The sequence below is a fragment of the Euwallacea similis genome, chromosome 18, assembly GCF_039881205.1.
Source record: "Euwallacea similis isolate ESF13 chromosome 18, ESF131.1, whole genome shotgun sequence".
NCBI lineage: Eukaryota > Metazoa > Arthropoda > Insecta > Coleoptera > Curculionidae > Euwallacea > Euwallacea similis.
The window spans coordinates 42,043-330,400 of record NC_089626.1 but is presented as its reverse complement, the minus strand read 5'-3'; the positions used below and the strand labels follow the sequence as shown (position 1 = coordinate 330,400).

The window sequence follows — 288,358 nt, the reverse complement described above, 5'->3', positions numbered from 1 at the left end:
AGTTATAGACCCAGTAATGTTCATCTTAAGCAAATTACCTACTACTCTCCTGAAAAGTTAGTAAAAATGCCAAGTTAGTGACCAAAAAGTGCGACGACAAATAATTGTATTCTTGCGGCATTGAAGGAGTTGTTCAGATTATCGGCAAAACTTCGAGAAAATGTACAAATGAAGCAGCAAACTATTCAAAACTGAAAATCGTTCGTCATCTAAAGGTGTAAAATGGTAAAATGGTTTAGCTGACCGTATTTCAGTTTGAGTCCAAACCGGGTGGTTTGGCAGCATGGTGGCTTAGATCATATTGGAAATTTATGAATATTTATAAATTCCTCATCGAGCTACGGAAAAGTTAGATGAGTTCGTTGTTTGTGGGTAAAATTATTTTACGGCCGTGTTTCGGGTTGCATGTTAATCTGGTGCTTTATTGTCATCAGATTTTTAAGATACATGTGTGAACATGTACAAATGCGGTATCGAACTGTTAAAAGTTTAATTCTGTCTACATAGGAAAGCACGAAATGTTGAGATTCTCACTAAAACTTTATTAAAATATATAAATGCGGCAACAGATGGTTCGAAACTGAAAATCGTTCATTCGGCTTTGAAAGTGCGAAACGGTTTAGTTTAGCGTGTTTCAGTTTGCGTCTAAATTTCATGGTTTGACAGCACTTCAACGCTGTAGCTCCTCGTTGAAAATCATTAAATATTTATAAGTTCTCAACGAGCTGCGAAAATTCTTAATTTGTTCCGTATTTCGGATTACGTCCAATTCGGATTATGTGCGAATTCCGGATTTCGTCCAATTCGGATTATGTGCGTGTTTCAGATTGCGTTCAATTCAGATTATGTGCGTGTTTCGGATTGCGTCCAATTTCGTGTTTAGATATTGGCCGAATATTGATTGAAACATCGGAGATGGATTTTCGTCTTAGCTCTTAGCAAAGGGTTAACTGTTATTCTAAGTTCATTTTAACCGTGAATAGTGAATCATTGCTCCAACAACCCTTAGTTGTGTGTGAGACGCTTTTCAAAAAAAAAGGTAAAGAGAAGAGGAAATGAAATTATTTGCTGTTCGTATTCTGGATTTCGCGTTATCTGATAATTTTGTTGCTGGAGTATTAGGTTCTCGGTAAAAATGTGCGAAAATGTATAAAATGAGGCATGTCGGTATTTGAAAGCATAAAACGTTTAGATTTTTGGTAAAATTTATTGAAGATCTTTTACAGCTAGAATTGACTCATTGGAGCATCCTCTTCGTCTTACTCTTTGAGGCATTATCTCCTACGAACCTCTTTGTAGCATTATTTGCTGTCTTTATGTTAATCCGAAAATTTCGGCCATAAATACTTTCACTACGTTTCCATATCATTAGTGGTCATTTTTTAAACACTTTCAGAGCACCAAGCGTCTACCGAATGTTTAGATATTTACTTTTAAATTCGGTTATTATTTTCACTTTCATTCATTCTTTCCATTTCCATACTGGCTCCAAGCGATCCTATTTTAACAATGCATTATGGAAAATATCGACTTTTCCAAAAGCAAATATGAGGGTTTTAGACCACATATCGGCCACATTTAGTGATACTGTCATTTATTCATTCTCTAAACCGAAAGATGATATCGCAATCAACGTGATTGATTACGATGGATGGAAGATTGAATGTCCTCCATTCCACAGCTTCGAAACACATGCAGCTGAGAGAGGTAAAAGGGCAGCTGAGTGATAATCGGACGTTAATTAGTAATTAATAGTAATTAATAAATTATGAAATGGGGCTAACGTTACTAAAAACATTATGTGTCATTTCTGGCTTGAGGAACGTTCAAAGGCAAGCAAAAACTGCCCTTCAGTATCTTTTTGAGGATGAACCTTTCCAAGTCGCTTGAGAAAACGCTGAGTGATCCTTACCACTGGGAGAATAAGATTTTTACGAAGTCGTCGTCACGGCTGCACCAAGAGTTTCGGATGACTCTCGCTTCTATGGGTCGATGGTCTCGTTATTTCAACAGTAGAAATTGTTGTTGTTCCAGCAACTCCAAGGGCACCAGCGTTTTCCTGCTTGTACTATTAATATCGCTTAATTCACTGCCGTACAACATGTCCTGAATGAAGCCCATCTCCACCCACACAATCAGGTCGTCTATTTATATGAGGGTCATGCAAGACATGGTAATGGATACGGAATATGGAATAATATTGCATGCATTACAGTACCAAGCATACACGTCATTCTTTAATCCGGCTGTTTTGGACACTTCATTTAGTATTAATGGTATTAGTCATGGAAATCTCATGATGCATTTTATTTACTTTGTCATGCAGGCTATGCCGTGCTGACAAAGGCAGTGCAACTTAATAAAATTCTGTTACGAAATCGTTAAAATGATAACATAATTTAATAATAGTGTTCACTTTAAAGGGCTGGAAAATAAAGGAAAAATTAATGGAAGATATGGTTTTTTTTTCTTTAATTCAGGAAACTACTTGTCTTCGCAGTATGCCTTCCTTTCCCGTGAAAAATGATTAACAAGTCGGTCTTGACGTATATAACGGGTGATCGTTAAAAAAACGTCGCTGAAGGCGGTGAACCGTAAACGTAGGACGTTGATTAAGCCATTTGCTATTCGGTATCAAACTTCTTACTGACAAACTAGTAACAGATGAATTAATCGAAGACACGCGTCTGTTATTTCAACGCCTACTTGCAGTTGTTTTTAATGATCACCCTTTATATTTAAACATCTGCGTCGTTTCGTGTTTAAAGTGCGAAAAGCTATTTCCTTTTCCATTGTTTTAATCGTCTTGGGCGGCAAATTTATCTAACCGCTTTCCAATTAATTTTTTCCTCAGCCGTTTAAATGTAGAGGTAGAAAACATAACAATAATTAAATCTCTTGTCAGGTGAAACTCTATTCCTTCCCTTCCACTTAGGTATATTCCTAATTGGAATTCACCCTCTTCCCTCTTTTGGAATTCCATAAAGCTAATTAACAAAAATACTATTCGCGAAACAGAAACAAATCCTAAGGGCCTTGTTGTCTTGTTTTTCACTTTTGCTCAAAACAGTTTGCTTCGATATTAGCAATTTGCCATTAACCGGATGTACCTGAGGGCTCTTTCGACACTTGAATTTCTTTGAGTTAAACGCAGTAAACAGAATTACTCTTTAATTAACACATTTAAAACATCGTCAGAGAATTTCCTTTATTGACATTGGTACATAATTAAGGGTCTTATGGAATCGACTGGATTGAAAGAAAAATAAACATAGAGGAGATATAAAAGTATTATTAATAATCGGTTAAAAACAAAGAGAAACGTATTGAAATCAAATAAACTTGACATTTCTAAGCGTTCCAGGCAAAGGCGCTACCGGTTTCCTGCTTATTGGCGTTCATCAGAGCTTAGCAAAAATGTCACTTTTGCAATACAAAAAATGTTCGATTATCTTTCGATTTATTGCGCATTTAAGGGATAAACCTTCGAATCTATTCATAATCACAATACCTTTCTTATAAAACAAGAAAAAAATTAATTAAAAAATAAACATGTTAAGCTGATGAACCACTGAAAATTTCCTGTTTGTTCATAATTTAAATAATTGGCAATATAAAGATTCTACCCTAATCAAACTATTTGAACGACTTAGTTAAATGCTCAATCTCCGTAGGGAAAATTGATTGACTCTAATTGATGCGTAGGCGTTACGTTAAGAGTTGGTTGTAAGACGAATTCTATCAAAGGTAATAGGCGCGTTACTTTTATCTTATAGAGACAAGAACAGCTCACACAGAATGCAATACAACTTTGATTTAAAATGATTTTCAATAAAATTTCTAATTTTAATTCATGCAGCTTCCCGATTCGGCAAATTGGCAACATTGCATTTAAACTTGTAGCAGGAGTAGGAAGGGGTAACCATTCATTATCACAAACGTGTATGAAGCGCCATCTTTGAATGAGTTAAGAATACTCGTGACTGTAGATCTGCTGGTAAGTATGAAATCAATGAATCCATGTCCTGAGCTTATGACACATTTTCTGTATATTGCATATGTTTTTGCTTTTGAGCATGTGACAGTACTAAAACGCAATGTTCTATCACATGTTGTGTATGTTTGTGAATTTCAATTCCTTAAGAAGGGGCATACTAGCAGCATCAGACGTTTCCATAAATAATTATTGGCGTTAAAACATGTTAAGAAATTCTGGATGTAATTCAACAACAATCTACCTCAAGGTTAAATTCACTACAATCAGTTTTTCTTGAATTTTTAGGATGGCAGGTCAGCAAAATTTTTCCTAATTTTAGACTTTTTAGAGCACAATTTAGATTAGATATGTATTACTTCAACCTTTCACCACTTGCAACTTTTTTAATTAAAAATACCCTCAAAAATCCTTCACGTGTCCACGAAAAAAGTATTGCATAACATCTATTGCATTGTACTGCATAAGCAGGTAGAGGTAAAATACCATGGATACGCTACTGAGATTGAACTGCTCAACCATCAGTAACCAACTTTTAACCAACCAAACGAGTCAACTACTGGATTGGTGGAATTAAAAATTAAAGTAGAAGTCTCTAGTCGTGCGTTGCTTCGTGCGTCATCGAAAAACTGAAACTACTTGTTGATCGTGCTCTTTAATCTTTACTAGTACCTACCTCTCACCTGCTTTAGTTTACTACCGAGCGTCACATAATAAATACTTCGACATTTTGAGAGTAATATTGCATTGTAGAACCAGTCAAAATGCCCAACTACCACAAACTGGAGGCTAAAGTGATCCAAGAACTTAAGGATATTGCCAATAAAATAAGGATCCATTCTATCACATCAACACAAGCCGCTAAGTCCGGGTGAGTATTGTTATATAGTGGTGGATAGGGAGACGCACGTGGTCGCTTCACCGGTGTCAAATCGGGTGATCCAGGAGGCCATCACATAAATACGATCATTTTTACGTAATTTTTTACTCTCTGCTAAGGGATTTTATTATAAACTTTTAGAAAATTATCTAGAATGAGAAAGGTTGCTATCGTTTTACCTAATTTGTTACAGCATACTCAATACTGAACGAGTGACTTGGCACTTTTTTATTTATTAGCGATTTTGCTGGGTTAGAAAGTATAGGAATTCATTTGAACGGTAAATGGTATTTTGCTAAGGGAATGAATGAATATGAATGTTTGATGGTTTGCTAAAATTAATGGTTATTCACTCTTATTCATATTTATTTTTTAGTGTATTATGTAGATGTGGCTTAATTGCATATATACTTACTCTTTAAGCATAATTGCCGTGTTTGAGGTTATGAACTGCCATGCTGTTGAAGATGGTGAACTATGACATTCAAAAGTTATTCCTATTATATGAATTCAATCTATTGATTGAAACCATTAATACGTACAAGAATTGTGATGGTAATTCGAAATAATGCTCACTAATTTTGTCACGCCATTATTACAGAACTGGGCATCTATGTATTAGTAGATAACATTCAGACTATAGAGTCCAGAAAAACAGAAAAATTGTGTAAGTAGGGGAAACTTGAATTTGTTCAAAGATTACCAGGAGTCCATCATGGGAACATATGAAAAAAAGTAGAGAAAATGTCAATAAAAACTTGCCTATTTATTGTTTTTGATCAGAAAAACGGTTGAACACCAATTTATTTTTTATTTGTTTTGTAATTTTCTTTATTGTCCAACTTCCTTGTCTTGCGCTCTTAGTGGCTTTTTCAGTATTTTTTCTCTCGTAGTTCATAAAGGTCAACGATTATAAGCCTCTGTACCTAAGAGTCTTTCATCTTTCAACAGGACAAATAATTGGAATCTATCAGGGTTATTTGAAAAAATTTCAAAAAACAAATTTAGACGCAACATTGCCTCCTTATACAGAGAAAAACACAAGGCCCTTAAGAGATTAATTAAATTACTTAAAGGTTATCCATAACTCCCCACTCATGTCTTCTAACTGGAAAGTGAGAGGATGTTAATATTTCACATGCATGTTATGAAATACACATCTATTCTAGATAATATCAAGAGAGCAAGATTGCATAAAGTATAATAATGTACAAAATCTAAACAATAGGCCGTCATAGGCAGGGGGCGTCACGGGGAAGTCTCCCCTAGCAAGTTTCCAGTGTGTCATTAATCTTGACTAATTTACTTAAATAACCATTGAAGATACAATTTAAAATACTTAATTGAAAAGTTAATTTTATAATATATGTATCTACCTATTATGCTATGACTGTCACTGTGTTAAATTCAACTGAGGTGGGCTGTTGTTCACTAATAATATGATTTTTCCGTTCTTATGGTTCAACTCAGCACCATATTTACTACCAATTTTATTTGATATACCGTTTTCCATGATTTCACGTACCTATTCAATGCCTGCATAAGTCAAAATCCCAAGCCAAATTAACCCCTGGGCACCTGCAACGACTTCCGGAAATCCCCCACATACTCGGTAAAATACTGATTTAATTTCGCCATACATTAATGTTCGGTTTCGGATTCTGCCCCTTCTTTTCATCCATCCGGCATGATCTATGGTGAGTATCTTAGGGAAGGTCTTTGAGAGGTCTGCACTCCCTTCGCAGAACTTAGCCTTAATGAACTGCGCAGCTTTATGCGGAGATAACCAGAAATCCAGCCATAGTCGTAACCGAATGTTCTACTATCTGATGATTGTTTGAGAAGTGTCAAGATTCTTCTGGAGCAAGCAAGTTGTACTGATTCAGCCCACCTGTGTTGTAATGTGTTCATTTTTAGGCGAATGTTCTTTTTAGTTCCTTCAGTTTTTGAGATATTTAACTCAAATTTGGAATAATGAGCGTTTTTTAAAGCTCACATTGGTAGTTGTGCAAATCTACAAGGTGATTTGTTTGTTCTATACCAATTTTTTAAAATTAGATAATTTAATATAATATAGATATTTACTTAGATATTTAATTTTTAATAAAGTGAGTTTACAACAAACTCTTCGTGTGATTGATATTTAAACATCCTTTGATCCGGAGGGTAAGTATACAGTACTTTCCCAGTTTTGCTTATCACCATGACATCAACCGTTTTGTACAATTTCGTGCCCCTCCATAAAGCCGAAGAATGGAACCCCACAACCTAAATTGTTCAAATATGCCTATACAATACCCAGAATAATAAAATCGTTACGCTATTGTAACTAGGAGGTAGGTAAAATTTACAACGCCCCTCATATGAGAGTATGTATTTATACTATACATTGCTGGTTATCACCTGGTCTAGGATGGTCTAGGATAGTAGGTATGACGAAGAACCTTTGCGATGGGAATTGAAATTTGTAATTAAATTTTTATGCAGGGTGTTAATTAATAAGTATTCATATAAACTCAAAAGAAATTTGATTTATCCGAAGGAATGGAGAATTCGAGAAAGTCTACAAAGACCGTCGAAATATCGCAATTAGGAAGCGACAAGAGGATTTTGCAAAGTGATGGGTAGTTTCCAGTGTTGTCTCGCATCGTGAATTTTCTTTAACATCATGTGGAAGGAATTGAATTTCGTTAATAAATGGCAGAACAAAACCTTATTAATTTTCGACCTGCATTAAAAACTGAATTCTAGAGCATTTTAGCCTTCCATGGCATGTCTGTGTTAAAACCCTTCTTGTTCCTACAGAATCATTTAATAATTCATATAAAACGTTCAGTACTACGATGGACTGTACTAATAGTGATATATTTTTCCAGACATCCGACGTCATGTTCATCAATTGCTGAAATTCTCTCAGTATTATTTTTCCACACCATGCGTTACAAAGTTTCAGCCCCACGAGATCCCTCAAGCGACCGATTCGTTCTCTCTAAGGGCCATGCAGCTCCAGCTCTGTACGCAGCATGGGCCGAGGCAGGCCTCTTCCCAGTAGCAGATTTACAGAATTTGAGGAAATTTAATTCTGATCTTGAAGGCCATCCGACCCCCAGATTGAGTTTTGTTGATGTTGGGACTGGATCTCTAGGCCAAGGGCTTGCTATTGCCGGAGGCATGGCCTTTGTTGGCAAAAACTATGACAAAGCAAATTATAGGTGATATTTTTAATTACTAGACATGCTGGTTTCGATTTAAAAAAAAATTATTTATTTAGGGTGTATTGCTTAGTTGGCGATGGGGAGAGCGCAGAAGGCTCAATCTGGGAATCAATCCACTTTGCCAGCATTTACAAGCTCGACAATATTTGCGTCATTTTTGATGTGAATCGTTTGGGGCAGTCGCAGGAGACTTCCATGGGGCATGATGTTGAAAATTATAGGAGGAAACTTGAGGCTTTTGGAGTGCATGCCATTATTGTCGATGGGCATGACGTTGAGGAGTTGGTTAAAGCTTTCCATATTGCCGCAAATACCAAAGGCAAACCCACTGCCATTGTTGCTAAAACACTTAAAGGGAAAAACTTCCCTAAGGTGAGTCCATTTTAAGGTCTATTCATCTCAAACATAGGCATTGGTTAGGCGGCATGAAGTCCATTAAGAAAATCCATTAGGCATAGAGTAAATGTATAAATAATTTTAGATATGAACTTTTCAACAGTTAACACTTTTTACTTTTATTATTACCCTTATTAATTTTTCAGCACCCTGCTTGTTAGCCGGACGATAAAATCGGAAGTGTCCGAAGACCAAACCGTAATAATTCCATAGCAAATATATAGCACTTTATTTTTCGCCCAACAAATGGAAAATGTATTTCAATTTTCTGATTTTGAAATTTTTCATGCAAACGCTGAATATGCACATTTTTTATTTTTTGTTATCTATAAACAATCACAACCATTCCGACGCTCCTAACCATTATGCGAATTATTTGAAATAACTCTCTTTATTCTAAATTTGGCTTAATAACCCTATATTCACTCCATTTCCAGATCGAAAACCTGGACAACTGGCACGGAAAACCCTTGGGGGCGGAATCAGACAGAGTTGTCGAGTATTTAAAAACTTTAATAAAAAATCCTGGACCATTGCAAATCCACCCTCAAAAACCGCTCAAAGATGATGTTGCTTCCGTTGACATTACCAATATAAAACTCATCTCCCCTCCCAACTACAAAATTGGAGATAACGTTGCTACAAGAGTTGCATATGGTAAAGAAAAATTGTAAACAACTTCTCCAACTCAATTTTGTTCGATTCAGGTACTGCTCTGGTGAAGATAGCGCAAAGCAACCCAAGAGTAATTGCTCTAGATGGTGATATGAAGAACTCTACATTTTCTGAAAGCCTGTTGAAATTCGATGCGGCCAGGTATGTTGAATGCTTCATCGCTGAACAAAGTTTGGTTGGTACTGCCATTGGCGCAGCCTGCAGAGACCGAACTGTTCCGTTTGTTTCAACTTTTGCTTGCTTCTTAACAAGAGCTTTTGATCAGGTGATATTAATACCCTGCAGGTGTTTGAATTTTCAATTTGACCTGGGCCAATACAATTTGTAGATAAGGATGGGAGCAATTTCTCAAACGAATGTAAACTTTGTTGGTTCTCATTGCGGTGTAAGCATAGGCGAGGATGGGCCCAGTCAAATGGCTCTGGAAGATTTAGCGATGTTTCGTGCTGTTAACGGAAGTACCATCTTCTACCCTGCAGATGCGGTTGCTACTGAAAGAGCTATTGAACTTGCTGCTAACACTAAGGGCATCACATTCACTAGAGTTAACAGACCTACAACATCTGTCATTTACGCTAATGAGTTTGTTTTTGCTGTAAGTCATATGCTGATCTATAAATCATAGATATACTCAGTCAATATCTCCTAGGTCGGCAAAGCCAATGTAATTCTATCATCCCCAAAGGATCAAGTTGTTTTAATCGGGGGTGGGGTCACCCTTCAAGAGTCCATTGCTGCCGCTAAACAGCTTGAAAAAGCGGGCATTCACGCTAGAGTTATTGATCCATTTACAGTGAAGCCTCTGGATAAAGAAACAATCATTAACAACATCAAAGAAGTAGGAGGAAGGGCAATTGTTACCGAAGATCATTACTACGAGGGTGGTCTAGGTGATGCCGTTTTTGCTGCTATAGCTTTAGAAAGAAACATTATTGTCAAACATTTGGCTGTAGGAGAACTGCCACGATCGGGCCAACCAAACGTGCTCCTTGATCACTATAAAATTTCAGCCAAACATATTATATTAGCTGCCGAGGAGATAATGAAACTTTAAAACGATTATATCTCTTTTTTGGGTTTTTTGAACTGATGTAATGAATGTTATTTTTAAATATGTCAGTATCATTCCATAGTTTTCAAACTATTCGTTGTGTTTATAATTTTTTGTAATTCGGAAATGTTATGGTTACATAACCGCACTGCCAGCAGTTCGATTATGAACTGTATTGCCGTACCGCTGCTTATTTTTCTCTCTTATGTTGGCCACACTTGTATCCAACTTAAATTGTTAATTAAAGAAAACGACGTTCGGAAACGTCAACGATTTTTTACAGTGCTGTCAATCTAAATTTTTATAATCTTAAAATTACTAAATGTTCCAAACTTGTGGTTATTTTTGAGTTAATTATTATTTTGCAACCTCTATAGAAAAAATATTATAATATTCACGTTTCATAAGGCCAATTGGTCGCTTCGGTCCTGTTTTGTAAATTTGGATTTACGCGCAGATGTATTGTCTCATGAAACCTGTATCTTCATTAATAAATCTTATGTCTTATGTATATAAAAGTGTGTTTTATTGTGTTATCATGCAGCAAAAATTAATTTCCGGAGGCCATTTTTGAAGGGTTGTAGCGTTCTTAGCAAACATTTGCAGATATATTTTTATTAGAATTTTTTTACTTAAAATCAAATTTCCAAAGCATGATTTACGTATGGCGGATTATACCTGACTCATCCTGTATATTTAAAATTACCTTAGTAACATGCCGCATAATTAATTTCAATTTAAAATAAATAAATAATTTAACTTACTTTATTTTCAATTTTTGTAACAATTAGTTCCAAATTTAGTTAGCTTGCCCGCTAAATGTCCATGGCTTACATATCTCTGTTTACTTCCATTTTAAAACCGATAAATAGATATATCGAAACCAATTAAGACAGAAAATACTAATTACATTTAGCCTGAAAATTTTCCATTTCTACGTGCCTGAAAGAGTCATCTGCAATAGATAGATAAATTGAAAAAATATATTTTTCTTAGATAGATATATGTGGGTCAACATTCATTTAATTATACACGTTTTACTTTTTTCTAGAGCATGCGCTCACTCGCAAACATGGATTAATACCAGTCATGCACGGGTATTCCCGAGGCATTCAATAATACCCTGACGAAGTAATAAGGTAAAAAAAATTTGAATTGCGAATGAGGTGTCACAAACGGATGTATTAATTTCGGTTTATGCGATTTCTATCAGCTTAAGCGAGAAATTCGGTACCAAGAATTTTGATGATGACTGAAGTAAAGCCTTGTTATATCAACATACAGTTTAGCAAAGATTATTCTTGCTGATAATTTTAAAACGGTGAAATACTTTTCATCCAAACGTACGCTAACATGACTTGCAAAAAAGTAAATTCGCAATTTTTTAAGGGGTGAAATGAATTTTTTTAGTTAAAACTGATCTAGAATTCTTCATAAGAAAAACTAGACTCAATTTTTCCCCTCAATCAATCCAATTCTTACATGTTTTTACTGGGAGGAATGTTCAACAATTTGCATAAAAAAAAAACTTTTCGTTACATTGAAAAATTTTATTTCGAATAAATAAAAATATTCAGATCACAGGGAACTTACGAGCATTTAAATTATCTTTAACAATAGCTTAAACGTAATATTACATATTTAAAAAATAAGGAATACAATTTTCGCTAAACACTGTGCATAGAATGCTATGCCTTGGTTAAAAACGGGATTTATTCTAACATATTATGCTGAATATAAATATTGCAATAAATAAATAAATAAATTGAACTGATAATAACTAAGCAGTCAAAAGTAGTTTGAGTCACCTTAGCAATAGAGGTCACATTATACTGCTCGCACATGCAGGATATTATGGTCCAGTGCTTACACACAATAAAATCATGGGTTTCTATTCATAAACAAATTTATTAAGAATTTGTATATTGTTGCTTATAACCTTTGTGATTATGATATCTACAAAAGCGCAAAAAAACGAACGTTATTTTTTTAAATACTTTAGAAATTTATTAATTATTTTGAGAGGTGAGAAATCATTTAATAGCAAAAAATGTCTTTCAATTTAATGTAATTTTACCATCCAGCTAATATTTAAAGTGAATTATTACGAATCGCTCGATGCCATAAAGCTGTGCGAACACACTGCATTTGAAGACACTAATTGACCAGTAGGCAAACAAACAAACATTCGAGAAATTTGGGAATTATTCGAGAATTGACATATTTTTTAAAGTACCTACATAGCAGAAAAGAGTTGTAATTGCTATATTGATTATTATCAATATTATATCACCTTTTGCATAATTAGTAGTATAGGTATAGTAGAGTAGGAACCCAAGTGCGATAGGTTTATGTGCTTTCTCAGACTTATCACAATATCTTAACCACTCGATAGGAAAGATCTGTTGTCCGCTAGGTAACTGTAAGATATTAATATAAAATACTGAATAAAACACCAAAACGTTTTTCGAAGATTGCTACATGGATATAACAATACAAATCAGACGTCTAAGTAGTAGTCAAATTCCTGCATAATCCATATTGTTAAAACGTTGTCTTGAAACATTACGTTTTCTGTAAGAAACAAACTTTGGAGTTACTGAAGAAATATTTTAGCGATAAATTGAGCTATAGGAATTTGCCTAGTTGATTTAATAAGTAACAAACATCAGTACCTGCTCGAGGAGTAATACACTCATCATGCACGAATACCCGAGCAAACTGTAGAGACTGCACGTGGTTTTTAACAATTATAAGCAATTCTACAAAAATGCTAATTTTTATAACTTATTATTATTATAATAAATGCAGTGACGTTGCTTTAACAGCAATACATGTTATATAAATGTATTTAAAATAAAAATTTGCCTACTTAACTTAGAGGAAATTCGAATTCCAGGGAATCCCAAGCTGATTACCTTCGTCCCTTATCCTGGATACACATTTCCATGTTTCGACTCCATCTTCTGTTAGGAAAACAAAAAAAAATTAACGAACATAAGAAAAGGTCATCAAAATTTTTACATCATTTCTCATACTAAACGGTGCTTCAATAATGCGTCTACTTCAAATGGAAATTTTTAGGCCGATCTCCCCTTATGGACATTCCACATTTTTTGTGTGTTGATAAAGAAAGTAAACAGATCAATTTGAACAATTTATAATAAGTCAATATAAATAGTGTGAGTGATATGAAATATTAGCAGGCACCATCTAATTATTGGGCTTACTACATACTGTGTGGTTTAGTCGCATGGAATTTGTTGAATCGTTATTTCCATTAATGTAGATAATTATTTAAAAAAAGCTCCGAAATACCCACCCGAAATTCAATGTGAAAATAACATTCTGCGATGTAAAATTATCGCACCTCACAATAAAAATCCAAGAATTATCATTTACTGAAGGTGAAAATTTAGAATTTTTCGGATATCCAAAAATGCAACTTTTTTACGGCTTAACTGACTCTGCATTTTATAAGGTTTTCCAGATCGTCGGATTCGGATCGCCCTATACAAGGGCCATAATGCTATGTATGTATAATATGTAGAGTTGTATACTGTAAAAAATAATTTTAACAACTCGTCATCTGGAAAACGGTATAATTCATCATATAGCGTGGATACCATTTTAATTTAGAATTTTAAGGAGAGTAATTAATAAATAAAATACCGCGTGTTTCAATAGAGAATATTTAAGATTAATTTGCCATGACTGAATGATTATGTGAAAAAATTTTTTCTTTAGGGAAATATTTTAACGCAGCTTAACATTTTTGTGTGAATAGTTTTTTTCTCCTTCTTTTATTTTCTTATTTTTTTATCATTTTTCCTTCTTTATCCACTGTCTACACATTTAAAAGCGACCTTGTATTATTAACAGTACTATCCTTAAAACATGCTAGATACTAACGTTAACTTTTTTCAAACCAAAATAGCGTTAGTCTTACATTACATTGCTAGTAACAATCAATAAGCACACTTGGTGGGGAACAGTGGTTCAGGTAGAGGTACAATGAGCCAAAGATATTTTATCCACCACATTGACTCATTTTATACATATTATCAAAGGGTGACAAACGACAAAAAAGCAATTAAATTTACAAGTTTCATGCACATTTTTCAAGAAAGTCAAACACATGCACTGGGCGAGGGACAATCGAATTAAAAAACATTTCTGCAATGAATATCTCAATGTATTCGATTGTGACATGTAAAAAATACAATACCATATGATCTTGAATAAACCTGAATAAAGTATTTAGTACTACGCATAATTTAAATATTATTATTTAAATATCACAACTTTGACAGTTTAATTCTTTACCATTTAAAAAAATGATCTAAATTTGAGATTCAAATTCCTGTTGACAAAAACTAAGAATATTGAAAACACGCTCAATTTTTACACCCATTTGTTTCTTCTTCAATTTCAACGCCTTCAGCAATTTAACTTATTGTTTCAGCGTTCAATTTCAAAAGTGACAAAATACTAATAAATTCATTTAAATACCAATAAATAATTCCTATTTAACTAATATTACAGTCTCGCTTAACTATGGAACTACTTTATATAAATCAAGCATCCCAAGTTCTGTCATTTTGTAAATGTTTAATAAATACAAGTAGAAAAATGTGTAACCTGCAGATGCTTGACAGAAATTGCCGGTAAGACGCTGTATAGGGTGTCCCACACTCTATGAAATATTCGATGTTTTTCGAGAACTGATGAATAGTCATTAAACATATACTATATCAATATCCTCTATATTATTTCAGTTTTTGGACGTCTTTGGACGTTCACTTTCCTACGTGACAGAATTTTTTTAAATAATTCTTCCATCGTTTCAATGTGCGGGACACCCTGTATACAAAGGTGTTCAATAATTTTCATTAATCTTTCAGTATAATTTTAATGGCGACTAACTAAGATTAAACAAGTGTGCTCACTGATTATTTAAATACAATAAAGAACGCAATAATATATCGTACAATTCGGTATCAATGTCATTTAAACGTTTACATGAGTATTATTATATTGGCAAATCATGGAAAAGTGATTTTTGGAGTTTTAACATTGTTTAATCGCTTCTTATGCAACTGAGATTTCAGAAGTTCTACGGGAGCGGCCACAAAGTAAATTTTGCTTTCAAGGAAAATAAGTTTGACCGATGAAATTTTGCTCTATTGGACAATATTTTCTTGAAACAAATATTTTGTATTGTGTAAAAAATGTTATATAGCAGTGTTCGTGTAAAATTAGAAATTTAGGCATATTTTTACTCCTTTTTTCACCCAGGGTATATTTTGGAATACCAAAAATCAGTTTTTGAGATATAAACGAGTGGCAACTTTTGCAATTCATGTTTTCTTTATATTTTTGCGACAAATTTAATTTTAATTTATGTCGGATTCGAGTTTTTGCCGAAGATTTATTTAGTTAGCGATAATTGGTCGTAAAGAATAGCGTGTTTCCTGCAATCGCCAAATTCGGATGGGCGCTTTAATATCAAGATAATACATAATGAAGAATGTAACAGTCGTGGAGCCATAGCGTGACTACAGTGATGATAATGCGTTACAAATGAATAAAAAGTTCATGATGGGTTATCAATTGGAAACAGCAGCATTAACATGGTTTTACTAGCAAAAGCTTGATGGCCTAATGAAGATGCTTTATTGTATTTTAACGCCCCTATAAAATTACAATTCAGTTGATCCAAACAATTAAAATTGGCCACAATTAAAAATTAAAATCGACTAACAGTAAATTAAACTAGCGGAATTTAATAGCTCGACAAATCTTGCGAAGTATGCAATGTGCTAAATACATAATATGTAGAGGAGAAAAACTGAAACATGTATTGCGTGGTACTATTTCGGAAAAAATATAATTAATACTGTCAACATTTAATAACATAATAGACTGGCAGAACGTTATAGAATCGGATGAAAAAGGCATTAGATAATAATTAAAAAAAAAGTCCCAGTCACGGTACGTACTTACAGCGCGCAATGGCAAACATATAATAATACGAGCTTTAACGAACAATAGCTCGTATTGGTTCGAATCAAATAACAGCAGTTGACCAGATTGTACTTTATAGTATGGCACATAATAAGTCAATTCTCATTCACAGTTTATACTGCGGTATTAACGCAACAACTTACCTCGCAGTCGACTTCGGCCGTATGTTTCTGAGTTCTGTATATCTAGCTCCTGAGGTCCTGCTTCTGTCCAATAGCGGAATGTGTTGTGTCCTTCGTTTGTATATGATAATTCTGCAAACGAGAAATTAGTTCAGTGCCAGATCCAGAGTTTTTTTTTTCAGTTCTAACCAACTTTTCCCAATTAAGCATTAAAAAAAATCCCACCAAATAAATTTTTAAATCAACTCCTTAGTTAATATTAAGTTAGCTTATTAAGCGGACAAAACATGGAATGTGGCAAAAAGTTAACAATAAAAGTTGAGTTGGTGGACCAATTTAGAACCCACCTACGAATAAAATAGGCAAACATTGTGGGTCAGCTCTGGACCGAAATTTGTGATATGTGTAAAAAATTTGCACAATTTTGTCAATTAATGGTAATTCGCGTTCCATTAAGTCGATGACATGTAATAAAAAATAAATGAGGTGGGAATTTTTTTACATCTCGCAAACACCCACAGGCAAGCACTGATGAGATCGTGGCGGGGTTTAAAGATAGAAGATCATGCCTCGAGGAGGTGGCCGTAATTTAGAAGAAAAGCAGACTGCCACTTAAGCTAAATTCGTGATTTCCTTAACTTATTTAGCTTTAGAATTTAGCTAACATTACCCGTTAGACGTCTAGATTTCAATAGCAGACAATTTTATAATAAAAGCAACAAGCACCAAGTTATAATTATGTACGGCGGTACTCAAGGGCAGCATTTTTTAATGGTTCGTACTTTACCCATTGTTTATTTCACAGTAATATGATTTCAGCAAACATGGATTATTCTAAAACCACAGAAAAATGCATTATCTGTTAGGTTTTACTCTAGCGGAGATTTTTAGTTAGCTCACACACAAACTACCACACAAAACGCAAGGCAAAAATATTAGGTTTAGTGTAATGGTTTCGTTTATTTTATTAAATTATTAGATATTTAATATAGATCTACGGCACTACTACAAACTTTAACTAACGATACTGTTATATAGACAAAAACATGCTAATAACAAACGTGCCACATTCTAGCAGGTACGCCACAATATTACTTTACAAAAAACAAACAAAAACACCTAAAAATTACATCACATTTGCAAATAATACTATAGTACCATGGATATCACGTTTTAAGTTGGCCGTAAACTGAGTTAAATTAAAGAAACTAAATTGAGAGGTACGTGGAGAGAGTTATTTGCAAGCCAAGTTTAAAGCCAACTTAAAACGTCTCACCATCACGTTTGAGAGTAATTTCTCTTTTTAAAGGAACTCAAAAAATACTCGATTCTGTACACCCTGAGCCACGAATATGCATTTAAAAACAAATTTATATCCGTATCATATCTCTAATCTCACATCACACATGTTATTGGTTTTCCTGAACTTAATTGTCAATGGAACTCATCCTGAAACAAAGAAAATTCTTATTAGATTTTAATATATTCTATGTAGTTCCGGAAATAGGCTTCTCGTGTACAGCTAAATGGCATTTAAATGCAGTATTGTGCCATTGTTGTTGCAATAAAATATTAATATTTGTAAATTCCAATTTGTCTTCAATACGTTGGAAGATGATTCTGGCAAATCATTTGTTATCAATACATCTCTGTGTATTCATTAAGTCAGATACAGCAAGCACGGCTAATTCGAGATGCTTATGCATATAAATTGAGATTTGAAAAATCATGAATATAAAAGGCAATCAAATCACGTTATACACCTGTTTCCAAACTTGTGTAGTTTAATTTAACTTTATTTTGTATTAAATTGAGCATAACCGCGAATTAAATATATTTTTATCGTGTCGACGTGCGCAAATGAACGAATGTAACACATAACTAAGTAATCAATTTCGCTCCAAGAATGGACGTTACAAAAGTTTCTTGACTGAAACGTGAAAATTATGCTAGAAATTTCCTTCTGGGGCTTTTTTGCCTCTCAGAGGTTTTGCGAATTTGCCGTCGTTTTTGAATTATTGACAATGGAAATGAAGAAGTGGGAATTTATAGGATGGATGGTACCAGATCGCGCAGTTAAACGAAGTCACATTTATCGTTTGATTCGTTCTCCTGAGGTTTCTATCAATCAAAATTTTCACTGGTCTCCATATGAGGATACCGATTGCTTTCTGGGAAAAACACTCGGTTCAAATAAATTTCTAAGAATTACGTTTTTCGTCTCTTTAAAATCTTTACGGATTAAAGGACATAAAAATCCTTCAGATACGCTGAGCGATACATAGAAACTGAAGTGTTGTACTGTAAACTATCGTTTTCCAGTTATTAGTGAGAGTAACGAAGAAAAACGCATTGCCATCCAGCCTATTCGTCCCATTTTCGCAACGACGCGTTTGGAAAGATATTCATATGTACCTACATGTGGTTTTGAAATACCAGGTATTGAATGGTATAAACCAAAATAAATAGTTGAGAAGACATTGCTTTACAATAGACAGTTCAGAAATGTAAGAGAAATGTTTGCACTTCCTGTATACTATGGGAGGACTCATTTAGTCATCTTATGGACACAGTACTACCTATATTACAATAATACCTTTACAACTTAACTGTTTTTTCTCTTCAAATTAAAAACGCTTGTAGCCGCAAAAAGAAGAAACCCAATAACCCAATCCAGAACTACTACGCTGATCTTGTGCATATGTGGCAATAAACTACCATAACAGCAGATTAAAGAAAGCTTCAGGTATTTTGATATTAAAAATGCAATTTCAATCAAATTATCGATAAAGCTAATTAGAGATTTGGTGTTGAGGAATTATACATGCAGAAAATAGTAATTAATTCAATGGCACGGCGTATTCTCAAAGTAATAAATCTAGCAACATAAGTGTGCATCTAAATGTTGTACAAAATCCAAATTGACCATTAAACCATACTAATAATAGAAAAGTGTATAAAATATCATTTTTCTTACACGACTACCTTGAACGCACGTTAGACCGTAAAAGGTCTCCTACAAGTAGTAGATTAGCGCACTAATAAGAAATTGCATTAGGGTTGTAAATTGAAAATTTCGGTTCAATTGGCAAGAAGCAATTCACGACAACCTAATGGAAAACCTTCTAAATAAGGAAATTTCCGGTAATTATGTTTAATTAAAAATATGCAAAAATGATAATAATAATAGGTAGGTACGTAGAATGTTTCTTTAATAAATGAGGTTGAATTGAAAAGTTGGCACTGAAAAGTTTACTCTGAAATAAATAAAACATTCAACATACTTTTTTGCCCCACCCTGTATCTGCACAATAGCTAATCTCTTCTATACTAAACGGTCATCCCAAAAAAAATCAATATTTTCTGTAGGTGATATTTCTAGGTAAGTTTATCTATCTACTGTAAGTATCAATGAAAACTTGTATATAATTGATGAAATTAAGCTGTTCTAGAACGCTCTCGACGAACTGCAAATTCTTATGTAAGTATCAAATAGTAATCACTACGTACTGAATTATTTTCAATTGCAACTCAAATAAAAGTTAGCACATACAGTATTTTACTAAAACATAACCGTCTGAATAAATCATTATAAAGTCAATTAGATACCATAGCCACAACTCTCAATTATTTCTCTAGAAGTCCACAAGATCATTGAAACTGAAAGTGGAGGTCAGTAAACAATGCAGACATACGTAACGCTTTACCATTGAAGAAGCCAATATTAATAATAAATGAAATTCATTTGCGGTTTTACTTATCAGTTTGGGAGAATACTATAACTGCACTTCGATTATGCGTGTAAATACCACGGGTAATTTGTTTATGCACCATAAAGATAATAAGTTTTTTTAATTTATAAATAGTACATTGGCCGATCCCTGAAGCTTTCCTCGTGAACAAATAGAAAACACATTGGTGGTACATACCTCACCCTATGAATCCCGCCGATAAAGACACCAGCAAGGCTATTAGAGCTGTGGTAATTGAACTAATACCAGAACTGGAAACTCTGGCTTCTTGAACGCTCGAACTTGCATCGGGCAAAGGAGGGTCATCCACGGTTAACATATCCGAGTACCGGTAGAGAAGGTCCATGATGACACCATTGCTCCAGCCAAACCCAAGCTGCACTTCGTACTCACCACCACCTCCTCCTCCTCCGAATACCGTCGAGTCATACTGAAACAAAAAAAAGATTTTATGATTTACACTAGATGTTCGGAGGATTGTGAAATTCGTCCATATGAGGAGTTTGAGTGTGAAAATCAAAATATTGAAGAGGAAGTGCGATAAAAATGCTCTACAAAGCTGACTGGATAAATCTTCCACGTGACAATAATTAGGAAAAGAAGTCACCTGCTTTGAATGGAAAATCATTAGATTTAAGGTGAACTGCCAATAGACTGATAAAGTAGCAAAACCTATTTATGTGTTTTAGGCTGCAGCAATATTAATGAGATCTTTCCAAACAACATTACGGACAATGCGGAAAAAATCGCTTATTACAACTAACGTTCTGTGACACACATTCTGAAAAGCCAATTTAAATTAGAATTAACAGTTTTTATCTCAAGTTTTAGCAATGATATTCAAGAAGGCGAAAGTGTTGATTTTTTCACAAGTCGGCAGATTTCATTATGAGATATGTAAGAATGTAGTTCTCGGAATATACATTTGAAGCTCTCCCCCCTTTCCACCCTCCCTGCGCTTACAAAAAACACAAGAAAACTAAGGGAAAAGCTTCTAAAGTGAATGAGGAATAAACATTTCGGAATATGAATAACCAGTACAATATCATAAAATGCAGGAAAAGAGAGGGTAATTTAATTAAAGAGAAGACATTTTTCCAAAAATATCTGCTGATAATGTCCCAGAAGAATTGCAAAAATTAATATATCATTATAGGACCAACGTTTTTCGCTTGATTTAAGTATAGCAATTGTCCAGAAGACTGTTTTGTTTGAGGCGCATGTGATTCATGGCAGCAGGCAACGTCTGATCTCTCACTATGAAAACTTTCCATTGCGGCCTTAATCTCATATTGACCATAAACATTTGAAAAAGTAAATTAAAAATGTGAACAAGTCACTCTTAATGCTTCTGATTAAACCCTGAAGACCACTTATGATAACCACTTATGTATATCATCATATACAATATTTCTAGACTGGATTTGAACTTTATCCTTTACGTCGTACTTATTATGGCAAGGACGGGAAGCTACCGTGTGTTAATCAGTATTGGACTTTACCATAAAAAACTTTCAATCATTTCATATAATGACTACAGCAGCTGCGTGTCTCAACACTATATCTACATATTTGCAATAAAATCGTTGTTACTACGTTATGCATTTTCGATAATAAATTTAGGTTGAGATCAATAAACTTTTACTGTCAAGGTCGCAATATTTCAACCGAGAGGCCTTTATCGCATACATTATAATGGCTTTAACGGGTGATGGAATACTCTAAAACCTTCCTGCAGCGAAATCGAAACAGTAAAGTTAGTCAAATGGTCAAACAGCTCAAGTTTTTCTCAATTTTAAGATCGAGACAGATGTAACAACCTGAAATCCATCACACCGAAAAGTTTACTTAAAAAATGGAGGTTCAGCAAAAATTCAAATTGCAAACTTTCCACCCGAATAAACCCACACAACCATACACATTGTTTTCCTCTACAGTGTGTTATTACAACAAATTATAAACGCGTTCGGTAGCTTGAAGTATTGCAAAACTAAATAAGGAAATCTAAAGAGAATATTGATAGAAGCATAGATTTGATTTTAGCACTTTAACCATTTCCGTGTGGAGGATTTCATGGTAAACATGCTTCCTGGGAAACAATTACAAAGTAATTTCAAAACGAACTGTAATAACAAGAATTATCTCTTACCTTTTCATACATAGCGTCTGTATCCTTAAAAGCCTTGTAATTAGATCGTACCCATAACTCTGCTAATTCAAAGGCCAATCTAACAGCGAACTCGTCGCCTGTGTTGTTTAGTCCGACTATCATAATGTGCTGGAGCGGAGGCCATGCATTGGGGTAGTCCCACTGCTCACCAGTATGCTCCACCGAACTAGGCACACCTCCAGGGTACTGAATATTTTTGTTTTGCAGATATTTGAGCACATTCCGCACAATTTTTTCATTCTCTGACTTGTTGTAGCAGCCAGTCCATAGGGGAGCAATGTTCGTGGGGTAGAAGTAATCCCTTTTAACTTGGTTTTGAATGTCGTAATCTAGCCACGTTCCAATTTCCTCATGCCATAACACTGCAGTGGTGGCCACTATCCAGTCTTGGGAAATCTGGTTGTAATACCTCATCTTATCGTCATTGCCGAACATGCCGTTGAATTCGGCTAAGAGCACTGCGTTCCAGTAGATCATGGCATTTAAATCGACGGGAACTATTGATCTTGCTTTGATATTTGTCAAGTTTCCTGCAACAATAAGAAAACCTGATTAGAGAGACGCTCGTGATTAGGCACGATCTTACCTTTATTTGTCGAATTAGTGATAAACCACCTACTGGAAAAATCCCAGCCAGACTCTGCAGCTGCTTTGAGTTCGGAGTAATAACTTTCCTTCTTGCTTTGCTCTTTGAAAATTACAGCGCTTTCCACATCTTCAGAATAAGATTCCGGTCTAGGCCCTTGAGATCTGTCCCCGTAATACGCCAGGGTGTAGTTTTTCCCGTCCATATTCACTACTTTCGTATGGTAAGTCATCCAGAAGTCAAACTCCTTTTCCATAGTTGGCAAGTGTTTTTTGAGGAAATCCTTGTCTCCAGTGTATTCATAATAAGATTTAATCATAGGAACCATGAGTGGTGGATGAGAGCGGGCTAGATAGTACACTCTGCCACCGTTGGGAATATGTCCGTAGTGATCTACTATGTACAAAAAATTTTCTAAAATTCCTTTCACAGTCTCGTGCATTTCAGAGAGCAACAGTCCTTGCACAATCCAATATGTATCCCAGTAGTAAAACTCCCGAAATCTTCCCCCCGGAACGATGACGGGATTAGGAACCCAAATAATACTGTAACGGTCTTTGTGAACTTTCACTTCATCCTTCATTTTTCGGCCCAAAATTTTCCATATATCGTTCAGTTTCTTGGCCCAGCTTCGAAACTCCTCATCCTGGATTTTGTTCAAAAAGGCTGGATGCGCTTTCCAATCTTTCGGGTCCCAATCTTCGAACTCTTGTCCCACAGGCTCAAAATTTACCTCTACAAACTTCTTCACCTCTTCTCTCGTAGGCTTTTTTTCCTTATAGTCTAGCATGAATAAATCGAATTTTGCCATAGTTTCGTTGGGTGAATACTTCATTTTCATATCCACAAAAGTCTTTGAATCTTCATAAATTTTTGCCATTTGAATAGTGTCGAGTAACCGGCCATGACAATAAATGTCACTGAAATAATTAACCAGTTTCAATTAAATTGGCTTTTGGCCAAGTACAATGGGCGTCAGCTTAGGTAAAAAATGTTACACGAAAACGAAGTAAGAAAGCATTGGCAATTTTTTGAAAGGGGGTCATTTACATCTAACTTGCGAACAGTCAGTCTGCTGTGTGGAAGCAAGCATAACGGTTGCTGCTCGTGCCTACAAGCAGGGAATTTATTTTTGTGACACTAATCCTGTTTTTTGTATTTATAGAAAAATACCTTCTGGTTAGTCAAGAGAAAATGGCTGCAGATAATTTTTCAAGGAAAAAGCGTGATGAAATTTTCAGTTTTATGTCATGCAGCACCTGAGATGTGGCATGACATTTCTTCCAACATAACATTCCAGTTTTAAATTAGAAAGAATGTTCAGTTCTTACCTGAAACAAGGGGGAGGGAGGTTTTCATAATCACCACCACATCTGACGATTTGACTAAAGTTGACTAGGATCACCACACATAAAGTCACACTTGTTACGCAACAATATCTCTGGAGCATGGTTTGCAGTCTTTTAAGTAAACTAACTAGAAAGCACTGAAAATTTTGAAACTGCAGTGGAAGTTAGTTGACTGGATTTACAGGGTTTTTTTTTGGAATAATTTACGTGACAGAAGAACGCATCCAGATAATCATTCCTGCAAAGAAACAGCACATTAATTCCACAATGTCTTCGAAGTTGAAATACAGAAATCGCACTAGTAATCAGTGCCAAGTGTAAGGCAGTTCAAATTATCGCGCGAAAATAGTGGTACGACTGGCTCAGTACGATTGGACTGGTTGACTGACTATAGCAAACTCGCGACTGAATAACTTAACTAAAGCAGGTGATATGGTGTGGTTGTGCAAGCACTGACGTAGACTACCTTGTGACGTACTCGTAGAGACAAGCCCCTCATCTTCGCAATGCTATTGGTCAATGGCCGACACACCTTTCAAGAGAATTTTGCTTCAAGTATAATTTTATTTTTTACCTGGCCATACCTACGGGTAATAACGACGTGCTCGTTCGATATTGTTTACCTTAGCAACAAAATTATTACACGACACACATCCACCAACTGTTGACTGATGTACTGCAGAGGTACCCAAATTTGCTTTTGATGATTCGGAGAACCAATTTTGCAAATCACTATTCGCTAGGATAAAAAATTTCCCGTGATAGGATGAATGTGATTTACTATTAGACTGTACGATTATGTTGAAGATAATCCTTTATAGCGTTTCTTCACAAACTAGGATCCTAAAGCTTTGGAAAATCCATGTTTTGATTTTTTTGAAGACGTCATAAAATAGCAAAGGTATAACCGATTTTTTTTATCAGTTATCGAAAAGTTCTGACTCGCAACGACTTATAACAATTTGCATTATCAGTCGTGACAACAACAGTTACCATGTGTACTTCCAACTTATTCTCCTGACTCAAGACAGAACCTCGATTTTACCCTTTGTCCGGGTATACCCAAAATCCCGGATCTTTACTGCTCTAATGGTGACACCTTGCTGATATAAGAAATGCACATCTCGACTCGGAGTATGACCATAAGTCAACAAAATCATAGCACCAGAAGACTAACATTCTCAATTGAAGACAAAATTTCGTTTATGGCTTTTCTCATGATGATCTTAATGAACCTACTTTGTAGATGCGACTCTGTTTACTATCTCAGCTTAAATCTCAATAAATTTTGTAAATCACAATTTAGGTTACATTTGAAACACGTTTAAACGGCAAATTATTAATATAAAAAAGAAATCTATCCGATCAATGGTGTGTGATGTTTAGTTTAATTTCCTCTGAACTCATCATTACGAATCTGTTTGTACCAGTGATGGCAAAATGAACGTTTCCAATAACTCAAAGCATATTTTACCAATTTATTTATTACATTCAGCACTCAGCTGTATAGCATTAATTAAAGTCTAGTCGCATTTAATTTATGCAATATATTCGAACTTACATTATGATTTAAATTTACAATTAAAAATAATATTACTGTAAACTATATATATGTCCTTGTGTGGTTAAAAGATGTTGATGATCGCGAATGTTGTAAGGAACTCTTTTTTTTTAATCTTGACAACTACTTAAATAAACTAATTTGACAAAAAGTAACTATTCACAAAATACTCTAAAAAATAATAATAATTGGTGGTTTGCCAGACCTACCTATGACAACAACCAGATTATAATACACCTATAAATGAACTAATTATTAATAACGTAAAACAGGTACTAACAATTAGCACCTGAACTAAATTACGTGCACCACAATACTCCCCCCCCAATAACGGAGGTATAATGTTAAGGGTATTAATCGTTACAATATAAAAATATAATTTAATTATGATTAATAATTTATACATTAGCAAAACGTACGGTTTTATCTTTCTTCTTTGTATGGTGATGGATGATTGGTTGGTTGATAAGAGAATCGAATTGATTATTAATTTTTGGATCTTGTGAGATTAAAAATGCAGGTTTTAACCTATCCATGGAAATATTCACTTCCTTATCTCTGACAACAATTGTAAAATATTTGTCTTCACGTTTTTTAACAAGAAAGGGACCTTCATACGGAGGTTGAAGAGATCTCTTTATGGTATCATTCCGAAGAAAAACATGTGTACAAGTGTTTAATTCAGGAGTTATAAAAATTTTTCTGTTAGAATGATGAGTAGTTGGAACTGGTTGAAGAGATTGCATTTTTTGTTTGAGGGTTTGTATAAAAGAAGAAGGATGGTCAACGATATTGCTGTCTTGAAAAAATTCACCTGGTAGTCTTAACGTTGTACCGTACAACATTTCAGCAGGAGAAACTCCTATCTCTTCTCGTAAGGTAGAACGTAATCCGAGTAAGATAGTAGGTAAGATTTCTGTCCAGCGTTCAGTTGCATAAGCTTTGATAGCTGCTTTTAATGTTCGATGCCATCTCTCTACTTTGCCATTTGTATTCGGATGGTAAGGAGAAGAACGGGCACGTTTACAGCCTAAAATTTGGGTTAAGGATTGGAAAAGAGAGCTTTCGAATTGACGACCTTGATCTGTAAAAATTTTAATAGGGGTGCCAAAACGACAAATCCAATTGCTATAAAAGCAATTGGCAACGGTTTCTGATGATATATTGGTCATGGGATAAGCCTCTGCCCAACAAGAAAATCTATCAATAATTGTGAGACAATAAGTGAAACCGTTTGAGGGAGGTAAAGGACCTATTATATCAATGTGAATATCATGGAATCTGGAATCCGGAATTTGAATTTGTTTGAATGGGGTAACAGTGTGTTTATGAATTTTGGCTTTTTGACAGTTAATACAACAACGAGTCCATTCTCGGATATTTTTATTCATTGAAGGCCAAACAAAACGGGATGAAATAAGTTTTGTTGTACCTTTAATACCTGGATGAGAAAGATTATGAAATTTATTAAATATAGCTTGTCGAAAATGTTTCGGTATGAATGGGCGAATTCTAGAGTTACTATCGTCGCAGTAAATCAAATTTTGTGTATTAGGAACTTGAAATTGTTTTAAGGTAAGTGATGTAAGTTGAGGATTTCTAAAAATGTGTTGAAATTCTGGGTCTGTTGTTTGAGCTTTTGCTATTTCATCGTAATCTATGGAATTCGGAAAAGAAATGGTTTGAATTCTAGATAGAGTATCTGCTACAATGTTGTTTTTGCCACTTATGTGAAGTATGTTGGTTGAGAATTGTGAAATGAAATCTAAATGTCTCATTTGTTTAGGAGATGCTTTATCAGATTTTTGAATGAATGCATAAATGAGTGGTTTGTGGTCTGTGTAAATTGTGAAAGGTCTTCCTTCAAGAAAATGACGAAAATATTTGATTGCTGAATACAGTGCAAGTAATTCGCGATCGTAAGTACTGTAATTACATTGAGTTTTTGAAAATTTCTTGGAGAAGAAGCTTAAGGGTTTCCATGAGGAATTTACCATTTGTTCTACAACTGCTCCCATAGCAAAATCTGATGCATCCACTGTTAAAGAAAGTGGGGCTGATGAACTGGGGTGATTTAATGTAGCAGCGTTTGCTAAGTCGTGTTTACATTCATTGAAAGCATTCACAGTTTCGTCAGTCCACTTGATTGGTGTTTTGTCATTTTTCTTACAGTTTTTGTGTAAGTCATGAAGAACACTTTGATGATGTGCAGCGTGAGGTAAGCATTTACGATAAAAATTGAGCATTCCTAGAAAACGTCTGAGATCTGAAATTGATTTAGGAAGAGGATAGTTTGAAATGGTGGATACCTTTTCGGGAAGAGGAGAAGAACCTTTTTCAGAAACTTGGTATCCGAGAAATTGAACTTTATGTTCGCCAAAAACACATTTGTTTAGGTTTATTGTCAACCCATATTGGTGGAGACGTTCGAAAATTGTTTTGAGATGCTCTTTGTGCTGAGCTTCGTTTGTTGATGCAATTAGGATATCATCTATATAAGAAAAACAAAAATCCAAATCTCCAAGTACTTCATTGATGAAGCGTTGGAATGATTGTGCTGCGTTTTTCAATCCAAATTGCATCCTTGTAAATTCGAACAATCCAAAAGGTGTGATTATGGCTGTTTTTGGAATGGATTCCTCTTCAACTGGGATTTGATGATAAGCTCTGATGAGGTCAATCGTGGAAAAAATTGTTTTTCCTTCGAGAAAATAAGAAAAGTCATGTAAATTGGGGACTGGGTATTTGTCTACCACAGTAATTGAATTGAGTCTGCGATAGTCTCCAACCGGTCGCCAATCGGAAGAGTTTTTCTTGGGAACCATATGTAGAGGGCTGGCCCAAGGACTATTTGAAGGACGACAAATACCTAAGTTAATGAGGTGTTGAATTTCTTGTTTTGCCAATTTAAGCTTTTCTGCTGAAAGGCGTCTAGGTTTGGAAGAAATAGGAAAACCTTCTGTGAGAATAGTGTGAGAGGTGCTATGTTTTAGTGATGAGGGAGTAGATGAGAATTTTGTAATTTCTGGAAATTGAACCAAAATGTCAAAATATTTGCATGAAGAAGGAATTGCATGAACTGATGATGTAGAAAGACAAGAAATTTTACCATTGTTTGTCAGATTAGTTGTGCTGTCGATAATTCGTTTACTGCCCAAATCTAGTATTATGTTAAAATAGTGGAGAAAATCAATTCCAATAATCGCATGATTTGTTTGTGCCACAATAAAATTCCATGTAAACGTTCTTCGGAGACCTAAACTAACTGTAAGAGTCTTGGTCCCGAAGGTGGAAATACATGTGTTGTTGGCCGCAAATAAGGTGTATTGAGATTGATTTTGTTGTATTTGAAAAGATTTGGGTAACAACGAAACATCAGAACCAGTATCTATAAGGAAATGAATACCAGTTAAAGGGTCTTTGATAACTAACCTGTGACTAATTATATTAATGTTTTTTTGTCTATCTTCGTTGGTGTTCGTGGAGATCTTCACTTGGCAGTCCTTTGTACCCGCGCCGTCTGCTGCCCACGACGACGCGATCGTTAGTTTTCCTTCTTGTAGTCACAAGGAGACACACACTTGCGAGCTTTTTCTTGGTAATTTTGATGGTACCAGCACCATGAAGAATTTTGACGATCTCTGCTGGGTGAATTGCGTCGAAATTTAGAAGATCTTAATTTCGAATGGGATCTGATTTGCCTCTCTAATTTATCCAAACGTTTAGTGATGTGTTTGAATTCTTCTGAAGATGTATTTTTGTTGATTTCATTGGGACTGCTTGTGCATACCTCTGACTTGATTTGAGAAACTTGGGAAAACTTTATATCAGCAATTTTATCGGCTATATTCGCCACTTCTGATAATGGCAAGGAACATGCCGTTAAAATGGTCTGCATATTGTGAGGTAATCTCTGCATCCAAAGGGTTTTCAACATCTCTTCTTGAAGTGAAGAGCCTCCCAAACTGTTCATTTCGGATAGAAGTATGGAAGGTTTTTTGTCTCCAAGTTGAAGTTGCGAAAAAAGTTTCTTATACTTTTTTTCTTGTGATTCTACGAGGGCATCCAATACCTTTTGACGAAGGGTTTGGAACTTGTTGTTCATGGGAGGTTTAATAATTAGATCTCTAACACAAATCAAACTTTCTGTGTCCATAATTCCGATAGTAGTGTGGAATTTCAAGTCGTCTGAAGTCACTCCATTGATAAAAAATTGTGATTCCAATTGAGAAAACCACAATTCTGGATCTGTTCTACTAAATGGTGGAGCTTTAATGAAGATTCGAGCTTCTTGGTCTACAGAGGGTTCGATGATGTTAGCTTCTGGCTGAATGGTTCTAGAACGTGGCATGATTGGATGAGATAGCTTGTGTTCTAGAGGGTTGATGCGTTGAGTTCGGAATCGGGGTCACCAATTGTCCTTGTGTGGTTAAAAGATGTTGATGATCGCGAATGTTGTAAGGAACTCTTTTTTTTTAATCTTGACAACTACTTAAATAAACTAATTTGACAAAAAGTAACTATTCACAAAATACTCTAAAAAATAATAATAATTGGTGGTTTGCCAGACCTACCTATGACAACAACCAGATTATAATACACCTATAAATGAACTAATTATTAATAACGTAAAACAGGTACTAACAATTAGCACCTGAACTAAATTACGTGCACCACATATACATTATCTATTCCCTGGTCGGTAATAGAGGTGCCTGAAATAGCGTTTTGAAAACCGTCCAGTGTCATTCATTTGAACCCTACCACTAAATCCTGATATATTTATGAAATTAGCACTAAGGACATTTTAAGGAACAAATTTGGAAGGGAAATAAATGACCAATTTGCCCCTATACAGAACCGTTTACAAGTTACATTACGGTAATAAATGTGTATGCCCAAAGTTCACGTTTTACATTAGTGATGGGGGGATCATATCACTCTCCCTTTAAATCCATCGGTTACCAGAAGAGCAACATTAGATTTTCTCCTTGTTTCCTATAGCTATTGATTAGTTTAATTGCTAGTAATTCGCTTTTAGCCTTTTCGTAGCATGATGTGATGATGTTTTTTTTTTAATTCCTCAAAACTTTTAAAAGATACGTAGCATTTCTTTGATAGAAGTTTTTTCTGCAAAAAAGATGCTTGACGAATTTCTACTGGATTAAGAACCAATTGAATGGCCTCCTTGATCAGGGAACCTAGCATCGTTCGATCTTTTATAAAAATTATTTATGAAGTTGATGACCCCATTATTGTCATTATCATATAGTGGGTTGTGTCGACTATATACATATATATGAGATTATTAATTCAAGGTTACTATGATTGCAAGAAATAAGTGAGAAGACAATAGGGCTGCAAAAAGGCGCTACAAAACCTTAAATAATATTGATATTAAGGCAAGCAGCTTCCCTCTATATCTGATGTTATTTGAATCTCATTAAGAAATTTCTTGGTTTGTTCTTTTGTTCTCTTCTGCCATGGTTATTCCCATGAAATCAAATTAAACATTTACCATTTCATCACTGATATCATAAATAAGAATACACGTCAATTTTCCGTTGCTTATTGTTTCTCGTTTTCCTTATGTGTTAATTACTTTAACAATAAAACGTTACTTTGACGCATTTCTGGGCAACTCGTATTTTGCCTTCAAAAAATGTAAAGCTTATGGTGGGTTTTAATGAGAATGTTGCAAGATATGTATATCCCAGTGTTACGTGTTAAATGGCTGCTAAATGCAAATTGAGGCAAGGAGCTTCATATTTTTTAAATTACGTTTTAATGAAATATTAGAGTTGAGGATGTAATAATATAAACAAAAAATGATTCATCATAAGAGAAAATAAAAATCCCGAATGATCGTGAAAGTTCCATAAAACCCAATCAATACAAGGAAAACCTATAAAAGATCATTATCGCCTCCTACCTTCAGCATCTTGATCAATACTTATAAGGTGCGAATGAGCAAAGTTTGGTGATGGTATGGCATTATCTCATGTTATCTAAATCTACTGGAATTAATTTGAATGTTTGTTGCACAATTCACTGTAATTCACGATAAACGTATAGTTATTTTCGGTTACGTTCGTCAACATCGTTGGGGGCTCGACATACATGTGGTTTCACACGTCATCAGACTGGCTTCATTTTTGTTCGGAGAATTGCCAGCAATTGCACAAAATCGTCAATATAGTAATTACAAGTTTTCTAATTGTTAAGTATCAATTAAAGACATTTTTCGAAGTTTAGAATTTCTGTTCGTACAAAATCATGATGATTAATGGTGGATTCCAATTAAAACTGAAAATTTAATATAATGGCACAGCAATAGCAAAGTGGCATTGAAACTTTAACAGTTAACACAAACGATGCCGACGTTAAGACTGATGAGGACTAATTGAACTCGCAACTTTGTGTTGGTTATTGCTTTCCTCCTTCCTTGTGATTATTTATCTTTTATTTAGCAAATTTCTCTGTAATTCAATAAATCCAGGAACAAGAGATATTTGTGGAGTTTGTGGCAAATATCAGTACAATATCTAAAGTAATATCTCCGGATGTAGGTATTTAAATTTTTGAGGATCTTGGTAAATATTTTACGTAGAGAGATTACTCAATTTAGTATTAGTGACTGGATTTTCCAGTATTCCGAGCTTTTTCTTCTTTATTTACAATAAAATTTTCTTTTCGTTAATTATATGGATTAGCACGAAAATAACCAGTCTCAGCCTGATTCTCGCTTCTATAGTTTGAGTTTAAGTCTGGCCTTGTATAGTCTTATTGAACAGTTTTCTCAATTCCATTTTTTTAAATCAATCTCATATCAATGCAAATCAATGGCACTAGGAGGTGGTACTGCAGCGTAAAATTCTAATTCATATAACACAATTTTACATGATATACAACGTATCGAAAGCGTCTCTAAAGTGCAAGTAATATGTACCGTGTGTCCTCCTGTCGATCAGAGTACTCATTCTGGTATTTTCTTACTCTTTTTTCATTGTTCATCTTGATTCAAACAATCATTTTTTTTAAATTTAGAATGCGCAGTTCTTTTATGTTTAAGCAATGAGCAGCGAAGGTTAATCGAGCGAGAGAACTTGCGATGCCTCCATGCATTTGGGCACGTTATCACTTACCCGCCCAAATTTATTTCATACAGATTGATACCTGCTGAACTTCCAATTCTTAAACAATTAATTAAATAATTCATTTTATTTTGAGAGTCGTCGTTATTACTAGTCACTGTCTTGTTTTCGTTTAGTGTCCGAACATAAAATATATAATTTTCAATCTCAAAACAACCACCGTTCTTGATAGTACTTTATGTATCCCAGGTGCAGTTAATAATATTTTAAGCATTTATTCTTAGATGTTTAGCTTTGGATGGAAATTTCGGTAGCAAAATGTACCTTTTTCTGGTGCAATTTGGCAGTATAGTTTGTTCAACAAAAGGGTGAAAATGTTCGTTTACTCCACCCTCCAAAAAAAGTCCCATATTTCTCTTCAATCTCAGTTATTATGAATTGCAATGAAAGAATATTCCGGTGAAATAAAAGTTATTTGGTCAGAAAACGTATATCCCTGCGGTTTCTATGGTGACATTACCTACTGCAGTGTGACTCAGTGACGCACTATTCATGTGGGGTAAATGCTTTCGGCCCTCGCCCCCTGAGACCAAGCTTTTCTTGTAGCTGTAATTGTTGGGAGGGAATAAATCTAATATGTCGTATTACACTGATAATAGTCAAGAGGGTATACATTGTAGAATATAAATTTATAACGGGATAACTTTCTAGGTTTGTGAACAAATATATAAGGGAAAGTAAATATTCACCGCCTTGTCTCAAGTGAAATCACACCTGACAGCCCCAAATCTTATTAGTAGGGGAGGATTTACAGATTAAGTTCAACCAACAATACATTAATTACTGACAACAAAAACGGATAGCAGTTTACCTAAAACAAACCTGTTTAAATAGGTTTTCTGATTGGGGTAGTTTATAATGCGTGATCCAACTTACGAGTTGGTCTCGTCGCTTTCCTTATAACTTATATCACCAAAGAGGGTTTGGGAACGAAATATACAGCACTAATTAAATTCGTATTTGTTGAAAGTGATTGATTTGATCTGCAAGGACATAATACAGCTCTTTTGGAGTCTGCTAAGAATTTTAACATTTGCTGCTAAGCCAAAGTCATGTGTCATATACCATATAAAAAACCTTCCCAACGATATTTTTAAATGCTTCCACTTAAATCCTGCATAAATTGCAATGGTCAATTCATCTCTAGTCCAATCTGGTGACTACTCATTGAAAACTAACCTGAACTAACCTGACAAAAAACTCAAATTTCTTGGATTCTTTGATGTTCTATCATGAGGGTCATATAACATTATTAAGGTCAAAGCAGGAAAAATTTCACAAAATGGTGATGGGCAGAATAAAAGTCAATCAGGGATTGTTTCAATTGCGGGGTGACCTAAAACATAGGGCAGGCAAAGACGAAATCCCTTGCGAAAACAATTCAGTGTCCACTAGTCTACATTGAAAATTCAAATCTATTCAAATAATCTGTTGTAAACCGTCGTCGTGTTTTAAAGCACTTACTGGTTGTTTTGACGAATTTAAGTCTATCCATATTCAAAGGCACTACTTTTTGAAGCCACGTTCTATAGAAATGCCAAATCGTCAAATCCGAGACATTTTATTGCCCAACAATACCAACCACACATAATTTATTTTGCAATATCTAAAGTTCATTCCTTATCACACACATACGTAGATGGTCGGTGTGCCTGACACACCTTCATTTCTGAACAATCATCGGAATTGGTTTTATCTACTGTTACCCGAGACTTGCAGAAATGAATCATTGTTTGCTATTTGTCTGAGGTTGCAAAAGTCGAATTGGTATTTGTGTAATAAGATAACTGATGACTGTCGCAAAAAACTACGTTATCGTATGAATGTTATCATATGGGAGTGAACCAAAATGAATGTTTCAAACGATCGTTGATGAGGTACAGCCTCATAAAATAGCTTTAAATGAAAATTTGTTAAGAAAGTTGCCTAGTCCGGTGCTTTATGACTGGACGCTATCCAGGCTGCACGTTGCAGGCGTACACGTTTTAATGTGTGTAGCGCTATTAGAGTAATAAAGTAGTTGAGTTCCTAAATTAATTAAAGAATTCAAATTTCTACAGGAAGCGAAAAATAAAAGGAATTTTTATCCATTTATAGCTGATGTCAAATGAATAATAATGACCAATTATGCTACAAAGTACAAATCATATTTCAAGCCCATACACACGCAGATATTGGGCAAGTGGGGATCTTCGTTGGGAATACGAAATTACTGCTTTCTGTAAAGATTAATAAACAAGTGAAAAAAGTCACCTGTAGAGCAAAACTTCCACATATTTGCACACGATACCACGTAGCAGTCCAAGTTTATTTTCTAACCGATGCACAACATAGAAGTTCTGTCATAATAATTTTTACTGATGGACACCTATATTAATAGCTTTAGTCTTAGTGTTATTCTTATTTTTCTTGTGCTTACTTCTCTCTGTTTCGACAATCGAGAGAGTTTCTATCTATTTTCAGCAAGACATAAACACTCACGTTTCATATTCCATGACCTTTCAATGTTCATATCCCACTTACAAGAGATGAGAAGTATAGCTATAGATTTTTTTTGATCTTCTTGGACATGGGGACTTTTTGGTCGGTGCTCTACTAGTGCTGTATTGATGATAAATTTAGTTTGCGGAATGGCTTTATCTTTTACTTTAGAGGCGATTCGGTATATTGTGTTTCCATAGAAACCACAATGAGTAAAATGTCGAGATATCTAAGAGATTGTTTGATGAAAGAATTTTGCCTAAAAAAATCATATTTTTTTAAATTATACAAGACCCTCTTTTTCCTTTATAAAATTGTCCTTTGATGTTTCCTTTCGGTTCCGACTTTAATAAGTTTTAATATTCCAGTCAGTGTACAGGTTCTTTTAGGCTCACTCATGTAATAAATAGCAATTTTTCAGTTATTTTTTGTACCCCATATTAGATGCAGCGTTGTAGAACTCATCTTTTGTTCGAACCTAATATTCAATATTGAAGAGGATATTAAGGACATTTTTATTATTTAATACAGTGGATAAATTGCTTGCGATTTAAGTCTGTTGTTAAATTAGAAATGAACGATGATTTTGTGTTTTATTCATTTTCTGCGATGTTTTTGGTAGAATGAATTAATAGTTTAAAAGGCCTCCTTCAGAAACCCAGAAAAAAAGTTCGTGTAAAATGTATGTGTATGTTTTTCTATATGATGTGTTTTTCCAAAACTTTCTTCTAATTTTGTGAAATCAATATTGATAGTTATAGCCAACTTCATAGATACAAGGTGCGCTTGAAAAGTTCGCATTTCGAGGCACCCTCTTTCTTAACATGTATGCGGGATGTAATATAACATCATAGAGATATTTCAGGGGTGATAACACTACTATTTTGTTTAAGACCCTTTATAATAAAATGTCAAAATCATTGGTAGCCATGTTTTATAATTTGTATCTTTTTTTTCAAGCACCCAGTATGAATTTTGAGATCAAATTTAAATTATTATTTTAATTCTTTAGCATTTTGGTCTATGCAAATTCTACGAAAACGGTGAAAGATACGAAAATTCTGCTGAAAATTCTGCTCAATGAATCAACATCAAACCGCAGCTTACACGTTTGTAATTGAACAATCAGAATCCATAAATACTAAATAATATGAAGGGTCCTCATCTACAAGATCTACATTAGAATGTATAAAAGCAAAGTCTCTAGACATACATTCAAAAATAACCAGACTCGCTCTATTTTTAAAGTAAGTGATCGTCAACATCCATACCAGTCAAATGTAGAGTAATTCAGGGTCAATACGTAACAATACGTGCTGAACTGATGAAATTAGGACATTATGCTTAGTGTTTATAGGGTCTGTCACTGATACATCCTTTTAAAATTTGCCATAATTGAGTGCACGATTTGCATGTATGATGTTGGGTGTTCAAAAGGAAACAACGTAATAAAATTGCAGACGTAGATTTTTCTTTATGCATTGGGGTCTGAAAGTCTCAAATGTCCTTTGAAATAATATACAATTGTACAATGAAGTATACATACCCCATGCAAAATATGGAATTATTATAAAAAGCTAGAACCAGGTTTTGAAATAACCCTATAAAGGCAATAAACACAATTGTATAACAATGTACTATATTAATTTAGAAACTTTAATGGTCAAATCTGAAAAATATATCAAAATAGTCATTTTACGGACCAAAAAAGTATACAAACCATCTGCAAAAAAAGGAGGTTCGCCCGTTTGTTTTTACATTCTGCTTGAAACATGTTATTAGTTTACAGTCAATTGAGGAGGTGAAGAGGTTTACTTGTTTAATTACGAAATCGTTAATAAATTAAAACAATACAAGTGAAAAAATGGGCAGTAAAACCAAAGAAATCCACTTCTGGAAATTACTAAAATCGTGTCAAAACGAAAGTTTACTGTGCAAGCAGTAATAAGAAATTATCTTAAAAACAATTCTCTAGAAAATAAAGTCCGAAGTGGACGACCTCCTAAAACAAGTGGTAAAACAAAGTGCGAAATCATAAAAATTTTCCGAGAAAAAGCTACGGCAGCAATTGATAAAGTCTACAAAATTGCAAATACCATGGCAATAAATCGTAGCCCGAAACAGAGTTCCTTTACGAAATGCTGGGTACAACAATCGAATTTCACGAAAGAAATCACTAATTAGTGATATTAACAGAAAGAAAAAGGTTCAGTTTGCAAAAGAATGTTTAAAAAAAGATTAAACTTTCGGGGACACTGTAGTATTTAGGGACGAAAGTAAATTTAATTTATTTAGGTATGATGGCAAACAAAAAGTTTGGCAAAAACATGTGAATAAAACTGAAAAATATTATTCCATCAATGAAGTATGGTGGCGGTTCAGTGCTGGTATGAGGTTGTGTCTGGATCTACAATAGGGAATTTGGTCTGTATTGAAAACACCATGAACCGTTTTGGTTATCTGAATATGTATATTGAAAGTGTAGAACAGCAATGGATGTTTCAGTAGAATCGTGATCCTAAAAATACCAGTGGAATTATATCATGCTCGTCGCCAACTTAATTCTCCACCCCATTCACCTGATACAAACCCCATTGAGAATTTATGGGATTATTTAGATCGCCCAGTCAGGAAACGTAAAATTTCAAATAAAAACGACCTGGAGAGGATTCTGTTGGAAGAACGAAACAAAATATCAACAATATATTTTAAAAAGTTAGTAAGATTGATTCCCAATAGGTTAAAGGCTGTGTTAGAAAGCAAAGGCGGATCAAGAAAATAGTATTAGTAAATATTTTTCGTCACTTTTTCAAAAATTAAAGTTATATATATGTATACTTTTTTGCCCGTAAAATAAATGCTTTGTTATATTTTTCGGAGATTTGACCATTAAGGTCGATAGATAAATATAGTACGTTTTTATACAATTGTATTTGTTGTCTTTTAGAGTTGTTTTAAATCCTATTGTATAATATCCCATACTTCGAGTGGGGTATGTATATTTTATTATACAATTGTAAGTCAGCAGAGAAACAGAGACATAAGCAGATGAAGGAAAACAAATCATTAATAGCGTTAGCTAGGTCAAAGACAAAAATATGGATTTTTGTACTTTTTTCTCCGTTCCACGCTCCCCAAACTGGTGAGCCGGGTATTTCCCAACGTTGTCTCATCGAGAAAGTTCTCAAAAACTACCGGGTATTACAGAATAGTTTTGTACTGGAGTCCGCTTTAAAGCTCTGCAGTTATTCTCTAGATTTTGTAGAGTAAATTAACATTTTTGCTATGGAGTATATAGAACAAAGATATCTAAAGCGGTCAGTATATAGTTTCAAAATTTTTTTGGATTGACGATTTATTTTTTAAACATAGCGATCTTCAGAAGGCTCTTTTGTTAAAGAGATAGATCTGAAACTAGAAGACTAATTGCTGAAAGCTCAAATTAAACAGAAAATAGACTAAAAAATTAATAAGTATGTACTAAACGTTGAATGCGTCAATTCCATGCCTTAATTCCTTTATTCGATCGATGTGGATAGAGTTAGGGCAGCTGCTTTCGATAAATTTCAGAATTAAAACCTAATTTTCTTTTGTTTGAAAACTGTTAATTATTCCCAAACCGGATCGATCCCTATTTTCTACCGCAGTTAGCTCGGCCTTAAAGAAGTGCCAGATGGGAGCGACAACGAGGGTAATTCCTACCTCCTTTCCCTTCGATCCTCTTATGCAAGTTGCTGCTGCAATTTGTGTCAAATGGGAAAGTAGAGACTATCAAAATTTTCTGTGCAAGAAGGTCTAAATGATAATAGAATTCTCGTCAAGTGTACCGGAGACTCGTTCAATGCCAAGTCTAAAGCACCGTTTGAGAGAAATTTTTAAGCCAGTTAAGGCGGAATATGTATATGGTTATTTCCTAATACGTTTTAGAACAAATTAATGCAATTTATTAAATACTTTTTGTATGTTTTCATATAATGATAATCTTCGCACGACTTAAGTTTACAATAATATATCTTCAGTTCATGGACGCTCGAGCTCCTTAAACAACCCTAAAATTTACAAAACATCGCATAGCATTGAAATTTCCTAAAATCGTGCTGACCAAGCATGTTAACTACGTAATGCTAACTCAGGTGAGCTTAAAATGCGTAATTGAAGTATATTTTCGGCAGCCAATCAGGTGACGCATTGTACACACACCCACGGCACGGTTTGAGGAGCGGGCTGGAAATTTTTATTATTTTGGTAAACAAATTTAGAAAAAAAAACGTCAAAATGAGACCCAATATTTACTCAAATTTCCATTGCGTCAACCGCCGTGTATTTTTTAAGAGAATGTTATCGTCACGTGAGAAATTTTGGATTGTTGCCAATCACGAGAAGGTATCTTCGAGGTTTATTTTGGAAAAATTGTTGCGGTGTACCTCATTTGTTGACACAAGCAAAACTAGACACTTCTCATACTGTTGCGTGTCTGAAATATGTGCTCATAAAGATAACGTTTTAATAATTTTCCTCCAACTTTTTTCGCTAATTTGTGCATATTTGCAGAATTTGATACGAAACGAATTCGTGTCTGTTACGTAAAGCCAACTTTACGTCTCGTTATAAGCAAAATGCTCGAAATGTGTGCTAACGTCAAAGGGTGAAATGCTTTGAAAGCATTTCAATTTTTCTATGCTTCTTCCATATTCGAAAATACAATTTCCTCCTCACGTGCCTTTTCCTTTGTGTCATATATACTCAATCGATTACGAGATTCCATTAAAAAACTAGAGGCCTTGACTTGCCCATTAAAATGTCGGTAGTGTGCGATCCCCGAAGCTTTTAATGACACGAGCATTAATAGGTAATTGATAAAATTGTGGTAAACTATTACAAAGCCTAAATCAATAGGTACAAATTCTAAGACTGAAACAAGAGAGATAATCTCCATAAAGAGCTTAATTATATTGCAGTTCACTAACATATAAACAGCGACGTAAAAATAACGGATAAAAAATGTACGTCATATCCTTATTTAGTGATCATTGTAAAATTGCTGGGGCTATAAAGATTTAAACATCTGATTTTGCAAGTTTAGAACAGGGTCGAAATTTCCTACTACTTGTAATCAGTTATAAGGTGTTATTTGTGGCGTGTCTAATCTCATTTGAAAAGGGTTTATTACATACATTCTGAAAACAAGTAATAAATGGCAAACTAACATTCGATGAGGCATAATGTAGATGTGGAAACACTTGGAAATATCGAACTCACACATAATCACTTAGTCGGCAATAGAGTTATTAATCTCCTTGTTGGCAATCAACAATTTTCTTTATACAATCCTGAAGAAAGCGGGTTCTCCTTGTAAAATTTGAAGCGATTCCTGAAGATTTTCTTCAAATAAATGTTCATGACCAAAAAGTAATACAAACGAATGTGAACGGCAGAAGTCTCCCAGATAGACCTGGGTAGTTGCAAGAGGTGTCCCGGTCGAAGCTGGGCTGCCGCCGGAATTCCCCGGCGGAGCTGGACGGCTGGGACGTTAAAGGGAAATATTGTGCTGGTAGAAAATGAACTTTTCAATTCGTAATAATCAGACGAGCTTGTTCACGAACTAAAAGTAAATTCATCTTTTATCTGTCTTAAAATCCCCTTCTAATGGACTGATATGATGGATCCTATAATATCTAACTAAGGCCTCGGAAATACCATTTGCTGCATGATTATTTTAGAGCTTCGTGACAATAAATATCAAATTAACTCCGTATCTCAAAAACCATAAAACATGTCACAACCCCGTTTATACAAGTTCATAAAGATTACACGACTGAAAATCACTCTAAAAAAAGTAGGTAGGTACTTACTCAGGTTTCGAAACTTTTAGGTAAAATTCATTACAATCCAATCTATTTAAATTATTCAATCACTTGGAGGCAAGTGAGTACCTAGATATAGTAAATTTTAATGCATATAACGCTGCTAAGGGAGTCGTGCTAGGGTTCTAAAGACTTCGTTTTCACGTTTTACATGCAAATAGACGTGTTTTGAACCTTGTGTGGATGTGTTTTGAATATAGAAAGCTGTTAATCCAGGGTCTTGTGCGTAATCAGTAAAACAACAAACTTTAGTGATCAAACCAAAGTCGTTTTCTGAAGATAGTGAAAGGTTTAAAAACAGCATTTACACTCTGGCAAACATCCCAATCTGAAACTTGCACACTTTCAGTTGACATGTCTTATTTCATGGACTGTCGATTTTTCACATGAAATAAACGCGAAAGATTATGTTTAATCCGATTACGTTTTTTGTTCAAATAAAACGTGTCAAGATTCTTGGGTTTTGTTCTATATTTGTTTTATCACACGTTATTCAGACCTTTTGGGGTGAATATGATGTCACAAGCGGATTTGCGGGGATCGTCGTCTCAAGAAAAACATTTCATGGGAAAAGTTAAACTGACATATTTATTATTGCTTTTTACACGAGCAGTTTTTAACATTCGTTATTGGATTTTTCATTTAAAATGTTTATGACATGAATATAAATTATTGTTCCGATATATTTGTTATTGATTATCTGCAATTTGCGTTCGAAATCTAAGCCACAGGAATATTTATTTCAATTCAATGCATCATTTCACTAACCCATTAAGTTTTATTTTCGATTATCCAACGCAATTATGACGAAATATGGCCTTATTTGTTGTGAATAAGATTATATCATCAGCGAGTATTAGTGGCTGTTCAAACAGCATGAATCAGGTTTTCGGGGTTCTTATGTTTCAAGTATCCAAAAGCAAGAACGAGGAGATATTTGCATTTTTGGAAATATTATATTTTGAAGGTGCATGCTGGTACCTGGTATGCTTCGATTGTATTTTGTGATTTCTCCAAAGCATTCGACTGTGTTAAACATGCCTTTCTGTTAAAGGAACTGCGTGGATATGAATCAGTCGTGCTTGGTGGGAACAAGACAGAAGGTGCATGTGGATGATCATTTCTTCACTCCACGAGAGATCTGTCATGAGGTTTCGCAGGGTTCTAGTGTCACTGCTGTTTTTTCAATATATTAATGATTTAGCTACTGTGGGTATCTCAGGAAGATTTACTCCCTTTCTTTTCGTCTCAATCTCAAACGAACAAGAGATTATCATAGACAGAACAATTGATAATGTAAAGGAATTTCGTAATTAAGTGTAATTGTGCGTAGGAATCCTCCACGAATTCATCATGAAACTATCAATTTCAAGTTTTGCGCGGCGTATTTAACTACTCTAAACTATGCTCACCGTCCAGAAAAGGGTCAAAGATGACACTTATTATTGTTTATTGTTGCCTCACAATGAGAGCAATTTATATTTAGCATCACACCGTCTTTAGCTCCTCGGGTCATTATCAATCTTCTAGATCGTCTTTGCCTCTAAAAATAGCATCATACGTATGATGATATAAATTTGGTTGCCGTTTCATTGTATCTTATTTTAACGAAGTAAATTGATCTATTTTCAAAATAGCAATTGAATTGGTTATTCTGAATTACCTTAATGATGAATTGAACTATTGGGTCGCATGAAACTGATTTCAGAGATAGACAAAGTTTATGAAAAGTGTAAAGGAGATCCCACCAGATTACTGTAGCGGTTGTCCTGGACAGCAACCATATGCCGATATCACTATTACTTTTCACTAGGAAACTTTATTATCTTTCACTAAAGAACGTGTCACTACAAATACAAGTTGTTGGCGATTTAATATTATACAGTGGCGGATGTATCCGATGATTATTATTATCCATCCAATTTAAAGTTTGGGGTACAGTAATGACCGCGATTTTTGTACCACTAAATAGATAGTTAATAAAATCCCAACACAGAAGCATCATTATACATACGCAACAATCTTTATGTCTATATATACGGTAGCCATTATCTATTTCGTTGTACGAGAGCCTTTTTTTATTAATAAAGAGATAAATTGAGTTAAATGGACACAGTAATTTGAAGTGTTAAGATTATTGGAGCATACGGGAAAAAGTCAAATTCTTCAATTATTTCAACGTGAATCATCTCGTAAACTTTTTTCTTGTAGAAAAAATTTTAAACGGTCTTGGTAAAAAATATGAAATAAAATATGAAAATATATAATATAAATATAGAATTTTTATAGAAGAAGTAAACTTTTTTGTGCTTCTAGTCGTATTCGTATTTTTGTTAACATAACATGAGATAGCTTCATGACCACTCAGATTCATCCTATAAGTATCTTTAAAAATAATTTAATCTTCAATATTTTCACTACCTTTGGTGCTAGAAGACCAAATAGTACCTACATTGGGTGAATTTTCAAAAACCTACCACCCCTCAAATTCTAGAAGTGTAACTAAAGATAAAAATACTGCGACGAGTCGACCTTAGAATGGAGGGGGAAGATAAAGAATGAAAAAAGTTTTCACCCCCAGTCGATAATGTCATAGGGATGGCAATCTCTTTATTTTTTTAAATAGGGGACATAGGTCAAACGACATATCATTTTAAAGCTCTTCAAATTTTCTAAACAGTTGTGTCAAAATATTGGCTCTTTTATTCAAATTTAGTTGAAAAAAAGGATCATTCCGTGAAATTATCAAAAGAAGAAGGGACAAGAGTGGACACCCAGTATCCCAATTGAACTCAAGAAACAGTTGAAATCAGATGTAGTACCATTTATATTCGGCAATTGCCAAGTGGTATGTTGAAAGCTAAAATGTGTGTGTCAATTTCACACTGGTACGTTACGATAAATTCTTAATTGTGTTCAATCGCATTACAGAGGCAAATGAAGAGAACAATTGTATTCACCATATTTTCAAGATACATTGTTGGTTCAGGTCTCAAATATAAATTTTTTGTAAATTAGATGATAGTTTGACATTAAATTATTCATTTTATTTACAATTGTAGAATAAAATATACATGCCCCACTTGAAAAATAGGATATTATAAAAAGCTAGGACCAGGTTTTGAAATAACCCTAAAAAAAGTATACAAACTATCCACAAAGAAAAGGGGGTTCATCTGCCCTTGTTTTTACGGTCTACTTGGAACATGTTATTAGTTTACTATCAATTGAGGAGTGGAAGAGATTGACTTGTTTAATTAACTAATTGTTAATAAATTAAAACAGTACAAGTGTAAAAATGAACAATAAAACCAAAGAAGTTCCATATGAAATCCACTTCAGGAAATTAGCACAATCGTGTTAAAATTACAATCTAATATGAGAACAATAATAAATTATCTTAAAAATAATTCTCTAGGAAATAAACCCCGAAGTGGACGACCTCCTAAGTTAAGTGTTAAAACAAAGTGCGAAATTGTAAAAATTTTTCGAGAAAAAGCTACAAGAGCAATTGATAAAGCCTACAAAATTACAAATACCACGGCAATAAATGTTAGCCCGAAACAGAGTTCTTTTACGAAATGCTGAGTATAACAACAGAATTCCACAAAGGAAACCACTAACTAGTGATATTAACAGAAAGAAAAAGGTTCAGTTTGCATAAGAATGTTTAAAAAAAGAATAAACTTTCGGGGACACTGTAGTATTTAGGGTCGAAAGTAAATTTAATTTATTTGGGTACGATGGCAAACAAAAAGTCTGTCAAAAAAATACGAATTAAAATTGGAAAATATTATGTATTCCAATACTGAAGTACGGTGACGGTTTAGTAATAGGATGGGGTTGTGTGTCTGGATCTGTAGAAGGGAATTTGGTATTTTGAAAACACAATGGACCGTTTTGGTTATCTGAATATGTTAAAAGGCAATTTGATCTCCTCAGTTCCCAAAATAGGTGTAGAACACCAGTGGATTTTTTAATAAAATCGTGATCCTAAACATACTAGAAAAGTTTTATTATGTTCGTTGCCAACTTAATTCTCCACCCCATTCACCTGACACAAACCCCATTGAGAATTTATGGGATTATTTAGATCGCCGAGTCAGGGGAAACGTAAAATTTCAAATAAGAATGATTTGAAAAGGATTCTGCTGGAAGAGCGGAGCAAAATACTAACAGAATATTAAAAAATATAGTAAGATCGATGCCCACTAGGCTAAAGACCGCATTAAAAAGCAAAGGCAGATCCATAAAATATTAGTTTTTATTTTTTGTTACTTTTTCAAAAATTAAAGTTATATGTATACATACTTTTTGTCCGTAAAATGAATGTTTTGTTGTATTTTTCAAAGATTTTACGATCAATGTCGATAAATTAATATGTTACGTTATTATACAATTGTGTTTGTTGTTTTTTTAAGATTATTTCAAAATCTGGTCTTAAATTCTCATAATATCTTATAATTCGAGTGGGGTATGTATACATTATTGTATAACTGTACATATATTAATTTAAAAATTGTTAAAAATGATGATGCCTAAATTATTAAAATCGTTGCTTTAATTTAACAGCGCTCAAAAAAATATTCTGTTTGAATTTTGTATGTTTTGATATTTAATAAAGATGAATTTCAAAGCTTTGAACAGATGTAATAATTATTACTCTCCTGAACCAATTATGAAATTGCTGCAAAACCGATTTTTAGGCTCATTTATCTAAAAGAAATTGTACCTAAAGATTTAACTAAACTAAACTTTTAGTTAATTTTCGATGTTTTGCTAATACTAAGTTTTTAAAAGTTTTTATTTCCTTATAATAATAAATAACAACTCGGAATAGTTGTTTATGTATGTTATTTTTGTTGATAATGATTACGTATGCGACGCTCTTCGCCTGCGCCAAATGATTTCAGAGACCTGTGATATTACAATATTCTTGGGGTGTACTTGCGTCACCATCTGCAGGCTATAGTTTGAACATATGAGGAGATACTAGTGGCGCTTATCGGCCATCGGCAGTATTACCGTAGAAATGTGAATGATTATTTTAGTACTTGCAGATAGCTGTTCCATTGGAATTTGAAGGAAGATGGAATTCACCAATTTTCTTTTGATAAAACTAAATTACTGTTAATTAATATTTCTATATACGAAAATAGATCTGTATGTATTTACTATTTCCTGTCAATAGCAACTCAGTATTCCACGTGCATTTTGCTTTTTGTGGTTTTGGATTTGTAAGCACTGAGCGTCATTTGTCAAAATGTCGCGGGATTTTTAAACTCGACTCGATTTTAATTTAATTTTCAACATAAGTTATGTATTATAAGTTATAAGTATATCTTATATTATATAGCAGGGCAATCGCAGTCTTTCTTTCGGTCTCATTTTGCTAGTGCCGACAGCCTTTTAAGTAATATGAAAGTAAAAAAGGCCTTGCTCGCTTCAAATTCAGATCATTACCCAGCATGCACTTCGTGAAGGGAGTGGGAGCAAAAGCGAATGTCTACCGACTGCATTTGTGTATTGGCTAGAAATAATAATATTTTGAAATTCAAGTGAATATACAAAAATCCAGACTCCACCGTTCGTTTGGTGCTCTTCATAGAAAATTTTCATTTAAAGAAAATGCGGTTTTCGGCGGAAAGTGGCGAGATATTTGGCGACAATTTAGGTTGGTGACGTAGTCTCCATTATACCTGTATGAAGTTTTGCCTGACCTTCCAAGGCCCCAATTAAAAACATGAAAGGTTCGTATTTGTGCTTATCCTAAATTCCATCCATAAAACCTCGCATTTTGGCACTCAGTATGCTTCCAGCTTCCTAATCCAAGACCTAGATTTATTTGTACATAAGAGACTAGCTCTAGGATTTAAAAGCCCACTTGTATATCTTTGATATGTAAACAGATTTAGCCCCGCCCCGAGGTTCGGGCTCTTTAAATCTCCACCGAACTTAAAAATATTTTCTTGAAGTTCCTGATCATTCTCAAATTATATGAAAGATCTGTAACTCGCAACCTCACATCAGTTCGTCAGTGCACCTTGCAGCCACATCAGGAAGCAAATATGAAATTTTTGTTTGACTTGAGGGGCTGTAAAATATGCCTTTTAATTGAGTGAAGTGTAAAATTTAGTAATAGAAATAAAGAGACTTCACAGTTTTTTGTGTAAGCATTACTTTCTCCTTTGAACAAGATTACAGTAATTATCATCATATAAAGATTTAAGTACTGAAACCTAGGAAATAATAAACTTAAACTCATTTGCTTTGCTTTGAGTATATCTAATTAATGATAGTGTAAAATTTGATCTGATTTCATAATTGGAGTATATTTCATATATGTAGATCTCATATGATTATCCAACATGATGAAGGAATCCCTTTCTTTCTAATTTAATGAAACCCTAAAGTATTATCAAATAGAATATATCAAAAGACAGAAAATGTCATGCAGGCCAGAATTCAAAACTTTTTCCTTCATTTGTTTCTTTACACATTACAGCAAGTCTCTCAAAACTCGGTCAAAGTTATTTCAAGTAACATATAGCTAGACTCACATCTTATGTCATTTCAATTTCAATTGGTTTTTAATCCTATTGTTATCACATAAATATGGCTTTCAATCAGCTCCACTGATTGAATTTACTTGAAAAAGTCAAGGTAAAATCCCTTTCACCAAATTGAAGTTTGGTGAAAGGGCCTAGTTGTTTGTTCTAAAGAACTTTTATTAACAAATTTTTGTTCTACTTGCCTCAACACAATAGCACTTTATCCTAAACAAAAATAAGTTTTTTTGGAAATTTTTATATATTTTTTTTCTTGCAAATTAATTCTTAACCAAGAAGGGCTGAACCTCAAGAAATCTAAATTTCAATATGTCAAAGGACTTTTCATCTAGACAGAAGTATATAATTATAAATATAGTATGTGAAGCTATATGTAATGTATCATTTTCTGTAAACACTCTGCAATATTCCTTAAGTACCTCATCTAAACAAAAGTAGGTGAAGTTTTTTTAAGAAAAACGAGAAAATCGATATTAATAGAAGTGATTTCATTAACATTTTGACCATCAATGCCTGTGCTTTGAAAAGTTGAATTATTTCAATTGATTGTGTTGTAGTATTTATTCTTATTTATGCCATCACATGAATGTCTAGCAGGGGAGAAATGATGTATCTTTTCCAAATGTGACTTTGATAAACAATACATGATGATGTTGTCATATTCAAGCAGTAATTAGTCACAATAATTAAAAATATAATTGGTCTAGTTGCACTGGCTTGTCCCAATATACTAATCTTATAAATTAAATCAGGGTAGACGATGTTCCCTATTAAATCATGCTGCGATTTAAAGTCCTTACCTAAATGAAGTTCAATGGCCTTAAACAGATAACTACTAATTACTTAGGCGGTAGTTAATGAAATATTATATCGAAGAAAGTCTATTAATGTCTGGAAGTAATGTAAATTGTAAATTGTGGGAAGTAGGTGATGTAGATAATTAAATAGTGGCACTTTATAGTAGTTTTCATTAGTTATAATGCATGCAACTAGTAGGTAATATACATTTCAAGATGCGCAATTTTTTAGTCTTTACTTTCTTTCTTTTTTGTTACATTTGGAAGTTTCTCATAGTTTCAACTGTATGTTCGGTATTAACAATAAATGGAACGTAGTTCATATTTCTTCATTTTACTTAAATAATTCTTAATTAAATTAAATTAAATTATATTAAATAAATAAAAATAAAATTAAAAACAAATTAATAAAAATTCATGTTTTCTCAAAGTTATATTTGTAAATTAACAGAAAGGATATTTGAATCACATACTTCATATGTCCCAATGATAGTGGACAAGCAATGACTAATAGTGTGATACAGGCGAAAAAAACTGCGACATCAGGCGTGTAATAATTTAGTTAACATTGTCACATACCATACCTACCACATATCTAGCAAAAGTTTGCTTTGTTCATTATAAAAAAGTGTATTGTCCATTAAAGTCAATTATACACATTTAGGACGATAGACGGAAAGGGAACGAACTGTACGTGTAATAGATTGAGGTGTTCAATTATTGTTGCCTCGGTGAGTTGTTTACCTGTTTGTGTGCACAAACTGAAAATTTTTGCGTTATAAGAGATAAATTGTAGTTAGTATTCAGTGAGTTATTTTTATCCAATTGTCCCTGCATTATGGTTTACGTCAGGTATACTTCAGATTTGAGTTCTATTATTGGCAATAAATTATTTGCTATTAAAGAAATGCAATGTGATTGGGTAATATTGATCTCAGATATATCTGAATAATTATTAAGAGTTTGAAACCTGTTGATTTATTAAGTACAGTATTATGCGACTTAATTGGAATTACAAGTACCTAATAGAAATTATTTTTTACTTTTTTTGTTTCAGAATATATGCACCAAATGCAACAAACCATCCACAAGGAGCTGACGTTTACAGCAGTGTCCATAGACTGACCTATTATCATTCGTAAGTAACTGTGCCAACAAACTTACTCTAATTTTCATCATTAGCTTCTTTCTCATATGTTATGGTTAAATGTTTTTAAAATAAAGTTATGCCTATGTCACTGCCATTTAATTACTTGTGTCATTTTTATTATTTAGGCATAATTTTGTTCAGGTTTTATTACGTGCAGACATTGAAATTCATTAATCATTTTTGCATGTTGCCACAGGATAACATAACATTAAACACATACAAAAAGCTACAAAATGTCTGCTAGTCAACTTTTGGATTCTTGTATGTAAGTAATATTCGAGTTTTGTGTTTTAAGTCATTGTGATTCAATAATTAGTAGTTATAGTTTTGAAAGCCGTAAATTATACACAGGCATATTTTAACCCATCATAGTGTTTATAATTTTGGTAATATCTTAATACAAGTTATGAAATAATGATGCCCCTTTCAGTACAATGTCAACGTGTAAAATTTAGAACAGAGACGTCAATGTTATTTCCAATTACCAGAATATCGAAATCCATTAATCGAATTAATTTATCTCTACCGGAAAGTTCACAAATGAAATAAAGATAGTTATTAATAATTAAAACTTGAAATTATAAATTTACATAAACTTACTGTCTAACACTGGAATATGAGAGTAGGGGCTACAGCAAGTTTACACTCATGAAGTAGAGTCTAAGCAGAATAAGTAATAAACACTTTTATGCATAGATTAAAGATTTACAAGCCTGCAATAATATTAATTTCATCATACAATGCATCTCTTGGTCAAGAATATTTTATTACATCAATTATTGAGTTACAGTCCGATTGTCAGAATTGCAGGTTTTGTTTTCTTACATTTTGCCACACATTTATAAAATTTTGGCTCTAGTTTTAAGATTATATTCAATTATTAATTGACGGATGCTTGGCTAAATATTTTTTGTGCTTTGCGCATTATGGCAGCTTGGTTAACAGAAGAGTGGAGCAGAGGCAGGAAAGAAGCATTACCCATACAGAAATAACCCAAAGGTAGAGGTTTTATTACCTGTTTTAATTCGTTAAATACCAAATAGTTATCTTTATTTGTGTTGTCGTAGTAGCTCTTTCATGTTACCTTGTTTCTTCTAGTCCGTTTTATTTTATTATGTGTAGATCTGCATGATATATATGTACTAAATATATGTGTTCATATTTTTTATTACTGTGAGGCTCATCTTATACTAAAGTTGTTTTATTAATTGTGTAAGAAAATATAAGGTAGTATTTAGAACAGCACTTTTAACAAATGATTTTATGTGTGTCCATGTGTCTGGCAACATTTTGTTCAGAATTAAACCACCCACTACTAAGGTGAAATTATTCGAATTTGAATGTGTATATATTTTTGGTGAAATAATTGCTGAGCTACATTGTAGTTCTATAACTATTAACTAGTATATATGCTCAGATTTAAATGTATAATAAAACTACAACTAAGCGCTTTCTGGGACTCCAAAAAAAATGGCACTCTATTAGGGTTAGTGTACACTCAAGACTTAATAACTGTTATCATAAATCCTAAAATATTTGCTTCAAACACGTCAAGTGAAATAATTAGCTATGTTAGCTATTGCAGAATATATGTAAGTACATATTTTAGATGTCTTTGTTTTTCTGTTTTTTAGGAGGGTCTTCCAAGAACAGGGTCCGGACATGCAGCACTACAAGTAAGTCGTTGTGTTTTTGCATGCTTTAATTTGTTGTCATCAGTTTCTATTTTTGATATCTGTTAAACTGTATTGTGTGGTCATGTAATTTCTAAGAACTAAGCTTGGAACCAAGCAAACATATCGTCCAATCTTTGTCCGAAGGAAATTATATTAGATCCCAGTATGAGACATAAATCAAAGTAATATGCCCTTAAATACATCAGCTAGCTCCAGTTAGAAGAGTAATGCAATAAGGCTATATTAATAGAGTAATAAGTGCAGTAGTCACCATCATTCGAATAAAGCCTCTATCTTAGGGGACCCGACGTATCAACTTTAAACGACGCGACTTACCATTCGCATAGTAATGGACATTCGGAACATTCTCCAAACTCAAGTCACATGTCTGTGCACAGTGACGAGCCTTTAGTTCGGAGTCAGAAGCAGCAGACGACCCAGCAGGTGACAACGGTCACGAAAGTGGTGCGGGAAGTCCAGCAAATTGGGGATCAGCAAACTGGAGATTATATACCTGTCCCTCTAGGGTCTTACCCTCATAGCTCACATTACGCGGATTATTCTGAACAACCATCCCACCACATGTATTCACAATATCACCAGCATCCTCACTACCAGGTAAGAGCTGATCAGATTTATTCCTGTACCATGTTTTGATATTTTATAATATTTTATTTTAGGATTTTGAACCTTATACTGGTTCATATGGAGCATATATGGGATACCCAGAGGGGACTGAAAGACCCCCAACACCTCCTAGTCCACATAGCGCAGAACCCTCACCTTTACCCATATCTGCGCCACCAAATGCCGCTTATTTGGGGTCTGGTTACGATGAGCTTCCTGAACATTATAGGTTAGATAAATCCTCACTATTCTGTGGAGATTTTTTTCATAAATGTGTTTCTATAGAGTAACGCCGTCACCCGGTGGTCCTATTGGTATAGATCCATATCAGGACGACCCTGCGGTCGTTTACGGTTATGTCTCGCCTTCTCCTTATGGTACAGCCCCCTTGTCAAGACCTTATGTAGATAGTTTAAATGGTCCGGTTCCAGTAGTAGCTCCTAGTATGAGAATGTTTGAAGAAGAGGACCTGCAAAAACATATTAGTAAAATGTCTCTTCACGGCCATAATGTTGGGTTACCTCATGATAGGTAAGTGTGCACTAAAATTTTGAAATTAAGTTGGGAATGTTATAAAATGCATTACAAGAAATTGTTTTCGTGGATTGCAAACAAATATGTATACAAATTGTTTGTCTTATCATGAGGATTGAACATTATTATTTTTTAGGGTACATATTTCGTCACCCGGTAGTGTGGTGGGAGATGAAGACGCACGAGGCATGCGCTGGCGGGATCCCAATTTACCGGAGGTTATAGGGTTCCTGAACAACCCTAATAATGTGATTAAAGCCAATGCTGCAGCTTATTTACAGCATTTATGCTACATGCATGACCCTAATAAACAAAAAACCAGAGCTTTAGGTAGAGTTACGCTAAAAAATAAATCCACTTTAATTTTATTGAATTTAATACTGATTTCAGGCGGCATTCCTCCACTAGTAAAATTATTAAGTCACGAAAGTATAGAAGTGTACAGAAATGCTTGCGGAGCGCTAAGAAATTTGTCCTTTGGTCGTCAAAATGATGAAAATAAACGGGCCATTAAAAACGCTGGAGGAATTCCTGCTCTCATCAACCTCCTTCGAAAGTCTAGTGAAGCTGAGATCAAAGAGTTAGTCACTGGAGTTATATGGAATTTATCCTCCTGTGAAGATCTGAAAAAGAACATTATTGATGATGGGGTGGCCACCATTGTTACATACATAATAATTCCACATTCGGGTTGGGATCCTCAAGGCAACCACGGAGAGACCTGTTGGTCCACAGTATTTAGAAACGCTTCTGGTGTTCTTAGAAACGTCAGCTCAGCTGGAGAATATGCCAGGAAAAAATTGCGGGAATGCGAGGGGTTGGTGGACTCTCTACTCTTCGTAGTTCGTTGTGCCATAGAGAAATCCAATATAGGCAATAAGATAGTGGAGAACTGTGTTTGTATATTGAGGAACTTGTCGTACCGGTGTCAGGAAGTGGAGGACCCCAATTACGATAAAAATCCATTGCCGACTCAAAGCAGGGTAGCTGCCAGCGATTCTAAAGGTAAGGAAAATCTAACAAAAGCTTGAATTGAAAATTATTTTTTGTAATCAAAACTGTGCTATTTTAGGTTTTTCACATTCAGTATTACAAACTTATTTCAAATTAAATCGATTTATTTAACGATAAAAAAATTCTTTTTAGGTGAAAATTTAGGTTGTTTTGGAGGAAGTAAAAAGAAAAAAGAAGCAGCATCATCTGAAAGCAAAGATAGTCATTTTTCGTCCTCAAATTCCGCTGGTGCATCTACGGCTTCAGCCCGGGGCGAGCCCGTGAGGGGTATGGAGCTCCTTTGGCAACCTGATGTAGTCCAGTCGTATTTAGCCCTTCTTCAAAGCTGTTCCAATCCGGAAACTCTGGAAGCTGCTGCTGGGGCTCTTCAGAATCTGGCTGCGTGCTACTGGCAGCCGAGTATAGAAATCCGAGCTGCCGTCCGCAAAGAAAAAGGCCTACCGATTTTAGTCGAACTCCTCAGAATGGAAGTAGATAGGGTAGTGTGCGCTGTTGCCACTGCTCTGAGAAATTTAGCTATAGATCAAAGAAATAAAGAACTTATAGGAAAATATGCCATGCGGGATCTTGTGCAAAAGTTACCGTCAGGGAATCCGCAGCATGATCAGGGTACTTCTGATGATACTATTGCTGCCGTTCTAGCCACGTTAAATGAAGTAAGATTTTGCTTGTGTTATCGATCTCTTTATATTTTAAATCAATCGTGTAATATTTCAGGTGATAAAGAAAAATGCCGAATTCTCACGGTCGCTTCTAGAGGCCGGCGGAGTAGAAAGACTGATGACCATTACGAGGCAACGACAAAAGTATACCCCCAGAGTACTCAAGTTTGCGGGTCAGGTACTGTTTACAATGTGGCAGCATCAAGATTTGAGAGACGTTTACAAGAAACATGGGTGGAAGGAGCAGGTGTGTAAATATTTACTGTTCAATGTTTTAGCTCTAAAATGATTTCCGGGAAAAAGTATGAAATATTTACAAAAATCTTGTGTCAGGATTTCGTCACTAAAACTGTAGCAGCCAGAAATGCAGGTCCAAACTCTCCCAACAACGCAAATAGTACTCTTAATAGGCCGATGGCATCGCAGAGCGGAACTCGATATGAAGATCGTACCATGAAGCGATCTGCGCCGGGTCCAAGAGGTCCCGCTTTTAGGGTAAGGCTTTTCATTACGCGAGATATTTGTGTAGCAAAAATTTTTTTATACATTTCATCTCTTTCAGGACGACATACCCATGGCCGACATGGCATACCCAGAAAATGCACCGATGATGGGCCGCCCATACCCCTCCGGTTCAAACCCACCCCCAGTAAGTCATTAAGAAGAAATCCTTTTTATCTGTCTTATTCATGCATAACCTTCTTTCCTCTCCTCTACTTGATAATTCGAACGTCTTTGTCAATTTCTCTCCAGAGACTGCTTAATAAGTGAATTGGACTTTAAAGCATAGACTTGCTCAATGCCTAGTATTATTAAATCTACGACTTACCGTATGTAGCAACAATAACATATATGTTTAGTATTCCTGAAGGATTTATAGAAGGTACATTTCCTTATTAAGAGTGTATCATAAAATGGACATTAATTCCATTTTTCTTTCTTACAGTTAACATAGGATTTCTTGACTTGGTTGAGTAATTTTTTTTTATCATCTTCCTGCATTCCACTAAGTTTTTAACTTACACAAAATATGAATTTATAAAGGAGACGCGCATTGAAAGCAAACCAAACTTGGGGTTGGGAATTAGTAAAGATATAATTCGTTTTCGAGGTAATCGGACAAATACTTCAAAGAACATTTTGAGCCGTTGGGGGAATGAGGATTAGTTTTCAATTGCCATGAAATGAATTTCTTTGAAAATAATATAATTACGCTGGTAAAGCGGCTTGTGATATAGGTATTTTCATTGAATTAAAAATCACCCTCGGTGCAGTTCGAATGGTTAACAATTAGAATTGTCTGCAATCTGAATTTCAATTCTAAAAAATATTAATTAATTCAGAAAATGTGATAACATTTTCAAAATCGCATGCAAAACCAACGTATTTGTTTGGCTGAGAAAATTTAGATCGGTGGAATACAGAGACATAACCAAATGAGTAGGACCTCTTTATTTAACCTTTGAATAAATTTTATACTTGGCCTATATAAGTAAAAAAGTAACTGCCTCATTTATAAGTGTAGATTTGTAATGTCACTTATATTACTTATATTTACTATATACGTTAGTCACTTACACTGTAACCAGAATGGATGGGACAGTGCAATGATGTAGTTTTCATACCAAGTTAAACGTGACTTATTCCATATTATAAAGTTAGGGTGCTAATAGATCACTAACCAAAGCTGAAGACACGTTGATGTTTAGCTGTTTTTATAGAACATATTATAACCTAGTATATTGTTTAAATGCGTTTATACCAGAACAACTTATACCTGAGTATATATTTTATATTTGTTGAAAGGTGCAATTGCCACTTTCACCATTTTTTTTTCGTAATATAAGTTTTAAGGATCCACGATCACCCCCAATAAAACACCAAACTCTAATGCATTTATATTTTTCAGCTCTACCATATTGCGTCGGTTTATTTTAGGAATACGTAAAAGATTTTTTTACTTGGCACTTGACGTTGACTTGGATCGTCTTTATGCTTGTTCAATTGATCATATTAATGTAAGAAACTCATTTTAATCATTCTACATTCCAAATATATATATATATATATATAGGAGTTGAGGCCACTGGAAAATCCACAAAGACGGCTCTTTTATCACTTCGTAAAAATATTGAAGATACTTTACTCTTCTCACTGCTACTACAATTCCAGACTCTTGAAATCTGTAATTGAAAAAGCGTTTGATGATTTTCATAGTGTAGGCACCGTTGCTTCTCGGTATGGGGTGATTTGTTTGTTGTCCTATTAGATTTCTTTTTCTAACTTTATGTTCATTCTAAATTAGATCTATATTCGCCACAAGTAAGATTTTTTATATTCCACATTCCTTAGTGATTGTTATTAACGGATATATAATTTTTTACGTTTTGCAAGTCCGGAAACGGTCGTACTATTTCATGGTAATTATAACGTAAATTATAAGTTTTGTACATATTAAATATTGCAGGCTTATTAATGAAATTTAAACCACCGTAAACCACAAAATATTTTTTAATAGTGCATTAACATGTTACGTTTCATATTTGTATTATTTGAATACTGGTGATTGAGTTATTAACTGAAAGTGCCTCTTGTGTTATCGCTGAATTTGCTATAATACTAAATGCTGAATATCATAGTTATGTTATAAATTATTTTCCGAAGAGGCCCGTATTTTCCATGTTCTGTTAAGTTATCCTCGGTAGGTATTAAACAAATTTAGCTAGTTCACAAGAGTTGGAAATTCTACAGGGTTATTTAGTCATAACTTCAAAGATTGGTTATTGGGTAATTTCAGTTGAAAACTTCAATTTTTCGTCTCTTTCGTTCGGTGTTATTTAGCTGAGAAATATATGTAAATAAAGAACTACGCGCCCCCGTGTTGAATCAATTTAAAGACTTACTTTTCCATCCATTCCAACGAATCCACGTTTCCTAAATAATCGGGAAAAGGAGCATGAAACGTAGGTTGGATCTTCACTTCGAGCAGCCAGATCCACAGGGACAAAGAATAGCCAAGGCTCAGGGCGGCTCATCAGGTAAGGCTGCATTTACATTGCACTTTTGAGCCGACTAGCGTGCCGGCACGACCTGTAGATATTGGAAGCCTAGAGCTGCATAGGTAATATATTCGGGATTTTAGATCATTTTTTCTAGCGACCTCGTAGCAGTTTTCCATATTTAATAAATCAGAATACGCACTCGTATTGTAAACTTGTTTTTTTTTTGTCATGTTTGAAAAATATTATGCATGCGTTTTTGTTCGTGCTGGCACTGTAGTCTGTTTGAAGTGTTTACTGTAAATGGGCCCTTAGGCTCCGGGAGCTGCCCAGCGCCTTTGGTTTGCGGAGCCCTAAAACTCTAAGGCCCTGGCCAGCTTCTGACATAGCTTAGGTCAGGGTAGGAAGACAAAATCCATTAAACCGAATTATATGTATTATGGGCTGTATGTTGTGCGTTCATTATAGACCGATCCTCCAATTTGTCCGTTTCTGGTCCTTTGCGTGACAATAAATTCGTCGCGCAGTTTATTCCTGACAAATTTTCTCTTCCTATCCTGCCTTCCTTGTGTTGTATAAATAATCTTGTTGTGTTGTGTGAAAATGTGTCGCTGATGTAAATATTTATAGGTTTATAGAGTTGTTTGGAACCCTATGGGTTTTGAAGTTGCCGGAGGTAAAAATATTGGTTTACGTGAACATATCTCAATGTAGGTGCGAAGATTTGGAAAAGTTCCAGCTGAGCGTTAAGTAAAAAATTTACATATATGCCACTGAACTACCAACAGCTTCAAATTCTGTAACACCGCATAGGGTTTCACGGCATCTCTAAATTCATGGCAAACGTGATTTCCAACATAAACCTAATATGTTCATATTTCTAGCCGGAACCCCTCTATGCTCAAGTGAACATGGAGAAAAAACGCAACAGGCAGCCAAGTCTGGGCAATGCAAGTTTGAACCAATTGGGTGACGCCCAGTCACGACAGGGGCCCCCTACTGGGCTAAGCGTGCCACCTGGTAAAGACTCTTGGGTGTAAGATATTACTCCAGCTTATTGTTAATGTAAAGTCTGATCTAAGAGTTGTGTAAGTGTTTTTTGATGCATAGGGCAGCTGATACTTTTTATTTCGTTCCTTTTTAAACTGAGTTTTATTGATGCGGTGCAATTTTAGGTTAGTGAAGCAAATTCTTTATTTTTTTATTCGCCCTTTACACTGATTTTATGGAATGTTAAATTTCTAATAATTTGTTTAGATCAGACTCCATATATGTATATGACGAAGTATGTAATGCACTGATTCATATTAAATATGTACTGATAAGTTTATGGTTTACTGTGATTAAGCTTCAAGTAAAAAACGATTGCCTGTACATAATATTAGCTACGCGTAAAATTTTAATTTTTATGGCAAGTTTTATTTTTATTGTATTACTTTAGACCGAGAATAAATTAATTATATACTTAAATTATAAATAATCATATAAACACATAGGTGTAATGGAGACATTGTTTTTTCTTTAAATTATATATTATTCCTATTGGACGATTTTTTATTACAAGCATACAGACAAAATATCTTTATATAGTTGATCTATCCAACATTACCGTAGTCAATTTTAATATTGTTTATAATAAAATAAACCTATTGTAATTACACCACCAGTTTATATATACCCTTTATTCGATGATAAAATTTGATATTTTAATTTGAATCTACTTCAGAAACAGACATGTAATAGTCATTGCTCGGTTGACTTTTAAATCCTTTAAGTGGTACCTAATTTAAATTTAGGTTTAAGTTAACAAACTCGTAAAACTGTTTGCATCACTCATCATTCCTATTTTTCTTCCAAATATAAACAATGCCACGATTTCACATGTCAAGCTTTCACTAACAGTCCTCTCAAGAGTATGAAAATTATTTATTACTTAAATGTCAGCCAAAAATCGTTTTTGCTTTTTACTAGCATTCCGTGTGTAATTAAAGTTTGTCACGGTGCGATCCAAAACATTTGGAAACGACGTTTTACGAGGCCAAGTGTCGATTATCGCAATGAAAGGTTCGAAAGCCATTTTTGGCTTGCCACGATAGAATTACAATTCGGCCAGAGTTTTTAGACCAAAGTGAGGTATTGTTCGCTAATTACAGGGTCTTTTGAAAACTTATTTGATATTAAAAGGAGGCATGAATTTCTTCGATGAATATTTAACTTCCAAATGAACAATTTAGGAATCGCACAAGAACGGTACCTACCACAAACTAAGAAATTATGTTTAATTAGATACGCATTTTATTTTGTAACATTTTAATACAAATATTTAGGAAATGCAAATCTTCTGTAACAAAACTTCTTAAGAACATAAAATATATTAAACAAATTGTGGCTGTGGATTCTTAACAGTACTTTTCATTAAATGAGCATCTCTGTTATGCATTTAAAGTTTGAAATATTTATCTGTAACAATGTATAATGGAAAGAGTAATGCAGTAAATATTACCTTCGTAGTTGGTTTATTTTACCTCAGATGATTCTTTTGGTATGGAATGTAATTTTAAAAAATACGAAATATTATATTTTAAGATCTAACAAAAAAAATTCTCATGGGAAATGATGACTTGATATATCCGAAGTAAATTCGTTATTAAAAACTTGGTGAACATTGTATAATGAAACCTACATGAAATAGCTACAAATTAAGACATCTAAGTATTAAAAAGTTTTACGCGTTGACAATTTTTGTACCCTTTTTGATTTTATTTAAACAATAATAGTAATAACCATAGTAATAGATTAAAACTAAGTATACTTTTTCTCTAAACATTAAAAAATTAATTGGCGATGAGTCAGAGTAGTACTCTGGTAGATTAACGGAGGCCATTCAAGACTAACCATTGCGCAATCCACTTCCATTGTTCTGCTTTTGAACTTCACGCACACATATGTTCATGTTCACTTTTACTTGCGGTAAGTACCGCTAAAGTTATACCACCTATAAATTGTTGACACTGATGATTTGATTGATCCAACCGATAAAGGAGGAAACCTTGACGTACACCCCTGGGACGTCCACTCTACCGCAGCCGAAGCCCCAGGAAACTAAACCTGCCAGTTCGTAAAATCCATCGTCTTGGCATACCAGGGGCCCTCCTCCATCACCCTAAAAAAGGTGCATTTATATAAAAGTGCGCAGGATTTACCAAATTACTTAACATTATGCCTGCATCGGCGCAAAACATTTTTTTGAATTCAATTATGACCTCATCAGCTGCTAATAAAATATTGTAGCTATTATCTTGGGAACAGGATGAGTTTTCTCACTGGCTAAATTGGAGAAGAAAAAGTGGTATTCACCTGACAAGCATCGTTGCCTTCTTCGCCTCCAGCACAAAAGCTGCTGGCGGGCAAGATGAATATTTTCTCAGTAACTGCATTCACTTTTCTAATGCACTCAGCATCACTCACGATAGGCAACTCTGCCTCTCGCACTCTGAGCGGAATAGGACCGGCTAAAATAATAATGCTTTAAGCCGTCTACTTTTATGTTATTTATCTCAGTTTACCTTCACCCATATATCCATATCCTGTAACTGTGCACCTCTTCCCGGCTGCATGATTAACTCCTCTCGCTGGGAGGCAAACAAGACAAACTCCTTCTTTGAGTTCGGCCTGTCCATGCAGTTTTAGTAACGCTATGTCGTTGTCTAATGTCTGACTATTGTGATTGTGGTGAATGTAGGTGGTTGCCACTCGCAAAGTTTGAGCCCCTGGACTGCCATATTTTTTGGTTAAGTCGTGGTCACCCACCCTGACGTAGATGGCATCTCCCGAACGCACAATGCTGAAATACAGAATTTTAAAATTAAGCTTGAATCGATATTAGTAGATAGACCTACTTTGTCACACAATGAGCGGCTGTGAGCACCCACTGAGTTCCAATGAGAGCAGCCCCACACAAATATTGGTTGAGGCTATTGATGAGGGCGACTTGCCAGCACCATTCGCCTTGATCTCCATCTTCTCCTCCTACAACTCTCCCCATTCTTGACGTTCCTTTAACACCACACACGTATTTGCTGTAGACTTGGTTCCGTGGGGTTGTTACGATTGGTTTGGCCACCTCGGTTGCTAAAAAATTGATTTAAGCGATATTAAGTGCAATTTTCAATTTATGCGAGTTTCTTATTCTTGTACTTGTACATTATACTTATATGGCTATAAGAGAACGGTGCACAAAAACTGAACAATTTTGTTCCAAGACGAAACATTATGCGTTGAGATGTAGAATTAGTAGATAAAATTTATATTTGAATGATACTGTTCCTAATAGTGACCTTATAGTGATTTTTTTTTTTTTGGAGATTTGATGTAAAAAGCTTACTGGTCTGCATTGTTATGGGCTGAACCGTAAAAGGAACTGATCCAGGACTAGGTGTAGTAGTATATTTAAGATGCATATCATCAATTTGTCCTAGAGCTGCTTCTTTTATTAACGATTTCGGGGCACAGCACTTAGTCCCTGCTTTCCTGCATTTGAAAATTTCAGTCATTTCAGCATTCCCTGAAAAAAAAATCGACACATCTAAAAACAAATTACGAAAAGTACATACTGAAGCATGTAAAACTCAAGTATGAGACGATACAAGAGCCAGGACAGTCAGGCCTGGGATCCAAAGTTGTAGTACTTGGTGGTGGATAGTGAGGTTTCTGTGGTTTTGGTTTTGGTGTATACGTGCTGCTGCTTCTCGTGTTGTCACAGCACACAGACCCTCGTTTGCAGTTCGACGTATGGGGAATCAGTACAGAAGGCCTTTCACAGAATGCCGCCATGATGTTCAGAAGGCAGAACCCTGGACAAATTGGGCCTGGATCTCTGGTTGTAGGGCGCGGCGTGGTAGTTGTCCGGACTGGTTGGGGTTTGGTTGTGATGTCATCGTCACTGAGCTGGAAAACGGATATATATTGGTGTAATTTGTGTTAGTGGAAATTAGTATAATACTCAAAGCTGTTTATAACCCGCCATTACCGGAATTATTCCTTTGACGATAACCTGGAATAGTGTTAGAGTGTTGAGCGGTGGTAATTACATGTATTTTGTTAATTAAAGTTCAAGGAGGAAATTGGCGAATATTTCTAACTTTTCACAATTTTTAAAAGATCGCAAGCAACTTATAGCTGCGTTTATTACTTTTTTGGTCTTCTTTCTTGATTATACTAGCATTAGGTATGTGTTCTTTTATTTTCTACTACTGGATTCCGGGGCAATTCTACCGTGCCATCCTAAATTATCCCACTTATAGGGATGAGTAATATATTAAATTACTCTACGAATGAACTGGGCCATTCAGGACATTCGCTTTTGTAGAACTCAATTTGCTATTTCATAAAAATCTATATATGCATTAATTAAAATACAAAATACTGTTGACTTGGAAAATCGATTTTTTAGGCATAAATGTATAATTTGTTGCAATGTATATATATATACTAATTTCTTATTTCCAAGAAAAGAGACAAGCTCTTAATTAAAGCTTCTTTGAGAGGAAGAGAGATAACTCTTATTGACTCTTTTCATCTTTTTGGTTTTTTGAAAAATCTGTCTTTTGGGCATAGCGTTGTATGTCGGTTATTATAGAAGTTAGAGCAAAAATTCGAATAGGATTTAGATATTCAGTAACGTACTCCAAAATCTTTGGACAGCAGTTTTTCAATCCTGATGTAATGTTGAAAACGAGTCAAATTCGTCGCGTGAATCATAAAATTTCCCTTGAAAATGAGACCCAAAAATGTACAATCTAATTTTATCTATGTATCATTGTATCATTTGTCTAGATCTCATAAATCCATCGGAAAGGCATCACCCTGTATATGGTCCGACGTCAATTATTATTGCAGAGAGAGCTTTAAGATTTGGAACATCAATATAATTAATTTCTATGTTTTAACAACTTTTGTTTTTTAAATAGTAAGATATGTTTTTAATTTGGAAATCGAAATCTGCTCAAAATTACCTTTTTAACGACGTATAATATATTCTTGTTATCAGTCAATTAACCATAAATACACTTTCCATGATATTTAAACTATTTGTTTACCCTCGGGAAGGCATACGAATGAAATTTTGAAAAGTTTAGTGTTGCCAAGAATAAAGAAACTTTATTTTTCCACATGTTCAAAAACTCCTCTATATTCAGGAAATATAAAAACATCTTTAGAATATTTTCGAAATTCGGCCAAATTTTCCAAATGTCAAAAAGGCATTAGAATAAACTCCAAATTACCTAACTCTTTCCTAATTTTGGCGACCCGAATAGCCGAGATTAAATCCCGTTATTAAGTTTGAACAATGGCTTTCCTGCACAATCGCGAATTAGAAACGGGTTCAATTCGTGATATCTCATTTGAAGACTCCAGTTACGGTGTGGTCTTCACTTGCGAACACTTCTTTTTTATATTATACCATAACCCAAATAATTTTTCCCAGAGCAGCATTTTTCGCAAAACATGTTTGCCAAAGACTCGCTGGCAAAGCTTTTAAAACCATTTTCGGTCACCCTTGATACCTAAAATTTTACCGTAATTACAGCAATCTGAGCTTTCTATTATAAAATTACATCAATTGGCAACACAAACAAACCTAGTTTTCGAACTAGCATATCTCTAGATATAACCCCTATTGTCGGTGAAAACTTTTCCAACTTTCCGTGTTATACCTATCTTATCTTTTAAAAAACTTTTTAGCACTGTTTTGTTAAATGAATATTAAACTTCGCATTAGAAGTTCCTGCTTTAATTGTATCCGATTATCTCTTTTAGGTTCGCTTTCCCTAAACGGATTGTAAATGCCAGAAGTTATAATAAAACTAAAAATAATAAATGATAGTCAACTTATTATCTGGTCCATGCAAACCATCCAGATATTTATTTCTCTCTAAAAATTCTCGTGTACTTACAGGAGATGTAATGCAGCAACTTCCATCATTGGGACATGTAGCGTCAGTATCGACATCGTCACAAAAGAGAGCAAAAAGTCCGGTAAGACATTCGCCGCTACACTGTTTCAAAAGTTGAGGTCTACTACTTGTGGGCACATTCACTTTAATCATATGTGGAGTAGTAGCTTCTAGTGTACTTGTGGTACTCTTTGGTGTAGTCCTAGTCTCTACTTTGGTAATGTTTGTTTTGGTTTTATTCGGAAAAATCAAATCTGGAGGAGGTTTTTCACCGTACGCGTCGCTGGAAACACAACACTTCAAACCCGGTTTACACAAACTAGATGAGTTCAGAATAGCCTCACAGTAATCAGCAACACGTTCTGCAACACAGACTCCCCGTTTCTCTGCACAAGCTTTGGCACCTAAATCAGAAAATATACTTAGTGATATTATTATAGAAGCGTTATACCCAGTAGGAATAATTTTTTAGAATTGATGTTTTGGCAACAGAACGACTATATAGAAAGCAGGCTATGATACCACGATCAACATTTTATTTTTGGAACTTGATGTAAAAAAAAGTTTTATCTCTTAGTTTTTTCTGAAGATAAGGGTTTATGCGAGTTGCTTAGTACAGATTATGCCTCCGTCTACTTGTGCAAAATGCCTAGAATCCAAGGGCATCAACAATATCATCATCTTAGCGATTTTGACAGGGTGATTTAAACGGGATTTAAATCCCATCGAACATGTGTGGGATATGATAGGGAGAAAATTGCCCACTTTGCCCCATCCTCCACAGACTCTGGCACAGTTAATCTACGAAGTTCAAGTTGCTTAGAACGAAGTACCGCAAGCAAACATCGATCATCTAATTTTGTCGATGCCTAGACGTCTATAGGAGTGTACTCATCTACGGGGTCGTCAAACACATTATCAATTTTTTTTCGGGTTATATGTTAATAATATTTCTTGCAAAGTTTATCGTTTCATTCTGGATGTAAGACTACCCCATTGCCAAAACATCAATTCTAAAAAATTATTCCTACTGGGTGTAACACTTCTAATGTCACTGAGTATACGTTTAAATCATCTTCAATCATCCAAGATTGTAACTAACCATCATCTTTTTCCGTCGAATTTGCGTGTTTCTCTGATGTTGTCTAAAACGAACGAAAATTGGGTATGGAACTAAAATTATAGTTTAACTACCTACATAAACTGTGGTAGTTGTGCTCACAGTAGTCGTTGCTCTTGTTGTGGTGCTGGTGGTTGTACTAAGTTTGGTAGTGGTGGTACTGGGTAATGTTGTAACTTCATTGTTCGTACTGCTGTTCCCGGAAGACATGGTCTCATTGGGGCCTGGCGGCTCTACGCAGCACTTCATGGAGGACGAAGGGCAGGCCACGTCCTCCAGAACGTCATAGCAAATAATAGTTGCCAGAGCGTGGACGCAGACACCGGGACAGTCTTTGGAGTCGGCTGTTGTGGTTATTGTATCCAGAAGACCTAGATAGTGAATATACTGTTTTAATGTAGCGAATTAAAATGCGATATTTGTGTTTTTAATGGTCAATGGAATAACAGAAAAGTGATTGAAAAATTAAGTTGAATGAAAAAATGGTTTTTGTTCACTATGCAAAGATATCTGGATGTTTCGGTTTGTTACCGTGGTTAAAATTCTAATCTGTAGAGAGGAGAGAAAGGGCGAGAAATTCCGTAGAGAAGTTCAGTTCTTTAGCAAGTTGTATGTTGAAGAGACCAAACGTTTTTGAAAAGTTTTATAAGAAGCTCAACAATGAAAAATACTAGTTTAGGTTAAGGATTTAAAAGGTATTGTAAATTAGTACCCAATTTTGCCACATATTTCACACCAAATTTGTCGTTAAAAGCTGTGGCAGATTTTTCGTTGAATCATTACTGTTTCATTTTATTTTTCCAATTATTAGTTAGTTCGAATTTAGCATCCCAACTAGTTTAATTAACCAATTAACTTCCTCACCGCAGCCAAGCTCTTGTACAGCCAGCATATTGTATTTACCCCTAAATAATTACAGGTTTTCTGGTTTTCTATACTATTAGGTGTACAACTTTGCTTCCGCCGTTTTTTTTCCGAATTTCGCGATTTTATTGTAAAAAACTAATTATACCTTTAGGATCCAAAGTATTGTCCATCGCTGGCCACTACTTTCTCCCATCTTTCGGGCAGCATACGAATCCCGTGTTGAAAAAATTGGACATCTTTTGAAGCGATCCACGATTCTATCCAATTTCTTACTTCTTCATAAGACCGGAAGTGTTGGTCAGCTAGCCCATGTGCCATGGATCGAAACAAGTGATAATCAGAAGGAGCTAGGTCAGGAGAATATGGCGGGTGGGGTAGGACTTCCCATTTCAATGTTTCCAAGTATTTCTTGACCACTTGCGCAACATGGGGTCGAGCATTATCGTGCTGCAAAATCACTTTATCATGTCTCTCGTTGTATTGCAGCCGTTTCTTTTTCAATGCTCGGCTCAAACGCATTAATTGGGTTCGATAAAGAGCACCTGTGATTGTTTCAGTTGGTTGTAACAGCTCATAATATATTACGCCGAGTTGATCCCACCAAATACAGAGCATGATTTTGGAACCATGAATAGACGGTTTGGCCGTCGACGTGGAAGCATGGCCGGGATATCCCCAAGTCTTTTTGCGTTTGGGATTATCGTAATGAACCCATTTCTCGTCCCCAGTCACAATACGATGCAGAAATCCCTTCCGTCTTTGCCTTGCAAGCAACTGTTCACAAGCGAACAGACGCCTGTCAATATCTCTTGGTTTCAACTCGTACGGCACCCAATATCCTTGCTTCTGAATCATTCCCATGTCTTTGAGGCGTTTTGAGATTGTTTGTTGAGTCACTCCCAATGATTGTGCCAATTCTTGTTGACTTTGACACGAGTCTTCGTCAAGTAATGCTTCCAAGTTCGCATCTTGGAAAACCTTCTTTCTTCCACCGCTATGTTGGTCTTCGACGTGAAAATCACCGTTCTTGAAGCGCTGAAACCACTCACGACATGTCCTTTCACTAATAGTGGCTTCCCCATAAGTATCTGAGAGCATTCGATGAGCCTCAGCAGCAGATTTCTTCATATTGAAGCAGAAAAGTAAAACCTCCCGCAAATGACGAGAATTTGGCTCGTACACTGACATTTTCAATTGCGAATAACTTTATGATGAAGACACAAATAGACTAATATTTTTATGAGGTTATGTTAACAGGTGCCCAAGGCTCCTGCATGCCCACATGGGGTTATTTATTTCGATCATTACTTACCGCTACATACATCTATTCAAAAACGGCGGAAGCAAAGTTGTACACCTAATATTTTGATTCACTCTTTCAGTATTTTTGCAAATGTTCTACTGCGGAACTAGTTACCACATAACATCGTGAAATTTTCATAAAAGCTTTTATTTTTGAATCAGTTTTGAAATTATCAAACAGACTGATAGATGCGGAACACTGTACACTGTGTCAAAAGAATTTAACATCGAACTAATCCTATATGAATATTTATTCCTTTTTGAATATTCATTATATTAGTTAGTTCTGCCTTTTAATTAGGTGACATTTCTAGAATGTGTTTAATGTTATTTGTTGATCTCCATTAATTGACTAAATTTATCGGTTGAATTAGAGAAATCACATTGATATCCGTTGTTTTAGGAATAAATGCAATTAAAAAAATTTTATTATATGGGATGTCGTATGTCATATGCATAGCAGAATTAATCTGTTACACGTTTTAATATTTTAATCAATTCAAGCACGTCAAAGTGTTTCTAAACCTTTCTCTTCCTATTTCCAATCGCCATATTTCGCAAATTTTTCTCACCTTATTAATATTCAAATTAATTCCTTATTATATTTTTACAATTCATGTTTGGAAGCTTTTATTTTGAGTTAAGCTTAAATGCATTACTTACATGCTTTTTTGTTACCATTATGAAAACCGAATAGTTATTAAACTCTTCAATGAGAAGTGCCAAGTCATTCTTTAAAGTATATCCGCGTGTTCATTCATTAGGTTTATATAGTTATACACGGTATATAAAGGAGGGAAATAAAGCATTTTCGTAAAACGATGTGATCCGATATTATGGAATGAAAATCTAAACGAAATTGCAGTGTTTAGATTATGTTAAATGGAATTGCACAATGCCTCTCATACCAGATATATGCATATTACACTGTATTTGATCCAAACAAGACCTTGCTTGATAGAACCTAGACCTGGACTGCAGCTTGTAAAAAATGCCCTTGATTTGTTGGTTTTAAATGTTTGTAGATTTGTAGTTTTAAATGTTTTTAAAAAAGTATGCTGTGTGAATCCATATTTCTATTTCCGATATTGCATTGTTTCGTAATAATCTCTGATGATAATTTTACACAAGATACCGTGAAAGTATGTAATTGGTCTTTCTCACGGTTTTGTTTGAGCTTTCGTGTAATTCTTCTGTAACAAACCCATTTCGATGTTATCAAATTCCATACTTAGTGCTCTTTGGATAATTTTTTAAACGCTTCTAAGTATTTAATTCTGTGTCCGGAGGGTTCTATATGGTGAAAATATCATCGAACTATAGGTTTAACCATTCTTTATAACTGCTAGCCATGATTGTTGATACTGGTTGAATGATGACTCTTCCTGAAGTCCATTTTCTGTCACACTGCTTATCGTTAAAGGACTTAGCTGTTTCTGTCAGTATAGTCGCGATCCTATTATACACACTGCTTCATGGGTGCGTTGGTGCAGTGATATTTAACATCGATATCTATCAATCTATTTGGTCTAGATCAAATCTGCAAACAATTGGGGAACCAACCAAAGAATATCCAAAGTGGTGATGTTATATGTGAATTAATAATTTCATTTTAGTTATTTTTAGTTTTGTTAATTTTGCTACTCAGTGTTGTATTCTTTCTGGCCATACTTAATATATGTATAATTATTACTTATATATCAGGTTCGTCTAAACCATCTTCTTACTCACTCGAAATCTGAGTTGCACAATCATGGTTCAAAATCGGTTTTGCTGCACCAGAACTCGTATTCGAATCCTTTTATAAGAATGTCGTCGCTGTCAAATGAGTTTTATTTCTTATAGGGTGGTTCAAGTACCGGCTCTGAGTCACCTAAACCGACTTTAAATTATGATTGATTGGACCTAAGCATTGTTGATATCAACACAATATACAGATTGTGTGCGTGTGTGTGGGAAAAAAATCAACATTAAAGGTTTGTTCAACTTCGGGTTTACAGTTATTCTTTAAAATTAAAGAAACAGTATTAATAATGTATGAGGAATAATATGCGATGTGTTTAGTTTAAATTAAAATATAAATTAAGTAGGTGCAAATGTAACATTTTGTCAGATGTCTCGTTATTGAAAAATGAATCTCCCTAAGTTCGGTTTATTCAGTTTTTCATATTGCTTAATGCAGAAAATAATTTTACTTAATTGGACGTTTTGGTACCAAATGAAATGTTCGGGACAAAATGGTCTCCCGCCAAACTTATATTGTCGTAAAATCTCCATGTTCTATAGAAAGTTCCGAAACATCTACTTATTCCTTTCACGAGTACTAAAACGGGAAGTTTTGCTATCATCACCTAGGAATTTTAATCTTTTTATTTCGACCATATATAACTTGTAGGGAGAAGAACTTTTTCTAGAACGCTCACGAGGAAATACGACTTTTTTTATTGCTTTTCTTTGCCAAATGGATTATATAGTTCCCCACATACAAGAGGGAATTTTACATCTAATAGCAGTTTGGATTGTAAAATGCAAAAAGTCTGCGATATTTTTAAAATCACATTAACCAAATTGCTTCACTTGAATATAATTGATTGAATGTTCTCCCATGCACTTTTCCAAATTTCCTGAATATTTCGCTACTGAACAGCGCACCTCTGCTTAGAATTTTTGCAGTTTTAGTATGACTAATTTTAATATAATGCAAAATACATAACTAAATAAATAACTGAATATGGGGGAGAACCATCATCATACTACCGGAGAAGAAAATGAAAAATGAGAAATATTTTATCATAAATACCTTTACTTATGGTATGGTTTTTATTACTAAGGTGTATTTACTATCTCAATAATATCGTAATTCACGGTTTGAAAATTTCTCGTAGTAATGTAATTCAAATATTTTCCTATGCAAAATTACAGCTTCTCTATTATTTTTATTATTAAACATCATCAATCAATCAAATATCTTTAATTTCAGCAATAATAAATGGTTCATATTGGCAAGCCACAATTTGAAAGTAATTTAATCGCGTAAGCGGAAAGAAGACGGTTTGAATTTAAATTCATCGCATATGAACTTGATTAGTCAACATTTATTTTATAACAGTACCCTAGAGTACCGTTTTTCCCTAAAACAGAAAAATGCCTTTAGTATTGACTTTCTTTGCGCAAGATGGGAAAACTTGGATTAGACTTACCTGATAAGAAGCTGCCAGCTAGAGAGTCATCCTGACCGGTGCTATCACGGACAAGGAAGAGTAGAAACAAAAGTAGGAAGCTACAGGTCCTCGTCCTAGTCATGATAGTACTAGTTTGTAGCTAGACACCTCTGTCATACACAGTCACTGTCAAATACACACGAAATATTAACTATGCATTGCTACAGTAACTAGGCCTCAGGCATTTCAGTTCATTAATGTATATGCGCGAAGAATCACTTTAACACAAATTTACCGTTGCTAATTGCTGCTGGGTTCTTCTGATGCGGACGGTGTGGTTTGGTACCCACCATACCGATGGTAGTACGTCTTCTGGTATGACCGCGTTAGTTCAAAGCTCTTAGGCCACTATGGGTATGCGATCTCAATATATCGGTTTTGCTTAAACGGTACCATCTGAGAAACCAGTCTTAAATTTCGCACCCAATTATTATTTAGGGCACTTGCGCTCACAGGAGTATGCCAATTGTTATACCGGGGCTTTTCGATATTTTTATTACTGAGAATTCATTCATTTTCTTAAGGTTCATTCAAAAATTTTGTGAAGGAGTTTTTTGTTGAATATAGCGCTTACTCGCCACATAATCTGTGCCAGAGCAGACAAACATAACGGTTTTGAAAATTTTTATTGTTGTTCTAGTAATTATTTGTCGTTGCACTTATTATTACCCGGTACATTGCAATTTTATGCTGATTATTTATTAGCGTTTGATAATGTTTTTTCTTCAGACATGTCAGTTGTAATTTCGACTTGAATATTTGATGAGTTAATGGAGAAACGTACAGAACGAGTAAGAGAAATTTTAACATATCCAAATTATTTTATATGAAAAAACTCCCGATCAGAAATGAGGATGGAAACTGGGCCAGAAATAATGAGCAAAAAGCTTCAAGATTTGCAGACCACCTAGAGAAGATATTTAACCTAATCTGGTGGACAATAACGAAACATTGCCTTATGCCATCGGGCAAAAGAAAATGGAAATTCTATTTGTCACGAATGAAATTAAAAAATAAATAAAAACTAAAACTAATAAAAATAAAACTTAACTCGAAAAAATCTCCAGGCTATGACTTTATAATTGAGCAAATACTAAGAGAATTTCCCAGGAAAACTCTGATTAAAATTACTAATTAAATCAATGCCTCTTTCAAATTGAAATATGTGCCTCAACTGTGGAAAGTGGCTGAAGTGATAATGATTCCTAAACCAGGAAAGCCACCTCACGAAATAACATTATACCAGCCAATATCACTACTGCGGGTTATATCTAAATGTTTGAGAAACTTTTACTGAAAAGACTAAAACCAATCAAAGAAGAAAAACAACTTATCTCGGGTCATCAATTTGGCTTCCGAAACCAACATTCTACTATCGATCAAGTCCACAGGATCATTGATGTCAACGAAAAATCGTTAGAAGAAAAAAAGTATGTTCACCAATTTTCCTAGATGTTGCTCAAACCTTTGATAAAATTTGATATGAAAGCTTGAATCATAAACTCAAAATGCTTTTCCTGCCTGATATTCAAAAATCTTGGAATCATATATATCAGAACGTTACTTCAGAATTAAGCAAGAAGACGCTTACTCTGATCTGAGGAAAATCTAAACAGGCCTATCTGAGGGAAGTGTATTCGGACCAGTCCTTTATCTACTGTACACTAGTGATTTGCCTACATTCAATGAAAACGCTATAGTTGCTACATTTGCAGATGATACTGCAATCTTAGTGACTGGAGATAAGGATATTATCTCAACTGAAAAATTACAAACAGCTATTGCTAAAATAGCTGGACAGTAAAATGGCATATTAAATGAACGAGAACAAATCAGTGTACATCGACTTCACCAACAAACGAATCGAGCATAAACCAGTATACATAAATCAACAAGTAGTTCCGTACGAGAATACAGCCAAATATCTTGGTATGACCCTTGAGGCTAAACTCAGGTGGAAACCAGATGTTAAAAGAAAATGTGAAGAACTAAAATTGAGGTACAGAAAAATGTACTGATTATTGGATAGATATTCGGCCCTGACCGTACTTGTATATAATAAGTTCCTGCTTTAAAGACAAATTCTGAAACCAGTATGGATTTATAGTATTTAACTCTGGAGTTGTACCAGATAAACTAAGCTAAACATCATCCAAAGGTTTCAAAATAAGATATAACGAGGCATTGTTGATGCTCCGTGATGCGTTCACAAAGACTTGGAGATGGAAACTGTCGACAGGGTTATTAAAACATGTGCCCAAAACATTAAACGCCGCTCTATCGGTACATCAACATTGAGACTCTCCAGCTCCTGGATAGTAATGGCCTAGTCAGAAGATTGAAAAGAGTGAAACCATTTGAATTAGTGTCCTGAAAAGTGTCACTACAACCCAGTTAAAATAATGCCAAAATATAAACAACAGAAACAAAATGATTATAATAGGATAAGTACCTTGTAATTCTAACAGTAGCAAATTAAGTTAAAGACAAATAACTTATTAGTGTAATTTGACTATATTGTTATATTATAAACTCACCCGTAAGGAGAGTTTAATAAAAAAATATATGAAAAAACTGAGCAGAATGTTTACAGAATTTCAATTTTTAATTCTAAATTGACGTTTTTTCTTCTAGCAATCATATAGCAGGATTCCTAGTATTGTTTTTTCATACTCAAAAATGGAGTGGACCTCCAACTTTTGATGCTGTCGTTGCCTCAGGCTTTGAAGAAATTTTTGCTGACTTCCTCGAAAGGTAGGGTGAGGCCAATGCATAAGAGCAATCCAGATTTTCTGAAATCACTCGCCTGGACTGAGCGAACCTGTAGAGATATGAAAATCAATCAATAAAATTTTATTGGAGAGTAAGAAAGGAAAGAGGAAAGATGAAACTAAAGGATGTCATATCACCGAACGTATATACTTGCAGAAAGTTCATTCAGCTGCGACACTTTGTTCAAGTCAGTTCAACCTACAATTGACGCTAAGGCAAGTGAACTTAATAAAAAGCACGTAGTCTTATTGTATGTTTTGCAGAGTTTGAGAGTTTTTGGTGTGGTAAACCTGGAAGAGGGCGATGTAGTTAGAGAATATGAGCCGGTTACTTATTTCCCTATAAGTTTAGCAAAAGATGAATTATTTAACGTTTGGTGTTATATAGCTAAAAATGTGTTTGTCAATACTTTTTTGAGGTTTCTAAGCATTTTCAGCTATGCATGTTTTAATTGCCTTGTTTTTTTATTTCTATGTTTTCAATCGCTACAATTTTATACTTTCAGAACTGCCTTGCTTTAGCATATTATTATTATTTTCCTGATAACACATTGTTTTCGCATTAAATTGAAGGATTACTGGTGTGTGAGTTGCAAATTTTCTTCTTTTAAGCTCCTCAAACTTTCTGTTTGCCTGTACCTCTAGGAAACCGGATTATACAGGGCTTAGATTTTACGGATTTTATTCCTAGTTTAGACTTCTTTTCAAGTTTTACTCGATAAATGGATTTGGATTAATCTTCGTTTGGAGCCAGATTTTACCAGCACAATTTCATATTACATGCTTGCAAGGATCGGAATCTAAAACGATGTTTCAGGAAAAACCGGATTGTATGGATGGGCATTCCAGACTTCGGGGTTAATGTCAGCCAAATATTTAGTCATGACAATTAAGTCGTCGTCGGGTTAATGTGGAAAGAGAAAATACGTTAGGGACATTGTGAAAAGTGGGTATTATACATACAGTTTTGTCAAGATTTCTTTATGCAAATGTCATAGATATTAAGTTTTTATTGACTAACCTTGAATCTCAAGTTATTCTGCTTGCAACATAATATATTTAGTGCCATTGTTACCATGTGAATACTTCTCTAAATAATACCAAAATTTATTGGATTCGCAAGCGAAAGATTTCGGAGAGATAATATATTCCTATGATTTATAGAACTGCTGTTAATAAATAACCTTTGAATATGGGCACTATGAATTTGGACAATAATATTTGGCTTCGATTAATAAGGGGTGTCTTTTGTCTCAGTTTACGTCTGTTGTTTATCGGTGAATCATACGAGGATTGTTGGGTCGCAGTGGTTTATTTAGGTTACCTAACGGATGTTTCTAGTATATTTGTACGGACAGTGGGAAGTAATCAATACCGAATTCAAAATGTATTTGTGTCCACCAAAACTCCAACCTCAAGTTATGTAATTCATTTTAGATTAATGATTTGCCATAGTCTCCCATTTCAGTAAAAATTGCACTATTAAGAAAATACTTCATTTCAGCTTAAAACCCTTGGTAGCAAAGAATTATTATTGTCTCCGCTTCGTCGGATTCTCAGTCAAATTAAACTTTTTTATTTAAAGATGTTTTATTTCTGTGTTCTGGCATCATTTTAATTTTCCATTATTAGAGACGAATGGAAATGTCTCAAAAAAACTCAATTCTCCAATCAGATTTAGATTTCGACTTGACCTGTAAATGAGACTGAGAGAGTAATTATAATACTTTAGAACGGACCAATAGACAACCGCATGAATTATTTGTTAAGCAAGGGAAGGGTTTGTCTGGGAGTAACCTAACCATAAAGAAAATATTTGAAAAGAAGGGTAGCGAAGCGATACGAGAAACAATAAGTTAAAAATGAAAAGAACAAAATTTATCAGACTTTATTTATTATCCTCCCATAATCCTCCGAATAAAATGAAATGAATACTGACCATCAACTAGTCCATTGACCTTAGTATTAATCTAGGTCAGTCTTAAATCATAATAACAATAAGATACCGGCGCGTTGTTGGTAAACGAAAGAAGGCCCAATTGCCCAAAACAGAAGCAGAAAGTACCGACTACGTACTACCAACTGCATTGTCTATGGCGTAGGAGTGAAGTGGGTACTTGCCAACAAATGAGAACAACGACCTTCTATGTCAAGGACAAGGTGCTATTGTTCTTGATTGCTTCGGCATATGTAACTGTGCAATATTCTAGCTTTCCTATTACCTTACACTAGGCATTATCTGGATTGTGATAGAAGATAGGTAGGTTCAGTTAGGTAGGTAGGTGCTTCGCAGAAAATAGCAAGTCTATGTCTTACGCGACACAGCTTTTTATTTTATAACATTCGTTCTAATAACTAAAATACGTTATTAAAGCCCTTTCTCAAGTAAAAGATCGAATATAAGTTTAAAGTTTTCTACATACATCTCCCTGTTGCTTTCGTGGAGACCTGTGTCTACATCATCTGTATGAGAGGGGTTGCTTGAATCCTCTTACCAAACCATATTTACCAATACCAAAACCATAATTTAGCTCCTTATCTCCAGCAACAATCTAAATAACTTGTGGACTTTTTAACAATGGCCTTTTTTTGGTGTTGCGAGAGTAGACGTAAAGAAAATATCTTCTACTACATTTTAGCTATAGTACTTTTCTTGCTTAGAGGCAATTTGCCGGTCCGTGGTCATTCCCTTTTTTAAACTTCCATATTTATGTGATTACGATGTAATCCAACCTTTTAAGGGCATATGAGTTTCCCGGCCATTGTTCAACTTTCGGCGCCATTTTATTTCTTTGATTTGAGTTTTCTCTTTTCGACTTTATGAAACTTACAGTTGTTAACTATTTTTTCTTATTATAAATTGCAAATTTACACATCCTTGTTCAGTTAATATACCTGTCTTGAGGTACACTTTGTCATCTCCGGAATTTTACCACTTTTCTTAATCAATCTTAATCCATTTCCCCCTATTCTTAATTAGTGCCATCCTTGACTTCCCTCCGAATTTCTGGACTTACAACCCACTTATCATGTCCAAAGTACTTGGAGAGTCGTTTATGGCGGAGACACTGAAGGAAGTCCTCTTGAGCCGCAAAACAAATTCCAATTTGCAGTTCTCCGTTCATACATAACGCAATCAATTATTGTTGATTTAGATTATAGAATTGATAATTTGGCTTCTTTGCAAGTAATAATCAAAAGGATTCGATACTTACGCAACCACAATATAATCAAGAGCTTAAAATTTATCCACTTAATTATGGGCACCTTAAGCCGATCAGATGAACGCTCGCCTGTTAAATATGTCGGACATTATGAAGTAGAGCCCAATTGCTTATACCGGTTTTATCGGAAGCTATAAATACTGAGCCCAGGGAATTTACATTGCAATATCCACTTTCTGGTATAAAAGGATGTAAAGCCCCATATACACGGAGGATACCTTGTGCCCGGTGCGGCGTCTTCTGGAAATCGTTTATCATCGTTTAATTTATGTTCGAATAACGTGGGTGTAAGCGGAAAGGAGTTATCTGTTTTTGTTAAAAATTTTTTCACTGATACTAAAGGTCAACATGGGGATGAGCAACCAAAAATGTCTACTGATTCAGCTATAGCTTCATTTATAATCGTCGAGCTTTGAATCTGGCTTATAAAGTGATTTTTATTTGTGACTAAGTCTTTTTTTGTCTATTAATTATCTGGCAACTCACAGTTCTCGCGAAACTCTATTTTAGTCCATTCCAGATGGTTTGTGATCAAAATTTAGTAAAATTCTAGAGACGTTTTCTACTGCTGCTTTGTTTAAACTCCTAGGATCAGTGGATTGAACAGAGTTTACTGTGCGATAATCCAGCCAAAGCCCATTGCAATGCGCAATTTAATTAATAAAGTTCAGTTTCAAGCAAGTAATCAAAAACCGATAGTACTTTATAGGTATGTGTATTTAGGAATAAACTTTCACATTTTATTATTGAATTACATAAGAACTACACATTTTCTGAGATGTTCAAACTGTTGATATATAATTACATTTTAAACACATTTATTAGAATTATCAGTAACAAGTTTGTTTTAAGCAAAGGAAACATAACAGAACCTGACATATAAATGATTTAACATGTATCGTTATGTACAACGTGAATAAGATTTAAAGTGAATATAGGCCTGAATAAATGCATATGTACATTATGCGCATATCAGTTTGGTATTGTGATATTAATTTTTCTAGACTTTTTATATTATTTAATCATAAACAATAACATTCTGCGGTAAAACATTAGATATAAAAATATGTACAAAGTGTAATAAGTTATGACTCTGCAGTGATCATCGATAGGCGAATTTTATTTTATTTTCTAATTAATAATTTACCAAAATCAGTTTGTGGTCTTAGATACATTTTTGCCTGAATAATGCAAATAAACAATGACATCTACTTTATGTTGATATTTACAGTTCTTGGCCGCTTAATAATTATACGTACATTGAACAAATAACTGTACAATCAACTGTACAAAAGTGTTATCCTTAATTGATTAACATTGTCTTACCTGCAATGCCCTTTGTAAAGGTTAACACCTACGATTCGTTGACTCTTGTTGCATTTCTTCAGTTTGTTCTAATGTTACAAGAAGTACTAAGCTCTATGATTACTGGTTCTTTATGATTACACATAAAACGCCACACAGTTCTCAGTTTAATAATATTTAACCTGTTTGAATTTCAAGAATCATCCAAGCTTAACTTTATATACCTATTTACACGTTACAAATTAACTAAAATTTATTTTTCACTATTCTTGTAACAATTATAAACATCTACTTAGTTCCTAATTTAAGAAAGAGCCGACCTCTCTTTAATCACATTCCTCAGGCCCAATGGCTGTGACCTACTTCAAAATATAGAATATCAACCTCTAGTTTGTATACACTATGAAAGTACATTAGTGATGCTAAAGCTAAATCATAAATCTGCCAATGGGAGTGTTAAGTGAGATTATCATCTATGGTAAATTTGAACAAGATTGATTTTATTTGGAACGAATTGAGCGTACATCTGGACGTACTTAGTAATAATCAATTGCTAATTTCGTAATATGTCTGCAATATGCTCATTCTTAGAAATTACTTAAAATCCTCCTGAAGGAAATATTTTCTTTAAGGAAATTACTGAGCTCCTGGAATTTTTCTACATCGCTGAGGTGGGGATTATTGTTCAACATTACAGTAGCGACTAGTCCCTGCATCAAGCTGTAGAAAGGATAATTTTTGTTATTTCATTAAACCCTCATTTTGTTTCTTTCATTTTAATTAAGGGAACCTGTTTTGCACTGGCATAACAGGATGTCTCCGCGGAGTTTTGGCTGAGGCAAGTGAAACAAAAAATGTTTCGAATTATGGCATTGCGCTGCAGTGAGCTTTTGATTTTCCTCCTACAGTTGCCTTGACTCTAAAGTGATGTGTGCATAGCAATAATAATCAAAGCTAAAGTTAAATAGTTTCCAAATTGGGCCATTCTTAATTACATCCTCACTTAGCAAGTCCTGTCTTAAAAGGAATAAAAACCATATTTACAAATTTAAATTACATAAAAGGCTGAGTAGCTATCTCCCAGCACCCACACTAGGATACTGGTTATAAGTACAGAACTGGTAAACGTAAGATATAATTAACAGAGCAACAATATTCAGGGAGCTTTTTGAAAGCCTTGCTGAGCCGGTCTGCATTGCAGCTGGCCTTTCTCCTGAAAAAGAAAATTTTAGCATCATTAAAAGTGATAAAAGCATTCTTATTTTTTATGAGGAAGAATTAAATCTGTTCTAGACACTTTTGATTAAAATTGGGAGCAGCGAGGGTTCAAGACATATTAATTCGGAGACAAACAGTATTCAAATTCATCAAGCGTATGTTAACTCTTTTACATCAGCAACTACAAGTTATTTTCTCGAAAACTCCGACAATATGGGATTCTCTAGTTCGAGCAACTCATCGAACTTTCAATAATTTACTGAAGATTATCAAGGTAAAAAGTTCGACGTTTATTGCTTACTCGCCCGTTGTTTGTACGAATTTGAAATGTGGAATGCTATAAAAATTCCAATAAAAAATAAAATATGTCTTATTCGGGATTTCCCGATTTGATGGTAAAAAGCCGTTAGAAATTTTCTGCATGTGAGCCCCATTAATGTAAATTGCTTGATGGTAAGCAATACTCTAGGGAGAAATAGGTTTCCTGACCCGTTTTATATACGTCAATATGAATTCGTGTTAGAATACCAAAACAATGATTTGTAGCTTGCAAAACCGATGTCAGTTTATTGCTGCTATTGTCTAGGTAACCCTCTATACATTTTATTGATATACCAAATATAAGCCTTCCAGTATGATCCCTTGTTCCGCCTTTGAGTTACCAGTATGTGGAGAGGAAGAATTTTTAAAAATGGTCTTTCGACCTAAAGATTACTAGCTACATAGCGCTGATACCTCTTTAACAAGTGTCGATTAGCTGAAACAACCTGAAATGTGTTTATCGTCCTTACGACTGAACCTGTGAAATCATAGAAAGTTCACTTAGCCGCGGTACCATGATCTAGTCAGAGCACTGCCATTAGAACCCGAAGAAGTTTGCTATATTTACAATTCTATCGCATATTTGCGTTACCCGTGTCATTTGACAGCATATTAAAGTAAATGAAGTTTACATACATTTCCGGTATAACCGGAAAGGCCGTTAATATTAGTGTTATATCAATATCGAATTGAGTGGTACGGTAGTAAGCATCGTCTTCTATATAAATAACCTCGTGATGGACGTTATGGGTTGATATAAAAGGTATATAAACGGTATTGGGTTAATAAATCTTTGCTTACGTTCCTCCCCTCTAAAACTTAAACCATTCCAGATGTGCAATCGAGGGCAAATTTAGACGCAGCAAGGGAAAAAAGACATCACCTCTCAGGTTACTGCTACGAATTTAAACAGCGATAGATATAACGTGAATTGACCGAGGAAAGTACTGTACATTTTAATTATATTGAATTAATTATCAGTAAAAAACGAATTAGAAATTTCCACTGAAAGGACCACTCATCTCGAATTTTTAATGCGGGGAAGCCGCTTCCCAACCTCTGTTTTTGGGGTGCAAAAAGGATAGAGATTTAGCTCGTGGTTCACAAAAATGATACTATTTTATCAACACTTAGGGAAATGGAACACATAAGTTCTTAATAAAAGGCAGCGTTAAAAAATTATGTAAACCTGGAGAGTGAAAAGCTTTTCTTCCATCTTATCTCGTTTTTCCATTGTTGGTCGAATCGCCAGGATTTTATTAACGATCAATTCATACGCAACATTGCCGTGATACTGCTAAAAATCATATTTTGTAATAACAAAAAATACTTATAGCTACAAATAAAATTAGTATGTATAATGAAATACAGGGTATTCCATTTAAAAAAATATATTTTTGTCACCACACGGTTTTCTAGGCCATCCTGTAACTTCGAAAATATTAAAAAATGAAACTTTATGAAAAAGTGACTATCTTTTATATTAATTTTTTTCTAAATCTTGCAGTTTTTAAGATAACGTCGATCACCCTGTACAAAGACCTTCTCATTATGATGATATTTTTTGCGTTATTATATGAATGTCATACTCTCAGTGGACTGATCGACACTACTTTCAAGATAAAAAACTACTCATTACACATGTTCTGATGAATTCTATGATGCATCAATATGGACAGCTCATGAAATGCAAATTTCGCCCTCAGGGTCATTACCTTCAGCAGCGTTTTACTTGCTGTGTCATCGGCCAGTACGTGTCTTTGGGACAAAAAAACGCCAAACGGCAAGTTTTTACAAATTTGTAGGGGTGTCGATCGGTTTACTGGGTGTATGACACTACATTTTGTTTTTAGCAAGAGTTTGCAGTTTGTCTTGTGTGCTGCAAGCACGAATTGAACATTAACTAAAATTGGCTCCTACATCTGCTTAAATCGATGATCGGGATCTTGAGGGCTCGACGGTGAATCTACCTCTAGAGCAGTTTAGTTCTGAGATTTGACTCCCGAATGGTTTTTTTTTAATTAATTTTAATTGCTTCTCAGAATTTCGATATGTTAGACATCCTGTGAGGCATCTACTTATTGGTATGTTCAAATCACGTAAACGTAAGTGACAGTATTGCGGTTACGGCGTGGCTTCAAGGAGACAGATTAAAACGCCTTGTAATGGCTTCAAGTCTCGCATGAAGCCTTTATTTTAAATACACGAGACTGAATTTAGGTACTAAAGCGGCCCTGAAGGCGTGTGAGACAGGATGTAAAATGCTTTATGTTCATTTAAATTTTATTGTCCCGGCCGATCTAACTTTATCCTTCTTTTAACTGAACACGGACTAAAGTATTCTTCTAAGCACTCCAGCCCGCAGTCCAATATATCGCAACTTTGCTTATTAGCAACTTTGATCAACTGAAGCTCAAGACAAGAATTGCTCCCTCTTATAAGTTTAAGGCCTCTATCTCAGCTATCTTTGCATTAACAACAGCCTCAATTCGAATTTGTATTCAGAAAATACTCGAAATACGGGCAAAATTTGCATCCCATTCAGGCTCTGTGCGAGGAATTTTATTATTTATCAGCTAAAATAGGGAAAACACCAAAATGCGGAAAATTTATTTAAAACGTTTTAAACCTCTCGTATAAAAGCATATTAGTGCTCTCATTCCCCATCCAAACTTACGGTTTCGAAATATATTGCACATATTTTAGGAGTTGGAATTCACAATTTATTAGAATGGACTTTTCATACTCTGAACTTACAGTATGCAAGTTCTCGCTTTTCACGTCTCTTGTATGTGTGATAGAACTTCGAGATCTTTAGCATTGTTAACTTTTGAATTATGGATTCTGCTTTGCTTTTTAAATGCGAAAGATGCTTGTGAAATCTTTTATTTCGACCTAAGGCGTAGGAACAAAAGCCCTCCTCGATAATCACAACAAACTATTTCGTCTAGTCATGATCCTTCTTCACTCAATTTGACGAAATGCCCATGCCCAAGAACGATGTAATAAATTATCCTAGTTATTATCGCAAATCTAAATTGAGATTTGCTAAATACTGATGTGTATGCTAATAGCATTTTGGAGTCCTGGAATGCACAGCAAATCGGAAATGTGCAAATCAATCTCAAAGTAATTACGGAGGTAACTTGAATGACGGAAATGTTGGCTGCAATTTGGCGATTCGATAATGAAATTTTTAGGAAATATGCACAGAACTACGAGTTTTCGTTTTCCATTCAACGGAATGTAAATTTCACCAAAACGATGTGTTTTGAAGCGTGTGAATTTATTAGTTAATTCTTGGCCATTATTGGTTTTTCTTGAAAGCAGATTTTTGCCGAGGGAATTGACTTAACCGGAAAGATTTGGAGTTCAGGTCTTTTCATTCCTCTCTGCATAACCTAATGTATTAAATAACCGCCAGTGGCCCCTATATGGTTGTTCTAATTCCTCTGGAAATGTCCTTCATCATTAAATACTCATCCCGACTGATAACTTGAAGGCTTTAAATAATATTCCCCGGAGTTAAAAGGGCCAGAGAATCTACATTTCTAAACCTGAAATATGTTTAGAAATAAATCTAGGCCATTAAACCTGGGTAAACTGACATTTGAAATTACCACATTCATTGTACCTAGAGCTTTTCCTAAAATAGATCAGAGCCGAAACTGAAAACATTCTAGTATTGATTTAAGACACCGTTTAAGCTTAGATTTTATCATTCTGTATTTGTACAATGTGCATTAAAAATGAACCCAGTTTAAACGCAGAATCTGGAATTAAATCGATCAGTTTAGATTGGACATTTTTAGATTTCGATGAAGTTCAAGCATGGCTCCGGATTAATATGATTAATGTACAAACTTCGCCTGCTGCTATGAAGGATAATTCAGAAATTGCCATACTTGGATATAATGTGGCTTCCATTCGACTGATAGCTTATCCCGATATAACAACCTCGGGATGTAGGATGCATTCAAGTTTAATCGTTAAATAGCAAAATAATTTAATGTTGGGAGCGTACTGAGGTTTTAAATAGCAGTTAAGACTATCAAGTTGTGTTTCCAGATACCCGAAAGAATTTTTCCCACTTAATACTTTATTCACGTACTCGATAAATGGTCCAGAGTCCTTCTTAGTTAACTATAAATTTGTAAAACTTCGCGGTAAAACAAACCTCAAAGGAAAACCAACGATGGAGAACAATCAAGGTCATACTAAGTCTGGAACATTCGGGGAGTTCTAGAAGCCTCACTGTAGCTTCTCACATTAAGAAATGTACCACATTTGGATGAGAAAATTATCACGAGGAATGGTTCATATCTGAACGGTCCCAAAAAGCAATTTGTGTCATTGGTTGCTGACGAGTTTGGTCTGTACACTCACCTGATTTAAATTATTGCAATTAATCAAACAATTCTATTCAATGAGAATTATTTACCAATAAGCACACTCATTCAATATTTCGAAGTACTTAATCTTTGTCTCTGTCAATATCAATAGACAGATAGCCAGTTTCCGGCACCCGTCAATTGAAGAACATAATTACCTTTTTGATTGATTTGTAAATTTCCTATTTCTACTATTTTAACTGCCTTTAATTTCCTCATCAGAATTTATCCGGGGTCAAAACCTAATGTATACTAATCGATAATCGATTATTTTAATTTTCTTATACTCCCTTTTATGGTGGTGAACCTTTAGCTGATTAATTACACTTTCCGTTGGAAGTATCTCGCTAAAAATATGGCTTTTTGTTGTTATTACTGTTTTCTTGGCTGTTTTGTTTCTTAACTTTTTGTTATCCTCACCGCATTGTTTACCTAATCTACGCTCTGTAGGAAACAAAAGGGCATTATACGTATTGTAAAGTGAGCAAATCAGAAATGAGATCTATTAAAGTCCTGTTCAGTCCTAAGATTAGCTTCTCAGGTTGATATCTTTTTAATACCGAGTAAGCGTTTAAACCCGCTTTGGAACTGAAAGAAAGATTTAGCTTACTGATGAAAGATGTGGTCGTAGTGAAGTCAAAATATTCGAATAATGGGAAAAAGTTATCAGTTTAATCTTTTTTTTGTTATTCTTATCTCGACTTTTTTAAACACCCAGTATACTTAACTGCAATTGATTTATGTTTTGCAAGATATTACTTTAAGCTGGGATTTTTTTAAAGAAATTTGCCGTGAACACTACAAATTCCAAACTTATCCAGTATACTCGTACTGCCTGAAGTGACCTTGGTATGCATTCAAACTTTAGTTACGCTTATTTTGATAATTATTTTTTTGCTGCAGTACGAATGAAGATTAATGGAACAGGAAAGGCAAAACTTTTTCTTCTAACTGAGAGAGAAGAATTTTCGTCACAGAGTAAACTGATCACTGCATTGCGCTATAGGCAAGTTTCTTCTGAAGAGAAAGAGCTAACTTAGCCGTTTTTAGATCCTTTTCAAATTTAGTAACATATCATACGAGATTTATCAAAATATGAGTGTTCTAATATTGAATTGAGAGATGGTATTGATTTGACGAAATACCTTCATAAGAATATGACTGATAATGGAAGGTTGGTCTCAATACAAATAGTCTCTTAACCGCTGTAGCATGTTAATGTAAAAGGCATATAAACCGTTTTGAGAATTAGCATAGTTAAAGGAGAACTAATTAAACTGGGAGCTGACGTAGCGTAAATCTGCGAAAGTCAAGAAGAGGAAACCTTTTGGTGAAGCTAGAAAGTGAAATCAATCAAGGTTAAAGATTTAACTTATTACATAGAAAAAGCTTAGAAAATTAAATATTTGCCAGTAATACAGATTTTCTTCTAATATGTGATGGATAAAATAGCGAATTTCACTCTTCTTTTTATATCAAACCTAAGTGAAATAGTGGATTCTTTTTCACATTGAATACATTGTTTGAAGTGACTTGCACGCATAACACAATCCTTCTTGTTGTGATAATACAATTTTTATGTATTAAGTTTGCGTGTGCTAGATCTTTTTCGAATATACTCTGAGGAGAATGACTGGTCGACGCCCTTTACAAGATACCAGAACAATGGGAATGAATATATGGGGTGAAAAATGTCAATCTTTATTTTCAGAGGTCCATGACATTTAATGATCGTGTTTGAGCCACTATTATCAGTATTACTTTTTGAACAGGAAAAGTTGCAGAACAGGTTTTTTTACAAACTTGCAAATTTTGAATGATCTACTTGGGATACGACATTACGTCCTTGTTTAATATCGTGAGACAATGACTATGTGAACTGGGAAATTCAAAAGTTTCCTACCATTTGAAATAGCTCACCCCCATATCATCATCACATTTCTCTCATTGAAAATTGAAGATTGCGATTTTTACCTCATTTTTTAAAAATATTTTTTAGCAGTGTTTCACTGTCTCCCAGTAACATCAGAAACTTTCTTGAACACAAAACGCTGAACGACAAGTTTCTACAAACCTTTAATCTCCACACGTAACACTACACTTACGTTTAATGAGACAGTACTGTTCAATTTTGGTTTTATGTTGAAATATCAGTGTCATACTTATTAATGTCGAGTGATATGGTTTGGGGTGATAATCGACATTCCCATTAAAAACAGCCTCGTGACGGGAGTTACAATTTAATATAAAGGATAGATAAACAGCATGGGGAATTAGCTTAGCAAAAGGGGAACAATTCAAGGAGATACATCGCTAGGGGAAATCTGCAGAAGTCAAGATAGAGAGAATGTTCTGGTGGCTTGTGAAATGAGCGAACCAGAGAGGTTAAACTTCTTATTAGTGCAAGTTGCAATAGTTTTCCCAGATCTTGGAACAACGCGAGCATAGGCTATTTGGTTTCCCCCCGCCCCTTCTTCGAAATATCTTTCTTTAAAATGATCTTCAGCATCAATAAGTAGTACGAATAGTGTTTTTTCTCAAATGGATTTGCAGTTATTGAAAGGGAGAGAGTTCACTTATTAAGAGGATTTTGGCTGTGAGTTGTTACTGTTAATTTACACAATCAGGAAATTGTGCAATTTGTGTGCGAAAGCAATTTTAAAAAATTGCTTTTAGCGTAACATGTGAATGGGGTTGACTGAACGTGAGTAGTAACGTTCGATATTATAGGTATATACATATAGTATGTATATGTATATTAAAAAATTGAGTGGAATGTAATTGTATATTTCCAGCATAAATTAATGCTATTCCATACGGTATTTTCTATTTTACTGTATAACATGTTTGAATAATACAGTTTTCGTCAATTTTCCTTCGTCTCGATATTCTGTCGCAAATAAGCTCCACAGAAGTAGTAGCCATCTTTATCAATACGTAGTTGAGAGGAAATGAAACGGGCTCAGAGTAGCTATTAGTATCCCTATTTCGTATTTTTATACTTATTCCAGCCTTTTCCCCAGTTGTTATTGCCTCCAGGGCATTAAACGAACTTAAAAAATCAGTAATAGATCCTTTTGAGGTCAAAATTATTTTCAGGCGCAGTAATAAAATATTTTTCTTTTACGATCTGTTATCGATATTTATTGTTAATTGGATTACGTGGATAATTTATTTTGCCATTTCAGAACCGGGACGGTCTATATCACAAATGAACAATAATCAATTAATGGCAATATCTGACCTGTAAATATAGCAGCCATTGTCACGTGAAAATGGACGTAAACCAGAAATCTGTAATTTAATTCTCTTTCACAGGAAACGAACCATATCAGCGTGGCAAGTGCTCACATACGAGATTTTAAACATAAAATCGATTATCTCATAAAATCCCCATTAAGCTTGCCCTTTCCTTTACCTTTGAGAAAACGGAATCTTTGAGACAAAGATAAAAAGAAGTGCCTTTTCTATCTCCACTCTTCAGAAGACTTACTCACACGTAGCTAGAGTAAAACTAAATCACACCCTAACAAGCAGATAAAATTAGGACGTGTTGACTCTTCTTTAAAGAACTGTTGGACAGAAAATGTACTGTTAACCGCACAGCATTTCACGTTGCGGCTAGTTTATACAATTAAAAAGTTCGAAGGTTGCATTAACGCAAGTTTATTAAGTTGGAATGCGCTCAGCTGAAGACAGAAAACTCCCTCTAATATTTCACCCTGTTTTGAACAAGTTTGGCTCTTAAAATACCTGTTCTAGCGAAACTTTTTGTGTCTACTAATTATTTCTTAAAACTTTATTAATTAACTCACATTAAAGTACGAGATCTGTATCTCGAAATACACTGCTTTATCTTAAATATTTAATATGGAAAGTATATCTTTCAATGCTAAAATTGTCTGGTATATTAGTTTCAAAACCCATTAATTTCAGTTATAACCTTACGTATAAACTCAGAAATAATAATTCTGGCTAAGATGAATCAAAGTGAAATAATTGAAAATTATATTATTCATATTTAGTTAGAAAAGCGCACTGGTGAAGCTGATGCAGTTACACACCTGGATAGAGGGATTTTACAGTCCCTCTGTCAAAAAGTGGGTAAATTTTGCATCTAGTTATTCCATAAATTAATTTTGACTCACCTTTCACAACCAAATCGCATTTTACGCTTAATTTCTTCAATTATCTACTTAATTTTTTGACTGTAATTTCAACTACTCTATCGATCTGTAATAATCAATTGCTACCAATGGAATAGCCGTAAAGCAGATTTGTTTGCAAATTTCCATTTTGTAATTTGATTTTTTACTTGCCGTTTTTTAGTAGTAACAAAACGCGCCTTTTAGTGTAATCCGATTCAAAATAATAATTTCAGTTGCGTCGCAGAAGATTCCTTGGTTCATGTATGTCAATATTTTCCTTTTTTAGCTTAACGTTTTTATCAAATTTTACTATAAATAATACTGTTTCTCGCTTCTTAAATTGTGCTTGTGTCTATCTTGGTTTTCGAGAAAAAACTGGAGGGACAAGAAAGTGGTTTACTCAAAGAAATATATCAAACTTATTAAAAACAGTAGCGTTCCTCTCCGTCTCTGGGACTACCGTTTTCGCTCCGTGCGTGGCTGAAAAGGCATTAAGGTAAGACTTGTTTCCCTTGTTAGAGCAGTAGTAATTTTTATTTTAAGTAAGACAGGTTAATTTAAGTTAAGTAATAAATCTGACGACAGCGGCTAATATGAGTTATCTACTACATTGTCTGACAGGTTAGGCTCCTCTAATACCCGATTACACCTTTTTATTTTAACAAGATAACACTGCTACACTGCTCTTTCTAATATTCGAAAAGCGAGCACATTTATCTTTGGTGTTCTCTTACTGCACCATCTTTTTGTGTTTTCCTATTAAACTTAAATTCATTCTCTTCACGGATGACTGTAACGAGAAAGAATTAAAACCTCATTTCTTTTAAATAAGATTTCATAGGTTAGAGTCATTGACTACTTCTAAATCTGTTAGTGTTACAACGAAAATTGGGGATCTTGAAATTCCCTAAAGATTAGAACATAGTGTCCATCAAGGCATTGTTGTTAGGCCATTTAAGTTAATGTAAAGTTTACGTAATTTAAAGTGGAACAACGGTAAAATGACAAGTCAAGACTCCACACCGACTGATAATTTTACAATGAAACAATTAAACACGGAGTTTTTCTCCGATGGCCCAATTAGCCTTTACATTGGTTTAAATAAGGAAGATTCGATAACACACATTCAAAATCGAGGCATAAAATTGTAATTTTCAATTATATCAACAAATTTATTTATTTACAGGATGTTTACTAAAACAACGTACTGAACAACAACATTTGTTGTGCTATAATAAAGTTACATAGTTCACTTCCAAATTGAGCCTTTTAATTTATGGATAGCAGCTTGCGATACAACTTCTGCATGTACGTATGCAGGTTTCAGTTAATTGGCTTAATAATACTAGTTTTCATTTCAAATAATGAAGCTTGTGCTGAATCCTGTACATAAGTTCAGACAAGTCCAAATTAGTTTGTTTGTATTATATGTAGTTAGTACACTTCTAAGTTTGATAGATTGTTGCTTTTAAATGCATATTTTCTATTTTGCTACTGAATAGAATCCTACAGAAGATTAACTTTGTTAATGTGGAGACTAGGAAGTTTGAGAAAGTTGTCCACGACCTCAGCATAGAGAGGATGCGAACTCGAGAGGAAAGAAAAGCATATCGAGAGGTCGTAAATTTTTCATCACGAGGATATTTAAAAGTTTTCTTTAGGGGAAATTTCAATCCTTATTCTGTCTCGATGGAAAATATAGCACTTACTTGTTAAATTTCGTTAAAATTCTTATCCTATGTCAACAATCTTCAACAAACTTTTGGAAATACGTAAATCCTTCCCCACTATTTACCAACACCATCCAGAGATAATCTGAGAGATATAGAGAAATGACAATTCATTTTGTTTTGCAGCCTCAGAGAGATTCGACAATCTTCTCGGACGCCTACTATTACCCATTTGGAAAGGAATACTCTTCTCGAGCAACTTCGAATATGTTTTTCAGTGTTTGAGATGCAGAAACGAAAGTGTTGAAAATTGCTTCAGAATTTTGCATTATTGGAGGAAATTCGTCACCCAACAGGGGACCCTCAAGAATGAATGTAAATTATATTGTCATTATGTTGAGCTTTTTGCGAGGGTCTCTCCACTTAAGACACAACTCAAACAAATCGCGGCGTAACATTCTCAAGCGAATTTCCATGACCAAGGGAGATCTGTATTCTCAGCCGCTATCCAAGAATATTTCCCACGGTTACCTAATCCAAACCCAGTTTTGAAAAATCCTAAGTACTCATTTTTAGATTAAAGAAAAGGAATGCGGTGTTCAAAATCCAGACGGAGAAGTGAATATCATCCATTGTCCAAGTGCCAGTCCAAGTGCAATAATCCAAATTCGACTTATCCAATCCTATTGAAAAAAAGAAGAAGAATCTGTATCTCCATTTGTTCAATCTGTCTTCTAAGCCGATACGTTCTCTTTTCCCGTATAATTTGATGACAGCGGTGACATACACATACGTCGTCATTTCGACTTTCCCTTCGACTATCTTTTGGGGTTTCCTTAGCAATCATCGGGCATTAGGATTTCTGCTCCACATAATTGGCTTCATTCACTACAAGAAAGGGATTTCTTGTATACAAAGGCCTATCCGCTTTCTGGGAACCGCAGCCCAATTGCCCTACTTTTGTTTCTCTCATTAAACCTATCTAGATCCAGTCTTCCATATTTGTTAAAAAAGTAACGGGTGTTTATAAAAAAACATTCGCAGTAGGTGGTGAACCGTAAACGTAGGGCGTTGATTAAGCCATTTACTATTTGCCATCAGGCATTTGACTAAAGAAAGAATTGATCCCAAACACGCCCTGATATTTCAACTTAACAACTTACTTGAGACTTTTTTAATAATCACTATTATTTGTAACTTTCCGGAAGATGTTTCGCCTCTTTTTTTTAGAAAAAATAGACTTTTATTCCGAGGGTATTGACTTTGCATGAATTTACGGTAGAAGCACGATAGTCTCCTTTCGACAGTATTATTCTGAACAATTTCACTATTAATCTTCGTAAATATTCGGATCTTTATTAAACACATTTGTACGTAACTGCCACAGTATTACCTTAAATTTATACTTTCAATATGTGAACTTGCCAAAAGATTACCCCTCGATTTCCTCGGGTTCTCGAAAGTCGCCCCAACTCGGTCAAATATATCTGCCCGAATTGAAATTTTAAGGCAAAAACTCTTAAAATGTGATCCCTCTTGCAAAAGATTTAAAGCCACCTAGTGTCTGTCACCGATGTGCGCTCTATAGAAAGAACGGATATCAAATAAGTTTCCCATTTAAGTTTTTGCTCGATCCTACTGTCGGCAATAACAGTTTTTTGTTCCCTTACAACTCAGAATCGGCTTTCGCAGAAGGTTTTTGCAAAAAACTTGCCCAAACTTTTGAGCTTTTATTGAGCACGGCCACGGTATGTGGCCAATACTAATTGGGCTCTATTAATTGATGATACAATACGCTGCAGCATCGGTTCGTCGATTTTTTAAGCCACCATAAAAGGGGTCCATTTAAAAATATTAAATGGCGATGGATAATCTAAAATGCCATTACGAAATGTTTGGAAATTGGATATGACCAATAGTTAACCGCCTAATTACCGCCCATATATCAAACTTACCATTCAGGACGTGCACCCTGACACTAGCGACATCTGCGTTGGACGGGCTGCAAGAATATTTTCCAGAATCGGATATGTCCGCATGCTGGATTAATAGGAAACTTGTTGTTATGTCACCCTTTTCTGTGATAACACTAACACCACCCCTGCTTGAGTCATAGCTTATTACCTGGAACAATAAACTTACGTTTTCATTTCATAGAACTGTTAATGCGATAAACTAAACTAAATAATAATGGTTTCACACTAGTTTACAAATTTTAGACAAAAATAATTAATAAAAAATATTATTATGCAGGGTGTTCCTGAAGCACATTTACGGGGTGTTTCATTAACAGAGATCATCGATCATTTCTGGGTCGCAAAACTTGTATAAGCTGGACAGTGAGTCAAAATATTTTTTTCCCAGAAAAAGAGACATTTTTCTAATTCTGAGACGACATTTTCATGGAAACAAAGCATCTCTAACGGCATGATTTTTGCTACTTCAAATTAAAGACATAATTTGTGTAAATATTCCAAAGCTCTATTCCAGTTTTTAACGGTGGTTTGGCTGCTGCAATAAGATAAATCAGTATCGCAAATATGTTGAAAAGTCCTAAACTAATATATAAATAATTTTCTGTAGTTGTTGACAGTGCTGTCGCAACCTCAGATGTATACGTTGCTTTTGTTAAAAACCAGGCTTTCCTCATGTAGCTGCTAGCAAAATTCGAAATGAATTCCTCTATTGTTTCAGTTCTATTGCTTAGATAAAAATTGTAATGCGGAAGGAGTGTTATTTTGCCATATGTTTCCAAATAAGAATATTGGTTTTCCGTGAACAACTGAATAAGATAGTGTTATATATCATGTTGAAGAGCACAGATAATGCTCCATCCATTGGAGCCTTAGTCCATATCAGGGTATCCGTTTCTCTAACTCGACCATCTGCTCAATCATGTATTACCCTGTATATATAAGGAAAACAACCGGTAATCGCTGAAAAACCTCGCAGTAGGCGGTGAACCAAAAACGAAGTGCCTTGATTAAGCAATTTACTGTTTAACATCAAACATCTGACTATCAAATGAATTGATCCTAAACGTGCCTCTAATGCTTGAACTCCTACTCGAGGTTTTTCTTTAATGATCACTCTATACAGGGTGGTCCTCCGGGAAGTCCCTCGATCAATTGCGGGAAAATCATAATTTGGAAAAACATGAAAATCGGGGGATATACCTAAGTCCTTGGGGGAGACAAGTTAAAAATATTTTTAAGATGGTAGTCACTACTTTAGCCGCTCACACAGTAAAACTCGCGAAATAACATACAGGGTGTTCATAAATAATTCTTAAAGTTGACAATCACAAATCATTAAAAACTCGTATTTCTTAAATAGAAATTACCATTTTTCTTAATGACATCGTGTTAAGCTTGAAAAATAACTGTTACTTTGTGTTTTAATGCCTATACCTAAAATCAACCTTAATAAAACCGTAACGGTTTTTCCACCCTGTGTATACCTACCCATAGTGTCGATTCTGTTGTTAAGTTCAATGAGAGTTGTAAGTAAGATGCAGTACTTCTATACCCCTGTAAACTACAAATGCACTATAGTTACATTTTTATTGACATACGCTAAACACCCTGTGGGTACCGTTCAAGAAAGTTTCAGAAGGAAACTTTTAGACAAAAGTTAAATGAAAGTTTTGTTCTGATTAAGTCCTTGTGAAGTGTGTCTTGTTTTGCAGCAGCTACTTGTGCGGTGAAATGTGTATTGGAGCAACATAAGGCCTTAATTAGATACCTGAACACATGCGTTTGGCATTAATACAAGATATTTTGTCAAATTTAACATAATATTTGTCTTAAATTTTGATTAACATGCTGGGAATATTTCAGGTAAATATATGTAAGTTAACAATTAAATTAAGGAGTTATTTTAGTAAGGAATAAGGTAATTTCTTGAATTATGTTAAAGAGACGTTGGAAGATAATTTCGGGTTATGAGGAAAGGTTGGCACAATAAAAACGTTTTCTTTTTAACAGCTACAGAGATTTAAAAGTTTTCTGTTAAAAGGTTTGATACAGTACACCAACTAAATTAATGGCCCCGAAAGGAAAATGCGACTAAGGGTTTTCATCCTTTTTTAAGCCCTAAAACTTTTTGCGGAGAATAATTACCTCATTATTCTGTTTTCCTTGATTTTTGTTGCGCAACTTCGGTCCTCGAATCGAATTTTATATTCTGTCGTACATCGATTCGCCTGTCTATAAATGCGAATCAAGGAACTTTTTCCCTTAATTAGTTTCAATGGAAGCAAAAAGTCGACCGAAAATCCTCTCTAATGCCTATAAATTACAGTCTTCTGAAAAATTAAGGATAATGAAGTCGCCTACTTCTTCAAAATTTAATGGTTGAGACCCATCCTTACTTTTTATATTACTCTTCAGTTAAGTGGTAATTATTGGGGTAGGATTAAGGAAAGGGGGAGGTCTCGGCATGAAAAATTACTTTAATTTTCTTGCAGTTTAATATAAACTAAGCATCAGTTAAAATGGTACTTGTATGATTTTCCACATTCCAGATCTAAAATGGTTCGATTTGCCATTAGGCCCATTTTTCGAAATCGGTGCCATCTCGAATGAACCCGTCTATCAGGTTCCTTATGAGGTAAGGTACAAGGTCGTATTTTCAGTATATCTAATTTTATTAAGAAAAATCTGGGACGAGTTTTATCTATGTATGTCATATCTCGAAACCTATTCGAGTTTTTTTTCGATATCTTGTCTCGGTTAGTCTACAGTGCTAAAATTCATTTATTGTAGAACACACAAAGACATTCAAATTAATATCTTAAAGGTGAATTTTTTTGTTTGCCCGTTATTATGTTTGCCCCCGCTTATCTGCTGAAAGTTTCAATAAAATTACTTCTTCACCTCTGAAATGGTCTCGTGGAATAGGCTGCCAAAAATTGGGCGGGTGCTCTGATTAAATTTAACACAGTCGAGTCTGAGGGAAATTCACAACGTGACGAATAACGTAACTTGAAAAAATGAAAGAATACGGCTCATCGGATAAGGAGAAGCATCCAGTTGTCAGTTTTCTCAATGTAACTTGCAAATGTTGTTAAAATTTGTGACGCTGACATACACATTTACAAAATTGCCCTATAGAGAATTTTTACTAGACATTTGATAAGTTGTACCTTTCAGGTCCTGTTACCAGAAGGAAGTTTGATAAAACAACCTCCCACAAGAGTGCGTGATTCGTAGCAACTTGTTTGGGTTTTAAGCCTACGTACATGTTTGTTTTTATTTGTTGGCGGCCTCTTAACTAATGAGCAGGGTTTTATTAATTCACGATGTGCAGAAGTGGAATCATGAAATTAGAACCTTAGGAAATTTTTCTTTGATTAGTTGTTTTGGTAAAATGGATATTGGGTCACGAAACTGTTTAACGTTTTGCATTATTCGATATGCGAGGGTGAAACGCTTGGATTATAAGACATTCCAGTCCAGATTCCCGAATCAGTTGTCACTCCTCAGGAGTGACAACAACTTAGTGAGTTTGTTAATATTAGCTATTATCAGATAACCCTTGTGGTTTTGCCATGTCATTCTTCTCAACTCGAGAACGTCCCTCCGATTTTTATTTCCTCATTAACCCTTTAGAGTAACCATATTGATTTTACAATTTTGTTGCTGTGCGAGCATGTATTCCCGACTGCAGAAAAATGAAAATCCTATAAATATAAAGGAAGAACAATGGGCTCGTAGATACCACTAATTTGTCAGAAATAACTCGGTAGGAAAATTTAGATGCCCTCCCTAGAGCTAAAAAGAAAAATTGCATATTTTGATTATGCCGGAAATTGCCATAAAAGCAGGTCTGAAGATAAATAAAAGTGCGGGATTTTTATATTTATTTGTTCCGTAAACGTAAAACAGTCGGGGGTAAGTACTTTAAATAAATTAACCGCTTTATGTTTTTTTAAGAGCCACCAACTTTTATCCCCAAATTTACTGCTCTTGTGCAAAGAATACTTTTTATAGCTGTAACTGTTTACAAAGCCGCCTCAAATTGTACTACTCAATTATTCTTACATTGCCTGTTTCCTCATACTAAAATATGACTACTATATAAGACGATACTATGTCTTCCGGAGTATATAACTTCACATTTCAAACCACTACAATAAATATTTTGGAATTAAACGAACTGCAGTTAAATCTGTAACAATGATAATTAAAAATACACAATTATGCTGTAACGCCACTAGACACAAAATTGAGGGTGTATGTAGGGAATGATGAGATGTAGGGAAATTTAGGTATTTAGGTGTTTAGGTATAGGGCATGGTACATGAAACACACTTAGAATTTTACATGAATTAAAAAAAACAGGTGTTTCCATTAAAAAAAAAACAAAATTGGTGGTTATACCTGGTTTTTGGATTACTCTGTACACATGAATTTACCATTAAAAAAAACCGCAAGGAAAAATAAAAATCGACGAGGATTTTGCCGCATATGTCCGGCATCGTAGTTAAAGGGACTGTTCCATCCAATACTTCCACACTGTATCTAGTTTCTATTTAGAAGTAACAAAAGAGTTTTTCAGTAATATTTTCAATTTCTCCGTAAATTCGCATTCTTGGTGAGCACGAACACTTTTGCATTCAAGTAAGCGCAAAATAAATCACTAAAACGGAAACAAGGATTACTCCAGTGATTCATTTTTGTAATCCAGTCATTACATTAAATTGTGCCTCTTTTTCTTATAGCTCCTTTAAGCAAAGAAGTAGCTTTTTCTCGTTAAGTAACTATCTTTATTCATCGTCAAAGGAGTGATGAAGACCATTAATTAGTTAGTGCCTTACTATTCATTTTCATGTTTATGGTGTCATTAGGTTAAATTCTGAAGAAAACTTGGTTTCTCGTTAGGAAAGATGGCTTGACTTCCTTGTATTGTCCCTTAATCATTTATTCCTTTCAGGTTTTTCCCTTGATCGTAAATATTAATAAAAAAGAGAAGACCTTTTGCACTTTATTTTTCCTGTCGAATCAGGAAAATGGATCCTCAATAAATTCATGGATAATAGGACGGCATTATAACAACCCAAATCATCCTAAGTGTTCCTGATAAGTAACTCCTATTTTCCATATGTTCATGTGTAGCACATACGTTTAATTTTTTCCACACAGCCAAAATTTAGATATTCTAACTCTAACAGATATGCATAATGAAAATCACTTACTTCTTCTTCATGGTACCAGAAAATGTATGCAGGTGGTTCCGGACTAAATTTGATCGAGCATGTAAGATTTATCGTGCTTCCTTTGTCAACGTGTAAGTCAGGTCCTCCTAAAATTTCTGCAGTTGGAACTGGAATAAAAAAAAAACATTATCAGTGAAAATGTGGTATTATTGTGTCTTAGTGTTAGTTCACACATAACATGAAATTTTGTGTCGCAACATTTTAGATGAAACTCCAAATCAAATTTCTTGTAAATCACTGATTTGCTCTTGGTGCTCTTAGAAGAGTTTGACTGGACTCAGTATCCTCTATAACCTCTTTAAGACAGTGATTGGCATTTTTTGTGATAAATGGACATGATAATACAGGGTGTTGACTAAAACCTTGTAAATTTGTATAATTAATATTTTTTTGCCATTTTTAGAAAAAAAATCAATATTTTTTATGGATGTGCCTATTAACGCATATTGTATCAGGTTAAATCTAAATAGTTATGAAGAGACTCCTCCATGAGTGGATGTAGCCGCCTCGTATAACACTGTGTTTGGATTTTATCGGACGAAACGATCATCTATATCTCTCGACACTGACTGAAGCGGCAACTGTAGAGTCCGTTGTATTTATTGGATCCTCACTTGTGGTGGGAGCTGGAGCATCGGTGCACAACGCGCATGATTTATCACTTAGGCCGAATATTAATCGGAGCTATTCTTAACGTCGCGGTCGTCATTGAGCAAAGCAATGGATTTTTTAGTAAATCTTGACTGGCAGCGTTGGGATTGATGTAGGTTGCTCACTTTAGCAAAATCTCTAGGGCTCCTTAGATCAATCGCTATCTCCCAAAGCACACAAATTGGCATATCCCATTGGGACCTACTAAGTCTGACTAGAGAGACCATTGATATACTGAAGCAGGACAGCAGCTTTCAGGAAGGGAGAAGTCACTTGTTCACACGTTCTTACTTCGGTCTGGAAAAGCGCGACGATTCCTGTTCACCCGTAGGGACCCAATTTTATCCAAGAGACATGAAAAAATATTATACATATATTTGCACTTCTTATTCACGACTCAATGGCATTATCCAGGTATAAACTGAGTTATATTTTGAATTTGAGGCTGTCAGCTCAAGTTGATGTAATATATAACAACGGTGCTTGTATGAAATACTAACAGAAGGCGCGTTTCTCAGTTACTCTTATTAAAGAAACATAAATTTATATTTTGCCATTGGGTTTAGATCTCGCTGCAACAACTCATTTGTTGTAAATAGTTGCAAAAGAAGAGTTAAATTTACATTAGTAACATGCAAAAGGCACACTAGGTTTAGTGTATTAATATAAGAATACGGAAGTAACCTTTAACCTGGTTGACCAGAATCACGATAGATGTTGGAGGTTTCAAGAGGGCAAGAGAAGTCGCATTTGCAACCCTCGTCCTGCGCCGGTTCGTCTTCAAGGATGTCTAAATGTGTACAATAAAGAAAAATACGAAATTATTATTTTGAAACTGAAAATTTCAACTTAAACCAACAAGTGTTGTAATATACCGATATCCACTTGAAATTGACTTAATCATTCCTACGGTACGAAATTGCAAACGGTCATTACAGAAGGTGTTTTCTGCTACATAAAATCTGTTTATGGGCGACTGCAACAACTCTGTGAAAGCCAAATAGTAGATTCCATTGAGCATTTATTAAGTCGATAATTGCAGGCCTTGATTTTCTGCAGTGAAATACATAATGTATCCCAAATGTGCAAGAATATCCAGAAATGCAAATGAAGGTAAATGAAAATTATTTTGGCCAAATTCCTCATGCATGATACACAGTCCCGAGAAAATTGTAATGCGTCATGATAGATATGCCGTAGTGATTAGCGAATTTAACCAATAATCTGCGCGGAGTTGAATTTACGTCATACTTTCCTTCTCTCTGATTGTTGTATTAAATTTTGATTTATCGTCTGTTCAGAACTTTGTTCGCTGACCTGTTGTCTGATATTCGAGCTTTTTGTTATCATCCACCTACTATCTGGCAAATGATTGGCGATATAATTATGACTTATTCAAATTAAACAAGGACGAGAATATTTGCTTTTCTGTTGTCTCTCGAAATCCTATATTTGTTCTCGCAATTTCAATGCAACACCTATACATGTAAATTTGCAAGCAATTCGGAATTCTGTAATTTGATTACTTATTTCATATTCCCTGTACCTACGCCTGTATAAACACTATAAGTTCCAAATTATTTTTTGTAGAAAATAAATCTTCTATTCAATTAATACCTACATTTGTCCATTATGTATTTTTGCAGATTCCACCCGTAGAGAATGAAACTTTGACTTTTCGAAATTTATTCTCGACTTATTCCTCAAAGAAAATTGTAGTTGTTTCGAAACTTTCACCGCAATTTACTTCGCTTCAAAATTATAAACTTGCACTGAAGTTTCAATGTTTAGCTAATATAGACGCTAAGAGTCTAAAACAGTTATTGTCTAAACAGGAAAGTAACTGAATTACTAATGTTACAGATCAAATTTTTCATAATTTAGTAGTCGGAAGAACAAAAATATGGTAGACACGAAAAATTTATTTAGAGAGAAGAAATTAATAATAAATTTACTAGTAGTGTAATCACCAAACTTAAAAGTTTCTAGTACTTTGATTCAACCAATATCACCATAGTATTATTCAAAGAGATTATTCGAATGTAGACTCTAAGCCATTAAATGAAGCACCGCCCCTTTCCAGCTGAAACCCCACCATTCCCAGCCCTTGATTGGTTGAGAACTGGATGATTAGAGACATAACTCGCACCCTTGCAATGTGTAGTAACCAACTGACTAAAGTCCCGCCCTTATTTAACTCTACTCCTGCCTCGCTCCTACCGTGGTTACGCCCATGCTGGTATCTAATTATGTGCTAGGACAATTTCGGATTGCCTTAATGTAAACATAAGCAAATATCCTAGCTTTTATGGCATGTATAACCCAATTGAATGGGTCGTTTCGTAAAGAGATTCATTGAAATTTTGGGCATGATGAAGCGAAATACCTATTAAAGCTATGGTTTATGACTGAATAAGTCCCTTGGTATTCAGGTGAAATCACAGAGTGCAAAAATGTGAGACTAGTAAAGAACAGAGAAAGAGAAAAGGCGAAGTTTTCAAAGTTGCCGTTCGCGTTCAAGCAGCGACCGCTATGAATTCCCAAGATTAACTTAACTTTTTAACAATTTAACTCGCATAGCAAAACCTTTACTTACCAACAACATTAAGATTGACGAAATAGCTTCTCACAGGTTGAGTACTGATCTGGCACTCGTAAATTCCAGCGTCTCTCTTTTGAGCCCATTTTATTTGCAGGGTCCATTCATCAGTTTCAGTGTGATGGTTAACTTGAAACCGTTGGTCACTGGTATATGTGTAGCTACCAACCGTCAGGATGTGAATGTCTCTGTGACGAATCCAGGAGACCTGAAAGAAAATAAAGATTCTGAAACATTGCAGGACTAGTGGAATTCAGTGAAAAATTAATTTTTTTTTAAAACTTAGCTGAATAGAAGCGGTTTCGATTAAATATCCTTTATCTCACATAACAATAAATGCCGCGTAGAACACTTAAATCACTCAAACTGTTTTATCGTGCTCCACATTTCATATAAATGCCCAAGGCTTAAGCACTGAATGATTACGACAATTACTACATATAACAAAGAAAAATATTACTCATTGAATATTATAGATGCATTTTCCTGATTTGTTTTTTCCTTTATTAGCCTAGAAGGTATTTGGTTTATTATGCTTAAGTCTTTATTATCATGGTATTTTTTATATTTGAATTGACAAATAGTCTTGATAAAATTTGCGGCTTTTCTTTAAGACACTGAATTTCCTACTAAATATTTTCAGTCTGTCAAATCCACACTGAGAATCAGTAATTCAATAGGCGCAAATACTGCAAGAAAAGTCCAAAGATCTATCTAACTTGAACATTTAACTTTTATGACATAATCAAGGAAAAAGAAAGTTTAATCTGGTGCGAACTTGCAAAATGGATATTTCGCTGTAATTAACTAAGTTTGGACTGAGCGATCGCATATATTTCCTTCATGTACATGCACAGGTGTTACATATTATATGAAGAGAAGCGCAGTTAATCATGTTTTAGAAACAACGCTGTTTTCATACTAGTGTAGGGTTCCAAACAACAATGAAATGTAAATCAAGTATTAAACGAAATAACGTAAGAATTTTAATGTGTCAATCCATATTACTCTTCAAACTCAACCAATGGCAATAAACCTACATAATTTAAAGAGACCTAAATAAATACCTAAAGAGACCCCGGTAATTACGATTAAATGACGAGGGGTCTTAAATAACTAATTTTTTTTAATTATTACTGTTAGGGCCAGTTGTAGATAAAGGATTGTTTGCAGATGTTTTATATTGTTTGGCTTTCCCTTGCTGTCAGGCAAACAGAGATATTTACAATTCCATTATTTTCGGAAATGAATCATGTGAATGGAATTATTGAAGGTGAGTTTTCCTACGATTCAGGTTTGAATAATAAGAAGTTAGAGTTGAACTCTCGTGCAAAATTTTAATTATATTATTGCGTTGCAAATTTCTAGTGACAGAATATACATAGTTTGAGTGGAGATTAATTATAACATGGGACAGACGTAGAATAAAGGACAAAGTTCTATCGATGTGACCTCCGTCTGAGTCGAAAGCAAATGAGAAAGTAGAGTACAAACGACCCCAATTTGATGACTCAAAAAATAGAAGCAAATGATGTAGGAGCAAACGCTACATAAATGCAGAAATTATGGATGAAAATCTACCCAATACCAAACAAGATACAATTAAAGCAGGTTTTCTTGAACTGAAAGATCGAGAGATGAAAAGTGGTATTCAAGTTGTATACAAACAAACATTTTTGGAATTCTTGGGTTAATGAAAAGTTCGAGGCAATAGAACAGTAAACGAAGTTCAAACTAAAAGAGCGCAGTACAAAAAGCTAAAAGTCATCAAACCCCAAATTGGAGAAAAGAAAGATGCTATTTAGTATATAGGAAAAGTTGAAGAAGTTGAAAGGCGAGACGACAAAAAACGAGTTGGTGGCGTTACATCATCTACAAGATGTTGAATTGGAAAAGCTGAGGAAATTAGAGGAAGCTGTTTTCCTTGATGGATGCACAAGGATTCATATAATCCCAACAAAGCAGAAATTAGAAAGGAAAGGAAATTCATAACAGGAATCATTAAAGTGGACGAGAACCAGCTACGTGATAAGTAAGGAAAATTATAAAAACAGTTAGACCCATCACGGACGGAAATGTTATGATCACCACGGACCAAAAATGACAGGTGTCCATAGAATTATAGACAGAAATTGAATGAACTTTAAAAGGCACTGCTATTAAGACGAGAGGAGACAAAAATAATAAAGTTGTAATACAGATTGGAGAGGTGTACAACAATGTAGACAAACAGACAGTAACACATGCAATAGAAATTAAAATTAGATTACCGGATAAAGAGGCGTTCAACATAATAACATAATGTTAAGATCTAATGGTAATCACACGCAACATCCAAGCCGCCGCAATTGCTATACATAGGGGGCATACTAAGGGACTGCTTAAAAGTGAAAGGATGAAAATCGGGATGGTAAGATGCTAACTCCAGGAAAGGATAAAACAGATCCCTGATGAGATGCAATAAAAGCTTTATGGACACCCTTACAAAGAGTGCACTAAAGAGGATTGAATGCTGCTGCTATTGAGGTATCAGTACTAAATAGTAATAAGCTTAAGCAACAGAATTTCGTGATGAACGCAGTCAAATGCCTTTAACAGATCACAGAACACTGCCACAGCAACCTCCTTACTACATTTAATCTCACATACAGCTCACATGCAGCTGGAAACCTGGATTAAAAGCAGAAAAAATAGATGCTACTGTATCATGCCGGCGAAGAGATCGCGGAGAGACGGAATTCTGCCCGAAATAATGAAATGCGTAAAAAAGACTTTCTTTGAGTTTTAATCTGAGGCAATGCATATTTCTTTAAGCAAGTGAAGAGCATAGTCCAGATATGCTTGGATCGACCGGGCTCGATTTGGAACACTTTTCAAATCTCATAAAAATGATTATAACTAGATTCTGTAGATGGATATGGAAACTAATTAAAACAATCATCAAACCGAAATTGATTGACTTCCCCATCAAGCACTACTGTCTCAAGTATCTGGAACCCATCACATATCTCTAAGTGAAAAAATAAAAAAATCTTAAATAAAGTGAATATTGAATCGATAAATCCGCGGCATGTGTTTTTGCAGTTCAATTTATAAAGGATCTTTAATAGGTTTCAGCTGCAATATCGTACGCCATATACACTAATTTTACCAATCAAACAGCACATGGGCTAGATATTGAAAATGCCTCTTAAATTTTATTGGGAACTGACAAATGGCGAGACCATTAAAATTGCGGCAAGCCGTGATGAACGTCTATTTCATTTTCTCCTGTTCTGCACTCTACTCCAATTTAGTTCAGGTTAATTGACATGGTTGATTCATAATAAGTAATTTGAAATAATTTGAATTAGTAGCAAATCCAAAATGTATCGACATTGACCATCTGTTCAAGCTATAGTAGGTGCCAATAAACGACAAATAATCCTTCTCAAACTGGATAATTTGTATCAAGTTTCGGATCATCTGCTATTGAATTTAGAGTATTTCTGTTTGTTCAAATTTAGCGGATACCTATTTCAGACTATTAATCTCGAAACCACTGTTAATGTCTCCGTTTCACCATTAGGTAATCCCTTAGATAAATAACAGGCAAATCGAATATCGCCTGCAAAGTTGCTGGAGAACTATTGTGAAAACAGGAATTACTGTTCGGCTAAGATGATTTACTACTGTTAATATTCGGGAATGTGAGTAAACAGGTGAATAAATGCGTAGAATAAAAGCACAATTTAGTGTGACTATTTTCTCATTACGAAACACTATATATGCGAACTCGCTCTGATCTCAAATATTTATACGCTATACCAACACATAATTTTGTATGTTGTAGCGAGAAATTGCCAAGGAAGCATAGCCTGAAAACTATAAGTGACAAGGCAATTTCTGGCTGAAAGATGCAATATATTATAACCAGTAAAGGTTAAAAATAGCGTATTTTTATGAATAATTGCTTTTAACAGAGCAAGTTGTGACTGTAATTGCGTTCGAAAATTGCACTAGAAAAAACGACAATAATATTTCCAGACCCATCTGAGAGCAGCTTCTCGGAATAAATATTCAAAAAATCAAAACATTTTGCCCTAATGAATATTTTATTGTGTGATTCTTGTAGTGATACATACAACGAAATTAAAAATTTATCTTAATCGCCACGGAACCGGTTATATATGTACAGGGGCCTTCGCATTAAAGGAGCTATTAGCACTAAACGTACACATAACTTCTGAAAATCTAATCTCTAGGTTCGGGACCTAAACAAATTTAGTAGAACACGAGGCACCTTTCCATAAATTACAAATTGCGTAAGTACGGAGTTGTCGTTTGGATTAAGCTTCTTCAAAAGAACATTTCACTTGTATCCAGATCTAGATATTGGAATTTGTAAGGAACCTTGACATAATTTTGGGTGCGCAAATATTGTGTGATGAGGTATTTATTTTTTTATTATTATAACATGAAATGATGTTAATGCTAAATAAGATAAGCCATACTGTTCGATATCTTATTAGATATTCTGTTTCCGTCCTCTTCTTGCAGCCTCAACAGGGTTACAGATTTTTAGATACAAGAGACGCGCTTTACATAATAATACGGCTTATAAAGTCGACAAAAATAAAGACTTCATATTTTTAGATGATCTTGACTTATAACCTTGTGGATTTGCTTCCTGCGCTTTGATAAACATCCCCCCATTTTATCGTATAAATGTAAAGAAATATGAGTTTGAAATTTTCGTTTCCGGGAACCCCCATCAAACTTGATGTCTCCGATAACATCACCATTTGATTTTTTTTAAACGAGCTGCTGGGATAAATTCGCTTTAAAAAACTCAATGATTAGTGAGAAGCTTATTTGGAAAGCTTTGTTGACTCACAAATTTATGCTTTGTGTTGTAGGTATCGATTCGCTTTATAAAATATAGAAAAAAATTGTATGGACTGCAATATATGATGTTTACTTGAACCCAGCAGCAATGTTGCTGCATAATCAACAAAGAGAGCATCACTAAAATCCAAAATAGAAAAATCACCCATGTATAGTAAGAGTATGGCAAATTTCTGAGGTGCACCGAGAAACACCTCTCCTTCAGAGGGGACCTTCTTAGACGAATTAGCACTCTGACCTGAACTAACCTGAACTAGCACTCTAGATTCGGTTGGTCAAATACGATGCAATCTTCTAACCCGCTTTACCCCGTGAACTATTTCCAGCTTAAGTAAACAGACTTCCGTGATGAACACAGTCAAATGTCTTCGACAGATGATAGAACACTACCGCAGCAACAGCCTTATCAGTCAGGCTTACTCTAGTTTGAATACATTGTTTTTAGACAGAGGTAGTGGCGGCCGTTGGTTTCTGCTAATCGGGCGATAGATACCATAGGCTGGGTACTGGTCAAGAATAAATCAACAAAAGGACAATATATACTTGTTACGTTTTATTTCATTTATTAATCTGTTACAATCATAACAGTCCACTCCTTTAAATTAAGAAGATTTTGGCTGATATTACTGAGCAAGTCCTCAATGCCATCAGCCACCCCAAGGATCTTTTATTGCTTCCAAATAGTAAATTTTATTGTTATTTCTGAATTCGAATTCGACTTAATTGTACAAATTGCTATTTTATTCCCGACCTCTAAAACAAAATTAAATAAAACAGAGATATATTGCTTGGGACAAGCCAAAAAAGGCAGGTAATAGGCGAAATGATGCGATATATAGAAATCAGATTGGACTGTTTTGTAATCTGGAAATTTTATTAGGGCGCCGTGGTAAGAATTGCAAATAGTAAAACATTTAAGTCTGGAAAGAATGCAATTTAACTTCTCCTGGTTCATTCCGAACTTGTCAATTTTAAGTAGCAGTTTTACGACATTCGATTGGAACTCTGGTTTGGCAATATAGAGGAATGTTTAAAAAGCTGTAACTTTTTAGTCTCTCTGGGAAGAATGCAGCGAATCACTGTCACCGCAAGAAAATCAAGTACCTTATTATTTTTTTAATGTACCGAATTTAGTGTGCATAAACTGAGACATAAAATGCAGCATTGCGCCTCCAACTGAATCACTAATTTACTGTGGACAAAAAATGCGATGTATAGTATCAAAATTGCAAATCTAAATTGATTTATCTCTCATCTCTATGTAGGTAACTGCAACTAACGTTGATCAGAATTTTTCTTAAATTAAGAACTTGTAACGATTTCTCTTTAAAAATTTCAAATAACTAGGACTCATCTGTTTCCAGTGGCTAGAGCAGGAGCATTAACAGTGACGAGGTAACAGTCCAAGTGGTCTCTCCAATCTAGAGTCTAGGATATTTATCCGATCCACTGGTGGTGGGGCGCCGATGCAACGCCCCACCACCGGCGCCCTATTTCCAGACCGAATTAAGTGTGATTAATTTCTAGTTTCCGGTGTCGTCGTGCTTGAATATCTCAATGACCTTTCTAGTAAGACTTGGATGTTGCTTTAAGATTGAGGTAGGTTCTTTCGCGTAAATTCGAAACCTAACTAGACTTCTCTTCATTATTCTTCTGTCATATTTGTTTGCCTTGAGGGCTTACAAATTTTCCTTGTCTGTTAAAGCGAGCTGGCTTTGCCCGGTAGAGACAAATAAAAATGTCCGGAAAACTTTGAACAGAATAAACACAATTGAAGTCTCACTGGTTCAGTAATAATAATATGACTTTTGGATGTTTACATTAGGATAACTTTCTTCGAGTTTACTTATTCCCGAAAATAATATCGCGCTGAGAAATTATCATAATTATGCGTTAAATTATTTTCCTTTCAACAAGTAACTCCCTTGGGACCCGTTCGATACAATTCCCTTGACAACGGGGAAACTTCAATTCCAGCAAGTCGGAAAAGCAAACATTGAAGTTTTTTTAACTTGCAAAAGTTGTACAGAATTGTAATTATTTTCGTTTCATTATAAGCAATTAGTCCAAATTCTTAACAAAATGAAATTTACATTTCCCTCTGACAAATTATTTTTTCAAGTGACCTTTTATTTGTCGTACACTCAAAAGATGATATTTCCCTTCGGTAATGATTTTTGGTTAAAATGGAGTAAAATAATTGGTTTTCTCGAATCCTATCAATCTTAACCAGAAAATGGGTGTACTACTTAAATTTCCTACGCAGAAATATTTTATTGCCATTAAATATTAATATTTTTATGGTCGCTTATTTTTCTGTTTTTATTGATGTCAAGAGTGAGCAGAGAATTTGAATAATTGAATTCTGGGCTGCGAAAGTGGAGGGATATTTATATTTTCGTAACAAAACCCACAAAATTTATTGACCGGAAAATATATCTTAAGCCCATTTCTCTGATTTAATAAAATTTAAAATGACGGTTTTTTTAAGCTCAGATATTCAATAGATAAGAAAACTCGAAAGATCTGGACGACACATGGAAGGTTTTTGTTCTATGTATAATCATACGAAAAGCGCTATGGGACAACACTGTGAGAAAGTACTAGACAAATAGCATAAAAGAAAAAACACGCAATTTATTGCACAACAATATTGGATGACACGTTTGGCTTTCATTACTGACTTGGATTCGAGCCATTGCGAATCAAAAACTGTAAATTACAAAATTAAAAATATTACTTTGACATTTTGTAGAATGAAGTCAAGGAATTTTTGTATAAGGCAAATATAGCTAAATCGCTCTATTTTTTCGCCCTCTGGCGCTCAATACTTATTTGCGCCATCGTTTCTGGCACACCTTGTATATCCGTAGGAGTTTGGAATTAACGAAAATAATAGTAATAAATAAAAATGTATCATAAAACCTTAATATACAAGAAGTGACAGTGGATGCAACACTCAAAGGAAAGGTAAATCACAAATTCATACTGTAAATTTATTAAATTTTCGTAAAATGAAACAAAGCTACGGTTTCCTCCCTAAGTCGAACCCCGTGTATAAATCATGAAATGCCATGGTAAAAGGATTATGTTTCGAGTGTATAAATTCGACTTAGACGTAACATTTAAACTGGGGAATTAATTTGAGGTTGCAATTGTGAAACGAGTTCAACTTAGTTTAAATCACCATCGAAGTTTCTAAAGTAGACTAACTGTTTCCTTTAAATTCGTCGCCTGCTGATACATCCAAGTCTCCAATTCAAATAATTTCCTAAATCTGCTTTAGGTTTCATTTTCAATTTATATTACGAACATTGAGGATGGTCCTAGTGGGGAAATTAGATGGTAGGGAGGGTGGTTCATAGAAAATAACACCGTGATAATAAAATGTAAAGGAAGCATTAAATATTTTTGTATTTAATTGCACAAGACTAAAACACTTGGCGCAGTCGACGTTGGTGGATTGCAAGGCGCCGCATAAATTTACAAACAGGGAGTGCTCTTTGCTGTCTCAAACATTTTATCCCCTTTTATTTGACAATCTGTAAGCTGAGGGAATGAAAACCATTTCTAAAAGAAAACTTTCTAACGCAGCTTCCGTTATCTTGGTCGTTGAAGTATTTAACGATTTTAATTTCCTCATAATAATAGTAGTTTATCCTAGAGGAGCAACTCAACCGCGAAAGCCACCACTCTAAGATAAAGGTGTTATTAGAGTAACAAAATCATTGCTTTAGCACATAGGTGAATTTATCTCATTGGAGTTAACCCCAGATAAGCCTTGCAGCGCTAGATTCTCGGCACCATATTTTAACTTGAATAAAATCCCCTAGGGAGCCACAACAGACGCCGAATAAAAATTGCAAATTGCGCGTTCTTATATTCACATAGGATTAATTTTTACATCAAACTGTGTGGAAAGATAAAGATATTTCCTTTAGCGGAACTATATACATCTGAACTGTTGTGTTGTCACAGAAAAAATAGGGGTCTGACAGCGCAGCGCGTCGAAAATAGAAATAATAGAGCACTGGAAATGAATAAATCATCGGCTCGTTTTATACGTAAAACCCATTACCGCAAACAGGGCAGTTCTATATAAGCCAGTAAGTATTGCAAAAGTTGAAAACTAATTGCGCACCTGGGGATATAAATTATACAATTTCTTGCCGAATATTAGGTTTTACTTAAATAATTAATACTCGGTACGCCACTGGGAATGATTTATGGAGGAATCCCCCGAGTCGGGATTTCTCACCTGCAGCGTCACTTAAGCTAGGCAAACAACTGACTGAAATAACTCACTCTTGTCTCCTGTTTTATCCTACTTGGTTCAGTAAAAACACTCTTGTTTTCCACATTGGGAATTGATTACTGGTAATCAGTTAATCACATACCCACGTTAATTGTTGAGAATCGTAGGGTAATTTGTTTCAACTAAGTCAAGAATTATGGCGGTAAATAAATTGTACTACTTTTCATTTATCAAAAAAATATGTTTTCAAAATTACTTAACAGGGAAATGTATTTGATTTCACATGTTTAGAGCCAGCAGCATTTCGCAAACATGTAATAAACGGGAAATAATAAATTTAGAGCTGTGTAACTAAGCCGCAGTTACAGTTGACTATTTCTGTACTTTTGTATTGCCTATCATTCGTCAGAACATTTCATAACCCTTGTATACATATAGGTTGTAGGTATTACTTTTAAGTTGTATTAATGAGTGGCACCTGGGATTGATGTACCCCTGAGGTACGCCCCTAGGCATTAGTTGGTACACGAAAATTTCCCATGTTATACTTTGTCGGAATTGGAATTCCCCGTAATAAACTTTGTCAGCTCTATAATAGCAATCCCAATTCCCAGTTAAGGCGCCACGGTTTAATGTAGTAGGTAGTGTAGATAGCACCCTAGTCAAGGAACGCCCATGGTTTATCACCATAGGCTTTGATATTTAAGGATTTGCATGGCATGTACAGGGGACTATTCTTAGTTCTGTTGGTCACTGGTGATTCAGACGCCATGTCCGCGCTCGCAAATTGGTAAAGTACTCTGTCCTCCATTTTGTTTCAGTTTGTATTAATAAAATCACATTAACAATCCTTTCTCCTGATCTGTGACTTCTTTCATAGATATAAACACCGCCCTATATCTACGGTAGTATGAATACCTGATACTGCATAAATCCAGAAAAGAATTCCAAAATCTAAATTGTATTAGACTGATTACAGTAAAGAAATTCGCATACAACTGAACGATATTTATGAACGCTAGTGTTCGCTTGCCTTTGAAATCTTCGGGCTCAATATTTTTCTCCACGTAAGCAGCTTATCCGGGATATTTGCCTTAAGGGGACGAAAATGGACGAGTCAAGTTATCCTTTGGAATGTCATGAACATTATTTCCAATTGTGGGTAGAGACTGTATTAGTCCTCTTTACGTGAGTGTTTTTTTTTATCCTGTGCGAAAGAAAAGTCTATTATGGTATCAAAATATGAGAATGATGTTGAAACATTTCTTCAAGCTAAAACATCCTTCGTATTTATCGGCAGCAAACAGCTCCCCTGTAATATTATTAGGTACACATCCAATAAAGTTTAGTTGCTCGAGGTTCGTTTTGTCACCGATAGGGACAAGAGGAAGTGGGAAGTTTGACCACCAACGAAGAAATAAATATTTGCTCACTCGCTCATTCATTGGACTCTTGAGACCAACTCTTTTTCTGGTGGCGAACCATCCATGAATTTTGAGCACAATTGAAATGTTCCACAATTTCCTCTCAAAATCCTGCATTTGTCTTCCTTAGTCGCCGTCGAAAAACGAAGATTGTTGATTTATTACACCATTTGGAAATGTCATTTATGATACCAAATTTGTGGCACTTTCTGAAACATAACACAGTTTTTATTCCCACTGTTTAATAGCGAAAAAACTGGTAGTATTCCAGGAAGGCAATTAAATCGTGACAAATCCACACGAAATGAGCTTTCGAAACTGGAAAGCTCATTAAAATCCATCAATCCGTTTTCAGGCAACAGTGTTTTAAAAACGACATTAACAAGATTATAGCTAGCGTGTTGAACTGTGCCTATTTTAAGCTAAAAGGTATTAATCACAATTATTGTAATGTATCATTGGAAGAAGAGATGTTCGCAATGCAGAAGAAATTATAGTTCAAATGACCCAATCTGAATTCTGTCTGCGGCATCTTGTCAAAGAACTTTTGCTACTTTACATAGTACTTCATAGGATAAAACCACTTACCGTTTTATTCCCCAAATTCCTCACTCTGCAACTCAGGTATGCGGATTTCCCCACAAGAGCTGTAACATTACGCGGTGTCATCGCGTCAAAGTAGGGCTCAAACCGATTTTGGGGTAAATGACTTGGCCCAAGTTGTACTGGAGGTGACTGTTGAGTCTCTGATTCTTGCTCTAGAGCATTCATGTTGTTCGTTGAACTCGACATCTCTCCAAGTACGAAACAACCTGCAAAAATACATAACCCTGGTTATGAAGGTGAATAAGCTACAATATCATGAATGGAAGGCGTTGGATGTTACCTGAATATTCGCTTATTTTCCAGAAAGGGGGATAAGAGACGTGGCAAATTAAGAATTTGAAAATGGAATTCAAGACCTTATTTTTACTACATTTGTATGGGAATGCAGCTGAATTTTTAACTTAATAATACGTATTATACGTGCTCCCAGAAACTTTGGTGGTATATAGTAATACTTCATTTTAATTTTCATACTGGCATGGGTTGATATTAAGGTATCGTTTTTGCAAGGGCAATTTGTTTATCTCTCCAGACCCGTTTAGAACCAAAGGCAGGGACAAATCAAAACCAAAGGCACCCATAGTCATTATTTGGGGTTATTATTATAGTATTATTTATATTTTGGAATGCTTAGCTGCTATCTTTTCCTTAAACAGTCAAATATGGCTTACATGCCCCTATAAATTCCCAAATTAACAGGGACTTAATTAACATTTTTGTTTCCGCAATAATTTCGCCTTTATTTGGACTCAACGTCCATGTTCCAATCATTTATACACCGACTATGCTGGGAACTAGATAAAGTCCTAGCTTTAAAAGTATAAAATTGATGCCAAAAAAAAAAAATCCTGCAAAGCCGATGAAAAACCTCTAAGGGGTTTACTCTGGAATTTTCCATCTAAATGTGAATACATAGTAATATGCCAATTCCCCTAGTTACACCAACTTGAATAAAATAAATATTGTTTTCTTTCAGATTATTCTCAACCGAATGTGCTCTATATGTCAAAAAACTTTTTCATATTTATTCAGATTGTTCCAGGTGCATTTTTATGAGGAAGTCTGAATGGCGAAGAGTGTATTTGTTAGACCACATTTTTATAGAGACAGTTTTCTATTTACCGCAAATTATGTTATAACATATTTCCAGAGTATTTTTGGCTTCAAGCGTCCGCTGGGTGCAGAAAGGGCTTAACGGGTCACATGCTGTCCAAACGGCCAATCTGTTGCCTTAAGGGAGAAACTTATTGGGTTCGTGGGAAAAACCTATTTTGTACCAGAATTAAAAGAACGAAAATGCGGAATACTGGCGCAAAGCAGAATTACTGTTAATATAAAGGACAGTCGCCCTTTTTATGAGTTAATGGAAACAGGGGAGGCCTATGTCATTTTTGGTTTACTCATGTAATGTGTAAATGCTGAAGTAAAGACTTAATGTGTTTGGGGTTCATGGAAAAACTTTGGATAATTGAATGGATTTCCGAGTTACTAAATTATTTTCATTATAAAATTAAGCGCCTGATGAAAAAACGTTCTTACTTCATAATGAAAAAGGTTCAAGTCGACCGTCATCAAATTAAATAATGTGTAAACGTCCGGAACTTCAAATTGAAAGATACGACTTCCCCTCGTTCTGTGTGAGCGCATCTTGACTTAGCCACCCTGTACGCATGTAGTGTCTAATCTCAAAGGGAAATATTCAGTAATTACGACGCTGGGAAATTAGCGTTTCTTGCTCGGTGTCTCTGGACAAATACGGAATTATCTAGAGCGGGAATGTGAGTTTTCCTTGGCCATCGGAGATCCGAATCAGTTGTGAGTAAATTAACGTCTAATGCTAATGTTGAGACGGCCTTCTCAAGCCTTCTCAAGCAAAAAGCTTGAGTTAAACATGAATGTGTCGTATTGAGATGATATATTCTCTGAAATTGAGAAACTCGATTTCTTCGTTGTAATTAAAATTAATTTTTGTATTGATTTAAGAATTGTAAATTCTCATGTTGAGGAAATACTTGTAGAGCAAATATAAGGTAAAAAAACGCTTAAAATAAATAGACTGACAAACCGCGAGCTGATGTGGATATTTCCCAGCTATGTTTGGGCAAAATGTAAAACGAGCAGGTGTGCGCCGAACCATACTTTTATGGAAGAAAAATTCTCGCATTTATCCCCTTTAAGTTTAATAATAGTTTTGTGTTGAGTGATAAAATATTATCAATTTTCCTGGCAAAACGACCATGAAAGACGTATTCGTTTTATTTCAATAACTTGATTAAAGTTCGAGCGAGGCTCGCTTTATTCTCAGCTAGTTGTTAGCGCAAACGGTAAAATAGCACGCCATATGTCATTTAACTTGAATATATTTCAAAGTTTCTTTAAAAGTGGGCGCTGCCGGTACCTGCAGGTAGTCTGCTAAATTTTGCCTCTACTTTTTCTTTTCCATCCTCCTAAACGAGTAAATTTGCAACGGCACCTCTAAATTATTTACAGAAAAGCACGCAATTTGCTGTTTATTGATTCTTAAATTAGAAGTCGACTTCGTCGAATTAGAAAAATATCTAAATCCGGTCCTGAATGGAAGCCGGATTGAGCGTAACTGCCCATTAAATGCCACTCGAACGTTTACAATTACGCTAACTTTATGGTTTCATACGGCCATAAAAATGTCCGTTGTGGTCAGGCAATGCATTTACATGAAAATTGTTCCTTTGCAACCGAACATTTCGGCTTGCTGAGAATCAATGGCTTGTAAACAATACGTTTCAAGAGTAGAGCTAATACATTCCACAATCAGGGAAAAAAAGGAACAGATTATCAAATGAGCCCACGCTCTTCAAGTATAAGAACCGGATTATATCCACACAAGTTTCCCTAACCCCACCTCTTAAATTTGAAGTGGCAAAAGGATCAAACACTGCAGCATTTTAAACCCTTGTCAGTTCTCTTTTGGATGATGTATGCTCTAAGCTTAGTCAAGAGGTTCAGTAGGTTTGCTTACATTTATTTCTGTGGATTATATGTAGTTCAAACCTTTCGCGTGTCAAGATTGCCAAAGTAAGCAGCAAAAGATATTTGTCTATCTGCATTAACCATATCGTCGCATAAATAGGAGATTTACGAATTGCGGCAGATCTAGAATCAAATGGTGCCATGATCCATCCTTAGTCAACTCGGTTCACTGACGTAAATTGACGGAGTTGTACAGAGTTTCAGAAATGAGGTCTGTGGCAACATATCTCACTACATATGCGAGGGATTGGTCAAATGGTGACATAACACTTTAGGTACTTTTTCATTTTTATGAAAAAAAAAATATATATTTTTGGCATTCTGAAGACATTGTCTAACGAAATAAATGTGGGTCTTGTTCATCTTTTCATTTTTTCAACACTTACCTGTTTTACGGGACCGTGGAGCGAAAAGGGGTGCTGGGTGGGGCAGCTAAAACGGGGTTTTGATGTATTTTTAGGGTAGTTCAGGTTAGTTCAGGTTAGTTTCGATGTATTTTTAGAAGTTTTCCAAAGGGTGACATCACTTGTATTAAATATTTTTATGTGAAACCTTTTCTAAAAGCTATTCTTCCATTACACTTACTTGACGTTTCCTTATCTTATCTTATTAGCGTATCCCCTGCGCAAGAAAAATATTTAATACGAGTGATGTCACCGTTTGAAAAACTTTTAAAAATACATCAAAACTAACCTGAACTAACCTGAACTACCCTAAAAATACATCAAAATGCCGTTTTAGCTGCCCCACCCAGCACCCCTTTTCGGTCCACGGTTCCGTAAAACAGTTAAGTGTTGAAAAAATGAAGAAAAAAAAATGAAAAGATGAACAAAACCCACATTTATTTCATTAGACAATGTCCTCAGAATGCCAAAAATATTATTGTTACTTTTTTAAATAAAAATGAAAAAGGATCTAAAGTGTCATGGACCCTATGGTGCAAAAATTCACCTTGAGATTATCTAGTGTTGTTGAATTGTTATTACGATAGCTATTCATTAATGGTTAGTTTCGAGTAAATCAGTGTTGTTAAAGGAAAATGTCAGCGTCGTTATTGTCCTCGCTGAGCAAAATTTCAGAAACTTGGCTAGTCAGTTAAACAACAGCAGTTCTAACGATAAAGAAAATAGAATACAAAATATGCAAAAAAATGCAAAATTCGCTTGAAAACTGTTAAGCTGGGTTGTAATAATGGCAGCGGGTTATATTTGGCAAACACATTTGGATATGAGGAATTTTAATGAACACACACGACATATCTCCTAACATTTATTTGTCTTTGTTAAATATGAAACATAAAAACAGTACAAACGATTAATAGTAAAGTCAGCGTGCATTTATTTCTAGTCTTTACTGTTGAGATTGATTCGTGTTTTTCACGACAAATTTATTTATTTTAAATACGTTCAAACTGCCATGAGTTTAGTCAAATTACTCCACCTAATGAATGATTTATGGCCGGAAATAAATAATTTTGAACATAAAAGGTTGATTTTGTATGAGTGGAATAACTGATGAATCGGACGAATGAACTGCTATAGAAAATAATGTATTAAAAATATAGTTTCAAAAGTTGTTCCGCAGAAATGGTTATTTAACTCTTTGAATTATTGTTTTGGCAAGTGAAAATCTCCGCTAAGCCAATAGTGGTGGAGGAACGTTTTTTGGTTGAATGCGCTTTAAGACAAGAAGCTTCTAGACACTTCGCGAATTATCTAGCTATAAGTGACGTTTACATTCTAAAGACAGAGAACCAACAATTTTATCAGATAAGTAAATTTATCCTCTGGAGCAATTCGACGTCCCAAACACCTATCGATATTGTAAGTAAAAGCCCACTTAATATCCAGACAAACATAATGGACTGAATTCATTGGGGAATAATGAAATAACCGCTTCCTCTGGTATATAAACTAAGACCGTTCGATACCCCGGCGCCATACGTTTCTCTTTTTCCTTTGCAAAACTAAGCGTAATTTTAAGTGCTACGATTACGTCTGCCATAAGCCGCTTTCGTAGTCCATTCAGAAGAATTTTCGTATAAATTTGAAAGATATGCTAAACAATAACATATCCGCAATCACCGACCCACATTATGAGCTTGATAAGTAGATAAACAAACATAAATTAGGCGATATAAAAGTAACGTATCCGAAGGAGATTGTTTAAGCCTCTTATATACTATTTGTGGCATCAATGGAGTTTTGTCGCCCTATTTCCCATAACAATGAAGATAAATTGGGTTGGCTGTGTATCAGGCCAAGAAATGTGGTGCGATTTTGTACGCTAAACAATAACATCTTTAGAAAAGCTTAGAAGGTCCAAGAACGTCTCTAAGCCTCACTTCAGAATGACTTACTTTATTTTTATTCTTAATTGTCCCATTAGTTCTGAAAATCTTTACACATAATGTCAAGGAGAACAGTAGTTACACTCCCGGTGTCCATTTATTTCAGTTTAAGAGCAGTGGAGAAGATTTAGATAAGTTTAAGCCGCTACTTGAAGCCGAATCAAACCTTTTATTTGTTTTTTTTCAGAAATTGACAATTTGATATAATACTACCAAATGTTCTTATCTAAATAACGCAGGCAATAAAATGTACGTCATTGTATCATGAATTGTGAGCAATACAAATTTTCATTCATGATTATAAACGAATGAATAAAACTAACTAAAGCGGCAAAAAAAAAACTTATTTGATGTTAATGTCTTGGGCCTTTACCGTCACTTTCACCTTGATACCTTAGAGGCTACATTTATGTCCAGGGATCACGTGGGAACATGTCTTAAGTCTATTCAAGGAGCCTAAAACCAGAAGCGATTCATATCAGTGAAAAAGGAGGTTCATACTACTTTTGATAAGTCAGAATAAAAAAACCAAGAATGTTTTTACCTGCCAAAACATAGTTAGTTGGGTTAAGATTTTCTTGTATGTGTTTTGTGATTTTAATATAAAGTCATCCGATGTAGTCTCAGTTAAAAAGATTTGTGTTAGTTTAAGCTTCAGCTAGTTTTTGAAGTTGATCATCTATAAAAAAGCCTTATTAATTTTTAGCAAAAAGATTTTGTGATTTTATAGAACTTGATGGGCAGAGATAATAAAATGCAAGTCATGTTAACGAAAATTGTGAACCGATGAAATCGAAAGACATTGGTTTTAGAGGGAATGTATATTTTCATCTATATTTAGCAGCAAATGAATAAATTGGGTAATTCACGATGGTTTGTCACTCTGTTTAATTGGTATTTCTAAGAAGATATCAAGATAAAAAATAGGATACATTTTAGACATGGATAGTTTGGACCTTTGTTAACCTCGATAAAAGCGTTGTGGTTAAAATCCCTTACATGATCTCTCATTTGAGGTAAAAAATTGAAAAGTGTGATGTAATCAAAGTTTTCCTGGGCCTCCTAATCTCCCTATCTCGATACAAACCAGATTGGTAATTACAATTCATTATGTTGTTAATCTATTTAAAAACCAATATATCAGAGTGAACGCTACCCATTTTTTTCAAAGACAATCATTTGTATCTGACCGCACTCCATATGTGAGTCTAATAGGAACGTTTAATACTAGGCGCAATTCCAGTGTGAAAATAATGAAGCTAAACCGGCATCCCTATCAATCTACCAAACTGACTTTTATTTTCCTCTCATGACGAAAACAGAAGTTTTATTGTTTTCTTTCGCTAATCTATTTGTAATTAGTTTCTGGGTAGGTTTCAGTATCTACGTGTTACTAACAGAGATTAATTGGAAACTCTTAATATACCCTCGGAGCGAAATTTATGACAATACGATTTATCTGAAGATGCAATCAACTCATACATATAAATGCATGTCAGTCACATTTAACAAGAGGTCAAAATTCCCTGGGTGATAAATTTTATTTATAAATTCAGCCCAAAATCTCCAAAGTCATCAATTTTTGCCATCGGATTCCTTTCATAAAAAATTTAGGGCGTCTCATAAAAAAGCCTTTTATCCCCGATAACAAACTAAATCTCTAGGCATTGAACTCCATAATGCCGGAATAACCATTGCAGGTCTTTGTTCACGATTTATCCCGTGTTTGACATCGTAGTTGAAGTGTTGGACCTACATTATTCGATTCTTATGATCCGAAAAACGATCTGCAAGCCACAATTTCCTACATGATATTTTCACCATTACTTGTAATGAACATTTTGTTAGTGGGGTTGTAAAAAAACCATTCATACACCGCACGGCATTGATGCTCTGTTTAAAATTTGCTAGAGCCCTGATGCTACTTCAACGTGTAACGAAAATATTGAATTTCTCACAGTAGTCGGCCTAATACAAAAATCTGCGAATGTATCCTCGGCACCAAACAAAAAAGCGCTGTGTTCCGGAATTTTTATCTATTAACTGTTGCTTGGACAGAAAATCTTACAAAATGAGGAAACGAATTCCGCCTTTAATACTTTATTGCATCCAACTATTTGCTCCACACAGCATAATGTATATTCGTTGTGTATTTTATCCGGGCAGTGGTTAGGCAATTTGTATAAATTACAGTGGTATTATGTAATTGCGGAGCGAAGCCCTAAACAAATTAAGAATACTGATGACTATTTCGTGCTATTTTTGACCACGTTAATTCAGCCGTTGTAATTAAAAGGGCGTAACTGTGAAAGAAAAAATGTAATATCTTAATAAGACGGTTCTATTTGCGCAGAAAATTAAAACTAACCCTGGAACTTTTCTAATAATGATCCCGGTTGTGGATGCGGCTTCATGTTTCTTTGTTGTTTCTCCTCGGTAAAGAAATCCTAATTAGAAATTCACAATAGCGCACTAAAATCGACCGAACTTAGAATTGGAAATTTTACAGGGTAATTCTATGCTAGCTGATAGAATATTCACGAAGAAAATCTATTTAAAGCTAAGCATTTCGATTGAGTAAACACACCTTAGCAGAAAACCAACGCATTCAACTTTGCAAAATAACAAATAGATGCAGTAAACATTTTTACATTGAATAAAAGATTTATTTTCTGCGACAAATTTGGGAATTTTAGCGTTTATACAGAAGTCAGTACAATGACTATATCGGAAGTTAAATCTGATTATTACAGACAGATAGAAAATTAAATTAAGCATAAACAGCTACAAAATAAACAGACAATTGGAGAAATTAAGCAAAAATTTGGTTTGGACGTATGAATCAACATATGGAATAAATGAATAAAAATTTGTAAATTTTACTTCGTTCATATTCATGTCTGTCCTGTTATTTCTAACCATTTTCGCATGGTACCCCTGAGAGTTCTGAAAGAGAAATCAAACTAAAACATAACTTAAAATTTGATCATTAAAATATACTTAGAGAAAGAGCACTGATGTGATTAACACTTTACTCTCAATTTTATTCTCTCTATTTGTAATAATCAATGCCTGTAAAGAAGATTTGATGACAATAAAAATCTACCTTATTCTAGAACAGATGAGCTGAATTGAGAGGGTATAAACTAAGAAATTTTTGTCCATTTTTGCTTATCTTTACTAGTTTTTATTCCACAATAACTGCCTTACTTACTTGACATATCTGATTCATCCATTACCTAACCAAATTCGTTTGTTCAAAGAGATGTATTTCAAATATTATCATTCATTTTACAGTTATGTGAGGTTTCTAGCCAGTTAGTTAGGCACAGTTCCATTCCATTCCCGAGAGGCAATTGATGGGAATTATTGACTGGTATTATATTCGAATGAAAATTGCAAATTTCTAGATACAAAAAATATTAATATAAATTGTTAATCTAAGACGAAACAAATGTCTTCATAAATGTAAAGATACAACACCTTCTAGCAATGTGTTTTATCGTCGTGCAGCGTCGTTCCTTAGAGGGTCACTAGGACGCCGCTGCTCGGATTTACAGCAGCATTTATTTCAGAGCAAACAAACCACTCGAGAAGTTTTTGGATTATTCCAGAAGTGTACAGTTACGCACGTTAATTCAGTGTTTTTAATTAATTTAGTTGCTTCGTTGTGCACTAAGATAGAGATTTAAACTGTTTATAGCATATTAATCAAGCGTTAGTTGGTCGTTAGTAGGATATTTTAACTGAGGTTATTTGTTGAATTAACATACATATTATGTTTAGCTAAGAACGAGTATACTGGAAAAGATTCTCTCACTCTCAGTGATAAGCAACTATTGAGTTTCTGCAAATATTTGGGTCAGAAAAAAGAGCATAAATAATGAGATTCTTGAATGGTAAATTACGTAGTTTATGGCTGCCCGAAGCGTATTATACGACCATCATCTATCTTTAGTCGTAAAAATTAATAGAGGTATGTGGCTCGAGGCGAAAAAGCAGTTCACTAACTAAAATTGCTTTTATTAATTCAAACTGTACAATTAATAATGTGTCAGGAATTAATATTTTACATATATCACGCTTACCACTGAAGTAAATTAACTTTGCTTACTTGCTTAACTTGCATATCTACCAAGTTAATTATTATTAGTACCAATATGTCCAAAAAACATATTTGAGGGCTAGAATTTATACATGTGGATTTATTGGGTAAATTTATAGCGAACGAACTCTAAATTTGAAAGTTAAATATTGTCGAGGGTAGAAGTTCGAGCTTCTAGCTATAAATACATAACCGCAACTACCTTGAACCTATACAAAGTAAACCGATAGGGGTCCAAAACCCTATAAACTATTGCAGTATTTTATAGGCAAACACGCTGATTACCCTTCTGGGCATAGTTTGATGGATTGCCAAAACTTTCGTATTATTGTTGTTGTTAGTAAGGCACAATAATTATTATATGGACCTGTTGGTGTGAGTAAAAGGCTTTAAAAAAATGAAAAATATTATATATACCCAATAGGAAATATTTATGAATTTCTTTCTTATAACGACTTTTTCTACTCTCTAGGAAATATATCTCGTTCCAATTTCCTCGAAAATTGCCTCTAGCCGAACGTAAGAATGGGTTCAAGGAAGTCATTTATCTATGGCAAATCATTCGCCTACGGTTAGTTTGAAAAAAATTTCGAAACCATCATCTCGTGAAGTAAATGCACATTGTGAGAAGAGAGGAATATACGATAGTTTAATGCCGAAGTGCGGTAGCTATAAAAAAACATTGATTGATGCTTTGTTTTGAATTTTTCAATCTGGAACGGCTGCTTTTATTTCTTAAATATTTTAAAGCATTTTATGGTCCGACTTTTTTTTAGCTCGAATCAGATTTGTTTACGTTTTTTCCCAAATGATGCATTAATTACATAAATTAAGGTCATCAAAAGTAAATGCACGTAAGAGAACCAGCTAGGATTGAGGCAAGGCCAACATGCATGGAAGAGGGAACTTAAAAAACGACGAATTTGAATTGCACTTATTGGATCTTCAACCAACACTTCATAAATGCAGCTTTTTGTTCATGGGTTTAATGGAGAATAGAGATATAATGTATCATCTTGCTTGTCATGAATTCAGCCTCCATCCGATCTTTTGTGTTTTTGCGTGTTATTATTGACATATTAATGTCTTTCCTGTAAGCTCTAAAACAATATTTCGAAAGTACCAGTGAAAGTGGAACAAAAGAGTATGGTTTTTACGACAGTCTTAAAATGTTATCCGTCATGGAGGTCAGAAACTCCTCTGTCGACTTGAACTTTCAAGGCTAAAGCAAGGATTGCGACAAATATCCTCCAGTGGAAATCCGTATGTGATAAAAATATATGATTAGAGCGGGTGTAATATTTATAAAGTCAACTTGTTACTGATGTTTGTAAATCAACATATTTTGTGCAAGGATCTAATGAGCTTTCCTGGAAGTACTTATACAAAGATACATTTACATTTCTAAGAAGATGTGAATGCGTCGTCTCTGCTTCCTTCCACTTTTCACATCTTTGTAAGATATTTCACCCAAGACAGGCTTAAAAACGGGCCTAACAGTATAAAGCAAAGCTTGAAATTTGAAACTCTACGAGTGTATACAAATGATCCAGACTAAGCGCAGAAAGCATTTCATACACAAAACATTAATAGCTGTAAAGATCATATTGAATTTCAAGCTGTGCCACTGAAGAGAATTTTATGTTCGATAAATTGAGTTCTGTAACTGTTCCGTAGGTTGGAAAAATAATATGTGAGAAAACACTTCTAAAATTACATAGCTGTGAAATTGTAAGCCAAATATACAAATTTGCTTAAAATAAATTCTAGAATAAATTATATGAAATAAATATGTATTTTAAACATAGTATTGGCATTTGAAACTTCCTGTTGCAATAACAATTATGTAACTGCAGTAAATCGTTCATCTGTTAATATTTGAATTACAATTAAAAATCCAGTTTTGAGATGGAATTTGTGAAAATATCGTGTTCGTATTGTGCGCTTTTCCCATGAAACGAGTTGTGAGGAATATTGATAGCAAATTTAGTCAACGAAATAGCCATGTAAAACCAACTCAGTTGCACATTAAAATGAGTTGTATAATATCCAGTAGTGTATAATATGGAATTTTGTTTAGCCTCTACAACATATTCCAGATATTTATATTTATTGTTATTATTGGAAAATTCCGGTAGGGTTAAACAAAAAGAAAACCCTAGAGCTAAACAAATACACATTCAGATGGTTTTAACGGAGATTGAAAACTACTGAAGGCCAGATGTAATGGCATTACATTTGAGTGGATCGCACTAATTTTTGATAGCTAATAAAGTGTGAAAATTAATATGTTTTACGATGTTATCTATAGCCCGCTGGTGTTGAAAAGTACAATTTGTCGTGTTTTCGACTGAGTGACTAATTGGCCAAAGACCGTTCAGCGATTTCCAGACTATTTCCCATATTAACAACATTGATTACCAGAATATTGGCAATTTTATAGTCCAATCCGCCTTTACGCAGTGGTTAAAGGAGGTATGCTTTGGTTAGATTATGTAAAATCAGATGAACCTTAATAAGTGTTCCAATTGCGAAATAGGAATTAATTATTGTCTCAGAGACCCAAATGAAAGCAAAATTTTCCTTGTCACAACTTTTGCAATTTGAGGTTATTACAGTAAACGGTCGTTGGCTATCCAATAGATTTGTAAAAGCTCTAGTTTCTGGAAATACTCATATGCACTATGGATGTGACGAACCTAAGAGTTACAACTAAGGTAAATTGACCGGATAGCAATTGCGATTGTTTTAATTTTTGTGGAGGTAGTTTTGAATTTTATGAGGAGAAAATTGAAGAAGTCTATGACTAGGACCGCACCGAGAATACCTAGCAGGATGAAATTTGATTTGAGGGCTACTTTCTTTAAAAATAGAGGGACAGGAAACAACGAGCACTAAAGCTACAAGTACGGAAAATTTAACCAACATTGGCTAAAATATAGTTTTATTGGGCAGAATTTGGAAATCACAAAGTGAACTATCGCGAAGGGCAGATGAGAATAAGGTCATACTTCTTTCCATTTAGTTTTTTGAATTCGGAACCCGACTCTCGTCGCTTTCATCTTGGAGAATTCTCGTTCGGTTGAAATTAAAAAAACCTGGTTGACGTCCCAGTTTCTCAAGATTGGTTGTGTTCCCACGTGCCTCAAGTGTTCCCATTTACTCCTGACGATCCGATGATCGTCGCAATCACGACCCTAACTCAGAATGTCAATGCTATGCTAGCCAATTGCTATTTCTATACAGTCAATTTTCCTCAGTGGCAACTTTTAGGTTCGTCGCCTCCAATTAGTGCAAAGAAGCGTTTTAGAAACTAGAGCATTTGGGAAATTATTGGAAGGCAAACGATCGTTTGTTGTAATAACCTCAATTAGCAAGGAAAATTCCGTTCTGTAGTTCTTGGTAACAATACTGTGGCTAGTAAAGTATTTCAAGACAACCCTCAATGGAATAATTTAGTGTCTGCAAATCATCCATATATTTCGTTATAAACCCCTTGTACATCGCGTTAATCGTCACACCTATTCCATTTCTTACACTTGTCGTTACAATAGTACATTTCCAAATCCGCAAGCAATGTCTGCCAAAGAATTTTTTTTAATCCTCAAAGCCCAATAAAATGTCTTGGTTGACATAAAAATCCAAGATTTTGATCCTCGGTGGTAAGTGGTTTACGATCTAATGTCAGGATGAGAGGTTATGACCTCATGTCTTAAAGCAAGATAATCGGATTAGTCAATTAATCAGAAGTATATCCGCACGGCTATGAGCTCTGTGTGTCTATCGCTATGTGAGTAAGTAAACCTAATAAGTAATAATCTTTTTGAGCTAGTAAATTGCAAGCGCTAAATCAGAGAGCGGCTTTATTAGATAAAGGCTCTAGCTAGAGCGGATGTCTGATGCATAAGCAATCACCTAGGATATATAGAACTATAGTCAAACTAATGAATCACTCTGTTTCGCCTAAAATTCATTTTAACACCGCCCTTTAGTTGCGATATATTACGTTTAGGTTCAAATTTAACCTTTTTCATTGGCAGCTTAGTAATTATGTTAAATTCAACACCTTCCAAGGAAAAGTTCAATAGCTACTTAGCAGGCAATTTATTATTCATGTAAGCTTTAGCCTAGTCAGTAATTTCGTATTGACATCCAGTTTTATCAATCAAAATTTGACGTAAATATAGGATTTATTATTTGAACAATTTGTGGGTTACGTTCCACAAGCAATTATATACATAAAAGATTAATGTGTTTAATCGACTAAGTCCCAATTTCAGAAATAATATTGATATATACTTGAATTTAGCATCATTAAAAATTCGTGGCAAGTTTTTTAATAAATCAAAAGTTCGCGAATGTGGTTAATAAACTAATTTGCATATACAAAATAACTAGTAATTATGAACAAAACCACAAGTAAAAAAACCTTGGAAGCATGCCCTTGTGAAATATTCAAAAACATGCAGTGTAGAACCAAGCGAGCTAATCTTAAACCTGATTGCTTCTGACTAGAATCTGTAGCTCCGCCCACCATCACCTAGCTATATATGGGGTTACTTTTGTAATACTAATAGCATTCGGTCCTTGATTAGTATTCAAAGCCGTAGATTAGATCATCCTCTAGCTACATAAGAGCACTTCACCTATGGTCCCATTGTGAACACTATCTTCAATATTTCGAACTTTTTTACTACTTTAGATTGTTTTTTAAGTACTAGAATTGATCCGCTTGGCGGCGGCTTTCTTACCACTTGTGTTTGGTTTATAATATGGAAAATGAAATAAGAAAAATATTGCTTTTCCACCGATCGAAAGTGACGAATTTAAGACACCTAACATACAATTGCAGTACTTGAAATATGAAACTTTTTGCATTGAACTAAAACCATTAACCGACTGAACTGAGACTGTACTTGTAAACGTACTTGCATTATACATTAACGTAATTGATGTCGTGTGTGGTGGAGCGTTCCCGCATAAATAATTTAGCCAGATTGGAACTTTAATCACAAATTACTGCCTTCTAAATGGACAAACTTATACGCGAAAATCTAACAGGCTTTAGTTGCGGAAAATGAACATATGTATAGTGGCGTTTTAGCAATGTTCTGGTTTAAGTAGTAAATGTGGATAAGTAACGCAACTATGAAACAAAAATTATGTTGTTAAACGTAATGAAGCAAAGCATGATTTATCAAAAAATCTTTTGTTGGCTTGCGTGAAAGTAGCAATTATCAGAAGAATATATCCAAACGCTGAATGTTATCTTTAATCTCTTGCCATAGGGAAAGGTTTGATTTTTCCATTGGTGATTATTTCGCATTAGTATTCTTTGTTAATTGAATTTGGTAACGTATAATTTTCAATATTACCAATCGACGTTAAAAGCCGAATTAATAATTAACAGAATAATGTAGAAAGGGAGTTTTTGAATAGAGGTTTTGACAAATAACAATTATCGTGAAGACGCCCTGGTGAAAAATAAAAAACTATCACGGTACAACAAAAAACCAATGTTATTGCTACATTCTACGAAAATGGAAAAGAATGTCACATAGACAGAGATATAGCGGATGCATTTGTCGGACACTTCCAGAGTGTCTTTAGTACGTTCACAAACCTTAAATTTTGAGGAACATAATCAGCTAAGAAATGACAGAATAGAGAAGAGAACACTCACAAGCACATATTAAACCAACTGAATAAATGTATTATAAACAACACAATTCCAGAGACATGAAAGAAAGGAAAAATGATTACAAATAATACAATACATACAAACAACAATAAGACTCATTACAATGATGCGATAACGCGCTACACAATCCGTCCAACAAATTGCTATATAAAGGCACACAATGCAAGAATAACTGAAATAGTGCAACAGATTCAGACAAGATGGAAAGACAATTGTCACAACTGGATCATTCTGAACTCTCTTTGCCTTACAAGACAAACAAAACAATCCTGCTTTCTTCTCCCTTTAACCACTCTACTGGAGCGTTTTCAAATTATTTTTTTCTCTTCTTTTCTTTGCATTTTATAAATGATTATTTATGTATAAACTAAGTGTTTTTGTTGCAAGGGCAGAGGGACCAAATGGTCCATAGTTTTTTGCTCTGGAAAAAAGATTTATGTCTACATATATTGTGAGGGGACTTGAATCTTACAATGTATCTACTTACTCGTAGTTTATTAAGGAAATATGAAGGAAGTACTAAAGGGACTTGCAAGAGGAACATGCCCCTGTTTCCGGATCAAGATGTACAAAGCAGGATGCTAGAACTGGAAAGCGGTTTAATTCTGGTCACGGCTTTATCATTAAATTGCCATTTTGCTGTTGTGATAACATCAAATTGTTTGCCCACTTATGTCTAATAATATTACACTAAGTGATATTAATTTTAGTATCTTTGCCAGTACATTTGAGTTATGCATAACCGCATCTAGATTAGATATAAAGTTTAAATTCCAATGTCCTTAGATTTAAGGGTTACATATCACCCTATGCAAGTATTTAAATCCAACGTTTGGAAGAATAAGTAATATAGGGCAAGGTTGGCACAGCGCGAATTGTTCCAGATACAGTTTTTGTCGTGGCTCATCATTGATGCACAGCACGAACTTCTTGGAAAAAGTAATCTCGATTCTCTTGAATTGAGCATACCAACGATATTGCTCCCGTGTCCTTCTTTCCATAAAACGACCTAAACACTAATTTGTTTTAATTTAACTCTTGGCGTATAGCGAATTGAAGCGCCTCTCATAAAACAATTATAATTGCTTTTTGAAGTAAGGAAAGTAACATTTTCTAAAAGCGTCAGAACTTTTATTTTGCGTGGTCTAGTAACACACCAGATCTTCGGAAATGACACTTCTTTGGTGAAACATGCTTAAATTAAAAGAGTTAATTAGGAACCCTGCCGTCAGGAATGTGGTTGTAGGCCTGAAAGATTTTTCTCGGGCCCAATATCAAAGTTAGCCATAGTTTTAAAGTACGTGTTACATTAAAGGCATATGGAAAGCACAAGGTATTACATCATCGCACAATAACAATTTCATAATTCGATGATAAATCTTAACGACGGAAATTGTGGTTGCATCATAAACTATACCTCAAACTGAGATTCTATCTCAACAGCGAATACCGAAATATGTCACTGTTGAATTAATTGTTTGCTGAATTAATAGTTCAATTATTAAATTATTTTGCAACTGAATGTCGTTTACGAGATTGATGGTTATATCTGGCAGGATCAGACTTATCTTACATCTTGGTGCACAGATTTTTCAAATCATTGTTTTCAATGGTTTTCGCAAAAACCTTCATAGGCATTCCGGATGTTAAAAAAATACGTATTCTTTGGCAATTCGCTCTGAAAAGGGGTAAACTTCTTTTCATTATGATTGCCAAAGCAATTTCGTTGTACCCTGCTCTCCCTCTGAACGCTTCTAAATTCCGCGTGCTTTTTCAAGCGGAGATCAAATAAATAATTAGGTATAGGGTTAATTAAATCCCTGTCAGTCTTATTAAAATATAAATAAGGCCAATCTGCATTGATAGCAAATCTCAATAGATATATAGGAAGACGAGTTAGTCATACATATTCAATGGTGGTTAAATTAATTTTTAAGTGAGCGGGAATTTTTAACTAGATACAGAGTGGCTATGTAAATATTTTTTTAATGGAACACCCTTCATATTGGGCTACAAAACAACATAGGAATATATGGTGTTTACTCTACAACTTAAGGGAATGTGATAGTTTAAATGATAACGCATTTACATAATTAAGTATTTCCGGACTTATGTTTGCATCTTTTTTCTCACGTTGTTGTGACGAATTTTCTCTGTGTTTTGCTCACTTCAATTTTCGCTTTTGAATTAAATAATAAATGATATATAAAGGCGCGTTGGCGTTTAATTTCAAATATTATTTCCCACTTTTAATCTCTTTTTAGTTACTTTCCTGCGGTTTCTCCACGGAAAATATTTTTCTCCATTCCTCATAGACTCCCCTTTATACCATAATAACCTACTATCCACTTAAACATCTCACGGTCATTCCAAATTGAACTTGAACGAGCCAGCGGCAATAAAATTTCAGTAAAACGACATTTATTCCCGAATCGCATTAACTTTTTTCATCGATTTAGGTACAAATCCAAATTAAAATCAAGATGCCCAGCATCAATCTGGTTCCATTTAAGTTCGCTTTGCATACTTAATAGTTATATAACATTTACCACATTTGATTCCATCGGTCATTTACAATTATTTACCTCTGGTCGGCAACGTAAGAATTTTTGTTCGGCACGTAAATTCTTTCCAGGATTTGTGAACTGATTTTTAATCGGAGTCAAGTAGTTGGGTAAAAGACCATTATTCGAATTACGTTTTTACTCTTTAGTGATTTCCTTCAATTTCAATTTTACTCGGGCAAAATTGGATGGGAGAAGAAATTTTGATAGGGAAAACTATTCGGGCACAATCAGTTACAAATAATTTTAAAGCGATGAGGAAAGGGAGTTTTTGAACACATGAGCAAAGAAACAAAAAGCATTTCTTGTTCACATTTTAAATACATTGGTGAGTTGTAGAATATTCTAGTAAATCCGAGATTAATTCATATATTTTCTAGGATAGAATTTTCAAGCTTGTAGCTACATAAAAACCCAGCGGCAACAGCCCATAAACATACATTATGAAGAGTTGTCTAGGTTTATTTCTTCAAATAGAATATAAAATTAAGAATAAAAGAATTGCTTTCATCCAGACAGACCAGCTAAAAAAATACAAATTTCACTTAAATCGATACAATGTAAAAGCTTCTTTGTCTACTAATACAGCTTTGCGAAGCAACATTAAGTGTTACAAAACATACATTTCAGGGGAGGAAATGGTGTTTTACGACATAAAAGAAGTTCGTTTAAATTATCAGTTAAACAATAGAAAAACTGATAATATTTATGAAGCTTTTATTAGAGGTTTATTTAGTGTATATGGAAGGTTTAGACAGCAGAATTAATAGTGAGCTTGGAACAAAAACAAAATCAGGCACTAAACCTTACCTGAAGAATAACTTTAAATCCAGAAAAGAAAAGTGTCTTTGTAATTCTGTAAAGGTTTATTGAAGCACAAAGCCTCGGCTTGTAGAATAATAAATGAATTGCCAGAGTAGGCCAAACATTTATTACAGTCAGGAAAAAAATAAATATTTCGCGTTCCCTGCCTAATTAATTTCCGAATGAGGTCCTGAAATATTATCCAGATGTGAATTGGGTTATGAATTTATATGCATAAATATATTCGGCCAAAAAGGCAAAATCATAAGCGGTCTACACACAAACGCTTTTAAATTTATTATTTCAGGTCAAACGCTCTTTTTTTTGTATCCAACCTGAAAAATTGAAGCATGGCCACTTTCGAAGAGAAACAATAGATTGTTCAAAGGTAATATTTCATGTGGGGAACATTGACTTAATAGATAGTGCTATAAAGACGACAGATGCAGGGGAACAATCAATTTAGCGACGTGAATCTTCAGGTAAATGCATGACAGGAATATAGATTGCAAACAAAACGAGTTAGATAAAAATCCAATACGTATGACCCGGAAGATACATTTTAGTGTCCTTCGACAATGTAAGGAAATAGAGCTAAATTAGGTAAATAGCTCTCCTATTCCCGAAAGGAAGTAAAAAACGGTCTTTCACTCAACTCGGAAACCTTTCATTATATAAAACGGTGTAAGATCAACTGATATCTGTGCAGAAGGAAGCGTTGCATCAGTTTTTCCTAGAAAATAATGACTTGCCGTTGAACTTAACACATCCATTCCCTTAGACACCGTCTTCATTCTCATGAGAGCGAACTGATTGCCCAGATGATAAAAACTTTAATGTCGTAGAACTAAAACTACCTCATACGAACACTTATTTTAGCCTTACTGACTAATGGTTTAGGGAAATAAAAGTAGAAGATTTTTCTAGCAATTCCCATTTGCGGGTAAGAAATCAACGATTAAGTATTTCATTTACCTCGATATCATTATTGGTCTCTTTCACCGCCACGCCTCTCTCACTGACTCTGTATGAGAACAATTTTTCAGCTGAAATATTAACTAGAAGATTAACTAGTAGCTCCAATCTTCGATTTAGCTCTTCCTTGGTAGGACTTTCCTTTTTCAATCAACTGTTGAAGGTGGGATCTTTAGAAATGTACCTGGATCTATTTCTTAACTGAAAATCGTCCATGTCTATTATACGGGATTAGCAAAAGAAAAAGGAGTAATGATACACGGAGCACAGGTAGATTCTCCATGTCAAAATAATGCGATTGAGTTTCATTTACTAAGTTCAAAATGTGCAATCCAGAAATGTACACTTAACATAGCGCTGTAGCCCCTAACTGATACATCTCATAATGTAGTCGATATTACTTCGAAACTCATCATCCTTTATAACTTCCGCAAATCAGTTTTCATCATTATCTCTTTAGCAGTTTCTGACATAATTCGACCGTTCTGATTCTATTTGCTCAAAGTGTCAGTCTCAGCAGAAATATTAAATGTGAACATTCAATTCATCGAAATGATAGTAAATGGGGCATACCACTTAAAATACTAAAGTAACTACATGTAGCTCACAAATAAGAAATTTAGCAATGCTCCCGAAATTGTTTTTAAACTCATCATTTTTCAGGACTTCCCAACACCAAGTTTCATCGATTTATTTTAAGTGGTTTTTAAGATAATCGACCGTTCGAACCCTTTTTACAAACCTTGAGATTGATTTATCCAGTATTCTACAAGAATTACCCTTATTAGTGCCCACATTCAGGATCGTGGAAGCTGAGAATCTATCCTCTTGGTGGCGAGGAGAGTGGGGTCAGAATCCGAATATATTATTCTTTCTGGCCCAAACTGACTTTCTCAAACTTTTGTTCTGTGCTGAACTAATATGTAACTACTAGAACTAGCACTTTCAACGTTCCATATTTAGACTTCAATCTCGGGTCCCCTTGTACCTTAAAGCATTTAGTTCTTTCATTAATAATAATTCTCAAACTGAAAGCCTTGTTTAAAGATTAATGGTCATCTGGCACATGCATTATAGATGGTTTGAATAATTACATCCACACATTTACATATTTGCACAGTATTTTACATCATCCATACTGATTTTATCTTAATGCACTAATCGCCTTGAAACTGTGATAGATGAATCAGGAAGGTACTTTTTTTCCAATGTTGAATTTCTATCGCTTTCTAATTACGCTGATGAGATAAAAGATATGAAGGTAGTTATACATTATACATCTATAGGAAAATACATTAACATTTGTTAATTGAGTTTAAGCTTAGGCAACATTAAAAATTAGTTCATAAAAAATATTGTCGATTAGTGACTATTAAAATCCCAATGAGATGAAAAAGAAATTTAATCAGCCCAAAAATAAATTTATCAATCGACACATAGCCATTTGCTTACTTGTGGTTGTTGCAGATCTCCCTGGTAGTGAAGGTTTTATTGCGCAATTTATAGATACATATATGATTCAAGCAACTGACGCACAGGCCCTCATTGATGAACTGCTTTCCACCAGTTTAACGGAGTTTCGCGGCAAAATTAAAGTTTTCTGATAGGTTACACTGCATTAAATCAGAAGCTGAATTAGGTGATAACGAATGGTCTAATTATTTAACTTATAATATAAGAATACTTTAGAGTAGCAATAAAATGTAAAATGAGAAAATCTTTGCTATACGTGGTTATTGGCTTTATTGATCTTAGGAAAACAATTTGATCGACCTAATGTAATTACTACAACTTCGGTGATGGGTAAACAATCTTGTGGAAACCATTATCTATTTTACGCAAAAAATTATGGTTTGAGCAACTATCTAAGTGTCCAAATGAGTCTTGCTCTATCTTGCTGCAGCCCAGAAAGCAATAAACGTTATTCACTTAAGGGCATGAATTTGATAAAGAGAAATTTCGATGTAAAAGCAAAACTGAGGAATCAAAATCAGCTTCGTAATTTTTTAGCGTTTAAATTAAATCTTGTTTAAAAAACAAACAATACCTACATACAACGGCAAATTAATAATAGTTAGTGATCTCAAAATGTTCTAATGGATAAGGTAACTGTTGTGGATTCTTTTCCCTTTGTAAGACGAGGCACAAATCATTAAATTAATTTCTTATTTGAGCAAACGCAGCAAAAAAAGAGCAAGATGTGCCAACATAAATTTGCTCCTTTTCGATTTAATTAATTCGTGTGTTTATAGCCACGAGGGTTTCTTTTCAATTTTCGCTCTCAGTTATTTTTCATTTGCTTGAATGTCTCTTTCAGAATGAAATAATATGAGACATAATGCCTGTCCGTGACATGTGTACGTCTTTTTCATTAAATGTTCCGGCAATAATTAATGAATTCAAGTACCACTCTCTGATCATTCGTAGATTACACACTTGAAAGCTCTGACTTCGCAGAAATTTCATGGAATCAAACTGTAGGGTATGAAGTGAAATAAACATTTGGCATTTGTGTTTTCGGAGCTTCAGTTACTGTACAAGAATAATAATTTTACAAACCTTTAGTCAACTTAACATTGTTTGCGTGTGTGGCATTTGAAAGCTAATAAAGCACCATGCATGATATACGCACTAGAAACCAGAACTAGATGTATCGTCATAATAATTATTAGGGTGTTAGGAAATACACATTGTAACACTGTTACTGTTATCGCTACATGGGACACATTATTATTCATTTTCCATTGCCAATGGCTAATGCAACGTCTACTAATCGCGAAATCTATTACGCACCAAAACATGCAATTTCAAGCATTAATGGAAAATAACATTCCTTCCATGAAAGCAATCAATACGATATCTGAGAATTATGCTCCAGATTTGGGAGAAATCTTATTGTAGGCACGTTTGACCTAATACACATAATATAATTTCCGTCAATATATCAAATCCACTAATCGACTAAATCAAAAAGCAGCAAGCAAATATTGCATTTCACGTGGAATACCGGCACATATGTGCTACGTTAACGTGGTTGAAACTTCCATAATTAATTTAATTACCCACAGAAGAAAGTTAGATATTTACCACTCCAGTTTTGCCCACTGCGGTAATAACTTACTCAGGGACCCGGATTATTACCTCTATTTCGATATCACGTAAGCACAGGCACACTTTCAATAAGTTTGAATTGGATGTATTTACGAGGCGAGGTTAATAATTGAACGAAGCGCAGCGCCTAATACCTGAACGGGAATGTTCGATGACCGGAATGTTATAGATTTCTAGAATCGGTTTGGAGAGTGTGGCTCTTTTCACATGTTGGTGTGTCTATAGAGACATTAGTCGTTACCTTAAACAAGTAATAACCTTTCTCGATATCAGCCATCAAATACCTGTTATCAATAAGTTTGAATTGGATGTAACGAAGAAGCGAGGTTGAACGTTTAACGAATGGCACCGTTTATACTTATAACGCGAAGATTTAATAATTGGAACGTTCCAGATTTCTTGGCGTATTGGTTAACACCTGGCGATTTCCGCTTATTGATGGTCTAGAGAGATATTAATCACCAATTACTTACTATTGAAACATTAACTTGCTCAACAGTAGGCAACAGGGCCTTAATTATAACCTCTGCATTACCTCTGTATTAGCTCTGTCTCGATATTCCATTAACACAGACTCTCAATAAGTTTGAATTGGATATTCTTACGAGGAGAGGCTAGTTAATGAACGTTACGTTCAGATGATGAAGAGCTGAATGTTCCAGATTCCTTATCTCATTTAGGAATATCGAGGGGCGTCCTCCCATTGCATTTTCAGAGATAACACAGGACCTGTATTATTACTTCAGTCTCGATATCATGCAGGTAAGTGCATACTTCCAACAAGATTAATACATAAAATAATGAAAATTAATTAAATTAGGTATTTTTGCGAGAGTTAACTGGTTAGCAAACATTAGCTCAAGCCTTGTTCTCGAATGACCGATTGAATAGAATATTGTAGATATTTACACTTAACCTTGTTTTCTAAGGCAACTAGTTTTAAATATGCAGTTTATAACATCTACACTTTTTATTTACCTCTGGTATACGATTCGAATATCGACAAGTTGACCAGAATTCCTTTATTTTTGAACAGATTTATGGCAGATACAAATTAATTTAAATGAGTCTGAAATTTTTTCATATTTCCAGCGATTTTTCCTGACCACTTTCACTTAAAATTCTTTTCTGAATGTAGTGGGATTTGGTTCCCGAAATACTGTCGGCGACATTTCTCATTTGTAAATCCAATACATTTCTGTAGTATGTGGATTAACACAAATTTACGTGAACCTATTACAAAATCAATTAAGGTAACAACTTGTTTAAAATTAAAGGCTGAAATGGAATCGAAAAACCTGATGCTGTGGGCCACAGACACGATAAATAAAACAAAACCTCAATGGACATTAGCAGGAGCATTAAAACGGATATTCGGAGGTCCCTGGCGATTAATGTTGGAGAAGAAAAATTTGTACGAACTTCTATATGCCTCGTTACTTAAGACTTAAGTATTCGTCAGCTAATTCGCTGCCGGAAACTTGACAAAGACAAATCGTAACAGCCGTAATTTGTGGAATCCTAAACTGTTAATAATATAAACCGCAATTCAGTCTGCACAATTACAAATTCGTAAATTACTCAGTTGTAAAATGGTTCCTACTCTGAATTTTATTGGCTATTGCTCCTAAATTAGCTTTATTATTATTAGAGGCATGCAGTTCAAATTCGATTCCAATCTGAAGTGCGGAATGGAACAATTTCATGCGTTACCAGCCATTCACATGCCTTATGTATCACGTAACTATGTAACGCTAATTCGGTCATATTTCAATAGGGAAAATATCTGAACTTCGATATGGTTAATTAAATATTTGCGATATTAAAATTTCCCGTTGTGGAAATTGTAGCTATTCAGATCAGTTGTCGTCGTGGGAACGCACTACCTACGGTTCTAAAATACAATAATAAGAAGAATATTTGTTGTTGCTTAATTAGGAGAGCCTATAATCCTAGCTCATTTATCTAGCTGTTCTGGGAATAGTACACTGGTTGTATTGTCAACGACATGATAAATGTCTTCAGTATATGGGAATTATCGCTATTTTGCAATCAAGGCCGTTAAATGGGTTCAATTTTAATTTTAATTAAACACTTTTCACATCTGGATTATCGTCTCATTTTTTGTTTGTAGCAAATTTACAATTATCTCCTGCTGTGTCAGAAAAAAAATTCAGGACCGTGAAATTGTTTTGTGGTTGTATTGCAAATTAGGTGCTATGGAGAGTCGCAGATGGAGATTCATTGTATATCACATTCACAAACGATGGTATGGAATACCGACGTGTTGCAGTGTGCGTATTCTGCTGCGGGCGACTATACCTTTCCCAGTAGGCAGCAGCCAGAGAAAATCGAGACCGGTGAACCGACTTCGCAAATACCTACTGAATAACCTGAATTAACTTAAAAGAGGTTCTTGAATCTCTTGAGGACATAAAAAAAGAAAAAATGCGAATATTTTTCAAAACAGTCTACCAGGCGATAAACGCCCTTAAATTATGGGAAACATTCCTTGCCAATTCGTTAAATATGTGTGAACCTGAGATGACAAACGCGAAATTGCGCCTGTCTATGCCCTTCCTGTGCACCTAATGCGCGCAGCGATACACCAGCCATACAGACGTTGCAGGCATTGCGCAGATACTTGGCTTCGATTTTTAATAAAAATGTATCGTCATGTCCACCTCTTATTGCTACAATGAATAAATAAACCGACTGTTATTTTCATCGAACCTATATCCCATTTTCAGCAAAAGCTGTCTAATGTCGAGAAACGCATTGTAACAGTTATTTACATCTACTGCACATAGAAGATTACGTGCTGCAATTTCACGGATCTGGACCCAGATTTCGACCCATTTCGGAGATGCCGTTTCCTTATTCCTAAGTTTAGCACTTGGCCAGCATACCGTCGAATGGTCGGTCATAATAGATGTTATTGGCAGTATACTATTTGTGCAATATTGTATGGTTAAATCGAGAAATTTTATCTAAGAGACAATAGAAAATAGCAGGTTATGCACCTGGTTGTCAACTTTTAGACGCTGATTCAATAAAATGGTAACATGACTAGAGAAAGCTGAAATTCTGAGCATGACGACAAATAATGCATGGTACAACTGATTTAAAAATAAATATAAAAAATCTATAATAAAGCGCAATGATAATGCTTTAAATGCCGCTTCGCTATACTTCAGTTTTCTCTCGAAGTCTTAGAAATGAAAGAGGGAGAATGACGTCTTGAGTTTACCAAGAAATTCCCCTTCTTAAGAGTAATTAATTAAGCAGGTAAGTGACAATATAATATGGTTAGGAAATTATTTAAAACGGGCATTACGACATTGCTACAGGTAATTATGTTGAAGGAAATTCTTCAATAAATAAATCAGTTGCTGATAACGGATTCCAACTTTAATCTTTTTAATATAATATAAAGAATTTTTAATAATTAATATCTCGCATTGCACTTTTTGTATTAATTCAATAATGACATATAAATGCGACTGGTAAGTGTTTAATAAAATAAATGGAAATGTAAATCGTCCATGTTATGAAATTCATAATTGATTTAATTCGTTTTGGGCATTGACTTTGTACATGTAGATAAACGAAATATTTTTGATAATACCTATATGATTTATTTGCGTACGTAGTAAATTTTAGATTAAACAAATCCAGCCAAAATGCGGTTGTTAATTAATTATCAAATTGCTTTATGTAAAAATACATTAATAACTTATATTGAAACTGGGTTTCTGCGGTTGGGTGGCTTAATATTTAACAATTGATGTATAGTGCAGTTTCCATTTTTTTAAATTAAAATCTAATTTACAATTTCCATAAGAACGAAAAGTCAATATTTAATTTTTTTGGATATAAAGAAATTCGTTAGGTATCGTCAGATTTAGAATTTTAAATCAGTATCAATTTGACACAATAGCATTCTGATTACCTGCTTTCGAAGGTTCTTTAATGATTTTTTTAAAAGCATAAATGTATGTTTTCATAAGTGTATGCACAACCGTATTCTACTATAGGTAGTAGGTACATGTCACTTGTTAATTTGTTCCAAATATCTACATCAGGGCTTAATTATTGCAGTTCTCATTTGCAAATCTGAACCGATTCACAAACGTGACAAATTGCAAAGTTTCGTGTTCCGTCACAAGCAATAAAATTAGAATTTGGATTGCGATAAAACGAATTCCTAAAGTAATAACTTCCATTCTTTGGAAATGTAAACATAAAATGAGACCTTCTAGCAAAAAGCTGTCTTGCCGGTCCCAAAGAAAACATTAGGTATTTGGAGGCCATTATCCGCATATTTTTACATGCCTGCCAAGTAAACCTCGATTTTATTGTGTCTGTCTCAAAGCAGCTGGAAGTTAATGAGCAGAATACATTAATTAGCTTTATTTGAGGCAGCCTATTCAAAGTTCTATGATTTACTGATGTTGTTTGCAGAAATATCTACTTACATCATTATGATAATAATTTAGTATTTAGAGATTACGAGAATAGTTATTTCTATCCCAGTAGTATCCAGCGACGAATCTAAAAACTTTAGATTATTACCCAAACTAAATTGCACTGTTGAATTGAGTTCAAGATATCGAATTTAGAGACTTGACCTATTTTTGTCGATATATGTAGTATGTGAAAGTGCGTCATAGACACCGATAGCAAAAAATAAGAGAATTTAGAACATTTATCTAATGGAATCTCTAGTAGCAAATTTGTTACTTTACCTAGAGGTTCCAGAACATGAGAATTGTCGATTGATTGGAAGTTTGAAAGTCTGAAAAATATATAGAGGTTAAGTTGCTTTCAATTTCTCTAAGCTGAGAAACCTGGAGTTTTCTGGAGGATTTCAATTACCTAAATTATACAAGTTAAAGACAATACGTTTTTGTCCACAGAATACATGAAAAGATCTCGAAGCTTGAACAATTTTGTTAAAAGTTTTTTTCCTTTTTTCGTTGATTATTTGCTCATTTCTTTTAAATAAAAATAGCATGAGGAAAAATATATGGACCACATTCGTACGTCCAGCTTTGATTTTTATATTAACACCCTCTTTCTCTTTACTAGTAAGTCGCAGAAAAAAAGTAAATAAAAAAGTTGTACGATTTCAAATTTAGTCTTTTCTGAGGCTAATGAAAGGACCAAACGAGCATTGGAAACTTACAATGTCAACTTCCAGTCGTTTACCAGTTCAACGTATCTTTGAATATCAAATTGTCTTTAGTTACATGATCGAGATGTTGATAAATTTGAAGACGTTAGCTTTACGTAACTTCCCCATTGCATTCTCAATAGTTGTTACCACCAGTAAAATATGTTCATTAAAAAAACATTGAAGTAATGAAGAGAAACGGGGGAAGAAAAAATACGATTAGATGAAGAAATCGTGAATAAAACATTGCTATGATTATCGATTTTTAAGTTTGTTACTAAAGTGAAATCAAAGGTAAGTGTTAAGTCACGAAAAGCAAAATCTTTTTGGACAAATTCTTGGATTGGCTGTAATCCCTGTTAAATTTGTTATCAGTAAACAGAGAATTATAAGGAACACCATGAAAGATTATTAAATAGTAAATAGTATATTAAGGTAAATCGTGAGTGAAATACCTGAGAGGCGTTTGGGGATTCCCAATTGAGACCCCACTAGTTGTGTAAATACAAAAGTAAACTTAGTGTATAAAATAAACTTCCGTTACGGATAGGGTTGGGAATTTTGTGTTATCAAAGCTTGAACTTACACTAAAGAAGTTTGGGTAAACTTCGTAGCGATAGAGATAATGGCGACATTTTCACCCTCGGGATTGTCAACAGGAAGGTAGATCTTAAATATTTAAAATCTGATTACATTTCTAATGAAATTTTCAACGGCGAACGTTATTCCCAACCCTGTAATATAAAAGTCGATTACCAGAGGTTTATGACGAAACCAACAAGCCTGGGCGAATTAATCATATTAATATACATACCACCAAGAGCCAGATTTGCTCAAGCTACGAGCATAGAATTCTTTCGCCAGATAATAATAAATCCATCAATTTTTATTAATACTTACGGTATTCAACATGCAAAATTCCAGAATTGATATCATGGCAACGCAAATCAAATCCCATCGAAATTTATTTCTAGTCATTGATAACAAGCCAATAAAATTTTCTATTAAATATGTCCAGGTAAACGTGCTTTCTGTCAGTTATAGCTAATAATTTCTGATTTATTTTATGCCATATATTTCAGTGCCATATATAATGCATTTCAAACAATAGCTTCACCAAGTGGTTAATTATTTTCACCAAATTACGTTATTTGATAATTAGGAGAGAAATGGTTCGCATTTCGATATTTTAAACTGCTGCAGTCAATAGCCACTTTGGTAACTTCCGCTGTATAAATGGAACAAAAAAGAAAACATTTCATTAATGAGAAAAGTACTAGATATATGATTCGAAAAATTGTTATTTTAGGTTTTGTAGAGGCATTAGAGGTATCCCTAATGGTCCGTAAAAAAAAAGAGGAGGAGAAGGAAAGGTGATTAAGAAATAAATTTTTATGTCGTTTTTAGGGTGACAGATTCAGATCCGAAAGATCAGTCACAAATGTTATTACTTGATTATTCAGAAATCATAGTTCATAATGATTATTGTTAATGTATCCTACTTCCTCTTCCTTTATATGATTTTTTTGGTATATTAAGTTTCAACTTGCAACCTCAAAACACAATCTTACGAAGTACCACTTAATTTAATAGAAATCGACTAAAACTCCCTAAGAGCAAGTTGAATGGATTAAAATCAATTCCATTAGAGCCAACTAAATCACATAGGTTTTCAAGAAGAGTCCACTGAAAGTGTTCCCAACCGAGCCACACAAATTGGAAGCTATTTTATTTTAAAACTTGCATTACTTTCGTATTCCTTAGTAGATTCTTGCAAACAATTATTGTTTATATGTATGAGTGTGACCTTGCTTCAAATAAATGTATTTAATTGGGTAGGCAGCTGCAGGCCTTTGGGGATAGCAGGCCATCGAACATGTTTTCAATTCAAGGATGGAAATGAGGGTGAAAACGAGTTACTAGAGTATTTGTGTAGAAACCTTTATTTAAACATTTATATTTACCAGCTTTCGTCCGAGAAATTCGTTTTATTCCACGCAAAAAGAAATTGAGTTCAGTTGCTTGTGCTAAAGGGTCCCTCCTCTATAGAAAAACCTTTCAGTTATTTTCGTTTAATTAGCAGATTGTTTCATTTAATAATCTCTCAATTAAATACTAAGTTAACATTGGGACCGTCGGAATTTTTCCTTTATGCAGGGGGATCTTGGGCCTAAAACCCGAATTAATCCACTCAATTTATTGTCTTAAACTCGCTTGTTATAAAGCTATCCCGTGAAAAGGCTTTCAGAACTTTAAATTTAAGTCAATTATTTTTTTAGTCTCGGATTGTGGTCCAAATGGGCTAAACAGCTTTCCAGCATTAAAAAGAGTAATTTTTATTTTTGTTTGCGTTACAGATAATTCATTTGTGAATAACGGTTCCATTAGCTTATACTACATAGCGTTTTCGTGTTTCATTTCTTTTTATTACCACACTTAATTCCGCATTAGAATCTTTATTAAATTATTTATATGGTATAGTTGTTACAGTTATAAAGCTTTAGTTTAATGTATGGACAAAATAGAACTTTTATTATACGAGGGAAGTCCTGTTGCGAATTGGCAGCAGCAGTACTGGGCACTTACCGCAAAGCACGCAGCGAGATTTTTCTAGAGTATTCTTGACAGTCCCCAATTCTTCCCAGACGTAAAAATACTACGATAGGAAAATGAATGGTTTTGCTTTGTTCCAAGCGGATTTTCTACTTAATTTAGAAATTTTCACTACCTCTTTTCCATTATTCCTCCATCCCTTATGCAATAGAACTATCTACATGTCTAAATCAATAATGCGTTGTCCATAGAATAAAATCGTTTTATTATAAAGGAAATGTACAACTATGTTGTTATTTAGGGCCTAGATGCAAATTTCGCTACTTAGTTATACAGCAAATTTCATATTGCCCTATTTTAATTTACAAGCCTTAATGACATTAATTAACGGCTAGGTAGGTCAGTGACAAGGAGTGCGAGTTGCTATTACGTACCTGTGGGTAACATTGAATGGGCGAGCTAGCAATCCCTGTTAGCGCAGGGTTTCTCTAGGGTCCAATATTAAGCTCAGCGATTTCACAGTATCATATTTCATTCTGGAGCCAGAGTTCTATATTCGTTTACTCAGGTATTGAACTTAAAGCACTTTGCCTGTTTGTTTTCGCCAGCGGCTGTTGTGCATTCATAGAGAATTAGCTTCGTTTGTCGGTAAGTAATGTGGCTTGAGAAAATGAAAACTCGGGGATCTCTTATAAGTATTCAACTTAGATATGGTTCAGTAAATTTTCTTTAAAAATCGTGGAGCTGCGAGTTTTAAAACTATCAAGTTAATAGTGATGGTGCTTACTTGCAAGTAAATGAAATGCTTATCTGGAAAATTTAATGTGTCAAACTCAGCAATTTTAAGCGCAAAATTTGTCGCGATCAATCAAATTAACTGGAAATTACCAATATCGCCTCAAAAATCCGAGAAAGGCATCAATAAAATATCCTTTCAATGCTATTTGTTTACAAAATTAGTTAACCAAATGACCTTTTTTGTTATTGAATCACGAAAATCATATAAAATCAATCAAAAATTTTCCTGCGTTCTTCAATATCATTTAAGCGACATAAACCATATCCTCGATCGAAAAAAATCATAATTCAATTGTTCGAATCTATCCCATAAATTATTTCAGGATTTGCCATTTTACAGCGACACAAATTGAATAATTTTGAGGATTTTTTTTTTAATTTTACTTCAATTCTTTAGATGTCCCACAAAAATGATTATCAATTTTGTCCTTTGGTAAAAAAAAAATGCTAATGTGACAAAAAAGTAAATATCAAATTTAAATAATAATTCCATTTTGATTCATAACTCTAATTTAACGACCAAAGGGTGGAAGTTTGAGAAGTTCGGCCAAAAAACTCAAACAAAGGCATGCTCAGCAATTTGTATCCCAATAGAAAAACAAAAGTGTCATTATATTAAGTGCCATCCATGAAGAGGGCAATTTATCAATATCCAGGCACTGACGGTTGTTTGTTCGACAGTGTCAAAAAGTTTGAACAAGTGGATAACTTTTATGCAAAGTGGCCGAAGAGCTACCCTCAACAATTCTCAAGATTAAACATGTTTTCTTTGTTTACACATTGTTTAGGTAACGTAAGTTGAAGCCTTTGATTTCACTTGGAGTTGTAGCTAAATAAAGGCTCAATAAGGAAAACTTTAAAACTTCGTTAAGAGAAAGTGAAAGCAAGGGGTCATAAAAATTTCAGAGATATAAAAATAACCGACGTGTCTCTCGTGTTGCAACCAAAAGTGAAATTAGATCCAAAGCTCTAATTTGCTATTATGGATGTGTATGTAGTCCTGTATTGTGTGCAGTTACAATAGAGGAAATTCTGGACCATGTCGAATGTTTTGACATAGCATATCCCTTATACATAAATCAGGCAAACACGAGTAAGGATCCATTTAAAGGGACACTAAAATATCATTGTGGGTAAACAGAATTTATCAAATGCTTTATTATTGAGTAAAGTAATTATGACGAATACATCTTAAGGATCATTATCAGTACTCCATTCGAATTGACCGAGAAACAAATTGTTGCCTCTAAAACGTAGACCGAATATAAATTATACCTAATGGGAAGAGTTTCACAGAGTGTTACTAATATTCGCATTCTTGGGATATATTAAAGCGAAAAATTTTACGCAATTTGTTAGCCACTGAGATGCTTGAGGCAGACTAGTAAACCTTCTAGCCACCCTCGATGGTAGCTCTGATATCACTTTCTTCAATATTTGACTCCTTGTATGTCGTTGTGTGTGTATGTTGTGTGTGTAAAAAAGGTAGGAATTCTGGGGAACTAGCCTTAAGAAACACATTTCCTGACAGTTTTCCTATACATCAAATTGAATGCGTCGGCACGCACGGAATTATTGCCGATGACTGAGTATTTGCTGATTCAGTGCTTAGTGATTTCATGCCTAACAAAACATGTCAACCGTGTGGAGTCAAGTTAACCGATCTGAGTCGATTCAGTGCACGTGGGTCTTTAGCTTCCCTTGTACTCTATTATTGCCCTTTACAACATATGTCCATTCCCTATGGTTCAGTCTATAAAACTCAGAAAATGGAGATCAGAATCAATCCCATACACTTCTACTGCTTCTTAGCCCAATATTATGCCTTAAAGATAAGTATTTGAAGTAAGGTAGGTAGTGGAGACCGTAGTTTTGTCCAGATCGTTAGTCAACAAAGATCTTGCGTACAAATATGTTTCAATAATATTTTTTTGCGTGTTTCTCCAAGTAAATCAATCTGGGTGAGTCTTAAATACTAATTAAGACAAATTTAGGGTACGTTTTTGTTGCCAGGCATTAAATGCTGCACCTTAAATTTCCATTATCTTCGGCATGAATTCGCTAATGGTGTTTGTCTCATTTAATAGGCAGGAAAGGTATTCAGTCAAATGTAGAAATTTTAATTTTGATATATGTTTTTTGCTAGAAGGCTGTTGGCAGAACATGCTTGTTTCCATTCCCTTTCAGTTTTCATTAGTCTATTTTCTACAGTTGCTACTGGGACGTTCTCTTATTGAAAAATACCGTCAATATCTTGCCAGTTCTTTTTTTGAATAAGCTGCGCCCTGAATTGGCAAAAAGGATGGTCTCTTCTTTTAATATTTCTCTGTTAACCCAATTACGATTTCAACTGACTCCCAGGTGACTCTTCCCTAAATTATAACAAGTGTTCAACCCAAGCTTATATTAAATAAAATAGCATAAATATAATACATTTAATGGAAAAACAAATTAAGCAATTTCCAATTTAAATCGACTGCGTGAGTTAAAATATCTGTGATAAAAATTAAAAAGGGATCTCGTTAAAACTTGGCAGGAACAATGAAGGTAAACAAGGCCAAATTTTGTCAAAGTGGGTCAAAATTCCAAAGTGTGGGGAAGTTTTAGATTACAAAGAGGAACTATGCTTGTTTTATGAGAAGTGTGCACTGTAAGCATAATGTCCTCACTTTTACCCTTTAACTTTGCTACCGCTCATATATTTCCTCTCGGTCGAAACATGGCTGAAATTAAATACCTTGCAACGTAACAATAATGTGAAACTTTTATGTGAGAAATTCTTCTGTTTATTAATTCTTTATTCACTTTTGATGAGTATTTTAAGTCGCTGTATTTAGTAATTTAATGTAGAATTCAACAAATATCCGTGCGCGCAGGTCACTACGGTTTGGCTGTAAAGTAGAGTATGCATATAAACAGCCGTGAGTGAAGCTGTGCACTGCTGAGAGCTTGTTTTCGCTGCGCGTAACCTGCGCACACCTATAATCTCAGTTTTTGAAGAGATACTGCCACTCGAAACCCATCTCCAAACGTATTCTTGGATATAAATGCTATTTTTCATGGACAGAGGAGAATACAAGATTTGTATTCCATGTGTCCCTAATTTCTACCCATATATATTCTCACAACGTATAAATTGATTAATTTTGTAATTTCTGCTGCATTTTAATTATTAAATAATCAACTTAATTAATATGATAAAATGTTTTATAGGCATGAAAATCGCTCCGCTGAAAACCTCAAAATGCGATAAAACTAATTTAAATTCACAAGCTTAATAGAGCAGTTAGACGATTAACTAAGTACCGACTACCAAAAAGAAATCTAGCAAAATCGGTTTTATATGTAAATAGAATTGGATCCATCCATCCGGTCGTCCACCCTTTAGTATTATGGCTGGATCAAAGCCGAAAATCCATGCAAAATTGACTGGATTCCAGTATAGGATGGCACCATTAATATTTCAACATACATACGTCACATATAGAGCTAGTTAGTAATCTTAATAATGCACTACCGGTTTGTTGAACCTCTTCATCATACACCCCGATTACTGGCCTTTGGTATTCACTTAGTTTACATGCATAATGCCAGGCCTATTTATTTGTTCTAATCAAGCTTGACCCAATATACCCAAGTTCTAAACATTTCCTGGAATTAAAAGGGCAAACTTTTTCGATTGAGGTAAATATCTTCCTTTGTGATTTACCGTTCGTTCACTTACCTCTGCATTTTTTCCTGATCTCAGTCGGATGAAAGGTGTGTTGCCCTAGCCACCCCCTTGCCTCAATCCTTATCGAAACTACCCTTGTTGTTAGTTTAAATTGTCCCAGAGGTAAGTAAACACTGGTGAATCAAAGTACGAGATTGCGGCGTCCTAATCCAACAATTATCGGTAGTTTTACCTTCCTTACCACCCTATTGCTTTAGAGTTTTAAGGTAAAAGAAATGTGGTCATAATATTTAAATAACACTAAGTCTGACTTCGTTTTATCGAATTCTGATACTGGATCACAAAAAATACAAAAAAAAATGGTGGGCATTTAGGTCCAATCGATTCAATATGCACTTTTCACGAACTTTATGAAGATTAGAAGTTGGCTTGTAAAGTTAGCCCTCAACCCATATAAACCGAAGCTTATGTGTTCGTATCAAGCTATTTTGTTACACACTACGGTTCATGTTAGCAATGAGTAAACTTTATACATCCACACTTTTGATTGCTGGTATATAAACAATTTATAATCATGTTGCCAGTGCATAATTCCGAATATTGCCTTTGGGATTTCCCTTAAAATTGGCTGGTAAATGGCTAAGCACAAATAGAGGTTCTAGCATTGTTGGCTACTCTACTACAAAACTACAAAATTTTCCCATTAATACGTTCGTTTTAATTTTATTTTTCGGTGTACGGTAAATGTTACCAGGAAACTTTAATAGTTGCCCTTTATACCTTTGAAAAGTTAAATTTTCTTCACATCTAGGCTTTCGAACAAATGACTCCAATCGAGCAAATAAGCCGTTTATCCACTGGTGTAACTCCACCTAAAGGAATCTATAACAAGCTTTATATTTACATATTCGGAGCTCTATTAAAACGGTTGGGCCTCACCAATCTGTGCGGGAAATTTGGATTCGCATGAACATAATTCGCGTAGCGATTGAATTTCGGATTCCGATTGAACTAAGCCGAGGATAAGTCATTAAACATATCAAATGTAAAAGCTTTGTAACAGAGGAAGGATAGATAAAGGGGCTCCAGAGAATGTTAGGTAGATTCACAGATTTTCACGGTGGATAGATTAAACAGACTTCATACCTTCACATAATCATTTATTCCTTCAAAGGTTGATACGAATTCTTCTCTACTGCGCCCCGAACTTTACATACAATGATATATAATTTTACGCAGTATTTACTAGGTATGAATTCCCTGCAATTCTACACTTAAGAACATAAAAGTTTTCCTCGCAGATGTTACCTGCGAAACTCTTTTGCAAATATATTATATGTTCTCGCTTTTACTATAATTCCAGTAATGGATCTCCAAATGTAAAGTAATTGCTACATATATTATCCGCGCATCAAGATGATAATAAAAACTCATATTGCTCTAATTTTCGTGATAAAATTGTTCATTAGATAATGGAATTTGTTTTAAACTGGAGCTACTTCATCAACAGTGGAGAATAATGCAATTTCCACATATGCAGTAATGTAATATCCCATTAAATTAATATAAACTACGGAATATCAACTTCAAATCAAAGATTTGCAGTTAACGAGGCTCTTTTATAGATTGATTTTTTTCTATGGCCTAAAAATGATTGCCGTTTACTCGAGTATTCATAACATAAAATTTTGCTATGTGTGGCCCTAAAAGGGTTGTGCCCGAACGGCAAACTGAGTTTACATAATAGTAATGGCAAATAAAACTATAGGAAAGAAAGATTAAAGTAAGCTTCCTGGTTGGTGATGTAAAGCCATAAACAGGATAATATATCACGATTTACTAGCAATAACTGCCCCTATAAATAACCATGTAGAATACGCAGCAACTTGAAATGCTATTTGAAACAACGTGCGCGTACAATATATTTATTGTTATCAAGATTACCTCTATTTAATTGTTTTTAGGTGTATACTATATAGCAGTACGCAATTATGACTTTATAAATAATTATTTTTCTTACGAAAGCGAATTTGAACTGCAACTTCATATTTCAATAACATACTGTTACGTCTTGATAAAGCACTTCTGCTTCAAAAAGTCACAATAGCTTTGTATCAAGTTTCCTTACGTAAGTTATTTATGTCGCACATTTCTAAAGCGACAAACAACTTTATCATACATAGCTGACTAAAAATACATTCTCTTGTTAACTCTCTAAAATATATTTTCGCCCAATTAGAGACTTCCCATCTGAATATATTAAAGCGCTTTAAATATATTATCCGTATTCAAGCAGCACTTATGCTTTGTCTTAATTATAAAGCAACTTGTTAGGCAGTGTTATTTACATAAAACCAATTATAACTTACATTTAGGTCCCCAAAAACGAAATTAGATTCATCTTAAAACCCCCAAAGAAAATTCATATTATCTCAAATTTGGGGTGTAAAATTTTAGCAAGGTGGCTTTCATGACTAATGAAACCCTAAGGGTCACTTTTTGTCAAGAATTTAATCAGATTTTAAACACTGGAATTAGGCCCTTCCGGGGAAGTTTTGAATGAGGCCAAATGTCACTATTATCATCCTGCGAAGGTTTTCCATTCAAAGAAAACGGTCTTTTTATATGCAAACATGAATATGGAGTTCGATTTTAAACTTCTTATGTCATAGGTCTTATTATTGGTCACATTACTAGAGAAGAATCTCATGTTGTTACCATAGTTGTACTTAGCATGCTGAAGAAGCACTGGATGCGTTTGTTTCGGAAGTTTCATTGAGGAATTAAAAAAGGATCGGTACAAGTTGCTTTTAAACTCTACCTATTGCTTTCGTTTTTCAATTTGAACACTTCATATACCCATGAAAAGATGATATAAATATGTCGTCACCAGAGCGCTTGCTCATAAATTGTGCCACTTGTCTCGTTCACATGAAAAATCTTAGAAGTAAACTAAGAAATTTCAGTTGCTGCTGTTGCTCAGTATGACTTGACGTTTTAATTTCCTCTGAGGTAAGTAACAGCATATCAGATTGAAATTATAATTCGAACATCGAATATGACGCATTGCTGTCAATAGACGTCTTGCCCACTCCCGCATTTGCCCTTAGACGTAGAATTATTTGATACACAGACCAGACACTTTATATTGGTCTAGTTAAGCTTCCTGTTTGTTTTTAGGACGAACGGACAACCACAGACCATTAATTCCCTTTCAATAATATTGGCTATTGCTAACCAAACCTATATTGTTGAAGTTTAAATTTCCCCTTAAAAGTTAGAACACATCAGGTAATCAAGCCGAGCATCTGTTCTGCGGAATAGTATTTTCATTTATCAATGCATTATCGCCATCTCCACAAATCGTTCCACATTTTCAAATAATATGAATTGTTTGCAACTGCATGGAACCGAATTTTAATGCCTTAACTGCTTTTGTAGAACTACCATATATAGAAACTGCACCTTCGGCGAATTTATTGTTATATCATTACAAGAGTTTTAATAGCATGCAATTGTAAATTCCATCTCTATTAAACTGCTGACAATTAGAGCTATTCAACTAGATTTGATTTTAACTTTCATTCTCCTTTGTGTTTTAGAAATTCATATTCAACGGCATAATTTAAACTCCCCAATTATTAGAGAAAATCAATTATTAATATTACTCTCGTGCCTGAGAGTATCGTGTGATCATGCTTGTGTTTGAAGCTGGAAACTTTATTAATGAGAGTGACTGATAAAGTTTAGAATCTCTCTATGTGTTTGGTTTCAAGTGAGTATTGAACAGAGCCCTAAAGCTACATCGCTTTTATGCCTCTCGCTCCACCCCTTATATCGGAAAATGCGACAAATGTTCTTGAAATGAAGATCATAAAATTTTTCAGATTTGAATATTTTAGGTTAACGTCCTATTATTTGTACTCCAGGTTAGGTAGAAAGCATCCAGGTGCTTTTTTGGGTTTCACCATAGCCCTCATAAGTCAAATTCGTAGAAGTTAAAAAGTGGGATTTGTAAGCTGTGTTCTCTTGGTGTCTTAGTCCTAGTACACCCGGACAGGTACACACAAGTAATGGTGATGCCTCCGCCTAGTAGAGGCTCCAGAATGACTCTCCATGTGCGAGGTGCATGCTTCACTACTATCAAAATCAATCTTTGCTATAACACTAGTGTCGTGCGTTTTGCTCATTTTTCTGTGTGAACTCACATAACCACATATTCATATGTCTGGTAATGCACGAAACATTTTATTAGTCCAGGTTTTTGAATCTGAATAGAATTTTATTTCAAATTTGATTAACATTCGTTCGCTTATTTTTACATTTAGTCAGTTTTCAGCTTCCAGTAGTATCAGCTACTAGGAAATTTCACATTTTTCATCTTCGAATGAAACAACGAAATACTTAAAAAGCCAACCGGTGTCAATAACACCCGATAACAAACGGGTAAGATATTTCTTCAGTTTGTCATTTGCCGGAAAGTGACTGTTACTGAACTCTCTGAAAAATGTGTGGACAAAATGTGAACAATTCAATAACTACCAAGCATTATCGAACATATAAAATCAAGTTGGTTGATAATGACCTTCTACTGCATCCCTCAGTGGTTAACGACTACAGAGTTACTAGATAAAAAATTTATAAGTTTTCGTATTTTATTAAGACTTTCTAACTCCGTTCTAGCTACCAGAAATGTGTTTCTTCCTGAAAAGAATATGAAAACAGAGGAATTGAACATTCTAGTTGAAATTTGTTCAGAACGCAATAAAATTTTATCCAGAAACATAACCAAAATTTATTTTTCATACATGGTCTGAAATCGGGAAAACAATTTCCTGCAAAATGACTACAGTTAACTGTACTATTAAAATATGGCTGAACTCTGTAACTGCAATCCACGACCAGGGAAAGTACGATGGAAATAAAAATCATTTTTACAGAAAATTCATGGAAATCGACTATACATACATATACAGTGTATATTTTTTCGAAGGCCATCACGGTCGAAACTATCACAGTTCAAAGGCATTAAATATGGAGGTTATACGTCTCCAATTCCAACTAATTCATCCACTAACTGTTAAAAAATGTAATGGATTAATTGGAGAGGTATCTACTGCAAATTAATATTTGAAGATATTGATCAAAGTCGCCTTGTTTGGCCTGTAATTATTGGATTATAGTTTGAAGTTTATACCGAGTTTGGCAGTCTTCTCTGGTCGCTCCCGCCTTGCTTAACTCTAAACTAAATTGTTAAGGTAACCGAAGTTATGTAAGTAATCAGGTTATTACCATCAGTGATGCTCCGTTCGCACTGTCTAGTCACTCGCAGATCTAAACTTGGAAAGTCGAGGGTAATTGGGCTCTTTAAAACATGTTGCTGGAAAAATCAAGATGTTATTCATGAATGTTAAGCCTCAACCTCCGTCCTCTTTAAAAAAAAGAATCCTAAATAAATATTGATCCAATAAATCCAAGTAAAAATAAAACAATATTGGAGTTAATACGGGGATACACATATGAAGGATCCCAATAAATTAGAAAAGTAAATCTCAGAATTTCATTTAATAAATTTGTACGAGAGCACACATAAAACATCGAGAAGGATACTGGAGGTAGAGTTTAAGTCAATAGAACGAAAAGATGTTCACATATAACCGGAAATGGCACTATCTGTTGTTTCGGCTCGAGATTTACTGTTCTTGGGTTTAGAAGAAATAAAGAAATTGATAATTTAGTAGGTGCATGCAGACACTACAATATTTTTGCTTTGTATGCAATCTATTAATGCCGAAAGAGCAATTGAAACGGGCATCGGGAAGAGCAATAAATCAGCAAATCCTACGCTGCTCTCGTTTGCTTGGTCTCAGGTTTGTACGTCCAGTTAGATCAACAGAAAAAATATCATTTTGTTTATACTGATAAAATTTAAATAGTCTCATGTTTATTATTGGTAATCCTCCATATCATGTATTTTAATTGACTAATTATTCTTACTTCGTGGTCAGAATTCTTTTTATTAATATTCCTTGCGTGATGATTTATTTAATGCCTGTCCCTTATTGACATAAAAACTGAAAATTATAAACTCAGTGCAAACAATCTAAAAATTCCCTCAATCCCACGGGAAGTTGCTCGCCTTTGGAATATTGTAGGTGAAATTGGCCGCAATATTTTTCATTTATATCTTTCTTTCTCAAGCGGCATTTCCCATCTAGTAAAATGTATCTCATAAATTTACATGCAGTTTACTCGTTGAGGGGTTAAGTCTTAACATAGCGTTTGTCACTTCCATTTTCAGGTATATAAATACATATGTTAAACAAGTCTTAGAATTTTTGAAGGATATATTCATCCGGGTTTGCACTGATTTGAAATAAGGAAGCGGGAATGATTATTGCTGAAACATTTCAGGTCCAACCTCTATTTCGCACGCAAAAGCATTTTCCTAGCGTTTCAGCACTACAAGGGGGAATATCGCGATCTAAATCATCCGAAAACGATTCGGAATTGAATTATAACTTAATTTTAGTGTAGCCGTAGAAACGAGCTGACCTCCTATGTAATACACCCTTCCAGTGAAAACATATAAGGGTTTGGCCTGTAATTTCTGGTTAGAAATTAATTGCAATTGACCTGAATGAAAGTAGTGAAATTTTTGTCCGACCCTCCATTAAAACTTAAAATGCAGGGAAGGTAGATAAGACAATTATTGATATTAAAACGTGCATTTAACATTATCATTTATTTCTAAGTATTATATTAAAATTACACACCTAAATTAACCCATTGAACAACTCGTTCATGCTTACTTATCTCTTTTGTCAGATGAATTGTGGGACAAAATATGCTAATGTGCTCAAGGGTTTTAACTACGGGTGAATGAGCTTTCCATTTCAATACCGCCGCTCTGCCTGTTTATTCAAACACATTATATTGAAATTGTTTTTGTCGTTCTTATTAAGAGCAATCACTGTTTGAATGGTAAAAATTCCATTACAAAAGGACGGCTGTTATTAATAATTAACGCGGGTAAACAACTTGATAATCAATATTCAACACGCAAGCAGTCGACACATTCATCAAACACCTATCAATATAATTTCACATGTTTTCAATGGAATCTGTATTTGTATGTTGATTCAGCACTTTTTCCGTTATTTCATTCAAATTGCGTTTTAGATTGGAGAGTAGAGTACCACTGACTAAAATGGTAACGTGCATTATATTATACATAAGTGAATTGCCCTTTAACTAACTTAACACGAATTACCCAGATATTCAGATGTCGATGCTTTGGTTTTGGGAAAACACGTGTTTTCGTCATTCTAGAGTGATATTTGCATTATTTCACAATTGTTTGAAAAACTAAGTTTCAAAAGCTTTTCAATCATTAGTACCAAAATCTGAGTCTGAAATTTTTTATATCATCATCTGTCAATTGCCTTGTTTTATGAAACACCTTCTATATTTTTTTACCTTTTCTTACCTATAAATCTGCATCTAGAACTCGCGCATTGAAACTTTTGTCCTAACTTTAAAGCTAAAAGAGGTATCCGCTCACTACAAATGATTAGAACACGCCGTATACACACAGAGGATCGAAAATAAGTCTGGCAACGATCCAATATCTCGCACATCTTAAGAGTTATCGAACCTCCGGGGGGGTAAGGTAGTCGCGATGAAAAAATCATCAATCAAAAGGAGCTTTCCTTCGCATGAAACAACCGCATCAAATCTTAGCAACCCACTAAGAACTCATTTTGAATAAATACTTAGGGTCACTTTAAAAAACATGCAGGAATTGTAACGAGTCGTCAATTATCAGCTTTATGTATTGTCATTTTTATCTTTACCACGGCCGTCGGCAAATCAGCTACGCGTGCGTGCATCGTGTGTTTTGCTGAGCAAACAAGTTGCTTTAGAAATTTTGGGGTAATTGTTCGAAGTGGCTGGCAGCAGTTATTAGCCCCTAAGGATAATCTTGAATAATCTTGACCCTTCGATGATCAGCTGATTAACTTAATATCCAAGCGCTATTTGGTTATCTATGCTACATCTTTTAAATCTCTCTTTCCATTTACTGAAAAAGTCGCTCTACAGTCAATAAAAATAGTAGGGAATTTTAAACAGAAAATCAATATTTTCATGCATAAAACACATCTCGTAGTGGGAAAACGATAAACAAGTGGCATCTGCAAAAATCCATTTCGAGACTAAAAAGCCAAAACCGCCCTTCAATCCTTCAATGGATTTTCAGTTACTACCCAAATAGCCAATTCTATACCAGAATCGGTTATTAACTGATTAACTGCATTCGAATATAACGACGGCGACAGTTTGATTAACACATTTTCATTTGATAGATTTGATGACTTTGCATTTTGTCTTTACCCTTTTTCACTCGGAATATTGCCATTTTGCGTCATTTAAATTCTTCCAACCTTCCGCTTTAACTAACGTATTGTATGCGCAACAGGAGTTTATTAATTAACAAAACATGTTTGCATAAATCGTGGAACGCCTTCATTAGAATGCAAAAACTAATAATCCTGACAAAAAATTATTTCGTGAGATTAAACACCACTTAAGGAAAATGCAATTTCGGTAAGCCGAATTGTAAGAAGCGTTAGTTCACCTGAAAATTAGTGTTAATTAATCCATGAAATATTCATTCATTCTCTCAGAATGACGTAAATTAATGTGAAAAAGAGGTATTTTTCAGCAATTGCTAAATTTTAGTTGAAATATTAAAAGAAATTATGAATGTACGTTTGGAAGCCCGTTGAAACATTTTTAGGTTTATTTCAATAGCTTATTATTCAAATAGATCCTCATGGCTGCATTGAATCACGAACGACTATCTCGCAGGAAAACTTTGGAAACGATGACAGTGGTGGTCTCTAGTTCATTCGAGAATGTTCTAGAATGCCCGTCAGGTATCTTTTAGTACAAGCATGCGACGATGGTAGAAAATTAATTCCATGCCTTTCTAACAAGAAATGAGTAAAGTGACATATGCAATATGCGTTGCGGTTAAAATAGAGAATATCTCTTTAATAATAACAAGTGTAAAGGTATTTCAAGGTGCTTTTAAAGTTTTTTAAGTTACTTTAACTGGGCGTTACAGAGTGGAATCTGCATTTCAAGGGACACCAATTTTAACTGTCCCTCTCTATATGTATCTCAATGGAGCATTTTGGGTTTAGATCTAATTTTCTTTGTGAAGCGGAATAATGGAAACGGCTAGTATTGAAATGAAAGCGCTCTATATTTTTCTTTCATTAAGGTGTTAGCCCGTTTGACATTCTTGAAGTACTTTCAAGTATTTTCAGAAGCCTGTGTTGCTAGCTCGAGTGTTTAACTATTAATTTTACCCTTTAGTGGCAAAATTACCATATTGTCCTCTCGTTTTGACCCTAATTGTAACAAGTTTTGCTGCCAGGAACGTCGGAGGATTTTATTTAAGACCATGTGGGAAGGATTACATGTCTGCTACACTAATTTAAAAAACGTGCCACAGTTTTATGTTAAATATTGTGCAATATTTTAGTAGAATGGGATGATTTTTCAGATTTATGCTGTATACATTTTCAGTCTCTTCCAATCTAGTTAGTCCCATTGAGACCTGGTTCTCTATTGGTTTATGCACTGCGGTTATTTTCCATTCCATATAGAAGTATGTTTCCATTTTCATGTAAAATCGCCCATGAGGGTTTTGCTTTGATTACAGAGAATCAAATTGTATTTTTCGAGTAAAATAGCTAAAATACAAGTGATGGCATTTGATGCGAAAGAATAATTTGTTATCTGTACAATACATAATTTACAGGTTTCATTTTATGATTTTCTACAGACCCATTTGTGGCCTTGTACTCGTGAATATTCTCAATACAAAAAAAATTAAATCTGTTCTGTTGACCGTGCTTAATTTTTTTATCAATTTCACACATATGAGATAACTGTCTACTGGTCAGAAATAATAAAAATTGACCTCCCCTGAGACAACCGCCAATACAACAATGGCTGGAGAGATAACACATGTACATATGTATGAAGGTACCCATGGAAATAAGGGCCCAGCTGTAGAAGTCTTGTGGTACTACTAATATATAGCGAACAAATTTCTATGGTTATTTGAAATATTCCAAAAGGTTCACATTTATACAGTGGATGAACCTGAAATAGATAGAGCTAAGTTTTGGATGCTCAAATCCTACTAAGATATGAATGAAAATTATATGAGAAAATATAATAGAACATTCGACCAAACCAAACGAGATTTTGCTCTATCTGTTTGTCCTATCTCTAGGTAAAATATGAACTTAGAAATTTCTGGTGAACTTCCTTAACGTTCGTCATTCATTATCTTGTTTATAACAATTGCGTTTAGAATGAAGTAATATAAAGAATCCCGATTCCATGTCACTATATAAATCGTTCTGGGAATTATAGCTTGAGAGTTGATTTGTTATCCACTAGGAGAGAAATTTCTAAAATAAAATAAAAATCTCAGCTCTTATCTGAAGCATTTCTGCAGGATTATGTATATGTGGTTTAACACTACATTAACCACTACGGGAGAGTGCACACAAAGTGCATAATAGAATCGGCAACGCTTGCTTTAAACGACGTTGCCAAACGGCTCTGTTTGGGTTAACTAAACGTTCGCTTTAATTTAAAATGCCATTTGCATTACACTTTATTTTGAATCCCCCTTTCGTTACAACGGTATTATGCAAACCAACTCCATGGGGAACATATTAAAATATCTCTTGAATTCAGCAAAAGTCTTTTACCTAACTAAGCAATTATTATTGTCTTTCTGTGCTATTGAATATTTTTGCTTTCACTCTACAGCTATGCCAGAAAATTGGGAAACTTCCAAGCGATTATCTTTCATGGGTGACAAGAGGAAACTTTCGCGAAAGTCGTTCTATTAAGGAATCTAACTACTACCAATACAAAGAGTACCCAACAAATTATTGGCCGTGACTGTAACTTGAACAATATTTATTTTGTGACAGCTCTTAGCAAATGCTTAAAGTTTGGCAGTTTGCGAGAAATTTATGAGTTTCCTCGCTCCAAAGTTAAAATAAGTCGAAGGTCAGACTGAAAACTTCATATTTGAAAATTTCTTTCCAGTAGCAAATTTTAATTACGTCCTGATGAACGTTCAAAAAGCCTTTCAGCGTTCAGTTTGGATTTCTGCGTTGGTATAGCAAATTGGCATAATATCCGCTTTTATACGCAAGACGGTACATTTACATAATTTATTTATTTTATTTTTTCCCATATAACACGACCTTTCCATCAAAGTGTCGTATATTTTAAGTGCAGTAGTAGTAATAGGTACAGGAGGTACATGTAAATACATGTTTGCAATAATCCATAGCAACGAAAGGTAAGCACATGACATATTCAGCATGAAGCATATTATCCTTGCATTATCTTCAAACGTAAAAAGTCTGAAAAAACGAATTGCTACCGAACGTACTATTTAACCCATCAAACTATCTTTTATACCTAGAATTTTCACATGTATTCCGAAATAGATCATCGACGCTAGAAATAGTTCTTTATCTCTACGAACGTGTCTAAAATTATCTTTCACAAATACCTTCATAAACTTCTCTGTTTATCAGAGTTCGCAATAGCTGAAAACTAAGTTACTTTAAAAGGTTTAGCAGTATATCTCCATTAAAAGTAGCGAAATAAGTTAAATTCTGTCTCACTAAAAGCTACCGAGAAACTCCGTATGCAAAGAGACCCATTTAGAATAATTATCTTGATATTTCCATTATCGGAGTATCTGAGATATATTACAACAATTTATTTAGAAACTCCACCTGAAAACTTTAAGGAGACGGCTTTCGCACTCCGAGCTGTTCGGACTCGTGGGGATATTTTATTTCCATGCAACTAAACTTGCTCAAACGTTCCTAGATCTCTCTTTTATGAAATTTGGTTTATACTTACATAAAGAGATCTTCGCCTGAGATTACTTCCTAACTTACCTGAAACAGAGAAAACTTTTGATTAATGTTTGAGGCTCCTTGAAGCCGAGTTTCTAATAATTGCATAAAGCTAATTTCTAGCTCTACAGTATTGACCATAAGTTCGCGACTTTATAAATAGCGTATTTTGCTGCAGACCAAATCCATATTTAACTGTGAAGTTTTCTTTATTATACACAACAGAAATAGGCGTGCGTTTAAAAATAAAATGTACTCACTGCAAATCGAGTAGTTTGCATGTCGGTTTGCAATAAAAACCCGTCTAGGGTCTATATAGGTTTAATATTCTAATGCTAATTTTTATATCATGAAAGCCGCTTAAAATTATGATCTGATTTATTTAGAACAGTTATTTTGAGATAACGCAACTCAGGCATTTATTTCTCTTGAAGTTCGATCGAACTCTCAACAAACCAGAACTGCGTTGTTCAATCACCCAGAGGCCGTGTAATACAAGAACTTCCAAAACTGAGGAAATCTTGAGCATGTAAGATATGATTTATTTGAGAAATATTATAGTTATTTACGTAATAAGTGGAGGAAGTAATTCCAAGCGGTAGCAGCAGTCACGCGAGTGTGTACCACGGTCTAAAACAAAAACAAAAAATTAAAGTAACCTGACCCGGAATCGAACCCAAGTTAGTTTAGAAACGTCACAGTGAAAAGAGCGACGTCATATTGTTATTGCAAATCTGCGCATGATCAGTTTCATAATGGCTGACTAGGCAGTTCACGGTTTTTGGGTGGGGGACACCCTGTACACTAAAGGACTTTAGCCTTTGTTAAATTTTTTTTTGTTTTCGTAATATTATAAATGACCGTTTTCATACCTACATATTTCCTACCCTGTATACTTTCTTTCCTTTTAATTGAAATATTCTCTTGATAGCTTTTCATTTTCAAATTTTCCACACAGCAAAGGCTCTTTTCCAGAAAAAAAACTTAACATTATACATTTCATGTCTGCAATGGCATTCTTATGAATCAAAGAAACCCTTCAGAGAATATGTTATTATGCTCGATGCATTCTCCAATATCTTAGCCTCCTACATATATACATATGTATCTTTACCATTTCACCTTATTTCCTATTTCGACAGCTTGAGGAAACCCTATCAATTCAATATTAAAATGAAGACTTACCAGTTTTGTTTTCCCAACCTTTATTTCTGAACTACTTCTGAAAATACGATTTCAGGGAAAACAAAATAGAATTTTTATAATTTTAAAAGAGGCGTTTCGGTAAATCTGAGAAATTGTTTAAAATATATAAACATATATATTAAAAAATATGGAGACGTCGGGTCGCGTTGCTGTGCCATCGAGTAGTCCAAGTGCTTAGGAATATGTTTCATTTCAATATTTCATCGTTATGGGTTAGATATGGTTATTTCTTCAATTGCATTCAACGCATTAAAGTATGGATACACCGCGGTTGGTCAGGAAAGTAGCTTCCAAAAACTATGTTAGTGTTAGTCCTTTGTCTTCATTCTCTCCCTTTTTATTAATTACATTAATGAATTATACTGATTGATTGAGCTCAAGATATGTTTCGGAAAGGAATGTGTCTAAGTTTGCGTTTCTAAAGGATTGAAATCGTACCTAATATAATCGATTTAAAACAACAACGCACTACATTACAGTTCGTTCAATTGGAGGATCAAAAATTCATTTATTACAAATCGTTACCGTCGATCGGAATTCATGGAAGATCACAAGTGAGCAATAAATTTACTAGGGACTTTCCTACTGTGAGTCCTTCCAGGGAGTCCAGGAGGATTTAATCCAGTCAGGTTACCGGCAGACCGTTTTGAAGTCTTCAGTCTTTTATGTAAGAGAAAACTATATGTGTTAATTATAAACTAAATGAATCAATCGAAAAAGCTTCAAACAAGATCCTATAAAGAAATTTATGGAAACTGATGATAAAACGGCGAAAAAAGAAAGTCAAGAGCAAAAATCAGCAAGGGAATTTGTGAATAGTATAGAACGATTAACCAGAACTTTACGCTCAAGAAAAGAAGTTTTTGCCCAGTTCGGCTGAGACAATTAAAATTGAAATTATTACTAAAAAAGCTATCAAACGTAAAGCACTATCTAAAAGCAATAAACCATCTACAACTGGGAACAAGAAAGTACCTTGCAAAAGCTCTTAGTGGAAGCTGGAAAATTAATGGTGACCAAGAAATAAAGAATTATAGTGAAAAAAGATACATACATATGTATGTGGGATCCGTTAGTCAGATCACTTTAACCCTTCTGTATATACAGTGTGGAAGTTTTGGATGGAACAGTCTATATAACTAAGATGCTGAACATATGCGGCCAAAATCCTTGGACACATCGACTTATATATATTTTTTATTGCGGGTTTTTAAAAATTTTTGAACTACCCTGTATACATGAATTTACCATAAAAAAAACGCAATAAAAAATATATGTAAATGGACGTATCCGAGGATTTTGGCTGAATATGTTCGGCATCTTAGTTATATGGACTGTTCCATCCAAAACTTCCACACTGTATGTAAATAACTTCCTATTTTTCAACAAGGTCGAGACACGATCGAAAAGTCACTAAGTTGTACATAGTGATAGTGTTAATATTGTTAGTTAAATGTTTAGTGAAACTTTAGTTAGGTTATCTCGATTAGTTCTAAGGTGAAAAAAAAAGAGGGGATTGCTGTACCCCTATAGGACGCCCATGTATGTCGCAATCTGGATAGCAGTATTCTCGACAATTAAGAGGGTTTTGCGATCGTTATCTCTGTATAATATTTATATTTAGTGATTGATGTCTAACCACCCTTTGTCGGCATTGGTGAGAAAATGCAGCCGCTCTTTGTCGGCACAAGAGAAAGTGCAGCCGCTCTTTATCGGCATTAGTGAGAAAAAAATCACTAATTGCTCTTTAGCCAGGGTATGACACTGTTTTATTACCTTTAGATTTGGTAGTTAAGATTGCTTCAAACCTAAAAGGCTCTCTTTTTTTTCAAGTGGTTCATCTGTACCTATTATCCGTAGAGCAGAAATTAAAATGGTGTATCCTTCATTGGAACCAAACCCTAGACAACGATATTAAAAACCTACAGATATTAGAATTAAAAAATTAACACTTAAATGTAATAAAACTAAAAGAACGGACTTGCTGTTGAAAATACGATGTTAAAAAGAAAAGAAAAACAACTTAAAAAAAAGCCTTTAGAAAGAACAAGAGTTTCAGTCTCAGAGAGGTTTTCGTTCGATAGATTTATTACTGTCTTTGCAGCTACATTGTTATTACAATATTATTATTCAATGCTCGTCCAAATCCTTAGTAAGGGACAAATGATATTCTCAGTTAGTTTTCATTGAGAATAGTGTGTAATTCTGCTCTTACTTGTGTGGGGGCTTTATTCATAAATACATACATACTTAATTTGTTATCTACGCCACTACCCTGGATCAAGCTGCGGTACTTTTTACTTTCAATACAGAAATCTCAGTTCGGTCAATATTTTTAGGTTGGCCGAAGGACTTTCAGTATAACGTGCAAGTAATTCACAATTATTTGTTTACATTTGACGTAGTCTTCCATGACTACATTCTGCAAAAAAATCAAAATAATCCCATGCCAAGCAACGATACAAAAAACTGTATTTATTGGCGAATTATATTGGTTTAGGTATAGCAACATGATATATCCCTTCAAAGGAAATATTATACATATAATTATCTTTCAGTGCATTTATTGGTCTACAGGGTGTCTCGTTAAAAAAACGGACTTTAGGCAGGTTTAATGTCTAACTGTAAAAGCATTAATTTTGAACCATTTTCTGGAGGATGAGTTTACGCTTCTAACAGGTCTTGAAGGGACGCTATGATCGTGGATCTTACAATTAGAAACATTATAAAAATTAGGTGTTTTACTGTTTTGAGGTGTTAATATGTGTCTTCCTACGTCTATAAAAGTATTCTTATCCCCGCCCTTAGTATTATTCCTACATTTCGACCTCTGATTCTGATGATAATGGGTGATAATAAATCTTGACCTTTGATTTGTAGGATGAGAAATGGTACTTATGCATTCAATGCGTAAGCAATAATTTTTCAATGTTTTATTTATGATCCAAAATAACATATGGCAAGTAATATAAAAAATATTTTTCAAGGGTTTCAGACTTATAGCCTATTTTGCATGATCGTGTCCGCACTTTATCACGAGGATCTCGATACCCTGTGATATGAGCGAAGGGCCGAATTTTCGTAGTTTGACATAAAATCTATATTTCGAAACACGCAGAACTGATAGGAGACATATGGTGCAATGGTCGGGGCTTACGTAAGATATGACAGATATAAATGGTGTTTTAGATAAATGAACGCATTTTTATCCCACACGTTTCATATATTTATCAAAAGCAGGTAACTATTAGTTTTGAGCAAACGGTATAAAGGTTCGAGCGCAGTGACGCTCTGAAATAGTGCGGATATATTGTCTCGTGTTGAAAACTTATTATGGAGTGGAAGTAATGCTGAACAAATCAGCTTTTGATTAAACCAAAATCTCTGATGAAAGGATTGGTAAAATTTATTGATGCCAAATCCCTTGACTTGTCTCATTTACTACATAAAACAATGAAAGCAGAACAGAGGAGAGGTATGCCTGGCATATCATAAAGTAGACCGCATAACAAAAAAGACCATATCTACTGTCCAGTACTTTCCCAACTACTATAACACAAACCAGAACTACTGAAGTCCAAAACCATTTCCGAATATATGAGGATCTAGGAAAATTTGCTACGTTCAAAATGTTGTGAACGACCTTTCGAAAAGTTGCCAAACCTTATATTTATTTATGACTTAGAGAGGTTTCTGCGGAGCTGTTTCTCTCTCGACATGCTAATGAAATTTCCATTAGGTGGAAAATTCGCTTTCTGGTCCAGCCAGCGTCCTCGTGTTTTATGGCATCTTTGTGTTTATCGCATTATTTGCTGAAGACGCGTTAAAGTGGAAGCGGAAGAATCAGACACTTCATTTATATCCAATATACATATGAGATATTACTAAGCCTTAGTGTAAACTACAAATATAATAAAGACATTCATTTTAAAGACAAAACAATCTGAGTGGTCTTATAAAACTTATATTGGAAACCGAAACCTAATTGCCGGAATTTCTAGACCATTGATCTCTAATTTTGAGATTAAATATTCCCAACCATTGGATAGGTCGTGGATCTCAGATACCTTAGTCTGCACGAAATCTCCACTTCAATCCTATGGATTTGTACGTATGGGAATATGTATATGAAGTCCATAGTTTATGAAAAGTTCATAAATACTCGACAGTAATTACTATACAGAATCACAAACGTAGCAGAATCAGCTCAAAATGAAAATTTACTATTAAAAAAGAATCGTTAACTAAACCTGTAACCAAATGTATTCAAACAAATCCTAGTATTTTACACATTTACTAGCAAAAAAGGTGTGTTTTATTAGATTGCTAAGTAATAATAATTGTTGAATAATGTGGGTATTTTTCTACTATTAATTAAATTAATGAAATCGCTATTGTGGAAATATTAAATATTTATTTATCCCCTTTGTACATTTATGATTCATTAATGTGAATACATTAAGACTAAAAATCATTTTTTGCTACTGTAAACAGTTGCAATAAATTTTAACCAATATTTTCATTTTACCATGCTGCGCAGTAAACCGTTTAAATGGAAATATCTCACAAACAGTGTGCCCTACCGATATTTACAAGATATATTTTATAAAAACAAATAAAATAAAATATCATGAAAACTCACTTCTGCGCTTATACCCAAACCTGCATTCGTAGTGCTGCAGATAATTTGGAGTTAGCGTATGTTTCGATTCAGAGAATCTAGGCGATACATAACATGTATGCATTCAAATTCGCAAGTCTATTCAACTTCAACCCTAAAGAAGTTTATGAACCCAAGATCCACCTTTGTGAAGCAATTTTGGTACACAAACAAGCTATAAACTTTTTTTAATATTTAATTTGGTCAGATGAAGTGAAGTTTTCTAGAGAAGGCTGTTTTAATACAAAATGAAAGGCATTAGGTTTGAAAAAAAATCAGTTTTACCGTTAAAGTCCACCAAATACTTCGAAATCCCAAAATCGATGGTAAATAGTTTTAAAAAAATCTAATTCTAGAAGAGTATGGAAGAGTGTTAGATTAGCCTGCCGGACCTCCTGATCTTGCCCCTATAGATTTTTTACTTGCAGAGTAAGATAAAAAAACCAGTTTACATCATCACAGTAAACCGTAAAGAGAAAAACCTGAAATGAAGTTCAGGGTACCACAAATGAGCCCGCAAATGTGTATATAATAATTTTGAAGTATTTGGAATTCAATGGCGGCCATTTTGAACATCTAATGTAAATATCAAATAGTTGTATTATTTCATTGTTTATGTGTGTTTTATTTAGAATTCAAGTTATTTACGGTGCTGTGAACTTGTACCACGTTTAATAGCATTATTTTATATTCGTATAAACACGCAAATGAATATTGATAACCCCGCTACCTGTCAAATCGTTTGAACAATTGCATAGTTTTCAACCATCATGGCGTTCCAGGGCCACCTTCGGTAAATATGCCAAATAATCCAATGTTTAGAGACAATATACAAAACAGCATTTATTAGTGAAATATGGCGGTTTAAATATAGGAACATGATACATCATTTTAAAAAGAATAAAACCAATTTTTAACATTTTTATAAGGGGTACAAATAAATTTCCGCCATTTCATATAAAAAAATAAGAATTTATTGTGAAGGTACATTATGTTTTATTCAAAGTATTATCGATCGCTAGCCACTACTTTTTCCCATCTTTCTGGCAGCATTCAAATACCACGTCAAAAGAATTCTTCATCTTTTGAGACTTTCTATGGATCAACCCAATCTTTGGTATCTTCATATGATGTAAAGCGCTGCTCAGACAGAGCATGAGCCATCGACTGGAATAAGTGATAGTCGGATGGGGTAAGACTTCCCAATTAAGTGTTTCCAAATAGATTTTGACCGGCATCGCAACATGCGGACGAGCATTATCATGTAGAAAAATAATTTTGCCGTGTTTAGAGTAGTAATGGGCGCGTTTTTCCTTGAGTGCTCGGCTCAATCTTATTAATTGTGTTAGGTAGAGAGTTCCAGTAATGGTTGTATTCGGTTTGAGCAACTCATAATATATGACACCAAGCCGATCCTACCAAATACGCAACATGAGTTTTTTTCCATGAATATTTGGTTTGGTTGTCGATGTTGAAGTATGGCTAGGTGGTCCCCATGATTTTTTCTTCTTTGGGTTATTGTAATGGATCAATTTTTCATCGCCAGTGACTGCTCGATGCAAAAAAACCTTTTTTTATGCCTCACAAACAGCATTTCACTCATACAAAATCGGCGTTTAGAGTCTCTCGACTTCAATTCATAAGAAACCCAATTTCCCTGTTTTTGAATCATTCCCAACACTTTTAAACGATGCGAAATTGCTTGTTGAGTCACTTCTAATGTAAGTGCAAGTTCTTTTTGCGTTTGGGATGAATCTTCCTCCAATAATACTTCAAATTCCGTATCTTCGTACACTTTAGGTCCTCCACTGCATTCTTTGTCTTCCACGTCAAATTAATCGTTTTTAAATTTGTGAAACCACTCGTGACAACTTCTCTCATTTAAAGCAGTCTCACCATATGTTTCTACAATCGATGCGCCTCAGCTGCACATCTCTTCAAATTAAAGAAGTAAATTAAAAGTTCCCGCAAATACCGCTTATTCAGCACAAAACTTGACATTATTGAACGAAAAAAAATTATGTGATACTGATAAGGAGTCACTAATATTTTAAAGTTATGTTGTTATTAAATGACCAAACTTGCGATAGTACGTTTTACATCGGACAATTTCAAGATAATCTTCTAGTGGGGCCATGTATTGTCAAATGGCGGAAACTTACTTGTACACCTTATACTAATATATGGAGTTCCTGTTAAAAAAAAGCACTTTAAATAAGTTTAGTGTCCAATTGTACAAGCATTGATTTTGAGCTTCCCTATACAAAGTAGAACCATTTTTTTCTGCACGAGGCTTTAATGGGCAATTTTGAGCAAAAAAATAAGAATATTAATTAATATTTCGTAAACGTCTGGAGAAAAAATAAAATAGTATACAAGGTACATTACTAAAAGATCGGTGACACTAGTACTTTTTGATATACTAGGTCATATCGCATTGCTGAAAATGTCTTAGATCGATAAAGCAAAACCGATTTCCTATATTTGTAAATTTTCAGAAAGATTGTGAGTCCCATTTTTCGAAAACATCTAACCAACCATCGAAAATCAATCACCCTGTATATTTATCGTATGATTATAATAATTACTGCCACTCAAATCATCGGATATCTTTTCCACTCGGTTTGCAATAAAATTAATAGAAAGCGATTTTATTATATATAATTTTGCCTATTTTTTAAAAGTCCTTTATTTCTAATTTACGCTTTGGTGTAGAGTATGAAACCATAATTTCATGGGGAGCGCAATATACTAGGGAAAGCAATTTTTTCTTTGAAAATAGCAACACTTTTAATTACAGGTGCCTGTTAAAGCCACCTTTTAATTACAGCTAATTCTTTGCAAGGTCGACCGGGACTTGTGCATTTTGCATTTTAATTTAAATTCTCTAAAGAGTACTCAGATGCAGAGGCCCCCTGATTTAACATCTTTCAAATTTTCGAGCGGAAATTGGTCGAATAAATCGTATATTATGGGGCACTTTTTCATACGTTTTAGCTTTCTTCTAAAGCTTGGAAAACAATACAGGATGCGAATTTTTTGTATTAACATTTTATGAACTCTAGCAAAAAGGGACAGGAATCGGTGTTTATCGAAGTTTGGCCTTGCAATATTTGAGAAATCTATTCTCTTAATTTTCAAAAGTTGTTGAACATTCTTAAATTCACTAATCCCCAGTTCAATAATAGAGGACATCTCTCTATACCACCCTTATATACGGATATATACAGATTGTGGCGACGATTAGTGTCTGACATTTAATGTCTATGAACGCGCATCCGGTACGATCTGTGGTGCAGCGGCGACGGGAACTGATTTTAGTACACCCAAAATTTTCTAAGGTGTGTTATTGCTCGCCAAATAATGCAATAAATTTTGAGTTGCGCTATTAAAAATTTGCGTGTAGACAACTTCGTTTATTTTTATATTGAAAATAAACAAAAATACTAATTTCCCAACTAAAATTCAGATGTATGATAACCCAATGTGATCAATAACAAACGTCTAAATTCAGTTCCCGTCGCAGCTGCACTACAGATCGTACCGGATGCGCGAAGTGGATGCGCGTTCATAGACATTAAACGTCACAATATATATAGATATAGACACTAATCGTCGCCGCAATCTGTATATATATAGATATATAGATATATAGGCGCTCGTTTATAATTAGTATTAAACGACATACACACTCACACACATCCCTGATATCTAACAAGTACTTAAATCGGCCGCAGTCGAAAAGCAAGAAGGTTCGACGAAGAGGCGCAAAAAGGAACGCTAAGACTTATCTTAAATGGAATGTTTTTCATGAGGTTTCATCAGCCATTCAGCGGAATCCTAGAAATTGTTTTCTCGAGCAAACGAAAATAGAGGGTGTGTTTATGTCTCTTTTCTAACCCAGTTTTTATGTACCGACTAATTCTAACCATTTCTTGGTGGCTTTCAGGAATTGGATATTTTTGATTTACAAAAAAGAAGTACGTGGTAATTCACTGATAAAGCTAATTAAAATCTTTTTCTCTGAAATAAAAATGCACATAACAACAATGATAAATATGTGGTCCTTTGTTTCTTCATCGATTATTTTAGATGAAGTTGTACATTTCTGCCACTACCTGGCAATGCACATCAAAAATGCAATGTATTGTTTCAGCTTATGAGATAACTTTCCATTTTAATGAGTGCAATTTTTTTGGAAGAATTGCTATAAAACTGAAGTCGCATCATTTGAGAATGAAGTTATAAGAGTTAGGATAAACCCATTTATATTGTGCCTCAAATCACAAGAGTTTCGTGAAGACTTTTTTCAGTCGTTCTCTGTGTATTTATATACGAATCTTGACCCTTCGTAATTCTGATATTCATTACACTCCACATTCGATGCTCAGCACTTGGGTCGCATTGGTTCTAAGAGACGTATAAAGACTCTGTCAAACCGTTAAATTCGAAAATATTTAGAGAACTTTCGTTTGGATTGGGAGCCGTTTCCCTAACTTTGAAATATATTTTGTACTAGGGTTTTAAGCGTTTCATTTTGTTTTTCGTAAATTGCCGTGGGTAAGTATATTAAACACCCATTTTACTACTACCAATTAATACTAGCACCAATCCAGTTAATGTTAATAGATGGACCATAAATTTAACAACTTTGTTGATTATTTTTTTATATCCCCCAGAGCATTTTGCAAATGACAGATCAAGGAAAAATGGTAAGTATTCCTTAAATGCTGTGCAGAGAAGCTTGTTCCGATTTCAGATATCTCCATTCAACCAAAAATAACTTTTTCCACCTTTATTTCATCACTGTAGTCTTTTAATTGCGTTTGTTACCTAAGTAGAACAAATTTTACGCGGACTAGCACATGCGGGTTTAAAAATTCACATTTCAGGGAATTAGTAGCCTCATCCAACGCTATGGCGAAATATATGCATTAAAGCGAAACTAAATTTGCTTCCATTTTTGGTCGTAATATACTTTTTTTCTAAAATAGGCACAGAGAAAAAGCGTCACGTTTTCCTCTTAATTCGCCTCATATTTTAACGACGAGGAAATGTTTTAAAAGCTGTTTTCAGTTATTTTTACCTCTTATGCTATCATTAAAATCAGGTATCAGAATAAACTAATGAATAGGAGGTCAAATAGTATTTCATGTCTATTGTTTTTTTATTATATGATAAATTATAAACACGTATTGAGGACACCAACGAGTTTGCGCAGATCAATAGTTGAAATAAATAGGAGCAGAGAACGCGAATGCTATACCTGACACTAATAGGGCGCATGGCAATGGACTCACTCATTAATTTCTTTTTAGCCAGAATTCTTTTTGCGAGATTTTTGCTACGAAACATATATTCCGGTTTCTGTGTATTTTTTGTGGCAAAAATAAAGACATATTTTTTCCACAAATTTTAAATATTATATATACCTATATTTTTGAAAATACCTTGAACGCGTAGAGTGCTTAAAATAACACCCGAAAAGTAACACTCGTTAACGTGGCAACAAAGGCTTTAAAAGTCCAATTTGTAGCAAAAACCGTAGTGTTCTTTTTAATTTCAGATTCAGCCCTACATATACATGGACTTTTTCCAAATAAAATTAGATGCTATAGTGAGAATAGAATGGAATGGTTTCCTATTTGTTTTACGGAAGACAAGCGTTCGACATGAGCACCGCTGGGACAAATAGACAACGGTTTTAAACTAGATAGAATTTGAGACAATTATTCTCCGAAGAAAAATTCGAAGAGAGAATGTTCCTATTAACGCTAGAGTGCGAACACATTCCGGTTATCAGACATATTGGAAATGTCACCGTCAGGATCGCAAGATTTCATTGAAATGTGTTTTGAATAAAGCTATATGGATAAAATAAAATTGAGCGGAAAATTTAAACAAACAACCCCTGTCTCGAGCGACACGCCTGCATTTGAAGTGCCTCCTTTGTGATGTACTATTTACTTTCGGTTTTTACATTGAATTGACAATTTCGTTATTAACAATCTGAAGGAAAAATCAAATACCGAGCTTCAAAAATCTCGCTTCCTCACCATCGCGATTTAAATCTTAACTCTAAATCGGAAGAATTATAAGACACTTTTAAAACTCCAACCCTCGACTTTCACGGAAATACTTGTTTCCGTGACAAAACAATATTTCCGCCAAGGCTGGAATAATTTTAACCCTAAATTAGCGCTAACTCTAAAATTATCTAAATTATGACTTATAAATTTTTTTCACCGCCCTAAAGTTATATTATGATGGCCCGTTTCGACGTTTGTTATTATGCTAATAGACTTACTCTAGTACATTTCGTTATGAATCGAAATTAATTTAGTAGTTTCTGAAAACTTCAAACAACGGCAAATTATGATTTTAATATATTAGTCAAAAGAACTAATAGTAAAACATTTAAGTTCTGCGGTTACAACGAACACACTTCGTTGAGAAGGAAAAAACCATAAAGCGCGCCCTGAGAGAAATGGAGTGTTTCTGAAAATATTTCTATGTGTTTTTCCTTTGCATTTTGTTCGATTCAATAGTGTAAAATTGCCAAGAAAAAACGCCCGCTATTTCTTATTTTATTGCAATGAAATATTTCTGGCTCTCAACAAATACCTCGAAATAGTCAATTTATCGTTCTTTGTTCCTTAAAGACAGTCAGCATCCTTTTAAACATGTTACATGGGATTAGAATCAATCTAGGGATTCTCCTGAGGCGGATCGCTTATCGACAGGACCAGAATACTTCTTTCTTTCTGTGTGGCTTAATAGGTTTTAGTTATTTAAGGATAAAATGAGACATTCAATGTATGAATACCAATGTTCTTTTTTTAGTTGAAGAAAAAAAATTATTGCATGGTATTACATGGTCCCTTTGCACATCTAATTCTGAAATTAATTTGAGCCTTTCACTCCACTCAATTTGACCCTCATTATTAAATTAATTTTCAAATCAATAATCTACAATCGGAATTTAACTTTGAATATAACTGGGGAGCAAATGGTTAATTCTTTTTAAAACCGGTGAATGAAAACCTAATAAATTAGTTAATTGACAAATTGTTCTTTTTGCTTCAATACTTTGCTTGAAATTAAAGTCCAATACGGGGACATGAAAATCATATTGTTTCAAATAAACAGTCAAACAAAGAATAATTCAATTTGCATTGCATAAAACTTTCATGGCTAAGTACTTACGCCTATTTTCCTTTCCGCTTTTTTAAAATTCACTAGAAAATTGTGCATAATGCTCCAAATGCTCTGAAACCAATGCCAGGCTAAGTGCAATGCATATACAACGTTATCGCATTTATCCTGCTTTTCTTGCACCCATTGTTCTATTAGGTTAAAAAAGAATTATTACTCTGAAAAGGTTTCTAAACGTTATAGAATTTAAGAACTGAAAATGTATTTGCCTCTTTCTGACATGGAAATTATGAGTCAAAATGTCAGAACGATACAAGATAATGTAATTAGCTCAGAAATCACTTCTGCGCATAATCAAAAGTTGTGTCTGATATAAGATTTGCGGCATCGTAGAACTGTTCAAGAATCAGCAGTAATATTTTAATTTATGTTATTAGTTAAATAACTTCTTTTACTACACATGAGGTTATATTTTTAGTCTACTTGAACTAAAATGAGGATAAATTGGCAATTTTATCCCAGGAAGATTCTTTAAAGCTTAACGCAACATTCAAATATCACTTTAATCTCTGAAAGCAGGCAATTTTGAACGGTAGATACGCAAACCTTCACTGCATGCTTTAAACGGTTTAAAAGTTATTTTTTTCTAAAGCTACTAAAAAGCAAAATACTGTTACGAACGTTCATATTAAGATTGGGGTTGGATAACGCTGGTTGCATTATGGTATTTTCAGTTTTAAGTCGGCTTTCAATCATTTTAATATTAATTGTACCTGGTAGCGTGTGTATGCAGCTCAGTTCGGGTTAATGGAATTTGAGCCATTGTGTGATCCTAGGTGAGCTCAATTTCATTGAAATAGAACGATTATATTACGTGCCTTTTTCAATCCCTTTTTACTTCCGTTCAGATTTTTCATATGACCTCTGTTGCAATGTGATTTCGTCTTCCCCTTTGTGTCATTCTCTTTTATGTGGCCACACTTAACAATTCATGTGTCGGTTTATTTTCTATCACGCGCCCGTACTTTTCTCATGTCTGAACTGTATATTATTTGCAGATTTTCAAGAAATAGTTCAACTAATCTAACAACAGTAACAGGTTCCCTTTAACAAGGAAATGTGGCTGGATTAGAGTTTTTATTTATCGGTCCATATACAGATGCGAGCAAAAAAATTGCGTCACCTACTTTTCGTTTTTGTGTTTTTTTTTGTAACTTTCCTCAACATTTTCTTTAATATACGACACACCGACATCAAATTATTTGTAGATTGTTCTTAAAAGTATTCAAAGAACGTGTTGTATTTATGATTTTTTCACTCATCTCAATTGGTAGAAAAATATCCAACTTAAAGCTACGAGCGCATAGGTGACGCTATTTTTTTGCTCGCATCTGTACATATATAGATGCACGATGGTTCCGATCTTTTTCAGATATTTTACTGTGTTTTCGATCTTCATAAAACTAAGTGCTATTAGTATTTGACTCAGCTCAGTATGGAGTCACTCGAGTATTTTTTTACAAAAAAAAGAAATTAGTGTTTCTCACCCGTGATTTTTCCCTAACATCATTCTCTATTATTTCTAGGGGTATCTACTTTAGAATTTGTTTATACTCTGCCTGCATTTATATTTTGGCTTATTTATACATAGAGGTGGTGGTAGAATTCTTCTCTGACAACGTAAGGAGAGATCACATTTGTAATGACGCGGAGCATGCCTACTCAGCTAGCGGATCCCCTAAGTGCCTAATTGCAGAATTTCGTCTCAAACTGCATGCAAATTCATTTGTTGTTTTCCAACATCATGATTTTGCCTACTACTATCATTCGCCTGAGTACGTTCGTCGTTTTTTCTTTTATCATTAAAGTATTTATCTCCTTTTTGATTGGTGTCTATCTTCCTCTTTAATTCAATAAATATTAGGCTTTCCACTAGATATCACGGCTTATATGTTATATACTTTGAAAGATTTAATAGTTTAAATTCAGCGAGTTTATTACGTATTTCTTAGACTTTCAGCAATATATTCTATTTCAATGTCTTCTTGGACAATCTTCACCAGTGAGATTCGAACCATATGAAATAACGATAGGAGCTTCAATTATAAATGCAGGTTCAGATCTGACATTTGAAAAGCCAAAGCTGCCTTAAACTCGATACCAAAGAATATTGCTTCTTTGATTCCCGTCCTAGCCCCGACATCCAGAATGAGGAATTTTAGACGTCCGAAAAGTGCAATTGTCTGCTTGAAATAGATAGCTTTGTGACTATATATGAATTTCCTACAAATTTCAGCATTTCGGGATTTGGGACATTGCTTGCTGGAATAGAATTCAATTTGGTATTTATTTGGTCGCTAATAAAGACTCTCTGGAGTTGTGTATTTAATACCGCTTTACAGCTCTTCCAGCTAGATCAATACATATAAAAACTATTGGGAAAAGCCATTTCCTTCCTTCGCAGCGGGAACAGTAACACAAATTGAAATCGCACAATTTTCTCCCCGCGGCAGAAAAGTCGATCAACACCAGCAGATGTGATTCACTTAAAAATTGATTCAAATCATTATCGAAGATTCCCTAATTTGACGAAGGAAGTTCTGAGCCAAAAATCGCCCTTCAATAACATTGCATCCACGTAGGCTACAAAACAGACAACATTTGTAATGAAACATATTTCTTCTATTTGGAACGATTGGAAAATTTTTATTCCTTCTAAAAATCTCAGTTCGAAGTTGCAAAAGAGAAATCGCATGCTGATACTGAAAAGCATTTTTCATGTACTTGAGAGTCTGCTTCTGATTAACCCAATCAAGTGAATTAAATGAGATAAATGAGACCTGCCAAAAAACAAAGGTTTTCTCGAATGTTTGTGGTATGTATAGTTTGCTCGTTTTGAGCTTTCTGGCATTTCCGCACAAAAGCGCGTATATTATACTATTTGATTCACTGTTCAGTATCGAACAAAGTTGCTTTTTAGTCTTGAATCGTTTTAGTAAATATATTTAAGACTGCTTAGCGCTGTGATTTCACAAATTAGGAAGCAAAGAAAGTCACTAAAAGATACGTTAAACAAAAGTACGAACAAGAATTATTCACTTCCTTCTATATATTCTTCTTCTCATCTTTGCGTCTCGCAAATACTCATAAAGCTGTACACTTTAGCGAGAAAACAATCTCTGCATTGAAATAAATGCTAAACCAAATTGCCTTGCCTCCAAATACATACAATGCTGATTCGTCAATCTCACATTTCACTAAAGTATAATGTTGTTTTTGCAGCTATGTGAACGTTAGTTACAAATCAACGGTTGAAGACACTAATGGAGACTAATAGTATTCGTATGCTGATTTAACACACAGGGTTGCCACTACATGCGGCACTAGCACAGTTGTAAACAAGTCTCAACCCTGATATTGATGGCACGACGCCATTGTTCGAGGAACCATTTACCTGGATTAAATTTCCAATAATTTCACCTTTACTCTGGCGAGATTGTCTTAATTAGCGAAACTGTTCGCAGACGAAGAAAATTGGTTTTATTGACCTCGGGACATTTTTAGAGGAGAAGACGTTCTTTGTTGAAAAAACTAAGCTTGGCAGGCATAGCATTGAATATTTGTAGGATTATTTATTATATAAATTTTATTTACAAGTAGTAAAAATTTATCTTAAAGTAGATCACATGAAGTTAATGATTTTGTGACTATAATTGCCCGGACTAAACCGACTTGCATGGGCTGCTAGGCTTACGCGTCCTGGCAGTAATGTACTTTATGTTTGTCCGTCAAATTAAATAAGTAAAGGACCTGAAGTTCTAGGAGTTGGATTTTAAAATTATTTGGTGCGCACATTTTTATATAAAATTCGCCTCGATTAAATTGTAAATGTAAAGTTTCCATAGTGCAATTTTAAATCGGACACTGGCAACAATGAAGCAATAATAACAAATCCATGATAACAACCAATTAATGCGAAAAATCGTGGCTCAGATCTTTTTTACGCCCATGAGTTAAATAACGTTTTTGGCAAAAAATAAATGTTTTTTTTAGTTCCATGCTGTGGCATATAATATATATTGTGTCACAAACAAGCCTTTGGATTTTAAAAAGAATAGCTAGACAATTGGAGGATTTTTGAATGATATTGATTTCTTGTTGGCCTTTTAAAAAGATAAAACCTCTGCAGAAAACAGTTCGCTTTGTCCATTGTTTGATTCATTCGCTTTGGCTTACCTGTCAACGCGAAACTTGAGTTCTATGACAACAATTACACTTCTTTATTTTTTTTTTCATGAAAGCGAGAGGCGCCTTGCATGTAATAATATTAGTGTGGAGTGAAATAGGATTCATTTTTATTACTCCGATTTGTGTTAGGGGGTTTCCGGGTCAGTACGTCATATTAACAGCTTGCAACGCGTTTAGGTAACTTAATAATGCTGCTGTTTCTAGGTATAAAGCCAGGGGGATAATTAAAGATCCCATCAAGCTAATTCAAAACTTCTGTATTGCCTCTAATTAAACTGATGCGCTTTTGACGTTGAAATTAAAAATAAAAACGAGCGGTTAAATTAATTGTGACTTTCAAACTTTTTAGGGTCTTGCGGAAATTCCTTCTTAATGTAATAAATGAATACTCCTCTTTAATTCGAAATCTCATCAACGAAATCTTTAAAACAGAAGTAAACTTCTGCCCAACCCGAAAAAGGAGAAAATAATAGAAAAATGAAGGCAAAAGATCTAGGTCATCAGATCTCCGATAGGGTAGATGAAATTTATGTATCTGTTGGCGTGTCAACTAGACGCGGAAATTTCGGCATCCGAATCTGAACTTGCAATGGAAAATTTTATTCCACTATAAGTCATTTGGGAGTTCTTCAGTTACATGCTTCGGATTATATTGCCAGGGAAACTTCGTTAACTTTGCAAAACTAAATATCGTAAAATAAAGTTTCTGCGCTTATTATCTATTGACAAAAGACGGATCAAAATACAGATGACCTGGAAAGGAACGGATGATGACCGCGAACCATTCTCTATCGGGAAGGAAAATATTCTTTGTTTTCGCCTGAAGATCTAATTTTCGGTAGTTCCATTTTTATCTATAGAAAATTATATCGACAGAATATATTGCACTCGTGTGTTGACTGATGAAGACGTACACCATTGAACTAGCACCAGCTATCGAGCCCTATTGAAGACATCCCCGGACCCATAACGGAGAAAATATAATAAAACGAAAATCGGATAAACATCGCATAACTTTGTAGATACAATAAATAAAATAAAAATGTATGTAATATTAATATACCGAACTAAACTACATTTTAGTAAATATTTAGTTGAACGAAGAGTTTTCGACCGAGTAATACAAGCGCTCAATTTTTAAATCAATCAGTGGGCTTCATGTTCTCATATTAAATTTAAAAATTGATGTTTCGCTACTGATGCACTCTTTTGATATATGCAGTATTGGTAGCACGAGTGCAACATTAAACCATTATTAACTTTCACAGTTTAATAATCTGGTGGCTTAATATATACAGTCAGCGGCAAAAGTGAGTACACACAATAGAAATTGAAAGAATAATATATTTAAGATAAACTAAATAATGAACAAAATTTTATAAACATTAAATATAGGTACATATGTGGTTACATAAAAACATGGTAATAATTGTAATTACCTAAATGAATTACAAATAGATTTATAGATGATTGCCTTATAACAGAGCTTTAAAATAGAGGCAAAAGTCAGTACACAATATTACAAATCGACGTGTTCTAATGCATTTTGTTAACATTAACGATAAAAATTAATACTTTGTTGGTCCACCATTGGCCTTGATGATAGCTCTTAATCGTCTGAGCATAGAATTAATAAAATTTTGTGTAACAGTAGGCAAAATTGTATCCCATGCTTTAAGTAGTGCAGTTTTGAGAGAAGTTGCGCTTGTAATTTCTTTAGAACGCACCTTCCTGTCCAATATTTCTCACAGATTCTCAATTGAATTGAGATCTGGGGACTGGGGTGGAGTATGGAGTTGTTTTGGAATGTTGTATAACAACCATTCCTTGACCATATGGGCAGTGTGCTTGGGGTCAATATCTTGTTGAAATACCCATGACCCCTGTAAACCTAATTTAACAATACTGGGCCGTAAATTGGCTTTTAGGATATTCATATATATTGTTTTATCCATTATTTTATCAATAAAAACTAACTGCCCCACTCCAGAGGCTGCCATTGCACCCCAAACCATTACGGAACCACCCCCGTGTTTAACAGTGCTCAAGAGATTTTTGGGATCCAGCTCAGAATTTTTCGTTCGCCATATTTTTTATCTCTTTTTTTGAGCAAATATCTCAAATTTACTTTCATCTGTACAAAGAATCGTGTTCCAAAATTCTAGTGGTTCTGATAAGTATTTTTTTGCAATGGCCACTCTGAGGGTTAGATTTTTAGCACTAATAGCTGGCTTTTTACGGGGTATACGACCATGGAAGCCTTGCGAATTGAGTGCTCGCCGAATAGTACTAACATTTATAGAAGTCCCCTTCGGTTCTGACACATCCGCGGCTAATTGCACTGCACTGGTTTTAGGATTTTTTTTAACCGTCCTTGTTATATCGCGTATATCAAGAGGTGTTAATTTCCGTGGACGTCCTGAACGAGGTTTATTGCGCACACTACCCGTAGCTTCATACTTATCCCAAATTTTTTTTATATTCTATATTTTTTCACTATATTCACTATTCACTATATTTTTCACTATATTTCCAATTTCCCGAAAAGACTTGCCCTCTGTCGCAAGGTTGCAATAAGTTTGCGTAAATCTTCTGATATTTCAGTCCTTTTATGATTTTCATTACGTTTTGCCATGTTGTTACTTATTGGATATTGTATTAACAGCCAAACAATTCACATATCGTATGAATTACTTCTTCACTGCATGCTACTTAGTGTTAATTGATCTCTAATACAAAGACTGTGTACTCATTTTTGCATCGTATTTTACGGAGTCCTGTGATTCCCCAAACTCTACCTTGTTGCCAATTGTATATAAACATGTTTTTAAACGGTAATTATGAAGACGATAGAACGAACATTCTACTGTATTCATAACTTTAAATAAGGCTTTTTAAAAATTTTTTACTACGGGATAAATTGTACAACTTTTAAGTGTGTACTCACTTTTGCCGCTGACTGTACATCGAATTAGCGTTTGATGACTAACGCGTATAAAAACCCATTTATTATCAACCTTACTTTGGCTTCAGAGAACAAATATTACTAAGAATTTCCTCTTTCAATATAAATGACCAAAGGACGTTGGATGACCATTTAAGTGAAGGTAATGGCAATATTCTCATATTGTAGGAGCCATGGAAACACTCGTTAGAATCATAAGGAGGTTTGAAAATAAACGCCATACTTCTCAATTCAATGGTTGTCTATGAACGTCTCTTGAAACATACTGGAACATATACGTCGAATACGAATACGTCTCGGACTACCCCAAGATTTCCTTTGAAGTTTCAAAAACGAACAAGTCATGTTACTTTGATTTGAGGGAGTTTTTCACTAACAAAACATAACAGAATAAACTTCGGACGAGACGTTTGACTGAGACATATGAAATTGATTTTAGAACTTTCGGCTCGTTTTGTAACTGGGTCATTTTATAACTAATCAAAGTAAAGCTTTGAAGTAAATACATCTGGAGTTTTGGTTAAAAAGAAAATTGGGAAAGCACACATTTCTAACTAGACATTCGTATCTGCGGAAAATTCTATTACTGAAAGATTTTGCTTGGAGTGGGGAAGTTTGTGATAATCGTGAAATGCAGAGTAAAGAAATCGTATTAGATTCGAGTGCTAAAAACCTCAAATCAGTCATTTCTGATCACAATTTGGCTTCTATTTATAAGCGTTCGTAATGCAACTTTAAAATTTCCTTCTTACTAGAAGCTGTGAAATTATCGTAAGTTTCCAAATACACCCACTTGGCCTGGAAAATATCGCGCCATATTTTTATTGATAAAAACTCCCTAAAATCAAAGTAACACGATTTGTTTTCCCTTAGTGACTTCAAAGAAAAGCTTGGGGTAGTCCGGAACATATTTGTATTTGCCATGTTGCGTCGGGTCTTTTATAGGACGTGAACGCGAAACCAATGAGCTGAATAAGTCGAAGCTTATTATCCAACCCCTTTCATGTACACACTTTATTCTTATTTCTTTTTTCTAAAATATTGTGACGTGTCCTGAGTTGACCGATCTAAACGATGAAATAATGTTTTGAAATTTTCATGAGGGGATCTACGCAAGGTGGAATTTTCCTCTTAACATCGACTACACTATCATTTCCCAGATTACGTAGCAAGTATGTATGATTTCGTTGTACCCCCTAGACTGATTCTGATCTAAACATTTGATCATAAGTTCGCAAATAAATGCATATTGAATTTCAAACTGCATGTACGGCGACAGCAAACAGTCGCAATGAAGAGTCTGTTTACATAAATGATATGTTGGGTCTTTGGAAAGTTTGGTTCATGTACAATACACAATATCCTATTTTGAGCTGTTTCAGGATCTGAGATATTGGGGCTTTCAAACTGCAAGCCACTAATTCAAAATAGAACAAATCGGGTTGTGCAGATTAAAATCATCACAACATTCTTGCAGAGGAATAATTACGTGTTATCAAAAGTTATATTGCAGTTAATAAGATCTCTAAGGGTCGTATAAAAAGTAACCTTGTAAGTGGTTTTCAACTTGATGGCTGGATTCTTCGAACACATCAAACCGAGCTTTAAATCCTACATTTGCTAGAACTCGTTATTTTATTTCCGCTTTATAAGGCTTGGAATGAACTGGGTCAAACTACATAATAATATATCTATTACGGTTCCAAATGTCAAAACACACCACATATTAATAATTGATGATCGATTACAGAGCATGCATTTCTTGGAAATAAAGTAAAATATTACATATCATTTTGCATACTAGAGCAAATAAATAACAGCATCGTCCATATTTAAACCTAATCCTAAGCCCGAGAAGGCAGTAAACAGCTGACCCAGCTCCTTTTTCAAAAGCCAGTTGTTTTGCTTTAGTTCCCGGAAGAAATAAATTTGACTTTTTAAGAATTCGACCCTTTATGCTGCATGTCTCTGAGTTGAAAAGTTGAACAAGGATAAATTCATGGTTTTTTTGCGAGAAAATATATCAGCCAGCTGCAAAATTTGGGTGTTGTTGAAGAAGAAGTGTTGGAGTGGAAATCAAAAACACGTCAGGTGCAGTTCGAAAATCGTCGCAGTAGGAGAGCAAAAAAAGTACATGTCTGCGTTTTACTCCTCCAAAGACAGAGCAAAACAAACAACGAAGGACTGCCCTAAAAGCAAACTAAATGCTATTAAATCTCATAATCAATACAATGCCAGACAGACGACTGTCTCTAAGATCCTATTTGTTAAAATGGAAAACTCCGCAATTCGTTTTATTCCATCTGCTCCATAATGAAACGCTGAAGGAATGGTGCCACTTTTGACTGGCACTTTTCTTTAAAAGATGGTTTTGTTTGCAATTGGTCTTTAGTTTTTAAACTCACAATTTCCTTGTTTTTTTTTTGATAAGCAAAAATTGCAAGGGATTACCAACATTCACTTTTTTAAAAACTCTTCCTGCGAGTGAGCAGTAACATAAACTATCCCGCTTTCATAGTTAGAGTAAATTATGTGATTTCAAGGACTTGAAAATGCTTTGAGGTCAAAGAAAACACACTTCGGGTTAAAACCTTTCGGGCTAAAAGGTACTTGTAGAAGCAGAGTCGTTGTTTTTGATATATGTCAAGTGACTTCAGCCCGGTATGTAAACACAGGTCTTTGAATTTCAATACCAGAATATTTTTCATGTTCTAAATGCAATGAGTGTGTGCCCAGTGAAGTGCGGTAAACGCTGCCGTATAATAAAACGTGTGGCCCTTCCAATAAAAACTGTAGGGATCCTAAATCAAAAAATCGAGCAATTTATGCTAAAAATGAACTTTCCGACTTCTATAAAACTTGCGTAAGTAAAACCCAATTTCCAACAAAGATAAAGTGCGTCAAGTTCTGCAAAATTTTCCTTTGAACAAAATTAGCTATATATCAAAAGTTTGGTGCTTAACTCTAGAAGTTAAGTCGACAGATGTCTAAGTCATGTTTCAGAAGAAAATCTGGTTAACTCTACGATATATCTGAGTTTGTTAAATTTAGTGACTAAATTTTAATGCTATAGCTATAAATTTCATGACTAGTGATATTGCCTAGATTCCAATTTAAATATCACGTTATGATGGTATTAGGCCCTTTTTATATAGCCTTGGTGGTTTTAAGCGGTTCACCAGCACGTAAAACTGGGAAAAGGGAGAATAGAAGCTTTGGAAAAAATTAAGGTAAAAATGAAGAGGGTGCTTCGAACAATCAGTTAGTAACAACGGTATTAAAAAGCTGCGATTTTCTCATACGCATCTTTGCCGAGCATTGAGGGTAGTAGGTAATTTTGTACTGTCCTGTAATCCTAAGGGATAAATGTCGATGTTAATAAAACCATACATTCGTACCTCGGATATGTGAAGTTCCCCCAATTAGGAGGTAATTTTTATTTTGACAAAGTTTACCTAATACTCCCCGACTGCCTAATTAACGAGTTCCAAGGAATTAAAATTGCTGTATTAGCACTTTCGTTCCAATACAAAACACAGTGAACATTTTGTTTAAATCAATAACGATATTAGACAATAATTTATAGAGGCTAATAATAGGAGACCTCAATTGTGTAACTTTTAAAACTATTTCAATATCCATGTACATATTGGGCGTCCGTTTTGGGAGCTCGATTTGGATCTGTTTTTGCAAAGAGTGCCTTCGGGAAGATAGAACGGATCTCCATATGTAGTCCAAAAGTCTCATTCTTCAACCGTTCTGTTTTTTAATATTAAATATACGTAACTTTCCAACTGTCACTCCACCTTCCAAATTGCAAACAAAGTTCGCAGGGATACGGTTTCGTTTAACGTCAATACCGGCGGAAGCTCTCGAAATGTATCCTTGACCAGAACGGGCTTAATCAATTCCCAAAAGTTCTGCCCTAACAATAGGTATAAATCAAAAAAGTTAGTGTCAAAACAAATAGTTTCGTAAAGAGGCGTGTCCCAAATGTGCAGGGCGAGTCATTATTGAAAATGTCGCATAAACCCCTCGCATACATTTTAGTTTCGAAAATGGGCACTCGTAGTTTGGCGAAGGGCCAAAACCTAGAAGACTGCGATTTCAAAATTGAAAACTAATTTACAACAGTCACCGGATTATATACCACGCTGGGACATGGCAGTTGTTTTATTTAACAAGTTTTAATCTGGGTTTAACCAAATAATTTTACCAATTCTAAGCATGAGCTACTTCGAAGTCGTCATGGGTAAACTGCTGTTTTTTCGGTTTATATGATCTCCGTCTCCACAAATAGTTTTTTTAACGCAATGTAAACATTAATCCTAGAACTCGATGGCATTTTCATATCCCATTTAAAAACTTCAATATGATGTTAAATTAATATACTTTATTCTGAAATAAAATGTATCTAAGCCACGAAGGTATATAATAATCCATCAGGAGGCGGGAAACTTGATAGTGATGGGTCAATGGATGGCTATCGACTAGTGCCATTTTAAAACTCAGTTTGAATTGAGGCGTAAATAAATAATAAACCGATTTCAAAGAATTCTATGAAGATGATGTTCGCACCTTTATGGGTTTAGCCAACAGCCTCAACGGAATAAGGAAAGTTCATCACTTTAACATAACTTGTAATTAAATCTAGAGGTAGGGTCAGGATATTTTAAGAAGAAAAGTATATTAGAATATTTTTAGAAACACACATGTCCCTTGTAAGCATCAATACATTTTATAGGATGTTAAACTTACCACAGTTGCATGCATTGCGATTTTACAATTCCCTTAAATGTCGATATACTGAGCTGAAGTTTCGACCACTTAATAAAATCCATACATGAAGATCTTTGGAATGATGCATAATGGGACCTCCCGTTCCATTTAACTTCCCTTTTCAGAATAGCGTCCAGTCGCTATTTTTAACGCTAAGGCCATGAAATTTACGTTAAAGAGTAATATTTTTGGTAAGGTCGAGTTCAGAAGAAATGATTGACGTGTTTAAAAATGACTCTCGAATGGCAATGATTATGAATTGTGCTATTGCGACCTTAAATAAAAAGTTGGAATAAATTTCATGCCACTAGTGCGCAACCATATGACATGCACGCGCTGATCGGTGAATACCTGTCTGCTATTTCCATGATTTTTTCCGCTGCCTCACTTTTTCATCTACAAAACAAGAGAGAGAAGAATGCGTAATGATTATTTAAACTGTAGTAAAACCTTTAACGTTAATACATTTTTTTGTTCAGCAAAAGCGAAAGAGAATCTAATTGTAGATTGCACGAAGCGAGCATTTCATCATCTCTACATTAAAAAGTAAGTTCGTGTATCTTTTATTTTATTTCCCAGATGCTCCACGCCCGTGTGTGTTCATCAACAATCCCTTAATGGCTTTTTGATCTTTATTCGAATCCGTTATTTGACAACGGATACGAGGAAATAACTCACTCGCAACATCTGGAAAATTACCTTAAAAATAAATATTTCATAACTATAAAAGGATTTGTATCTCTGGATATTATCAAAGGGCAACATTTTCGACTTTGATTTATCTTCGCATGGGGAAGAATTGTGAATTTATTGTTCTAGACATTAGTAAGGCTTTGAATTTAACAACATGAAGTTCAAGCTACAGCTGACAATTTTTCTAGGATATGGTTTTTATGGAATCAATTCTCCAATCTAAGTTTACACCCATTTTGACAATCGGAATAGGACTTTGATGAGAGGGTTATATCATACATTTTAGGTAAATGGGATATTAATCATAGCAGCAATTTCAGCGGACTGTTTATGCTGAAAAATGCGTCCTGCACATTTGTTCGAATAACCAGCTTTGAAATTTGAAAAATTGGACTGGTGTATTTGTACATAAAAGAATAACGTATTGACAAGCAAAAATTAAAAACCTGGCGATTCCTGCTCACAGGCGAGAATGAATAAATTTTCGCAGTGTTTTTGGATGCTAAATGGGACATTCATAAAACTGTTCAATTGAGGCCAGTTAAACGAAAGCATTACTATTCATAACCTTGTCAAGCAGTGAACAATTGAAAAATTCCTAATAATAAGGGAGAAGAAACAACGTTCTTAAACTCAACATATATTCAACACTACAATTTTCCATTATTACCTAAACACTATCTACGTCAATTAAGATCCACCTCTATTGAACTTGACAAAACTTGAAACAGGGATACATTGCAACGAATCATTAAATAGTAGAAAATAATAAAACATGAGCAGTTCTACAAATAAATATTCAATTAAAGTTTCCATAAAATACGAGTTGAACCAAAATAATTCAATATGAAGCAAAGAGAATTATCAATTGGAACGTCCGACTGAATATCCTCTGCAATGGAATTTGATTGGTTAACATATTTATTGCTCGTCGGGGTTTTGGCATATAGTTATATAGAGCTCGATAATCAACCGATTGATTGGCACTTATTTGTTCTTCACCAAAACATTCATACATACAGATTGTTTGATTTGTCAGTTGTCAGTATTATTCCTTTGTTAAACACTTTAATTGGATTTAATGAGATTTTTTAAAATTTTACTGGAACAAGAAATATTCTAGCGAAGATCGAAAATGTTCGTGCAGCTTCTCGAAAACCGTGAATAGCTCAAGGAGTGGGGTATAAAAAGGTTATGGTATATATAGTACGTTTTTCGCTGCTATTCACATGGAGTTTTAGTGAGTGCAAACAAAATGCAATTAGGCGATTGATAAGTGCGAGGGAGACAGGTTGCCATTTCCCCTTCCATTGTCAACGAACGACTAACGTCGTTGACTTGGAAGCAGTACGCCTTACACTAAGGATGGATATAATTCTACGTGATTTTGAAGGACGTGAATTATGCATATTCTGTTTTATAATAAATTAAATTTTTGAGATTAAAAACCGCAGCTACAAGAAAATTTATCTTCTCTAAAAAAGAGGTTTATAGAATTGATTGAAAAACACTCCACTTTTTATGATATGATCCGTTCTTGGATTAAAGCATCATGCTTACGAATCAACGACACTAGCCGACCGTTGACAATGGAAGAAGAAACGGTAGCCTGTCCCCCCTCACACTTATCAATCGCCTAATTGCCTTTTGCTTGCACTCACTAAAACTTCATGTGAAGAGCAGCGAAAACGGTACTGTATACTTATATAAGTCTATGTAAGCGCTCTAAATATTTTATGATCAGTATTTGTTTTCCTTCTTCATCGACATAATTATCAGTGAAAGACCAGTTGAGCCAACAAAATCTTGAAACCACAATTTCAATAACAGCACTAGCTCCTATTTTTATAGCCCCACCGGCAATTTTAACCAATTCGATGAGATAATATCTTGCTATTGCCTTGCATGCCGACGGGCAGTGGTTCTGTTGTCTGTTCATTTGTCAAGAAAAATGGTTTTGATAATAAGTATTTCAGAGACTATATATCATTTTAGCATGAACGGGAAGCATATTAGATAATTGGCCAGGTACTCAAATTTTGAGGATATTTGGGTCGAACTTTGTGCCAGAACTAGCTTATTGGGAAAGTTTTCTAATTGCGTTGTACAGTTGAGCGCGACGTTGAGCATGTTTGGAAATGATAAATGTCTAATGTCAAAAGGGGCACCAGAAGCATATATATTTTAATATATGTATATACTGACCATTAGAGTTTCTATTTTGCCTCAATTGAGCTTCCCTCAGCGGGAATAAAAAATAAGAAAAGCTCTCGCATTTTCTGTTATATTAGTCCGGTTCAAAAAGATAAATATTTCATAAAGTTCATCTGGCTTAAGGAATAACAAACTTTGTAGGATGGATAGACTCATGTGCTTTGCATTTTAAATTTAATTTTGCGTTTCCGTGCTAAATTGCCATCGCTTCTTTACATTATGTCTTTCAACTCAAGATAAAATAGGAAAGAACCAGCATTTTTTTCTCATCGTTATAAATACGATATGACCTAGAATTAAACTTAATTGATAAGACAATGTAAAAGGAGAGTTTTGATTCTAAATTACTTATAAAATATTGAATTCGTTAGTGATAGTAAATCACAAGTCCTTGCTAAGTTCAACAACTTGTTCGGATTTGCACTTGACTCTGACTCATTTGGCCTTGAAACTACCAGATTGTACCGTAGAATACTCCAAGCTTAGGATGTGGTAGTACAAAGAAGCTGAGAAGCAGTGTTCCATCAACAACGTGAAATAATTAAAAAATCAGCATTATAGACAAGAATTAGAACCCCTAAAACTGTCTGAATGTATTCTAAGTCTATGCTCTGCATGTGCCGATATTCGACTTCATCAGAAGCATTATGAGGAACTTATGTATTAATGACTGATTATATTTGCTTTAACTACAAACTCTTTAAAATCCCAATTTGAAAGGCAACTGAAAGCAATAAGGCAAATAAAAATTCTGTAAAACGATCGAACCTTTGGAATTGAAGAAGTTAATCTAATTCCAGCCAATGCTTTTATTGAGGTTTATACCCCCACTTTTTCGGTCCATTTTCTTGTAATACGATTTAATGTGCTAGTATAAACAGGTTATTTGCAGCTAATGGGGCTCGAGAAACTTTGCCACTATGGAGTGTCGAAATACGTTAAAAAAATCTTGTTTGGTATCTAATCTTACTAAATCGTAAAATATTTTGAAGAAACTCTATATCCAGAGAAAATTTTAGAGCAGAAGGTGCTTCTACTTTTCCTTCGAAGATTGAGCTTGAATACTCAGCGAGGGATACTCATTAGACCTTATTTTATGATTTTATAAAAAATTGTCTTAGCTGGCTAATACTTATTCCACCCAATGCGATTGAACTATTATGACTTGAAAGCCCGAAGCATAAGAACAATGAGTTATTTTAGCCATAGTTCCTAAAAATGTAAGGCAATTAATAATCTCAATATGTCAGCAGATATTGCTTCTAGAGCAACGACCCAAATTCCATTAAACTTCTAACAAGTTGCTACTTGTCATCCTAGCGATGAGCAAAAAGTTTCTTAGAATTATAAACGTCTCTCACAAGTTTGACACGAAAAGAATGAGCTTTAGAGACACAATAATGCATATTTTGCTGAATTTGGGTTAGTAAATTACCTGCCATCAAGTTAGGTTAAACAATACTAACTGTCGAGAAGAAAAATTGCTCGACGGTTATATAAGGGTGGTGGCTTAATAGCAAATTAGGCTCCCAGCACCACGTTTTTGCTGACATGTTCCTGCTCGTGCGGTTTTGCAGGATAGACCTCTCTTATATTGCCTGCGAAATTAAGGGTCAACAAAGAAATGTGGTTTTCGCAACTGTCGATGGTTTAGGTTTAAGACCACAATTCGCTCTAGCTAACCAAAAATGTTTTATTGTTCAAATACCAACTTTTTATACTTGTTGTGGGAATGTCATAAGACGTTCCATCACGAAAAACTCCCAAGGGTTTTTGATACCTTAAATTCGGTTCCTTCAACCCTGCCATAATGTAAATAGCGTATCCTCTTTCAGCTCGAGATCAGGCCAAATTACCAGAATATTTCCTCATCATTTCTAATGTGGAAATATAGTAGGAGAAGTTGGAAGTCGAAGGCTATTGCCTTAAAAAGAAAAGGATAAGGCTAGATATTTATTTAACTATCGGAGTAATAGGGTGTGAGTTAGTGGAGATTTATTTATAATTTATTGATTTTAATAGCGGATAACAAAGGGAAAGGTGTATGCTCAGATTCTCTCTTGAGATTTAGTATACTGCAGTAGAGGTTACGCAAATATATTGAGCGCTTCTTACATAGTCCCATATATTTTCCATGAAGCTGGAAAATTCTTGGAAACACATTTATGGCTAGGGATTTTTTTAGTTTGTTTATTACGTGCAGAGACTGTTATGTGCTTTAATTCCTTGAAATCAGCATTTATGCAGGAACTAGTGGGTTAGATGAGAATAATTGAACTCCCTGCAGCAGATAGAGCCTCCTTCTTGGGAGAAACCAACGAATATATGAATGTTTAAATTTTTATTCATTATTTATTTTATTATTTAGTTTATTAAAGTTAATTCGTCTAGAAAATTCTGGAATCGTTCTATTTGGTGTCCCAATTGCATAAAACAATCTTATAACCCAATCTACGTTAGTTTCGATACAGTTTCAGTTCAAACTAGTTCGGGTAGTTTCCAGGTAGTTAGGGCACATTTCGATTAGGGAACATCAAAGACTGAAAATCAGGATTTGTAAAGGGTAATTGTAACCGCACATAGGTGTTGCTGTAATGCAATCTATTGCTTTACGAAGAGAATATAAATCGACCCGGAGTTTCAATTTAAAGTCAAACCATCAAGATCAACACAACAACTTTCCTAACTTTTCCCCATGTTAAATTTAGTTACAGTTCTAAACCCTAATACATGTTTGGGTTTAAAAAACAGCAAACCATTTATCGAGGTCATGACTATATTATATAGAAGCACTACAGTTTAAAAAATTGGAATTATGTGTTATTTGCCTTTTATAGAAACTTCTAATTGTTACCAATATAGGTGCAGAACTACGTAGAATAGTTTTTCGAACAGGAGGTTAATTTGATCTGCAAGGATCTCTAATTTCCACAATTAAATTATCCATTTATTTCAAAGCCAGGCACTCAAGTTTTGGAGCACATATCGATCCACAAATAAAAGAGCTAAATTGTGATCCAGATAAAGCGAATGTATTTATTAAACTGAACAAATGCGAATTTTGATTTCGGAAGTGTCGCACTGATTTCAGCGACAAATGTGAGCTTGTCAGAACATAATCAATAACAGACCACTTTTGGTAAGTTACGTCCTCGTTTATACAATTTAATTATAATTACAAATCACTATTTCAGGCCGGAAATAATTTGAATTTAATTACGAAAGTTGGACATCAGCAAAGGGCGTTTTATTCGACATCTACTTTTTGCCGGTTGAGTTTGTAATAAAATTACTCAGTTCGTTACTTTACATTTTAAAATACTAGCGGCTGTACGCAATGGAATTCTTCACGGCTTTGGTCAATTAGAGATATAGTTAGGGCAGGGTAAGTTAAATTAGATTACTGAGCTGGCACCTAAATTACACTAAAGGTAATTACCGAAAGTTTCAATTTTGAATGCCTTTTTGAGATTTCTCTATTAAGCACTACCAATTTACGTTTATTAATTGGAGAAGAAAATTTAAAGCTTTAACGAGCTGCCTTTGCAACTAGGAAAATTTATGGGTTTTAGGTAAAAACGTAAGCAAATTTTATTACCGTAAACTTCGCAAAATGACCGAGACGGCATTGAAAAATCTGTTATTGTTTGAACTTTAAAATAAAGGAAGAAACAAACGGTTTGTCAAGCAAACGTATTTCTCAGGATAACTCGGTTAGTGAACTATCCGAGAGTTTTATCATATACAGATTTATCACTTTTGATGTTCCTCAGTGGTATACAACAAATCTTAGATTTTTACGTAACATGAAATTGCTTGCACAAATGGTGTGCGTTCTAAATTCGCTTCATTGTCTGCAATTCAATGATTAATGACCAGGCACTTAAGTTTCTATGTTTCAATTCTAGACATTATTAAACTACTATTTCCTTATTCACTAAAATGCCAATAATTACAAATCCAAATTTGAGTAGCCAAAATGAACCGTGAATGAAACCTCTGAACATAAAATTAAAAATATATATACAAGACGCTCCAGAAGTATAACGGTTTCCTTTGTATGAAAGTCCCTCTAGGAAAAATTCTACCCATTCCAATGGGTAGCACAGGAGGTTACCCGTCTTGATAAACGTTCCACAATGCATTAGTGCACTCATCTTTATCTTATCAAACACCTTAATTTTATTAATTCAATTGAAATTTTTGCTACCGTTTTCCACAAGATTCAGAAGAAGTATTGAGGGGCTGATGGTAGTTCTAGACTATCCACACCCTTGTCAACGGGCAGGTTTATGTACGTGGTCAGGCATAACCGTATGCCTACCCTGACACCTCAATTTGCGCATTTATTGAGCAAATTTCGAATAATTGCAATTTCCTTACATCGAGAAATAAAAAGAGAGGATCGGTAAGAGAAGCTACAATCAAATACTCTTGAAACATTTTGTGAAATGGCAAGAATTACGTATTTAGACCCGCTAAATGACCGTGACAGTGTGTTCTATTTCTGGGATTAAATACTTTTTTACAATCCCATTTTTTTTGGTGTAATTTTAATACTTTTTGCATGTATATGTTTGTTTTCTAACGGAGAGATATAAATTTTAATTGTCAACCTTAAAGTGATGAAAAAAATGTACAAGCTGGCTAATTTAATTTTGCAGACATCATAAACATCCTTACCACAAGAATAATACTCCTTTCACTGTCTTTTATTTGGTTCTAACTTATTAGAGTATTTAAATAGACTAAACATTTAGGAAAGCTTAAAATGAAAATTTAAGGTTAAGGCACAATAAAATTCCTCGAAAACATTTTATTATAAAAACCCAACTACTTCTTTCAACATAGATCATTCGGCCTGGGGAAAGTAACTTGCCAACGTAATTTAGTAATTACTTAAAAGTTGATATTATCAAAACAAAACTCTCAAAGAGGAGAATCTTTAATGAGGCACATTTTTCTAAAACCAACATCGGGGAAAAGTTTGTCGTCAGAAATTTAAAAACACATAATCCTCATAATTTGATTTACTCTTCCGTAAACTGGAACTAATTTCCAGGAACATTTTTAAAGTTCCCGATGGCTTGTTTGCACCGAACTCCTTTGCTTTTGTTTCTGTTTCTTAAACTTTAAGAGGGAAGTTTTGCTGCCTGATTAGAATATGTAAGAGGTTTTGTTACTTTTCTGCTTCTATGAACAGATATATCTCTAAATAAATTTTCATAACTGCATATAATATGATTCCCATTTTTTTAATTACCTCACCACTTTCAAATAATAATTAAACAAAGCAAAAAAAGCGCTTTTAAAATTATGGAATTTTAGGTGAACAAATCAGTCTGGCAAACAGGAACTGTAATATCCGACGATTTCCTACTGATGTCCAACGTGAATAATTTGCGTTTTCAAATATACATTTGCAATTGTAATTAAATTATATTCCTGTCTACTTGAATTCAATCCAGCTTAATTCTGATTAAATTCCCTTATTTTGGGCTAAAACAGGATCAAGTATTCGAATGGTGTTTATTAGACAAGGCCTGGTTTTGAATTTGAATTTTAATAATCTGACAGAACTTGCTGGGACGCTGATATGAACAGTGATTTTACATAGTAGTAGATGTAAAGTAGGATAGTAAGATTAATATGCTAGTTGAACATACGTTAAAGGGGTGTTCTATGGAATATTAAGAGCATGAAGAATGTTATCTTCATTTAAAAAATAAGGGTGCCCTGCCTGTTCCTAATTATGTATGTCGCCTTAGTGCGGCTGCTTGGCGTTAGGTTAGAACTCGATAGGCGCGCTGCACCAACACACACACTTAGACATGCACCATATTCCCTTTTTGTTATAGTGTTGTATAAATAGGAATTTTCAGAAATTTTCAAAGAACCTTGCGGCAAATCGTACCATATTCGATCGTTGGTTAATTTAGTTAAGCGAAGTACATTAACGAAATTTTACTGGGCTTTATCCACAATTCTACCGTACTATGCAACTTCACGTGATACCATTAGGGCAATAGCTATTGAACAAACTTGCCAAATATAAACGGTAAATGCACACACAACTACTTCAAATTCAATTTTCGAATATTCCATAATCGGAATGTGTTCGACATATCTGGACCTTATATTATACACTATTGAAAGTAATTCAGTATTTCCGATGAGTTAAACTCCGACTATTAGAAAACCAAACATTCAATTTCCATTGGTAAATTATTACCTAACCACGATTCAAATCGGGAAGGTTCGACAGTTCAATGTTCTCGATATCTACGTTGACTGATGGTTACACGAACAGTTTTGGATTAAAATTGAGGTAGTAGCATATTTATTTGAATAGGATCATCAATCAGAGTACCACATTCGACCCGAATTAGGTTCTCTTCTCTCTTAGTATTAAATTTGCACTTTCGTGTTCGTAGCAGAACTATGTTTGAAATCCGTACGTGCATATTTTAGTTATAGAGATGCCTCAACCTACCCAACCGAAAAAGAACCCAAATGCAAATCACGAAATGTATGCGAGTGTATGGTCTTGAATATTTTAACTTGATTGCTCAGCAAGGAGTGGGGTAAATATCTTGTGTACACACAAGAATGTAAGTTCGTTTTCACACTTACAGGGTTTAGATACTTTCATTTCAACTAAATTACGAGAAGCTCCGGTCTGAATATTTTATTAAAACTCGATAAAATGCCGTCGCATAATTTCAGACAATAAAACACCATAAAGAGGAGACATTTCCCTTCTCTCAAGTTACTCTAGATATAAAACAGTGTCTTAAAACATCAACTTTTTACGAAAAGTTAATTTATCACAGAGACGTAGAAAACAATCAAAAATAAATGGTCTGAAAATGAAATGTGACCCATATCCTCGTAATTTTTTTGTGAGAGTGGAATTATATATTTGTATAAAGCGATGTTGTAACGTTCTTCTCTACTGATCCTATGCCACAAAACGCAAATGGACGTTAAATTGTAATTAGATGACTTTGGGGGTTGGTTTATATATTGTTTTAATCGTCAAAAAGGAGAATGTTTGGTACCATTTAAAGAAAAAGTATTTTATTTTGAATAATGATAAAACAGTCAATATGGTCTCGAGCAATTTAAAGTGTTTCGCAAAAAATCTCGACCACTTTTGACTGCAAAGATATAAAAAAATTACGTAAGTTTTAAGTCGAGGTCGATGTACAGTTGTTAAAACAAATGTGGGCATAACAATGCCGGCGTGCCTAAGTCGATAAACTCATCTAGGATATTATTTTGCCATTTCAAGGAAATAAGCCATTTTACGTCGGAAAGTTGAATTAGAAATTTTCCAAAGTCTTTATCCCCTCAAATCCCATCAGTTTTCTTGAAAGAAAACAACGGAAATTGATATTCTCCTCATCCCCATATTGATGTATTTGTTTGGGGGAAAAGTTCGTCGGCTCTAATTAAAGCTTTTAGACAAAGGTTAAAGCAGGGAGCTTTCCGCGTTGGGCTTGGGTCATTTAAGCAAATAGATTACCCACATATTTTCTAAGCTCAACAAAATAAAATACACATTTTCTATCAAAGGGGAGTCAACACGGACAATGCATCTCTGAAAATTTATGAGAGCTTTGGCGGCTATATTGTTCGAAAGTTCCATTTATGTAGGGTCTTGCAAGGACAAAATAAAAGTGTATTATCGGTGTACTGAGCAATTTAATATAAAAAGGGACATTAAGAGCTTCGATGTTACACGATTGTTGTTTTAGTAAATTGTTATTTCATTACGTAGAATAATTATTACAACATTGGGCATTGTTTAATTCAATAACTTGTGGAGCCATCTGTAAGAAAAAATATTTAAGGAAAACTTTAAGACAAAATCTGTAATAAAAAAAAGGAGGATGCACTACAAAAACATTAAAACTTAACTCACTACATACCTTATTACAACTTTTTCCGAAAGTGCTCCTCTAAAGAGATCTAGCCATTTAAATTAGGGGTCCCAAAGTAGCATTTAACTTAAAACTTTATTTAAAATTTTTGTGTAGAATAATTTGATTTTAAATAATTCATACATCCCTAGTAAACAATTTTAGATTGACACTACACATCTATACTTAAGATTAGATCTGCCATAACGGAATGATGGTTCTCGGAATTTCAGACTCCCGAAAGAGATTAGGTTAGTTTAGAACAATTCACTGAAGTGTATTCAAAATTACTTATTCAATACAATCAGGGCAGAGGAATGTCAAAGGCATAGGAGAGCCTACTAAATACCCCAATTCGATTAGATTCAAGCTCTTGTTTCACCATCCTGTGTGAACGCAAATCAATACGGCTACAACTTACCAAACCATATGCCTACAGGGCCTATTGGCTGAACTCGCATTGCTATAGGCATATATGTTATTCAGACATATAGACATGCGCAGTGGAAAAGATAATTTAAACCCATTAGCAAAATTTAACATTCACAAAGATCGTGTTCCAGGTACCGAACATTTATAAAACTTAACGAAATAATTCCCTAACTGAACAATAATAAATTAAATTTATTTCACGGTTAAAATAATAATGTAAAAGCAAAATTAATACTAAAATTAAAACCCGATAAACTGCGAAAAACTAAACTATTGAATTTGCATAAAATAAATAAATTAAACTTCCAACATCCTGAAATCCTGCGAATAACATAATTAATTTTTCCAGCACCCAAAATTATAGTGTGATACAGTTTATAGGCTGTGAATATAAATCATCATTTATAGATGTGAATTCAATTTGCACCCTAAACATTACTATATTTCACTTATCTGCAAGAATACCCAAAAATTATAGTGGTATCCCCATTTGCAATGTCAACGATGTAGTAGGTTTCCATCACTATAACCATCTTCAGAGTTAGGAAAATGCTGAAAATTTGACGTACATCTAGATCAGAAATAAAATCTAAAATCACACTTGCAGAGCATGAATAGCAAAATTGAAATATAGGAAGTAAGTGCTCATCGAAAATTATAAGATTTAGAATTATGGCCAACGCGATAGGCGACATATTACATGACTTAACCGAACTATGACGAATTATGAAATGAAGCATTGGTTCTTTGGTTTAAGCGTTGGTAGCTTAACCTTAAAAATACATGAAAATTGGATGGCCGAATCACTATTAATCACTTCAATGCGTATTTTAGCATTGTCAAATTACTAAATGCAACATGAAATTGACTAATCCAAAATTGACCTGTTTCCGAATCGAGTAATGCTCTCACTATATAGATTAAAATAATTCATTTATGGATGTGTAAATCCGAATAGACAGGTGCGAAGTTGGAAAATAATAATTTTTGGACGCAAAAAACGTGTATGCGATGATTCGTTCAAGGTTTACATGAAAATATTATCAATTCTGGTGTAACAAACAAGTAAATGTTTGGTTTTGCTCACAAAAAGAAAACGACATTTGCTGAAACTGAAATGAAAATTTAATCAAAGTTAAAAATCGCAGCACGAGAAATGGCCAAGAGGACGTATACAGAGCTCAGATTGTGTCCATGCAATGAGCTTGGTCTAAAGTCCTTTATTAGAGCTTCTCCTGCAAAGTGTTTTACTAAGGGATAATTTAGAGAAAACTATATTCTCAAGCTAAGAAGCTAATGACTTTCTTGAATAAAAGTGAACCTTTTAGAATAAATAATTTAATCTCCTTAGATGCCTTCATTAAGAGCTTCAAGACAAAAGCATAGAACTTGATATATTTTTAATGAAGCCTGATTTTTTGCCAGGCAGTGTGTAATTTGCGGCTTCGCTCTTAAATGGTTTACTTTGGGCCAATAACGAAGTTAGAGGTTTACTCTTAGGTCTCAAGTCTAACTTCGGCCTCATACATACTTAAAGGAACAACTTTAAGAAATGGGATTATTTCAACTCTCACAAACGGTATCAGGCTAACAAAATTAAACAACTGTGGAATTCTCTTATGAGTAAGGTGTTAATGGAATTTTAATGGATTCGCATCCCAAGTTAGAGCTGAATTAGTAATCCCTTGCATTGCATTTATCGTAACTTCGCCAGCATTCCTCCCACAGGCTGGAATAGAGATTCATTTAAGCAATCTTAAGTTCCATCCCACTATTGACGTGTTTAGCATTTTCAGTTTAACGTCAAATTTAACCCTACGTGCTTCAGTCTACTGGGATTATTTGAAGCCATGTTAACCGCCATCTACTTCGAATATCATTTTCAAGTGCAATTAATTTCCTGGATTGTTCTCGGGGAATATAGCGTGAATGCTAGTTTTGTGTAAGTGAGAACACTTGATACGTTTATGCAAATAAGCCCGAGGAAAAGTAATAGCAAAGGAATTTAGGCATTGTTGAGTGCACTGTAAATGCAGTAGGGCGAAGATATTATTCCTGGAGCATTCTTCCTTGCTTTACCAGTTCTAAAATTCCTGAATACGTTCTCAGGTTTGGCTTCCTCACGAATTTGATCTCGAAATTATACTCCTTTGACCAAAATTCGCTGTATGTGATGATTGATCCTGAAATAGCTGCGGGCGTTGGAGGTGTAGTATGACTCAGTCGTTAGTGTGTTGATTCACTGTTTAGTTTATTTACCTACCCAGGTAAATGCCAAACGTTGAATTTATAGCAGAAGCACTAAAAAATGTTAATTGGAAACGTGTCACTATTTTTAAAAAATGTGCAAGCTACGATAACTTATTATACAACCTTAAAAAGACAATATCCACAAAAAAATTTAACATTCCGGGCATTTTATTCCAAAATGTTTAGCAGAAAAGTAATATGTATATGGGAAGCAAAGATCCTTATTGAGAATAACGTTGTTTTTCGGAAAGAAAATAATTTAATTTTTTTCATTAAAAAAATTGTTTCGTATTTGTTTATTTGTCTGCTTCGTGGGACACTTAATTTCTCATACAAATAGGTGTTTCTTTGGCCTCCATTCGTGCTATTTTTTTTCTCACTATAGTTTGGTTATCTTCTTCCTCTCATTTTCTCTTTTCCTTATGTCTATACATTTTTTTTAAACCTATAAAAATAATAACAAACCCCAACTAATCAGGTTGCCGTGTGTCCCTTCTCTCGGGGGTTGTGGACAAATTCAGGTAATTATCCAAAGCAAACGAGATATACATATGTATAAGGCAACAACATCCTGACGTCTATCCTTGACATTCATGTCCAGGATTATGTTAAACATATTAGGTATATATTTTTGATGATATCAGACACATTAATTTTCGTCTATACCAAAAAATAAATGCTGAAAAAGACATGAGACAATTTCACTGATGTGAAGGAGCCTGCATATTAAATCAAAGCAACTTCACCAAAAACTACTGATGATTTAGATATAAACTGCTGAGCTTTTAATACAATTTTCATATCAAATTGCTATGTAAAATTTGTCGTATCTACTAGACGTCCTTTAGAGTTCAAACCTAGATATTGAGGCTCAATAGTAAGCACTCAAAATTATTCTGCCGATTCCGAATACTGGAATATTTTAGGATAATCCCGACCTGACTTTCAAGTAGCACACTTTGCGGGCTGAAGTTCTTAAACGCATCTAAGTTCATAGTTATCATTCAAATTCAGACCCCGGGGAGTCATATGCTCTTATTAGTTTCAAACTTTAATCATTTTCAACGCAGAAAGCGATAAGTAGCATCTAATTTTGCACCTTTAATCTATAGGAATATACTTCGAGTTTATGGAAATAAAATTTAATTTTGGTTAAAAAAATGTTTGTGTGTATGCCGAGGGTTTAGTGCTCAATCTTTATTTACTGACACAGCTTAACGGTGAAAGGAGATGCTTAGAAATGAAGTATCTGGACTATTACGCAGATTATAAAGACCAAGCAAACGGAGGTTCCATTCTTTGCATAAAATAATTCCCGTTTATCCTTAAAACAACAAAACAAGCTTTTGAGATAAGAGAACTAATATACTTGACGTCTATCCTTTCAACAAAGCTCTAACGAAACGCGAAATCTCAAGCAAGTTTTTATTGAAATAATATTTTCGTACGATTGCCCATAAAAGTCAATGCGGACTCTGTTGTTGTTCTTTTGGTATACTTCGGTCATCATAATAAAAATAACCAGGTTATAAAATTGTACATTTCCACGGACAAACTGTATTACGCCGCCATTTCTATAGCTTTACTTCGGAGAAAATAAATTTTGGACTTTGTTTTATTAAACTGCTTTCTTGACAACATAAGAAATCAGGATTTATGGATTTAGCCCGGGTCAACCTCAGGGCAATTCTTTAATACTACTGCCATTATTGCTAAATGTCGCGTTGTTTTGCCAAATCGCTTCTTCTCGTTTGCTTTGGGTTTGCAATACATAATTTACATTCTATAGTATGAATTGAAGTTTCTACTCAACCGTAGAAAATGGCTTCCATGGAGTAAAAGACCATATAACTAATATTAGGCAAAACGTTAACGATAATATAATACCGCTGCAGTTTACAGCACATAATATACTGCTACAACTCTAACAGTAATAACGCTCTAGCAGCTGTTTCTGAACGATATTAGTTCAAACCTACTTTTAGTTTTCTTTATAAGCTTTAATACGTATTCGATAGAATGCAGACAAAATGCTAGGGGACAACCTAAAAATTCTAGAAATCTATGAAAATTTTATTAGCATCCTCAATTCTGTTAGTCAGAAAATTAGCAACCATCAAGCAAACAATTTACCTTTAGAATTTTACTAGAACTACTTGAGCTACAGAATGAGCCTAATTTTTTAAATATTCCTGCACGAGGCAGAACATTCTCGATTATTCTAGCGCGTTCTAGAGATAATAATAGAATTATTATCCAGTTATGGCTCGTTATAGGCACATACTGTAACCTTCATAATTGTTGAGTATTGCCGCAAGATAAAACTTCTTTATCACTGGCATAAATTTATCCCTCAACGTCCCCTTGAAAGGGAAATTTTATGGCACTCAACCGCGAGGCTGAGCAACATAAATCACTGGGGTTCCACCTGCATTCTTAAATAATACTCTTAACAAAATTCCCTCGCAATAAACAAAGTTATGCAAAAATATCCTTTAGGGTCTTACAGTTATTTTTAAAAACACTGCTTTTCTTCCCCGATTTTTATCGTGTTTAAGCAACCTGAATGCGTGCCAAAGCAAGATTAGGGATTTAGAAAGGGAGATAAGCGAATAAAATGATTAATATCGCTTCACCTGGTACTAGCGCAGATTGATCGTTATGTTGAAAAAACGAAGATCAAATAAGAGTATGAATATCGATGAAGTTTTCCTGCAAAGCCCTACCAACATTTCAGGCTTGCGGAAATGTCAGGAGTCTCAAGGATTTTATATTTAACTGGGGAAAGATTTGAAGATTGACAAAAATAGATCTTTAAATCTTTTTAACTGTTGGGGCTACAAACGACATGAAACTGTGAAAATACATACAAGTCTTTGAAAGAAAGTAGTCGTCCATACGTGATTGGTTCAAATCAGATCAGGTTAGTTCAAATTAGTTCGGGTTAATTCAGGTTAGTTCACCTAAACATAGCAATTTGCACTTGCCATTGTGGATGTCTGATGGATTTTGCTGGATCGATACCGCATTGAGATCTATAAATGGATAAATTTCTCTAATCAAGTAGGATAACTGCATACCATGCCATTGATGATGTCAAATCTTGCCAGATTAATTGAATTTCTATTAGTCACACCTTTTTGCAGTTTTCATTAATGAAAAATTATATACAAATATCGACGTCATGTACAAAAAAATATCTCTAGATGCTGATAAATACGGAAGCCATCACTTCTAAATTCTCAACAATTTAGTATTATTTCTGGTGATATATGTCACAACCAATAACTGGGAATGGTTATTTACTTGCCGTTTGCAGTCATAAATTAAACGTTAAGAAACATATTTCCATAATTAAGACGGAACAGCAATTCTCGTTTTCTCTTTGGCTAACTTGAACTTACACAAAGCGAACTGGAAATGCTGGAACTGCTGGAAATTGAATTAAAGCAATTACTAAGTGTGGATGGAATTTTGTGTGCATGTTTGATAATTTACTGACAAACAAAAATTATGGAAATGTTAAGGAAATTCGTGTCCCTTTTCTATCTGAATATCATAATAATACATATTTACTGTCAAAGTATTTTTCCGTTGTATCGACAAGGAATTATGTTCACCCCTTGGTTAAAACCTGATACGCCTTCCTTCAAAATAAGATCGTTCACTGTGTCAAAATAACTCAATTGCGATATATCACAATTTAATTTTCTGTCTCCTCTCTAAAAATACTTAGGAACTGAAATAATAAATTAAATATGACAAAGAACATTTTTAATATTCTGATAAATGTTGTGTACTCTAAGACAATTAGAAACGACTTATTTATTCAAATATGAAAACGTGAGCAACGATGGCCTGATCATCGACATAGCTTTTTGATGATTATGGAGTTCCGAATGATTCACGAAGAAACTGAACAATTTGGAGATAAAATGTATATTATGGGCACCAATAGCATTAGATACTCTGTCAGTTTGGAGAAGTTGAAGTTTTTTTATAGATACTTCTCTTTCCAGATGCCGTTTTCCCCTCTAACTCCTTCACAGTGCGTCAGTAATCATTTCTTTCAGGAAAATCGAATTCACTGTTCAATTTAAGAAATTCTCATGCTTCATTTTATGAATTCGGTACTAGGGCACAACATGTAGGAATGAAGCAATATATCAACAGAAAAATTGTATTGCCTGATATTCTGGTACATAACTCTAAAACACTGTATGTTATACAACAAAATGGAAAGAATGACAAAGGTTCTAAATTGAACAGAGAATTCGATTTTGCAGAAAGTAATTATCAGTGGCGCCTCGTTAAAAGAGTATCATCCTGTAGATTTTAGTTATCACTTGATCTGTTTAGAGAAGTAGCTCTAAACATTTATCCTCATGTGAAAATTTTAATTAAATACCTCAAAAACTCTCAACTGCTGAATTGAATAGCTCAAAATTAGTTTAAATTTCTGCCTTAATTAGTAATAATAATTATTGGATTTCATAACACCAAATAGGATTTTAAGCGTAACAACATGAAATAATCCAAATACGATTCAATAACTGTAGGGTTTAAACCAAATCAACTTGGCTAATTACCAAAACGGCGGTCAGAAATAGCACGTTCTAGATATCCCGTCCGCTAAATGAGTTTGCCAGGCGCAATGCTACGAGCTCTGGTTCCTGCTGTAATGAATTTTTGGGCAAAACCACAACAGGCACTCGGCTTATGCATCCTGAAATTCGATACAACTAATATTATTTCGATAATGGCTTAATCTCCTAACTGCATAGATTGTAGACATATTTAGTGTTTACTTACAGACGTGCCCTTTATCTCAAATATCTGCTTTAACGGATTTTGAAGTGGAATATTTATAACTTACCTGAAAAAAAAAGGAAGTACTTATAGTCAAAATATGTATACAATATAAATATAAAATATCCACCCTAGTGACAAAAACACGTACATTTATACATAAATAATCATCAAATAATAAATCATCCTTTTTGTACATAAACAATCACGTTTGTAATCAGTCCTAGTACAGTCAGGTATATTGTATGTTGAAGTTGAGCTCAATTACTCAATATGTAAATATTTTCCAAAAATAAATCATCATATGAATAAATATTCATGTGGATATGTGTATAGTTATCATATGAGTAGTTGTGAATTTAAGTAATAGATTTCAATCACTTTCATATCATCTCGTTCAATAATAATTAATAGTCATAATGATTATGTGGTTTTTTTAGGAAAAAAAGCTAAATATATAATTCAATTTTTTTTAACAAAATCTAAACTGTCTCGAGTCTTAACCTTCTACCAACTCTACCTCTTCAAATACCCCCTATCTTCTTCATTATAATGCCTCAGCGAATTTTTTACCTAATCAAATTGTTGATAAAATCATCAACATCTACACATGGCAACAAAATGACAATGTCGCGTTTAGCATTTGTCCATAAAGAACGTCAGAGTTAGGCAGAAATACGCAGCTATGTGTAATGAATCAATCACCAGATATAAGAAAAACAGGTGCGGACCGCAACAAATCTCCTAAATATAAATTTTTTTAGAATGGTCCAGTTATGAGACGATTGTCTTTTCATCTTCCCTGAATTTGTTGCCGACTTTCAATTATTATGCGTTATATTGGTAGTCAGCCTTAGTTTTAGTGCCACTTTCTCAATCCTTTTGCCATATACAATAAGTGCAGTATCGTCAGCATATTGCAAGATATATGTTGTTTTATCTATATGTTTTTTGCCCATTGAACCATGGTTGTACATATCATGAAATATAAAGGAAAAGTGAAAGTGACAATCCCCGAGGGAGCCCTTGTTCAGGAGAAAGAGGGAAAGAAAAAGTGACGTCAATTCGTGCTTCTAGTTGTCTGGTTTCTCATAAGTTTTTAATGATATGAAGTAGGCATTTTGGCATTTGAAGGTTATAAAATTTATACAGCGAACCACTGTGTCAGACACTGTCAATTGCTTCATGAGTTTTAAAGCCAAAATAATACACTTCAGTTTTATTTATCAAACTTAGATTTTGTCAAATTACTGAAGACCCTCCGAAACTATTCGGCAAAAGGAGGCTACATGACTCTACATATACAAAAGTACGTTAAATCATGTCAGAGAAGGCCTAAAAAATCGAGGGGAAAATATTCACCACTGACCTCAGAAAGTATCTCCTAAATGAGATCATTTAATAATGACCAAACGTATGGGAGTTTTATGAACATCCCTACCGTAATATAATTGGAAAATGGATGCATTAACGAACCAGGTAATTACCCTTTGCACCTGTTAATAATATTATAAAGCCTATCTCGAAAGCGTAAATTACCTGTCAACTAAATAAACTTGATGCAAACCACTGCTTTATGTAGGTGAAGCATCAATTAAAAAACCTATTTCACCAGAATAAAGGGGTCCAATTATTATTTTACATTGACTCTGCTTAAAAGATATTTTAGTATCGCCCTGAACGGAATTGTATTGGATTACCCATTAAAAGTTTTATAATTATTTTAGTAGGAAGTTTGTTTTTGATGCGGAAACTAAATACCCGCAGTAAATATCGGAATTTAATATTAATGAATAATTACAGTTTACATGCAGTTTAATGTTTAATTTGAATCAATTGTTGCAATCATTCCAGGCGCCCTTGTTTTGCCGCAATTTCTATTTGTATTCTCTGAATTCAAAAAAGTGTTTTATTTGATGCTTACCGAACATGGTGCAATTATATATAACATTATGATATAGTTAAAAATAAGGTAGGCGTAAAATATTTAGGTAATTAATTATTTAGTGTTTCAACATCGTCTATTATCCGGTTCAATTTTTTAAAATGGAACAACGACAATAACGAATTACAGGGAACCTCAACCATTAACATGACTATGCTACAGAACTAAGAAAATAAAGTAGTACGTGAATATCAATGAAAACCAATAGGGATGCGATAATGCACGTGTTCTACTTTGTTGGAATATCGCAACGTGAATAAAGAATATATTCAATTCCAATACCTGCTTTGCCCATTAATCCAGTGGATATTCATGAAAATCAACATTCACTGATGGGTGAGGAACAGGCTGTAATTAAATGTTACCGCACGTGATATAAGTAACTGCTAATTATTGACGCAGAGAACTCAAATGCTTTCAAGTGTCCGAAGAAATCGCTGGATCAATAAAAACAATCTAACATTTGAGGATTGTTATTTTAGGACTTACCTGAATTGCCAGCATTAGGGTCGAGAGGTTAATCGCGGGGATACGTAGGAACACGTTTCATTTGTGATAACGGGGTCCAAAACCTTCCAGGTTCAGTAAAAGCGATAAATTTATTATTGGAAATATGTTTTTCTACCAATAAATAACAAAAAAATGCTACACTTTGTATAAACTAGAATTGGACTTGAAAGAGATTCTTTTTAGCATTAAATTAGAATACATATAAGAGCCAATAACGCTATTACTATTAGCACGAATATGTATTGACTTTAGCCTGATGGGTTCATCCATGTTAAAGGTTTTTCCATAGTTTCTTCCATTGCTGTGGTGGAACAGTTATGATAATTAAAGGACATGTTTTACCTTAACTTGGGTTTGTTGCGGCGAATAAATCTTTACGTTGAAAAAAAAATTCATATGAGTTGATTAAATATAGTACACAGTGCACTACTGGCCTTTTAGTTCTAATATATACGACGTCACTGTGCTCCATGTGGTAGTGTTGGGTAGTTCTAAGTTTTTTTTCGAAAAAAACACCATATAAAAAATGGTACTCATTAAAATGGTGCTATAATAGTCGAACGGGTGGATGTAACCAGTTTTGACACCTTTAGAATCTCATTTCCACTCAGACATGGTCGCATAAGACATAGAGAATCATAGTTTGCGAGGGGTCTCGTAGCTACCTCTCAGCTTGATTGAAATCACTCTAAATAGACTTTTCGAGGCCTGCCAAATAAGTGGCCTACGGACTACGAAGAAAATATCTATTAGAAATTTTGACCATTTTCCCAATGACTACTCTGTGACCTACATATGAAGTGAATCTTACTATTATTTGGGGTAAAACTTTTAATTTTCTGAAAATACTTATTTATTTAAAAGGGACGAAAGAGATTTTGGATGTAATTATCGGCCTATAACAACCAACACTGAGCAAGATTGTGGAAAAAGCTGTTACAAGGAGAAATACTTGTTATTTAGATAAACATGATAAGCTTTCGGGAATAAAATTTGGTTTGCGAGAAGGCATAAGAGTAAATACAATTCGATACTTTGAAACCGTTACCGCTAGGGCAACTAAAAAAACCTTTTCAACACTTACGTATTGTTTATTTATTATTTCTCCTCATGAATTTTTTATTTTAATTTTTCAAGCAGTCAACCGTTGTCACCAACAAAACATGAGATAAAATCGCCGATTTGAGAAATAATCTGCCAATGTTCAGTTATCACGTGGTACGTCCATTGGTTTTTGAAAGATATTAAAAATCTAAATAGTAAAAGTGCATACCACATATTTAGGACTCGAGTTTGATCGAGTGTTAAAATTTGGCAATCATACTAAAGGTTTATATTCCAAGATTTCTTCAGATTTTATGCAGTTCGGCCCGAGGACGATTGTCTTAGTACCTCGTCACCACCTACTCACTGGTTGAATCACACTTTCGGTTCCGTTATGGAGGCTTGAGAAATCGGCTTCGTAGACATTATATTCCAAATATTTATCATTTCCAGTAGTGTTAAAGTAAAAGTGCAACTTGGATTAAGTGATTCTTTTGTTAATTCGTGAGTGCCGAATACATATTCCTATTGAGTGAGAAATACTTTTAGAGTACCTCTAAGGTTAAAAAAATACTCTATTGATTTTTTTATTTCAAATAAATGTTGTATTGATTTCGATTAGTCCTGTATTCTCAATTTAAATGGATTTACTTGATGTTATCTGGGGAAAGTACTTGCGGGTTTAGATATTCAAATCAAGTATTCAGTTTTTTTGTGAACATTTAGGAACGGTCGAGATTGCTTTTACGAGGAGTGCTCTTACGTGAAATTCTATCTTTTGTCGTTCTGGAAAGATATTTATTTAACTGTCCGCCTATTGGTCTGAAGAGGTGGGTGGTTTTGACCTCAAACTAAGATCTTACATAATGAAGAGAGCTTTCCTTCCATTGACGAGCAGATGAATTACAGTTGTGACTTACATAACGGCGTCTGATGTATTTGTACCTGTACACAGTTTTAATTCTTGTTGTTTATTGTATTTTATTATATTTTAAATTCCTATATTATATTCTACCTGTTTTTAACCCTGATGATATAATGTATGGTAGATATCTAAGCTTTGTCCTTGAGTTCTTTAACTTATTACCATGACGGTTGATTGATCGATTGCATCAGCACGTGTTGTTGATTCGATGAAGAAATAATTGACTACTTTTAGGTTTTGTCGGAATAGAGAGTTACAAAATACTCTCTATAGTGAGCTTTTTAAGGGTATCTGGAAAGATGACTCATTTAAAGTAACGATCTTATTTAAGATGTGTTACTCAGGACTTTATTATTTAATTTTCTGGATCATGTAAACATTTCAAAGAATCTTTCATGAGGCATGTCTGATGCCTGACTTTAGAGGATAGTTTCTGAGGTAATGAAGTCGAGATTTTAAATAAAATCTCATTCATTATTGCAGGAGATCCCATTGCCTGATGTGATCAATCTGTTAGAGTTGATCATCATGGCCAGAGTGTGTTGTAATTCCGGTTCATGTTAATCTTAGTGATTTTGAATTTCACTCAGTCTTTTTTTTTCATTAAAAACGTGTAAAATAGTGACTCACACATGTGCATAAATGAAATATTAGACAGAGAAAAACGGTCTCCAGTGGTTAATCTAAATATTCCATGTCCTATTGTGTTCAGATAAAGGGATTTATATTGTATATTTGGCACACTTCCCTTAAATAAATCAATCCTGTCTTGTAAAGCGTTCTGCAAAGTCAATGAATCGGAAATCTGCAATCCTAGTGCGAAAGGGAAGAATCCATCTACAATGAGAAACAACAGTGGACTGCTAACGAAAGCGGCAGTTTGTATTTAATAGCGCTTTGTTAGGTTGACACTTATTATGCTAACTAAATTAACCTTAGATATATCAGCAGGTTGGTAAATTAAAAGCTTCTCTGCCGTTAATCCTTTATTAGGGTTTAATAATAATACTAATAAAAAACGCTGTCTACCTTTGTACCCTAGGTAAACTAGACTATCGCCACTATTAACTCCGCAAAAGAGAATTAAACAGTGCAGAAGCGAGCGAACTTATGGAATAAAATTAAATATGTATGACGACTGTAATAGTGCAGATTACACAAGAATTTTAGGTCTTTTATAACGAACTTTTATGTTGGCGTGACTTAGAAACTAATCTTTAATTAAAAGGTTCCTCATTTTTTCCACGGCAGAGAATAATTTCACGATAAAAAAAAACGATTTTCTCACTCCTTCAATGGAGCCATTTAATTTATTTTAACTTCCAGAGTTCTAGGAAACTTTCTTGTATGTGCAGTGTTTATAGACTTGACACTTTTTCTTTGTTATTTACCAACGATCTCAATGTAATATATAATTTTTGTTTGTCCGTGTACTCACTACTACTATTATTGCCTAATTTAACTGACTCTGCTGAATATGGGATGTCTTTCATCTTTGAACCTAAATATTTCATTTGAAAAAACGATGACAAAAATCAGGAAATGTGATGGTTTACACAATAAGGGAATTAATTACGAACGTATCTATGTACTCAGGAAATTTAAATATCTTTGTCCATTCATATTATCTATTCTCAAACAAAATCAGTGTAGTGTGAAATGTGTAAGCGATATTTAATCAAGTGAGCGATCTCTTTTGTAAATGTTAAGGTATAGAAATTTCAATTAATTTTCGTTGAGTAGCCAAATCTATTGAGTTATATTTGACTGGCTGGGGTATCGACATTTACTAGGTACCTCAATAATTCTTTTTTTTAAGAGCCAAAAAAACAGTAACAACTAAATATTAACCTGGACCGCGTTCGAGACTATAATTTTCCTCAAATGACCATTTCAAAATGCAAGATGTCAAGGCATTGACTTTGAACAATAGCCATGAATATTTATCTCCTGACTAACTTGAATATAACATGCCCTGCAGCCAAATCATATTCCTGTTATTTTTTTAAATTAAAGCTTAATTTAGGCCTTTGTGCAATCGTTTACGCGCAAAAATGCGTAAAAAAATCTGTTAGATTGTAATTCATATTGTATACATTCTTTACTAATTAATCTTGGAATTTTATAGGCTTATACAGCGAAAGAGGGTGTATAATAGTTTTATAAGTTTTTTTATTCAAAAAGGACATGTAGTGGTATCGGCGAACAAAAAGCTGGTTAACTATTTAAGCGTTTAATGCCCCCAAAACTGAATAAATATTTGAGTTTCCCATCATCAAGTTTCCTGGTATGCAAAATATCGTCAAAACGTCGCGTTATTGTCCTAAAATGTACAAAAAAAAAAACGAAATTAAAATTTTAATTTGAACGTCATGTATCTCGAGAACTTGCATTCATCGAGCATGCAATTAATCATCCATAAGGTTCTTGAGGGTGAAACTTTGTGCGCATTTTAAAAGGGGATTCGAATAGACTGTGCATATCGATTACCAAGAATTTATGTTGTATTGAAAAAAATAATTTGCTTCAAATTATTATTCACATAAGTCTTTTTAACGCAACCAAATCAAAATCGAAAAAAAAACGCTATTACGTCAGCATCATACCTGATATGTTAATGGATGAGAATGGGATCTTAAAAGTTTTCATTAAAGCTTTAAAGCAACACAGTGATGTACCAAAGTATGATTAGTGAACCGCAGACCTTTCAAGAATAAGAGAAGATAATCCCTAGTTAAATCTCAGAAGCTGACTTAGTGGAAATTAATTTTCAAGAAAAAAAACTTAGACTATAATCCAGCTTTAGGCAGCTGCACAAGAAACAGGGCTTCCAGCCATAATGCCATTAATATCTTGAATATTAGAATACAACCTAAAAGACTGTTTAATAAATGACCTACTGTAAAACACGACTCTAAAATTTTAATGCTTTTAGTATTAACTCTTTAATGTTGGTGAAGAAAAAACATAATTATGCTTTAAATTATGATGTCGAGAAGCGAAAGGGTGGAAGTGTCGCACAGTTCATTATTTTATCAAAAATCTATAATTCTTAAAAAACAGGAACATAATGAGAATTAATTATCTAGACTGGCCGTTCCTAATAAAATCGAAATCTATTTTTCAAGCTTTGGATTCTTGAATTAAATGAAACATTTCTTGAAGAGAATCTATTTCAGCAGGTATAATTATACGTCTTGAGGCTAACAAATATCCAGTTAGTGGCTGTGTTCACGAGATTTTAAGGTACTGTATATTAAATTACGCTCTTTTTCTATAGAACATGATTTTGATGTCATGAATTATTTTTGCTATTTGTCTCATTGACTTCCGTTTCTTAAGAAAAGAAAAATAGGAGTGTTGCTTTGGTCTTGTGAAAGTTACTTATCGTGCGAATCTTGATATTATTATTTGTCATGGGAATATGTGTCATCGCTTAGTGGCCAGTTAGAAAAAATGAACTTAAGAGAAATGAGGCGGTTGATTATGTGCGAGAGTCAGCATTGTAGTTTACAATGAACTCCCTTCTAATAGGTGGCTCAAGGTCTACGCATGCTATTTAGTCTAGAGATTGCAGTAAATAACTTTTAACGGGTAAATGGCGAAATTTTTCCTCTTCAGAATTTATTCAAAAAGGTATATCATAATGCATAAGGATAAATCTATTTCTAGTGCATTTTTCTTGAACACAACTCTCAAAATTGTCCCAAATTCGTGCATGTGCCCTTGCTTGAAATTATCGAAAACTTCGCAAATGTTTACCTTTATATCGTCTGTTTTAAGAAATCTATTTCAGAACTATTTTAAAAACTGCTTTCAAAAATTGATGGTTTCACCGAATGTTGCCATAAACGGATCGCATATCAAAACCAAAATTATTTATCAACCAAAAAGCATTTTTATTGAATCAAAAAAGGCCGATATATCTAGATCATTTATTAAATTCATCCGGGAAATTCCAGAGGCCGCAAAAAACGCTTCCAGCTTTGTCCCTCTACAAACAATATAATTTTAGCATCAATCAGGTTTCTTATATTCATCAGTTCACTCTTCGACATCAGCAGTTGTGTGACGCGACAGCACGTTTTAAATCCTTAATGATGCCTTTTTGCCGAAAGACGGTATGAGATATTCAAATTAAGTAAATTCAATAATACCGAATTAGAATATTAAATTGTTTTAACAGACCTCCGAGTTGTGGGCTAGTTTTTCCTTGCATAAATTAAATTTTCGTGTTAATAGTTTTCAAAGTAAGTTTACAAGGTATTTAGATTCTAATCTAAAACTTTTGGAAGTTAATAGAACTTCCACATAGCAGTTTAAAACAGAGAAACTTTTTTAGGATTGCTTTGCATAATCTCCTTCAAATGAAAAGTTTTCGTGCTTGGTTGTTAATTTTCCCCGTTTTCAATAGCAAAAAGCTAGAGCTGTTTCCGGAGATCCAGCTAAACGCTAAAGTCAAAATACCATTTCAAATTTGCAAGGCTTTAGAGTATTATACAACGGATTTAACTGAAAAAGTTCACATTATTAACATAAAGATAAAGCAATTATGTCCTTTCTAGCTCCCCAAAACTTTCATCACGATAAAAATATAATCCAAGATGCCCTGAAACGCACCAGAATGACTCCTACTTGTCTCGGAACCCTCCAAAGACCGGTTGTGGAGGGCAAATTTCAGAAAACTCTACATCATCTGCTAAATTAAAATTTTAATTAAATTTTAATCGAGGTCAATCCTGCAAATTCTGTGAACATCTAAGCACATTCACATATTTATTTGACAATTCTGAAACAATGAAAGTAAAGATAAGCAGCGTTGATCAGTGTCAAGTGAGGTCAATTGACGACCTGAATCCAGGATTGAAAGGATGAATGAAAGCGCAGAACTTTCAAATCCCGTGAATAGTGAGCAAGAAAGATAATCTGAAAGAAATTCGGAATTCTGAGGAAATCACGATCAAGGTTTCCTAATGTTGGGATCCAGAAATATTTTAGACTGTCGTATACTGGTTATTCAGTTTTTCGTTTTCTGACTGTACAAGGACGCATTTTAAGCCAAAATATCATTATAAACTTTTTGCTTTCTAGTTTAGTTTTCAAGATAATGAGTCAAAATTTTATTCAGTTTTTAAAATTTGGTTGAAGCAATTAAAATTTACAAGATGATATAATTCTTTCCATGTTGATGCCACACATTCTATATGTACAGTTTCCCCAATTAATCCTGAGGTAAAAATATTAGCCTCTCAGAACTAACCTTTAGACAGTTTCAACATGATCGAGGTAGCTTGAATAATACATTGCGCAATCTCATTTAATAAGTCAACATTTGATGTAGTTACACGTGTCTATGGAATACTTTTCCCGTCAAAATATTATTATGCGAAAAGGCGAAAAAATGTGTAACATAAAGCTATAAAAATCTCCAAAATGTGGAAGTTTCAATTCACAAATAAATACTTTCGAGTTGAATTGGCAAATCTCCAGCAATATGTATTCCCACTATGGACTGAGAGAAGTTCATGAGCTTTCAAGTTTTAAGGCATGTTAGCATTCCATTTATAGGAGTTGTATAAAAAATGGAGAATCAATTTAGTGAATTAAACGAAGTTAAAGAAGATATTACATTATGATACTGAAAGTTTCACTGACTACCTTAAAGCTAATGTACAAAGCAAGCAAGCACTTGAGATATCCTTTGATATTTACGATTGTGCATGCTGTATCGAGAAAATGTGCCATTATTCGTGGAGATAAAATATTAATGTGGAAAAAATCAAACAGGCGATTAACAGATAATATTATAAATATTTTTAGATAACTGCATCTATCCACCACGCAACTCGTTATTTTGTACAAGACTACACACGCAAGTGCAAACTAAGTTCATTTTTGATATAAATGTAGGTTTTTCTAACGTTGTCTGGGGTTTTAAAGAATTTATTGATATTAACGGATACACTTTTTAGATTTCTGCTTGCGGATAATAGTTCAGATAAGCCACTCGAAAGAAAGAGGACTCTTTAGATTCGGGGCGCTCTTAAATACTAAAACTAAGGTTAATAAAATAGTGTCGTACCCTGGGTAGAGAGCAATTATCGATTTATGACACCACCTGCGACGTTACCGTGGTACTGATAACACTTGGTCGGTACTTTCTCATAGATGCCAACAAAGCGCAGCCGCACTTCTCATCAACGCCGACAAAGGGCAGCTATCCTTTTCCACAAGTACCGACAAAGGATGGTTAGACACGTTAATGATAAAATATCCAAATCACATGAAGATAACGATTGCAAAACCCTCTTAATTGACGCGAATACTTCTAACCAGGTTGCGACATACATAGGCGTCCTATAGGGGCACATAACGGACCTAACCTAATTAACAATATTAGCACTATCACTATATACAACTCAAAGATTTCCTGATCGTGCCTCGACTTTGTCGTAAAACTAGAGAAGTTTCTACATACATGCATACAAAAGGTTTAAAGCTATCTGACTTAGGAATCCCACATAAATTTATATAATTTTTATCTTTTAAACGAATTACTTACAACAGCTTCGCAAGACCATCGAACACATACTTATCACAGAAAAATCACTTAGTCCTTAATAACTCGACTGTCCCTCCCGTTTGCCCCGCAAACCCGCTAAAGCAGCCAAAGTAACAACTGGATTTACTTTGGAGTCCTATCGAATAATAAATTTGAATGTCGCTAGAAACGTATAGTTGGCCTCTTCAGGTTCAATCGGTGGTGCACTTTGATCTGAGATTAAAGCCGCCGCTGAGTGAACTTTCTATGATTATACAGGGTATTTGGTAGCTTGATACATTCCTTTAAGGGAGAGATAGAGCATGAGGTAAGGATTAAATTTAACCCAACTTACCTTAATACCAAAGTCGATAATAAAAAAGATACAGGGTGTCAAAGTTGAAAAAATAAATTATATTTTCTTTAATATTTAGCGATTTCTTCCAGCTACTTTTGTAAAATTGTGTATCCCAGGGTTTTTTTATGAGAAAAAAGGTATACTTTATTGGTCGCTAGAAGCATCAATTTCTGAGAAAAACGCACCTAAAGCTCATGATGTAAAAATAATTTAAGTATTTATTGAATTTCTTTATGCCCGTTAATATTATGGTCCTTAAAAGGACCGTAGTCTATTTTCTGTGAAAGTAATAATTACTTTATTCTAATTATTTAAAGTGATGCCCTCTTCTTCTAATACACACACGTGCCCGTTTTCTAATTCTGCATGTGTTATTCTGGCCAAAAATGTTTGTTTTAGGAGTTACGGCAGCTTCTTCAATACACCGTATTGATTACTCTCTTTTTTGTATTTCTTGAGCATAAACCATTTTTTTCATCCTGCAATCAATCCAAATCGCAAGATATTAATGAAAATATGATTTATTTTTTCAACTTTCATACCCTGTATCTTATTTATTATTGACTTTGGTACTAAGGTAAGTTGGGTTAAATTTAGTCCTTACCTCATGCTCTATCACCACCCCCTTAAAGGAATGTATCGAGTTACCAAACACCCTGTATATGTTCGATGATACTGGTTTGCGTCAGGGTGACTAAACTATTTCTTACGAAAAAGAAGTTATTTATTTGTTGTCTCAATGACACCATAACGTAGTGACTTAATTCTAAATCATTAAAGTGAATATTTAAAGGTCTAATTTTATGGATGACTACGCTATGAAACAATTCAAATTATTTATTATTATTAGTTTCTATTTATATCTACAGAAATTATTAATTTATTAAAAGGTCCTTAGGTAATTTATGTGTAACAACGTTTCATTCTTAACTAAATTGCTCCAGTTTAGGTCGAATAATAGGAGTCTAGCAAATAATGGTAAAAGCACATTAAAACCGTCATTTTTGGGCAATTTCAAGAAATCCCCGCGTGAATTTTTAAACTTGTTATAAAGTAATTTTCCTAATTAACAATAATTTAAATTGCATGTTAGAAAACTTTCTCAATTTTAAATTGGAGCACTCAGTTGAATTTCTCCGGTAAGTTCCGCGTCGTTATAAAACTGCAAGCCGATTAACCTGGGGTTAAAACAGCTTTTAAACTTTCTTTCTGAGATACATTTATCAGAAATCTTACAGAAATCTCTCCTCGATAACTTATTGAAAACAGAAGAAGACTGTCGAAGTAATGATAATTTGGATATAAGGTTTTCCTATTTTTATTCATCCGAACTTATCCAAGGGATATAATTTTAATGCTTCAAGAAAGTTTGCAGTTGGAAACTTAAATCCAAAAGGAATATTTTAACTGAATAATTTCCTTGAAGGCGGCTTTTAGTGATATTGCCTCGGGCAAATTCAATTACTTGTCCAATCACTAATACAATCTAGCAAAAATACGCGAAAAATTGTTACTAAAAATTCACTCCTGGGAGTTGCATATCTCATAGCCCTTTTCCAAACTTTTACTACTAAAGTTATTTGCTTGACATTACTCTGGCAATCTATCAAGCCCACTGCAATAAGCGTTCGACCATTCACAATTAACTCTGAACTAAGTTGGAGTACTACGCAAATTGTTCAAACTTCGCAATACTTAAGGCAGAATGGCCTCACCATTTTCGTCGCAATAAAAATTTTCGTTTCTCGATGTTAACTTTACGTCTCCTCGTCATGAGCATTCCTGGGTTTATATTGGCAATTTCTGAAGTAACTTCCCTCCAAAAGTGTTCATAAAATATTTAGCGTCGGGTTTATTTTCATTTCCTAATGGTTCAAATTAAATTACAGTTACAGCTCTGGCTCCCTCCAAATTCTTCTAAAAAGTTCCATTGTGCTTATAACCCAAAAAATGGTTGCACATACATTGCCGTGTTGACTTCCCGTTCAAAATACTGCTACATTTACAGCAACCTCGACAGACCCGTTTTTTCATAGCGAAATTAATCTTAGAATTTTCGTGATGAATATTTCCACATGCAAATAAAAAGTCAATAAAATTTGATATTCGTTTCTCGTCCACTGAACGATAATGTTATCAACGTCAAAAATTGAGGTGGAGTATTTTCTTGTAACTAAAGAGAAAAGATGATTAAGCAGAAAAGTTTGCTCATTTTTCTCTTTACATAGAACATGTTGAAGGAAAGTGAAAATTCTGAGGGTCAAAATAAGTCTTATTGTTAGCAAATTCGCAAATCACTGCCAACGTGGAAGTCTATCAGAATAATAATTGGCGCTGTTAAAAGGATGCTTTGTAGTTTGAAAATGTTGAAAATGTTCTTTGAGTGCAACCCGGTAATACAATGCATGGCCATTCCTATTGTGAGAGCTTAAACAATGTTAATTTGAGTCAGCTTTCTCTACTACGACCTCTTATCTCTCATCTCTACGAGTTTTTTCAATAATTATGTATTTTTTATAAATAAGCCCTGCGGCTGCGGTCATTATAATTGTGCACCGGCCTCGCAATTGCGCTTAAGCATTAAGACATACGCCTTGATGATCAATATTAATTTTTCTTTCCAAATTCATGTTGTCTTCAATTTTATGTTGAATTTACTTTTACCAAATAGCTTCCTAATATTCCATTTTTACAGTAAACACCGACTGTAAAAATACAAAGTAAATTTTTTGAAGGTTCGCCATACAATTCCGAGATAAAGACTAGTTACTGGCTTTTCAATTTGAATTCTGTGTATACAGAACGCTTTAAACTCGCAATAATAGATGCAATGAGCGTGCACAGAATAAATAGCCGGAGTGAATAAGGAAACGTTTGTATTGAATTTTTAAAGTTCTGACCATTTCAATGTTGAGTTACTGTTTTGTGTTTTCTGGAATGAAAATATCTTAATTCAAATATTAGCTTCCACTGCAATCTGCCGGCTCATATTGAATAATACATAAAGTTTTATTAGGCCTTGAATTGCTGCTCCATCTGGGAGCAAATCCGAAAGGGGAGCAATCTTTTGCCCTTTCTGGTAAGAAAATGCTCTTTATGAACCTAAATTTCAGGAGGATTTCTATTGTATTATCAGTGCCATAACACTTATAATACTTGTACCATTTCAGTAGGTTATTACGTATGATGTTATTGAAGCTGGTGTAGGAAATTTTGGCATATATTTCATTGTCTTGAATATGAAATGCTAGAGAGGTAGTTTTTCGAGTAGCTAGTTATTTTCTTGCAACCATGGCCTATTGTTACCTGGTAGATTAACATCAAAACCATTTTTCATAGGGGGGATCAATAAAGCATTCATCCAAACGTTAAGGGTTCTATATAATTTTTCTTATGACAAATGGTATTGATTCTAAATGGACAGTCTTTTATGCCTACAAATAAGTGCATTATGGATTTATGTACATGTATACGTAATAATCACAAAAAAAGGGACGCCCTCTGTTATCATTTCCCTGAATATTTGTTCCATAGTAAAGTTAAAACAGTAAAATATTCAGTAAGTATAGATTTTTTTGTCTACTCGTTTATTTACATTTGTTTACTTCATTCCCTGCCTAAATTAGGAGTAATAATTGCCAGTGTTATTATCTACATGACAAACGTTTCATTAGCGAAATGAATTAAGCTGTGTGCAAATATGTATTTGTGAAATAAACATTTAACCATCACCAGAATATTGCAAAGTCTATTAGTAATTACTCTAGTAAATCACCTGAGAATAGATTGCTAACATTTGACGAGATGATCAATTAATATTAAGATTAACTTAATGATAGGACATGGATTAATCCCGTTCATTGCAAGGCTATTTCAACCTGGAGTCGTTTGCTACTATAGTAGTTCTTATATTTATTCAATTGCTCGTGTGTGTGGTAAAATGATATGCTCCGAAGGGGACTTTTTGTGCATCGCCCTGCGATCCGGCACAACGAATTCTCAGATATACTGCCGAGTCTTTTTTAACAGAGCTACCATGAATCCGGCTGGCTTGCAATATCGTGGCAATTTCCGAATTGGCTTTCTTATTTTTTCATGTTTCACGGTAAAATCGTTCAGTGAAACGAGACTAGCCATGTACAATGCGAAAAATACATAATTTTAACGTTATTCTCTGGGAAAGTTTTATTCTCCAAATCTAGGAATCTAACCTCAATAAACCACAAGGGGATAAAAATATCTCAAATCATCAGTCTTTGTTGCGACCTAATATTAATGTGAGCCAAGTTAAGTATACTAGTGGTCTAGTGTTCCGTGAATTCTTAGGAATAAAATGAAATTCGACTTTTTTAGTAACGATACTATTTTTCGCTAAAGTCTAACTCGTAAGTTTCTATTTTCAATATCATCCACTCCTTTCTCCAAGCTGTTTCTTCACGCTTCGGTCCGTTCAGACTTATTAATTCAATGTTCAAATCGTTTTGTATCACCTCGGGTTTATGTGTCAGTAGATTATCTTCAAGTTCCCGTACATTTTCTTATTCTAGGTGTGTCCCTCCGTACATTTTTTGTTCAAAGGGTGTTCGCACATTGTGCCGTGCTGAGAGTTCTTGCATCAAATGTTTGACGACTTTGTTCTACCGGAGCTCACGAACCTGTACACTATGCAGTTCTGCGTACCTTGATGAAGAGAACCTTGATTTCCAGTCTTTTCCTGGACTTCGAATCTGATAAAACTAAGCGAAAGTTCAATGGCACCACTGGTTTTTAGTCTTTCTTTTCCGTTCCAATTTAATGCGCTTTTTGAACTTAATTTCCTACTTTCAACTATTTTGATACTTAGAATGATGTGGATGTAACCTGGGGTCTTAGAACAGCTCTAACTGCTAACTAAAGCATCATTCAAACTTGTTTACCTTCTAGGTACCATTCCCGCTCCCAGGCCACACTATACGACATTTCGATCTCCACCTCATGGGTCATTCTTTAGCTTCTCAAGTAGGTCGATTAAGTAATTGTTTTATTTAGGTGAAATGTACAACAAAACCAGATCAAGTCATTTCTATTAACTGTTTCACCTATAACTTCACGTCTACTCCTGGTCTTTCAGAATGAGATGTGAGCAATATCTCATTCGCCGATTTTCATCCAATCTAAAACCTTTTATCTGACCTTAATGTATTAAATCCCATGTGAGAAGCGACTACATTGGATTACTCTTGCCACTTTCCCCTTTTCAAGATGTTACCTGCAATACTTCGCGTGCATCAAACTAATTTGAGTAGCCATTTCCTTGAAGATATTTGCGGAAATTTAAAAGATTAAATCCCCATTAGGAAGGAAACCGCTATCGACTTTTTACATTCAGTAGTACACGACATGTAATACTTACTGCAGAGATTTACTATGACGAGAAATATAAGTTATGTTGATGACCAAAATTTAATATGTTATTGATTATTATTAAATTGGATTAAAAATCGAGCAATCTACTAAGAAACGGTAATAACGTCCGTGCTGCACGTGTATTCTGTAAGAGAGAGGGGGTGTTGGAAGTCGGTAACCAAACAACTAAATGTGTCTATTTTCCTGATTAAGTTAAGTCTAACAATTCGTTATTTAAACAACATTCGCCGAACTGGAAACTCCTAAATGCCTACCTAATGGAGAGATGTGTCTGTATTGCATTCGAGTATTTTGAGGCAAATTAAACGTTGTTAGTCAATCAGTGGAAATGCCGAACATTTGCATTTTCAATTAGCACTCAATCATTAGATCGTCATTTCAGGACCCCTAGGCAAAGACAAAATCATTTCTAGCAGCATTATAATTTGGAAGCTAATATAGCGAAGTTGTCTTGAAAAGGACTTTGTCGTAGAGGGCAAACAGGCAGCCAAACAATGGAACTTATTTATAGGCATGAGGTTTAATAGATCGTTTTGAAGCCACGAGAATGCTAAACTGCTGGATGCAATGATGCATGTACGAAGTAATTTATGTGAGCAAGAGCAAATATGACGTAGACACATGGAACCCAATCAAAAAAATTGGAAAATTGACTGGATATAAGCCTGAGGAAAACCTTTATATACATTTTTATAAGATCGGCACTTGCGAAATTCGCCGATTTTGCTATAGGACCAAATTGGTGTGCATATTTCATGTTCTTTTCAAATCACGTTCACTCGAGGTCTGCTATCAAAGCAGTTATTCCTCTTCCAAAAACTGGCACGATTGCCTTGATGCAACTTTGACACGATTAAAAATTTTGGCCTCGAGTAGTTTTGCGGAAATTCTGGAATGGCTAAGAATTTTCTCTACGCCTTTGGGGCAGAACAGCTTGTCGTTATAGCTTTTCTTGCAACTTTTCCTTTAATTTGTATTCAATTAGAAGTAGTAAATACAAAAGCAATCAAGGAAGCTCGCAAAGCTTAAGACTACAGAATACTAATACGAAATATAATTTTAATCCAAGGAGAAGAGCGCTTTAGGCAAATAAATAAACAAACAAAAAAATTTACCTACCCCCGCTTGTCGGTTTTCCAATTTAACCCCTGTAATAAATTTAATTTAGTAGCTTAGGAACTTTCGCAAACGAAATATTTTTAAGCATCCGAGTTTAACTTAGTTTTGTTGTATAAGAATTTCCTGGAGCAGGGAAGTGAAAAAGTTCAGTAGGTACACAAGATTTAAATTCAAATGGTGGAATAAATTTTCGGTTATTTATGATGTGGGGTGCCACTGTGCTCTTTTAAGCATAAGGGAAATTAGGGTTTAGCTAGTTTCGTCATTAACGCCACATGAGAAAGCCTTCAAATTGCAAACCAAAATATTTTTAGAAACTGAGTAAAGTTCAGGTTTCAGCCCCTTTGCTTAAAAATTAACAAACTATCAAATAGATACAATTATAACACAATTGCCTGCCTGAAGGGCAAATTGCCTCTCTGACGATAAATCTACTAAAAATAGTTTTTGGAAAATCAATTCTACAATGGACTAATTCTGGTACCAACCGACTCCATCGCAAATCACGCCAGAGCTGCCGTTATCTTTCCACTCCTCCTGGACTGACGTTGCTATCTTCAAATAGTGTAATAAGTTTCACAGCATCTCTCCTCATCCAACCAGATCAGAGTTACTCCAGATCATGCTGTTTACTAAAAGTCGTAGTTTCAACGTTATCTCTTTCCAATTCCCCGGGCCTACAGTCTTCACTTCTTAATAGTTTGAGAGGTTTCAGAGTGTCGTTCCTCAGTAGAGGAGGTCAAACTTTGTTCACACTATGTTAGGGTTGAAATCGTCTCGGTTTCACTTTTCAACTGCGCATCCCGTTAATAAGCCACTGGCTTATTACAAATCGCAGCAGCTCTTCATAAATAACTACCTTTGTTTGTAGGAGTATCACTATTAAATTAACTGAATTAAGGGAGGTATTTAATGGAATTAATCATAACGGCCCTAATCATTTAAATATCAACTATTCCCTGTTTTCCTAACCATCAATGACGCGATGAAGTATTTCTCCAGGTGTGGGACCCAGAAATTGATCAGTTGACCAAATAGAATTTGCCAACCGGCTCTGTTTTGTACATTTGCACTGATAAACTAACACTATTTACAAATCCTATAATGCCAATCAGAGTAATTTATGAGGATAGCAATTAACGGTAACTTGGGCAGATATAGCATAGATATTATCTGAATTAAATGGGAAACAAGCAAATAATAGGACTTCTGTTGTTTTGATTGGTCGTGTGGACGTTTATTGGTTTATAAGTGAAACATGGCAGTTAACGGGGTTTTATCAACCACCATTGCGTTAATTCAGATTCCTGAACAATGCCCAAATAAAGCTGGTTGGTTAAGCAAATAGAACGTATCAATTTTGTCCATCAGATTTCCATATGTAGATCAAACACACATTTGTCTGAAAGGATAAATTGTGTTGCACTTCAATCTCCATACCTACGGGAAATTTGGGAATAAAACGATAAACGATGAAATTTAAAAACGCCCCAAGTTTTCTACAAAGTCGGGCGTAAACCCCTTTGCAGTATAATAATGTGATATATGAAATGTCATGCTTGGGAATGTCAGGGCTGCTATATAGGCCATATGGGACAATGGCTAAAACAAGGCGTGATTCAGCATAGCGGAGTCCGGCGATTAGGGCTCCATCTAAATATGGGACATTATAATGAAACCATGTATTGTCCTTCACTATAAAATACATTCTGAAAGGATCTTGTCAGTGGCTGCATATGAACTAACGTAAATTTGTATATGTTAAATAGTAAAGAATTAAGTAATTTTTTTTAGTTTAGGAGAAGACCTTCTGAGCACGTCGTTAATGCCCAAAATTTATCTGCGCGTTTCAGCTAGAAAGACAATAATATATGTATAATACATAAACGAATACATATTTGTTCAAATCAATGTGAACATATTGCTTTTCTTGAAATCCTTTTAAAATAAACAGAAACACTCCTCTAACAAACAGCAGAACGTATGTAAATACGAATAGTTATCACTCCGGTAAGGATGCTAAGTTCGCACGCTATTAAGGCCACATTTTCATATTTTTAATATAAGAGAAAAATTGTTTTTTACTGTCGTGAGAAATTAAGTGTGAAAGACACTAGTGACAATTTATGCTAAAGGGAAATTTACAGAATTAGTTGCACATCAACATACTTTTAAACAATCAAAAACTGTGAGAGCAAGCATTATAAATCAGTGAGCTAATAATATCGGAAATTATCTACGCTTTCCAGGAAACAGCAAATAGTTCTTCCTCTCTAAATCTACGTCCAATATTTCAATGCGCATAAAGATTTTAGATATTCAGCATTTAAATAATGAAATCCATACCTCGTGGGCAAATTCAATATTCCTCTATGTGAAACTGTAAGTGTTCTTAATGACACTCGGACATTAACTGAAATACGCGACCCCTGGTATTATGAAAGCTTGTTTCAGCAATAAATCGGTCGAAAAACAAACAAGAATTCGTGATCGTACGTTACCTAAAGGGCTATACGAAAAACAGAATCCAAAAAGGTCTAATTTATCACAGAATCGCAATTTAAAATTTCTTTCTTTGGGTCACATTTTCGCACAATTGCAGAATACCTTTTAATTAAAAAAGGGGATTTTCCGGAAAATCCCCTTTCGTATTTTCCCAATATAAAGGTTTTCATTATTATCTGAATATCTTGACTATCTGCAGAGGTACTGGATTCAACAATATATATGAATTTTTACTCCACAGCATTTAAATTTGAACTTCGCAAATATGCAGTTACAGCTGGGAAACAATAAAATCATCCTGAAAACGGCGAGAGGAGAGTTTTGTTTTATATGTTTGAAAGCTTTTAAAAATGTTACCTCGCAAATTGTTCTAATTGAAATTCAGTTCAATGCTAAAATTTAATTCTGGGAGCGCTATAATTTGTTCAGTATAATTCCCAGGAAAAGCGGCATTGATTCACAATATCTAATATCGACGTTCCCTTGAACTTGCCAATACAATGTTATGTCGCGAGACATATTGTCACAAAAAGATTATTGTCTAACTTTACACGGCAATGTTAGTGCCTATAGTATATTTGCTTCTCTTTTGACATTATGGGCGAGGTTCTGCAGTGCGATTCTTAGCTTATCCTTGGGAACTGAATGAACTAGGCTAATCATCAAAATGATTGAATATACTGCGCATAAAAGAGTTACTCATCAAGCAAGAAACTTCATATCAAACAGGTTGATGGTCACAGACATATTTCCCCATTCTTCCAGGTTTGTAGTCGACGGTATAGAGAATTGTTTATTCAGCAGCAGTAGAGCCGCATTTGTAGCAACATCATTAAAGTGATTTGCAATTTTTATTGGCTCTCCCTTTGTTTTCATCTCTTTCTTTCTTTTGTGTTTCACTATGCTAGTTCCGATACTTCAAGCAGGTTTTGTTTTATTGGCAGATGACCCAATTTTTTTATTGTAAATGTCAAGTATGGACTGTTTTTTATGTTGTTTGTTTTCTTATTACATAAAGTGGGCATTTTTGTTCTTAAGACTACATAGAATATTTAACTGACATTTATAATCTCGTATATATTTCTTTATATGCATGTCGTTTTTTATTAAAATTCCGTGATACAATCTGGAAATTTCTGATTACCAGTTGTATGGTGATAAGGAAATTTTTGATACCATATGATTCAAAATATAATATTGCAATATATCGTACTTAATTACCTCTTTCAAGTTGCTTAAAATATTATCTATCTACCTTTTAGAATTATCTGTGGTTCTGATATAAGCAGTCTGACACAGTTCCTTCTATGTATATTATAATAATGAGAAACGTCAATGAAAGCTCCTTGAGTTCTTCTTCAAGTCGGTGGTCGAAATAATTGTGCTAGTACACACGTTTCGTGATTTACAATACCTACATCACAGCAACAGCATTGAAAATACCCTTCCCCACTTAACGAATCTTTGTTGTACTTCAGGTCTTCTTGCAAATAAATTGCACTCCTGCCATGTATTTTCCCCTTGGCAAAAGCTAACCGCCAACGTAAAACCAGAAATTCTGCAATGTTCAGGTCGTTGAGAACTTTTCCAATGTTTAGTTACAGATAGCGACACACAATTTGAATTGTCCCTGCAGCCATTTCTTCTGGCAAATTTACAGAATTTCCAACTGACTACACGTTTTGATGGATAATACTTATTTCACCACGCTCATATCAACGTCAACAGATGGTGGTTTTATGAAAAAGGATCACTGTTATTTATTTAATATTTGAACGAATTTAGTTTTCTTTTATACACTGCTTCTGGGTCCATTGTGTTGAGCATCTTTAGCAAAAGGTCGACATACTTCTGCTGGGTGGGTATTTTAGTTACTGCGCTTAAGCACTATCTCGACTCATTTCCATAATGTTCACCTTTGCACTTATGATATATTTTTTTGCCTTTAACGACATGATTTCCCTAGAATTCCTCGATCCTAACTCTAAATTTAAAATTTTTCAATCCAACCACTGATACGTCATTGCCACTGCTTGCTGCAGTCCCTTCCTTCCATCATCTGTTAAGATGGAATATGATAAATGGATACTGTTTGTTAATTTTAACTGGCCTAGAATATAGTAATGAAATTATCAAATGACATCCTAAATTGGACAGTTTAATAAAAAGTTTCAAAACCCTTCAAAGTCAATTCCCGATTAATTAATTATGTAATAGAATGTGATAGCGCACTCTGCTAACGTGTTTTACAGAAATGCTTCCAAAATTTTTAGGTTGAAAAGGGAAAACTAAAACAGACAATTTTCAGGTCCAACTTAAGTCTGAAGTTAATCAAACCTCAGTTTAGGCAATCATGCAAAATTTCTGGCTTAACATTACCTCGTTCATCCAAATTTATTTGATTTACGGATATCACTCAAGGTCCCCCAATTGAATAAATTGTATTCATGTTTTGCTAGCTAAAGCATTGTCCAATCCATGGCGAATGGCCAATCCTACAAACTAGAGAGTTTTAGTTTATACAGCCTTTTGTGTCGATCCTATTTTAGCTATTCATATGTAAATTACCAAGTTACCATAAATACGTGCGTGCGATAGAGATTAGGAGCAGCGGATTTGCTGGCTAAAATCCTTTATTTTCGGGGTTTCAAGGAGTTTTAGCAAAAGAGAACATGCCATTAAGTAAATAGTAGTAAAGCAACTGTAAACATTTAAATATACCTATTGAATAATACGTGTCATATAAGCTAAAGATAATCAAAAATTTAGCATGAAAAGGGATAGTAATAGACTAATTATTGCTATTTGCGCATGCCTCCAAATGGAGCATAGCGCAGTGCAATTAATACGCAATAAAGCTCACACGTCTGCTTTATTGTGTTTGAATTAGTTAAAATTAATAATTAACGAAACTTGTAATTCTTTGAGGATTTTTGAAAATAAATAAATTTTCTATTTTTTATTTTAATACGTACATTTTCATTGCCGGTTAAATCATAAAAGTTTTTAGTGTACGTGTACAGAAGAATCATTATGCTTTTCCAACTTCGCCTAATGAAAAATCTCCATTTATGGAACATAATATTACAGCCATTATAAGCGAAATGCACTAGAGTTTATTCCCCTAACTCGGGTCTGCCTCTCTGTGATAACTAAAAGCAAGGACTGAATCATATTCGTTCCTTTATGAAGTCGTTATTAGTATTTCAGATAACGATTGTTCTTGATGAATTAAATTTTAGGGGGTATGATTATTCGCCAGGATTGATTTATTATTCAGATAATTATACTTTTAGATTGTATTTAGTGAGTACAAAATTAATTGATCATTTCATTTCATTAGGGTACCCAAATGAATCCTGACGAATTTATCAAAAGGAGTTGAGGAATAGATTTTCATTCCAAGTATTGTCTTTGATTCTCAAACATGTTATTAATTAATGGGATCCTAGGCTTCGCTAATAATTTAACATTTCACTGGAGGAATCATTCCTCGAAATCGAGTATTCCTATAAACCAAGATTTATTATCCTGTGATATAAAAAGGGCAGACAATAGGCCAGAAAACCTTTACAAGTTAATGAATTTTAAAATGGATTTTGTTCTTGGGACAAGGCATTATCAGCAAAGACTCTTTTTCAAATTAAAACTTATGAATCTTCTCGGTTAATTTGAAATATTGCTCTCAGGCGAGATTACTTCTTCTCACGAGATATAAAATAACAAAACAACAGTTTCGGAATTAGGGCTCAATAAGATTTGAAAAGAACAAACAACCTCATAAATATTTGAATGTATAAAGCCAAGTGAAGTCAATGTTAGAACAAAGAAAGGAAGCCAAGAAAATCCGAAAATAATAAAATATTATGATGGCATATAGGAATAATATAACGATGTTTGTACGTGAGAAAAGTGCTGATAGAGTTTTCAGAGGTAGTCTATTGATTTGCGGAAACTGCATGAAAAATAAACGAAACCAAAATTATAGACGTTTGTTCTCGATGCCGAATAAAACTTTTCTTTATAACTTCGACATGAATTTGATACCACCCTTTTTTCCTTTATCATATTATGTATATTATACGGTTTTATGAAACCAGTAGTTCTTGAACCAAAAATTCGTAAACTGAATTTAAGGGTCGTGTGCTTTGGTGTGGAAAACATTGCGGTATCGTGGTTATAAAAGGTGCATAAAACCTACATAAAACGCAAAGATATTATTTGATCATCAGTATATTTAAACCGAACTAGAACTACTCGGGGAGTTCCAGTTAGGTAACTAAAGTTTTGCGATATCATAAAGTTTCCGTTTTGCATAGTCGTTCGCACTTAAAGGACTTTTGAGATAGTGGAGAGCATTTCCCCCAATTTTTTAAAATTTTGTGTTTCTTTAACGCACAAATTAAACAACGATTGAAATGGTACATTCATGCGATTAAAAAATAAATGTCAAAAAACTACATATATCGCACAGGGTGCTTCGATACGATATAACTCAACGGGTCTAGACATTTCCGAGTTCAAAAACTGCCATATTTCAAGCGTAATTATCTTTTTAACGATTGAAAATCAGTGTTACACGAAAAACCCTTAGAATTTCAAACCGTTCCCCATATTTGTAACAGCGTTAAAATAGTGTATTTTATAAGCAACGAATAAAAATTTCACTTAATACCATTTAAATTATTTCTTTTTAGTCAGTCTGAGACTGAAGAATTTTTTCGTTCAATTTTGTGACAAAACCTTAATAATAACTAAAATATATCTCAACAATTGAACACCACTTTGCTTTATTAACAATGCTTTTAAAAGTTGAAATTTTTGAACATTAAAATGGATGGTATTCTCTTGAAATCAAAGAAAAATCACCAAGAATGGGAAAACTTCCGAAGTTTTCGGCATAAATATCAGTTATAATAAATCAATAAAAATCTCCATTGCCCTTTGCAAATAATTCCGTAGTGTTAATTCAGGTTCGGTCATAATTACCATGGTAAACCTACGTAAGCGTTCGCTGCAAGTGCTTCAAGTTTGCTTTGCAGGAAAGTTTTTAGCATTGCTGGTCTATACAGAAAATGCCCTGCTTCTTTCGAACCAGGTAAATTATCCAAAAGGAATTGAAACATGTCCCAAGGTTATGCTCTCAATGTTTTGTAGGAAAAATAGTTTTTCATATAACAAGACGTAGTGAAAATTTCAAAAAAATACCCTTAATTGATTTCGAGAATTTTTGTATGTGTATATATGCCATAATTACCCTAATTGGGGCGCAGTAATTACCAACCCGAATTGAATTTGTGTTTAAGTTGGGTAGTTTCATAGGTTTTCAAAAAGAATGCACTGTGCTAATTACGTTATAAATTGCTTGTAAACATCAGTGTTCACTACATACTCTTACAAGGCATATAGAAAAAAACAGGCCCTCCATAACAATATCTAAAAATTTTAGGGATGTTTCTTGCATAAACAAACCAATACCCCGAAGGATATTTTTTGGATTATATTTTTAAGTGTGTTTTCTTTTTTTCTGTTATTTTCTTTCCCCTGAACGTCGGCTGAGAGAAAATCGTTGGGAAATATAATAAAACTGAACTAACACCCACCAAACCTCTTGCCATATAGAGCAAGCAAACATATTAGTCAGATTAACTTCAGATGTGTTTATTGAGGCACTTCCAGACCAAACCAGTGAGAAATAATCCCTTGAAAAATCTCCAGTCATACCCTCACACAGGAACTATTCATACCATCCTACATTTACCAGACAACTTAGTAAATTTGTAAGATAGGTATTTAGATCGTCGACATTTGAAATCTACATGAGAAAAGCTTACGGGCCCCACAGCGGTACAGCAGCGGTCTGAAATAAGGCCCCGTTATTAAAATACCCTAAATTTATCTAGGAGATTCTTGGGTAGGGTTTTGTCGTTTAATAAATTTTAAAGTTTTGAGGCAGTGGAGTCCGTTTATTTAAAGTTTAGTGGGGCAAAACTCGAATTTGCCAGTCATGTGTTTCAGGAGTTGGTTGGGGAAAGTTTGGATCGTTTATTTCCAAAAAATAACTACTTATCAAGATAGAACATTAGTGTCGTGCAAGTGCAGTTTTAAACTGAGAATTGACAGAGAATCCAAATTAATTTTTTTATTTAGAGGGTCAAGGGCCGTTCCCTTAAAAAAGTTAATTTCCCTCCGGCACAACGGCTATCCTTCCTCAGCTGTATTTTAAATAAGACAGCTGAAGTGAAGGATCGTAATGATTGAAAAAGTCTTAATCGTTACTTAACTACCATTGGAAAACGCTTAAATTTAAATAAAAATGTTAACGATTATTCAGTGGGTTTAATAAAATGCAGGTTACAAATGCAAATGTGATTTTTCCTGTAGTGTTCAACTATTCGGCTAAAGCAATTCGTTACAATTATCATAACCACTTAATTCGTATAAATTCATAATAATTTTCAGTTCACACCACCACAGTAGGTACCGTTTGGCATTGAATTCATCCCCTGTCCACCGCTCTTTAATACCGAAATAAATTTAATATTTCAAGTCTACTCGAAACTATGTGGTACTGTTAAATGGGCTAACTGGGTTAAACCTCATTGCCCCGCAAAATTATTTCGGGACAAAATATTAACAAGCAAATGTTATACATTTTCTATTCTGAATTTCGGATGGTCATGCTTTTGCAAAATTAACTTTATTGTTTCGTTTAAATGACTTTTCCTCCCGGCCAAATTGGTGGGTTAGCGTAAATTCAATGGATATATATAGTTTTTGTTGTTTGCACCGGAAACTTGTTTGCCGCGGTTCCTTTCTGGTGATTGTTTATTTAACTGGTTCAAGAAATACTTGAGTAGTTGCCAGTTAGAAACTCAGTGATGCAAGTGGGTGGAGTGAAGTGAGCTTGTTTTCTCGGTATTACTATTAACTGTTAAATAGAACCTCTGACCCTATAAAATATAACGAATATTTGTTGATATATGCAAATGTTACTAGCCTGAAACAGTATTTTTCAGATATAAATCGTTGACAACCACTATTCCACTCGAGACCTCCATTAGTGTCGCAAACTACCACGAGTATCCATCGGTGCCTAAGAGCCTCACAATTTCCCCTTCTCCATGATGTTTCAGAGTATTGCTGACCAATATTATCACATCAGTAACAATTTTCTGATTTGCCACCGACCTAGAAACTAATCGTGCAAAATCCAGTCGTTAGGCAATAAAATCCACTGACGTAAAATAGGGTAATTTTACTGAGGTTTATCAGTAAATGGACAATTGTTCAATGAAAGTAGGTTGCATTTGGAAAAGAAAAAGAAAGTGCAAAGAAAAAAAGTCTAAAAGGAATTGGAAAACAAACGAATGGGAGTAGGAATACGGACTTCCCCGTACTAACAAAAGTGGATCCAGGGTCTTTCCTATAGAATGAGTCGAATTTTGGATCTGATTTGAGTCGAGCTTTAGATCGAAAAATGGATGGTCGGGAGGTACACGTGTTAGTCTTGAGTTCTCGAAATCTAAGTGTGTTTAAGCGAGGCTTACCTTCCGAACACTTTTGTGAAATTAGTTCAAAGGAGTTAATGCCTTTTATTTCCATGGAAAAGAAGAAAGTTACCTATCCCTCAGTTTCTTATGTTCCACACCTTGGATAGCCTCCATTCTTTCGCAGACCGGCGAGCCACACTTCAGAGGTGGTACGAGTGTCAGTGGCAGGTAGTCGGTCCTTATATTTTAGGGACCGATGAAGAGAGTAGAACCGAATGCTCCCTTTTTTATCTTCCTGTTTTTTATAATTTATAACAGTCTGCGATCCATTACGTGACAATATTCTTTTAGTAAGTCTAAAATGCTTTGTCTCCCCTTGTGTTTCCTTTCGACGAAGCTTTTGCACTTAACAATCATGAAAGAGCGGCTTTTCTCTAATTATTAGACCTCTGATCCATTCATCCCTCTAAGGTCAAAATTCCGCTTAGATATGTGAAACTTTCCCTGGGAAAAAATCTTACATAAAACATAATTTCTGACTTTTATTTTCAATAGTGTTTTGTAGGTTATATGAACGGCAGCTTTATTAACATATTTCTTATTTTACGCAAATAAAAGTAAAATGATTTCCGGAAGTAAACAATACTAAAACTTTAGTATATTATTACGAGTAAAATCGCATAGAAAATTTCCATTTTTACTGTTAAACAGAAACCATGCGTTAGGTGACCTGCTAAAGCATTTATGAGCCGGTAATTGTGCTTATCAAAAATGAATATCTCGCTAAAGGCCTACTGGCACTCAAAGCCTCAATTTGTAGTTGGTAACATTTGAAGCTAAATAACGGTTTTAATATTTCAACATTTATTAGATAACAAAAATGGCAATAGTAACTGCAATAATAACAACAAAAGATCTTAAACCTCTTTTATTTTGATTGTTCAGCAACCAATTTTCGTCTGCATTCGCACGGAAGCATGCCATTAATTTAGTCCTTAATGCTTCATGCTTCATTACACTTCATGCAGAACTATGCTTTTCTAATAAACATGTCCTTCAGTTCACCTCCACAAAATGGTTTTCTCAGAAGTAGCTGGCATTGAAATTTCGTTTTCACGCCTTAGGGAATTAGTAATCCTACTTGGACATGAATGGAAATTTTGCTCTTATCTTTAACAAGAAAATGCAGCTGTCTTAATATGCCACATTTCAATTTTTCAGATGAAATTGACGAGAGCGCAGCTACTTGAAATCTATCTCGCCTTATAAAATTCTTTTCGCATTTATGTATGTATATGGCGTAACTACACTTTATTTAAATCAGAACGTACTTGATTTATTGCTTCAGAAGGGAATATTGAGTGCTTGCTAGCGAATATTAGAAATATCGGTTTATTTATTTCAGAAAATTATCTTTGGGCCTTACTGCCTCGCCTTCGTCACTCACGTAATCACCATGATCCTGTTAAAAACCTGATAAATCAGCAGATTTAGACTTCTTAGATTTATTTCCCGCTGCACAGATTCCGTACAACTTTCTGAAAATTCATTGGACTAGTCGAGCTATATTTTATGCAGAAAAATGTTTACCAAGTTCATACACTCACAAAGTTTTGTACAGTAAATCTAAGTGATATAAAATCTTTAAAGTTTTGGCCTTGGCTACGCCAAAGTCGAGATTTTTAACTTCAGTTTTAAAGTGAATTTACATTGAGCATGCACGTATGTATACACAATTGTACCGGTCATGCGACTAAATTTGGATATTTCCCAACTTTTTATTTGATAATGCGCTTATAGAAACTTTACCTTTTTTGATTGCGATTCACTGGTAAATATGCCAAATTCATTGCAGTGGAGCTACATAATTCTAGTTTTGGCAGCCTTAGCTAAGCTATAGATATCTGTAATACAGGGAGTTTCAACAAAATTTCTTATGGACATGTTTTCGCAAACGTTTCGTTCCTAAGATGTACGTATTGGTAGGAGCGAGTAAGCTGGTTAGCACGACTAGTCTGGAATCATCCAAGCTACGTTCTAATATTTGTCATCATTGTTCTGACTAATATCTGTGAACTAAATATTCACATAAAACTGTCTAAAAATTATCTAAAACACACAGTTATAGAACTCAAAGTATTTCCTACATGCTATTAATCTGTTTCCTTTGACTGGAGATAAAGTTGATATGTCCGCGACACTCGAAAGAAAATCAAATATCATGCAAAATCGAAAAATCTTCTCCCTTCCGGTGACTAGAAACAAAGCTCTTGCAGAGCCAATATGTAAAAGTATTGAAGGGATAGGTAAGGGAAACCCAAGAGTTTTATATTTATATATATTCTGTACATGTGTTACTTTCGGGATTTCGAGACATATTCTGTTAAAGAGACAAAATATATTTGTATTACCCAGTTGAGTGAGAACTGAAACTTATGAACTTGCATTAACATAAAACTGCATTTTAATTGAAAAATTACCCATGAAAATGTTTTTAAGCCTTACTAAGTCTTTCTTTTCCATGTAGCAATGCCCTGAAAGAGCAATACACAATTTTAATGAATAATCATAAAAGCTCTGTTGCATTAATATTAACTATATAATGTTGACAAAATCGAAAATAAATGTCGGTTTGTTTGTATAAACTTCTAGAGCTATCTGGCATTCAAAAGTGAGAAAATTCCGAACCATTCAGAAAGCTCCACTTAAAAGAGAACTAATGTTTTGCAAGGTACAATTTCTCTCTTTAATTTATAGTCCCTAGGAAGATGTTTTCTCCATCTAATTAAGTACATTTGTTCAAATCTTTAACTGTTCTTGTACTTTTAATAAGTATACTTACACCGACAATAAATGTCTTCCCTGTCTTTTATTTTATTTTAAAGCGACGAGGCAACATTAAAGGTTTTTATTGACGCTACATCCATATAAATACCCTATTTAATTTCACGGAATTCTTTGTTGATTACTTTTCGTTTAAGTCCTTATGAAATGACTTTGTTTGAATAAATCCAAGACCAAATTGATCCAGATACTTGTATAAACCCTAATAAACTGTATAGATTCCGAAGGAGTATCCTAAATATACTGTAAACTCTTATTGAAAGGATGTGATAGGAAAGCCGCAAGACAAGAAAATAGGGCAGAATTGGTGCTACGAAATACTATTTTGTGAGAAATCCTTTTACAACGGATTTAAATGTTTTTCTCTGAGAGGCAATTGGGGACAAACAAATATTGAGGACTTGGCCGTTTTCATTAAGTTGATATACAACTTGGAATCTAAACGTGCATTTACTATAGATTTACTATGCGTCTATTGCATAATCTGTCCGCGCAGGTACTTAAACGCGAATTGGTCTATAACGATTTGCGCAGATTTCAATCAGATAGTCACTTAATTATCTCTGAAAAGGAACTTTCTAAATTGGAATTTCACAGCATACGGGCAAATCTTTAAAATTCGGAACCGCTGTGTGAGAAGTTCTATAAAATCGGAACTTCTAATTACGTTATGAGAAAAACGAGGCTCTAAAGGAGTTTGATGACTCCGAACAATAAAAGAGATAATTCAAAACTACTAATCATGTTGAGAAAAACACAGCTTACCGGGAAACATCGGATAAATTGCGAAAGTTTGTAGCAAAGAATGTAACACGAGTACGAATTTCAGGTGACATAAATAGCTTAATTTCAAGCGAGTTTCGAGTAGGTGGATTTATTACTTTTCCTTACTGTCTATAATGTAACTAAAGTTCTGTAATATACATTGTATCACCTTATTCACTTTTTAATAGATTAAACTAGAAAAAAGCCTAAAAGGTAAGAATCAGACTCTCAGATTACCGCCGATTACTAAGCACACCGAAAAAATTACTAAGTGCATTTTTTAAATCTTCAAATTTACTTTGTTCAGATACATTTGGATCAATTAAATATTAAACTTTTGCAAACTTTTAAACGTCCCTAATCCTTCGCATTGAGTGAAATTAAATTACCACCACGATTTTACGTTGGATGCTCTATTAATGTCAGTGAAAATGGAAGTCCATGAGTCCCTTTCATTAAATTGGTCTAGTAAGGCAAGTTAAAGGATTATATAGAAGCCTTTCTAATATAACTCATATATGTTCTGGGAAAACTTTCTTAATTGTCTACTAACATGCCACAAGGCTTTCCAAGAGACAAGATATGTCAGATTAAGCTTAAATACACATATCGTGACAATTTTAATTCTAGTTGATACTTCATGTTAAGTGTCCTTGAACTAAAAAAGGCATAACTGAAAATGTAAAAAAATGATAATTTAGTTTAGGATCACACAATAAACGAATGCAAAATATCATATGACCGTTTCGGAACGTAATCGGAACTAGTCTTCTAGTCTCTAGAGGAGAAAACTATAAAGACGTCCCTCAAATCATACTTGGACAACAAGTAAGCTCAGGAGACGATACAAAAACCAAGGGTCAGAAAAAATATTTTCATCGCTGTAACAACTGAACCAATCAGGGCAGAAGTGCCTCCATATGCTTACATGTAGTATATAGCCAATTAAATTGATGTAAAGGTACTAAATAATATTCCAAATCGGCCAAGTTAACAGTTTTTAATTTAGCTTGAAATCGTTCGAACTATAATCCACCTCTGAGAGAAACGACACGCGCAAAAGGAATCAGAACTGGTTCGGCCTGGTGTTTCTTAATCCGGACTCTTCCTTCATCTTCATCCTCATTATTTGAGCATTTGGTCCTGGTTCTCCATAAAAACTATTAGTTGAATTAACTTGAATCTAGCTAGTTGTCAAATTTCAATTTTTTCATAACATAATTCTGTTATTGTCAAATGCAACTTATGTGGACTATGCGACTTATAGGAATTCAACCCGATGGCTTAGCTCGTCCGAAAAACAAAAATTTTTGTTTGCTGTTTATTTCCTGAGTCTTTGACGCCTTGGATGATCCAGAAAATGAATTATATTTAAGAGCGAATAATTTGATTTATAATTAAAATACTCATGGCTAGTTGAGCTGTAAACATCAAAGAATCTGTTTTATGGTATACCTTCTGAGAATGTTTGATTTAATGCTGGTTTATCCAGCTGTTTAAATCAACGTTCTTAAATAATCACTAATGCAGACTTTATTCACAAAACAACGTCCTTGTTTTACTCGAAAACTCGTTATTTATTGGCATATCTCGCATTTTTGACGTTCTGTGAAGGGAATTCAATTTAAAGCCCACGAGGAGTATTTTTGGTGTTGAAAGAAATCATTCGTTAAGACTATCCCTAACTGTTACAAAACTCGCAATTTAGCATTTGACAAAGTGATTAATGCTAAAGATCCTACCCTTATTTAATCGCCGACGAATCAGCACCAAATGATAAATAATTCTAGGGAGATCAAAGCCCCGTTAGCTGTCTCCCTAAATAATTGATTTGAGCAGAGAGTGCGTTATTGCTTTCACTCTTCAACATTACACCATTTAAGGTTCAACTAGAATCTGAAAGACTGTTGAGTTTTTAATTTGGAGGACTAAAAGGGAGTACACCGTCACCTGTTTCCAAACAAGCAGATATTTTCCAGTAAATACGATTCCGAACCAGGAATTTATGACGGCCAAAACGTCTGTAAATAATCCAGTGTATTTGGAATTAATAATTCAAGTCTCTGTTCTTTACAATCTCATCTTTTTAGAAGTTGAAGGGCAGTTTCGAAAAGGTGGATGTGCAAAATATATTTACATGACGAAACTCTAGATTTGTATTCGAGTTTAACTCTTTCATTAAAATCTACAACAGCGAAATTACATTAAATTATGTGCAGTTATTTAAAAACGGTGTACTTAAAAGGTATTTGAATTTATAAATAGACTGGGTCCTTTAGCCAAAATTCAGAATTTTTTTTAACGCCGATCTTGAAAGAATGAAATGTATTACTCTCATGAAATGTCATCATTTATTTTAATTTCATCTACTTAACAGCCTAATTCGATCTTCTAAGTGTCGTCTTTCATGATAATTGGCAAGTATAAGTACAAAGTCATTAATATTTTATATCTTTTCATTTCTCTTTTAGTATGATTACGCAGATGCGATCTTTCCAGTTAGTCCGTTAGGAGTTGCGTAAAGGATGTGTTCGCATCTTTTTTAAATTCGAGTGAATTTCAATCGTTTTGAGTCCACGTCACTTTATATGAAGTTGCAAAGGCAAACTGGCAAGATTCTATGGTCTTTCAAGTCAACTTAAAGATATGTGAATTTGCCTAAGCCATCCACATATAGTTCTTTTAAAAAATAATTTTTATCTATATGGAGTATTTCGCATAATTGTACAATTTACCATATAACTCAACAGACTCTTAAGTATTTTAATCCCTCTTTCGTTCTTATCAGGTTGACATTTTTAATAATGACTTCCTACTAGTCACGATTTTAGAGAAGTTGTTAAGGTTAAAACGGCGAAGTCTGGGAACTAGAACCAAGTGTAAATTATATAAGGGAATTCCACTTTAGAGTTTTTCACATAGAAATGAATTTGCCTTGGCATAATTCCAAGGACTTTAAGGAAAGATTTTGCCAAGTCACCTCTTTTAATTTAAGGATAAATTCATTTCTTGCAGGGCCAAGGAGTTGTTATTGAGGGTTTTGGTCTTTGCATTATAAGACAAATCCTGAACAATATATACGAAATTTACAATAAATTTCTTTGTTAGTGTTCGAACTGCTTCATCTATAAACACTCAAATGTAATCATTCCCCTCAGACATGCCTGCTAGAAAGTTATTTAATACCAGTCGTCGCTCTGGGCATGAAATGTAATATCTTTGGAAATATATTCGAGTGACGATATGAGACAAATATATTACATTTCGTATAAAATGTTGAAGTAATTTTCCTTATATTTTCAGTACTAATTGAAATAAACAACTATTGGCTTCGAAACTCTTTGCCTCCGGCTGCACTTTGAGTACGTCAAATACTGAAGTCAGTCAGTTTTTGCTTAATGGGACATTTATAATTTTTAGAAGTTAAATTTTGTGAAAAAGTGATTGAATTCTGAAATTTTGTTCATTCAACCAGGAAATTTGGATATAATAATTCCCAAACTTCCTCTAGGGGAAACCAGGCAAGAAGCTTGTCTGTTAAGTCCATATTGGATAGAGAATGATATAAAGCCCTTTAAGTGTTTAATGGTCCATCACTTGAAGGAAGAAGGAAGAAAACACGTAATAGGTAGATTTTTCTTTATCTCGCTAAAACACATCTTTTAAAATTATTTCATTAAAAGGCATTTCAAATTAAATATTACAGTTTTGAAGTCAGTGGAATTGGCAAGTCCTGTTTAAAGCTGCGAAATATCGCTTCAAAGCTAAAAAACGCTGGGTGTCAGAGCAGAGTCAAATGTGTTTTTTATATTATTAAACATATTTGATTTCAGGCTGAAAATTTCTAGCATTGCAATTAAACGCAATTATTGAAATTAAAATGGCCGGTATGGCTACGTGTGTCGTCATTTCTTGGATTAATGGAACTGTTAAATCAACAGGACACTCTAAAGCCTCTATGACGTTCATGAATATTTAGTGTATGTTTCCAATTCCGAGACTAATTCCACAATTTCGCAAACCTCTATATCAATCAAAGTTTTATGTTAGAACCAACTCATAAAATAGGTTTTTATTCAATTTTCTTGCTTATCTGAGGTTCCTACTTATCTTAAATTTAGTATGGATTACCAAGAATATTTTATGTATGAATCGAGGTAGGCCCTTCTCGAATAAAATGATTTCAATCGTGAGCTTATTCTGTTAGCCCCCTCAAATGTGTAAATATTGCTTCTTCTGAAAAATCTGGTAAAGATGGTCCTCAAGTATATGCCGTGGCAAGAAAGAAATTTCTTTGATGTACTGACAACTTTTTGGGTGAAAATAACTTGTTACTGTCAGGATAAAATAAAAACAGACGATACAAGATTAATGGTAAGGGAGAACTGAAAAGAAATCCATACATCTCCAAATAGGCTTTTTGCATAATACAAAAAAGGAATAAAGGTTAGCTGGGATGGGAAAGAGACTTAACTGCCCTTTTTACTCTCGCAGACCGCTATTCCAGCAATGCGAATATCAAGTTGTTACATGCCCAGCAACAAAATAACTTATGTTGACCTTGTCTTAATAAATATACGTTAATTCCGCTCGGAAAAATATTTTCCAGGTCTGTCCGCTGACCCCTAAAATTCACGCTGGAAGAAACAGAGAAGACGGGTCCCAGATTTCCAAGCATATTTTTAAAGGTAAAATAACTGGAAACGAAAGTCAATTTGCCGAACATTATTCTTGAAATTGAGAAGGAAACAGTTCCATAATCCTTAAGACCTGGCAACTTGGATTTTTTAATCTGAGATATTGCAAGCTAATTTCACTGTAGTAAAGTATTTGTTGAACAATTAGTTTCTATAAAAACTTAATTATGTTTACTTTACACTATCATTACAGCAGCACTTCAGTTTTCAATGTCATATTAGTTTTTTTAATTTTAAATTACATTAAATCGAAGGCTTAGTAAGCCACAAAACAAGGATGTCTACCACCTCTGCGATTTTTCCATTTTTTGGACACTCTGTGAGTAATAATATTTGGTATATTAATGTGCCATGTTTTCGAGAAGAGCGGAATATAAAAAGCAAATTTCAGGGCGAACACCCTAGGGTATCCAATTTGTTTTTTTAATCAAGTTATTTCGCTGATTTCCATAATTAAAATGTATACATTGAGTGGCATCGGACATAATTTGGCCATTAAATTATTTAGAGGTATTACCGCATCGAGTAATTAAATGACAAAGGTTTCTGGCTTCTCTGCAATTTTTTTCGGACGAGCTAACTGATGGATTTATGTGTTGTTACTCTAAGATATTTTTATAACGCTGACTGAAGGTAATAAAATATTTATAACAACCTACTTTGCCTAAACTTTGACGTAAACCTTGCCCTGTGCCGAAATGAAAATCTCTTGCAAACTAAAGCACCGCTCCCACGTAAACTTAATTACCATTAAGGATTAATGAATATTTCAATAAATATTAACTACTTGTGGGACTGCCTTGGTATATTACTTCAATAATAACTTTCAGCTAGCGAGCAGATAGCAAGGGTTAAATTTAAACATCAGGGTTCGACGAACGCTCCCTCCAAGAGAAAGTGTTTATGGTAATCTAGAAATATAGTGACATATGTAGGTACGAGGACCAAACTTGAGCCAGGATATTGATTCAGGACGACATTAATGTATCCTTATTAAGATGGACAAGTTCCGTGCATTATGTAATTATTAGCTAAATTGGGCCATAAGAGTGAGTTGTGTTAGCTTTAGCTCTTAAAACAAATTGACACATTTGCCCTGCAGGGTAACTCTAACTGGAATCAAGTTAACTAATTGTTTGTAATTGGTATTTACCTTGATGTTTCCAGACTTTTTTAACATTACAGTCGCCTTTTATCTACTTTTGACATAAAACAATGTAAAGTGTTCATTGGCTGAGGATCATACCGTCTGAGACTATTCAGATTGCTGCTGGAAAAAAGGAAATAATATTCCCCGCCTCATCTGAGGATTTATAGAGAAGTCCTCCTATCCGATGTTTTAGATCGCTCTTACTCTGCCTCTTTTCTGTTTATGTTTATTTTCATTTTTCCGTGTTGTTTTCGCGTCTACCTTATTTTCGTTTTTTTTTACTATTTCTGAATTGGCTGCTGAACTGAAGCTTGATAGCGCGGCTTATATTGGCCATACATGCGTTGTGTGTAACTCAACTTTTGTTAAGCCTTAATGGTAGAGAAATGAATGGAGGTTTAGAGTTCAAATTACTTTTCCCGCCTTCCCTTGCACTTATTCCAAATACTTGCTCAAAATTCATTTTTCGTCTAATGTGACTCCTAGATATTTTCTTGTTTCTCTAGTTTCTGCGACTTCGTCGTTAATCGCAATAAGTTTTACAAAAACAAAAAGAAACACAAATGCAAAACCAAAGTTTGACAAATCGAATCTTTCAGAATTTTCCAGTAGTTTCTCGCATTGCTTCGCACCGATAACCGACAACAAGCTCTGCAAGTAATTTTACAGATATTTCTGGTAGCTCGCCATGCAACGGTATATTCCCTACCGTCTCTAATTACCCTCTTTGGAATATTCTAAAGGGGTAAAAAATTATCTAAATCAAAGCTCAAAATGGAAATGCTTGTCAAGGTAAATTTATATACGAAAAAGAAAAGTTTATCGCCAAAGCGAAAATAGCTGCGGGTGAGTGAATTTATTGAATTGACTTATGTTGCTCGTTGTTATTCAAAAGGTAAGATTAAAGGTTGTGGATGTAAACGATTTTTTAACCTTCGCACGCACTGCTATAAACTTGTTGCTTTGATCGATAAAACTATATCTTGCCTTTTTATTAACCTATTTTCACTATCTAACATAATCAGTTTTTACATCAGACTGCAGCTCGTCACATATCAATTTCAGGTGTTTAACTAGCTGACACTCTTTAATATTTTTCCAGCATCTCCATATTTTTAGGCCCTGTAAAATTGCCTTTGCTGTGTATTTTCCTGCTTAAACCGCGTAGCGCCCTTCAAACACTTTTTAAATTTATTCCTTATCACGCTTCTGAAAAATTTGCGCACGGCATTAAAGTATTTCTGACAGAAATAATGCTCCATTGAAATACATAAAAGCTCGGTGCAGCTCAGTTTTTGTTTACTCACCAGGGACGAACTATGGACACACAAGCCACGTCATGAGGCAAAAGTGTTGAAATGGGGCTAGAAAAGTAATAGAATGGGAACCGAGCTTCGCATTGTCGAGCCGATGTTGTTCTTTTAGATGTGATAGCTAAAAAAGGCTATGTTTTTTTTTTCAAAATTGCATTTTGTTAAACAAAGAAAATTGAAAAAACGACGTAAGAAAGTAAAGAAACAGAGGGAAGTATCAAGGTAGAAGCAAGTTCAGACAAGAAATAGTCCATTGTAGAGCGAAGAATGCAGAGAAGCAGAGTTTGATAACATGACATGCAGAATGAAGATATAGAAGTGGAATGATTTTTGACTAACTCTTTTACCGTTTTATTCTTAAAATCAAATATGAAAGAGGGAGAGGACAATAAATACTCTTTCTCACCTAGAACGTACAAAAATTCTTCTAGTACACATAACTCAAATTGGCACGACAGATCTGTAGTTTTTGCTTCGCTCGGCAGAACTCAAACGCATCAATAAATTTCAATAGTTATTCCCAGCTTGAAGATCTTCCTTCTATTCTCAATAGGGAGAAATTCAAAAACTGTACTACATTTGAATTAGTGCTTTTTTCTTAATCAAGATTTATTGATGATATGAACAAATGATTTCCCATTATTCTCTCATTTTTTTGCGATTTGGCGAATTTTGAATCAGAACATGATGTTTGATCCTTAGCGACTTTTGACGAAAGTGCAGCGCAGTCGGATGTTTCCAGGCAAACTCATTTAGTATTTTTATCGCGAGTTTCGAAACTTTGTTGTGTTTATTCTGGTATTGAACTATACCAACGTGGCTCAAATAGGAAATATGACGATGTTTAAATCCTACGCTCAATTATTAGTAATTATCGTACAGATGCGCAAAATAAATTTTTATCCTGAAGAGCTTCCCATGGAGCAGCATCTGTTTCATATTTTTAATAAATCGAAATAGGATGTCATATACATTTGAGATTAAGTTGTGAATATCATTACCTTAATTAACAGTAGGAAATAGGGGTCTCAGATGTGCACATATACTCGGTAGTATTCTCAAAAGACAAACAAAGCTTAGGCGTGAACTGTTTCATTTGTATGCAAACAATTAATCTCAGAGTTATAGCACTTTCCAGATGACGGAAAGTGGAAAGTTCAGTTTCTGCGGATCAGACAAACAGTTAATGTGTTCGAAGACGTCCTTTTATTTTGCTGACAGAGAAAATGTGATGTTTACCTCTAAACTATTTCCTTTTTTTACCGTCACAGCGGTTATTATCTAAATATATACCTGCCTACTCACATTCACCAAGGGAAAGAATAATATGAGGAAAAGGAAATTATTGCACTGAAAATATGTTTCTAATATTTATGGAAATTTCTTGAGTTGATTTGATGCTTTAATGAGGGATATTTTGAAAGAAACTGACTGTGACAAATCACGATCATTCGATGATCGTTTTGCCAGTGAATGTCTTCAAAACGAAAAGGAGAAGCGATATGATTATTACTATCAAGGGTATTTTTTGTTCAGTAATTGTAATCCCTCTTGTGGTTTGGGCAGAAGCAAAGCGGAAGAAAGATGAATAACCTAATTATTCCGTACTAAAATTTTAACAAAGTGAGGGTTGGCATACAAACTCTGGACTGCTATTTCTATAAATTATTCAACGATTACTTAAAAATTAAGCATCAGCGAGCGAAGAAAAGAACGAGCGGTAAATCTTCGTTTCCAGCGTGATTCTCTAAATTATAAGGCATCTAAGAATATCAGAGGAGGATTTATTATCTCTCATACCTAGATCACTTACATTAAAATTGAATAGGATATTTAAATATGCAGGCACTACTTACCTCGAACGTCACTTGGAAATGAAGGTAAATGGAATATCGCTTACCTAAAAGAAGTGTTTTTGCTTTAAAAATTATATGTTGAAACCAATAAAAATTGGTTCGAATAGTTGAAAATAAATCATTAGCAATAATAAATCGTCCTGATTTAGGATGTTGGCAATCTTCAAAAACTAACAGAAACTCACAGAAAAGAGCAAATTAAGGGTGGCACGTACGTAATTGCTGATATTGCAGTCCTGCCCTGATGTAGCAAACTCTTATGTAGATAGACTTAGTCACATAAAGTCTAGTGTAAGTTATTTGAAGCCCTGAATTTAGATCGAAGAATGAAAAGGTCCTCAAACAAATCTTTAGTAATAAAAATTACCATCTTTCGTAAACAAATTTTCATTAGTAAACAATTTTGAGTGGAATACAGTTGACTGCTGAACCACCTTATGAGGACTTATGGTCTTCTTATGTTCGTCGAAGTATTAACCACATACAAAGACATCTCAGTGCAAATGGTTTTTTTGTAACACCAGCACCCTGTACAGGGTGTTAATGAATAAGTGCCTGATATTTCACAGGAAGATTTTTCAAGTAGTTTTAAGATGTAAAATTCTTATAAACATATATCCTAGTTTATTTAGTTTTCAAAATACGAGGTGTCAAAATTGAAAAAATAAATCACATATTCTTTGATACTTTTCGATGTCTTCTAGTTAATTTTACGAAATATCACGTCCAGGTTTTTTTTTGGGATGAGAAATTCAAATTTATCAACGATTTAGTTGTACCTTATACATGGCGCCACAAGCGACTATTATGACACTTTTAAACAGCTGCAACTTTTTTTTGCTATACTGTATGTTACTTTCAAGTAAAAAAATATTTTTCTCTATCTTATCTGTTTAAAAAAAGTATACTTTATTGCCGTCGCTAGAAGCAATGCAGTTTTCAAGAAAAACGCATCTAAAGCTGATCATGAATGCTAATAATTCAAAAGTGCTAAAATACCTTACTAAATATCTTGCTTTTTATCCACAGAAACAAGGAAATAACACTTAAAAAATTAAATGCTATTAATTTTTAGTCAAAATAATATGAAATTTTTTTCAATGATAATTATATTTTTTTTTATTAGGAAATAAGGCTATACAGGGTATTTCAAATTCGACCCTCACCATTGGGATCTCGGAAACTAGAGGAGATACGAAGAAGTTTAAATAGGGACAAAGTTGCGTAATCTAACGCTTGATCGAATACCATTTTCAAAATTTTATTTTTCCGAGTACTTCCAAAAGCATCCGAACTAAGAGAGAAAAACTAAAAATTGGGGAATCCATTTTTATTTTTTTTTAGTGTTATTTGACAAGGAAGATTAAATCCGTAAGCACATTTTCATTGCCACTTTTTCTCAGCTACACGATGACATATTCAGATTTGCCATCTGACGTTTTGTCTTTCGGCTACCATTATCAACTTTATTTTTTCTTATGGGCGCCATATTGGATTTTTCAACAGAAAAATAGTGCGTTTCATTCTGATTTCATTGATATAAAACTTCTTATAATTTACTTTTTTAAAAGCCGAAATATTTAAATAAAAAGAAATATCACATAGTTGACCTTGACTTCATCAAGTCTTTCTTTTGTTCACGTTTTATGACAGAACCCCTCAAACGAGATTAGAGCGTGCGCAGATTTCTAATGAAAATGAGCTTCAGAAATGAAGAGAAACGAGATATGTTAAGACTTTATTACAAATTTGATAGGAACAGTACGAAAACAGCTCAAATGTATTTTGAGTTATATCCGGAAAGACAACAGCCGCATAAAACATTATTTAAAACTTTGGATGAACATTTCGAAAGCACCAAACTCACCAAACTGACCAAAAACCTAAAATGAAGTATGGAAGCAGAATGGAAAAAGATTTTCAAAGGTACAAAACTCAGCTAAATGTTGATCCAAAGTTTTAAACAATGTTCTATGCGGAGAGTTGGTGAGGATCGAATTTGAAATACCCTGTATAAATAATAAAAATTACAATGTCTTGGAAATATCCTCCTCCTTGCGCTATGCATGCATTAAATCTATTTTTCATTAAATTGCGAATTCTCTGAAATATTTCCAGCAGTATTTCGAATCGTTTGATGTTATTCTATTAACCTATTTCTGAAATTTTGTTCATCAATTAATGATTGGTACACTAAAATCTTTAAATGTCCCAAAAAAAATCTAGACTGTTAAGATCTGGAGATCTAGACAGCCAAGGTTGGGATCTTCCCTGGCCGATCCATCAATTGTTGAAATTTAGATTCAAAAAATTCTCGTGCTTGAACGCTAAAATATGCCAGTATTTATCGTATATACCTCATGTAAGAACCACATTTTCCTTCTAAAAAAATCGGCACATCTTCAAGTAAAACCGGCTAATTTTCTTCTAAAAACCGATAATAATTTTCACCATTGAATCTTGCAAGAAGGAAAAATGGATCTGACAAATAATCCTCAATGGTTCCAGCCGTTTATGGAGAATTGTTCTTGAAAATGTGATTCTTCGAGTATATTTGGATTTTCTTCTGATCATAAACGATTATTGCGGAAGCTAAGTATGGCATTGCGTGAAAATTTTGCTTCATCAATAAACAGGATTTTAGTGCCAAATAAAGGATCTTGAATAAATTTTAGATAAAACCACACACAAAAGTTAATATACAATGAGAAATCATGAGAGAGAAGGGTTTGTACTTTTTTAATATGGTATCGATATAACATATTGTCAGTGAAAGTTTTCCATACCAGAAAGTGAGAAATATTCAGCGTTGACGCTACTTTTCTGGTGCTTGTTCCCGGATGTTCCCCAACTTTATTAAAAACTGCTTCCTCAATCTCGGGTGTTCGTACTGTTCAATGCGTTCCCAAAAGATGGCTGAATTTTGTAAGTTTCTATTTCACTTAAACAAATATGAATCCTTGAAAATGTTATTGAGGTGGAGATTATTCGATTCGGATATCGTTCTTCATGCAATCGTTTCGCCTCATACTTATCCTCAGTAGCAAACCCATACGTGAAATGTATGTCGGCTAGTTCTGAATTAGTAAAATAATAAAAACTAAAACAAATAATTACAATAATTTTCTTCAAACTTAGAGATTAAATTTATAAGTGTCAGTTTACTTCAACATTTCTTTTTTTTTCAGTCTGCTTTTTTATTTTTATTTTTTTCTGGAATGCATCGGACGAAAAATTAAAAGTGTCCTAAGGGTTGCTGGTGACACCCTCTAGAAGATATGACCAAGTCGTTGATAAATTTGAATTTCTCATCTCAAAAAAACCCCGGACATGATATTTTCTAAAATTAGCTGAAAGAAATCAAAAGATATAAAAAAAATATGTGATTTATTTCTTCAATTTTAATACCCCATATCTTGTAAACTCAACAAGATAGAACATATGTTTATAAAAACTTTTTATCTTAAAACTAGTTAAAGAATCACGCTGTGAAATATTGGACACATATTCAATAATACTCTGTATATAACATATATTGCCTATATTGGCTAAACTAAGCAATATTTAAAGAGAGGAATATACCAACGCAAGAATGATTGCACGGGAAACAATAGAGGAAAAAATGATAAAACCGTTTTAGCCAGCCACCACTGGTTCATAGGCCATTATTTCAAATTTGCACAAGCCACTATGATAGATGGGGAAGAAAATCTCCGGAAGCAGCATGTCAGTGAGATGATCTACATTAAACAGAACAACACCATTAATTACAAGAGTGACATGCAGGGCCTTGGCACCCATTATGAATATTTGCTTAGACTTTCCAGGAAAATCAAACCAACAAGAGCGCCCGGACGTTAATGAGATGGGCATAAAGTCGTAAATTCGCTAATAAGACCTTAAGACACTCTGCTCTCACGTGCCGCACTGATACTCAAAGCCACGGAAATCACAGGACACCAAGACATATGCATGTCTACAAGCTTCTACTGTAAACTTTCTGCCTGGTGCAAGCTCATTTCATCACTATTAAGTCATAGTCTTCATTGCGGTCTTATAATGTAAGTTAAAACGTCAGGTTTTCGTTTTCCGCGTATCCTCATAAAAATATTACGTTTCATTTATCCGCTAACCATGCGATTTGATACTTAGGTCGGGTGTAGTTTGGTCGATAGTGAAATTGAAAATAAGAAATAACACTGGTCCAAGTGGCCACAGCAGTCACATGTATTTTCTTCTAAATAAATGCGGTAAAGTGTAATATACCGTCCTAGTTTGATTGGATGTGTTGGATTAGTACATCAGCTCGGTTTGCTCACTTGTTAAGTAAAAAACTATATTAAATAAATAGTACGCAATTCCGACTATTGTGTCAATAAACTATGACAGTTTTTGTTACAAAAATGACAAAAAGGAAAGGGCATATTGTTTGTGTAAAGTATGGTTTATGGTTTACCTAGAGCTTCACGAGACTACGAGACTAATCTCAGTTTCTGGTTCATTATCGAAACCAAACAAGACAACATCGGGGGACTAATTGTTACTACAGGTCTGCAGTCCTGGTCGATCTCGCGAAACTATACTGATAAACCACGTGAAACGAATGTTGGTTTATAGCAGAGAAGTTCCTATGAAACTGTCAAAAGTGAAACTTTCGCGACGTACTGCAATTTTCGAGAAGTGTTGGATTTTTTACGAAGTTCTGGAACTTTCGCAATTCTTGTTCATTCGAGAACTCGCAGGTCTAGGCGGGCAGCGGCGTCACCGTTATAACGTCCTATCGTCAATGTGATTTTAGAGTTTTCTAGTCGCACTTTGAAATAGCTTTGTGAGTTGAGCCGCTTAGAAGGGTATTATTTCAGAAAAAAATTGACTATATTTCATTAATACTCATCGTATATAACCAGAGTGTTGAAATAGATAGTACTAGCCAATTCATATATTACCTGGGTTCCCATAGAATGACTCCTGTCATATACTTAATAACCGCAATTTGTCCCGAAATTACCATTTGAAATAGAAAATGGCAATCCTCGGGGACATATAAAATGTCGCCTTAACTGGTTGCAAAAGTACAAATTTTCCTCCTCGTTGAATATTTAAATGCGGCTGACAAAAAGATAGTAACTTCTAAGTTCATTTATTAGTTAAAGAGTAGTAGCATTTTAATTTCTTAACTTTACGAGTTTAACGGCGAGGATATGCTGCTTTTTATGTCCTGTTTTACAGCAACTTTCTAGTGAATTTCAACTGATGACAGGATGAGCTTGTTTATTTTACAGGCAGGCTTCCACTACACTGGCATGTAAAGAAGGTACTTGAAAACTTTACGTGTCACGAATTACAAGGGCTTTCCGAATGGATTTTTTACTGCACTACGTTGATAATGTTTCTAAACTTTACATAACTAACCACAAACTATTTTGTTCGCTGAATTTTCTTTACAAAACTTTACAAGTATTTTTCACTAAGAAATGGGTAGATTCTATTAAAAAATTAAGAGAAAACTTTAAGATCTACAGGCATATTTCTTGATAACTGAAATTCACAACATTGGTGGCTTCAAAACTTTCCAATTAACCTTTGGCTCCTCTTTCCTGTAATGGTTATGATGGCACTTATAACTAGACAGCGGTGTATGTTAATGAAGAAGTCAAACCTGGGTTAATATATTCAATCTCAATTATTTTGTCAACTAAATTAGGTTCCCAGTATACTGATTGATCAAGCTTAAAAGCAAATTTTTAAATTGCTAATGAAACCAAATATATGGAAAAATGCTAAACAAAATTAGCCTGATCGGACATATTTAAGAGAAAACTAATTTGCTATTAATTGAGTTATCGAAACAGCCCTTAAAATGTCATCGTAAAAGAAACGTCGTCCAGTTAGAAACACTTCAATTTGCAGACATTATGCTGACCTACTTTCAGCAATTTAGTTTGAAGTGCAAAAAGAGCTTAAAAAATATCCTTTAATTACCTGTAAATTCATTTGTCTACAAATTTCTAACTGCACTTAATTTTAAGACTGCAGAAAGCTCCTCAAGCTGCCCCAGAGTGAAGAAAATGGGTGAAAATAAAGCTGTTTACAATTAATTATTCTCTATAAGCTTTCCAGTCGAAGCACCTACCTCGCGTTCTAGAAATTCCATAATAGTTGATTAAAACTCGTTGTAAAGGAAATGAGATATTTGCACTCTTCACTGTACACATTTTCACAACAAATTATTTATTGTTTCACTGTCTAAACAAAGTGCTAATTGTAAATTCCGAGGGTTAAGCCAGAATATCAATTCAATTTTCATCCACAAATCACTTATTAAATGCTCATTATAAAAAGCATTTTATAGCGGTTTTGCAACGAATTTCGCAATTATTTTCTAATTCTTTGTACCGAATTTTTCGGATTTCGTTTTGGTTTATACCGAGTTTTTGGCTCAAATTCACAGGGTAATACATTTTTTAAATCAGGCGCCATTTTTTTGGACCAAACTTTTTGAGATCAATTTTTTAACTCTTCTGTTTTTTCGTATCTGCCACTGTTTTCTAATTACTTACGAGAGTATCCAGAAATACTCGTGATTATAATAAATTGTGGTAAAATTTGGGTTAATAAATTCATGATATTAGACAAACTACATACTTTATCTTTACCATAATTTATTAATATGGAAATCCAAATTGGAACATCTGAAACACCATTTTTAGGGGAATAGTATGCACTTCTGAATACTTTGGCAAATACATAACCATAAAACGATAAGAGGTACAGAAAAAAAGCAAGAAAAAAAATTCTAAATTGAGCAGCCACTGAACCAAGTAGCATATTAATGAAAAAGTACGTTTATACTCTGCATTAAATTGCTGAATTTCATTTTTGATGCATTAAATTAACGAATTAATAATAAATACACATTCGTAAATCAATTTATTGCTAAATTTGCTTCTACTAATCAAGAATATTATGTCCTTTGGTGACGCAATTGAGCACAGATATCTGTTAATAAAACATCTATATTTAAATCTATATTTAAGATACTTGTTAGATACAACAATAGTAAATAATTGAACTCAGCTTTGATTTCAATGTATTTATACTACAGGTATAAATTTTGCCGGTAAAATCAGATCGAAAAGTCGGTAAGTAAAGGGCGTGTCAACGAGAAAGGATAAAAATTTAGTATTTTTATGTATTTTACTTCCTTTCACAACATTTTTTCTGTTAGCCGTATAGGTACATAATCGTTTTTTGAAATAATGTCCCTGATAGATATTAAACGTATTCGGGCCCAACATTTTAAATTGCGTATTGTGGCAAATATGAAAAGGTTTCAATGCGTCTATTGTTGAAAGATTAGTTAATAACACACCCCAGAGCTTTATAATGTTTTTTTTTACAAATTTAAATGAATAGAACAAACGGTGGCTGTGGAATGCAAAATAAAAATATTCAAGTCAGGTTAATGTCTCGAATAAAGCAGGCTGAAATGCCTTTTCATCGAGTCAGATAAAGCTAATTTACAAACACAATAAGAGTGAGATATCTTTCGTGGTTTCCGATAAAGTAAATAATTACGTTCAGATAAAAGAGTATTTATTTGGAGATTTCATCTTCAAAACATGAGGGGATATTGTCAGTGTGCTCATTCCATATAATCGTGAAGGAATGAAGAAAAAATTTATCGAGGAAGTTTAATTTTAATTAAAATGAACAATTTCATTTTTGCTCTGACACAGATATCTCCCAGTGTCAGCTGACGGTTTTAACGTCGGCCTTTTTTCTACCCCATTTTCCAAAGTTATCGTCATTCAGTACATTGTCAATTAATTGAATTCCTTCCCGAGTTTAAATTAAAAAGGTTCCACGAATCGATAAAAAATTATTTTGATTTTTATTTAATGCTTGTTCTCCTACCACAATTTGTAGAAGAAACATCGCAGCCCTATATTCCCAAGATATAAGAATTCCTAATTTGTTAGTTTCGCTTTAACAAGCTGTTAACTTGCAAATGCCGAATCCTGCACTTTCAATCTTGGCACCAGTTTCCCCATGCATTGTAAAGCAGTATATCTCAGGAGGGTCAGTTAAATGACCCTTTTAGCCAAATATTTATTAATGGATCCTTGGGTAACAAAGGCATGTTGTCATGAGCCTTATTCATACAGAGTAACATGTCGATATAATAATGTATACTTACCTTAGCATGAGCTGAACATATTGGTGTAAACAGACGAGTAAAATAGCCCTTCAAGTAATTTAATTGTGAAATTGCGAAGTCAAAGTACCGGGCTTATTATTTTATATGACTAAAGGGAGTTCACAGGGAAGAAAAGGTATTATTTTAGGATAGGAAATTTCAAGATAATTATCCCTATTAAGAGCTATTATCTTTCGTCGAATAATGTAAGGAAGGTAGCGTCTGCTAACATTGGTTAGATAACATTCTGAAGTGGATACTTTAAGATTACTGGAAGTCAAAGTTCCGTGTGCAAGACCAAGTGAAGATCCTATTTTGCTGACTGCTAAAGGTTTTGTTTTAGTTAAAAACTCATTTAGCGCAGTTAAGGGAATGAGCAAAATATGAAACTCTGAAGATACATTCTGAATGATGAAGATGTTTCACTTAATAAAATGGGGTTGAAGAGACCGCTCTGCATAAGACAAACAACCATAAACGTGGCCCTTCCATTTAACTCTCAATAAATTCCCAGTAAGTCATCAAGTGAAGACAGTAAAACAATGCTGATTTCCAAATTACGTCCCCCATTCTAGAATAGCGGAACGTATACAAACAGCTTTGTTTATATTAAACCCAATAACACAATCAATCATTTACAGATGCTCCATTAATAGTTTGTTTTTAAATTAGGCCATCACCACTCTGAAAGTAGTAAACGATGAGAGACTCCCCTATTGTTCATTTAAAATGCATGTTTTCAAACCAAATCTCTTAAAGTTCTCACGGTATTCTGCACAAATATGAAATATTCATAAATTGATGTTTTGTGAAATTTGAATATCCATTTACTCGAATTCATCGAAACAAATACAAATTTTCTTGGAAATCTCGGATTTAACGTGTTCTTTCTTGAAAATTGAACACATCGATAGGACAGGATGCTGCATTGTTATCGACTCAAAAATCATAACGAAACATTTTTGATTTCCACATATATTTATTTCTTACGGGGTGTGCGCGTAAATGTAAAGAAGTAAGTTTATTTCCCACGGCTTCGTGCCTATATCTACACCAAAGGGGCCAAACAAACAAATCAACTACCCGATGGCCATTTTGGTGGTAATTGTATCGAATTTTAAACAGTAAAGCAGGAAATCCCTTTCATTTTTCACGTAATGTTATAACAGTAGAAAAAGTATCGTATTCATCCAGAATTAACAATTTGCTTCTCACATGTCCTACTATACTCGTTTGAAGTCCATACGCAAGAGTCATATTTGTGGAAACTGGGTGGCGTTTCGTGATCGTTGTATCATATATTATTTCCAACCTTTTAGTTCCAAGTCTTTCCGCCTTTTTTAGCTTTTTCTGCACCTTATTTGAAGCTTCTTAATATTGGTAGTTGACACAAACGTAAAACCGCTATCTAAGTATTTACTGTGACTATTTAAGTGTAGAAAACGACCAATAAGTTTATTACAGATTTACTACCAAGAGTCTGTGCCTCAGCTGACCAATGGCATTAAAATTACGCAAAACTAACCTAAAACCAAAATCAAGCAATGAGGTGCTAGTTACGCAGCTGCACCGATCTATGCATAGCGCGGTGTTCGCGTCGACTCACTGTATAATGGAGATTTTGAGAGTTTGACACCGTATATGTCAGTTAGAAATTTCATTGCTTACCTTTGACTATCTAATTTCGGGACCAAATAAATACATTGATAAAGTAGGCCTCTCACATAAAACTGCGTGCTACGTACCTGTCGCAATATGAAAATAACCGCTTGACTCGGTTTGAATAGATTAATATGTGTCTTCAGAAAATTGAATATAGATTATTACGAGGAGTAGAAAGGCAAGGAAATCTACTACACTCCATCAAGTATAAATAATTCGAAAATAAACGTCAATACAACTTTCAATGCGATTTCAATACGATTAAAAGAGGCAATAGCAGTGAGGTAAATAGCATTAAGGCGGCTTCCACGGCTCGTAAAAACGGGTTTCGTTTAAAATAAGTTCACTTCAACAACGAAAGTGCATTTCAGCAAACTAAAATAAATTCTACAATAACTTATCGACAGCTCCTCCTCCAAGTAAACACTTCGCTCGTTGAGTGTTTTCTCATGTGCACGAAATCATGCAATGTATACATTATTAAGCCAAACCCATCAACAATGTTATTCGAACTGAAAATATATATCCCAGTCATCTGTCATATCTTCAGAGAAATATGGCTTTTGACGAGACGAGTTACCAGTCTATTATTAGGCAATATATTTTAAAATACCTGCATGCAGTGTTTGAAATTAGCTCTGGCGGGTTGGAACATTTAAATTAAGTGCCATGGCAGTTATCAGCTGTGGAAAATTGATATAAATTGCTCAGAACCAATTAAATAAAAATAGCTCTCATGAATTTGTTACTTTTACATTCAACTTATTGATTTAAACTTATTTTTGTTGTAATGGATTTATTGAGTTGATCCTAGTTCTCCTATCTTAGCCTATAGTCACTGATTACCATTTTCATGACGCTTGCGGTTGCCGGATAAAGCTTTAGCCTCTATGTTTGTTATTCGCATGCTTACTTGCATCTTTAAGTTGATATTATAATACTTTGAAAGACTTCGTGCAAATTTGTTAACTTGTAATAAGTTCAAGAGGAGTATTTTTCATTTAACAAGCAAACTTATCCTAAAGTTTCCGTGGTGCAATTCTTCAATTTTGTATTCCTGTGCTCGTAAATCTAATTTATCCTGAACAGACTTGTCACTTCTCCGGAAATTACTTAAATGTGGAAAATAACACGTTTTCCACAAAGAAACTGTTTTAAAGATCTTTTGTCAGGCGGGAATAGCGGTTTTCCATTTTTTATAATAATTTTACATAGAGATCAATTAAAGCTCATAAGAAAATTTGCCGTCTGTGGACTGCGATAGAAAATACATTGAGGAAATATTTTGGCAGTATTCTTTTTGGGAAAAAATTATCCCCCTGTTAATGAATCATATTTCTCTACATTTGTACATTCCATCTCGTGCGTGTTTATTCCTGGATCATAAAACTTTTGCAGTTTACGACAGCCAACGGCCACCTTTCCCCTGCACTGGGATAATTCCCTTTATATGTTGAGTGCTGACGTAGATTGTTATCTTGCGTGAGTTTTTGAAAGTGCTTTTTCCCTCAAAACTAATCGGGTAGGCTTTTCCACACGAAGCATTCGACCCTTACACAAGTTTCCGTTTGTCGCACTTCACTAAAAAAAATACAATTCATGGTTTGATTTTTTTCAGGCCTTATTTATTCACAAAATTCCATATAGATATTTTTATACTCTATATGGAATGTTTTAGAAGCATATGCATGTTTCAGGAGAAGATACATATCTCAAACAAATTTTAACACTAAGTTTCCCGTTAATTTTTTTTTTCAGCTGCTAAGATAGACGCTATTAATTTTTGAGTAGCGTGGACAGAACCAACTGGGCTGATGTCATCTGGACTAGGTTCTCTGATATTTTCCTTCACTATTCTTGCCAGGTAATTGGAAATTGTAAATTATAGTGGAGAACGGAGGCCAGCCTTCAGTAAATTTCTAAGACAATTTTCTAAGCACAATTGTGGATATTTTAAATAATCATAAACTAGAAAATTTTGGGTTTTCGACTTTATCTCGAACTTTCGATAATATACGTATGTATGTATTTTCATCAAATCTACGAGATTATAATTATTAGAATTTCAGTTATGAAAGAAAACAATGGAACTTGAATTCTAAAACGAACTCGAATTTGAAATTACCTGTCTGCCTTTATCGCTCCAACGTCGTGCTGATCTTTAGTAAAAACTCAATCGTAGCTCAAACTCAAATGAATTAAACATTATCAAAAGCATGATAGCTTGTGAGCAGAGTTTTTCTTCCTATCCCAAAAACTGAAGGTTTTCTCCTCTATCATTTTATTAGTCATTCAAAACTGTCTAAGATTCTAAATAAACCAAAATACAAAATTTCAATAGTATCTCAAAAATTGTACTGCATACTCATTATAGTCAATTTTTACAAAATCTATAATTCAGTATAGTTTTTTATTTATGTGATACATCAGTTGTATGAAACTGAATCTATCTACCCTTGTCTGCCCCGAGCAAATGCGTTCCCATTTGCAGTCGCAAAGCAGTATTGTCTCCTGAAAATTTACCTAACAAAAGTTTTATTACAGTTTCTCTTTTGGAACAATGATTAATATAAAACCGATACAAGCAAATGGAAGATATCATATACGAACAGATGAGCAACAAAACCCTTAATAATGTTTGCGTAAAATTTCATTGCATAATATTTCCAATTAATTGAACATTTATGCTTATTACGAAGTAATTAGATATGAAATAATATTTGTATAATTACCGTCGGTTAAATTAAAGTGTGCATGTTTGTTGGGACCAAATAATTGTATTTTAAAAGTATTTGATTTATGTTTAAACAAGAAAAAAATTGTTAATCAATTAAAATTGGTGATAAAGTGAGGAGCTCACAACAAAGATGTGTCTAAAAGATTCCGTAAAATTCCAGAAAATTCGCGGGAATTCGTAAATTTTCTAGATAAGGCTGATAGCTGCGTGTAAAAATATATTTATTACATCTGACAAATTGCCTTGATTACAAAGCCTTCCATCATAATTTTATCTATCGAAGACATAGGTACAACATAGCCGATTTTTGCCACTTCCTTGATGCCATCCCAAATGGAACAATTTTTAATAGAACTCAATCAATAAGCGTTTACAATTTCTTAATTATTGCCATCGTTGAAATCTAATAATAGAGTCATTTTAATAGCTCAAAGCATCTCAATGGATACCTTGAGATCTCATTTTAAGAGGATAGTTGAGGCTGACGTTTATATAAAGATAATGGCACAGTGGCACTTAAAAGTAATTTCATGAAGTATTCACAGATATTAAAAGGTCTCGCGGAAATTTTTCAATTAAAATCCTATTGAAATAAATCTGACAAAGCTTGACGTTATTTCTTGCGTTGCTATTGAACAAGATAGGCGTATACTTTATTGGATTTTTTCGAGGGTCTTAGACACCCCTTTAGGCATGTTTTATAGCTGTCATCCAGATACTTGAATAACATTGTGCGCTAAGTATTGTAATTTATATCCGTTTTTATATTTCTCAATCCATTGTGAGTCTCCATGTTTTCAACCATTATCATTGGCGGCGTCAATTCGCAAATTTATTAAAATAAATTTTTGGCATTTAGGAGGTAAAAACGCAATTAAACTTCCAGTCATTAGCATACGCTCGTTGCCTATTTACGACTCATCCATGTTTGCTACAAATAATTATAATAATGTGCCAATAATATTTTCAACATCTATAATGGCTTACGGCTCAATTAGTGATGTAGGAAAATGTAAAGTGTCGCGAATGACGTTCGTCCTCAGACAAAGCACTATATAAATATTATCTGCAATTTGGCTTAATATCCCAAACTTCAAACTCTAATGTTTTAAAGAGTTTATGCCAACTAGGCCAACTTCCTTATTGATCTTAAAATTATAATCTGTGCTCTGTGATCACGGACGAAACTCCTCTACTTAAGTTCAGCAGACATAAAATTGAGGTACAAGCCCAGGGGATACGATAATATTGAATAATGAGAGGGGAAAGTTCTTTTTGGTTCATTAGAAAATTTTGTTGCGAGAAGTATTACGCCGACCGCTAAGCAGGTGAAAACATTTAAAATAAACAACATACTTTTACTTCAATTTCAGCAGGAATTAGATCAAAATTAATGAGCTCTTGCGGGTTAAGAGCAAAGTGTGATAGCCTTTCGGTGCAATTTCTGTATTTCTTTTTCAGTATATGAACTATAGAGTATCTTAACTTTTATTTTTTATATCGAAGACAAACAAGTCGGAAAATTATATCTGGCTTAGAAAATATTGAGGAGGAAGATAACTGTCGACAGGATAGTTAATATACTGTAATAGAGTGATTGAATTGTAAGGAAATGGAGAAAGCAACAATTTAAAAATTTTAATGGTAATTCAGAAGAATGCTGTTGCGCAAAAATCAACTTATACGCTCTTTTTTGGACTCTGGCTACCATTGCACCAAACAATCTTGTTAGGTTTTGATAAAGAGATATTAACAAAGAACTTCTCAACGATAAACTCTAGAAAGTTCGCACATGTTTGGTCAGTCAGACGAAGGATATGGAATTCGAAAATGCAGAGTTTACATTATTACTAACTCTGTATGTTACGCTGTCTTTACATTAAAATTAACCATCTAACAAGTTTCCCCTTACAACATAAATATAAGCGTTTCCTCTTCAATCCTATTTCAATTAGATTCTGCAAAAATCAGTTAAAACCGTATGGTCGGTTTCAAATATTTGATGTAGACATTAGAGTTTCAGAAAGAGATTCCATTTTCTGCTTACTTTTGAAACGGATATCAGGCGTTTACTTAGCCTCATCACGTGTGACAAATCAGAAAAACCTTTTAAATATTCGTCTCAGTAAAAGTGGAACGTCAGGGAAACTGATACATCTTTTAATGACAGTCCCCGTTAAATTTTCACTTGTAAAACGTGACACGAGTTTATTCAGTGCAATGGTAAAAATATACATATCTTAAACGAATCAGTTGACATTTCCTCTCTATAATTAGTAATAATTTCAGAAATCAAGTACATTTAGCCCTAAAGTTAATAAGATAGGAATAGAGAGCGACGATATAAAAATCGCGTTATTAAGAAAAATTAATTGGCAATGAATAGAGAATCATAACTTATGTTATATTGGCATATTATTTTTGGAGGGGTACTATTGATCTATCAAATTAAGTTCAAGCGTATTTTGGTTTCTTGTGCTAAAGTGCCGGCAGCCTCGACAGCACCAGGAAATCCAGTGTCGACCGAGTTACTCACTTTACTATTTTTTCACTATTCTCAACTCGAAAACGGTAACGAATGGGGAAAAATATAAATTAAAGTTTTAGGCAAATTAAAATTCAATTGGGCACATAAAGGGCGTGGTGGGTGCGAAAGTGTTTCCAAAAGGAGGGTCCTATACTATCACGAATGAGGCAGTTCTAGTATGTTCTAGACGATGGCACCAGGATATACCAAGGATGACTCGGTCATTACTAACTTGGTACCCACAAATAATGTATTAAATGGGTTTCGTTTTCAATTAATCAAGAACAAGCAATCAAAATTTAAAATTTCATTGTATCCATTATATCTTCGCCATGGATAAACTTCGGCTCAATGTTTTTAATGGATGGCTTAATGTATGTATTGTCAACTATATCACAGCGACAGTTTATTGAAAAAGGCGTAGGTGCTTACTTTTATGTCCAGTTTTATTGCAGCAAAATAAATTTTAAATTTCTAACATATTTGAAAGTTAAAGTTAGTAAGAATCCCAACTGCTAGCAACAAAATAAAGGTTTCCATTAGAAGTTATGGAGATAAATGTCTGTGAAAAACAACTTTTCATTTTTCCGTGACGGCTTGGACTTTATTTTAATGTCGGTTGTTAGAAAACCTAAAATAATAGTAATCTATGATATCCGAGTCGATCGATGTTCCTTTGTGTTGGGATATCTCCACGTATTATCGATGATATGGCAAATTCAGGGATCTTTTTCTCGAAAATTACGATTATTTTTGAGAAATAAACTATTTTTGCCCCTAAAATTTACAAGAAATAAACATGATTTTTATACGGAAATAATCGCTTGACTAATAATTCTAGCATCACCCGGTATACTATGCACGGATATGATGACAACTATATTACCGTTAGAAAATTTCATGACCTCTATTATCTGGTTAAAAGAGCGGAGTCAGGTATGTGGCTTCTTAAAAGTTTAGAAGTGCAATTGGCGGACTTCAAGTGATGATATTTTTAGTAGTTTACCGAGAACTTTGCGGGTTACGAACTAGTTAAATATTAAAAACATTAAAAGTGTCAGTTTAGTTCCTCAGATATATTAATTCGAAGCTTTCAAGCTGTCTCTCTCTAAGTTTAAAGGCTACATTGGACGATGTTCTGGTCTTCATTGGTTAACTAAGGCAGCAATCTAAAACCGCAGTGCATACGTATAATCATTGACCTCAAGTGACTATAATTTTAAGTCTTGCATGGAGAAATTTACAGGAAAAGATTAATGAAATACTAAATATGTTAGAAGTGTTAGTTTAGCATGCACAGCTATCGATTTCCGTAAAAATTCACTTAAGAGGCAACACTCAGGCGAAACTTTTAAAATCACTCACAAGCATTTATCGCAAGCCAGCTATAGAGAAATTAAATGCGCCTGAAAAGCACCTCACTGAGCCATAAAATGAAATTGCTACTTTTCGTGATATGCCTGTACATTATTTTAATGCAAGTCGAAAATATCAGAATAAAAGTTCATGCAGGTAGCTACGGGTTGAACATGTCATGGACTGATTTTCGTTTGAAAAATGATTTGTTGCTACGGGGCGAAAAGTACTCGGTTCAGAATAAAGCTTTGTCTTCCTATTAAACTCTGGCAAAATAGTTATTTTATTAAAATAGCAGGAATAAAACGAGCAACTAGACCTATTAAACTCAATAAAGAATCTCGAGTCGATTTCCATTTTTAAAGCGCGATTCCAAATTCGCCCCAGTCCTAAGTTCGTATTGACAAAGGTAAATAAAAGACAGCCTTGGGAGACATTTTATTTAAATTCTGACCAATGGTTTGAGCATAACGCAATAAAAATGGTATAAGGGTTTTCCCCTCGGTGTCTTAAACGTGTCAAATTAAATTTTATTGCACTTTTTCTGTTCAATTTTCTCTCCGGAGAATATTTTTGCAACCTAAATTCGAAACTTCATTCAGCTCCGAGCTAAGAGGGTAAATACATAGATGCAGTTTATATTGTTACAGTAGTGGTTAATATATATTCAGAATGATTTATGTACGTTTCTGGACCTTAACTATGAGGATTTCTGTGATTCTAAAATTTGAAAATTTTCGATGACTTTCGGAAGTACTAAAAAAACTGAAATTTTAAACAAACTTTTCTATTTTTTTCTCAACTTATTTGGGCACTGCATCGTTGAACCCAGCTAAACCACCTTAGAGGATTTTCTTCACTAGATCTAATTTCTAGAAAAACCTTGGGATAATGACAGTGAGTTCAACAAAAATATGTGGTGTTCACACATGTATATTGTTAAGCTAACGCTCTGACCACCCAGGTAGATGCCTAGAAAATTAGTTATTGGAACTGGATATACCTGCCAGACACAAACTTAAGTAATTAATGTATTGTAAATGTAGTGCAAATCGTTCAAGAGAATGAAAATATCTTCGATCGTTAACCTACATAGGTATTTAACAATAATGATCTGACGATATGGAAAGTTGAAACAGGTGCCAACATCCAACTGAGCCTTTTTATTCTTTAACACGTTAACCACCACGAAGCCCAAACCATGGGTTTCATTTTTTCTGTCAAATCGGCTCCGAAACCCATACGCTGGGTTTCATGTTACTGATTTTTGGCATTTTTATAATAAAAGTCAAATATATATGACAGTAATGTAATTAAAAAATCATTTTAAAACAAAGTTTCGTTTTGGGCCTCATTGACTAAAAATTCAAATGTACGGTGGGTGGTTAACGTGTTAAAAAGTATATCATTTTTAAGTGACATTATAATTTATCAGGTGGGAAACATCAAAGAGCTAATTAGAGTGATAATATTAATAGGTTGCACATCTCGAGTTATTATACAATTTCAAGGGGTATTTGCCCATAGTAGACAAGGAGACAAATATAGCGCATAACCTTATCCAGAACGGACTCTAAAAATTACACAATCAAGTGATGAAAGGGAAACACTAAGTATTGCGGACATGTAAGCAGCATGTGGATACATTTTAAACGACAAAAACAAATTTCTCTTTATATTTGATAAACCGGCATCTGTGAATTACAAGAACTACACACCGGGGAATTTCATCTCATCCAAATTCAAAATCAAAAGTGTCACGGGCATGAAAAGTTAAAGCTCTGCGCTTTTAAGCTCAACTCAAGATATATGGAGCTTGATGGTAACATAATTTAAAAGTGGGAATGTTGGAAAACATGATAATATATGATCGGGAGAACTATGAATATTTTAAGTATAGTTTGAGATAGTTAATTGAATTGCGTTACCAAACATTGCGATGTACTGCTAAATGAGAAAAAGAAAGACGAGAGGAACAAAAAAGCAATTTATGGTTCTTTACCGTGACGCTCCGTTTTTAACAAGTAAGAGTCAGACCCAGTTGAGCGAACGATGAGTAGAAGCTTATCGAAATTATTATACAAAACTGTAACACGCTATATATCCTAGTCCCCCAGTGGTTTAGTTAGGAACTTGGTATATTCGTATTCAAAACTGTTCAACCGTTTTGCGTCTCATATGGTGCTTTGAACGATGGTAGTTCAAAACGGTTTGAACTACTTTGTTTAAAGTTGTAAGAGAAAGCCATATCAAGCCATTAGGTATGCCGATGGTGGTTTGATAAGGAACTCTTTTAAACTTGGCGTATTTGACCGATCGGTCGTCTAAAACCCCACCTCTCCCACTGCTGCCCTAAAGTAATAATTAGGTTATTAAAGCGTTTAAAATAATAATAGACGTTTTAAATTCCTGAACTTAATAAAAGAATCTATGACTCTGCTCTGTTTCCACTGTTTAAAAACTAGCCGTCGCTTAAAAACCCCTTAAAAATTCACACAGTACCTTTTGAAATTTCAAAGGTCCGGAAATTCCAGTATTCCCGTTCAAGTATTTCCGACGAAACACCATGGTCGGGGATCAAAAAGGTGTTAACATTTCTTTATTTTAAATTTCACCTGAAGGACAAAAATGGATATTTTGACAAATAAACAATTAAATATACGTTAAATCGATCATTCAAATCCCAGGTCGCTTTACTATTTAGCATGCAAGGTACAGGTACGTGTTCTTAACTATCCTCTTTTTTCTTATCCTTTTTTTTTACTGAAACCTTTTGTTTGTCCTTATGAAGTCACTCCAAATATTGCCAATAAGTTTATATTTCTACTTCACGTGACACTCAATCGTAGTAAAAGTCAATTGACATTCCAAATAGTTTTTCTGTCTTAAAACCTGAACTAATCTTGTCTGGACCTCTGGATTCTATGCCAGAGCAAATTGCCTCTTCACTAACGGCTGCTCCACCTCAGCAGTTTAGTTTTATGACCCTCTATCGAAAACTTCAGGGCAAATTCCGTCGAGGTCCTCCAAGGTTTTGTTCACCTGATGATGTATATTTGTCATTCCCAAAAACTCCAAAGTCTCGCGTACAACTAACTTCTGCCTCTCCAGGTATTTTTGAAAAGTGCAGGAAGTTGATATCTATGTGGCACTACCTGACCGTGTCATTTTAGTAATTTTCTATCTTTTCTATTTAGTTGAAGTTTAGCAGGATTTCGGCAAATTTTTCACGAAAATTCTCGCTTCCATCAGTCGGCTTCTTCCTTTATTGTTGCGTTTACATTAACATAGGTGCATAGCTTGTCACTAACAGCCTGATGCAGACTTCTCTTTAAGACAATTCTATTCAATGTCTTCACGTAAATTTTAAACGCAAAATTTCTTAGATACAAAGTTTTTTCATGTATTCTGCTAACCACAAAACTATTTATCTTGGAATCGTTATACAGTATTATGTCCATTTTCTTTATCGTCTAAACGTTAAGCCTTTCTTGGGAGCAAGAAGCTATGCATTTTCTAGTTCTTTGTATAGCGTATAGCATTTTCATGTAGAGGAACTATCTTTTGTTAGTGTATATCAATACTGTACCCTTTAAAATTATCAGGGAAATTTAATAAGGGTTGTTAACACAGAATATACCTATCTAATTTATTATTCCTTCAAAGTAGATTTAAAGAGGAAATCTGAAGTTCACAAAGTTTCCACATGATGAAGAAAAGTGTGAAGCTTTTCCGGTTTGCTAATTAAGGCTAAGATTACCTTGACCCCTTTGCTTCAAACAGACTTTCCATTAGAAAATAATTAATAAGTGTTTTCCGAGCAATAGAGCTTCTGCTTTTCAGCGAGATGATTAATTATTAATTTGTAACCAGATAAATGAACAAAATAATTTATTCTTATTAATCAAGTGATCGATTTATAATATTTGCTAGATATATGAGTAAGTTCTGATTAGATGCAGATTTCTAACGTCAGTCTCATGGCAATGTAGATGAGCGTTTTTGGCATTTTTCCTGCCGGCGTAACCGAATTGTAAATAAGTAAGTAATTTGAGGGTTTCGGTTTTTTATTAGCTGTTGACTCCCACAGTGCAAAACACTCTCCATGCAATCAGGTTAATGGGACACTTTTCGAAATATATTATTTTTATTACAATGGAGATTAAAATTGCCTCTCTGCAGGTTTTTGTGCAATTTGAAATAAATCTTCCAATTAAGCGAAAAGTAAAATAAATCAGAGCTAATAACGGGTGACAAAATTCGTTGGGAGATTGTTTTCAATTTGAATTTATGAGAAATAAAATGTAAATGTGACAAAATAGGGAAGTAAAATTCTTTTGCTCGAGTCGAGGCGAGAGAGGCCATTTTATTTTTGTTTATACTGTTTCTTCTAGATCATAAAAAGAGAATATTTTTTAATTTAGCCCAAAACATCTTGTCTTTATGATTTTTTGTAAACCAGAACGTGGCCATATTCCTAAATTTACCGCAAAACAACCTTCAAGTCTTCAAAGCAAATTTTAATCGGCTACCCTCAATAATTTTTTCAATAATCCTTCTTGTGACCAATCTTCCATTATCCCATCTTACTCGAATATTCTTATTGTGAATAAGAAATAAAGCAAGTATTTTCAAGTTAACATTATATGCCTTTATAGAAAAATAAAAAATGAAGATAGAGGGGAATGTGTGTTGGCTATCGAGTTCATTTGTCATTTTCCTTTCTCCCTTGAAAAACTTTGGACTAGGAAGCAGAAAATATTACACAAATAATGCCGTTGAAATAGACTGGATAATAGGTTTAAGAAATATAGTAGTTTATAGAGGAATATCAATTTCGATATCAATTATGTTAAATTAGTTATCGTTATTACAGAGCTCTAGTAAAGCGTGTTTATTATGGTCTGATGGTAAACGATCCAAGCTTACTGACCGAAATAATCACGTAATTGCCGCTGAGCTCCAAGACTAGGTAATCCACATATGTAATTAAAATTCAGCGACGTTATTGAGCATTTCGATTAGAAAATGTGATAATGACCCCTCAAATGCGGCGGTCAAAATTTAGTCGAAATAAGCTTTAGTGCAGGTGACACCACATGGTAGAAATAGAGTGTTCAATCGTTGATACCAAAAATAAAAGATATTTAGTTCTGGAGTTTGTAGTTCAAGGGTTGAAGATTTGGCGTTACAATAAGGTAGAGTTAATTGGCAAACCACCACACTTCATTTCCATGTGGTGCCAATGTAGATGAAGAGTAACAGAATGTAGAGTCAGATGAACGAGTGGCAGAAAATAAGAAAAGTCATAGAAAACATAAGAAACTGGTTGAGGATGGAGTGGAAAGCCATAAGAGCCATCTGCCAAAATTATTATCCCTGAATCGCTTTCAAATTTCACTTGCCTTTTTGCACAATAAAATTCGAATTAATTTGGTTTCAAGCATTTCTAAATGTAAGTGCTCAATATAACACTGAATAAGCTTCAGTACGGGTTATAAAAGGGGTGGGAACCCCCTTGTTTTACGCTTACGCCGCGCTGTGCCGTTAATTAAGTAAGGACTTTAAAAAAGGGTCAAGAACCATCAACTGTAGGGTTTAGTTTCCGTAAATATGTTACCTCTAGTTATTTTAAAACGCTGCAAATGCAGTTCATTTCTTTTTGCCGTATTCTCTATACCTTAAGCTACCTTTATTTATCTTCGATTTACATGTAAAAGACTGGAAAATTACACGTTACCTACATTTTCCGTTTTACGTTACTTTACATGCCTGTTTAATTTATCTATGCGTAGCTAACGTTACAAGAGTGAAACCGAAGATTTATTCACACACTCCTTAAACGTGCATACTGGGCGCACGTAAAAGTATTTCGCAACAGGGAAATAGGATTTTTTTTTTACATTCATGCTCAGACCTCCAATGAGGAAATATGGTAACAGCATGCTTGGTGGTTAAATTTTGTGCAGTGAAAATCCCTAATTAAACCACTCGAATTGCCTTGGTTCTCCACCGAGTTGTAATAGTATATTTTGTTGCTCGTTTTAGCTCAGATTTTTCCAATGCATGAAAAAAGCGCCTCAAAACATCAAGCATATTGTTTTAACACCTCTAAATTATATTTATTCCAAAAATAACAATTTTAAATAGAAAGGTATTGACGCACAAGGGTAAAATCATTTAGAGCTTCCTTTTGTGGAAAGAATGATTGGGACCTGCGCTTACAAAAATAATGATCTTTTAGGTTTAGCACAAATTTTGCATTAATTCAGGTTAGTGATCAAAAACTCTTTAAAAAATCTGCCGAAATAAGATTCTTAAATTATCAGTCATTATTAAATCAGCTTTATCATTTAACCGTTAATTCCCTAAAATTAGTTATCTGTTCTGGCTTTTATATCGCAAAAAAATGGAATCTAAACTAAACCTTTTAAAAAAAGATTTTGGCTTAAACATCATCTCAATAAAACGAAAAGTGATCGTCAAAATAAACGACTGAGAAGGGAACAGCGATTTAATGGCAACTTAAATTATACTTAGCTTTACCTTACTCTAAGTACCTCATAAATTCGGTATAAATCTCCCAAAAAATCTTTCCAGTACCGTTCCTCACTTACTCATTGACAGATATTTCATTGTCTGCATTATAATGACCCTCTAAACGTAAATATTTATACCTTGATTTGTTATTGCTTCCTTCCTGCGTTTCGATGTTAAATTTGAAAGGATCGCGTTCTAATGCCTCTTAAGTACATTGTAAATGAAACTAATTTAATGATTTGTTGGGGGTGTTAAGGAAACTCAAAGTGATTCTCTAAAGAAATATGTTAAAGAATATTATAATTCCATCAACATCCTCCTATAGATGATGTCCGCAAATATATTGAAAGCGTTCCCCATAAAGAAGTTTCGCTCGCACATGATTTATTGCACCTTTAACATAACAAATGAAGTCTTATTATATTATATTAATCCTTCTGAAAGAACTCAGGTTCACTTGCTCTGCTCCTATTAAAAGCTTGCTTATCACTGACTAGGGAGCCCTCTTTGGATTATTTATCTTCAGTTCAGGTTTTTCGCCTGCGAATCTCGAATTACCCTTTCTGCTAACGAATTACGAAAGGGACAACTTCAGGTTAAATCTGCAAAAAATTGGCCAGTCTCAGATTCTTTCTCCCCATGTCTGTTCGACTTTTTTTATGTTTAAAAAATGTAAAGCGGCAAAAAATATTGCTGATGAGCAGATCTTCAGTTTAAATTGATACCGATTAACGCATATCTGAAATTTATATCAAAAGCAGGATTTGCCAATAAATCTGCTCATGTGCTACGTCAAACGAATTATCATTATATTGTGCTGATATTTATGGTACTATTAATATGTAGCTCAACGGAAGGTAATTGACAAATAATAAAATTAATTTTAATAAATGACTCTAATAATGCTCGTTAACAAGTACTGGGAAATGATAATTTCCACTTGACACAAGTTGAAGAGTACAGTTTAAAAAGATTTGTAAAGGATATTGTAAGTGCTCTGGTAGGAGCAAAAAATGAAAATGAAAAGAAGTCAAAGGAATAACATTATTGCAGTATCTGTTTATTGAATGTCAACTTCAAGATTCGCTTAAAAACAGTGGGTAGATGTAAAGAAATTGATATTTGAAAGGGAGTTATATCTGACATCTCGTTCTTTTAACTTCAACCTGAAGTTTAAGTTTGAAATTTTTAGCATTTATACAGAATTAGCTCCGTTGTTATTGAAGATTTCGAAAAAAATTAAAAGAGCCTAGAAATATTATGCTCCTTCTCATATCCACTGATAAAAAAAAAAGAAAATCATTTCTTTAACAGTGGCGCGGAAACGTAAATTTTAAAAGTTTTACTCAACACCCTGTATTAAGTGTAAATCTTGAATAGAAATCATCCATAACCCGCCATAAGGTGAAATATCTACCTATTCCAAGTCTTTAAAAGGCACAGAAATCAAATCAGGACTTCACGAGGTATTTGGTTTAGAATTTCACTGAAAATTTCATTGTTCCCATTTCAGTTGTATTTAAGGTCTAATTAATCAAATTACTTCTGTTTTCTTGAAAATATACGGATCAATGCAGTATGTCTACGCTGTTCAAAAATTGTAAAGAATAAAAAATATGAAAAATCATAAGAGACATTTTTTCAAAGAAATTTGTTAATTATTTTTCACTTCATTTACTTCATTTTTTTGCCATTATTTTAACTTTATGGCAATCATTAAAAACCCTCCAGTTTTAAACTAAATTGCAATAAAATGGGATTGTGGTGAATTTATATAATAAATTATGCTGTCGATACAATTATCTTTTGTCTCAGTTTTTAACATTATTAAATTTTATTATGTTTGTACCACAGTATTTAATTTGGAAATAACGCTTCCCGCTCTGTTAGAATTCTCACAATGATTTTTCATACTTTTTCATTAAAATTCCATTACTGCTTAGCCCAAGCTTTGTTAATAATATTTTTCGATTCAACAATGCCTACTGTGGTTTAGCATTCCACCCATTACAATATTTAGCATCGTGAATAACCTTGTATTTAAAAAGGTAAATTGGTTTTGAGCTTTTCAATAAACCTCGATTAACGGTTCAGTTAATTTATTTAATTCGAACCAAAAAAAGATTATTCTATTCTCCTCTCTAAAAAAACACTTTGTTTAAGGAGTGATGTACAGCTTCTCACTAACTTAAGCAACAGTCGAAATGTAGCGAAGATCGATGGATGTTCCTGAATCTCCCATATATCGGAAACAATCGTCATAATCAGCATCACTTTCAATATCAAGAGGTCAACGGGAATAGTACTGTCCTTGATTCGTTAAAAAATGTGTTCCTTGACTACTGGAAAATGCGATTATAAGCTGGATGCAAAGGGCAATTTTAACAATCAATTTAATCGCAAGTTGATGTATGGTGTACATCGTGAAAATAAAAATATACCCTTCCATTTATTGCCAAGTTCCTTTTTAAACGGTTCAATTCTAGTTTTGCATTCTAAAAGACATTTCAATGCTTTCAAAATATTTATACCTGAGCTTACTCAAACGTATACCAGGCATCACACGAATTATACCCACCCGATTTCCTGTCGCCCTGAAATGTACTCTTGCAGTAAATATCCCACGTTTGCCATTTTGGCAACCTTTTAAACCTTAAAAAGCTTCTCAGGTTTCGATCGGATATATTTTGATATCACAATTTTTATAGGTTTATTTAGGCAACGCTAAAGCAGGAAGGTCATGCCCCTCCTAAAAGAGCACGAAAAGCACCTCTCATTCGTATTTCGTTAAATGTACAATCTTTTTTAATTAGAAATTGATATGTTAGGTATTGATTTATTTTTAACATTTACTCCTCTTGATTAACACTCTATGAATAACATATGAAAACCCGTTGCAAACTATATTCAGAGGCTTTCTGTGATTTTTAACTTGTACAAGTTCATTAGACGTAGATGATTGATTAGTCGTTCCAATGACCTGGACTAAAATAGTTCTTCTCAGTAAAAATACATCACAACAAACTCCAACGCTGCTCCTAACGTAAAAATTTCATAATACGAAAACACTCCCGTTCAATTTCCAAAAACTTTGAAAAAATAAATCATCTGAAGCCCTGAGGTGGCCATATTAAACCCCATTGGCTTGTCACTTCAGAGCTCAATTCGTTTTCTGCACTTCGTGGGCTTGAGGCTTTATTGTTACCTTACACACTCCAGGATTCTCTTTACACTAAAATCCAATACAAGGAACAGGAAAAAAGCGGCACCTTAACAAAGCAGCTTCATCTATAGCCCACGAGATTTTAAGAAATATACATTTTCTTTCGGTTATAATGAATGCTGACATTCGCAGCGGAGTGATTGATATTGTGCTTTAAAATGACGTTCTCCCTGCCTATGCTCAGAGGCGAAATTATAAAATAAAACTCGAATGATAAATTGAGTTTAAAAGAATTCAAATATTTTCCGAAATATAAAAAAGCAGTTTTGTTCGTTTAAATGATAGATCTGATTTATAAATTACGTTTTGGAAATCTGTTTGCATTTGTAAAATGGCAAGGGATCGTTACTTACGAGTTTTCAATGGTTCGCACACTGTCTATGGTATTAACGAATCTAGAAAATTTAACATAATAAATAGTTCGAGTTAGTTGAGGTTGGCAGGTTTCGGGAATTATCGGAGTTCCAAAGTTATTTAAATGCGGAATGTATGCAGTTTTAGGAGAACAATTTAAAGCATCTTCGGTCCCCTCTTTTTTTCCTTCAATCCTTTCTAGACTAAACCTGCATGCGCAAATCTCTTCTGACATATATGGAATTATGTACATGTACTTAATTTATAAACATACATGCCTGATGAAACCAATAAGTAAAAACACGTGTCGTCGAGGTGCCTTTTTCCAGTAGTACCAGAACACTTATAACTATTCCGGTGTGATAGACTACAAGTAATATAATTTCTAGTATTTGTTACTTCGAGATACCAAAATAAATTTGATGTTGATTTTAAAGGGCATTATCGTCACTCGGCAGAGGCACCATATAACGCCCACCGAGGCGCAGCCAATCCTCAACTCAATGCTATTTCTCAGCACCACCTGCACCAATCTGCTCTAATCTCGTTCTCTGACGATCAGGCCTCATTCTAAATTTGAGCCTTCTAATTTCCTGATGATTATTAGAGCCCGTATCAAAACACATGGTTGATCTTGTGTTTTGCAATTAAATTATTTCGCTCTCTGTCTTGTTTGAGCTATTTCAACGTTTCTACACTTTAATTACAGGGCTACTCACTATTGTTTTGGAACCTGACTATTATAAAGATAATTGGATTGTTTGTTTTCATATATTAGCTTCTGAAGGACCAGCAGGGCGTAATGTTAATAATCCATTTATTTTCCATGCTCCTTACAGATTAGAATTTCGCACAAAGCATTGAAGCTCTTTTTTATTAACGTGTCGTCTATAGTGGCAGCATTCTCTCTGTTTTCTATTATTTTCATTTCCAATTACCTACTTTCCACGTCATTCCAATGACGTCGACTAACGAGTCGAACATTTGCAAAGGGAATTTGAAGATGACATACCGGATACTATTATTGAAAAATACTTAATAAAGAAAATACAAAAGGTGTTTGTTTCATTGTCGCTTTGAAAACTTAAGTGAGGATATCAATAACTTATTGACTTAATGGAAAATCAAGTGGATCGATATCGACAGGAAGTTTGAAAACTGATACATTAGAGCGTTGTTTGAAACCGATTTAAATGCTTATCAGACATAAAATAGGCATTTGCTTCTTAGTAAAAGTTTCGCTTCGAAATAAAAAGTTATAACTAATTCATATTGTAAGATATTGCTTGGCGCGCTTTAGTGATATAAATCAAGTTTCTCATTCCTTTCTTCTGGAGATTCGTTCAGTTAAAGGTCTTTTTTCCTGCAAAAATAAACTGTTGGAACTTTGAAACGCATAATGAAAATTTGTAGCTCATATTTGCAATACCTCAGAAAATAAAAAAGTTATTCGAATGTGGGAAACACATTTAAATATGTTATTACAGCTTCAGTATTTGAAATATATGTTGCGTGAGAAAACCTCTGAAGGAGTGGCCACAAGACCATGTTTTTTGGTGATATTTCTTCGATGCACGGCTTTCCGAATGAAATTCGCACACCATATATTTGGAAAATTAGTATTGATTTTTTTCAAAGTTTCGGTCTCATATGCACTCTGAGCAAGAATATTCGAGAACGCGCCTTAAAAAATCAAAAAAGATAAGCAAGACATACAGAAGACAGTAAAAACTAGAAATTGGTTAAACCATCTAAAATGAGTTAAATCGACCCTGTCCTGAACTGAATTCTACTGTCAACTGATAAACTAAATTTGATGAAATCTGAAAAGCCAAGAAAGTGGAAAAAATACCTACGATTTCTGATCATGGTAAAAGTAGCTCACCAAGTTCAATATCTGCCCCTCAAGAGAACCAATTTCATAACAGACATCGCAAAACATCTTCGGTAAAAATTAAATGATGTAAAAAACGAGAAACGAGGAGAAAAAGTCAATTCTTATGGTAACCTAACTGGGCCAATCAAGCCCAACGGAAATATATATATGTTTACAAGATCTCTGAAATGATAATGAGTAAAATAGGCAAAATACCAGAATAGACACAGTAAAATATTATAGTTAATAGAGTTAGTTTTCCAAGTAATGCAATTTTTTATCCGAATAGTATTGGTTTATGTGTAAGAAAGTTTTCCATTTGCCCAACCAAATAATATACATGTCGGCGCCATCATAAATTTAGCGAATACCCCTAAGTAGACAGGCAGACAGACTCTTTGTATTGGTAGGACCTTAGGATCGGGGTTCTGGTTTTCTCGCTATTCTATCGACCAAAAAACATCCATTATCATTCTTTATGGTATGACTTCCAGGAACCCCGGGAATAAGAGACACACTTATGTTTAACATGCAAGGGGGACAAAACGGGGCCAGCGGACAAAAAGGAAAAAAATGAAAGTTCAGGAAGGGAGAATAGTAATTATCGAGGGATGAGATTGAGAGGTCTGGCCCCGGATTGTCACGTCTCTCATCCTTTTGATTAACATACGGTCTACCTTTTATGAAAGAGATCATTGGCACAAGACATTTGTCACCATATACGGTAATCAGTAAATATTCGTGTAAATATAAATTAGTGTAATCTTAGTGACATTCGTTCTTAGTAATAAGTTAGTGGTATTAAGTGACTTTTTCTTGTATTTAATTTGCGACTCATGGCTTCTGGAAGCAATTCGCCTTCGGGTCCTCCGACATACATGACAGACCATTTATTTTACACATTACTATTGTAAGAAATGTAAATTAAGGATTTTAATTTTCTTTGCTTCTAGAACAAGAAAATATTTACGCAATTCCATGTTCAAAAAATCGGCAGGCAAATGAGTAAAAGAATGAAGGAAAATTAGTTTTTAATTGGGAAGGGCAGGTGTTATCAACCTCTCTTGCAGTCAAAGTAACAACCTTTACCTTAAATTAAATTCTCGATATATAATTTCCAAAGTTTCAAGTCAATTTTCCGCTAAAGCACAATCATTACGAAAATTGAGAGAAAATCGTCGGTAAGAGAAAATTGGCGTTCATCCTCCTCAAAATCATCAAAGATAATCGTTTAAAAATATGAGACATTTTAGTAGTCTGTCCAAAACAAATGTATAATTTTCTCCAAATTTCCAATTAAGCATCGAGGACGGTTAGCCTCAAGTGAATTCTATTATAAAGGAACTTTCTTATTTGAAACGACGTTAAAATTAAGTTTTAAAAAATCAAGCTGACTCGGGCTTCTCGCCCTGTGAAATTCTTTCTATAAAATCAATAGTTTAAATTGCTTCAAGGCGCTGCCAATGGACAATAGTAGTTTAAATTACCAAAAACAGACGTAGAGTAGAAGAATTTGTACTAAGTTAGCTCGTTTTCATTCTGGAACCGTTCAGGGGTTTGAAACAGTCAATTTTCCGTGCCGTTACTTCCGTGCACCTCAATTTACGAACAGAAACTTCCGGATTATGAAGTGCGTCCTATAAAGTAACACTCAGGTTAAAAATATAAATCGTGACTTCTCGATTTGCATACGAAAATGAGAGATCAATAAATTCAATTATCGAAAATTGAAGGGAAAATGGGTTTGACAATGTAATGAACTTGTTAAGACGAAAATGTTTGACGTGAAATTAAATAAATTTGTTTGCATACTGATTAAAAACATTCAAATAACACCAAAATAACATTAACTTATGATGAGCTTAATTTAGACTTTGAAATAAGGCCTTAGTTGATACGCCTTCATATACAAACTTGCCAGTTTCTTATACACTTTCCACATTTTTTGTGCTACTTCCCCATCTACAGACTGACAATGTTTTAAACGATGTTAAAAATCATTAAAGACATTTTGAAATATTTCTCCACTGATTTTGATCATTAGACCAATAATTTTTTTGTTAATCCATTGGCGTAAGGTTTGGTGATCTAGAGAGCTACTCTACGATCCTGTTGAAAAAATCACAACATAAACCATTAATTTTTAATCGAATTTATGTAATACTTTACACACATATTATAAAGATTTTCACAACTACGGGGATGATACATTAATAAGAAAGTATGTAAACATTTCACATATAACATAACACTCATAACCATTAAAACTGGGCGAGTAGAAAGAAATGAAGAAAGAATTAGTTTAGACAAATGCCAAATCAATAAACCATTTAAGAGTTCTTCCAAGGGAGTTTGTCGTATTTCCGCAAGTTTGGACGAATAATCTCTATACAGTTTCCGTTATTAGGGATTTAATCATTTTTATCTTTAACACAGCACTATTATGTCGTATTTTCTTATAAAAACTCAAATTCATTAAAACAATATAGAGTAATTTATTATTTATCTAGCTTCACATCAAATATTTCATTCCGTTGAATCTCTGGGATATAGAGAGGTACCCAGAATTTTTTTATTGAAATTAATATTGTGAGTCCCTTGTTACATTTTATACATATGTTTGAAATAGCACAAAATCAATCCGGTTCACAAATTTTACAAGTAATTTCAATAAATTTTCCAATACCATTTTTAAAAATATCTATAGCACTTTTTATTCGAAAATATCAAAAACTATATTCAAATGAATATGGCATTTTGCAACTTAACGCATAACGTTTTAAACGGAAATTCCTCTCTTTTTGAAATCGCTCCAAACAAGAACGGGTAAAGTTAAGCAATGATAAAAATTACATTTTCTCTGAGTTCACCTAATTTTAAGAAAACCTCAGATTCTGACTCAATTTGCACTGGTGCCCTTATACCCTATGAATTGAAATATTTTTTAAAAAATGATTAGACATAACTCAGCTTCGAGTAATCTGAAATTCATCACCCATCACTAAATGGAAATTTTCTTTATAAGATCTTGCTTATATTTTCTTAAAAATGCAACGTTAAACGCTAAAATTCATAAATTTTAAATGATTGAAAAAAAGGAGTTTTAAAGTTGGCGCAATAGAAAGACAAATAGGTTGTTTGGGGTGATCATTATAGAATCAAAATTTTATTCAGCATTATCGATGGCAACACTAAAAAAATTTAGCTTTTTTCAATTTTTTCGGCACTTAGAATAAACGGAACTTCGGTTATCACTATTTGTTATTAGGATAAAACGTTCCATGCATTGAGACATTTTACTTACGGAAGTTTTTCCCAATCAGAAAAACATATGATGCTTACCTGGTGAGAAGATCAAAAGATACGCCATAGGCAAAGGAATCTGCTGTCGCCGCCACATTTCTCAACTTTTTCTGGAAACCCCAAGAAGTTAAAATAATTCACTTAAATCACTAAAGTATCACTATATCACTCAAGACAATATTTCGCACAAACAATTTTTCTTGAGTTACTTTACAACAATGACAACGACAATCTTCGAACAACTCAAACCATCACTAAAAAATTTTTTCATTTTGCCAGGAAGTTTTTACATAAAATTTCAAATATCGGCAAACCCTTTCCAGATTTTAGGTTACGTGAGGTATCGCGTGTTCCGTGTTTCTGGAGCAGGTGAATACGGAAAATAACTCACTCTGCGAGATTCCTCGTGGAACTGAGGCGTCGGCAATGGGATATCGGACGGCTGGAAAACCGTCTCTTTTTCCACATTCAAGCGTCGAGTCGCTCCATCTAACGCTTGTCCCTCCTATGACTTGTTATTATCGATCTTTGCCCTTTGGTGAAGTCGATATTAAGATGCTAATTTGCTACTGGACGTTGAATCCCATAACATGGTAATTACCAGAATTGCAATCTTTAGACTTCCCGAGATAAGCTGAACTAACCTAACGTTTAAATGGGCAGTTTTTTCAATGTTGAAAAAATAATTAATATTTCAGATTCTATTAGATCTTTTGCCGCTCTAGTGTATTAAAAAAATCTGACATAGTAAAATTTTATTTCAAACTAAGCACAAATGCAACGGCAGCAGTTACGTCATAGCACAATAGTTTCCTTAATAGCAAGAACCACATGAAAGACAGTTTATTCATGTGGCTTACTCATGTACATGGCAATTGATTCCGTAAGAGAGATTGGAGGAATTATGGATTATTAACACTTAGTAAAGTATTTACAGTTTACAACAATTAACTAATTACTTAATATGCCCCGCAATTTCCTATACAGCGTATATTCAAAACGCAGCAGCCGCTACAGTTGCATTTCTATTTAATTTGAAATAGTGTTCTATCATGTCCACTGTTTTACATTTCACTTGCAAATCAACTTTGACAACTACAGAGTAATTATCTTTGGTTTTGAGTCATGAAAGACAAAATTGTTGCAAAACTACGAGAATAAATACTTAAAAATTTCAATTTTCCATAATTTTGGAAAAGAGTAAAATCTAAAACAAATTTTAAAGCAATTATGAGTTTCTTATAAAATTTTCCAAAAATATTCCCCATTTAACCAATTCTGTACCTCTTAGAGTTACCAAAATTATATATGTATGTGAGCATTCCTCACTTATGTTAAGATTATTAAGTAATACCATGTGAGAATGACATGGGGGTTAGCCGTAAATTACTTCTAAGATAGGCGTGAGAAAACGATAGAGGGTTGTTTATGAATTCTTTAACATAGGCGAGAGAAAAATTGATGATGGGTCAGGGAATCGTGGGAAAAAGCCTGGAATGCGGCTTATCAATGCTCTTAAAAAGAGAGGGACGCGCTCGGGGGTGGATAAGACATGTGTATCACGGGGATTCCGGCCTTGGTCTTTGACAAGTAAAGGAGTACCTCAAAACTTGTTTTATTTTATTTTTTTTTCTTTCCACAACAATACCGAAATCTTACATGTATGTAAAACCAATTTAGAACCCACTATATAAAATGCTGGTTTAAATTAGATTCATCAGGTAGCTTCTCACATAAAGTTTCGAAAAGTTAATAAAGAATCTTTTGGAAATGTGTGAACATTCTTGATCTTAACCACACAAACTTCTTCCTATAATTTTCTCTTAATATTTGAAAACCTCCCGGAATCTGTAGTAATTTGTTATTGTTATGTTGTTAGTTTTAAAAATATGAGACGTTCAAGAATTTATTGAGAGTTTTAAGCAGGCCAAAACAACTCTTAATGATATTTCTAACAAAGAGCACATGAATATTACGGATTTCACAAATTCATTTAAGGTCTATACGGTCACTTAGGGTCATACGTTAAAAATGAAGTTTTTCACACCAAATTCGTCTATTTTAAATATTTAAAAAAATACTTAGAAACCACAGACGATATGATGACCTATTTCATAGTAGGAAATTTGAAACTGCGCATATATGAATTAAGCACGAATCGTAGTTTCCAATAAAATCTCCGAAATCTAACGAGTCAAACGACGTTTTCGCAATATCGGATATACTATATTGGAATCTCTTACGGGAAATGTTGTGATATAAATTTCTATATAAGACGCATTTGGGTGAAACCATTTCATTTACGTCCTTTTTCACATTGAAACAGAAAATTGAACTAGCTCTTTAAAGAACATTTATTGTATCAAACGTACTGACGACATTGTTAGACCATATAAATTTTATATTTGGAAAACAACTGGTTCAGCCTCATAATCTGACAAAATTAGGCTTTAGTATACATGAACATTAAGTCTAGATATTGAAGCGGCAAAAAACAGAAACTTCTGTCCTCTGATAAAGTATTAAATATAAAAGTTGAACATACTTCAACTATGCTGTTTGTACTTATTGTGTCAAACAAAAATTTGTGTAAATTTTTGCAGTAAGAGTTTCAGATAGTTTTTATTGGATTTCTAGCAAAAATCAATTGTGTCCAAAATTCAACAGTCTTTATATCTTCTAATTTACTGTAAGGAAGAATCAAGTTTATTAAATTTATGACTTTTTCTCTATTATATATACAGAAGTAAAAAACATTATTTCTTTGTTTTGACCATTTGAAGATTTATCTTTTCATTATGTGAAAACCAGATGGCCGAAGTGATAAATCAAAGGGTATCTGCAATGTTGATCCTTAAGTATAGAGTGGTAGTGAATTTACTAATCATTAACAGTTTATGAGAAGCCTCTATAACGCTAACACGTACGTGCCTTTTAACTGCGATTAAATAAAAGTAAGGTTAAATCGAAATATCTTGTGTGAAATCATTTCTAAACCTCATACCCAATAGTTTTAAACTTTAATAACAGTTGTTAGGTTCATGAGCACGATAACAAGTTAGACTTGAAATCATATTCAATTGATCTCGCTGTCCGTCGTACGCTTGAGTTACATGCGTTGACGCTATGTCTGGATCATAGCGCGCTTCGGAGCAGTATTCTTTTGTGCAATTTTTGCTGATTGTTAGGATTTGTTAGAATATAATATAATGTTAGGATATATAGAAAGTTCGCTTGTTACTCATCCTTTTTTCTCCAGGCATTACTATATCTTTCTCAATGTTTATTTTCGATCTATTTTCCTTCTTGCCATAATTACCACTGCAACGCACCGAACTGTTTATATTTATCTTGGCACGTTGCATAAATAACGAAATAAACGAGATTCAAATTAACGCGAACAATTTATTGACGAACTTCGCTATTCTCTTAAGTGTCATGTAATCTGAAACTATTTGTAGTGGTATATTTCGGTATTTTCACAGAGAGCTCTATGTAATCGTAATAAATCAAGCTTTATCTCCTATCGCAATTCAATGCGTCGAAGCTGTAAATATCGAGATTTATTACACGTTTATGTTCGGTAGTTGAAGTTGCCATTGAAAGACACGCATAACATAAAGGAAGCTTTTAGGCGGTACCTGATAACGAAGTCAATTTTCTATTAAAGATTAAATCACTCAGTAGCGGAATTTTTGACTGATTATTTTTCCTATCTATCGATAATAAACAGAAAATAGAGCAAACTAAAAAACATAATACAGATGAGTTTCATTTTCTTTATTTACGATCCTTAATCACAAATCTATCAACATAAACTGATGAGCATTTTAGTATGCAATTCGAACCTAAATAATTTCATAATACCTTTCCTTTCAGGGAATTACCTCCTCTTCCTCTCTCCCCATTCGCATTTTTGTTTGAATCTTTATTTGGTTTTACTCTTTCCGGGGCTCGTAAAAAATTATAAAGATAACCTTGTTCCCAGGCTAAAATCCCTCTTAAAGCTCCACTGTCGCTCTGATTTAGAACGACTTACGTTTTAATCTCGTTCATTTCTTGTAGGGTAGATTTCAAGCGAAAAAATAGAAATTTATTTTCATGTTTTTAAATTTCCTTAAAAAGAAATCTGCGATATACATGAAAGGACTTAGGGATTTTGTTCATTGTCAATTATTTACCAAAATATTATGAAACATTATCCCCGTTCTATTTTTCATTTCTTCATTCTCTTTCTTTCATTCTATATTGCTATGAAAATGTCGCTCATTCACCACCATCATCGAAATCTCCTCGGGCTTCAATAGAAAACACTATTGTTTTGGAGCTCATATACAATATCATACGGCATACTTATCTTCAACGGCCTAAAAGACCTACAGATTTTTTGATTATAATTTCCATCATTTGCGTCATTGATCTAAATTTTAACATATTCCTGCATTCTTCTCTGAGGCATTTATAACGTTCCAATCAATACATCGTTCACTTTACATGCTACAAATTGTATTAATCATCATTCAATGTTGAATGTTCATTAAATTCTGAAATCTTCACGTGCCTAAATTCATGTATTTCATCCAACTTATTCTATTCCATTCAAACGACGCTTTGACATACTCTGCAAGACCTAATTTCCTTAAAGTAAAGGACCTTAGTACCCACTATGCGTAATGACAGCCCTAGCACCACAAGGCATGCCTTAAAGGGCGCAGTATTCAAAGAGTAGCAATTTAGGCTTTGATTTATATCCAGAGTTAAGAACAACATAAGGCAAGAATTACATGGCAACATTCAGAGAAAGGGGCAGCCGCAATTACAAACGTTCTATTGTTCATTTGGCGCATAAGTTATTCTAGCAATGTAAGGCTTAGCCATTCACTACGATTTCTGAATCAATTAATTGAAGACCTCAAGAAAATCATTAGATTGCTAATCACTTTTTAAAAAAACGAAGAAAATGAGATCCTTTAAATCTAACCTAATAATAATTCCTATAGCAAGGAAATTCCTGAAATTACTTCATGTGCCACTCTACTTCAGCACTGGAATGTTTGAACTGCAATGCCGTCAGATATTGGCTTGCATAGGCGTTTGCTATTTTGTTCCACGCAAAATTAAATACTTCAACATTTTAATAAACTTGCCTGAACCTGAGTAATTTTCCAATACCCCTGGTAGGCGTGCTAGCGTTAAATGCCACGTTGTAAAAATTGATATTAAACTGATAACTCGGTGTTGAAGACTGACAATTGGTGGTAGAGATAAATTTGTCCAACTTTTTCTTTCTTCGCCATCAATTTATTTTAACTATTAAACGATTTGGCAGAAAATGAGTCCGAGATGACGCATTTGACTTGACGAATCACATTGCACAGTGATGAGCTGGAGCTGCGTCAAGATGTACTGTCTTAAGCAATGGTTGTGAATTTTTTTTAACCATTTTCTTTTGGACTTTTATATCTACTATTATATGAAAAAAAAATGTTGGATACCCGTCCAAATCATCTGCTATGCCTCATCCCAAACGAAGCGATAACCAATATACATAAATCGCTCAACTTGAGGGATGTTCTGGTTTGACCGTGAGAACCATTAGGTAAAAATATTCTCGAGTACACTTAACACACTGTGACTCTGTCGCCACTCACCAGTCCTTATCAGTAATTTGGCCCTTCGCAGAATCACATGTGTTAAGACGTTAATTGCAAAAACCTTTTAAGGTCTGTTTTTTCTCATTCAATCTAAAAATCCTAAGTTCGTGGGAACCTACCTAATCTGTGTTCTGATTGGTCAACTAGAACAAAATGGGCTGAAACCAAATTCTGCTCGTTTTCCCTGCTTCCTTTTTTTGGGAGATTTGGAGTGGAACTCTAGGCATAAACTAAAATCCGACCTTCCTCCAAATTCATACTTGAGATTCTAACGCACTTAATACAATAATAGTTATCACAGATTTTTAAATATAGACTTGTTGACGTTACGGTAGTGTTTTGTCTCGACCATCGTCCTGATTTGACGTGGCGGTACCCACGTACAAAAGAATACCTGGTGTCAGAAGCTTTTCCCTTAAGACTCCAACAAAAAATACAAAATTATGCTCAAGCCTCATCTGTCTTCCACCGATCATATTACAAGTTCGTGCGATTTTCGATAATCTGATACTATTTTAGTAAATTGCAATTTAGCATTGTATGCCGATATAAGATAATACGCTTTTCTGTCCGTAACATTCCATGATTATTTTATCATGGTGGCATTTTGGGTCACGGTCTTTTGAGTTTAAGCATCGGTTATTTTAGAAATTGTTATGTAGGTAAAATTAGAGAATCTTTAGGAAATGTTTTCGATTTTTGCTGGTCTTTTCCAAGCGAATTAGAGTTTACTACCAAACTTCAAAACTGCATATTATTGAGCTCCAATTGACGTAACTTTAATGATTTAATGTAACTGATTTAATCAATTAATAATATTCTTCCTTAGAAACACTTCCCCAGATCCTAATGAATTTGCTAGTTCAACAATTATATTTGCTTCAACTTCATCTCTATTCCCAAATAGGTTTTAAAGAAATAACACTACTGTACTCTTATGGCAAACCCTTCTGAGTTCAAAGGTAATTTCGAGAGCAATGTATTAGTTGGGCCGGATTTAATTTTGAATGGTTCAAGTTCATCTTAATTTCATTATATTTAGAGTTGGATATGAGGAGTATGGTATTTCGATATGTTTATTTTAACAACAAGGGTCAAAACAAGGCACATTCTGAATTGTGTCAAAAATGGAATTTTGCCAATGGCATTATTCAATACAATCTTTATTAACTCCTCATCGACATGATGATATGTGGATAGAATGGGGAGCATTTTGTTTGCTTTGCGTTGTATTTGAATGTGCATTAACTTTTTTTGGTAGAGCAAAGACTTTCGGAAAATCTCGGGAGATATCTAATGCAGCTACTAAATGCCGAAACATTGAGAGTCTTGAAATTAATGCTTCTGCGATGCCAGCATAATTAACGACTTGTGCTCCATTTAATATTAAAATAAACGTTTTTCTAAAAAATAATATGCAAAAAATATTCGGGATACAGGTACCCTTTTTCCTGGGACACCTTGTTGTGTAGGTATATGTGGACTGAAATCCCAATCCTAATTCCAATGTTTGCATTCTCGTTTGTAGCGTGAGTAGCCTGACTAACTAATTATGTTTGTGTGTATTCTCAAACAGAAACTTCTCGAATTTCACTAATATATAGACGAAATTATTATATTGAAACCAGGATATCTGATCAGCATTCATTAGGAACGCTTCAAGCTACTAATACGTGTTTGCCATAAGATATTCACACACTAAAGACACTTTGAACTATGCACGTTGAAAGTTTCCAAATTAAGCACAATTGTAATGTTGTTGTTGAATAATGTCGAGAGAGAAGGTTCTGAGAAAGATTCCCGAGTTACTCTCTTTGTTGGTTTAAAAGATGATTTATGACCGGAGATGTTTTTGTAGATGAAGCGGGTTCTGTGACCAACCAGAAAGATTATCACTTAACTTTATGTTCTAGAATAAATTGAATTAACCGGGACAGTGAATAAATAATCAGCTCAACCTTAATTATTTTACTTAATATTCAAAATGAAATAATTGTGTTACATGTTGTCTTAACATTATTAATCACATTCGTGACCTGAGTCTAAATAAAGATAGATGTTTCATAAATTTTACTTCATAGTTAAATAATTTACATTCAAGATGAATCTTCTTGAGTGCTGAACCCTGATTTTTCAAGTTGGGTGTTGTTATAGCAATTGAGGCCTAAACATCGTTGAAATGAATATGAGTGACTTGCGTTTGAAGCATAATTTGCGCATTTCTGAAATTAAATTTTCATAAATTAAGGAAAATTATAAAAATATTTTAAGTAGTTTTCCTTTAAAAAAGGAATTTACCCTTTTTCTTTACGACGTAACTAAATTAATGGAGACATGAGAGTTATAATTTTTGATAATATGACTCACCTTTTTTAAATCTGCTCATTTGATTAGAGACAAATAATTCTTTTAATTTGTGCAACTAACTTATTTGAAATTCATATTTGTTAACAAATTTTGCCTATTACCCAAAATGACGAATGAGATATAACAGTCTTTATCAGAAAATATACACAAACAGTTTTTAGTATTTCATGTTCAAGTAAGACACATAAAAATTTACAGCTATACGCCATACATATATCGATAAAGTAGTGAAAAATCCTATTTATCGCACTTTAAATAATAGGATTCAGAAATAATTGAGGTTGTGAAAACAATTTAAAATTTAACAAGGTTCGGATTTGTTCTGTCCGGTATTTTAAAAGGATTTTACTTTCAATCCAATTAATATAAAAATTAAAACCAGAAGCACTTTGAAAAGGGACATTTCAGTGTTTATTGTAAATTAATTCTTTTTATGGGAAATAATATTGTTTCATTTCGATTTAGTTGAATAAAAACTCAGATTTAAATATACACTTTGACGCATGAATCAATAAAATTTTTGGTTTTTGGCTTGCGTGGATAATGTTGAACCATAGGAAAAGCAATATCTAACCTGCTCGAAAATTACGAATCTATCAATTATGCTGACAACATGGATCTTGTAAACTATCATCGATTTATCAAATTTCTCCGGCACCTGTCTGCACAATGAAACATGGAGAGTAAACATTGAAGTTTCTCGGGTGTTTTCTCAACAAGGCAAATCTAGGGATTTAGATCAAGTTATAGGTACAACTAGGTCGATTGACGTCAGCAGGGTTAGGGATTACATAGAAAGTGCAACTGAACGTACATGTAAATCGACTAAATACGACCTATTGCCTTTATTTACTAGTTATGTTGCTTAGTTAGACAAGCTGCTATCCCGTGGTTAGATTGATCCAGGATTATAGATTATAAGCTCCCGTTATTATGCAAAGCGGGCATTCATTTTCGAGTTCTTGCTTCTACGTCACCAATTTTCTTTATTTTACTTCTTTTTACTTTGTTTAGAGTGAAACTGCGTGAATTAATAATGTAACTTGAATCAGCATGAGTTTGAGTTTCATTAACCATCGCTTCAAAATTTGATTTTTCTACATGATTTTCCTTAATTTAATTTCAATTGTTTTCTGTTTTATTCAGGATTTACGCAATACTGAGGAGAGCAAATATTTTAATAATTTGATTATTATATTCAAGGAGAGAGGACCCCAACGTATGTATCTCGCTGATGAATCTGTTCCTTATAAAAAACGTCTTGAAAACTGCAACTAATATTCCCAATTTAATGGAGGAATGCAGGGTACGCCATTGGGAGTACCGGAGCCATGTACTTTTTAAAAGCTATTTTAAACCAACTCCACTTGGTCAGTTTTTGGTTAGTTTAGCCCAGTTTAAAATCTATTGCACTAAATATATATTAACAATCTTATTTCTTTGGAATACTTACTCTCAAAATTGACATTTTACCATATGCCGCAAACACAATTTCTCGAAAACTATACGGAGATGCATATACTCGAAGACATTTTCATGGCAAGTACTAATTAAGATTGCTATCTAATTAAGGCAAAGTGCATCCCATGCTTCTAGAACGTCTATGAGCTAGTGATAAATACCTAAAAGGCTTTTAAAGTAAATTGAATAGGTACTGCTGCTAATAGTTTGAGATTCTGGTATCTACAGGGTGATTCATTGGGAATGGGACATGGCGAAACCCGAGATAGGGGAAACCAAAATATGACGATTGGACGCAACATGCCTTATATCAATGTTGCGCGTTTCAGAGTTACAGGGTGTTAAAGGTTAAAATTTTATTTTAAAATTCCTTAACTTTTTGTGTTTTCATAGCATCAACACTAAAATCGGTGTACTTAGGTTTTGTAAGATGCCAAATAAGGATTTTGATCTAATTTTTACGAAATGTCTAGAGGGCGCTAGTTACAACCCACCGCTTCGATATATTTGGTCATATTTTTTTATGAGTGCAACTAAGGTCAAATTTTATTCAATGTATTGAAAGAGCGTTTATTTTTACGCAAAAAAGGTATTCTTATTCAATTCCGATATCTCTCTTCGTTTACGAGATTTTTACCTATAAGCTAATTCGTGTCGTGCCATTTCAAATCCTCAAAAAGGGAGGTGGCTTTTTTTTTTCTCTCCAAGTACGTCAACATTTAAACAATGTTTTTCCACATCGATGGATCGGTCGTGGAAGTGAATTTCCGTGGCCTGCGAGAAGTCCAGACCTCAACCCATTGGACTTCTCAATATGGTCAAGTATGAAAGCAATTGTATACAAAGGGACAATTAATACTCGCGAAGAATTATGCAAAAAAATTCAACAAGCAGCTGATGAAATTAAGAAGAACGTCGATATGCAATTTAGAATAAAAAGATCTTTGAGAAAAAGGTTAGTAAAGTGCATTGAGGTGGAAGGTCGTCATTTTGAACATTTGCTTAAATAAAACTTATTTTTCATTTGTTAATGGCTTTTCATTTGTTTAATGCGGCAAAATATTTATTTGAAAATTAATAAAACCGAGTTGAAATGGAAGGACACGAATTAGCTTATAGGTAAAAATCTCGTAAACGAAGAGAGATATCGGAATTGAATAAGAATTCCTTTTTTGCGTAAAAATAAACGCTCTTTCAATACATTGAATAAAATTTGACCTTAGTTGCACTCATAAAAAAATATGACCAAATATATCGAAGCGGTGGGTTGTAACTAGCGCCCTCTAGACATTTCGTAAAAATTAGATCAAAATCCTTATTTGGCATCTTACAAAACCTAAGTACACCGATTTTGGTGTTGATGCTATGAAAACACAAAAAGTTATTAAGGAATTTTAAAATAAAATTTTAACTTTTAACACTCTGTAACTCTGAAACGCGCAACATTGATATAAGGCATGTTGCGTCCAATCGTCATATTTTGGTGTCCCCTATCTCGGGTTTCGCCATGTCCCATTCCCAATGAATCACCCTGTATACCGAGGCCATTATCAGGAAGGAAAATATTTCGGTTCCTTTGGGTAAATTGGCTCGGTTGGTGATGGTTTATCTGATTGCTAGTAAGAATCTTTTGGACTTAATTGTATACATAAGTCTTATAATAAAAACGTGACGTAACTGCCTAAGATTTCCTTATGAATAGATTAAGTATTTTGTGCTTAAAATTGAACCAACTAAAATTGAAAATAAAATGACTTATCCGTTTACTATAAAAACAAAATACCTAGTCTAATTTACAAAAAAACTTTTTTTCGTCTTTTAATTTGTTCTCTTGATTAAATAGAAGCATAGCTCCTTAATTTGATACTACGGGATATTCCACAAAAGATTACCCGGAGTATTAAAATTTTATGAGAAAATTAATAAGTACTTAGACAATGTCTGAAATAATGGTTGTCCTTTCTCCCTTAGTCTGCATAATAACCGAGAATGGTTTGATTTCCCATGGGGATTACACAATCTGGTTTGAAAACATTTGGATTATTATAGAGAATAAATGAGGTAAGACAAACCGATGCTAAAGCTTTGCGTAATTTCAAACCCTATAAATGTCATTTTATCATAAAATTTGTTTGTCGATACGTAAATGAAGTTCATCTTCCTAGAAACGGGTAAAATTTAGACACCATATTGTTAAGATATGGATCTGAATTTCCGACAATTAAAATATACATGTACATAGATCACAATACAGAAATGCTGATTTTTAACTCTAACAGGGAGAAAGGCAAAGTATCAGAGGATGATGAAGAATCTGATGTTGAGGTAAGTTGGAACTTTCCTATTGTCTCTTAAGAGGTGACATCTAGTTTTAAAATGCACTCAACAGGAGGCTGAAAAAGGAATAAGTTCAGATAGAAATAAGATGAACTTCGGCGGTTTTGAGAGAGAAAAAAGTAACTAGATATAAGGCGAAGCAGCCTGTGCGCATGGGTGGACTTAGTTAAGGAAACGCTCCAGATGTAGTGGGTAAATCATTTTTACTTTTCTGCAATAATTTCTTAGAAAGATTCCATAACATTACGATTATAATAGTTTACCCTACTTTATGTTGGATTACTGCTTTTTAAAATATACTAGACTTAATTTGATTAGGTAACGTGTGAAATATATTTATATGTTATTTCAACTTATTAAAAATCATGCGGTACTAAGGAAATTAAATGTTTTGCCTCTGAAAAAGTAACAACGACAGTAGCCGAATTTGATACATTGATTAAAGTTAGAAACTTAACAAGTGTAAAATTTTAATAGGTATGTGTTAAACTTTTGTGTTTTACGTATTCAGGTTATCAATTTAGCACGTGTACTAAAATTTTTCACCTCATCATATGGGACGTTGAGCTGTTGTCAACGTTATTTATAAACTTTTTCGCACGTTCGAAAGGAAAAGAATTTACATTATGTTACAAAAAAGAGTTGATACACTTTTATCAGTTATGACTTTAATACGATAATACTTATATTTTCTTGGCTACAATTTTTTTTTTTTGTACTTAGAAACACCAAAAGGTTAAAATCAAGATGATGCCACTCTCCTCAACAGATAAAAAAAGAATGTCAACAAATCCAGTCGTGCCAATCATAATAAAAAAATGAGGCGCATTAGAAGAGAAGCGGAGGTATGATTTTCTTCTGATCTACATAATTTTATTTATTTGGTTCATGCTAATAGACCTACGTAGTTTATTAAATTTTTATAAGAACCAAGGAACTTGTTCCTTGTCCCGTATTTATATTTAGTAATGTTATTGGCTTAAAATAAAATTAATAAATTAAAATCGAAAAGAAAAAATATGATGTCATCTCTGTTTACTGTCAATGGAAGTAAGAAGTATTAAAGAAAATCATTTCTAGTCAAATTCCTAATATAAAAATAAATGGTGATAAAACCTTTAGGATATCGATCGAGAGGTAGACTTACGTTTATATCCTTATTATAAATATCGAAAATGTGTTAATAATAAAAATTGTAAATTCTAGACGACAATTTGATAAAGGAAAAATATTTTTGTGCAGGGTCGTCACATGCTGTTTACGATTATTTTTTAAAAGAAAAATAAGTTTCATAGATCACATATATTATTCAATCCTCGAAGTTTGTTCGGTATCTTAAGATCGAGACAGATCGAGAAATACATATAAGTAGGTATAGATATATTAATCACGAACATAAAGTATTGAATTCTAAATTTTGAGAAAGATGTTCTTAACTTTGTTTTCGATGAAATTCTATTTGAAACAAGAAATTGTATTTACTAATAAATATATTTTATATTAAAAAACCTAGTTATCGATATTTTAGTTGTGGCGCCATCTAGGAAGTTATGTAGCAAGCACATGCAGATTTCTTCTTTATGGTAATTTTCTGATCATACTGAATGACAATAATGACATTTACAGTAATTGTACTGTGAGTTTTTCGGTTATTTATTTACATTAATTGAAATGTTGAAATTAACTTAAAATTTTACGTTTGTAATAAAAATATTATATTAATTAAAATTGAGAAGGAAAAAACAAGAAGGTTGTTATCCCAGTAGATCCATACAATATTTATGGAACTAGGAATTTGAAGGTAAGAAAAAGAAACCCATTGTCAAAGGAGTTTTCAATAATTTTCTATTTCCAATACCTATTCTAATACTTACAGACCATACAAACTAGTGGTAAATTTTTCTTTCCTAACGCAATCAAAACTTATTTTCGGTACCGTCATAAAGCAGCTTTTTCATAAATAATCACATTATTTTTAATGTTTTGACTCATCTTAGACTTGTAATTTGAAATTATCCAGTGTGAGTTGCAAGATTGGTGAGATTCCAATGCTCTTGTGTCTAATTATTGATATTGAATATTATATTTTTTGTGGAAAGGTATGTACTATAGCTGTCTGCCTCTTCTTTTCAAGATAAGAACTGCAGCCAAAGGATGTGAAATTGTGGTTCCACCCTGAATGCAGCAAAAAAGATTGTGTCATCTCGGAAAGTGCAAGCTGTTTGTTGATGGAAGTATTGCTGACGGCAACAGAAAAAGGTAGGAATTAAACATTTTTATGGTGCTAGATTTGAATGAGAGTAATTATGTAATTGATGAAAATAATTGTTATCAAAGTAGCAATTTATATTGAAAATTAATTGAATGAGTATTACAACAGTGAGTTATTTTGAAAACGAACCATTTTTGATATTTCTGGTATTATATTAGGTGTACAACTTTGCTTCCGCCGTTTTTGAATAGATGTATGTAGCGGTAAGTAATGATCGAAATAAATAACCCCATGTGGGCATGCAGGAGCCTTGGGCACCTGTTAACATAACCTCATAAAAATATTAGTCTATTTGTGTCTTCATCATAAAGTTATTCGCAATTGAAAATGTCAGTGTACGAGCCAAATTCTCGTCATTTGCGGGAGGTTTTACTTTTCTGCTTCAATATGAAGAAATCTGCTGCTGAGGCTCATCGAATGCTCTCAGA

General features: G+C 34.2%; 6 protein-coding genes across 14 annotated transcripts; 2 read left to right on the top strand and 4 right to left on the bottom strand.

Annotated features, from left to right (window-relative positions):
• Nucleotides 1–4,521: 4,521 nt before the first annotated feature.
• Nucleotides 4,522–10,631, top strand: LOC136414880 (transketolase-like protein 2). Its single transcript, XM_066399141.1, has 7 exons — nucleotides 4,522–4,865; nucleotides 7,751–8,086; nucleotides 8,146–8,461; nucleotides 8,923–9,142; nucleotides 9,193–9,425; nucleotides 9,489–9,755; nucleotides 9,810–10,631. Exons 1-7 carry the CDS (start codon nucleotides 4,759–4,761, stop codon nucleotides 10,212–10,214), a joined length of 1,884 nt encoding a protein of 627 aa, XP_066255238.1. The 5' UTR covers nucleotides 4,522–4,758; the 3' UTR covers nucleotides 10,215–10,631.
• A 2,297-nt stretch (nucleotides 10,632–12,928) lies between these two features.
• LOC136414879 (trehalase-like) lies at nucleotides 12,929–43,145 on the bottom strand. Of its 3 annotated transcripts, XM_066399139.1 has the most exons (7): nucleotides 43,026–43,145; nucleotides 24,200–24,455; nucleotides 22,869–23,788; nucleotides 22,262–22,812; nucleotides 20,295–20,542; nucleotides 16,382–16,492; nucleotides 12,929–13,177 (listed from the first exon to the last, which is right to left on the bottom strand). In XM_066399139.1, exons 2-7 carry the CDS (start codon nucleotides 24,316–24,318, stop codon nucleotides 13,126–13,128), a joined length of 2,001 nt encoding a protein of 666 aa, XP_066255236.1. In that variant the 5' UTR covers nucleotides 24,319–24,455; nucleotides 43,026–43,145; the 3' UTR covers nucleotides 12,929–13,125. The 3 variants fall into 3 exon arrangements, with proteins under 3 accessions (XP_066255236.1, XP_066255235.1, XP_066255237.1); XM_066399138.1 differs by lacking the exon at nucleotides 43,026–43,145 and having other exon boundaries at nucleotides 24,200–24,637; XM_066399140.1 differs by lacking the exons at nucleotides 12,929–13,177; nucleotides 16,382–16,492; nucleotides 43,026–43,145 and adding an exon at nucleotides 17,301–17,809 and having other exon boundaries at nucleotides 20,290–20,542; nucleotides 24,200–24,637.
• On the bottom strand, nucleotides 29,323–30,129 carry LOC136414830 (uncharacterized). The gene has a single exon (XM_066399046.1). It carries the CDS (start codon nucleotides 30,127–30,129, stop codon nucleotides 29,323–29,325), a length of 807 nt encoding a protein of 268 aa, XP_066255143.1.
• A 3,606-nt stretch (nucleotides 43,146–46,751) lies between the features above and the next one.
• Nucleotides 46,752–64,379, top strand: p120ctn (adherens junction protein p120). 6 transcript variants are annotated; one of them, XM_066399126.1, is made up of 15 exons: nucleotides 46,752–47,027; nucleotides 49,701–49,781; nucleotides 49,990–50,058; nucleotides 50,727–50,792; nucleotides 51,428–51,469; nucleotides 51,769–52,087; nucleotides 52,150–52,325; nucleotides 52,382–52,627; nucleotides 52,767–52,960; nucleotides 53,021–53,635; nucleotides 53,777–54,300; nucleotides 54,362–54,553; nucleotides 54,640–54,801; nucleotides 54,869–54,955; nucleotides 64,264–64,379. In XM_066399126.1, the coding sequence occupies exons 3-15, from the start codon at nucleotides 50,027–50,029 to the stop codon at nucleotides 64,270–64,272; spliced, it is 2,664 nt and encodes an 887-aa protein (XP_066255223.1). In that variant the 5' UTR covers nucleotides 46,752–47,027; nucleotides 49,701–49,781; nucleotides 49,990–50,026; the 3' UTR covers nucleotides 64,273–64,379. The 6 variants fall into 6 exon arrangements, with proteins under 6 accessions (XP_066255223.1, XP_066255218.1, XP_066255222.1 ...); XM_066399121.1 differs by lacking the exon at nucleotides 64,264–64,379 and adding an exon at nucleotides 58,190–58,963; XM_066399125.1 differs by lacking the exons at nucleotides 49,990–50,058; nucleotides 64,264–64,379 and adding an exon at nucleotides 58,190–58,963.
• On the bottom strand, nucleotides 59,426–71,209 carry mas (masquerade). Its single transcript, XM_066399134.1, has 10 exons — nucleotides 70,751–71,209; nucleotides 65,460–65,752; nucleotides 65,364–65,406; nucleotides 64,262–64,665; nucleotides 61,919–62,252; nucleotides 61,690–61,869; nucleotides 61,205–61,436; nucleotides 60,872–61,149; nucleotides 60,663–60,817; nucleotides 59,426–60,468 (listed from the first exon to the last, which is right to left on the bottom strand). The coding sequence occupies exons 1-10, from the start codon at nucleotides 70,851–70,853 to the stop codon at nucleotides 60,301–60,303; spliced, it is 2,190 nt and encodes a 729-aa protein (XP_066255231.1). The 5' UTR covers nucleotides 70,854–71,209; the 3' UTR covers nucleotides 59,426–60,300.
• A 6,256-nt stretch (nucleotides 71,210–77,465) lies between these two features.
• Nucleotides 77,466–274,239, bottom strand: LOC136414892 (zwei Ig domain protein zig-8-like). Of its 2 annotated transcripts, XM_066399169.1 has the most exons (7): nucleotides 273,879–274,239; nucleotides 111,443–111,666; nucleotides 100,286–100,496; nucleotides 98,381–98,479; nucleotides 97,018–97,145; nucleotides 91,775–91,943; nucleotides 77,466–79,284 (listed from the first exon to the last, which is right to left on the bottom strand). In XM_066399169.1, exons 1-7 carry the CDS (start codon nucleotides 273,934–273,936, stop codon nucleotides 79,145–79,147), a joined length of 1,029 nt encoding a protein of 342 aa, XP_066255266.1. In that variant the 5' UTR covers nucleotides 273,937–274,239; the 3' UTR covers nucleotides 77,466–79,144. The 2 variants fall into 2 exon arrangements, with proteins under 2 accessions (XP_066255266.1, XP_066255267.1); XM_066399170.1 differs by lacking the exon at nucleotides 98,381–98,479.
• Nucleotides 274,240–288,358: the final 14,119 nt, after the last annotated feature.

Excerpts from the sequence above, each read along its gene's own strand:
- LOC136414892 (XM_066399169.1), bottom strand. The coding sequence starts at position 273,936 with ATGTGGCGGCGACAGCAGATTCCTTTGCCTATGGCGTATCTTTTGATC. Across the intron at positions 98,480-100,285 it reads CGTCAATCTTAATGTTGTTG|ACATCCTTGAAGACGAACCG; the intron begins GTAAGTAAAGGT and ends GTACACATTTAG. Across the intron at positions 91,944-97,017 it reads TCTGGTACCATGAAGAAGAA|GTAATAAGCTATGACTCAAG; the intron begins GTAAGTGATTTT and ends TTATTGTTCCAG.
- mas (XM_066399134.1), bottom strand. The coding sequence starts at position 70,853 with ATGACTAGGACGAGGACCTGTAGCTTCCTACTTTTGTTTCTACTCTTC. Across the intron at positions 64,666-65,363 it reads TTCGACGGAAAAAGATGATG|GTGCCAAAGCTTGTGCAGAG; the intron begins GTTAGTTACAAT and ends TTTCTGATTTAG. Across the intron at positions 62,253-64,261 it reads GTTGCTGCATTACATCTCCT|CTCAGTGACGATGACATCAC; the intron begins GTAAGTACACGA and ends TCCGTTTTCCAG.
- LOC136414879 (XM_066399139.1), bottom strand. The coding sequence starts at position 24,318 with ATGCTCCAGAGATATTGTTGCGTAACAAGTGTGACTTTATGTGTGGTG. Across the intron at positions 23,789-24,199 it reads CTCCCTCCCCCTTGTTTCAG|TGACATTTATTGTCATGGCC; the intron begins GTAAGAACTGAA and ends TAATTATTTCAG. Across the intron at positions 16,493-20,294 it reads TTATCGGCGGGATTCATAGG|AATTATCATATACAAACGAA; the intron begins GTGAGGTATGTA and ends TCTCGTTTGCAG.
- p120ctn (XM_066399121.1), top strand. The coding sequence starts at position 50,027 with ATGTCTGCTAGTCAACTTTTGGATTCTTGTAT. Across the intron at positions 54,301-54,361 it reads TTCTAGCCACGTTAAATGAA|GTGATAAAGAAAAATGCCGA; the intron begins GTAAGATTTTGC and ends GTAATATTTCAG. Across the intron at positions 54,802-54,868 it reads CAAGAGGTCCCGCTTTTAGG|GACGACATACCCATGGCCGA; the intron begins GTAAGGCTTTTC and ends CATCTCTTTCAG.
- LOC136414830 (XM_066399046.1), bottom strand. The coding sequence starts at position 30,129 with ATGCCACGTTCTAGAACCATTCAGCCAGAAGCTAACATCATCGAACCC.
- LOC136414880 (XM_066399141.1), top strand. The coding sequence starts at position 4,759 with ATGCCCAACTACCACAAACTGGAGGCTAAAGTGATCCAAGAACTTAAG. Across the intron at positions 8,462-8,922 it reads AAGGGAAAAACTTCCCTAAG|ATCGAAAACCTGGACAACTG; the intron begins GTGAGTCCATTT and ends CTCCATTTCCAG. Across the intron at positions 9,426-9,488 it reads TAACAAGAGCTTTTGATCAG|ATAAGGATGGGAGCAATTTC; the intron begins GTGATATTAATA and ends TACAATTTGTAG.